Source organism: Musca domestica, unplaced genomic scaffold (assembly GCF_030504385.1).
Source record: "Musca domestica strain aabys unplaced genomic scaffold, Musca_domestica.polishedcontigs.V.1.1 14, whole genome shotgun sequence".
In the NCBI taxonomy this organism is placed as follows: domain Eukaryota; kingdom Metazoa; phylum Arthropoda; class Insecta; order Diptera; family Muscidae; genus Musca; species Musca domestica.
Genome location: NW_026712192.1, coordinates 3,966,058 through 4,254,415, shown reverse-complemented (window position 1 = coordinate 4,254,415; position 288,358 = coordinate 3,966,058). Strand labels below are relative to the sequence as shown.

The 288,358-nt window shown below is 36.1% G+C and overlaps 6 protein-coding genes across 6 annotated transcripts; 2 read left to right on the top strand and 4 right to left on the bottom strand.

The window, feature by feature from the left end:
• Positions 1-102,412: 102,412 nt before the first annotated feature.
• LOC101897009 (tyramine beta-hydroxylase) lies at positions 102,413-209,197 on the bottom strand. The gene is made up of 9 exons (XM_059119132.1): positions 208,835-209,197; positions 181,700-182,066; positions 132,944-133,302; positions 132,646-132,794; positions 127,118-127,509; positions 122,424-122,590; positions 116,458-116,640; positions 109,593-109,780; positions 102,413-103,120 (listed from the first exon to the last, which is right to left on the bottom strand). Exons 2-9 carry the CDS (start codon positions 182,031-182,033, stop codon positions 102,820-102,822), a joined length of 2,073 nt encoding a protein of 690 aa, XP_058975115.1. The 5' UTR covers positions 182,034-182,066; positions 208,835-209,197; the 3' UTR covers positions 102,413-102,819.
• Positions 184,867-250,268, top strand: LOC131801042 (uncharacterized). The gene is made up of 2 exons (XM_059119003.1): positions 184,867-187,537; positions 250,015-250,268. The coding sequence occupies exons 1-2, from the start codon at positions 184,867-184,869 to the stop codon at positions 250,266-250,268; spliced, it is 2,925 nt and encodes a 974-aa protein (XP_058974986.1).
• Positions 250,269-252,688: 2,420 nt separating this feature from the next.
• On the bottom strand, positions 252,689-253,165 carry LOC101894327 (uncharacterized). The gene has a single exon (XM_005182193.4). It carries the CDS (start codon positions 253,069-253,071, stop codon positions 252,736-252,738), a length of 336 nt encoding a protein of 111 aa, XP_005182250.1. The 5' UTR covers positions 253,072-253,165; the 3' UTR covers positions 252,689-252,735.
• A 10,693-nt stretch (positions 253,166-263,858) lies between these two features.
• LOC101893804 (uncharacterized) lies at positions 263,859-264,368 on the bottom strand. The gene has a single exon (XM_005182190.4). It carries the CDS (start codon positions 264,282-264,284, stop codon positions 263,934-263,936), a length of 351 nt encoding a protein of 116 aa, XP_005182247.1. The 5' UTR covers positions 264,285-264,368; the 3' UTR covers positions 263,859-263,933.
• Positions 264,369-273,711: 9,343 nt separating this feature from the next.
• LOC101894491 (uncharacterized) lies at positions 273,712-274,370 on the bottom strand. The gene has a single exon (XM_005182194.4). The coding sequence runs from the start codon at positions 274,343-274,345 to the stop codon at positions 273,818-273,820; it is 528 nt and encodes a 175-aa protein (XP_005182251.1). The 5' UTR covers positions 274,346-274,370; the 3' UTR covers positions 273,712-273,817.
• An 8,603-nt stretch (positions 274,371-282,973) lies between these two features.
• LOC109612355 (uncharacterized) lies at positions 282,974-283,576 on the top strand. The gene has a single exon (XM_020036314.2). The coding sequence runs from the start codon at positions 282,989-282,991 to the stop codon at positions 283,520-283,522; it is 534 nt and encodes a 177-aa protein (XP_019891873.1). The 5' UTR covers positions 282,974-282,988; the 3' UTR covers positions 283,523-283,576.
• The last annotated feature ends 4,782 nt before the right edge of the window (positions 283,577-288,358 follow it).

Below are 288,358 nucleotides of genomic sequence, written 5' to 3'. Positions count from 1 at the left end.
GACCTGCACAGACAATTTTCAGTCTTAGGCTGTAGTATCCACTATGAACTTCAAATACCAATTTGAAACAATTCCGGTAAATAATGTCGCTAAAATCATCAAAATACCGAATATCGGGGGTACCGTTATATGGGAGCTATATGAAGAGGTGGACCTGCACAGACAAGTTCCTGCATAGTCTGCAGTATCCATTACGAACTACAAATACAAAAATTGAAATTATTCCGATAAATAATGTCTCTAAAATCATCGAAATATAGAATATCGGGGGTATCGTTATATGGGGGCTGTACGATGACATGGACTTGGCCACACAATTTTCAGTCTTAGCCTGTAGCTACGAACTTCAAATACCAATTTGAAACAATTCCGGTAAATAATGTCGCTAAAATCATCATAATACCGCATATCGTGAGGTATCGTTATATGGGGGCTATACGAAGACGTGGAACTACATTTTTAATACCAAAATTCCTGCAGACATAATACACATTTGAGTAAATTTTTATCAACTTCCTTTATTTCCTTCGGAAGCTAGAGTGTTTTCCACAGACGGACGGACATTGCTAAATCGAAATAGAATTGTATTCTGATCAAGAATATATGAAGGGCTCACTGCTATACCGAACCAAGTCATGAAAAATAAAAAATGCCGAAACTAGTGCCAATGTCCCCGCATATGGCAACTCTGTTTACTCTGTAAAGCACAATGTCAAAAAGTGTTTCGTTCCAAAGATAAGGTTAAAAAACCTAAGTCCACGACTGTCATTTTCGTTTTTATTCAAAGCAAAAATGAACCAAGTCAGTGTGTTTCACTTTGAATCAGCGTATATATAGATATCAGCAATGATTCAATGTTGATTTAGTGATGTCCATCCGTCTGTCTGTCCATCTGTGGAAATCACTCTAGCTTCCGAGGCGTTTGTAGTAGGTTGATAAAATTTACTCAGATGTGTGTTTGGTCTACAGGGCTTTTGGTATTGGAAATGATCGGTATTTTGATGACTTTAATGACATTATTCACCAATTTTTTTCATATTTCGTATTCGGTATTATGATGTTTTTGCGATATTATTTACCGGATTTTTTCAAGTTTCCTATTTGAATATTGTAATGGACTATGACAAAACTTGGCTGTGCAGGTCCACATTTTCGTATATACCCCCATATTACGATAACTCTCTATATTCGGTATTTTTATGATTTTTAAAAGTATTTTTAATATCCAAATCCTTTCCAAATGGTAGAGGGTATTCAAAGCTCGGCCCGACCGAACTTACTGCTTTTTATTTGATATACTTTTTCCTAATACACATTAAAATAGTATGGGCACAATTACAAGAAAATCTTACATTATTCCATATTCATCTCATGTTTCTGGTTGAGAGAAATATTTAGATATAGCAAGTTGTAAAGAATCATCGACTTGTTTCGCAAGTTATGACAGATAAAGGCATTGATAATTGTGACCCCTTGTGGGTGATGTACCGGAAGTGGTTCGCAGATATATTCCATCTTCACAACAAATATTGTGTTAGCGAAAATGTTTGTATGTGTGAAATCTAAAGGGAGTTGGATGATTATTTCGTTTTCTTTCAGTTTTGTTTTTCAAAATCTTGAACCCTGTGTGGAAAGGTACCAGAAGAAATGGTCCGATCTCTACCATCTTTATAACAGATCTTGTGTTGAAGGAAATTTTGAAATGTACCCAATCTGAATGAAATCGAATAATATCGCATCTTATGAGCTTCATGGATATTCAAAATGTTGACCCTTTGTGGGGATGATACCAGAGGTAGTGGAGCGATATATTCCATATTCACAGCAGAGCGTGGGTTAATAAAAATATTCTGATCTGTGTAATTTGAACACAATCGGAAAATTTCATCACATTTTATAAGAGTTATAATTATTCAAAATGTTTACCCTTTGTGGGGGAGGTACTTGTTGGAATGGACCACTGGAGCACTGACCGAATAAGGATAACTTTCGAATATGTGATGAACTTAACATGAAAATAAAATTCGATGAAGACGAAAATACAAATTTAATTTGGCAAAAGGAACTTCACTTAAAAGCAGCACAGCTAGCTCGAGACTCACTGAATACAGAAGTGCCATCTGATGAGCACTATTTCTGTACTTTCGACATTCAAAAAGCATTGCCTTTTCCAAAGCTATCAACATCAGTTGCTTATTACAAGCGAAACATCAACTATATTTAGTCATAAAATGAACAATTTATTTATTTTTTTGACTTGGTTCGCTTTAGCTGTAAAACCTTCAAATTTTATTCAGAGTAATAACGAACCAAAGCAGGTTTTTTGTTTTTGAATATTTTTTTTAGTAATATATTTAAATTATTTTTCTTTTAACTTTATATCATTAGTTAATTTTGAATATAGACGTTTACATTTTCTTTTGGTAGACTAAACTATTGCTTCCAGAAATTAATTGCAGTACATTTACTTTACCTCTAACTATCTTGGAATTATGTTTTTATGACTTAGTTCGGTATAGCTGTGAGCCCTTCATATATACTGTCGAGGTGTCACAAACGGAATGACAAACTTAATTTATCCTCCATACTATGGTGGAGGGTATAACCAGTAAAGAAAGTCTTAAAGCGGGGCGAGGCCGACTTTATGATACCCTACACCACTTTGCTAATTTAGTAGAGCTCCACATAACAATTAAAAGTTTTTATAGGAGAATTCAATCATACACGCTATGATTATAATTTAAAGTTCAAAGGACTAAAGATGCCGAAGCATTTGTATCTTTTAAATTCGGACCCGCCAATACAACAAATCGGATAAACAATATATATGGGAGCTATAGCTATATCTGAACCGATTTCGATCAAATTTGGCACACTTATTATCAGGCCTAATTTTGTTGTATGTGCAAAACTCCTTACTATTCGGGGTGATATCGGACGAAGATATATATGGGAGCTATATCTAAATTTTGACCGATTATCTCCAATTTCAATAGGGTTCGTCCTTGGGCCAAACAAAAGATCTTTGCAAAATTTCATCTGTATAGGGCAATAAATGTGAACTGTACTTTGTTTACAAATATACATGGACAGACGGACGGACATGCATAAATCAACTCAGAATGTGATTCTATGCAGATCATCAAAAGGAACTATGGGTCTATCTCGTTTCCTTTTGCCTGTTACAAACAAATGTACAAAGACATAATACCCTTACCACCTTGTGGTGTAGGGTATAAAAGTGAAACCCTGTATTTTAGAGTTGCGCCAACCAGTTCCTAAGCGTATGAGTTATTTCATATATCTCAAATATTTTATATCACTCATACGCGAAGTTGTCATACAAACGACCGGAGTCCCCGGAACTAAATAAGGAACTAGTCCATTCCATTGAATTAGATTGGCACAACTACCGGCTGTAGTCACAACCGAAGTTCTATATTATTTCCATGCATCAAATGTTAAAATAACAAAGAAAATCCATAACAATTAAAAGAGCGGCTAAGTTCGACCGTTGAAAACCCGCCAAAAATTTAAAATATTTCAAATAGCAGGTGTTATATAACAGAAGATGGGCCTCTGTGGACAATTATCTGCCAGGGATGGCGATGTCCATTGCAGGCTCCAAATACCAAGAATATATTGAGATATTTTGAGGGTCTATGCGAAGATGTGGATCTATATAGGCATTTTTCTGTAAATTTTTTGTAGTATCCACTGCGAACTTCAAATTCCATTTTTGAAATAATTCTACAATTGAAAAAATAAAATGGAATATGCAGCTAAAATCATCAAAATACCGGCAGGCACTGTTACATTCGGGTCTCTAGGGAACGAAGACGAGGACGTGCATAAGCAATTTTCTGTCTATGGAGGTGGTATTCATTAACGTGCCAGATTTGGTTTATATCGACTACTTTCTTCACATTTTATGAGTTTGAGAGGTTCCAAATTTAAAGAAGATCAAACATTAGCTTCCAATTTTATGCGAAAAAAATCAAAATGTTGAACATTTGTGGAGGAGGTACCAGATGGAGATGGCCGATAAATTCCATATTTACATCAGATCCCTGGTTTAGTAAAATATTAAGACATACCAAATTTGAAAAGAATCGTTGATTTGTTTCGCAAGTTATGAGGGATAATACTATTGAAAATTGTGAAATTCTGGAAGTACCAGAAGGGGTGGGCCGATATCTATCATCTTCACGACAGATCTTGTGTTAGTAGAAATATTGGAAAGCACGAAGTTTAGAATGAATCAGATGCTTATTTCACATTTTATGAGAAACATAATTTTTAAAATTGTTGAACCGTTGTGGGAAAGGTATCGAAAGGAGTAGACCGATACATCCCATTTTCAAATGTTTGACCCTTTGTGTGGAGAGGTACCAGAAGCAGTGGGCCTATATAGTCCATTTTCGTAACTGATCTAGCATTGATACGAATTTTGGGATTTGCAAGGTTTTCACAAAATTGGACGATTCTCTCCAGTTTCTAATTGGAATATGATCTGCTAATATGCCATTAAATATTGTATGCAGAAGCAAAATTATAATCAAAAGCAGATTTCAAGAAGAGATTTTTTAAAAATGCTGTCAGTTTTAAATCTGCAGACTTTTGGTGACGTAGCTGTGGTTGAACTTAAAATATGGCTATGTTTCCTTTGAAAACTTGAAAGGGGACCCGCCTTAAGGACAAATAATCGATTAATTCTGTGAAGAAAAAAATCTGTCGAACTTTATTTTCTGACAGAGCAGGCGAAAGGTGGGACTAAAAATTAACAGACACGTCACACAGTCCAAATCACCACTTTTCGACATCAAACGGCCCGGAAACAAATTCTTCAGAAAATCGATTGTTATGCGACTTGTGTGCGGTGGAGCGCCGTCTTGTTGAAACCAGAACTGCCTCATACGCTTTCGACGAATAATTGGCATCACAAAATTGGTCATCATGTCGTGATAACGCTCCTGATTGATGGTAACAGCATGGCCATTTTCATTTTGGAAGAAAAACGACCCAATGACCGTTTTCGCACTAACGCCGCACCAAACTGTGACTTTTTCGTCATGAAGAGGCACTTCTTGAATCTCCTGAGGATTTTCAGTGGCGTTAAAACGGCAATTTTGCTTATTTACGGTCCCATTCAATGTGAAATGGGCTTCATCGGACATGATAATTTTGTTCCAAAATTGCTCGTCATCTTCGGCCATTTCGATGTCTCTTTGGGCCCATTCCAATCGACGAGGCTTGTCCGCAGGCAACATTCTTTGCGTCAACTGAATTTTGTACGGGAACAAATGCAAATCAATGCGAATAATCCGTTGTAAAGTGGACCGAGCCATGCTCAACTGCTGAGAACGGCGTTTTTGGGATGTTCTTGGGGACCTATCAACACTGGCTCGTACATTTTTTAATGTTTTAAAAGCACGTTGAGTTTTCACAATTGACTTCTTCTGTTGAATGGAAATTTCAACTATTTCAGAGAGTTCGCGTGTCGTGTATTGGTTCATGGTAAAAATCTGCTTGGACTGACGCTTTAAACGCGGTATGTCATTAAGCGATGTGACATATCTGTCAAAAGTTATGGCGTTGCCAGATGGGTCCGTCGAATATGGGCAACCCTGTATTGTCGTTTCCCTTTGACTAATTAATGTTGAATTACTCCAAGCAGCAATGTGTGATGAATACGATTACTATTTAACTAAGTTTCGCATTAGAAAATCCACTACTATTTAAAATAATAAATGTCCCATTAAAAATAATATAAAATCCGATTGAAAGATTTTACAGAGCTATTCACCGATTAACCACAGTCATTTCTTTTCGATATTTTTGTTGTTTTCATCGAAGAGAATTACATTTTTGCACTTAAGTGCGAACATTTTTCCTTTTCTAAGTCATCACATTTCAAACCGCAGCACTTTATCGTAGACATGCCATCCATTGGATGGATGAGTTTTGCATATTCCCTAAAGCACTTGCTCTGTCTAAAGATATGGAAAACATGATGATGTGCTTATCTTCTCGACTGATGGCTTTACTTGTTGGGTTCTCTTCGTAAATGTGGTTTTCGTGTGAATATCTTGTCATATCCTCTATGTCGTCGTATGTACATACTTGTATGTATAGGTGTGTGTGTTATGTTAAGACTGAACATTGAAGCTTACTTTCTCGTCTCACAGAGTACATTCATGTATGCAGATGAATTTTGAAATTCATATTTGCCAGATGTGTTGCTTGAAAGGTAAATATTCTCATTCCAAGAATCGACACACAATATGACACAACTTTTGGTAATTAATTTTTAACCTAGGTGGCACATGGATTAATTTATTCAGAGTGCAGCATTGAAAGAATGAAAAAAAGAGGATTTTTTGGGGTGAACGGACGTTTAATGAATTCAAGGAAAAAAAATCGATATTCCATTCACTAAATGTTAGTCCAGCGATGGAAGAGATTTTATTAAGTTTAATTAAGTCCCTAAACGTTGTTTATTTTATAAATTTAGATTTTTATCTTTTTATCTTATTTTATAGTTATTCTATATAAAAATGTTCAAAATGTTCACATTCTGGCTTCTATTGATTGCTTTACTGCAATTATTAAAAATTTCTTAATATTCACAACATTTAAATACGAATCACAAACAATGCAGCCCATATACAAAATTTCAAAATTATAGTTTTAACTCTATCTGATCTCGATAATAATAATGTACGCTATTACAATTCAAAACTTATGCAACCGTTAAGTACAAATTTCGTAATATAAGTATCTTATCGCATTTTCTATGACAATGTTTAAACATTTTGTCCTTCTAGTAACCACCATTCTATGGAGCGAACATTAACTTACTCATTCCGTTAGTAAACCTCGATATACTCATGACAGACACTTTAAAGTATGTAATATATATTCCATATCAGCGTAAAATTCTAAGTCGATCCGTCCGGTTGTCTGTTGTAAACACGCTCTCTTTCGAACGAATTGAAAGAGAAAGCTAGAATTTGGCACACGTGTGTATTTTGCTATTAGGCAGGTTAAGTTCGTAAATGGGTCATGGACATGTTTTTGTATATCCCCCATACTATGGTACCTCCCGATATTCTGTATTTTACATTAATAACCGGAATTTTTAAAATTTTTATATTTGAAGTTTGTAATGGGTACTACAAAGTATGCTGGTCCACGTATTCGTATAGCCCCATATAACGGTACCTCCCTTTGTTCGGTATTTTAAGATGTAAGCGACATTATTCTCCGTTTTCAATTTCGTATTTCAGGATATTAATGGGTGCTACAGCCTATGACAAAAATTACATATGCAGATCCTCGTCGTCGTATGGTTTTTATTTAAACGGTATTTTTCAACGAATTTTTTTTTTTTTAAATTTTCAAGTTCCTTCTAAATGGTGGAGGGTATTAAAAGTTCTGCCCTTAAAGAGCCAAGATGAAAAATCATCCAAATCGCCCAAAAACCACTCTGTATTTTTCCTAACCTCTTAGTATATTTGTAAACTTCTCAGTAATAAAAATATAGTTTGTTTCACTGTCAAACATCTCCAGTGTGGTCGTCGTTCGCTTCAACGTGTCTCAACAATGTGGAAAAATTTGCCAAAGGTTTTAGTTGCGAAGCTTTTCAAAATGCATATGGTACAAGAGTTGAAGTCGAACGACCAAATGCTCTCGGAAAATTGACCAAAGGTCTTTTATTTTATCGAACATATGTGTTCAGCGGCGATGCTTAATTTTGTGGTATGTAAATAAGCAGAATTGTCGATTTGGAGTGAAGATCAGTTAGAAACATTGAAAAGCAAATACATCCAGAAAAAATCTCAGTTTGGCGCAGTTTATGGGCTGGTGGCATCATAGGATCATACTTCTTCAAAGATGCTAAGAATCGCAACATAATTATGTGTGATTATGAGATTATATCTAACTTTTTTTCCAAAATACAAGAGCTTGACAACAAGACAAGGCCACATGTCATACAGCCTTCATAACAATGGAGTTAGTTAGAGGCGAGTTCGATGAACATTTCATTTCTTGTTCCGGAATTTTGTAAGATTTATTTATTTATTTATTTATTATTATTACTTTCCTGTAGCTCTTAGTACAAGTTTCAATAAATATTGTAGTTTATTATCTGAAGTGTCCCCCATATGAAGTATAGAAATTCTAGCTCATTCGGAAATATACAATGTAATTTCAAAAACCTTATGTTATCCCAATCCTGTTAAAAAAGTTGAGAATTTTAGCACCAAAATCACCGATGGGGAAAAACCGATGGGGAAAAGGCTCATTTCAGGTGTGAAAATTGATAAAATACCATGCACAAAAGCTACAACATTTGAATTATTATAACTCTCGTAATATTTGAAGTTGATATAGAAATATTCAAATATTATGGCAATGTTTATGTGAAATCGTACGTGTCGGTCCATTTTTTCGATAACCCCCAACAAATGTTTAGAAAATTTGCATAACAAAAAAGTCTTAAATTGAAGAAAAGGATTAACCGCTGTATTTTAAATTTGGCAAAGAGTAATATTTAAAAAAGGCATAATTCAGTATCCAAAATAGACAATGATGGTTCATCCTAGTACAAAAGTTAACATTTTGTATTATTATTCACTCCCTTAAAGTGGAAAATCAAGATCGGATCTTCTTCAAATCTTTCACATTCCATTATCTTAGCCGCTCCTCAATTCATATATTAATATGCATCTATCCATCATTTGAAAACAAAACTTAAATATACCATTTGTTCTCAAAGAGAAAAGTTCGTTATTGATTCTTTAGTTACATGTCAACATATCAAACCACAAATGATCTAAGTTGCAAATTAATCTACAATTACTTTACCAGAAACAACACAATTCTGCTTCAAGACTCTAATTTACAGCACCTAACTCCTACCAATAAATATAGTATCATAAAAGACTGAAAACCTTTGTTTTTGATTTGTTTGTTGATACATTTAGCATTTTACTTCGTTTGGGAATTTCTCACTATTCTAGTATTTTCTATAAGTGAAAAAAGAAAAAAAATTGCAATTGATTGAAAACATAGTTCAAATATCCCAAGGTGTCAATGAAATTGCTTTTCTTTTCATTTGAAAAAAAAAAAACTCCAGAGTGCAAAGTGGGCCGTATTTTTGTTATATGCATGATAGAGATGTTCTTTGAGCATAACTGGCAATTGCCTCACAACAATATAAAAAAGGAAATTTATAATTCTTTGAACACTATTGGATTGCATAATTAAGAGCCACATTTAGTACATTACTTCGAATGCCGAATTTCATACATTATATGGAAAATTGTGGCTGAAATCATCAAAATACCTAGTAATGTGAGGATCCGTTATAGCCCTCCTGTAGTAAGGCTTAGACTGAAATAGACAGTTTCTGCCTGGGAAAATTTTGAACTCCAAACACAAACTAATAAAAACAAGTAAAAAAGCCGTAAGTTCGGCCGGGCCGAACTTTGAATACCCTCTACCATTTGGAACGAATTTTTCCATTTTCAATTTTTTTTCCAAATACCGAATGTAACCGTTATATTAGCGTCTATCCGACCCTAAACCCATCAAAGTCATCACAATACCGAATATAAGGAGGTCTTATTATCACTATTTAATGAGGGTTATACGAAGACATAGACCTGCTCAGACAATTTTCTGTCATAGGCCGTAGTATGCATTACGAACTTCAAATGCGAAATTTGAAACAATTCCGGTAAATATTATAGCTACAATCATCAAAATACCAAAGTCGTGGACCTGCACAAACAATTTTCTGTCTTAGGCTTCAAATACCAAATTTGAAACAATTCCGGTGGATAATGTTGCTAAAATCATCAAAATACCGAATATCGTGAGGTACTGTTATATAGGGGTTATTCGAAGACGTGGACCTGCACAAACAATTTTCTGTCTTAGACTGTAGTATCTATTATGAACTTCAAATACCCAATTTAAAACAATTCAGGTGCAAAATGTTGCTAAAATCATCAAAATATCAAATATCGGGAGGTACCGTTATATGGGGGCTATACCAAAACATGGACCTACATGGCCCATTTACCAAAAATCCTGCAGATCAAGCACACATTTGAGTAAAATTTTATCAACCTACTTTATCTTCGGAAGCTAGAGTGATTTCCACTGACGGACGGATCGACAGACAGACAAACAGACGGACGGTCATCGTTAAATCGACATAGAATTTTATGCTGATCAAGAATATACAGGGTTGCACATATTCAACGGACATTTGGGCCCCTTGGGCCCATTCCAATCGACGAAGCTTGTCCGCAGGCAACATTCTTTGCGTCAATTGAATTTTGTACGGGAACAGATGCAAATCAATGCGAATAATCCGTTGTAAAGTGGACCGAGCCATGCCCAACTGCTGATAACGGCGTTTTTGGGATGTTCTTGGGGACCTCTCAACTCTGGCTCGTACGGCAGTGATATTCTCGGCCGATCGCCTTGGTCGACTTTTATATGGCCTCTTCGGATTAGAAAGAGCCTTACCAGTCGAAAATTTTTCGTATAAACGCTTAATGGTGTTCTAAGAAGGCGCACTTCTCACATTTTTTAATGTTTTAAAAGCACATTGAGTTTTCACAATTGACATCTTCTGTTGAATGTAAATTTCAACTATTTCAGAGCGCTCGCGTGGCGAGTATTGGTTCATGGTAAAGATCTGCTTGGACTGACGCTTCAAACGCGGAATGTCATTAAGCGATGTGACATCTCTGTCAAATGTTATGGCGTTGCCAGATGGGTCCGTCGAATATGGACAACCCTGTATATACTTTGTGGGATCTAAAATATATATTTCGAGGTGATACAAAAGGAAGAACGACTTTAATATACCCTCCATACTATGCTGGAGGGTATAAAAACAGATATATCTCACAGCTACACACAAGCATTGACCTACATGCAAAATTTCAAGATTCTAGCTACAGCAGTTTCGTCTCGGCGTTAATGAATCAGTAACTCATCATTCTCCTGTAGCATTGGTTTATAATACGATAGGCACAAATGTCTCCCTCAAATTTAATGAAAATCGATTCTGATTCCAAATTATAACTCCTCTAAAGCCACAATACGCACTCAAAATAGGGTTATTGTCGCTCTAAAATTTCCAATATAAACGATTATTGTATTTTTTTTTTTTTTTTTTTTTTCGTTCGGTCCCAACGCCACTCTTACCCGCCCCTGCCGACCGAGGGGGCCACCTCCCAATACGTAGGGAGCGCGTACACCCCATAGTCCGCACCATGGAGGGATAGTATTTTAGGGAAACACCAGCTACAGTAAAACATCAGCCGGTTTTAGTAAAAGGATTAGTATTACAAATCACACACAACGAGCAAAAATACAAATCTGGCAGCTCCTAATACTATAATTATAAATTAAGTATTGATATTTTTATTGCATGCAAAGGTTCAGATAGTGATAAATTATTATAGAGGTTGTTATATATTTCACATAAAGATCTAAGGGGGTTGCTTAGTTCGTAGTTAGATCTCGCCAAGGAAAGATTTAGCGGTATATAATTACGAGTGATTCTAGACGGAACATTAAACTTTATTTCACTAATTAAAAATTGTGAATCAATTTGACCACGCAAAAGTCGTATTAAAAATATTGCTCTAAGCATTAAACGCCTTCTTTCTAACGATGGAAGGTCTATAAGTTTTAATCGATTTTCATAGGGGGGGAGTGCTTCAGACGGATTCCAGGGCAGACCTTTGAGAGCGAATATAATGAATTGTTTTTGAACTGCTTCTATTGAATTAGAGTAACATTTATAAAATGGACTCCACAACACGCAACCATACTCTAATGTAGGTCTAACTAGACTAGTAAACAAGCGTTTAGTTACGTAAGGGTCTTCAAACTCTTTAGACCAGCGCTTAATGAAACCTAGAAGAGACTTTGCTTTATTAACGCTAGATTCAATGTGTAAGTTAAAACGAAGTTTATTGTCCAAAATAACACCAAGATCAATAAATGAGTCTACATTCTCCAATTTGTATGAACCTACAAAGTAATCAGATTGAATATGTCTAGATCTGAATAATGATAATTTTTTTCATTTTTTAAGATTTAGTGACATGCCATTCATACCACACCAATTTACAATGGAATGTAGATCATGTTGTAAATGTAATGAGCTATTGAGAGAATCGAGATTAATGAACAGCTTAACATCATCTGCAAACATTAGAATTTTGGAAAACCTTACAACTGACGGAAGATCATTGAGATAGAGAACGAATAGTAATGGTCCTAAATGGCTTCCCTGAGGAACACCAGAATGGACTAGAATATTTTTTGAGATGGCATTTGTGAAAGACACCTTTTGAGTACGGTTTTCAAGGTATGATGAAATCCAGTCTAACAATAATGTAGGGAAACCCATTAAATCAAGTTTGTGGAGTAATAAACTATGTACGACAGTGTCAAAAGCTTTACTAAAATCGGTATAAATTACATCAGTTTGAAATTTATTAGCAAAACCATTATGAACATAGCATGTTAATTCCATAAGATTAGTTAAAGTTGACCTACCTCTGATGAAACCGTGTTGACACGGTGAAAAAATTGGAGCCACAAAGTGTGTTAGCCTACGCGAAACCAAAAATTCAAAAAGTTTAGGTATTGCGCTAAGCTTAGCAATGCCTCTATAATTTTCAATATTGCAACGACTACCAGTTTTATGGAGAGGAATTATATAACTAGATCTCCAAAAATAAGGAAAGTAACCTAAAGATAAAGAGTAATTAAATAATTTCGTAAGTGGTATGTATAATTCAATTGCACATAATTTAAGAACGTTTGCCGGTACTCCGTCTGGACCTGGGGAGATCGAATTTTTTAATGTTTTTAAACCATTTAAAACCTCTTCTTCCGTAAGCAAAATTTGGGGCAAAAAATTCAGTCTATTAATGTTAAAGCTGTAGTTGCTAGTGGATGTAAATGTTGAATAGCTATTCTGAAAAAAATCTGCGAACATGTTTGCAATATCAGAATCATCGGTAGCCTCTGTGCTGCCGAATTTCATACAGCTAGGGAATTCATGGACTTTTCTTTTAGAATTCACGAAATTATAGAAGTTTTTTGGGTTGCGTTGAAAACTATTTCTAATTCTTTGTAGATATGCCGAATAACATTTTAAATTTTCAGTATTATACTTATTTCGAGCTTTGGAGTAATTGGAGTAGTTTAAGGATGAGTTAAATTTTTTAAATTTCTTAAAAAGTTTACTTTTGTTATTACGTAAACGTCTTAAATATGGAGTAGACCATGGCGAGCCTCCATTTGGCGCGTAATTTGAACTAGGGACTGTTAGTTTAAAGGCTTCATTTAAGATATTATAAAAATCGGAAATACAATAATCAATATCACCTTCAAGACGCCATATTGTGTTGGAAAGAGTAGTACGTAACAAATCAATGTTAATTTTGGAAAGTTAAAAGATATTTTTTTATTGAGTGGTTTGGATGTTATTTGAGTTTTAAGATCAAGAGTTATATTGAGGGTTGGGTGATAATTATCCTCCGGTTCGACAAACGGTGCACATCTACATAATGAAAGGTTAACGGTTGTGGAGAATTTAATATCGTATTTGAAGTTCGAAATCGGCACAACCTATAACAAACAATTACTTATGCAGATCCTCATCAACCGTATAACGGTTTTTATTTATGCGGAATTTTTCTACAATTTTTTTTTTCAAAATTTTCATGTTGGTTTTTCATGGTGGAGGGTATTAAAAGTCCGGATCGGCCGAACTTAATCACTTTTCCACTTGTTTAAGTTTGAACTTCCACGAGCAATACTTGTCGGGTGGAATATAAAATTTCACCAGCTGCACTGAAGAGAAATATTTTTTTTTAATTTTGGTGAATAATTTCTTATTAAAGTTTGATTAAGTCAACATTTTGTACCAACATTTCATAAATAAGTTATCTTAGGTATAGTAATGGTGCATGGCCCTAGTCGGACAGGGCTGAATATGAGTAAATTGTCAACAAATCCATCAGATTTTTTTTTTTAATTTTATCTCTTAAAATTCTGCATAGTGTAATTTAAAAAATCAAAAACTTCCATAAATCAACAAGATTTGCTTTGTTGATTTAATTTTCTTTTTATTGGAATTTCGAATTTTGTTAATGGAATATTTCCCTCTCCCCACTTTATTTAATTCAAATATTTTACATTTTTCAAATGTTTTTTAAACTTTTGTGACACTTGTTTATTTAAGTAATAAGCAGAAAGTTTCTCCCAGAAGACAGACCATTTAATTCCGAACTGTCAGCAAATGTTTCACCAACAATTATTATGACATTAAGCACACGTTCCGTCCGGTACAGCAACAACAACAACAAACTTGGCAGACATTGTTCGCATTATTTATAAAATAAAAATTTTGCCTTTGAAGTTTTAATGTTTGTCAAATAAAGTTTCTTCAAATTATGTCTTTCTGCTTCGCCCAGTCATACCTTTAAAGCGATTACAAAGAACAGAGTAAATTCTTAACATTTGGTATTTCAAGTGTTAAATTACATCCTCCAGAAAATAACCAAAACAATTATTAAATTCAGCAAAGCAAGTTGGGATTAAATTAAGTTACAATTCTTCAAAAGTTGCCTTGGACGTTGATTAAGCCTTCAAGGAAAGTACCGTATATTACGGCACTGTAAAATTCTTTTCGTGTTTAAACCTAATTAACTTGGTGGGAAAACTTTGATAATTCAAATGTTTTTGTTTTGTTGTCTCTGGATTTGAAAAGACAAGTAGCCAAGAAGATTTGATGGGAAAATAAACAGTTAAAATGTGATTCAGAATAACGAAAGCAAAAATACTTTCAACCAAATATAAGTCTACCTTACTCTACCTAATATTATTAAGTTTTAGTCAACCCTGCTCGTTTTTATTGGAAACAATTTTTTATCGGAAATTATGCCAGATGAAAATACACTTTATCAGAAATATTTTTGAAAGGACCATAAAGAATTGTTTATGTCAAGACTAATTTATATCTGACGGTCTGCCTTGGTGCGCGGGCATGTGATAAGGCTGGGTTTTTAGAAATTCGTACAAAATGAGTACGAAGAGGTCTACAATGTACCAAAAGCTGAATATTTTGTATTGGATTATCAATGTGCTTTTAGAAATTCGAACTTTAAAGTCACGAAAAGCTATAAAATGGTATTTAAATTCTATAATAGTACCATTTGGTATTATGCGAACGGATAAGCTAAAAACTAGAAATTCGGTATGAAATTCAAGGTTGGAATGTAGATTTGATGTATGAAGGTGGTTTTGGAAATATGTACTAAGTGGGCGAAATGTACTAAATGGTACTAAATTTGAAACAGTTTGGTTTGGGATGAACGAATAAAGCTGGAATTTGGAAATTTTGTGTCGCGGTCCTTGTTGGTGGCAGGTTTATGAAAAAGAGGTGGTTTTGAATATGTGTACTGTAATTGTACTAAAAGTACTAAATAGTACTATATTTGGTTTTATTTGGTATGGGGCTAACATATAGCGCTTCAAATCTGATATTAGAGTCGCTGTTTATGTGTAGCCTTTAAATGTGGAGGTGGTTTTGGAAATGTTTGCTATATTTGTACGAAAAGTACTAAATGATAATATATTTGGTATAGGGTAAAGGGATGGAGATAAAATACTGAAATTTGATATTTAAATTACTGATGGTATCTGTGTTTGAATTTTGGCGGCGGTTGTGAAATGCATTCTATATTTGTACGAAAGGTACTAAATGATACTAAATTTGGTATTGGGTGAAGCGATAGGCCTGGAATCCTCAAATTTGATATTTAGGTCTATCTTCGTATCTGAAATTGAGATATGGAGGTGGTTTTGGAAATGTGTACGATATATGTCCGATAAGTACTAAATAGCATTATTTTTGGTACAGTATTAGGGTCGCACTTTATGTGCTGGAGGTGGTTTCGTAAGTACGTACTATAATTGTACGATAAGTACTAAATGGTAGTATATTTGGCATTGGTTGAAGGAATAGAGATAAAATTCACACATTACATATGGACACGTTGAAATAGTTTTGGACAAGAAAACTGGATGTGGGTTCATTGTGCAATGGTTTTACTAATATCCTCTTTTGGAAACTTCAAATTTAAAAATTTTGGAGACTTTTTTGTGTAAAATGGTAAAATTTTTCTTATTACTCTTTCTGAAAAAGAATAAAATTAAAAGTCTGAAAATTTGATACGATGTATGAAGTCTGATTGATTGCTTAAAAAGGAAAGACTTATAGTTCCTTTTGACGATCCCCCTAGAATCCCATTCTGAGTGGATTTTTGCAAGTCACTCCGTTTCTCTATCTACCCGTGCATTTTTGTAAACAAAGTACAGGTCGTATTTATTGTCCGATTGAGATGGACAATAATTTCTTTGACCCAAGAGTGAATTATATTGAAATTGGTAATAATCGGTCCAAATTTAAAGCTGCGCCCGACTTGAATTTTATTGAGTCGATTTTGGCACATTCGACTGAATTCAACCTTAAATTAGCTTTTAAATTTGGTGAAAATCTGTTCAGATATAGCTTTAATTCCCATATATTGATTCATCCATTTTTCCACACAACCGTAATATACACAACATAACAAAGATATTCCTGAAAAATATCAAATACAGCTTCGTATTTGTATATGGCTCCCAAATATATATCTATATCTCATATCACGTTTATTGCGCACTAAGTGCTTAATATCATCCAATGGCTTCATATCATGCCTGAATAATGGCACATTCGACCAAATTTAACCAAATTTGGTGAAAATTTGTACTGATATAAGTAGGAAAGGCCTCATAAAACATAAGATACCTTCGTCAAATTAAGTAGAAATCGATTAAGACAACAATTTTCATTCCCTACGATTACAAATGTAAATCGCTCGAAAACAGTTAATAACGGTCATAGTTGGTATGAACAACTTCACCTAAATTCCCCATGTAAACATTTATTTGTTATAGGTAGCTTTATGGACATTTGTCCTTTTTAACTTTAAAAGCCATTAAGCACACATGCAACACGACAATTCTTCCTGACGTATACAATCGAATATACAGTTAAAACGTGCCATGAGTCCTAGAATCACGTTGCATCGGCACAATCATCAATTACATAGCCCAGATAGAAGCTGCATCAGATGGCGTCAGATATATCATTAAGTTAACGATTCGTTTGAAGTCACGTTATTTTGGAATTCACATTTTTTAATTCATATTTAATTGCACCTCCATTTGCATTTTTATACCCTACAACAAATGGTGGTAAGGGTATAATCCCTTTGTGCATTTAATTGTAACATGGAAAAGGAAGTGATTTACCTTTGAGTATCTTCAAAGATTCACTTTCTGAGTTCAATTATTCATGTCAGTCTGTCTGTCCGCCAGTCCGTTCTTCCGTCTGTCCATGTATTATTGTGAACCTTGTGAAACCAATCCATTGTGGATTGGTGGAAAATTTCAAGTTGACTCGGTAGTACTATTTTTTAGATGCAAACCCTAAGGGAGTTCGGGTTCTTAGGCCAAATGTTGTAATGACCCTTATGTAGTTTTGACCACATACAAAGGGGCACTATAGTTTAGGGAATATTTCATAACATTTCGGATAGAACTTTAAAATTTGATAGAGATATTTGAATCACTGCTACAAAAAATGGGTCATATCAGTCCACTTTTTGGAACAGGATAAGGATACTTCCCATTTTATGCATTTTTGGTGATGTTTTCTATGTGATATCGTCAAAGTTTCACATTTTGAGTCCTTATCATGTGGAAACGCTTCTTACAAAAACATTTTCAATTTAGGTCAATTGTTCGGAACATCTATTTATTAAAAGATTCCCACACGATTTTAGTTATTTTGTGAGAGTCTTGGCTACATTTTCCAATCGATTTGTATTGGGGTCTTCGACCCATATTTGTTGGTATTATTTTAAATTTGTTTGTTTGGATATTTTAAATTTCAAATTAAAAAAACTCTCCTCTCAATGCTTGTTATTATTCAATTTCTACAACAATTTTCCTATTTTCAAAGCTCCATTTTATGCTTCAAATAGATATTCTATTGGTCTCGTACATTTGTTGAATAACTATCCGTTTCTAGTCTACCAGCGAAGAACACATGTCACATTTAAAATCGCAATCGTCCTCGCTTCGTCCATGTAAATTCTTTAGTCACGTTGCATCAGTAAAATCATTGATTGCAGGTCACAGACAGATGCTACGCCAGTCAGTGTCAGGTAAGCCACTAAAATGAACGATACGTTTGCAGTCACGTTATTTCAGTGCCATTGGCGCAGTATTTTTTAATGCATCCCAAATTGCACCTCAGAATGTGTTTGTGTATTTGTATATTTCGTTTGTGAAACACAGTGATGCTCTTGTTTTGCTGGAATTCAAATGATTCGTATTTAATTATTTTATAGCAGTTTCGATTTGTTTAGCATTGCATGTAAAGAGAATTTTTGGCAATATCGATATATTTTACCTTAATAAAGCATACTTTAGCATATACATTTTTCGATTATTATTGCAAAAAGAAAACTACATTATAGGAAAAATTCTCCATACCTTCTCCAATGCCAGAGGCCGTTTTTATACCTTTCACCTAATAGTGGTAAGGGTATTATGTCTGTGTGCATTTGTTTGTAATATGGAGAAGGAAGCGAGATAGACCCATAGTTACTTTTGAAGATCTTCATGGAATCATTTTCTGAGTCCATATATCTTCTTTATCTATAAAAGAGAAAAATGTTTGTATGTTTGTTTGTTTGTTTGTAATTTAAGAACTTGAAAAACGCTGAATAGATTTTCCTGAAAATTTCCATATATACTGCAACATCCCCTGAAAGTAACATAGGCTATATACATTTTTGAATTTCCACTTGGAACTGGAGAAATAGCATCAGAATCGGAGGTACCTCCCAAAAATTTTGATTTTATATTCACATATCTATTGATTGGTTAAAGATACAGTCTCCAAATTTGGAATACGTAACGGAATTTGGAACAAAAATAAGTTTGCCAAATTATATTGTAATCGGTTCAGATTTGGATATAGCTCCCATATATATTTTCGACCGATTTCGTTCATTTGATGCCTCAAACACAATATGAATGTTCGATTCCAAGGAAATTTGGAATGTGTGACGGTATTTGATCCGAAAATAAATTTGTCAAATTATATTGAAATCGGTTCAGATTTGGATATAGCTCCCGTATATATTTTCGGCCGATTTCAAGCATTTGATGCACCAAACACGCTATGTATCCCCAATTTCAATGAAATTTGAAACGTGTGATAGATTTTATCTAAAAAATTGATTTCCCAAATTATATTGAAATTGGTTCAGATTTGGATATAGCTCCCATACACAGTTTCGGTCGATTTCATGTATTTGGTGGACCAAACACGATATGTATTTCCAATTGTAATGAAATTTAAAATAAGTAACGGAATTGAGAGCCAAAATGAATTTGTCAAATTAAATTGAAATCGGTTCAGATTTGGATATAGCTCCCATATATATTTTCGACCGATTTCATGTATTTGATGCACCAAACACGCTATGTATCTCTAATTTCAATGAAACTTTGAATGTGTAGCGGAAATTAAAACAAATATACATTTGTCAAATTATATTAAAATCGGTTCAGATTTGGATGTAGCTCTAATATATATTTTCGACCGATTTCATGTATTTTATGCACCATACACGATATGTATGTTCGATTCCAAAGAAATTTGGAATATGTAACGGGATTTTGATTAGAAAATAAATTAGTCAAATTATATTAAAATCGGTTCAGATTTGGATATAGCTCCCATATATAGTTTCCGCCGATTTCACATATTTGATGCACAAAACACGATACGTATTTCCGATTCCAATGAAATTCGGCATGAGTGGCTAAATTTGGTACAAAAATAAATTTGACAAATTATATTCAAATACGCTCAGATGTGATTATAGCTCCCAAATATATAATCAGCCGATTTCACATATTTGATGCACCTAAAGCGAGAGAGACAAAATCTGGCACCAGAAAAAATTGCCAAATTATATTGAAATCAGTTGAGGTTTGGATATAGCTAACATATATATTTCTCAGAAACAGGTCAGAAATAAGTGCCTAAAATATGGTCAAATCAGTTTAGATTTGGACATAGTTCCCTTATATATATATTTTGATCCGATTTAACGTTTACTGTGCACCAAATGGCCAATATGAACTCAAATGTAGCTGTTGCTCATATATACAGAGTGAGATGAAAAAACTGTAACCAACTTCAGACTGCTGTCATTTCTAAGCCACTCGTCCAACAAGCGCACAAAAACACCAAACTGTTTACAAGCGCACAAAAACATTTTGGTGAGAATTTTCCAGAAAAAAAGTTATTCGTGATGCAATTCAAGAGTGATAGTGTGATTTATTTATATTTGGATGGAAAACCACAAGTGGCTATCGTTAGAGCACTCCAGCATTTTAATGTGAATAAATCTTTTGTGACTCGTACCACCGCATAGCGTAGCCCGACGTCAAGAAAGGGGGACGGAAGAAAACAACAACATCAGCAGAAATGGTTCGAAAAGTAAAGAAGCGACTTGATCGAAATCCGCGTCGCAGTGGCCGAAAAATGGCTCGTGAGCAATATTCCATTCGGAAATATTGAAAAATAATCTCGGGGCAAAGCCATTGAAATTACAAAAACTGCAAGAACTTACACCGCAACAGAAAGAAAATGGACTCAAAAGAGCTAAAGAGTTGTTTCGCTTGGCCGAAAGTGGTGAAAACAAAATGATCGTGTTTACTTCCTAAAGAGGTCAGCTGAAAATATGCACCTTCGGTTGGCCACCAGAACTCAAGCGCCGACCATAGTGATGGTGTGGAACGCTATAATAGCCGATGGTCGCTCTCCTCTCGTCATAATCGGCCGTGGCATCAGAATAAATGCCGAATATTATCGCGAAAATATTCTGGAGGGTGTATTAAAGACTTGGGCACGCAAACATTTTGGCCGCAGACCTTGGACATTCCAACGGGATGCAGCACCATCGCACTCAGCACGCGCCAACCAAAAATGGTTACAAAATGAGCTTCCTCGCTTCATTTTCAGAGCACAATGGCCACCAAAACCTCCGGATACCAATCCGCTATACAATTGTGGTGGGAGAATTTTGGAAAGCAAGGTTGGCACTAAAAACTACCAAAGTGTCGATCACGTGAAGCAAGCGCTTCGCAGGGAATGGGTCAAAATACCGCAGAGCAACATTCGGGCAGCGTGTGGCGGTTTTATTGGCAGTTTGGCGGCCCTAATTCGTGCCAAAGGTGACCAATTCGAACAAATCTAAACTTATTCTACAATTTGATGCTATTTCCAAAATTGTTTGCTTTCATTCAGTAAAATTTAAAAGAAAAATGTAAAAATTATGGCGTTTGACTTTGTTGCAGTTTTTTATGTCACTCTGTATATGTTTCATCCGATTTGTCTTAAAGTCCCTCACTTGCGTAATATGCACTCCACAACAATGATATTTGATACCGGACATCAGATATCGAGAACGGCTCAGATTTTTATATAACTTCGATATACATACATCTTCATCCGATTTTACGGTTATTGTCCTCCATATATATAATATCAGCACAAATTGGATAGATTTTTTGTATACTTCATTTATATCTTTTTTTTTTTTTTTTTTTTATATATTTCATGTATATCTATTGTTCCATATAATTATACCCTACACCACAAGGTGGTCAGGGTATTATGTCTTTGTGCATTTGTTTGTAACAGGCAGAAGGAAACGAGATAGGCCCATAGTTCCTTTTGATGATCTGCATAGAATCACATTCTGAGTCGATTTATGCATGTCCGTCCGTCCGTCTGTCCGTCCGTCTGTCCATGTATTTTTGTAAACAAAGTACAGGTCGCATTTATTGCCCGATCCAGATGAAATTTTGCAAAGATCTTTTGTTTGGCCCAAGGACGAACCCTATTGAAATTGGAGATAATCGGTCAAAATTTAGATATAGCTCCCATATATATCTTCGTCCGATTTGCCTTTTATTGTGCACCAAACGTGTAATATCAGCCCGAATTGCATGAAATTTTGCTTATACACCCAAATTAGGCCTGAAAATATGTATGCCAATTTTGATCGAAATCGGTTCAGATATAGCTGTAGCTCCCATATATTATGTTCATCCGATTTGTTATTTTTGTCCACCGCCGCAGCAATATGCACTTTGCAACAACAATATTTGGGGAAATATATCAAATACAGCTCAAAAATACATTTGCTAAATTTTATCGAGATCGGTTCAGATTTGGATATAGCTCCCATATATAACTTCGTCCGATTTATATTTTATTGTGCTCCAAATGTCTAATATTTGTCCAAATGGGATGGAATTTGGCACTTACGACCGAATTGAGTCTAGAAGCTAGTATGTCAAATTTGGTGAAGATCGGTTCAGATATAGCTATAGCTTCTATATATATTATTCATCCGATTTGTTATATATGTTACCCACACCATAGTATGCACTCCGTAACAACGATATTCAGGGAAATATATCAAATACAGCTCAGAAATATCTTTACCAAATTTTATCGAGATCGGTTTAGATTTGGATATAGCTCCCATATATATCTTTATCCGATTTCAAATTAATTGTGCACCAAATGCTTCGGCATATTTAGTCCTTTGAATTTTAAATTATAATTATAATCATAGATTGTACGATTGCATTCTCTCATAAAAACTTTTAATTGTTATGCGGAGCTCTACTAAATTAGCAATGTGGTGTAGGGTATCATAAAGTCGGCCCCGCCCGACTTTAAGACTTTCTTTACTGGTTTTTTTAATATATTTCTTATCGAAGTCATATCATGTACTATACAGCAATGTTATTTGGTACTAGAAGTACAATAGTCTCCACCAAATTTGTTGAAAGTAGATTCAGTGTTGGATGTAGTTCCCACATTGTGACTGCTCTAAAGCCGTGATATGCATTCAAATAAGGTTCATAGTTAGTATGTTCTACCTCACATAACTTCCCAATATATTTTTTTTTACGGGAGCTCTACTAAATACGGATAGTGTTGTAGGGTATCATATGGTCGACGTCGCACAACTTTTGACCTTTCCTTAACTGTTTATTGTACAATCTGATGATCTTAGCAGATTGCGAGAAGTCCCAAAAGGTTCTGAGTCGGCATACTGTATTAGAATAACAAAATTCAAGGTAGTATGGTTTAATCTATAGGCCTCGATCCATAAATTGAATATTTAACTCACCAGCTTCTATTCGACACTCTCGATTTTAAGTTACAATTTTTCTTATCAATCTGATTATATCCATGTCGTACTATTTGAATTTCTTCAACACCTGACTGACCATAACCATCGTTTGCCAATACACAACTGTAACAAGCTTACATCAAACTTACCAGACAGTCCTTTCAATTCTCCTCTCCACCGAACATACATCTATTCATCCAACAAATCACATTCTATCCTCTGTAAGAGTTACAACCACAGCTGATTGTTGTGGGCACACATTGCTCGCCACATGGCCATTTGTACACTTGTCATTGGGTGGACCATCCCACTCGTAGCTTTCAAATTGGAAAAATCATCAGATTCATTGGCACTGTATACTAAGTGGTACTTCAATGTACATCGCATACAATTTATCGAACCGTGGTTGCGTCCACTTGATGCTGTGATAATTCTTTGAACGTGCTATGTTCAAATATATGTATGTATGTATATTCGTTTTGTAGGGCTAGAGAAAACAAGAAAACAAGGCACTAAGATGGCCGGGTGAGTGGAATTATTGCGGTTAAAAAAAAACGAAAATACCGATTTGTGGGTGAAGAACTTCAAGTATGTACCACAAGAATAACTTGTCTGATTTCTGTCAAATTATATTCTTTAGGATAATATGATTGCAGCAAATATCTGAAATATACAAAAAACATATCGGACATGTTTGCAGTTATTATTGAAAAATTTTCTAATTCAATTTCTGTCAAATCTTGATTAATTAAAAATTAATATATTGGAAAAAATCAATAAAATTTGAAAAATTGATTTTCAGTATGAGATGAAGTGGAAAATATCGGTCCCTAATACATATGGTACCTCACATGTATTTCCAAATTTTATCCATTTCGTATCGGACCTAAATAAATATGATTAAAATATTGCGACGTGCCAAGTCGCAATTGTTTACAATATATTGTTTACTTCCTTCACTTTATATGATATATATGATAATTTATAGAAAATGTTAAAATGTACGTGAGGTTCTAGCAGCATTACATTTTTATACTTCATATAATACTGATAATGAAGAAAATTGAACACTTACATCCAATTTTATGCGAAATCATAAATTCCATATTTATCTTAAGTTTCTGCTTGAGAGAAATATTTAGATATAGCACGTTGTAAATGAAAATATTGCGATAATGAGTAATTGAATATAATCGGACTCTTACATCATATTTCATAAGAGTTATAATTATTCAAAAATTATAATCGTGCGCACCAGCCAGACAGACTGACAGACATACGGACGGACATTGCTAAATCGACTCCAAATTTCATGAAACGGATTTTGTCCAAAGAGACCTAGGTTCTAAAACCGTTTTTTCTATGAGGCACGTTTTGGCCTTATCAAATGATATATATCTTCTCTAACCATATGGCTGAGGGTATAATAATATGCTGAAATACTAATGTTTGTATTTCCTATATATAATATAGTTACGCTTTCTTTCTTGCATTATACAAATGAAATATTAAAATCATACAGATTTTTCCGATAAATCTTTCAAAAATATTATACTTTTTTCCCATAATTTACTTTTTTCTGATAAAACTATTGAAGATATTCATATTTTCAGAATTTAGTGTCAAACATTTTAAAATTTTCCGAATTTCTGATCAAACATCCGACATTTTACCGAATTTCGTATCAAACATTTTATAATTCTCGGATTTTCTAATGACTTGATCGAATTTTTCCCCATTTTCGAATTAAAATGTATAGAGAATTCAGATTTTTTTAGATCAAACATTCGAAAATTTTGCTATTTCGTATCGAACGTATTTTCCGAATTTTTCGAATTTGTCCCGAAATTATATTGCTCTTTCCGATTTTTTCTCCGAAGAAATATTAAGAATCTTAGGCAATCACACATTATTTTTTTCAGAGCTGGTTCCGAATTTGATATCAGTAGTGCGATTCTTTAACTAATTTTTTGAGTTACCGACAAAAACCGGTAAAAATTTTGATACAAAACATAAATAAAGGTTGACAACATTGGGATCTATCCGCTAATCTTAGCGACTACTTTTATTTCGTCGATAATTTACCGATAAATTTCCTTAATAAATCTGTAAAGTATAATACACTTTAGAAGGACAAAAGTGAGTTTCAAACTAAACAACAAACTTAATAAATCCTGGGTACCCATAAAATTCGGTGTAAGTTTGAATTGTGAGTCCTCTGCTCAGAAACTTGGACTTTTGACAAAGCCAAATGAGAAATCTTTTTTTATAGCCAAAAGTATTTGTCTGTCACGTAAAAAAAAAACAAGCAAAAAGAACAGTAAGTTTGGCGGGACCGAAATTTGATAACCCTCCGAAATTTGGGGCGAATTAGGAAATTTAAGTCCATTAACAATTCTGATGAGATCATAAAAATACCGACTATCGGAAGATAGTGGACTTATATAGATAGTTCTCTTCCAGGGGATACAGTACTCACAAGGAACTCCATGTGTGGATTTTCAAACAATTCCATTGAAAAATGTGGATAAAATCCTAAAAATACCGAACATCGGTACCGTTATATGAAGGATATACGATACCGTGGATATATATAGATAGATATATAGATAGTTCTCTTCCAGGGGATAAGGTACTCACAAGGAACTCCTTGTGTGGATTTTTAGACAATTCCTTTAAAAAATGGAATATAGGAAGGTGCCGTTATATGAACGATATAAGATATCGTGGACCTATATAGAAAATTCTCTTTCAGGGGGTAAAGTACTCACAAGGAACTCCTTATGTAGAATATCAGACAATTCCATTAAATCGTCTTAGAATTTTACGCTGATCAAGAATATATATACTTTGTTGGCTCTAAAATTGTTATTTCGATGATTTACAAACTGAATGACGAACTTAATATACCCTCCATACTATGTATGGTGGGGGTATAAAAATAAAATATTTGGGAAAACGAATTGATAATCTTCTAATCCCAATACATTTTAATTTCTTCTTTACATCCTGTTGTTGATCACAAAAAAAGTAAAGAAAATGTTATTAATTAGCCACATCTGAGCCAAAATGTATTACTAATTCCCCTAAAGGCCTTAAAACTTACATGAAAATCCAATGGATGACAAGAGTTGACCTTTTTTAACAACCTTGTTGATTCATCTTCATCTTGAAGAATCCCAATGCTTCTTGATCCTTCTCATGCATATATTAACCAATCGACCAAACCAAACTGTAGTGTAGGCGTTTGCAACATCATTGGAAACCCCCATCGGTTGTATGAGGAAACAAAAACAAAGAAACACCACTACCATCTTGTTACAAAAAACCCAAATAAATTTAGGAATCTTGTTTATTGGAGGCATGCTGTAGGCTGACATACTGTTCTTTTTTTCAATCGGTCATCTATTGAGTTTGATTTTGTTGGAGTGACCTGCAGGGAAAAGTAAAGAAGAAAGAAAATGAATCAAAGAATACAATAATGACTTGAAAAATATGGAGTCATTGCAAAGGGGGTTTTAATGGACTGTTTTTTATCTTGTATTGTTTTATCGGCGCTATCCATTACAAAAAGGAGAATAAGAATTTTTTTGGTTTTGTAAAGAAGAAGAGATTATGAATATATTTGAATTTAATGTTGTACATATTTTTAGAGATGAGAAATAAATATATACATTTTTTCAGTATTTCTAAGATGCAACACATTGCTTGGCCAGTCAGTTTACAGTGCCCTCTTATAATTCAAACCAGTAAAGAAAGTCTTAAAGTCGGGCGGGGCCGACTTTATGATACCCTACACCACTTTGCTAATTAAGTAGAGCTCCACATAACAATTAAAAGTTTTTATGGGAGAATTCAATCATACACGCCATGACTATAATTATAATTTAAAGTTCAAAAGACTAAATATGCCGAAGCATTTGTATCTTTTAAATTCGGACTTGTATTGCCCATTTGGTGCAAAATTAATTTGAATTCAGATAAAGATATATATGGGAGCTATATCCACATCTGAACCGATCTCGATAAAATTTGGCAAAGATATTTCTGAGCTGTATTTGATATATTTCCGTGAATATCGTTGTTACGGAGTGCATATTACGGTTGTGGGTAACAAATATAGCAAATCGGATGAATAATATATATGGAAGCTATAGCTATATCTGAACCGATCGTCACCAAATTTGACATATTAGCTTCTAGACTCAATTCGGTCGTAAGTGCCAAATTCCATCCCATTTGGACAAATATTAGACGTTTGGTGCACAATAAAAGGTAAATCGGACGAAGTTATATATGGGAGCTATATACAAATCGGAACCGATCTCGATAAAATTTAACAAATGTAATTCTGAGCTGTATTTGATATATTTCCCCAAATATTGTTGTTACATAGTGCATATTACAGCGGCGGTGGACAAAAATAACAAATCGGATGAACAATATATATGGGAGCTATAGCTATATCTGAACCGATTTCGATTAAATTTGGCATACATATTTTCAGGCCTAATTTGGGTGTATATGCAAAATTCCATACAATTCGGGCTGATATTACACGTTTGGTGCACAATAAAAAGCAAATCGGACGAAGATATATATGGGAGCTATATCTAAATTTTGATCGATTATCTCCAATTTCAATAGGGTTCGTCCTTGGGCCAAACAAATGATCTGTGCGAAATTTTATCTGGATCGGGCAATAAATGCGACCTGTACTTTGTTTACAAAAATACATGGACAGACGGACAGAAGGACGGACGGACATGCATAAATCGACTCAGAATGTGATTCTATGCAGATCATCAAAAGGAACTATGGGTCTATCTCGTTTCCTTCTGCCTGTTACAAACAAATGCACAAAGACATAATACCCTGACCACCTTGTGGTGTAGGGTATAAAAACCAAGTAAAGCCTATAGACGTTCGCCGTCGACCATGCAGTATGCCACAACACTATAATCTCTTGGAAAGGTTTATAAAATGTGCGTGAGGTACAGGTATAGTCGACCGAAGTATTCCATTTTTATACTTCATCTAATACAGGTAAAACAAGTAAGCAAAGGCTATAGTCGTGCGGGGCCGACTATGTTATACCCTACAACACTACAATATGTTAGAAGTCCCCTCATGTCCAAATCCATATTGGAAGATTTCGCTTTTTAAATTAGGACTTAGACTAGGGATATTTGCCCAATATTTATGCACTCCGTCGGGCTTTTAGTTGTTGTTGTCCATTTTACAGCTAAATATAATCCAATGGTCATCCAAAATGCTAGAGTTCTTCCCTGTCCTTAACTCTCTTCACAGGCGTGTCGATTGGCTTCAATAGTGTGATCAGAAAAACATTTCTTGTTTTTGGTTAATTTGAACCCCTAAATGTTTTGCAATCATCTCGAAAAGCAAGAAGCCCCTCTGTCTCTCCAAATTTAGACTCACCTATATGATTTGATTGTCTACGATATTTGGCTATATTCGTCAACGAAATCAGCATAAAAAAGCCAGAAGTTCGCCTTTTGTGTATTTCGGATATTGCCTGTAAGTTATTCTGGTATTTTTCACACAAAATTAGTGGTCCATTGTACCCGCTGTCCTAAACTCTAACTTTATGCGAGATTTCGTGTCCTTTGGTTTCTATTTGTGACCTTTATAACGGCTGCAAAATCAGGAAAATTTTTAGTTGTTGGTTCATTTCAACCCCTAATATATTGCGGACGTCATTGAAAACAATAGGCCTAGCCCTTCTGAGCCCAACCCTACCCTTGTGAAAATTTTCGTGAGGATCGGACGATATTTGCAATCCTTATATAATATCCCCTACCTGTGTTGTAATGTAAAAAAATATTACAAAATATTATAAGTCAAATTGAAAAAATCGCATGCCATAAAAATATGAAAAAATAAATAAATGTCACAAAAAACTAAAAAATCTATATTAACATCATTATTGGCATATTTTTCTGCGATTTTTTTAGATTTTATAATTTTATGTCAAGAGGGCATTCTGAATTGACAAAAATTGTCAAAATCAGTCCAGCCATTCTTGAGATATAAGCATTCTACCTAATGTTCCCTTCCTTTGTATATATACACAAATACACACAAATGTTGTGGCCTATTTCACCCACTAAATATTACCCGATGACCATTAAAATTGGGAGGCTTCTGCCCAGCCCTATGATCTAGCTCCATGCAAACATCCGCTTCGATTGGTCTATAATTGCGACCTGTAGAGCATCTGCAAAATCAGCATTTTTTTCTGTTTTTGGTCCATTTCAACCCCTAAATATTATGCGACCATCTCCAAAAGAGCTCAGCTCGGCGAGATAGGAAGATCCATATATACTTTCCTATGTGGGAAACCAATATTTCGTGGTGTTACATAATTTTTGGCCCAATTAAACTCATAATACCCTCAACACATAGAGTTGTAGGGTATAAACATTGGTATGGGCAAAATTACAAGAAAATCCAGCATTTACATCCAATTTTATGCGAAATCACAAAGAAGAAAGGGTCCGATCTCTAACATCTTTATAACAGATCTTGTGTTGACGGGAATATTGAGATGTACCAAATCTGAATGGAATCGGATGTTAATTTCGCGTTTTATGAGCTCATGGATATTCAAAATGTTGTTCCTTTGTGGGGGAAGTACCAGAAGGAGTGGACCGATAAATTCCATCTTCACAGCAGATCTTACCAGAAGGCGTGGACCGATATACAGGGTGAGATGAAAAAATTGCAACCAAATTCAGGCCGTTGTCATTTCTAAGCCACTCGTCCGACATCTGTTAAAATTATTCCAGTGACAGCTTATTATATTGTTTACAAGCGCACAAAAGCATTTTGGTGAGAATTTTCCAGATAAAAATGTTATTCATGATGGGATTCAAGTGTGATAGAGTGATTTCTTTATATTTGGCTGGAAAACAACAAGTGGCTATAGTTAGAGCACTCCAGCATTTAAATGTAAATAAATCTTTTGCGTCCCGTTCGTTGCTGTGATACTGGTAGCGTATTTCGATGTCAAGGAAGTGGACGTAAGAAAACAGCAGCATCAACAGAAGTGGTTCAAAACGTAAAGAAGCGACTTGATCGAAACCCGCGTTGCAGTGGCCGAAAAATGGCTCGTGAGCTGAACATATTGCAATATTCCATTCGGTAAATATTGAAAAATGAGCTGGGGGTAAAGCTATTGAAATTCCATAAATTACACTGCAACAGAGCAGCAGCAGAAAGAAAATAGACTCAAAGGAGCTAAAGAGTGGTGAACTACCGAATTTGGTTTTCAACGATGAGAAAACATTCGTTGTCCAGCAGTGTGTAAACAAACAAAATGATTGTGTCTACTTGCCATAGAGGTCAGCTAAAAATGTGCACTTTCGTTTGGCCACCAGAACTCAAGCGCCGCCAATGGTGATGGTGTGGGCCGCCATAACAGCCGATGGTCGCTCTCCGCTCGTATGAATCGACCGTGGCATCAGAATAAATGACGAATATTATCGCGACAATATTCTGGAGGGTGTATTAAAGCCTTGGGCACGCCGACCTTGGACATTCCAACAGGACTCAGCACCATCGCACTCAGCACGCGCCACCCAAGAATGGTTACAAAATGAGGTTCCTCGCTTCATTTCCAGCACACAATGGCCACCAAAATCTCCGGATACCAATCCGTTGGACTATTGTGTCTGGAGTATTTTCGAAATCAAGGTTGGCACTAAAAAATACCAAAATGTCGATCACCTCAAGCAAGCGCTTCGGAAGGGAATGGACCAAAATACCGCAGAGCAATATTCGGACAGCGTGCGACGGTTTTATTGGCCGTTTGAGGGCCATAATTCATTCTAAAGAAAAATCTAAATTTATTCTATAATTTGCTTTGCTATTTCCGACATTTTTTGCTTTCATTCAATAAAATTTAAAAAAAAAAATAAAAAATATGGCATTTGACTTTGTTGCAGATTTTTTTTCTCACCCTGTATATAAGGACACGTATATTTTGAGATATATTTATTTTGGTTACACCCAGGGGAGATAAATCGGTCATATCGGCGCATTTTTTGGAAAATTTCCCTTGTAAGAATAACACCGATTTCAAGTATTTTCAATATGTGGAAATGCTATTTACAAAAAGTTATATGTTTGTCCGTCTATACTTATGTGAAAATCAATCTGGATTCCAGAGGAAATTAAATAAGTTTATAAAAATTCAGCAAGATGTGTTTTATCCCCAAGTTTTGGTATAGACCCCATTTGATTTGTGTCCAATATTTCGCTTGAATCCACATGAATTGTTTTAAATTTTGTATTAGGACTTTTGTATAAGGAAATATACAGGTCCACGTTTTCCATATACCCCATATGACGGTATCATCGAATACTTTATATTATAACGAGTTTGTAAAATACAATTGGTATTTGTACCTCGGAATGGGTTCTAACACTGGCGTTAGAACAATTTCAAATACATAGTACTAATTATTTTCTTCGTATTCTTAATTTATATACCCTACACCACAAGGTGGTCAGGGTATTATGTCTTTGTGCATTTGTTTGTAACAGGCAAAAGGAAACGAGATAGACCCATAGTTCCTTTTGATGATCTGCATAGAATTACATTCTGAGTTGATTTATGCATGTCAGTTCGTCTGTCCGTCCGTCTGTCCATGTATTTTTGTGAACAAAATGCAGCTCGCATTTATTCGATCCGATTGAGATGAAATTTTCCAAACAACATTTGTTTGGCCCAAGGACGAACCCTATTGAAATTGGAGATAATCGGTAAAAATTTAGAGGTAGCTCCCATATATATCTTCGTCCGATTTGTCTTTTATTGTGCACCAAACGTGTAATATCAGCCCGAATAGTATGGAATTTTGCACATGCAACCAAATTAGGCCTTAAAATAAGCATGCCAAATTTGGAAATCGGTTCAGATATAGCTATAGCTGCCATATATATTGTTCATCCGATTTGTTATTTTTGTCCTCCGGAGCCGTAATATGCACTCCGTAACAACGATATTCAGGGAAATATATCAAATACAGCTCAGAAATATCTTTGCCAAATTTTATCGAGATCGGTTCAGATTTGGATTTAGCTCCCATATATATCTATATCTGATTTAGAATTAATTTTGCACCAAATGGGCAATACAAGTCCGAATTTAAAAGATACAAATGCTTCGGCGTATTTAGTCCTTTAAATTTTAAATTATAGTTATAATATTAGGGTGTATGATTGAATTCTCCCATAAAAACTTTTACTTGTTATGTGGAGCTCAACTAAATTAGCAAAATGGTGTAGGGTATCATAAAATCGGCCCCGCCCGATTTTAGGACTTTCTTTACTGGTTATGTTATATATTTATGTACAGATGTGTTTGGTTTTTCGATTCGTTTTCACCGCTTGCGGTTACAAGAATCTCCTAAAGCTATCATAACCTTTTGTTTCTTATTACTTGTTGGAAATTATTTGTTGTCGAACATTTCGACTGATTTTATAGCCTTACCAATAAGAAAAATGTCGACAAGCATATTGTTGCAGGCTTTGTCCGTGTAACTATTCTGTGGTATCTTTCGCTAGTAATAAAATAAACGGCAATTTATATGCCAGTGGTGTATCGTTGATGATGTTTTAATATTATTACCGAACGTAGCAATATCCATTTGTTAGGATTAAAACGTTCGGTGAATGAATAATGAAGCATCCCACACTTCTGTGTTTTTAGGCATAATAAATAATAAATGTTCTTGAAAAATATCGACAATAAGAATAAAATAAAAAATCGGATGGATTGTAATTTGTTTAGGATGTCATTTGTCTAGGCGGATCAAAATCGTATTATAAATGAAAAATTATATTCGGAAAAAAATAGAATTTGTAAATGTTTGAGGTTGTAGATTTACGCTCGGTACATTTTTTATGCCCTTGAATAGACTGTAGTACAGGGTATTATGTCTTAGTGTATTTGATTGTAACAGTCAAAAGGATACGAGATAGACCCATTAGACCATATAATGGACTTATATATTTCCGTCCGTCACTGACGTAAAATGCATTCAATATTAACATTATTCAGTGCAAAGCATCAGATCCTTGATGCACAGATGGGAAAAGATACCATTTCATTTCAGTATTTCAACGAAGGTGTCAGATATATTTTTCTTATTTTGCAAATGATCAGGCAACTTAAATTAATCAACAAATATAGTAAAAATTAATAGTTATTTAGAAAAATAGAAGAAGCAAGTAAAAAAGCAGCTATGTTCGGCCGGGTCGAACTTTTTATACCGTTTACTATATGGAAGTAACTAACAAAATTTCAGTCGATAAATAACGCTCAAATGAAAACCATTATGGGGGCTATACAAAGACGTGGTCCTGCATTAATAATTTTTTGCCGTAGATTGTAGTACCGATTCCGAACTTAAAATACGAAATTTAAAACAATTCTGGTTAACAATGTCGCTAAAATCAGGAAAATACCGAATATCTAGGGTACCTTTATCTGGATGCTATACTAAAACAGTAGATCAATGAGACAATTCTCTTCCAAAGAGGTAAAGTACCCAGAAGGAACTCCTTGTGTAGAGTTTCAGGCAATTCCATTGAAAAATAGCCATATTTTATCAAAATACAGAATATCGGGTCTTATTAATATTTATATAACCGACAATTCACATTTCGGCAATATTCCATCTACCACATAAGGCAAATAATTCTCATTCACTTTGTAATAACGGCCACATATAGTGTTCGTCTTGGGTTACGATGAGGCAGGTTTGCTACTGCAGGTGGCTTGGCACTCAGACAGAATCGTTAGCTGGCAATAATTTTTTAACTGGATTTAAGTTGAGTGGCCTGTAATTCATTTACACGGGTGCTCCAGCTCGTTGTTTCACAGGAACTTTGGATCATTGCTTTACAAGAGTTTAGGCTCATTAATGGTCAGGAGCTATGCTCTGTTGTTCCACAAGATTTTCGCCTCATTGTTCCACAGGAGTCCTTGGCTCGTTATCTCACAGGATCTTCGACTTAGAGTTTTGCGCGGGAGCTTCGGTTCCGCAAGAGCGTCTGTCCGTTGTTTCACAGGAGCTTTGGCTTGTTGTTCCACAGGAGTCCTTGCCTCGTTGTCTCACAGGATCTTCGACTCAGTGTTACGCCGGAGCTTCGGATCGCTGTTTTGCAAGAACCCCGGTCCATTGTTCTTCGGCAGTCGGCAGGACTTTCGACGCAATGGTACGCGGGAGATTCGGCTTGCTGTTCTACAGGAGGTTTGGCTCGTTTTTACCCAGCATTCAGGGCACCGGTTCGTTGTTCCACAGGAGGTTCGGCTAGTTGTTCCATAGCCGTCTTCGGCTTTTTGCAACGTATCATAGCTCAAACATTAGTAGTGAATTGGATGTAGTTAAACCCGAACATACCCACAGTAAACTGCGAAACCAGGAAAAGAACCAATTCCTGAAGTTTCCGATTACCTCCAAATCTTCCACATCCCGACGTCATTTCGAAATCAACCATCGTAGTTCCTGATTTCATTCAACCCGTCGACGACCGGCGAATACAGGTTCTCGATTACTTACAAATCGTCCACATCCCGAACGCGGACGTCACTACAAACCCAACATCGTAATTCCTGATCTTCCTAACTTGTCAACATCCGATGGTCACCCATGAGTACCAGTTCACCTTGGAATCGTCAACCCGACATCGCTACACCATAGTTCCCGATTGTCCACGAGTCGGTCATGCTTTACTACACCTTTTTGTACTCTCAGCAATATGACTTAAACGTACAGTCTCTTTGGACGAAATCCGTTTCAGGGCATTTGGTGTCGATCTAGCGATGTCCGTCCGTCCGTTTGTCTGTATGGCTGGCTGTTGCGCACGATAACTCTTGAAGGGAGTGTCCGATTTGGTCTTAACTTGGTACATCGTAGTATTATTATCAAACTTAGATCGAGTTCAGAGATGGGCAATATCGGAACACTACTTCTGGTCCCTTCCATACAAAAGGTCGAAGCTTTCAAAAAAAAAAAAAAAAAAAAAAAATCAGCGCAGAAAGAGAAAGGATGATCCGTTTTTGCTCCATCTTTTCAAATCCCAATATTTCCATCTAGTGTCCATCTAGCTCAAAAGTGCAGAAAGAAAATAGACTCAAAAGAGTTAAAGAGTTGCTTCGCTTGCCCGAAAGTGGTGAACTGCCGAAATTGTTATTCTCCGATAAGAAAACATTTGTTGTCCAGCAGATTGTAAACAAACAAAATGATCGAATTTATTTGTCAAGGGGATCAGCTAAAAAATGTGCACCTTTGGTTGGCTATCAGAACTCAAGTGCCGGCCATGGTGATGGTCTGGCCCACCATAACAGCCGATGATTACTCTTCGCTCGTAATAATCGACCGTGGCATCAGAATAAATGCCGAATATTAACGCGAAAATATTCTGGAGGGTGTATTAAAGCCTTGGGCACGCAAACATTTTGGCCGCAGACCTTAGTCATTCCAACAGGACTCAGCACGCGCCTCCCAAGAATGGTTACAAAATTAGGTTCCTCGCTTCATTTCCAGCGCACAATGGCCACTATTGTCTTGAAGTATTTCGGAAAGCAACGTTGGCGTTGAGGTGTCAATCACCTCAAGCAAGCACTTCGCCAGGAATGGGCCGTGTGACGGTTTCATTGGCCGTTTGAAGGTCATAATTCCTGCCAAAGGTGACCAATTCGAACAAATCTAAGCTTTTTCTAAAATTTGATGCTATTTTCGATATTTTTTGCTTTCATTAAATAAAAATTTAAAAAAAGTAGGAATTATGGCGTTTGACTTTGTTGCAGTTTTTTTTATCCCAACCTGTATTTTTGGAGTACCTAATTATTTCTCTTAAATAGAGATTTGATGTCAATGTGGAGTATATCAGCCGCTCCTTCTAGTTCCTTCCCACAAAAGGTTACATTTTTGATTAACAATTATTCCCATAAAATTAGAAATAAAAAAATCGTCCATTTTCATCCAATTTTTCTTATTATTAGACGAAGTGGAATACATCGGTCCGCTATATCTGAAAACTCACACACATTTACATATTTTCCAAAAATTATCACATACTCATGTAAAGTGGAGTAAGTAGTTGATATAGTCCAAAGCTGGCACGTTGTAATATTTACTTCTTGTAATCTCCATAAAATCACATTCAAGTCAATTTATACGTGTCCCCCCATTTTAGATGTATATCAGAAATACCTCTATTCAGAAATACCTCTATCAAATACTTATTTGATAGATATGCGGATGGATGGCCTTTACTAGAACGACTCCAAATATTCTGAAAATATCCTCCAAATATACGTAGGGTCTTAATCCGTTATAATATATATTATAATTATTATTTAATCACTCTACAGTTCCAAGGATTGGCATAACATGAACCTGTCTCTCCATAGCATTAACAAACTCCTCAAGGGTTCTGATCCCCAGAAACGACTATTAAACTTGTTCGCAAGTCTCAAACCACTTAATGATGGTCATTATTAAAAATAAATATTTTAGTCTAAGTACCAGCTTGCAGTTGAACAACCGCCGTTAACCAGCGCTTACAACTGCTGTGGCGAACTATATGCAAACGTCAATAAAATCCCAACCAAGTACACAGGCCAACCACCCCAAACCACCCATAAAAGTGTACAAGTAAATACCCATTCGAAGTGGCCATAAATAAATCTCGTTAGAAGGCGAACGATGAGTGGTTTGAATGATGATAGAGGAATATAACAAGCTTAACACTTGAATACTTAAGATGTATTTTTTGTGCTTTGGTTCTTCTTATGTATAGAAGACATTAAGTATGCCCCAACAAGTTGTAGAAGAAACTAAGCTGTTATTGAAATTTCAATTTTGTTGCTGGTTGGTTGGTTGGAGTGGACGGGTGGGGTGGTTGGATGGATAGAGATGGATCTTCTGCAGTCTAACTCAAACGAAAACAAACTTTTTCAAGAGTGTCTGGTGAATGCAAAATTGCAATTATGAAATTGTTTAAACTTGGCACAATCTCAGCAGCAAAAACAACAACAATAACAACAAAAAGTTTATATTTGAATGAATCTCTATAATAGGAATTGTGTTCGGAATTCATCAGCAGGAAAACTGGTTAAATTGGCTCTTGTAGAATTTTTCTTTTTTTTTACTCCGAAATATGTTTTGAGCAAAACTATTTTCATTTTAATTTAGATACAAGAAAATTATTTTAATGCAAAATTTCCAATTTAGTTATATTCGTTATTGAATTCTTTAAGAAATATAAACCGTTTAAAACAGAATTGAATTGAAAGGTAAATTAACGAATTAAGTCAATGATAACACAATTTTAAATTTAACAATTTTTATACCCCACAACACTATTTGTATTATACAGGATAAGATTAAAAAAAAACTGCAAAAGGTCAAACGCCATAATTTTTAAATTTTTTCTTTAATTTTATTGAATGAAAGCAAAAAATGACGGAAATAGCATCAAATTTAAAATTAAGTTAAGATTTGTTCGAATTGATCAACTCTGCACGAATTATGGCTTTCAAACGGCCAATGAAACCGTCACATGATGCCCGAATGTTGCTCTGCGGTATTTTCGCCAAATCCCGGCGAAGAGCTTGCTTGAGGTGATCGACACTTTGGTGTTTCTTTAGTGCCAACCTTGCTTTCCAAAATACTCCAGACACAACAGTCCAACGGATTGGATCCGGAGATTTTTGTGACCATTGTGCGCTGGAAATGAAGCGTTTGTAAACATGCTTAGGTGGCGCGTGCTGAGTGCAATGGTGCTGAGTCCGGTTGGAATGCCCAAGATCTGCGGCCGAAATGTTTGCGTGCCCAAGGCTTTAATACACCCTTTAGAATATTTTCGCGATAATATTCGGCATTTATACTGATTAATACGATCGAAAAACGACCATCGGCTGTTATGGCGGCCCACACCATCATCATGGCCTGCGCTTGAGTTATGGTGGCAGACCTCTTTGGCAAGTAAACACGATCATTTTGTTCGGCAGTTCACCACTTTCGGCCAAGCGAAGCAACACTTTAGCTGTTTTGAGTCTGTTTTCTTTCTGCTGCTCTATTGCAGTGTAAGTTCTTGCACTTTTCTGAAATTTCAATGGCTTTACCCCAAGCTAATTTTTCAATATTTGCCGAATGGAATATTGCGATATCGAACCATTTCTGTTGATGTTGCTGTTTTCTTCCGTCCACTTCCTTGACGTCGGGCAACCAGTATCACGGTAACGAGCGATGGTACGAGACACAAAATATTTATTCACATTTAAATGCTGGAGTACTCTAACAATAGCCACTTGTGGTTTTCCAGCCAAATATAAAGAAATCACACCATCATGAATTCCATCGCGAATAACTTTTTTTCTGGAAAATTCTTACCAAAATGCTTTTGTACGCTTGTAAACAATATTTAGGCTGTCCCTGGAATAATTTTAACATCTGTCGGACGAGTGGCTTAGAAATTACAGCAGTCTGAATTTGGTTGCAGTTTGTTTATGTCAACCTATGGTACAATTATAGTACGCATAACCGAAAACAGTTCCTTCTCTGAACCACAGAAACCAACAGTGAAATCTATATAAAATTTTAGGATTTCAGCTCTATCCCTTCACCAAATACCAAATATTAGTACCATTTAGTAGTTTTCATACAAATAAAGAACGTCTTTCGCAACTATAGCCAAATCTTTAACACAGATACCATTAATAATATCAACATTTCAGAATTTTATCCCTATCCCTTTACTCAATGTGTTATTTAGTACTTTTCGTACAGTTTTAATACTCATACCCACAGCCACCTCCTTATGTCAGGGCTACACATGAGCAGTGACCCTAATGCAAATTTTCAAACTGTTCATCCAATATCAAATTGTACCAAATTAAGTTCTATTTAGTCTCAATACAAAAATTTCTATTCGAAATTTAGTACCACTTAGTACTTTTCGTACAAATATAGGACGCATATCCAAGCCACCGCCAAAATTAAATATAGTACCATTCAGTAATTTTCGTACAATTATAGCACATGTTTTCGAAACTACGTCCATATGTCAGGGCTACACATGAAGAGCGAGCTAACAACAAATTTCAGATTTCCAGTACCATCTCTTCACCCAACTCCAAATATAGTACTGTTTAGTACTTTTTGTTCACTTGTACAAAATCACCATCACCAATAGGAACCCCAATACAAGATGTTATAATTCTTGCTTTATAAATTCACCCAAAAATAAAACTTTTCCAAATTTTAGTACCATTTAGTGCAGTCCATACACATAATACACATTTCCAAAACCAACTTCATATATCAAAGTTTTTTTGTCAACCTTGATTCCCATTCCAATACTTTTAGTAGGGATTTCTAAAAACCCGGCTTGTAATATAGCCTACGCACCAATACTGACCCTCAAGATTCTAGCTTCAACCGCTTCGTCTAAGATTCCAACTTAGCCAGTTACTTCACTAGATAGATGATAACCCTTTTGGGGGGAGGTTCCAGAAGGAGTAGACCAACATTGTACATTTCGTATTAGACCATAGTCAGCTCTGAATACTACAATGTCCAAGATTTGTGGCGAAGGTATAAGAAGGAGTGGACCGACATATTCCATATTTGCATTAGATTGTATATTGCATGCTGGTTATAATTATTAAAAATTCTGGACCCCGCTATATCTCATCTTTACACCATATTTCTGTTGATAGAAATTAAGAATGTGCCTGGTATAAAAGGAATCGTATGTTAATTTCACGTTTATGAATGTTATGTGTATTCAATATATTGCGTTGTGAGAGAGGTACAAGAAGTAGAGGTCCGTTTTATTCTTTCATTATACCAAACCAAATGTCCTGAAATGAATGTCGTTTAAAAAGACCTAGGGTATATAACCGTTATTTCGATGAGGCATGGTTTGGCCGTATTATATGATATATACCCTCCGCAGCCACATGGTTGAGGGGAGAAAAATTTAAGGTTCTTCCACAGAGCTCAAGGCCAATTCAACAATAAATTGCAGCTTGTTCAGTTGTTTTTGTTTTATATAAAACAACAATTTTTTGTTTTTTTTTTTTTTTTTTGCTCAATGGAAATAATTAGCAATATTTTGATTCACCAAATGCCTCTATTCAATTACCATTTCAAAGGAGTGGGAAAGGAAGGTGTATTTGAAGCGTAAAATTACATCCTCCCTCAAAATTACCAAAGCAATCAAAGAAAACTCAACATTACATAATTTGGCCAAATGAGAAAATTGAATTTTTAATTTTTAACCGACAAAGGGAAATTTGAAAGAAAATGTTAACACAGAGTGGGAGCATTGTTTAAAAATGAATGGAGAGATTTTGAGAAATAAGTTTGCAATTAACCACAAAGAGAAACTTTTTACACTTTTTGTTTTTGTTTTTCTTTTCTTGTAATGGGAAATTCATTTAGAAACACTCGAAGGAGAAATGCTTAATATGGAAACTATTGTATACAAATTTACTGCTTCCTCCACAAGCAGAGATTTGCAATCACTTTAAAATATAAAATATCCCCCCAGAGGTTAGAAATTGTGAATATTTAATTCTCTCGTAAAATGTGAATCATGTTAACGACTTTCTGAAAATTTCGTATATTTCAATATTTATCAGCCCACTGCTGCTGGTGCCTCCCACACAAAGGGTCAACATTTTAAATAATTAAAAACGCATAAAACGCAAAATAAATCACCGTTATTTGGTTTGGGAAATATATATCTGAATATTTGTGTCCCTCTTTATATGGTCAAGGCTATATGGACACAAATGTGCGAATAATAAAAAAATAACAAATTAAAAAATATAGCTCGGTTTTGCCGACAGATGTTCGATTATTTAAATATTTTTTGACTTCTGTTATGACTTATCAAATAGTTGAGCCTCTATGGAGGTTTCCGAAGGAATGTGCCAATATTGTCCATTACGTATCGGACCAAAATAAATATGATATAAGTCTTGCTATGTGACAGATTTGGACCATATTGACTACTTCCTTCACTTTATATGAGATAGGTGACAGTTTTTAGAAAATATGCATGAGGTACCAGATATAGTTAACCGAAGTATTCCATTTTCATACTTCATCTAATATAGATAAAATATATTGGTATGGGCCAAACAAGAAAATCGAACATTTATATCCAATTTTATGCGAAATCATAAATTCTATATTCATTTCAGGTTTCTGCTTGAGAGATATATTTAAATATAGCAAGTTGTAAAGAATCGCTGATTTGTTTCGCAAGTTATGACAGATAAAAAATATTGAAAATTCTGATCCTTTGTTGGTGAGGTACTAGAAGAGTTTAGCAGATATATATCATCTTCAAAACAGATTTTATGTCAGCAAAAATGTTTGTATGTGTGAAATTTGAAGAGAGTTGGATGCTTATTTTGCGTTTTCTGAGTGTTTATTTTTCAAAATCTTGAAACCTACTTGGGGGAGGTACTAGAAGAAATGGTCCGGTCTCTACCATTTTTAAAACAGTTCTTGTGTTAACGAAAATATTGAAAAGTCTGAAAAATCTGAATGGAATCGGATGTTAATTTCGCGTTTGAAGAGCTTCATGGATACTCACAATTTTGACTCTTTGTGGGGGAGGTACCATATATCCCATCTTCGCCGAAGATCTTGAAATTTCGACACTTGTGGATTTCCAAAGTTGGAGAAATATATATATATATATATATATATATATATATATATATGTATATATATATATATATATATATATATATATATATATATATATATATATATATATATATATATATATATATTTTTTTTTTTTTTTTTTTTTTTTTTTTTTTTTTTTTTGGAAAATTTCGACTTTTTGTAAGAGATACCAAAAGGAATGGTCCGATCTGTATCATCTTTATATCAGACCTTGTGGTGGTAGAAATATAGAGATGTGCCAGGTCTGAATGGAATCGGATATTAATTTCGCCTTTTATGAGCTTCGTTGACATTCAAAATATTCACCCTTTGTGGTGGATGAACCTGAAGGAGTGGACCAAAGTATTACATCTTCACACCAGACCAAGGGTTAATAAAAATATTGTGATGCGTGTAATTTGAAAGCAATCGGAGAGTTATAATTAATAAAAATTTTGACCGATATTGTCCATTTTTTGCACCTCTCCTAGTGCTGTTAATATTAGGATTTGCAAGGGTGGAGAAGAATCGGATTATCCTTTCTATTTCAGTGCGGTAAAAAATTCTTTGAAAATATCGACCTTTTGTGGGGGGTGCCAAAAAAGAGTGGCCGATATTGCCTATTTCCGAATTTGATTTAAGTTTGGCAATAATATTGCGATTTACCAAGATTGGACCAAATTCCCTACGAGAGTTATCGTGCCCATCAGATAGACAGACGGACACCGCTAGATTGACTTCAAATGTCCTGAAACAGATTTGGACCACAGAGACCTAGTGTCTAAAACCGTTATTTCGATGAGGCACGTTTTGGTCGTACCAAGTGATATACAACCTCTCTAGCCATATGGCTAAGGATATAAAAACAAGAAAAAAAAGGGAAAAGAATGTGTTCCGAAAGAGTACAAATTTTTGTACAACCAAAAAAACCTCAAAACTACTGGCAACTTGAAAAATCATACGGTGTTCAATTACTTCTTTAATATAATTCAATTGATTTTATAATATTCTCTCTCTCTCTCTCTCTTTTAGAAATGCCGGATATGTTCCAGGTATCTTTTTAACTAACTATTGTTAACATTTCTCAACCCTACACGCACTTTAACTTTTTACCACTACAAACAATTTCAAGGACGGCACATTCGTTTGTTCCCTACATTGTTCGTAGAATAATTGATATTTATTGGCATTCTTTAAAGAGTTTTTTCTTTCTTTTTGAGTTTCACCCTGAATGCCTGTGCCAGTGCACATTCCATGCAGTTGGATATAAAATATAGCCTTTTATTTGCTTTTGAGTACTTTTTTACGGAACAACAAAAAATACAATTCCATTGACACCTTAGGATATTTGATGTCTTTCTCAGTTGTTAGAGTTTTTTTCTTGTTTTTTTTTTTTTTTTTCTTAAAAAGTAATGTCCTGGCAGGATAGTCAGAGTATAGTTGAATGGTATGGAGTGTTGTTTTCAAATGTTAGTTTGCAAAAGCTCCCAGGGACATTTCACTGGATGTTGGTCATAATAAATTGTGATGCTTGAGTTTTATATAACTTGTTTCTGTCATACATGTACACATGTGCGTATATTGAGGTATGTGTAGGTGTTCTGGTAACCAAGAAGGCTTAAAATTCGCACGTATCAAACATAAAGTTTTAAATTTAAATTTAAATTACTTGGATATCTTAAAATATGGTTTCAAATAGAAAGTCAAATCAGGGCCTAACCCCACCAATGTGAAAATTTTCGTGAGGATCGGACAATAATTGCAATCTGTATATAATAACCCCAACCTGTGTTGTAAGGTGAAGTCAAAAATCGCATGCGATAAGAAATATAAAAATATATAAAAACAAGTAAGCAAAGGCTACAGTCGAGCGGGGCCGACCGTTGAATACCCTACAACACTATAATAAACGATACAGTTTATATAGGCGAGATACTCGAAAGAATTGCACAAGATATTGTGACAAATAATAAAAGAAAACCATCAGGTTTCGTTCTCTAATTTTCGAATAATAGCAACTTAAACTAATTTGCTCATTTCCAATTTATTGGTAGATGTTGCACTGAAATGGTCTTCCTAGATCTGGAACCAATATTTCCCAAAGACCTATAATCTCTCAGAAGTGGCAAAAGATTAACATTTATTATTGGTTTTTGACTGAAACGCATCTATATGAGATACAGACATTTGACTATATTCTTCAACGAAATCAGCGTTAACGAAATAGTCAGAAGTGCGTCTTTCCTGTATTTGTGAATTCTCCAAAAAGTCACTGAAATGGACATTTTCGTATTTTGTCTATAAAAGTTGGCAAACTCCTTCACCTTCACAATATTTTTGGATGGCCATACAAAACTGCTTGGCTTTTCCAATGTCCGGTAACTCCCATAATTACGACCTGCTGACAATTTTGCAGTTTTTGGTCCATTTCAACCCCTAAATATATGGCGATCAACTCCCAAAAGAGTAGGCTTTTATTCTGACCCTCATCTTATCTCCATGCAAAATTTCGTAAGGATCGGGCCATAAATGCGATCTGTATATGATATCCTGATATCCTAACTACTTAGTTTTGTTAGCTGTAGAAATATTACCAAATGTTTAATTCAAAATGAAAATATGCCAAAAATATGACAAAATTGAAAAAATATGAGAAAATTTTACAAAATCAATAATTTCATCATATTTTTATGCGATTTTTTTCTACGTCTTATGTTTCCTGTCAAGAGGCCATTCCGAATTAATGAGAACTGTCGAAATCAGTTCAGCCGTTCTCGACATATAAGAGATTTTTCAAGCATATCTTCTTTGATAAACATATATATCGCACATATTTTGCTATATATCCGTTTTGTTGGATGTTAACATCAATGTAAAGATCAGAAGTAACCTTGTCATGGCTTTGTGATATCGCCGGGATTTAAAATATTCGCGGTTTAATGAAAAATTTTGAATTTTTTCAACAAAAAAGATATAGACTATTTTACCCGCTAAATACTATCCGATGACCACCCAAATGGGTAGGCTTCTTGCCTGCCCTAAACTCTAGCTACATGCGCAATTCCGCGTCGATTGGTCTATAATTGCGACCTGTAGAGCAAGTGCAAAATCAGGAATTTTTTCAGTTTTTGGTCCATTTCAACCCCTAAATATTATGCGATCATCACCAAAAGAAATAGGGTTCTATTCTGACCCTAGCCCCACCTCCATTTTAAATTTCGTGAATATCGGACCATAATTGCGACCTGTAGAGTGATTACAAGTTAACATGGACAGACGGACAGACGGACAGACGGACGGACGGACATACATAGCTAGATCGACTCAGCTCGGCGAGATAGGAAGATCCATATATACTTTCCTATGTGGGAAATCAATATTTCGTGGTGTTACATAATTTTTGGCCCAATCAAACTTATAATACCCCCAACACATAGTGTTGTAGGGTATAAAAAACACAAAATACTACAAAATCTATATTAACATCATTATTGGCATCTTTTTGCGATTTTTTTAGATTTTATACTTTTATGCCAAGAGGGCATTCTGAATTGACATAATTTGTCAAAATCGGTTAAGCAATTCTTGAGATATAAGCATTCTAGCTAACATCCCCCTCCTTTGTATATATACATTGTATGTATTTCACTCTATATATCCGGTATCTACGTAACGGCCAGAATTGACCTTTTCGTCTATTTGTGATTTCGCGGTTTAATGAAAAATTTGACTTTTAACACAAATGTTATGGCCTATTTCACCCACTAAATATTACCCGATGACCATCAAAATTGGAAGGCTTCTGCCCAGCCCGAAGCTCTAGCCCCATGCTAATTTCCGCTTCGAGTGATCTATAACTGCGACCTGTAGAGCAATTGCAAAAACTTTTCGGACATTTTTCAGTTTTTGGTCCATTTCAACCCCTAAATATTATGCGATCATCTCCAAAAGAAATAGCCTTCTATTCTGGCTCTAGCCCCATCTCGATTCTAAATTTCGTAAAGATCGGGCCATAATTGCGACCTTTAGTGTGATTACAAATTAACATGGACAGACGGACATACGTAGCTAGATCGACTCAGCTCGGCGAGATAGGAAGATCCATATATACTTTCCTATGTGGGAAACCAATATTTCGAGGTGTTACATAATTTTTGACCCAATTAAACTCATAATACCCTCAACACATAGTGTTGTAGGGTATAACAACTTCATTTGCAGAATCTGATTACTTTATCTGTGTAATAATTGTATGGATATTAATTATGCATGAAGCAACTGTGAGCCGTATTAGAACATTTCAAAAATCCATCATCAATATAACAATCATACGCAACCAGACCCTTCTAATCTCTTTTTGTGCACAGCACTACTGAATAGAACGAAAATATAATTGTTATTTTAAAAATTGCAATTTTGTTTAATTTTTTTCGATATCCCTTATAATTTTTGCTGGAAAATTTCATGTGACCACTCCCTACGCCGAAGTGAAAACCTGACATGACAGCGATAAGGAAATATTCATAAAGGAGTAAAGTAATTGACTGACTGACTTAAAATTTCATCATCGCCCAGACGAAACGGCTAAAGCTATGATCTGGAAATTTTGGAAGAGGGTCACTCTTGGTCCGAAGGGGTCAGAAAAGGCTGGGTTTTTGAAAATTCGTACTAGAACGGTACGAAAAGTTTTAAAAGGTGGTTCACTTTGTATTTGAGGAAGAAGTCGAGCTAGAACTCCTAAGTTTGACATGAGGGTCACCGATGGAGTGTGTGATAGATGTACCTAAGGGTTTTTTTTTGGAAATACGAACTATAAATGTGTGAAAAGTACAAAAATGTGCTACGTTGGGTACCATTTCGTATCATGTGAACGGTTAGAGCTAAAAGCTTGAAATTTGAAATGGAAATCAAGGTTGAAGAGTATAGTCGATGGAGGTAGGTTCGGAAGTCTGTACTGATGTGTACAGGGTTGTCCATATTCAACGGACCCATCTGGCAACGCCATAACTTTTGACAGAGATGTCACATCGCTTAATGACATACCGCGTTTGAAGCGTCAGTCCAAACAGATTTTTACCATGGACCAATACACGCCACGCGAGCGCTCTGAAATAGTTGAAATTAACATTCAACAGAAGAAGTCAATTGTGATAACTCAACGTGCTTTTAAAACATTAAAAAATGTGAGAAGTGTGCCTTCTAAGAACACCATTAAGCGTTTATACGAAAAATTTTCGACTGGTAAGGCTCTTTCTAACCCGAAGAGGCCATATAAAAGTCGACCAAGGCGATCGGCGGAGCCAGTGTTGAGAGGTCCCCAAGAACATCCCAAAAACGCCGTTCTCAGCAGTTGTGCATGGCTCGGTCCACTTTACAACGGATTATTCGCATTGATTTGCATTTGTTCCCGTACAAAATTCAATTGACGCAAAGAATGTTGCCTGCGGACAAGCATCGTCGATTGGAATGGACCCAAAGAGTCATGGGTCCGTCGAATATGGGCAACCCTGTACTTTAAATCGAATCTCGATATAATTTGGTAAAGTTGTTTGTGAGCTGTATTTGATATATTTACCTGAATAGCGTTGTATGGAGTGCATATTATGACTGTGGGGGACTAAAATAACAAATCGGATGAACAGTATATATAGGAGCTATAGCTATATCTGAACCGATTTCAACCAATTTTGATATACTTATTTCTAGGCTCAATTTGGTCGTATGTATCAAATTCTATCGAATTTAGGCTAATATTACACACTTGGTGCACAATATAAGGCAAATTGGTCGAAGATACACAGGGTGAGATAAAAAAACCTGCAACAAAGTCAAACACCATAATTTTTCCTTTTTCTATAATTTTATTGAATGAAAGCAAAAAATGTCGGAAATAGCATCAAATTTTAGAATAAGTTTAGATTTGTTCGAATTGGCCACCTACGGCACGAATTATTGCCTTCAAACGGCCAATAAAAACGTCACACGCTGCCTAAATGTTGCTCTGCGGTATTTTGGTCCATTCCCGGTGAAGCACTTGCTTGAGGTGATCGACACTTTGGTATTTTTTAGTGCCAACCTTGCTTTCCAAAATACTCCTAATACAATAGTGCAACGGATTGGTATCCAGAGATTTTGGTGGCCATTGTACGCTGGAAATGAAGCGCGGAACCTTATTTTGTAAGCATTCTTGGGTGGCGCGTGCTGAGTGCGATGGTGTTGAGTCTCGTTGGAATGTCCAAGGTCTGCGGCCAAAATGTTTGAGTGCCCAAGGCTTTAATACAATCTCCAGAATATTTTCGCGATAATATTCGGCATTTATTCTGATGCCACGGTCGATTAATACGAGCGGAGAGCGACAATCGACTGTTATGGAGGCCCACACCATCACCATTACCGGCACTTGAGTCTGGTCTCCAACCGAAGGTGCACATTTTCAGCTGACCTCTTTGGCAAATAAAGACGATCATTTTGTTTGTTTACAAACTGCTGGACAACGAATGTTTACTCATCGGAAAAAAACAAATTCGGCAGTTCACCACTTTCTCTTTTGAGTCTATTTTCTTTCTGTTGCGGTGTAAGTTCCTGCACATTTTGGAATTTCAATGGCTTTACCCCGAGCTCATTTTTTAATATGTGCCGAATGAAATATTGCGATATGTTCAGCTCCCGAGCCATTTTTCGGCCACTGTGACGCGGATTTCGATCAAGTCGCTTCTTTACTTTTCGAACCATTTCTGCTGATGTTGCTGTTTTCTTGCGTCCCCTTCCTTGACGTCAGGCTACGCTACCAGTATGACGGTAACGAGCGATGGTACGAAACACAAAAGATATTTTGTGTCTCGTACCATCGCCTTTTAAATGCTGGAGTGCTCTAACGGTAGCCACTTGTAGTTTTCCAGCCAAATGTAAAAAATCTCACTATCACGCTTGAATTCCATCACGAATAAATTTTTTTCAGGGAAATTCTCACCAAAATTCTTTTGTACGTTTGTAAACAATATAATGAGCTGTCACTGGAATAATTTTAGCAGCTGTCGGACGAGTGACTTAGAAATGACAGCAGTCTGAAATTGGCTGCAGTTTTTTCATCTCATTTTTAATCGAGCATTATTCAAAATTCGAAAATTGCATTTTTGGGACATTTTTAAAAATTAGAGATCCTTAAAAACTGAATTTTTCCAAATATTTTAATTACTCCTAGGATATTTGGTATCGGTCCCCTTTTCGAACAATTTTTCCCGATTTTCTATATTATATATGTTTTAACTATATAGAATTTCCCAAAGTTGTCGGCCCACTCTTTGATACAGCTCTATAGATGGGTATCTCGTAACTTTGGTATTTTGAAGGTGTCGTCCTCAATTTTAAACCATGTTATTTGTGCCTCCACATTGACTGCTATTTAAAAATAGAAATGCATATCTGATGTGTTTGGAAGGTCTTAAACACATTTTCCAGTAACGTAGCTCAAAATTCAATATTTTACAATTCTATTGGATATAGCACCTTAATCAAAAATGATAAGTGCAAGTTTTATCATGCAACTCCACAATTCAATTTTTCCAATTCGGAATCAAAATTTTCCAATTGATTGGGACATCATTTCGAATTCTTAACTGTAAGAAGACCATCGTCTGCGATATTTAGTGGTGCCACATAATTTAGGGTAGGGTAGGGTAGCTCTTCTATAACCTCCATACGATTTTAACATTCAGTTTAAACAACCTAAAAATGTCCTTGCCCAGATGGTATAAATTTTTTATCTGAGAAAAATTCCATATTTGAAGCAATAAAATAAAAGTTTTGAATTAAATTTTCCATTTGTGGGTTTTACGCGAACACCAACTCCATGTAAGTTATGCCTTAAAATTTAAAACAAACGAACTCAACAAAAGCCAAATATTTTCCTCTCACAAATATTTTACTCCCAAACACAGAATTCATACAAATATATCAGTCTAAACGCTCAGTGCTTGTCGATGTAGTCGAAAACACAAAAGACAAATATTTACACATTGAAACAAATTGGCTTCGGCTATAATAGAAATCACAGCGCATTGCAGAATAATGTGTGAAAAATTATTTGTTAAAACATTTGCGTAGTATCTTCAAGCTAATATACATATATCTGTGTGTGTTGACGAGCTACATGTGTTGTATCGTCGAAATTCCCAAGGGCGTTTACTTTTCAGAGCAACAGATTGAATAGAATTGGGTTTCCAGCCGCAAATGCATAAATAACGAGAACAGGCAGAGGCTAACATAATTTATACTCATTGCTGTGACCCTTTCTGTGTGACAGTGACAAGGATAGCTATCCAAAACCAGGGGAGTTAACAAAAATGTGTGAATTTTAAAACGCAGTGGTAATTAAATACTGCTCTTTTATTTTATGAAAATTTGATGGTTTTATAAATAATTAATTTTTTTAAATTGATAATATATTGAAAATATAGAATCAACTCAAATATAGATAATTAATAATATATCATGAATTATATGGACAATAGAGTTATATTCGAAACATTTAATTTACTGAAGTGCAGTGCAGATCGCCCTTAATAATCAAAACGTTCATTTTTTCAACATTTATCCGAAATAGTAGTTTCTTAACTTTCTTAACTTATATATAATGACTTATATATAATAGTTCTCTGCAAGAAAGTTTCTTAAATGCAGGAAATACAAACTGCCGATTTGCAGCAAATTCTGTCTAACATTTCGGGCAGAAATTAACATTATTTTATATATAGTATTTTTATATTAAGTATGATGACCTTATACCATCACCCGTATTTGGAATTACCATCGCCCCCAGAGAGGAACTTTACCATAAAATTAAACTCAAAATCCTTTTGTTCCTGAGTTTTTCAGCCCTCAGATAATATTGGTTGGGCCTGGAAGTTACGGTAATACACCGATGATGAAATTGTTCTGTAAGATGGTTCTCTACCCCCAAAGTAGCCTAAATATAAATTCTCAGCTATATCTATTAGAAATTAAGGTCAAGACCCGGGCAGTGCCGACTATATGATACCCTACACCACTATGCATATTTAGTAGAGCTCCCGTAACAAAAGAATTAATTTCGAGTAGATCATACCACCTATCAAAAATTGGCTTTAAGGCAGTTTACTATAGAGTGCATGATATTACTTGGGAAGGATTATTTTAAAAATATATATCAGAGCCGAGTTGCACAAAATGGAAACGAAATACCCTGCATTTGGGCTGATATTCGCCATTATTTACACAATAAACCTGAAATCGGATTAAGCATATATGGGAGCTATATCCAAATCTAAGCCGTTTTTAATAAAGTTTGGCAAAGGCATTTTCGAGCTTTATAAGATATCTGGTACCAATTAGCATAGTTGTTGAATGCATATTACGAATGTGTGGAAATTTAACACCAAATCGGATGAAACATATATATGGGAGCTATAACTATATCTGAACCGATTTACTCCGAATTCGATGTACTTGCTTCTAGATTACATTCTGTCGAATGTACCAAAATTCATGACTTTTGGACTGACATTGGCTATTTGGTGCACAATTAATTCGAAATCGATTGAGGATATATATGGGACCTATATCCAAATCTGAACCGATCTTGACAAACTTTGATAAACATATTTTAGAGCTGTATGTGATATTTGGTACCAAAAGTCACTGCTGTGGAATGTATATTACGAATGTGAGGGACTAGACAACGAAATCGGATGAAACACATATATGGGAGCTATAGCTATATCTGAACCCATTTACACCAAATTTGATGTACTACTGAAGGATGAATTAAATCATAATTGCCACAAATTTAGTCCATTTGGGCTGATATTAGCCGTTTGGTGCACAATAAACCTGATATCGGATAAAGATATGGGAGCTATATCCTAATATGAACCGATCTAGATAAAGTTTGACATAGACATTTTCGAGCAGTATCTGATGTGCATTCTTCTGGAGGGCATATACGCATGTCATATAAAAAAGCCATTAAAAATTCCGTTAAAATCTTAAAAACACCGAATATAAGGAGTTCTATCACTAGCTGCAATACCACCTACGAAGTGCTAATACGAAATTTGAAATAATTCCGGTGAATAATGTCTCTAAAATCGTAAAAATACCGAATAAAGGGAGGTATAGTTATATCGGACTATACCAAAACGTATATATATATATATATATATATATATATATATATATATATGTGTGTGTGTATATGTGTTACAAACGAATCGACAAACTTAATATACCCTTCATACTATGGTGAAGGGTATAAAAATATGACTATCATGTAAAAATACTTGAAATCTTGGTATAGACTTGTATGATATGTAATATAAAATGTGGACCGGTATGACTCATTTTTTGTGCAAATTATTCTACATGTTACATTGACCTGTTTCAAATTAAAAAGCTCTATCTTAAATTTTGTGAAGCATAGTTTGAAACATATGAGGCTCTTTGTATATGGTTAGGCCTATAATAATGGGCCCAAAAAAAGTTGGCCTGGGAACCCAAAACCCTTTTCAGATTTTGATCTATCGGCCGAATACAATCATATCTACATGGGATTCCCCACTCCCAGATTGAATGTTCCACAGTGTTATGAGCCTGCACCAAAACGTGGAACATATGTGGAAGCCACAATACAACGTAGATCTATGCGGACATTTCCATGCAGAAGTGATAGTTTTCATTTCAAATGTCTAAATATTAATGCCAACGCGGCTAAAATATCGCTAAATAGTAGGAGCAGTTGTATATAGACATTATGAAGACTTGGACCGCCATAGCCCATCTTTGGACTTGACCTGATATATGTCATATTGCTCACATCTCAACAAAATCGAGTAAGGAATCTCCCATTAATGGATTTTTTTGTCATTAAAATATTCGACTAAAATGTTGGGCTCAAAATTTAAAATATGATTCCCAAAGACAAGGACTCGACATTATTTTGTTTTCCGTAATTCTTGCCTTTACTCGATCCCCGTGCCTAATACCTAAAATGACGCAAACAAATATTCAGCAGCCCCATTATTGTAACATGTTTTGTGCGTAAAAATTATCCAAATACGCAAGGTCCATATCTTTAAGGCATCCGAATAAAAGCACAACAAAAACCAAAAAAAAAAAAAAAAAAAATTCTCCCAAATGTAACTGTTTTCAATTGCACACATTCACTTACAGGCTTCCAAGTCAATGCCCATTTCGCCGCAGCTCAAATGACAATGGCTTAAAGTAGAATGCAAACGAGCAGTTAATTGTATTGGCTTACCTTTTGAAAATTCGACTACGGCTATGTTTGGTTATCAAATAGCGATTTTGCTCTGGAACACGATTTAAGCTTTCACATGGATGGCAGATAATAATTGGTTGTATGTACGAAGCGGTAGTTAGAGCAGTATTTGGGATATTTGGATGTAAATTTTTGGAAAACAAAGGCGAAAAGAATGAATACGAATCAAAATTAATTTTTTTGAAATTTGAGGTAAATTTCAAATTTGATTAACTTTGCATTGACAAAAAAAAATAAAAACAAGTTAGATTTGCTCTAATCCAAAAATTAAAGGGAGAACACATAGAGGTATTTGTTTCTGGCTTAAGATATCGTTTAGATTTTTCAAAAATGGGTGAAACGGTTTAAATTATAAACCGATATTGAACTAAGTCAACCTAAAACTCCTTCGTTCTTTTATGAAAAAAAAAAACCGAACAATGAAAAAGACAGAAAATTATTTTATATATGTGCCAATGTTTGCTTATTTTCTTCAATTAATTTTTATGAAAATTTTACGAGGCTACTGCTGCATACAAGCTTTACATTGTAAGTTATTTAAAAAAAAGCATGTTTAAATGTACCTGTGGGTTTTGTCGACAGAGGTATACCCTCAGCCTATGTTCGATTATTTAAATATATTTTAACTTATGATTATTTAAATGTTTGATCCTCTATGGAGTAGCTTCTGAAGGAGTGGGTCAATATTGTCCATTTCGTATCGAACCTACTTCATTTTATATGATATATGTGATCTATTTTAGAAAATGTTAAAATGTGCGTGAGGTACCATATATAATCGACTGAAGTATTCCATTTTCAATTATTGGTATGGGCAAAATTACAAGCAACACAACAAGTTAAAAAGCAGCAAGCTCGGCCGGGCCACCATTCGGAACGAATTTGGAAATAAAATCCTTAAACAGTTCTGTTAAAAATTTAAAAATACCAAATATAGCCATTATATTGGTGTCTATACGACGTGGACCTACATAGGCATTTTTTGTCATTAGCCATTACCGTATTCAAATTCGAAACTTGAAATAAACAGTGAATAATGTAGCTAAAATCATCACAATATCGTATATAGGGAGGTACAGTTATATCGGAGCTGTGCGAAGACCTGGACCTGCATAGACAATTTTCTGTCACAGGCTGTAGCATCCGTTACGAACTTCAAATACCACATCTCAAACAATTTCGGTTGGGTATTGTACCTAAAATCGTCAAAATACCAAATATAGGAAGGTACTGATATATGGGGCCTATACGAAGACCTGGACCTGCATAGACAATTTTCTCTCACAGACTGTAGTTTCCATAACGAGCTCTAAATACGTAATTTGAAAAAATTCTGGTAAATAATGTCGCTAAAATCATGAAAATACCGAATATCGGGGGTACCGTTATATATACGAAGACGTGGACCTGCACAGACAATTTGAAACAATTCCGGCTAATAATGTCGCTAAAATCATCAAAATATCGAATATAGGGAGGTACCGTTTTATGGGGGCTCTATGAAAACGTGGACCTACATGGCCCATATACGAACTTAACCTGCCTACTGGAAAAATAAATTCATTCGAAAGATAGCGTAATTACAACAGACAGACAGACGGACATCGCTAAATCGACTTAGAATTTTACGCTGATCAAGAATATATATATTGGGTCCGACATGAGTATTTCGAGCAGTTACACACGGAATGACAAAGTTAATATACCCTCCATAGTATGGTGGATGGTATAAAAAGCATTTATATTCAATTGAATTGAATAAAAGTATTGAAAATTGCGACCCTTTGTGGGTGAGGTACCAGAATGGGTTAACAGATATCTACGATCTTTATAAAAGATCTTGTGTTTGCAAAAATGATTGTATGTGTGAAATTTGAAGAGAGTTGGATGCTTATTTTGCCTTCTTTGTTTGTTTTGTTTTGTAAAATCTGGAACCCTATGTTGGGGAGGTACCAGAGGAATTGGTTCGATCTCAACCATCTTTATTAAAGATCTTGCGTTGATGGAAATTTTGAGATGTACTAAGTCTGAATGGAATCGGGTATTAATTTTGCGTTTTATAAGCATGATGGGTATTTACATCTAAGCTTGTGATAGTAGATTTGACAAAATGTCGTATATATGAAGCGAATCAAATGCTTATTTCGGAATATATGCTAGTTTTAGTCCTATCTTGTGCTGATAGAAATATTGACATGTGCCATGTCTGAATGGAATTAGATGTTAATTTCGCGTTTTATGAACTTAGTCGATATTTAAAATGTTAACCCTTTTGTGGGGCAGGTACCCGAGGGAGTGGACCGATATACTCTAACTTCACACCAGACCTTGTGTTAATAAAAATATTGTGCTGTGTGTAATTTTAAGATAACCGGTCTCTTACATCATATTTTATAAGAGTTATATTTATTTAAAATTTCTGCCCTTTCTTGGGGGTGTGTTGGGTGCACCGATATTGCCCATTTTCGCATCTGACATAGCAATGGTGAAAATAGTAGGACTTGCAATTGTGGAGAAGAATTGGAACATCCATTCTCTTTCGTTGCAGTAAAATATTTTGTTTTTAAATTTCAACCTTTTTTGAGGGCACTCGATCTCTATCTCTCTCTCTCTCTTAAGATGTACCAGTTTGTGTCAAATCGAATATTCCCTTCAAGAGTTATCGTGGGCATCAATCAAGACGGACAGGCGGACATCGCTATATCGACTTCAAATATTCTGAAACGGAATTGATCAAAGAGACCTAAATCGTTATCTAAAATCGTTATTTCGATGTGGCACGCTTTCAATGATATATACCCTCTCTTGCCATATGGCTGAGGCTATAAAAATCCAACAAATCTCTCGGTAACTAGTGTCGAGCAAATAAGTATATTCAAATAATTTTTCAGTGTTGAATAAATAAAATTTATTATTGATATGGATTTATAATTAATTAATTTATTTACCAACCAGTTTTCGTTACACTTAAAATAATGAATAATACCCACTCTATGCATGGACCATAATTTGTTATTTGAGCCCAGCTGTTGTTATCACCCGGAGATTAGCCATAATAAGTGTCCATAATGAATACAAAATTCATGATTTCCAATTAATTGCAAAACAAATTCTTATTTTGCAAAATGAATATTGTATTTAGGTAAATAGTGTGTATGTGTGAGTGTTCACAAAAATAAATGTGCAAAGTATAATATTCATATATTAGTCTGGTGATATTCAAAACTCATATTGAAACCATGTTTGGTCAGATTCCGAAATAAGGGAAATTTTTTAACGACCCCTGTATCGTCTCCTAATTAGCCGCTTATTTAATAAATATAAATAATTTTGTCTTAACGCTGTCCACCAAAAAAGGCAGAATGGTGGTGGAGAGATAGACAATCAAATTTAAAATTTTCATACCACATTTAGGTCAGACTGTGATCGCTGTCGAAAAACCTAAGACTTACATTATTATATTCCGCTGAAAACCTAAAAAAGCTACGTTTTAAGCTCTTAAAAATCATTCGAAAACCTACGATGCAAATGCCTGGAAAAAATCCTGACACCCATGCTTGGACGTTTATTAAGTTTTAAAGTACCCCAAATAAATGTACAGGGTGAGACGAAAAAACTACAACCAACTTCAGACTGCTGTCATTTCTAAGCCACTCGTCAGACAGCTGTTAAAATTATTCCAGAGACAGCTCATTATATTGCTTACAAACGTACAAAAACATTTTGGTGAGAGCTTTCGAGAAAAAAGGTTATTCGTGACGGAATTTAAGCGTGATAGTGTGATTTCTTTATTTGGCTGGAAATCCACAAGTGGCTATCGTTAGAGCACTGCAGCATTTAAATGTGAAAAATCTTTTGTGTCCCGTACCATCGCTCGTTATCGTGATACTGGTAGCGTAGCCCAAAGTCAAGGAAATGGACGGAAGAAAACAGCAACATCAGTTGAAATGGTTCGTAAAGTAAACAAGCGACTTGATCGAAACTTGCGTCGCAGTGGCCGAAAAATGGCTCGTGAGCTGAACATATCGCAATATTCCATTCGGAAATATTGAAAAATAAGCTCGGGGTAAAGCCATTGAAATTCTAAAAAGACTCAAAAGAGCTAAAGAGTTGCTTCGCTTGGCCAAAAGTGGTGAACTGCCGAATTTGGATTTTTTCCCATTAGAAAACATTCGTTGTCCAGCAGTTTGTAAACAAACAAAATGATCGTGTTTACTTGTCAAAGAGGTCAGCGGAAAACGTTCACCTTCGGTTGGCCAGCAGACCTCAAGCGCCGGTCATGGTGATGGTGTGAGCCGCCATAACAGCCGATGATCGCTCTCCGCTCGTATTAATAAACCATGGCATCAGAATAAATGCCGAATATTATCGCGAAAATATTCTGGAGGATGTATAAAAGCCTTGGGCACGCAAACATTTTGGCCGCAGGACTTAGCACTATCGCTCGTAAGCTGAACATATCGCAATATTCCATTCGGAAAATATTGAAAAATGAGCTCGGGGTGAAGTTATTGAAATTCCAAAAACTGCATAAACTAACATAGCTATAGAAAGAAAATAGACTCAAGACAGTTAATGAGGTGAACTGCCGAATTTGGTTTTCTCCGATGAGAAAATATTGGTTGTCCAGCAGTTTGTAAACAAACAAAAATATCGTATTTACTTGCCAAAGAGGTCAGCTGAAAATGTGCACCTTCGGTTGGTCACCAGAACTCAAGCGCCGGCCATGGTGATTGTGAAGGCCGATGGCCGCTCTACGCTCTTATTAATCGACCGTAGCATCAGAATAAATGCCAAAGTCGCAGAACTCAGCACTATCGCTCTTAGCACGCGCAACCCATGAATGGTGGTCGCCTCATTTCCAGCGCCCAATGGCCACCAAAATCTCCGGAACCAATCCGTTGGACTATTGTGTCTGGAGTATTTTGAAAAGCAAGGTTGTCACTAAAAAATACCAAAGTGTCGATCACTTCAGACAAGCGCTTCGCCGGAAATGGGCCAAGATACCGCAAAGCACCATTCGGGCAGCATGTGACGGTTTCATTGGCCGTTTGAAGGCCATAATTCGTGCCAAAGGTGACCAATTCGAACAAATCTAAACTTATTTTTTGCTTTAATTCAATAAAATTAAAAAAAAAAAATAAGAATTATGGCGTTTGACTTTGTTACAGTTTTTCTATCTAACCCTGTATGAAAAATTTAAGTTAAAATTTAAAATATTGCAAAAAGTAATATCTGCTTTCCGCATACTCAGGGGAGTACTGTAAAATGCATCAAAACGAAGTAGTATTACAACTATTCCCCAACACTCATCAATGGGGTTTTATCACACATTTGAAAAATGTTCCTTCCTTAAAGATTCTTCGTAGTATCAAAACTTTTACCCAACCATCGGCGTGCATTGCAATATCCGACACATACAACCTTCGCCTTGTATCGACTTAAATAAGCGTGTCAACAACAGTCACATGAAATGTTTCCACACGCTGGCTGATGTTACACCAACTGTGCAGCATAAAAACTTCACATGCCACCAAAGGAGCAGCCCCTTGGGACTGGGGGGAAGATATAGGAAATACATGATTTTATACTTTGCACACCGAGATTTCCATGCAACGATAAACACATTATTGTCGACCCATTCCTTGCTTCGCATAGTGGTGTGGGTGGGCAGGGGGATGGTGTTGTATGTTATTGGATCATTGCGAAATTTGGCTTGTTCGCACATTGCAGTATGTCAAGGTTAAATCGAACGAACGGAATTATAGCAGAAATTATAAGAAATTTCTGTGGGCGTTGTATGTGTTTATTAAACTTTGTTAACTTTTTCCATCCGAATCTGTTTCACATTATCTTTTAAAATATGCAAATTGTTTTCAATGCAAATATCCCACTTTTGCTTTGCAATTTTCTTCGTTACTTCTGCGGTTTGAAGTCATATAGAAATAATTCAATTATCTTTAAGTATGGCTATAATTATCAAGGCCAACATATGTGTTTGTAGATGTGTAAATAGGTAAAATGATGCTGATAGAACAGATTGCGTATCGAAAAATGATAAAATTAAGTGCAATTCATTTTTGTTGCCGTATTAAATAAAATTCAAAATTTGAGAAATTTTGTAAAAGGTGTTAACATATAGCTCCACCTTCTAAAATTCTATGTAGGGTATAGTGCGGAAAACAGGACCTGTGTTCTAAATCGATGGAAACAATAAAACTGAAATTTCTGGTTTATATACTTCTGCCTTTATGGCCACGTGAAAGATGAAATCTACGCCAGAGATGGAATTTTTGAGGTTATCGAGGACATAGAGCAGGCACTTTGTTATTGGGTTATGCAAAACTTCATGAGAAATATTTAGTCCTGTAAGCGTGCTCGTAGTAGTCATATAAAATTCTGATAAAATTTACCATTTCTATATCCTCAGTCATATCGCATATACGGGGTTGCCCATATTCGACGGACCCATGTTTTTTTTTTTTTGGGCCCATTCCAATCGACGAGGCTTGTCCGCAGGCAACATTCTTTGCGTCAATTGAATTTTGTACGGGAACAAATGCAAATCAATGCGAATAATCCGTTGTAAAGTGGACCGAGCCATGCCCAACTGCTGAGAACGGCGTTTTTGGGATGTTCTTGGGGACTTCTCAACACTGGCTCGTACGGCAGCGATATTCTCGGCCGATCGCCTTGGTCGACTTTTATATGGCCTCTTCGGATTAGAAAGAGCCTTACCAGTCGAAAATTTTTCGTATAAACGCTTAATGGTGTTCTTAGAAGGCGCACTTCTCACATTTTTTTAATGTTTTAAAATCACGTTGAGTTTTCTCAATTGACTTCTTCTGTTGAATGTAAATTTCAACTATTTCGCGTGGCGTGTATTGGTTCATGGTAAAAATCTGCTTGGACTGACGCTTCAAACGCGGTATGCCATTAAGCGATGTGACATCTCTGTCAAAAGTTATGGCGTTGCCAGATGGGTCCGTCGAATATGGACAACCCTTTATATAAACAGGGTGAGATAATAAAACTGCAACCAACTTCAGACTGGTGTCATTTCTAAGCCACTCGATCGGTAGCTGTTAAAATTATTAGAGTGACAGCTCATTATAATGCTTACGAACGTGAGAATGTTCCACAAGTGGCTATCGTTAGAGCACTCCAGAATTTAAATGTAAATAAATCTTTTGTGCCTCGTACCATCGCTCGTCACCGTGATATTGGTAGCGTAGCCCGACGTCAAGGAAGTGGACGGAAGAAAAAACAAAAATCATCAGAAATGGTTCGAAAACTATAGAAGCGACTTGATCAAAAACCCGCGTCGCAGTGGCCGTAAAATGGCTCGTGAGCTGAACATATCGCAATATTCCATTCGGCAAACGAGCATACCCCGAGCTCGTCATTGAAATTCAAAAAAAGTGCAAGAACTTACACCACAACAGAAAGAAAACATGCTCAAAAGAACTAAAGAGTTGCTGCGCTTGGCCGAAAGTTGTGACTGCCTAATTTGGTTTTCTCCGATGAGAAAACATTCGTTGTCCAGCAGTTTGTAAACAAACAAATTGATCGTGTTTACTTGCCAAAGAGGTCGGCTGAAAGTGCGCACCTTCGGTTGGATGAAATCAATCGCCGGCCATGGTGATGGTGTGGGCCGCCATAACAGCCGATGGTCGCTCTCCGCTCATATTTTTCGACCGGTGCATCAGAATAAATGCCGAATATTATCGCGGAGGGTGTATGAAAGCCTTGGGCACAATCACCTCAAGGAAGCGCTTCGCCGGGAATGAGCCAAAATACCACAATGCAAGATTCGGGCAGCGTGTGACGATTTTATTGGCCGTTTAAAGTTCCGTTTCGTGCCAAAGGTGAACAATTGGAAAAAATCTAAACTTGTTCTAAAATTGCTATTTCCGACATTTTTTGAGATGGGCACCTCCGACAAAAAGCGTCTGGAACCTCCGACACAAAGGGTCAAAATTTGGAATATTTATAACTATTATATCATGCGAAGTAACCTCCGTTTCTCTTCAATCTTCACAAATCACAATATTTCTACTAACCCAAAATCTGGTGTGTAGATGGAATATATCGATCTATCCTCTCTGGTTCTTCCCCCAAAAGTCAAAAATGTCGCAGAAAATAATTCTCCGTATACAACTGGAACAGATCATCTAATTTTGTTCAAATTTTGCAAATCCCAATATTTTTATCTGTGATATGGCAGATGCGAAAGTGGACAATATCGAACCACTCCATCATGTACCCCTACACAAATGGTCAAGATTTTGAACAATTACAAATCCTATAAAATCAAATTTCAATTTTTTTTATATTTCAATGTTTTTACAAACAAAATATTGGGTGTAAAGATGAGATATATCGGACCATTCCTCTTGGTACCTCTCACAAAATATCAGATAAGCATCTGATTCTTTCTAAACTTCGCACATTCCAATATTTTTACTAACAAAAGATGTGGTGTGGATATGATAGATATCGGTCCACTCCTTCTGGTGCCACCCCCACAAATTTTCAGCAATTATATGTTGCAAAAGTAATACTCCAATCAGAAAATGCTATAAATTCCACGATTGGCCCCTAATGTCTTAATTGCAGACAAAAAACATCGATAAATTCACAATAACACAACGTGTAGGAAAATCCTTTAAAACGTCTATTCTCCTAGATTTATAATATCCATTTTGGAGACAAGTGTTACATAAAACGATATTCCCTAAGTTAATTTAATTAATTTATCTCTTGTCTGTTCGTATACACAAACAGCGTAAATAAAAGGGTCGCATAACCATTCCAGAACAAATTTGTAACAACAAAACAAACAGAAATGTCATTTGACCCTTTGCCTGAGGTCAATTCCTTGTTTTGATGAATGTTGACGTTGTCGTTTTTGGTGTCTTCTTAGGTTTCAATCCTACTTTGGGTTTGTAATTTACAATGTTTAAATTAGGGATAACATTGGGTATAATTCAGCGACGATATTGTTCTATTTGGAGCGTAAAATCATCATCTCAGTTACATGACGACTTTAATACCCTCCACCATACTATGGAGGGTATATTAATTTTGTCATTCCGTTTGTAACTCCTCGAAATACTTATGTCAGACCAAACAAAGTATATATATTCTTGATCAGCGTAAAATTCTAAGACGATTCAGCCATGTCCGTCTGTCTGTATGCCTGTTGTAATCGCGCTATCTTTCGAACAAATTGAGATAGAAGGCTAAAATTTTGCACACATGTATATTTTGCCAGTAGGCAGGTTAAGTTCGTAAATGGGCCATGTAGGTCCAAGTTATCATATAGGCCCCATATAACGGTACCTCCCGATATTCGGTATTTTGATGATTTTAGCGACATTATTCACCGGAATTGTTTCAAATTTGGCATTTGAAGTTCGTAATGGATACTACAGCCTAAGACAGAAAATTATCTGTGCAAGTCCACACCTTCGTGTAGCCCCCATATAACGATACCCCGGATATTCGGTATTTTAATGATTTTAGCGACATTGTTTACGTGAATCGTTTCAAATTTGGTATTTGAAGTTCATAATGGATACTACATCCTAAGTCAAAAAATGAGCCATGTAGGTCCACGTCTTCATATAGCCCCCATATAACAGTACCCCCCGATATTCGGTATTTTGATGATTTTAGCGACATTATTTAGCGGAATCATTCCAAATTTGGTATTTGAAGTTCGTAATAGATACTGCAGCATAAAACAGAATATGAGCCATATAGGTTCACGGCTTCATATAGCCCCCATATACCGTACCCCCAAACACTCGGTATTTGGATGATTTTACCGACATTATTTACCGGGATTGTTTCAAATTTCGCATGTGAATTTCGTAATGGATACTTCAGCCAATGCCAGAAAATTGTCTGTGCGAGTCCACGTCTTCGTATAGCCCCCATATAACGGTACCCCCCATATTCGGTATTTTGATGAATTTAGCTACATTATAAACAGATTTTTCTTCAAGTTTCGCATTTAAATATTGTAATAACTTATGACAAAAGTTGCCTATGCAGGCCCACGTCGTCTTATAAGCTTTCGGTATTTTTAAGATTTTAACAGATTTTTTAACGGATTTTATTTTATTTATTTATTTATTTATTTATTTTTTTTTTTTTTTTTTTGGAAATTGCCAAATTTGTACCAAATGGTGGAGGGTATTAAAAGTTCGGTCCGGCCGAACTTACAGCTTTTTTACTTGTTCCAAATTTTACAGTTGCACAGAGTAGTGTTTTCCAATGCAGAGCTGTATATTGAAGGGTTTGTATTTTTTTGAACCAAAAATACTGATAAGGATTTTTAGTCTTAAGCCAAAATTGAAACTTTTACCCATTCTTTAGCCCTTCGTTAACAATGTCACTATTCCCACAATATCGAAATATTTCTATCTATCCGAACATTGTTAAACAAAACACATCGCCATCATTGCAAATACGTCACAATTGTTTTAATGCGTTGTCGTCATAAGCAAACAATATGATTATGTCATATTATTTATCAATCGATTTGCTCTTACAATACCAAAAGGAAATGCGCAATCATATAAATGTCAGAAATGACATCAATGGTATTTACAAATACCCTAGTTTACGTCTTCCGCCCAGCTTTTCAAATAAAAATATATCAACAGCAAAACTGTCAAGAACGGATATTTGTTATCTGCAAAAAAAAAAAAAAAATTCATACGGATTTTTTCTGTTTAATAACATAGAGAAGGAAGCGAGATAGACCCATAGTTCCTTTTGAACATCTACTTAGAATCACAATCTGAGTCGATTTATGCATGTCCGCCAAAGCACAGGTCGCATTTATTGTCCGATTAAAATGATATTTTGTTTGATCCAAGAGTGGACTCTACTGAAATTGGAGATCATCGCATGATTTGACTTTTATTTTCACCAAATGAGTAAAATTAGTCTAAATGGGGTGGAATTTAGAAAATACGACCAAATTGAGCCTAGAAGCAAGTGTGTCAAATTTGGGGGAAATCTGCTTAGGTATAGCTATAGCTCCCATATCCATATATTCTTCATTCTATTTATTAATTTTCTCCTCCACATTTACAGCTATAATCAAAAAAAAAAAAAAAAAAAAAAAACTGCAACCAACTTCAGACTGATGTCATTTCTAAACCACTCGTCCGTCAGCTGTTAAAATTATTCCAGTGACAGTATTGTTTACAAGCCTGCAAAAGCATTTTCCAGAAAAAAAGGTAATTCGTGATGGAATTCAAGCGTGATAGCGTGATTTGTTTATATTTGGCGTGAAAACCACAAGTGATTATCGTTAGAGGACTCCAGCATTTAAATGTGAATACATTTTTTGTGTATGGTATCATCGCTCGTTACCGTGATACTGGTAGCGTAGCCCGACGTCAAGGAAGTGGACGAAAGAAAACAGCAACATCAGCAAAAATGATTCGAAAAGTAAAGAAGCGACTTGATCGAAACCCGCGTCGCAGTGGCCGAAAAATGGCTCGTGAGCTGAATCACAATATTCCATTTGGCAAATATTGAAAATCAAGCAAGAACTCACACCGCAACAGAAAAGAGCTAAAGAATTGCTTCGCTTGGCCGAAAGTGGTGAACTGCCGAATTTGGTCTTTCTCCGATGCGAAAATATTCGTTATCCAGCAGATAAAACGACCGTGTTACTTGCCAAAGAGGTCAGCTGAAAATGTGGACCTTCGGTTGGCCACCAGAACTCAAGCGCCGGCCATGGTGATGGTGTGGGCCGCCATAACAACCGATGGTCGCCCTCCAATCGTATTAATCGACCGTGGCATCAGAATAAATGCCGAATATTATCCCGAAAATATTCTGGAGGGTGTATTAAAGCCTTGGGCACGCAAACATTTTGGCCGCAGACCTTGGACATTCCAACAGGACTCAGCACCATCGTACTCAGTACGCGCCGTTGAACTATTGCGTCTGGAGTATTTTGGAATGTAAGGTCGGCACTAAAAATACCACAGTGTCGATCAGCTCAAGGAAGCGCTTCACCCGGAATGGGCCAAAATACCGCAGAGCAACATTCGGGCATCGTTTTACGGTTTCATTGGCCTTTTTTCGTGTCAAAGGTGACCAATTCGAAAAAGTCTAAACTTATTTTAAAATTTTATGCTATTTCCGACATCTTTTGTTTTCATTAAATAAAATAAAAAAGAGATTTAAAAATTATGGCGTTTGACTTTGTTGCGGTTTTTATCTCACCCTATATTGTTCTACGTTTTCCTAAAGCGCGCATATAACGAAACGCACCGATATTCGGTGTTTTGATAATCCCAGTCACATTTACTTAGGAAATTGCTACACATTTGGTATTTAAGAAGACTTTGTAGATGACAATCCTTGAAGTATAAAATTGTCTATAGAGTTTCCCGCTTTGGTTTGGAACTCATATAACGGCTTCAAATCGGTTTTTTTTAAGTTTTCCAAAAGGTCCTACTTGTTTTTGTAGTTTGAAGTGGAACAGGTTTGAATTCAGATACTTTTATATAAAAATATCTTACCCAGTGGTGAAGGGTATTAAAATATCGGCCCGGCCGAACTTAAGGTCTTTTCTAATTTTTTTCTACACAAAGTTTGGAGACATATTAAGTTTGTCATTCCGTTTGTAAAGCCTTGAAATAAACATTTTAAACCTCACAAAGTGTTGATCGTCATAAAATTCTTTGTCAATTTTGCGATGTCCGTCCGTCCGCCAGTCTGTGTAAATAACTCTAACTTCCGAACGAAATGAAGTAGGTTGATACAATTTTATTCAAATGTATTTTATGTCTGCAGGACTTTTGGTATTGAAAATGGGCCATGTACGGCCACGTTTTTATATAGCCCCCATATAACGGAACCTCCCTATATTCGGTATTTTGACGTTATCACGTTATTCACCGATTTTTTTTTTTTTTTTCAAGTTTCAAATTTGAATCTTGTAATTGCTTATGACAAAATTTTCCTATGTAGGTCCACGTCGTCGTATAGAGCCTAATATAACGGTTACATTCCGTATTTTTAAGCTTCTAACAGAATTTTTTACGGATTTTATTTTTTATTTATTTATTTTTTTTTTTTTTTGGAAAACAGCCATATTCGTTCCAAATAGTGGAGGGTATTTAAAGTTCGGCCCGGCCGAAATTACAACATTTTACTTGTTATTTTTCCAAAATATATTTAAGTTATTTTAACAAAATCAGACTTATTTTTTATTTTTTGTTTTTAATTAATACAACTACGATACTAAGATCTTAACCACCACTTCCCCATTGTTACCTCGTAAATATTCAAAATTTACTTTTATTTATAATCAAATTTAAACAAAATTTTTCCAATTTGTAACAGTCACATTATTTGACAGGTGTCTAACAATCTGACATGATTGACAATTAAATGTGTTCGACACATGTAGTCAGTCATAGAAAAACTCGGGAAAATTTAACAGATATGTTAAAATCACATCGCTGCCAATATGTGTCAGCCACACAAGTTCAAAGGAACGACAAACGTTTCCCGAGTTTAATGCAAGTGATTATATTGCAAAATCCCTTGTAAACTGCATTTTTACAATGTAAAAACCAGTAAGGAAAGCTCAAAAGTCGGGCGGGGCCGACTATATGATACCCTACACCACTATGCATATTTAGTAGAGCTCTCGTAAAAAGGTTTATACAGGGCATTTCAAAGCTCTATGAGATATTTGGTACAAAATCAAAATCTATCTAATTCTATCGTGCACTTTACGAACTATAGCTATCTCTGAACCGGGTTTCTCCAAATTTTACGTATTAGCTTCTAGACTGGTGATTTGGGCTGATATTGACCATTTAGTGCACATTTAACCCGAAATCGGATGAAGATATATATGAGAGCTATATCCAAATCTGAATCGATTTCGATAAAATTTAAAACAGCCATTCCTGTGCTCCATCTAATACCTGGTACCAAATATCACGGTTGTGGAGTGAATATTACGAATGTATGGGACTAAAACTCTAAATCGGATGAAACATATATATGGTTGCTATATCTATATCTGAACCGATTTTCACCAAATTTGATATACTTGCTTCTAGGCTGAATTTGGTCCGATGTACTAAAATTCAGTCCATTTGGACTTATATCGGCCATTTGGTGCACAATTAACCCGAAATCGGATGAAGATATGTATGGGAGCTATATCCAAATCTGAACCGATTTCGATAAAATTACAAACAGCTATTTCTGGGCTGTATCTTATATCTGGTACCAAATATCATTCTTGTGGAGTGCATATTACGAATGTGAGAGGCTTAAACACCAAATCGGATGAAAGATATATATGGGAGCTATAGCTATATCTGAACCGATTTTCTCCAAATTTGATATACTTGCTTCTAGGCCGAACTCGGTTGGGTGTGCCAAAATTCAGGTAATTTGGACTGATAGTGGACATTTGGTGCACATTTAACCCGAAATCGGATGAATATATATATGGGAGCTATAGCTGTTTCTGAACCGATTTTCTCCAAATTTGTTGTATTTGCTTTAAGGCTAATCTCGGTCACATGTGCCAAAATTCGGGCCATTTGGGCTGATATTGGCCATTTGGTGGTCAATTAACCCGAAATCGGATGAAGATATATATGGGAGCTATATCCAAATCTGAACCGATTTCGATAAAATTTAAAACAGCTATTTCTGTGCTCCATCTAATACCTGGTACCAAATATCACGGTTGTGGAGTGCATAGTAGGAATGTGAGGGACTTAAAGATCAAATCGGATGAAAGATATATATGGGAGCTATAGCTATATCTGAACCGATTTTCTCCAAATTTGATATACTTGCTTCTAGGCCGAACTCGGTTGGGTGTGCCAAAATTCAGGTAATTTGGACTGATAGTGGATATTTGGTGCTCATTTAACCCGAAATCGGATGAAGATATATATGGGAGCTATATCTGAATTTGATCCGATTCTCACCAATTTCAATAGGGTTCGTCCTTGGGCCAAAAAAATATTGTTTGGAAAATTTCATCTCAATCGGATAATAAATGCGACCTGCATTTTGTTCACAAGAATACATGGACAGACGGACGGACGGACGGACAGACGGACTGACATGCATAAATCGACTCAGAAAGTGATTCTATGAAGGTTCTCAAAAGTAACTATGGGTCTATCTCGTTTCCTTCTCCATGTTACAAACAAATGCACAAAGACATAATACCCTTACCACTATGTGGTGTAGGGTATAATAAATTTCGCTGTGCATTAACAATGCTGATAGGAAAAGGCAAACAAGAGCTAAGTTATTGAAACCAAATATCTCAATTAGCATAATTAATAGTTGCGGAGTTACTGAGAGATGATTAAGGCCTTTAAATTCTTTACAACATCTGACTATCGTACATGAGTTATGTGCTAAAGGATGTGCCAATATTATATATATATTATATATATAAATATATTAACATTCTCCACTCAATATTGGACCTCAAAAATTAGATTAGATATCTATATATGTACTATATATACAGTAGCGCTAATTATACAATTTATAACTCAAGAACGGCTTACCAATACGACTGAAAATTGGTAAGGAGATAGTTTAGAGCCAGGAGGATATTATTATTCATAGTGTACTACAAATTGAATGAGGGTAGCTGATGGGGTGCAAAGATGCTACAAGTACTATAAGCACTATATTTGGTATTACTTAGCGACAATTTTTAAGCAATGGTCAGTTGGGAACGGTCTTCCAAGTGGAAGCAATAAAAAATCCCAAAGGAATTTTGTTGTTTGAGGCCAAGATTAAAAAAAAAAATAGGGCCCCCAATGTTATACAAATGGTCTTAAATATTTTGATCTATACTTCGCACAATTTATGATAGAGATTTAAAATTTGATACAGGACTTTGGGTTAAATGTAGAATTATTTGCATATTTGCACCCATATTTTGGTCATGTTGATTGGAGAATTTAATCAAGTGAAAAATAAGTAACTTCGGACAGGCTGAACTTCAAATACCCTCCACCAAAAAAAAAAAAAAAATAAAAAGTCCGTCGAAAAATTCTAGCAAAATCATAAAAATACGGAATACAGGGAGATACCCTTATGTTAGGGCCTATATGCAACTAAATCAATAAAAACCATTAAGGAAAGGTCAAAAGTCGGGCGGGCCGAATATACACTACCCTACACCACTATGCGTATTCAAATTCTGTTGAATACGAAAAAATCTATTCAATTTGGCTGATCTCGAGGCAGAAGCAGAGGCAGAGGTATTTTTGAGCCGTATCAAATATCATTGTTGTGGAGTAACTTTAACACCAAATCGGATAAAATATATATATGGAAGCTATAGCTACATCCGATCCCATTTTTACTAAAATTTAAAGCACCTGCTTTTAGGTTGAATTCCGTCGCAAGTGGCAAAATTCAGTCCATTTGTGCTGATATTAGTGCAAAAAAAATATGGGATCTACATCCACATCTGATCCGATCTCGATAAAATTTGACAGAGGTATTATCGAGCTCCATAAGTTATCTGGTACCAAATATCATTCCTGTGGAGTGCATATTAGGTATGTGAGTGACTTAAAACCCCAAATCAGATGAAAAATATATCTGGCAGCTATAACTATATCTGAACCGATTTTCACCATATTTGAAGGACATCCTTGTAGACTGATTTCAGTCGGACGTGCCAGGTCATTTGAAGTGTGGACAGACGGGCGAATTTATTATCGGATTGAGATGAAACTTTGCAGACAATAATTGTTTGTCGAATAGGTTCAAATTTAGATATAGCTGCCATATATATCTTCATCCAATTTCGGGTTAATTGTGCACCAAATTGCCACTATCACTTCAAATGACCGACTCAATACAGTCTACGGGCTATGGGAGTCCTCATGTGTATCTATGGATCTATCTCGCTTCCTTCTCCATGTTACATACAAATGCACAAACATATAATACCCATACCACATAAATCCGAGTACAAACCAGTAAAGAACGTTTTCAAGTCGGGCGGGGCCGTCTTTATGATACCCTATACCACTTTGCTAATTTAGTAGAGCTCCACATAACAAATCAAAGTTTTTTGGGAGAATTTAATCATACACGCTATGATTATAATAATAATATAAAGTTCAAAGGACTAAATATGCCGAAGCATTTGTATCTTTTAAATTCGGACTTGTATTGCCTATTTGGTGCAAAATTAATTTGAAATCAGATAAAGATATATATGGGAGCTATATCCAAATCTGAACCGATCTCGATAAAATTTGGAAAAGATATTTCTTAGCTATATTTGATATATTTCCCTGAATATCGTTGTTACGGAGTGCATATTACGGCCGTGGGTAACAAATCGGATGAACAATATATATGGGAGCTATAGCTATATCTGAACCGATCTTCACCAAATTTGGTATACTAGCTTCTAGAATCATTTCATAAGTGCCAAATTCCATCCCATTTGGTCAAATAATAGACGTTTGGTGCAAAATAAAAGGTAAATCGGATGAAGTTATATATGGGAGATATATCCAAATCTGAACCGATGTCGATAAAATTTAGCAAATGTATTTCTGAGCTGTATTTGATATAACTCCCCAAATATTGTTGTTACAGAGTGCAGATTACGGCTGCGGAGGACAAAACTAACAAATCGGATGAACAATATATATGGGAGCTATAGCTATATCTGAACCGATTTCGATCAAATTTGGCATACTTATTTTTAGGCCTAATTTGGTGGCATGTTCAAAATTCCATACGATTCGGGCTGATATTACACGTTTGGTGCACAATAAAAGGCAAATCGGACGAAGATATATATATGGGAGCTATATCTAAATATCGACCGATTATCTTCAATTTCAATAGGGTTCGTCCTTGGGCAAAACAAATTATCTGTGCAAAATTTCATCTGGATAGGGCAGTAAATATGAGCTGTACTTTGTTTTCAAAAATACATGGACAGACGGACGGACATACATAAATCGACTCAGAATGCGATTCTATGCAGATCATCAAAAGGAACTAGGGGTCTATCTCGTTTCCTTTTGCCTGTTACAAACAAATGCACAAAGACATAATACCCTGACCACCTGGTGGTGTAGGGTATAAAAATCGATAATTCAAAATCTAGAATCCTACAAATATAAGCAATACTTCTCCCAATTTTCTCACCTTTCTCCATTTTATGCATCCCATTAGTTGACGTGAAACGCACTCGGGTGCTTATGATAAAGTTTTTTTATACCCTACACCACAAGGTGGTCAGGGTATTATGTCTTTGTGCGTTTGTTTGTAACAGGCAAAAGGAAACGAGATAGACCCATAGTTCCTTTTGATGATCTGCATAGAATCACTTTCTGAGTTGATTTATGCATTTGGCATAGATATTCCTGAGCTGTCAGTCCGTCTGTCCGTCCGTCCGTCTGTCCATGTATTCTTGTGAACAAAATGCAGGTCGCATTTATTATCCGATTGAGATGAAATTTTTCAAACAACATTTGTTTGGCCCAAGGACGAACCCTATTGAAATTGGATATAATCAGTGAAAATTTAGATATAGCTCCCATATATATCTTCGTCCGATATGCCTTTTATTGTGCACCAAACGTCTAATATCAGCCCGAATAGAATGAAATTTTGCACATACCACCAAATTAGGCCTGAAAATAAGTATTCCAAATTTTATTGAAATCGGTTCAGATATAGCTATAGCTCCCATATATATTGTTCATCCGATTTGTTATTTTTGTCCTCCGCAGCCGTAATATGCACTCTGTAACAACAATATTTGGGGAAATATATCAAATGCAGCTCAGAAATACATTTGCTAAATTTTATCGAGATCGGTTCAGATTTGGATATAGCTCCCATATATAACTTCGTCCGATTTACCATTTATTGTGCACCAAACGTCTAATATTTGTCCAAATGGGATGGAATTTGGCACATACGACCGAATTTAGTCTAGAAGGTAGTATGCCAAATTTGGTGAAGATCGGTTTAGATATAGTTATAGCTCCCATATATATTTTTCATCCGATTTGTTGTATTTGTTACCCACATCTGTAATATGCACTCCGTAATGACGATATTCAGGGAAATATATCAAATACAGCTCAGAAATATCTTTGCCAAATTTTATCGAGATCGGTTCCGATTTTAATATAGCTCCCATATATATTTTTATCCGATTTCAAATTAATTTCGCACCAAATGGGCAATACAAGTCCGAATTTAAAAGATACAAATGCTTCGGCATATTTAGTCCATTGAATTTTAAATTATAATTATAATCGTAGCGTGTATGATTGAATTCTCCCATAAAAACTTTTAATTGTTATGCGGAGCTCAACTAAATAAGCAAAGTGGTGTAGGGTATCATAAAGTCGGCCCCTCCCGACATTAAGATTTTTTTACTGGTTTTCTTTCAAAATTTTCCACATTTTTCACACGACATCACATTGTCATTGACATTCCATTCATTGGCTGGATGGATGAGTTGTGAATATTCCCCCAAAGCATTTGTTCATCTAGAAAGAAATTGGAAGACATGACGATGTGTTTATCTTCAACCACATCAACCTGCCTGTCTGCCTGCCTGCTGCTGTTGGCTTTGCCAATTTGTTCCTTGTAAATGTGTTTTTGCGTCAACATTTTGCCATCTCGCCCGCATCGTATGCATGTTTATTAATGTTTATATGTACGAGTATGTGTGTGTGTGTCGATGTTGTTATCTGAACTTTATGTTGAACATTGATCCAAGGTAGATGGATTTTGCAATTCAAATTGCAAAGTTCTCGACGTGTTGCATCAAAGGTAAAGAATCTCTTGCACCGAATCGAGTTTCTAGTAATTAACATTTAACCCAAATGGCATATGCATAAAATTATTAGATGCCTTTGAAAAAAAAATGAAAATGCTTGTGGAAAAGTTGTGCTTTTGAACTGGGAAAAAAATTAGAATTCCATATTTGAACTTTGTCTACAGTTTGTTTGTAGTAGGTGTTGCTTAATAAAAAGCGAAGGAGGAGGCTATGAAAAACAAGCGACGTTAAGCTATTATTTGAATGCGATTTAAATCCGATAGAACATTGATGCTCTTTCTGTTTATCTTGATCAATAAAATATTGCATAAACCCATTTGCATTGACCTATTTCTCCGGCGCAAATTAGAAAATTTCCATTACAGGGTGAGATAAATAAACTGCAACAAAGTCAAACGCCATAATTGTTACATTCTTATACTCTCCACCATAGTATGGAGGGTATATTAAGTTTGTCATTCCGTTTGTAACACCTCGAAATACACATCTAAGATCCCACAAACTATATATATTCTTGATCAGCATAAAATTCTAGGTCGATTTAACGATGTCCGTCCGTTTGTCCGTCTATCCGCCTATCCGTCTGTGGAAATTACTCTAGCTTCCGAACGAATTGAAGTAGATCGATCAAATTTTACACAAATGTATGTTATGTATGCGGGACTTTTGGCATTGAAAATGGACTATGTTGGCCCACGTTTTGGTATAGCCCCAATATAACGGTACCTTCCGATATTCGGTATTTTAATAATTTTAGCGACATTTTTCACCGAAATTGTTTCAAATTTGGTATTTGAAGTTCATAATGGATACTACAGCCTTAGACAGAAAATTGTCTGTGCTTGTCCACGTCTTCGTATAGCTCTCATATATAAGTACCTGCCGATATTCCGTATTTTGATGATTTTAGGGACATTTTTCACCGGAATTGTTTCAAATTTGGTATTTGAAGTTCTTAATGGATAGTACAGCCTAAGACAGAAAATTATTTGTGCAGGTCCTCCCGATATTCGGTATTTTAATAATTTTAGCGAGATTTTTCACCGGAATTGTTTCAAATTTGTTATTTGAAGTTCGTACTGGACACTACAACCTAAGACAGAAAATTGTCTGTGCAGTCCCACGTCTTCGTATAGCCCCCATATACCGGTACCTCCCGATATTCCGTATTTTGATGATTTTAGCGAATTTATTCACCGGAATTGTTACAATTCGTAATGGATACTACAGCCTGAGATAGAAAATTGTCTGTGCCGATCCACGTCTTCGTATCACCCCCCATAAACCAGAACCTCCCGATATTCGGTATTTTGATGATTTTAGCGAATTCATTCACCAGAATTGCTTCAAATTTGGTATTTGAATTTCGATAGTATAGAAAAAGACAAAAAATTGTCTGTGCAGGTCCTCCCGATATTCGGTATTTTAATTATTTTAGCGACATTTTTTCACCGGAATTGTTTCAAATTTGGTATTTGAAGTTCGTAATGGATTCTATAGCCTAAGACAGAAAATTGCACGTGCAGGTCCACGTATTCATTCGCCATATCGCCATTGTGCACTGGGAATGAAACGAGGAACCTCATTTTGTAAACATTCTTGGGTGGCGTGTGCTGAGGGCGTTGGTGCTGAGTCCTGTTGGAATGTCCAAGGTCTGCAGCCAAAATATTTGCATGCCCAAGGCTTTAATACACCCTCAAGAATATTTTCGCTGAGTCCTGTTGGAATGTCCAAGATCTGCAGCCAAAATTTTTGCGTGCCCAAGGCTTTAATACACCCTCCAGAATATTTTCGCGATAATATTCGGCATATTCTAATGCCACGGTCGATTAATACGAGCGGAGAGCGACCATCGCCTGTTATGGCGGCCCACACCATCACCATGACCGGCGCTTGAGTCCTGGTGGCCAACCGAAGGTGCACATTTTCAGCTGACCTCTTTGGCGAGTAAACACGATAATTTTGTTTACAAACTGCTGGACAACGAATGTTTGGTCATCGGAGAAAACCAAATTCGGCAGTTCACCACTTTCGCCCAAGCGAAGCAACTCTTTAGCTCTTTAGAGTCAATTTTCTTTCAGTTGCGGTGTAAGTTCTTGCACTTTTTGGAATTTCAATGGCTTTACCCTGAGCTCATTTTTCAATATTTGCCGAATGGAATATTGCGATATATTCAACTCACGAGCCATTTTTCGGCCACTGCGACACGGATTTCGATCATGTCGCTTCTTTACTTTTCGAACCATTTTTGCTGATGTTGCTGTTTTCTTCCGTCCACTTCCTTGACATTGGGCTACGCTACCAGTATCAAGGTAACGAGCGTTGATACGAGACACTAAAGATTTTTTCACAATTAAATGCAGGAGTGCTCTAACGATAGCCACTTCCAGCCAAATAGAAAGAAACCACACTATCACGCATGAATTCCATCACGCATAACTTTTTTTCTGGAAAATTCTCACCAAAATGCTTTTGTACGCTTGTAAACAGTATAATGAGCTGTCACTGGAATAATTTTAACAGCTGTCGGACCAGTGACTTTTAAATGACAGCAGTCTGAAGTTGGTTGCCGTTTTTTCATCTTACCCTGTATGTAGATAATTCTGCGCTCCCTCATTTCTGAATTTTCCACAAACTACTCAAATTTTCTATTCTACTCCATTCAGTCAACCACTTCTTAAAAATGACGAGAAAAACTTTATTTTCCTTGAAAAGAAAAAAAAAAGAAAAACTAAAACATAACTTGCGGTTAAGAAGGATATCAAACACGTTTCTCCCCAGTATGAGCACTTTGGGAAATCATCTAACAACGTTTAGCAGCTTGTCTAAGGATATAAAGTTTTCCTAAGTAGTTGCTGGTGGGTTTTTGGGTGTTGAAAATTGCGTTCGTTTCATTGCAAAGTTTGGGTGAGAGCGAAAGTTAAGACCATTGACGCACTTAAATTTTGTAAAGGATACTTTGTCTTTTTATCCTTAAAATATTTTTACGAGAGTAGAGAGAAGTGCAGAAGAAGAAAATAAGTTGAACACTTTATTGTCCTTCTGCTGCCGAAAGTTTAGCATTCAACTAAAAACATTTTGAGTGTAAAAATTAATTTTTGTCTTTTGTGATGTCAATAATCATTATATCTTATGAATCCACAGCTGGCAAATGAAAGGATAAATTTTGACTGATTTAGGCACCATTTTCAATTGGGTGCATCTTTGGGACAAGCAAATGATTTGGGAACAAAATGTAATCTCTTCAGACAATAACTAAAATCAAATAAATAAATGTAAACACTATTTTGTTTCTTGCTTAAGTTATAATTGCATATTTGCAAATGATCCAGATAGAGAAAGCCTTACAAGTCTGAGGATTTCCCCTACAACTCTCCTCGGGGCCGACGTGCGAATAGCTCCGACTGTAGACAGCTTTTCCAAGTAATTTCTCTATAACTCTCTCTGGGTACTCTCTCTCTGCCCGAATAGCTGTTAGAGATTTCCTGGAAGCATCGGTGCTTCCAGCCACCACGGTGTATTTTGCAACTTTGTTAGCTTATTGACACTCTCTTGCTAGCTTCGGAGCTTACCGCATTAAAAAGGAAATCTGTCAACTCGGGTTGACAAACTCTCACAACATCTCAATAAACGGTAATTTATCTAATTATTTAAACTAATCCTTCCATGGTTTTATTTATCTCTTTATTTCTATACGGTCATGATTTGTATGCCTGGGAGGACATTACCTTCTCAAACGGAGAGAAACACTTACAAAAATACATGGACAGGCAGATGAATAGACGATCTGACTCAAAATGTGATTCTAAGGATATCACCTCCATAGTACAGTGGATATATTAAGTTTGCCACTCCGTTTGTAATACCTCAACATATTTTTAGACCCCACAAATGCCAACTACTTCTTCAGCGAAAATACCACCTTAAAATTTTAGAATTGTTCCACCAGTTCATGTTAGTAGTCTTTTTAGTATTCAGAATTTTCATACGAAATTCAAAACAATCTCGTTGAGTAATGTCGACAAAATCATAAAATTTGAAACTATTCCGGCGAATAATGCTCTTAATATCATCAAAATACTGGGAAAAAAGGAGGTACCGTTATATGTGGGCTGTACGAAGACGTGCACCTACATAGAAAATTTTCTGGCATAGGTTGTAGTACCCATTACGAGCTTTAAACGTTAAAAACAAATTTTGAAACAATTCCAGTCCAAAATGGCACTAAAGTCATCAAAATATAGAAAAAGGGAAGGGGTACCGTTATATGGGGGCTATACGATAACGTGGACCTATGTAGACAGTTCTCCTCCAGGGGGTAAATTACTCAGAAGGAACTCTATGTGTGGGTTCCAGACAATTTCATAGAATTTCATGGGGGATATACGATATTGTGGACCTATATAGAAAATTCTCTTCCATGGGGTGAAGTACTCAGAAGCAACTCCTGGCGTGGATTCTCAGACAATTCAATTGAAAAATGTGCCGAAAATCATCCAAATACAGAATATCGGGGGTTAACGTTACATGGAGGCCTTTCGATATCGTAGACCGCTATGGCCCATCTTCAAACTTGACCTGCTTCCACACAAAAGACTGATCTTAGAGTGATTACAACAGACGAACAGAAGGACGGTCGGACAGGGCTAAATCGTCTTCGAATTTTACGCTGATCAAGAAGATATACGTTGTTAGGTCAAAAATTATTACTTCGATTAGTTACGACCTGAATGACGAGCTTAATATACCCTCCATACTATGTATGGTGAAAGGTACAAAAATTGGCCACCACCATATATAAATTATAGAAACCCATAGTGACTTTAATGCCAAATTTCAGGATTCAAGCTCTAGATCTTCAATCAACGGGAAATCTAGTACCATATAGTACTTTTCGAACAATAATTGTACGGTTTCCTAAATCCACCTCTTTATCTGAAAACTATATACCAATAGTGGCCTCTATACTAAATATCAGAGTTCAGATCTATACTAAGACCCATTTCTAAAATTTATTACCATACTTTTCGTCCAGTTATGCTACGCATGTCCAAAACCACTTCCTTCTCTGCAACCTAAACACCAACAGTGACCTCGATATCAAATTTCGGAATTCCATCTCTATACCAACACTCAATCTCATATTTTGTGACATTTTCCACTTCTCGTACGTACACATTTCCAAAACACATCCTTCTCTCACCTACAGACACCAACATTGACATACATATCAAATATCGAGATTTTTATATCTATCCATCGACTAAATTTTATAGAATTTACTTCTTTTCCTACAGATAAGTACACATTTTCAAAACATTCTCCATATCTCAAATTTATGCCAAATTTATTACCATTATGTACAATTATAGTACACATATCCAAAACCACCTCCATATTTTAACCGCAGACACCAACAGTGACATTTATATACAATTTTGGGATTTCAACCCTATTCCCTCTCCCAATACAAAATTTAGTACTTTTCGTACATATTTCCAAAACCGCCTCCATATCTCAATGTCAGGTGACAACAGAGACCTTAAGATTAAATTTTAAGATTTCAGCGTTATACCTTTACACAATACCAAATTTAGTACCATTTAGTAATTTTCGTATAAATATAGGACACATTTCCAAACCATGGCAAATCTCAAACACAGATACCATCAGTTATCTAAATTTCAAGTTTCAGAATTTCATATCTGTTCCTATACTATATATAGTACCACATAGTACTTTCCACACTATTATATCACATATTTCCGAAAATTCCTACATATGTTCAGGCTACTTATATGATCCTAACATCAAATTTCACATTTTAAGTACTATCTGTTGAGCCAATAAGAATTTGTACCAAATATAGTATTATTTAGTACTTCGAACACTGGTAGTAAACACTACGAAAACAACCAACAGACACTCAAAAATTTCCAATTAAGTACCATTCGCACACTTAGTACACATTTCAAAAACCACCTTCGTATATGAAACATACTTTCCAACCAACCTTAATTCTCATGCCAAATTTTTAGCTCTATCCGTTTAATAACAGATTACAACTTTCCGTAACCTTCCAAGTTTCCAAAAACTCCTTTGGTACATCTATCCTGCACTCCATTAGTGTTTCTCATTCCAAATGTCACAATTCTAGCTCATTGGACAAACGACCAATGCAACTATTAAATTTTTAATACTTTCCGTTCCATTTTAGAACGAATTTCGAAAAACCCAGCCTTATATCTTACGCATACGCACCAAGATTCAGGACGTTGATTCTGGGTTATTTAGTCAGTTATTTCACTATATTGCTATGTAGTTCAGCTCCGTCCTGAATTGTATAATAATTATACTCTACGCCACATAGTGGTAAGTGAATTATGTCTTTGTGCATTTTTGTTGGTAATATGTGGAAGGAAGCGAGACAGACCCATAGTTACTTCTGAGGATCTTCATAGGGTCACATTCTGAGTCGATTTATGCCGACCGCCCGACCGTCTGTCCATGTATTTTTGTGAACAAAATGCAGGTCGCATTTATTATTCGTCTGAGATGAAATTTGGTTTGCCCCAATGACGAACGCTGCTGAAATTAGTAAGAATCGGTTCAATTTTAGATATAGCTCCCAGATATATTTTCAACCGAAATGTGCACCAAATGGCCTGAATTTTGGCACACTCGACCAATTTCGGCCTGAAAGCGAGTACATCAAATTTGGAAAAAAAAACCGGTTCACATATAGCTAGAGCTTTCATAAATATATTTTATCCGATTTAGGGGATTGAAGTCGCTCACATTCGTAATATGCACTCCACAAGAATGATATTTGGTGCCGCATAACTTATGTAGCTCAAAAACACCTCAGTTAAATTTCATCGAGATCGGATCAGATTAGAAAATATGTGCCATATATATTTTTATCCGATATCAGTTTTATTCTATACCAAATGGTTAATATCAGTCCAAGTGGACTGAATTTTGGCAATTCCGACTGATTTCATCCTAGAAACCAGTAAGGAAAGCTCAAAAGTCGGGCGGGGCCGACTACTATTTAGTGCACATTTAACCCGAAATCGGATGAAGATATATATGAGAGCTATATCCAAATCTGAACCGATTTCGATAAAATTTAAAACAGCTATTCCTGTGCTCCATCTAATACCTGGTACCAAATATCACGGTTGTAGAATGAATATTACGAATGTATTGGACTAAAACTCTAAATCGAATGAAACATATATATGGTTACTATATCTATATCTGAACCGATTTTCACTAAATTTTATATACTTGCTTCTAGGCTGAATTTGGTCCGATGTACTAAAATTCAGTCCATTTGGACTTATATTGGCCATTTGGTGCACAATTAACCCGAAATCGGATGAAGATATATATGGGAGCTATATCCAAATCTGAACCGATTTCGATAAAATTACAAACAGCTATTTCTGGGCTGTATCTTATATCTGGTACCAAATATCATTCTTGTGGAGTGCATATTACGAATGTGAGAGGCTTAAACACCAAATCGGATGAAAGATATATATGGGAGCTATAGCTATATCTGAACCGACTTTCTAACAAATTTGACAAATTTGATATACTTGCTTCTAGGCCGAACTCGGTTGGGTGTGCCAAAATTCAGGTAATTTGGACTGATAGTGGATATTTGGTGCACATTTAACCCGAAATCGGATGAAGATATATATGGGAGCTATATCTAAATTTGATCCGATTCTCACCAATTTCAATAGGGTTCGTCCTTGGGCCAAAAAAATATTGTTTGGAAAATTTCATCTCAATCGGATAATAAATGCGACATGCATTTTGTTCACAAGAATACATGGACAGACGGACGGACGGACGCACGGACGGACGGACAGACGGACTGACATGCATAAATCGACTCAGAAAGTGATTCTATGAAGGTTCTCAAAAGTAACTATGGGTCTATCTCGTTTCCTTTTGTCTGTTACAAACAAATGCACAAAGACATAATACCCTAACCACCTTGTGGTGTATGGTATAAAAAGTACTTCAAATTTGGTGAAAATCGACTCAGATATGGCTATAGCCCTCATATTAATCCGATACGGTGTTAAAACCTCTCGCATACACATAATACACTCCGAAACAATAATCTTTGGTACCATATATCATATCGGTTCAGATTTGGATATAGCTCCGATATATATCTATATTCGATCACAGATTTTTTGTGGACTGAATTTTGACACTGAATTCAGTGTTTCAAATTTTGGTTAAAATCAGTTTAGATATAGCTATGCATATATTTCATCCGATTTGGTGTTACAGTCCCTCACATGCGTAATAAGCACTCCATCAGATACTGCGAAAATACCTCTGCCAAATTTTATGGAGATCCGTTCAGATTTTTATATAGCTTCGATTTATATCCTCATCCGATTTAATGATTATTTCTCACCATATATCTAATATCAGCCCAAATTGAACGGATTTTTTCATATTCAACTAAGTTTTGCCATGTGGTGAAACCTTACCGAGGTCATATCATGGTATGATCTACTTTATATAAATATCCAATACAAACTTTTTTTTCTACGGGAGCTATACTAAATACATATAGTGGTGTAGGGTATCCGGTGTAGGACCCGCCCGACTTTCGACCTTTCTTTTCTTGCTTTCCTTTTGCCCACATTTATTTGGCAAGCTGTTTATCGTATTTTATACCAAATAAATATTATGTTGCATTTTCCTTAAACTCTCTCCCCCCCCCCAAAAAAAAAAAAAAAACAATGTTCCAAACACTTCATAAAACAACCACAACACGATTTCCCACAAAATTAAAACAGTTATGAAACATAAACGACATCCACATTAATTATACCACAGGCACGTTCTCCGCCTGTGTATTCATATTTTGTACACGGCGATCCTGGGTAATTTCAATAAAGACCTTTGGTACACACCAACAAAAAAAAACCCCGCCCAACATTCAGGATAAAACAAATTTCCAAAATCTTTGATAAATATTTAACATTTAAAATTTGCTATTATTAATGGGATCATTTTGCAGAAAAATGTGTTGCAATTTATAATGGCATACGGAGAGATGGGTAGTTGTTAACCCCTGGTGAATCTTTGGCATACGAAAGTCTGTTTAGAGTAAATGAAAAGAAAATATTACAAGACAATATTTATGTTGTAGACCTCTGTGACAAATGACGGACGGCAAGAGGTATGAACTTGAGAAGTATTTATGTCATTACAAAGGTAATAAAACTCTGTGATGCAGGGGTGAATTATTTTGCTAATATTGAGAGGTAGGGGAATTCACATCAAAATTATGTTCCAACAAAAAAGGGCAATAAATATGAAGTTTATTTTTTTCAACAGTACAAGCCTTATTAAAAAAAAAAAACACAACATTTTTACTTGAAGTGATGGAAAAGTGTTTTTTTTTTTAATGGAACACATAACCAGTTAAGGAAAGGTCAAAAGTCGGCGGGGCCGAATATATGATACCCTACAGCAGTATACGTATTTAGTAGAGCTCCAGCAACAAAAAAGTTTATATTAGGAATTTATATGAAGTAGATCATAGCAACTATGAACCTTATTTGCATGCGTATCATAGTTTTTGAGTAGTAACAATTTGGGAACTATATCCAACTCGATCGATTTTCAATAAATTTGACGGAGGCTTTCGTACCTCTAGTACCAAATGTTTACATTGCTTTAGAGTGCATGATATGACTTCGATACGAATTATATTCAAAAATATTTCTTGGAGCAACAGATATACAGGACAGACATTTACCAAAGGGAAAAAATGAGTTGGATATGACAAAATATATCCAATTTGAGCTATTATTACATATACAGGGTGAGATGAAAAAACAGCAACCAACTCCAGTCGTTCGTTACCGTGATACTGGTAGCCCGACGTCAAGGAAGTGGACGGAAAAAACAGCAACATCAGCAGAAATGGCTCGAAAAGTAAAGAAGCGACTTGATCGAAACCCGCGTCGCAGTGCAAGAAAAATGGCTCGTGAGCTCAATATATCGCAATGTTCCATTCGGCAAATACTGAAAAATGAGCTCGAGGTAAAACCATTGAAATTACAAAAAGTGCAAGAACTTACACCGCAGCAGAAAGAAAATAGGATCAGAAGAGCCAAAGAGTTGCTTCGCTTGGCCGAAAGTGGTGAACTGCCGAATTTGATTTTCTCCGATGAGAAAACATTCGTGGTCCAGCAGTTTGTAAACAAACAAAATGATCGTGTTTACTCGGCAAAGATGTCAGCTGAAAATGTGCACCAGCGCCGGCCATGGTAATAGTGTTGGCCCCCATAACAGCCGATGGTCCGACTCCGCTCTTATTTATCGACCGTGGCATCAGAATAAATGCCACAGACCTTGGACATTCCAACAGACCATCAGCACCATCGCACTCAGCACGCACCACCCAAGAATGATTACAAAATGAGGTTCCCCGCTTCATTTCCAGCGCACAATTGCTACAAATATTTTCGGATACCAATCTGTTGGACTATTGGGTCTGGAGTATTTGGGAAAGCAAGGTTGGCCTCAAGCAAGCGCTTCGCCGGGAATGGGTCAAAATGCTGCAGAGCATTATTCGGGCATCGTGTGACGGTTTCATTGGCCATTTGAAGGTCATAATTAGTGCCAAAGGTGTCCAATTCGAACAAATCTAAACTTATTCTAAAATTCATTCGATAAAATTAAAAAAAACAATTAAATATTATGGTGTTTGACTTTGTTGCAGTATCTATAGTTGGACCGATTACCACCAATTTCAATCGTCTTGGGGATAAACAACTTATTTGCGGAAAATATCATTTTAATCATACAACGAATTCGACATGTTGTTTCTTTACAAAAATACATGGACAGACGGACGGATGGACATGCATAAATCGACTCAGAAAGTGATCCTCTGCAGATCATCAAAAGGAACTATGGGTCTATTTCGCTTTCTTCTCCATGTTACAAACAAATGTACAAAGACATAATGCCCTGACCACAGTGTGGTGTAGGGTATCAATATATATATGTCGAATGTGAAAAGAATTGGATGCATATTTCGAATTTTGATCGAAATATAGTTATTCGAAAATGTTGACCCATTGTAGCAGAAGAAGTGGCTCTATATCTCGATCTTCACACCTTAGGTAGAAATATTCTTGCTTAGGTAGAAATATTAGGATGTGCGAAATTTGAAGATAATTGGATGCTCAATTCGCATTTTATGATAGTTGTGGTTATTCAAAATTTTGACCCTTTGTGGGGGAGGTAACACAAGAAGTCTTCCGCTAAATGCCATCTTCAGATCTTTTGCTGGTAGAAATATAAGAATGTGTGTAATTTGGAGACAATCTTTCACTGTTGACTCTTTGTGAAGGAGGTACTTGTTGTTGTTGTGGTTGTCCATATTCGCACCTGATCTAGAACTGAAGAAAATATTAGAATTTGCCATGCTAGAGCAAATTCGAATGGTTTCTTCTCTTTCTAAGAAGCAAGATATTTAATTTGAAAATGTCGACCCTTTTGTGGGGAGGTACCATAAGGAGAGGACCAGCAGCCTATCTCCTAACTCGATCTAAGTTTGATAATAATATTACCATGCACCTAGTTTGGACCAAGTCGAATCCCTAGATTGACTCCAAATATCCTGAAACGGATTTGGTCCAAAGAGACATATGGTCTAAAACCGTTATTTCGATGAGGCGAGGTTTGGCAGTATCAAATGATATATAGCCTGTCGAGCCATATGGCTGAGGGTATAATAATACGATTTTTACACGAAGTGATTGAAAACTTTTTTGGTTAAAAAGGAAGAACTTAAAAAAGAGGTTATAAAAATGGTATAAATATCTGCATTTCTCATGCACTCAATGTAACTTTATCATTGTTAACAAAATTCGCTATATTGCCTAGTTCGGCTATTAAAATACCAAAATCTTTTCGAACAAATTAAATGCTGTCATCCATGTTGTGATACAACCCAGTAACCCTTGAATGCATATTTCAATATTTCATTTGGTGAACACTAAAACTGCAATTTGTATATTGTTGTTGTAGGACATCCCTTTTATTTGGTTTGGAATATTAAATTTCCACATGGTTATTTAATTGTTCGGGCAAAGCATGTCATCTGTTGTTGTGGGAGTGAGAGTGTAATGGACATAGACCAACTAAATATTCATATGTTTTCTTCTACCCAATTTACATATTCATGTGCAGAGGTTTTAGTTGGAAACAAAAATATAATTGCAGAATGAAACCAAATCTAGCATAGAAAAAAGAAAGAGATACGGTAGAGAGAGAGAGAGAGAGAGAGAGAGAGAACACAACAAAGTTTACCAGAAAAATTGAAAGAATATATACATTTGATTTTTGAATTTATGTTCTACATGCATTCAAAATTCATTTAGATTTTGACTTTCTAGTGGTGGCTGATGGGAATACCAGATAATGGAACTTTATGGCACTCAAATATAAGATGCCCTGTTATGGCGACCTTGTCGGTACTTAGTGTTGCAGTTACCTTCCAATGAATGTCCAGTTATTGTCCAGTGACAAAAGTATGTTTATGTGAATTGAGCCAACGATTTGGTGGGATACTGGGATCCGATCCTTCAATCTGAAATCAACCTCCCAACCGATTCTAGAACAGGTTTTGGTTGCATAAAATATATCTGATCCCCGCATGCCATCTCTGCGTATGAGTGTGTAATCCTTTTTGGAACAATATTGGAATATCCTTAAAGTCTATGCTGAAAAAGACATGTAGTACTCCATCGAACAATAGCCAAACTGGAGACAGCTATGTTCGTCTCGAAAAAAGCAATCTGGTTAGCGGTGAGGAATGATACAATGTGAAGTGAAAGACTATCATTTCGATTCAAGAAGTAGTTTTCCTAAACCATTTCGATATCAGCCAGATCTATCGCACTGTCTGGCTTACCAAATATGAAGGGCTCGTTACTTCGGTAGTTGCCACTTTCGAAGCTATGTTACCGACATTTCACAATTTGGAACTACGGCATTACAAACAAGTAAGCAAAGACTATAGTCGACGGAGCCGTCCCTGTGATACCCTACAACACTACAATATGTTAAAAGTCCCCTTATTTTAAAATTGAATTTGGAAGATTTGGCTTTTGGCTCTATGACGCCTGCCCTGATATTATATATGTGGGGAGCAATAACCGTTAAATTGGAGGTATTTTGAAGCTATATAAAAATCTGAAGCGATCTCGATAAAATTTGGCAGTATCTGATGCCAGGTATCGAACATCGTTGTAGTGGAGTGCATATTACGCATGTGAGGGAATTAACAAGTAAAAAACATTAAGTTCGGCCGGGCCAAACTTTAAATACCCTCCACCTTAGGGTAAAAGAAACATTAGAAGAAATGTGGCAAAAACCATTAAATTACCGAATATCGGGAGGTACCGTTATATGGGGGCTATACCAAAACGTGGACCTATAATTACAATGTTTCGCTACACGAACTAGGACCCATTATGACCCACAAATACCAATTTTTAGACAAATCAGTGAAAAAATGTGGCAAAAACCATAAAAATGCCGAGTATCGGGATGTACCGTATGGCTATATCAAATCATGGACCCATGCATGCAATGTTTCGCCACCGGATCTGGAACCCATTATGACCAACAAATACCAATTTTCAGACAAATCCGTGAAAAAAGGTTGCAAAAATCATCAAATTACCGAATATCGGGAGGTACCGTAATATGGGGGCTATACCAAATCATGGACCCATACATGCAATGTTTCGCCACCGGAGCTGGAAACCATTATGACCCACAAATACCCATTTTTAGACAAATCCGTGAAAAAATGTGGCAAAAAAAAAAAAACTAAAATACCGAATATCGGGAGGTACCTTTATATGGGGGCTATACCTCAACGTGGACCTTTACATGCAATGTTTTGCCACACGCTCAGGGACCAGTTATGACCTACAAATACCAATTTCCAGACAAATCCGTGAAAAAATGTGGCATAAATCATCAAAATACCGAATATCGGGAGGTAACGTTATATGGGGACTATACCAGAACGTGGACCGATATATCTCATTTTCAATACCAACCATCCTAGACACAATGCAAATAGCTCTGCTAAATTTTGGCGCTCTACGTCAAATAATGTGGGCTGTATCGTGATTTCAACAGACAGACAGACGGACATCGTTAAATCGACTTAGAATTTTATGCTGATTATGAATATATATACTTTATGGGGTCTAAGACGAATATTTAAGGATGTTACAAACGGAATGACAAAGATAATATACCCTCCTTTCCAAGGTGGGGGGTATAAAAACGAAATCGGATGAAACATATATATGGGAGCTATAGCTATATCTGAACCGATTTTCATCAAAATTTGAAGCACTTGCTTTTAGCCTGAATTCCGTCGGAACTGCCAAAGTTAACCTGTCATCGGTTAATAATATGGACCGATCTTCACAAATTTTTAGTCACTTATTTCTTAACTGTATCTAATATCTGGTACCAAATATCATTATTGTGGAGGGCATATTATGCATGTGAGGAAAACATATATATGGGAGCTATATCTATATCTGAACCGATTTTCAAATTTGATGTCCTTGCTTCAAGACTTAATTCGGTCGGATGTGCTAAAATGCAGGTCATTTGGACTGATATTGGCATTTTGGTGCACAATTAACCCGAATTCGGACCCACATGCAATTTTTTTTTTGTCCAAAACAACAACATATCAGCATATTAGATTTCAGCTCTATCCCTTCACCCAAACTTAGTAGAATTTAGTACGTATGTCTAAAAAAATCTACATCTCTCCACCCTAGACACCAACAGTGATACAAAATTATTAACGTTTAGTCAATCCAAAACCACATCTCAAGCTACCGACCTCAATATCAAATTTTAGGTATACAGCCTTAACTTTCACTAAATACCAAATTTAGTACAATTTAGTACTTTTCGTATAATTTTATTACTTCTTGGCAAAACGGTACCATATCTCAATTCTAGACACCATCAGTTATCGCAACACAAAATTTCACAGTTCCAGCTCTATCCCTTCATCCAGTACCAAATTTAGTTCTACTTAGTACTCTTGGTACAATTATAGTACATATGGTCAAAACCACCTCTATATATATCTCAATCCCAGATACCAAAAGTGTCGTCCAAATCAAATTACAGGATTTCAGCTCTATTCTTAAATGAATATCAAAGTTAGTACTATTTAGTACTTTTGGTACAATTTTAGTACATATTTCCTCAATATCTCAATCCCAGAAATCGAAAGAAAACTCAGTATCAAATATTCACGATTTCAGCCCTATCCCTTCACCTAATTCAAAATTTAGTACCATTCAGTACTTTTCGTACAAACATGTAACGCATTTCCAAACCACTACCAAATCTCAAATTCAGATGCTATCAGTTATCTAAATAGCAAATACATCTCCAGATGTCATACCTTCTTTTGATTCGATTTTCGAAAATTCGATTTTAATTTTCAACCTTTATTAGCATACACATAAACTATAATTTAGAAAGCTCCAAGGTTCCAGGGTTTACAATTTGTTTTTTCCAAGAAAATTCTCAGAATTGGCGCAATACTATGTTATCTCCTAAAATTCCCCACTTTCAACTTTATCAAATACAAATACCAACAAGTTCTGTCCGAAGAAAAAAGCTTTACGCCACTCATCCTTTTTTACATTCTAACCTTTCCCTTTTCAATACAAACCCCCTATGCTCCGTAACACCCGAAACATAAATATCATAAATGCCATTGTCCTTTGTCACTCCTTTCGGTCAATACAGAGCGACACACATGTCAGGCGTAAACAACAATATTATGATTGAATTTTATGTTTGGTTACGCTCTCTTGACGAACACCTTTTGTGGGGACAATCCTCTTTACTGTAATTTGACTCGACACTTACAGCAACAAAATACCAACACATTTCCCCTTGTGAATCCTTTGGTTTTTTTCTTTCTTTCTCTCAGCAACCCAAATAAATTTGACACTGGGTATACTTTCCAAATTTGTTATCATTCATTTCTTATTTATTTTTCATTGTTTTATATTGGGTTCGGGTCATGAGGACAGTTTTATCTAAAACGATTTTCAAGTGACGGCAAGAATATTAAATTAATAAATTGGGTTAGGCGAATAGGGTTACATAGCATCTGTAATTTAATAAATTGAATTCTTAAATCACTGAAAATGGGGTTTGTTATGACACTTAAATAAATCTTTAACAACTAAATTTGACGTTTTTTTCAGGCAGATAAGCTGAGTATTCCGCATGTTGGCATTCAGTTCCGGAAATAAAATAACAATTAAAAAACAAATGATACACTCATTTTGCCATGATTTAAAATGTTTTAATATATTTCTATTCAGCATGGAACTCTAAGTCGATTAACCCATGTCCGTATCTAATTCACAGCCTACATTAACAGCACTTTTGAGTTATTTGGTCAGAGAATTTCCCCAATTCCCTACCGAGGAACATACCAGCCGATGTTAGTTATTGCTTGGGTCCTAGCCACAGTGCTGTAATCGGGTATTTTGAAATTTTAATGAATATTACCCAATGCAATGGCGACTAATTAGCAGTTGCTTGAATATCCTGACATGTAACAATTCTGAATGGAATCGGACGTTAATTTCGCGTTTAATGAGCTTCATGGATACTCAAAACTTTGACCCTTTGTGGGGGAGGTACCAGAAGGAGTGGAACGATACATATTCTCAGCAGATATTGTGTTAGTAGAAATAATGGTATGTGTGAAATATGAAGAGAACCGGATGCTTACTTTGGATTTTATGATCGTTTTGGTTATTCAAAACGTAGACCCTTTGTGGGGTAGGTACAAGAAGGAGAGGACCGATATATTCCATCTTCACACCAGACCTTTGTTCACTAAAACCGATAATATGATACCCTACACCACTATGCATATTTAGTAGAGCTCCCGTAACAAAACAAATATTTGAAGTAGATCATACCACCTATTAATATTTAGCATTAGAGCAGTTATAATTTGGTTTCAGATCGAACTAATATATGGTTGGCATATCCAATTCTGAATCGATTTGAATTGACGGAGATATTTGTATCTCTTTTATAGCAAATAACATTGGTATAGAGTGCATGATGTTACAGCAAATGAAAACGTATGTCTCGAAATTCACTCCATTTGGGCTGATATTAGGCATTATTTGCACAATATCGGATTAGGGATATAAAGCCGATTTCGATAAACTTTGGCAAAGTTTTTGCGAGCTCTTTAATATATCTGTAGTGCGATTATCTAACTCATTTTTATACCCTACAACACTAAGTGTTGGGGGTATTATAAGTTTGATTGGGCCAGAATTTATGTAACACCTCGAAATATTGGTTTCCCACATAGGAAAGCATATATGGATCTTCCTATCTCGCCGAACTGAGTCGATCTAGCTATGTATGTCCGACCGTCCGTCTGTCCATGTTAATTTGTAATCACCTTACATGTCGCAATTATGGCCCGATCATCACGAAATTTAGAATGGAGTTGGGGCAAGGGTCAGAATAGAACCCTATTTCTTTTGGAGATGATCGCATAATATTTAGGGGTTGAAATGGACCAAAAACTGAAAAAATTCCTGATTTTGCAGTTGCTCTACAGGTCGCAATTATCGACCAATCAAAAGTTAGCATGGGGCTATATGTTATGGCTGGGCAGAAGCCTTCCAATTTTGATGGTCATCGGGTAATATTTAGTGGGTAAAAAATACCATAACATTTGTATTAAATAAAAGTCCAATTTTTCATTAAGCTGCGAATTCTGACCGTTGCGTAGATGCCGATAGTAAATATATTGGTTATATATAGCGAAATATATAAAATGTGTATATACAAAGTTAGTTAGAATGCTTATATCTCATGAATGGCTGGACTGATTTTGACAAATTTTGTCAATTCAGAATGTCCTCTTGACATTCAAGAATAAAATCTAAAAAAATCGCAGAAAAATATGCCAACAAAAAAGTTGTTAATATAGATTTTGTAGTATTTTGTGACATTTTTTTATTTTTTCATATTTTTATCGCATGCGATTTTTTCAATTTGACTTATAATATTTTGTAATATTTTTTCAGCTTACAACACAGGTTGGGGTTATTATATCCAGATTGCAAATATCGTCCTATCCTCTCGAAAAATTTCACAAGGGTAGGGTTGGGCTCAGAAAGGCTAGGCCTATTGCTTTCAAAGATGTCCGCAATGTATTAGGGGGTTGAAATGGACCAGCAACTAAAAATTTTCCTGATTTTGCAGCCGTTATAAAGGTCAAAAAAAGAAACCAAAGGAAAATCTCGCACGAAGTTAGAGTTTAGAACAGCGGGTAGAATGATCCACTAAAATACCAGCATTACTTACAGGCGATATCCGAAATACACAAAAGGCGAACTTCTGGCTTTTTTATGCTGATTTCGTTGACGAATATAGTCAAATATCGTAGACAAGCAAATCATATAGATGAGTCTAAATTTGGAAGTACGGAGGGGCTTCTTGCTTTTGGAGATGATTGCAAAATATTTAGCGGTTCAAATTAACCAAAAACAGAAATGTTTTTCCGATCACACAATTGAAGCCAATCGACATGCCTGTGAAGAGAGTTAAGGACAGGGAAGAATTCTAGCATTTTGGATGACCATTGGATTATATTTAGCTGTAAAATGGCCCACAACAACTAGCAGCCCGACGGAGCGCATAATTATTGGTCAAATCCTAATTTCAAAAGCGAAATCTTCCAATATGGATTTGGACATAAGGGGGCTTCTAACATATTGTAGTGTTGTAGGGTATAACATAGTCGGCCCCGCACGACTATAGCCTTTGCTTACTTGTTTTAAGTTACCGACAAAAATCGGTAACATTGAAACCCAATAGTTTGGTATAAAAAATAAGTTGCGATTGAAAACACTGGTATCTATCAGTAGGTCTAAGCGACTACTTTAATTTCGTTGATAACTTATCAATAAATTTCGGAGATTAGAAGCATTTTAATTTTAACGACTTTTGTCGGCAACCCAAACAATGAGTTAGAGAATTCCACTACTTGTCGAATGCATATTACGAATAAATATAAATACCAACTCGGATATATCATATATCTGAACCAATTTTCTCCGAATTCGATGTATTTACTTCTACACTGAATTCGGTCGGATATACCAAAATTCTGAACTTTTGGACTGATATTGGTCATTTGGTTCACAATTAACCCGAAATCGGTTTAAGATATGTGGGAGCTATATCTAAATCTGATCCGATAATCACCAATTTAAGGTTAATAGGGTTCGTCCTTGGGCCAAATAAATATTGTTTGCATAATTTCATCGCAGTCTGATAATAAATGCGACCTGCATTTTGTTTGTAAGAATACATGGACAGACGGGCACACATGCATAAATCGATTCAGAATGTGATTCTATGAAGATCCTCAAAAGTAACTATGGGTCTATCTCGCTTCCTTCTCCATGTCACAAGCAAATGACTTCGACTTCAAAAAAAGAAGGCAAAGAATAAAATCCAAAGGTGTTAAATCGCGCGATCTAGGCGGTCAATTCTGGTCATCGACTGTTGCAGCAATTGACTTGTTTCATGTGGCGTCATCTTATTGACTGTTTAAGCTTGACCTGCCTCATTTTCTAAAAACATGTGAAAAAGCAGTAAGTTCTGCCGGGTCGAACTTTGAATAGCCTCCACTATTTGTAACAGGCTGTAGTTCTCAGTTGCAACTTCAAATGCGAAATTTAAAGAAATTCCCGCGATTAAAGTATCTAAAACAATCAAAGTACCGAATATCGGGAGGTACCGATAGTTAAACTGTACAAAGACCTGGACCTGTATAGACAATTTTCTGTCCTAGGCTGTAGTATCCATTACAAACTTCAAATATTAAATTTGAAACAATTCCGGTGAATAATGTCGCTAAAATCATTAAAGTACGAATATCGGGAGGTACTGATATGTGGGGGCTATACGAAGACGTGGGCCTACATAGCAAATTTTCTGTCATAGGCGTCGTTGAATCGACATAGAACTTTTTGTGTTCACAATATATATTTCGAGGTGTTACAAACGGAATAACAAACTTAATATATCCTCCTACTAAGGTGGAGGGTAAAAAATTTCCAATGATTCCTCCAGCCCAAAATTCACACCATACAGTGGCACGTTAAGGATGCATTTGCTTCTCGTGAATCATTCGAGTATTTTCCCGTTGACGAAGCCAGTAAGATGGAAATGGGCCTCGTCACTGAAGATGATTTTGTCGACAAAATCACCATTTTCCCATGCTTACTCTCTTTAACGCTGATCGCATGAAAAATTTGATGAAAATTGAGCCACAATTTCGATTTGTATTTTTGTTATTTATAGAGAGGCGGACAAACAATATCCCAATATTCAACACCCAGCATAATAAAATCTCCGTGTCTGCAATGTGTATATTAATTTGCCATATTTATTATAACCATACGAATATTGCGGATAATATACGGTTTATAAGTAGGTGTTAAATGATAACTTGTGATTATTGGGCGAAAATATTTTGAATGAAATTTGTATTGCGGAATCCTCTAAATTATAAAAGTTAATAAAAGATAAAAATACTTACCGTTGGTTGTCATTGTTATCATATTTTGCTTCGGATTGAAATCCTTCTCTCGACCTTGGTACAATTTGCATTTATCTGAATAAAACCCAAAACACATTTTGGTATAGTGGTCATTACATTTTATTAATATATTTTATTTATTTATTTATTTACGTTTTCGAATTGTTAGCAATTCTCATTTCTATAAATACGATACGATACCCCTTGTTACTCTAATATTACAATTAAGAAATATAATTATCACATCTCATATACATAAGTTCATATACATATATATTTTTTCAGTTTTGTTTTTTTTTTTTTAATAATTTATGATTTAGTCATTTAGCACAAGTATGTGTGTTCAGTTGACTTTTTTGTTGGTTGCAAAGTTTTACATAAAATGTATGCCTTACTTTTAATAATTTTATTTAATTGTTGTTGCTATTTACATTTGATAATGCAGTTGATTTCGTGTGTGTTGTTTTTTTTTTTATTTTTCTAAACTAATTTCTATTCATATGTTGTTGTTGTCAGCATTGTGTGATTGAAATAATATTTCAAAATAAATAATTTATATATAGTGTGCAAAAGCTACATAATAATGTGTTGGCTTCATTTGGACAGGCTTTTTGTTGGTAGTTTGAAAATAACTGTCATTAAAAATGTAATTAATGTAAATAGAAAACATATAATTATTGAAATGATGGAAGGGAATTTTTGATTGTTTAATTAAACAAAATTGATTTGCATAATTAATTGTGATTTAATAACTTTTGAAGTGAAAACACTATGCAACGAATTATATTGTTCATATAGAATTTTTTATTTTTTTATTATAAATCAGGGCAAGGCAAAGAGAGTCCTATGGGAGATCTGTATGTTCACCAACACAATTGTAAAAATTAAAATGTTTTGAATTTTCTGCCAAATTGGTTTTGGGAGAATATTTAATTTTGTTCAAGTAGTCGAAGAGGAAGGTGATGTCGGATATTTTTATGAATACACCGTTAAATAAAATTTTGATTTCAGAAAAAGGTGTGATAAAAATGGCCATGGACTATTTGTACGAATGGGAAAGGTTCTAAATATCCTTTCCCGGCTACTTATTTATAATTTTTCCTCAAAGCATATATCTATCTATTCTCTGCCAAATTAATTTATAATTTATTTCATATATAACAGCGATTTTTTTTTATCAAAATGTTGTATTCTGCAAATAATAATTTTCGTAGTTTCTTCAAAGAATATTTTTTAAAAATCAACGTCTTGTAGACTCTTCAAAAATATTCTTTAAAACTCCACGTCCCGAAGATTCTTCGTTCTCCACTAATAAACAAACGTTGTTTTTATAAAAGCAACAATAAAGGGATAAAGCCTGGCCATTTTGCAACAACAAAATATTTCCTTTAAAAATTAAAGACTAGTAGGCTCTTCAAAAAATATACTTTAAAAATCCATGGCCCGAAGATTCCTCAAAAAATATTTTTTAAAAATCAAAGACTTGTAGGCTCTTCAAAATATGAAAACAGATATAAAAATAAAAAAAAAAAAAACATAAAAAAAAGCAGTAAGTTCGGCCGGGCCGAACTTTGAATACCCTCCACCATTTGAAACAAAATAGGATATTTTCAAAAAAAAAAAAAAAAAAAAAAAAAAAAAATAAGTAAATAAATAAATAAATAAAATCCAGTAAAAATTCTGTTAAAATCTTTAAAATACCTAAAATCGGAAGGTGGCGATATATGGGACGATATAGTGGACCTATATAGACAAATCTATGTCTAGGGGTAAAGTACTCACAAAGAACTCCTTGTGTAAACTTTCAGACAATTCCGTTTAAAAATGTGGCTAAAATTATCAAAAAACCGAATATTGGGGGGTACCGTTATATGGAGGATATACGATATCATGGACCTATATAGAGAATTCTCTGTCAGGGGGTAAAGTGTTCACAAAGAACCCCTTGTGTAGAATTTCAGACAATTCCGAGGAAAAATGTGACAAAAAATATCAAAATACCGAATATGGGGGGTACCGTTATATGGGGGCTATACGGACCTATGTAGACATTTCTCTTTCAGGAGGTAAAGTACTCACAAACAACTCCTTGTGTAGAATTGCGTTGAAAAATGTGGCTCAAATCATCAAAATTCCGAATATCGGGGGCTACCGTTTTATGGGGTTCTATAAGAAATGGTGGACCTATATAGATAATTATCTTTCAAGGGATAATGTACCCACAAGGATCTCCTTGTGAGAATTTTAGGATAATTCCATTGGAAAATGTGGCTGAAATCATCAAAATACCGGATATCGGGGGGTACCGTTGTACGGGGGCTAAACGATATCGTGGACCGATGTTAGCCCATCTTCGAACTTGACCTGCCTGCAGGCAAAAGAGAGATCTGTGCAAAATTTTAGCTTTCTATCTTTATTCGTTTTGACTGTAGCGTGATTACAACAGACGGACAGACGGAAAGACGGACGGACTGACAGGGCTAACTGGTCTTAGAATTTTACGCTGATCATTAATATATATACTTTGTTGGGTCTGAAATGATTATTTCGATGAGTTACAAACGGAATGACGAACTTAATATACCCTCCATACTAGGTATGGTGGAGGGTATAAGAAATCAACAAAGTATTTATCACTGTGTATGGAGAGGTAAAGATACAATTTCAATGATTTTTATTTCAAAACGCATACAATCACAAAATAATTTTGAATTACTCTGCCTAGCCCTGTTATAAATACAAAATTTTAGAAGTTTTGGCCACCACATTATCTGTATTGGTTGGACTCTATGTAAAATGAATGTTTTTGATGGCTCAGAAAAAATTAATTATTTGTGTTCATATTTGCCAAGGAGAAAAAATTTTGTTGCATAGTGTTTTTTTTTTTCTCATAATAAATAAAAAAAAAATATTGTGCAAATATTAGTGACAGCTGAATTTTCTTAGAAAGTAAAAAAAAAAATACAAACTAGAAAAATAAAGTTTTTATTCTTATGAATAAATTTATATATTATATTTATATAAATAAAAATTTACTCTAGTTATCAAGTATTTTAGCTAATTTTTCGACATGAGCTTCTTTCAATTACTTTACAATTTTTTATGATTTTTCAAATGACAAAATGGCTGATTTGCATTTAGAAAAATATAAAAATTGTTATTTCGCAACGTATGCACACTGCAAACTTGTTCGAGTAAATGAAACAGAGATCAAAAATTATTTCAATATTACCTAAGACTTATCTACCGATGTGTCCAACATGGTTCTTTCTCAAAACAAAAAGACGCACAGTCGATACCATGTTCAAGAACAGGATCGCAAACGATATGCTGAAATTTAAACCAGTAAGGAAAGCTCAAAAGTCGGGCGGGGCCGACTATATGATACCCTACACCACTATGCATATTTAGTAGAGCTCTCGTAAAAAGGTTTATACAGGACATTTCAGAGCTCTATGAGATATTTGGTACAAAATCAAAATCTATCTAATTCTATCGTGCATTTTATGAACTATAGCTATCTCTGAACCGGGGTTTTCCAAATTTTACGTATTAGCTTCCAGACTGAATTCGGTCTTATGCACGAAAATTCAGGTGATTTGGGCTGATATTGACCATTTAGCGCACATTTATCCCGAAATCGGATGAAGATATATATGGGAGCTATATCCAAATCTGAACCGATTTCGATAAAATTTAAAACAGCTATTCCTGTGCTCCATCTAATACCTGGTACCAAATATCACGGTTGTGGAGTGAATATTACGAATGTATGGGACTAAAACACTAAATCGGATGAAACATATATATGGTTGCTATATCTATATCTGAACCGATTTTCACTAAATTTGATATACTTGCTTCTAGGCTGAATTTGGTCCGATGTACTAAAATTCAGTCCATTTGGACTTATATCGGCCATTTGGTGCACAATTAACCCGAAATCGGATGAAGATATATATGGGAGCTATATCCAAATCTGAACCGATTTCGATAAAATTACAAACAGCTATTTCTGGGCTGTATCTTATATCTGGTACCAAATATCATTCTTGTGGAGTGCATATTACGAATGTGAGAGGCTTAAACACCAAATCGGATGAAAGATATATATGGGAGCTATAGCTATATCTGAACCGATTTTCTCCAAATTTAATATACTTGCTTCTAGGCCGAACTCGGTTGGGTGTGCCAAAATTCAGGTAATTTGGACTGATAGTGGACATTTGGTGCACATTTAACCCGAAATCGGATGAAGATATATATGGGAGCTACATCTAAATTTGATCCGATTCTCACCAAATTCAATAGGGTTCGTCCTTGGGCCAAAAAAATATTGTTTGGAAAATTTCATCTCAATCGGATAATAAATGCGACCTGCATTTTGATCACAAGAATACATGGACAGACGGACGGACAGACGGACTGACATGCATAAATCGACTCAGAAAGTGATTCTATGAAGGTACTCAAAAGTAACTATGGGTCTATCTCGTTTCCTTCTCCATGTTACAAACAAATGCACAAAGACATAATACCCTTACCACTATGTGGTGTAGGGTATAAAAACAAGCATACGTTACAGGACGTGGAGTGGAAACCGCATTACATGAGGTTATACACCACATCGAGAGCACCTTCGATAAAAGGATGCATAGAAGGCGCCTTCAATAACGTCAGCACAGATACGCGGCCACAAGGATGAGGGCGACGGCATTAGGAACAGAAATTTGAAAACCCAATACCGCTAAATGCGTCACGTCTAGAGTTAAAAACATGCTCAAGAAACACCCATATATCCCTATGAAACAATGAATGAGATTAAAACGAAGAACCATCCATTTTTTAGACCGGAAAGCGATTAGTGGGGTAACAGGTATCCTAAAGAGTCACCTGGGCCTACAAGTTCATATGTAGGGCTTACGGGTAAGATGACATTGGAGCATTTTCTCTGCCAGTGCAATATTTGTCAGAGCTCGCCAATACATCAAAGTCCTTTTAGAGGTTTTAATGAATTTCAAAGTAGGTTTTAACAATTGCAGAAGACATATTCGTTCTGTAGAAGAATTTTGGAAGATTGTCAAAAAATATACCTGCTTCTAGACTGAATTCGGTCGGATATGCTAAAATTCAGGTCATTGGGACTGATATTAGTCATTTAGTGCACAATTAACCTCAAATCGGTTGAGGATATGTATGGGAGCTATGTCCAAATTTTTTACCGATTCTCCCCAATTTCAGTATGGTTCGTCCTGGGGCCAAAAAAAAAAACAGAATTTGAAAATTTCATTTCAATCGGATAACAAATCCGAGCTGCACTTTGGACATAGAGGCGGACTGACATGCATTAATCGACTCAGAAAGAGATTCTATGAAGATCATTAAAAGTTATATATGTCTCTCATCCTTCTCCATGTTACAAACATATGAACAAAGACATGTGGGGTTGGGAACATATATTTCCAATATTACGCAAATTATACAAAATCATTACTTTTTATGGGAGAGGTACAAGAAGAAGTGGATAGAACTTACTCTGTTTACATCAGAGAGAAATATTTTGATATACCAATTTTGAATAGAATCGTTAACTTCTTTCGCCACTTATGAGAGATATAAGTAATGAAAATTGTGATCCATCACATCTTCACACCATAAAGAAATACTCAGATGTGTGAAGTTTGACGACAATCGGATACTCATTTCGCACTTCATGAGCGTTTTTTATTTAAAATGTTAAGCTCTTCTGTGGGGAAGGTATCAGTAGGAGTGGCCAGACATATTTCAAGTTGGTAGCTAATCTTGTGTTAGTGGAAATATTAATATGTGTGAAATTTTAAGAGAATCTGATGATTATTTCGCATTTTATAAGAATTATAATTATTCAGAACCCTTTGTTTGGGAGGTATATGATGGAGTGGACCGGTATTGTCCATTTTTCCACCTGACGTAGCACTGATATTTGAATATGCAAAGTTTTCATAAAATTTGATGATCTTGTCTTCTTCTATATGGTAAATTACTTTCTGTGAAAATTTGGACCTTATGTGGTTGAGGTACCAGCGGAAGTAGACCTATATTGTCCATCCCCAAACTGGATCTAAGTTCGACGATAATATTACGATGTACCATGTTCGGATCAAATCGGATACCCCCTTCGACAGTTATCGTGCGCACCAGCCAGACAGACGAACGGACGGACATCTCTAGATCGACTCAAAATGTTCTGAATCGGATTTGGTCCAAGGAGACATAGGGTTTAAAACCATTTTTTTGATAAACACGTTTTGGCGTTATCAAATGATATATACCCTCTGTAGTCATATGGATGGGGGTATAAAAATCGTGTAGGCATGGCCAGCCAAAACAGCAATTTGAATGCATTGTTAACCGGAGAGGTTGTACTTTCAAATAAAAAAGAAATTTTTAGAAGAAAAATTGAGTAATTTCTTTTTATAGCATATTCAAAAAAATCAGTAAGGAAAAGTTAAAAGTCGGGCGGAGCCGTCTATATGATACCCAATACCACTATGCATATTTAGTAAAGCTCCCGTAACAAAAGAATTTATTTGAAGTAGATCATACCACCTATCAACATTTGGCTTTTGAACAGTTATAGATTGGCTTCAGATGGAACTAATATATGAATCTATTTTCACTAAATTTGGCCAAATAACATTGCTATAGAGTATATGATAGCACTTCGAGAAGGATTATATTAAGAAATATATATACAAAATGGAAACGTACATCCCGAAATTCACTCCATTTGGGCTGATATTAGCCACCTTAAATCGGATTAAGGATATATATGGCAGCTATATCCAAATCTGAACTGATCTTGACAAAATTTAATACACTTATTTCGGAGCTGTATCTGATATCTGGTACCAAAGATCATTGTTGTGGAATACTTGTTACACTTGTGAGGGACTTTAAACCCCAAATCGGATAAAGCATATATATGGGAGTTATAGGTATATCTGAACCAAATTTGAAGTACTGGTTTCCAGGATGATTTCAGTCGGATGTACCAAAATTCATTCCATATATATATATATATATATAGGTTTTTTCGAGCTCCATAAGTTGTCTGGTAAAAATATCATTCTTGTGGAGATCCCAAATCGGATGAAACATATATAGGAGCTATAGCTATAACTTTTAACCGATTCCCACCAATTTCCATGGGATTTGTCCTTGGGCAAAAAAAAAATATTGTTTGGAAAGTTTCATCGCAATTGGATAAATAATACGACCTGCATTTTGTTCACAAAAATACATGGACAGACGAACTGACATGCATAAATCGACTCAGAAAGTGATTCTATGAAGATCCTAACATATAACTATGGGTGTATCTAAGGAAGTGTCCTTCAACCTGTTACAAACAAATGCACAAAGGGTATATAAATTTAAGTTTTTTTTTAGTGTAAAATGTAAAGATCCTAGTTTTCTTTGGTGCATCAAATATGTGAAATCGACCGAAAATATATATGGGACCTATATCCAAATCTGAACCGATTTCAATATAATTTGGCAAATATATTTTCTGATCAAATCCAGTCACTCATTCCAAATTTGGAGACTGTATCTGTAATCGATCAATAGGTATGTGCATATAAAATCTAAATTTTGGGCGGTAACTCCGATTCTAATGCTATCGCACCAGTTCCAAGTGGCAATCTCCAAATTTCAGGCAATGTTGTAGTATACTTGGAAATTTTCAGGGAAATCTGTGCAGCGGTTTTCGAGTCAATAAATTACAAACAAACATACTAACATTTTCTTCTTTTAAAGATATAAGAAGATAAATTTGTGATCACTTCTATGTATATAAACCTTTAAGACATATTCTACAGATTAAATGTATTTTTTCTTAGATACTTCCTATTAAAAAAAAAAAAAATAAAAAGGGTTTAAAGGAAAAGGCCCTGCACATAGAAGAACTTGAAGAGGTTTATTATACATGGATCATCTACAAATAAGATGCCCTTTACGACGTCTTCTTTATATAAGAGACCCTCAAAGAGACTTCTGCTCATTGAAGGTCCATAGGAGGCCTCTTGTATAGAGAATATGTATCCTTAAAAGCCCTTCTAGACGTAGAAGATCCTTAAAAGGTATTTTTAACACAAACGATTGTAAAGATTTTAGATATACATAGAGGACCTTTGAGAAGTCTTCTAGACCTATAAAATGTTTTTTTCTAATAGGAGACCATTAAAAAGTCTACTGTATATACAAGATATTGAAAGGGCCTTCCATACACAGATGTCTTCTTAGAGGTCTTCTATGTGCGGAAAACCAGTCAATGTTTCTACAAATTGTTGTTTCTCTTAATTTTTTTCTTAAAAAAAATGACGACATTGAAAACAAATAAAGTTCCTTGAAATATATATGAAGGTTCTATGGAAAATAATATTCTACTATCATTTTGCAAGCCAGTGAACCCTTAGCGTCAACATAATCTCGATGAAATCGAAAAGAATTTGTTATACAAAAACGTGTTTGCTCTTTGAGAGTAATATGAAAAAAATAAATAAACATAATACCCAAAATAAAATTCAATAACTTTTTGGTTTCTGTTTCATTTCTGCATTTCTCAATTGCAGTGCATATACGTTGTTCTAAGTCTTCCTGGATGCAACAAAAAAAAAATACACATTGTGTCAGCTTGCCAATACTCTTCGCTTACATTCATACTTCGAACTCTGTATCCTTTGGTCTCGACTTCTGCCACCTCAATCCATCCGCAACAGCATTCGCACCACGCCTTAGTATATACACTCGCCCAGCAAATCACATTCGCCCCTATCCAGTGGTTTCAACCACAACGGATTGTAGTGAGGGCACACTTTTCTTTGCATTGGGATTTTGATTTGGACCGTTGTTATGGGTGCACCCTCCCATTCGTAGCCCTCAAAACGGAAGCCATCAGATTTGTTGCACTGCATACTAAGTGGCTCCTCTATGTACATTGTATACAATTGATCGACCCGTGGTTGTGTCCACTTGATGCTGCGATAATTCTTCGAACGTGCTCCATTCAAATGTATGTGGCGCTGATGTTCCTTCCTGTTAGGTATGATGGTAAATGGAAGAAAAAAGAGAAGAGAGAGGGAGAGAAAAAAAAAGAAAACAGTTGAAGGAAATACAAATAGAAGACAAAACAAAAACATGAGATTAAGTCAGTTGTATAACAGTTGTGGGGGGTGGGGAGAGGGGGCACAAAGTGTGGCAATTGTGGTGGAAAATGACATTGCCGGCGTGTGTGTATGTGTGTGGGTGGGTGTCTAGTATATGCCGTCCTGGAAGCCATTATTCAATTGCCAGCAAGAACAAGAACAAATTATTTGAAATTGCTGCCAAAGGACAATTTTCATCATTGTATGATTGCATTATTAAATTGTTCTGCTCGACTTGTCTTCCGGGGCCTCAAGGACACACAATTCATTTCTGCCATAAATTTGTATGAGAGCGCGAAGGGTTGAAGAACTTTTAAGAAATTTAACTTGTGGTGGGATATAAATTAATTTTTAAACCACACCGCTGGTCGGGTTAAAACGTGAAGTAATATGAAAAATATCCAGGCTATAATAGTCGGGTGGGTATTTTAACATGCCATAGTTTGCGTTCCAGTTTTTGAAGATCTAACACCTTTTTAGACGAGAATTAGCGAATCTCTCAAGATATGTACCCATATCATTCAAAAATGGAGGACAGCCACAATAGGAGTCTCTTTAAACGAGTTTAAAATTCTTCAAATACTTTAGCAACACTGTGCAACACAAAAAATAATTCCGGAAAAATCCAGCAGATTATGGAAATATTGTATAAACTAGGAGACTCGTGTATCGGGAGCGAAGGCAAGTTGTTCCTCCACAATTTTAAATTTTCGAATTAAGATTCCTTGAAATCCCTTGATTTAAGATATAAAAAGTGTCTGCGGTAATACTGAGAAAAGAATTTAGGTAGTCGAAATATTTAACCATCAATCAAGACATTAAAGAGGTCTTTTTATACCCTCCACCATACATACTCCTCGAAACACTCATGTCAGATCCAACAAAGTATATATATTCTTGATCAGCGTAAAATTTTAAGACGATTTAGCCATGTCCGTCTGTCTGTCTGTCCGTTGTAATCATGCTATCTTTCGAATTGAGATAGAAGGCTAAAATTTCGAACAGCTCCGATATAACGATACCTTCCTATATACGATATTTACATGATTTTAGCTACATTATTCACCATTTATTTCAAGTTTCGAATTTGAATATGTGGCTTATGACATGGCTTATGACAAACAATGCCTATGTAGGCCCACTTCGTATAGACCCCAATATAACGGGTATATTCGGTATTTTTTAAATTTTTACAGAATTTTTTAAGGATTTTATTTTTTGAAAAATTCCAAATTCGTTACTTACTGCTTTTTAACTTGTTCTTAATTTTTTTGAAAATATGGGTAAAATCGCCTTTTAAACATAATCGTAGAAGGCTAAAACAATCTACAAAACTATTTGTGCTAAAATTTTACTGAAGGTCCTAGGAGACGTCTAAAGTAAAAACGTCAGGCATTTATAAATATTAAAAAATATTTTAGGGTTAAAACCGTACTTTATATGAGTTTATGCCATAATCTCAAACAAAACATCATTTAAGAACGATGATGTCAAAGACAACAATATTCTTCATTAAATTTCAATATCCGAATATTCTTCATTAAATTTCACTTTCCTCCGAAGAAAGAAAATCCCTATCTCTACAGCATAGCAAAATATAATTGCAATATTTCCAAAAAAAGAAAAAAACCGAAAATATTTCCTAATTTTTTCATTAATTTTTCCTCGGCCTTATTTCGAGTTCACTACAAAAAGTAACATAAAATGTAGTTTTGGGGGGAAGTTGTCAAAGGAAAAAATATTTTAAATAAAATTTTACTATCTCTGAATAAACCAAATACCTAGGTACAAAAGTTTTTATGAAAATTATATAAGAATAACACCGAATTGAATTATTTTTTACATTTAGACGATGTTTTTAATTTAACTTCGGCAAATTTTGGCATTTTGAGTTTTTAAGCTAGAAAAACTATTTACAAAATCAACTATTTACAAAATAAATCATAAAGAATCGCCGAATTGTTTCGCAAGTTATGACAGATATAAGTATTGGAAATTGTGAACCTTTGTGGGTGAGGTACCAGAAGGGATTGGCAGATATATATCATCTTCACATCAAATCTTGCGTTAGCAAACATATTTGGATGTGTAAAATTTGAAGAGAGTTGGATGCTTATTTCGCTTTCTTTAAGCATTTTGTTTTTCAAAATCTTGAACCCTATGTGGGGGAGGTACCAGAAGGAATAGTTTGATTTCTACCATCTTTATAACATATATTGTTTTGATGGAAATATTGAGATGTACCAAGTCTGAATGAGGTCGGATGTTAATTTCGCGTTTTAAGAGTTTCATGGGCACTCAAAATGTTGACCCCTTGTGGGGGAAGCACCAGAAGGAGTAGACCGATATATCCCATCTTCACCCCAGACCTAAGTTTAATAAAAATATTGTAATATGTGTTATTTAAAGAGAACACGATGCTTTTTTCGGTTTTTATAATCGTTTTGATTGTTCAAAATTTTGGCGCTTTGTGGGGGAGGTACCAGAAGGAATTGTCCCATCTCTACCATATTTATTGCAGATTTTTTGTTCATGTAAATATTGAGATGTGCCAAGTCTGAATGGAATCTGATGTTAATTTCACGTTTTATGAAAATTTGGCCCTTTGTGGGGGATGTACCAGCAGGTGTGGACCGACATATTCCATCGTAACACCAGAGCTTGTATTAATAAAAAGTTTTGTGATGTGTGCAATTTGAGGACAATGGGACTCTTACATCACATTTTTTAAGAGTTATAATTATTCAAAATTTTAACCATTTGTGGGGGAGGTACTTCATGGAGTGGACTGATATTGTCCATTTTCGCACTTGACCTAGCACTGATGCAAATATTAGGATTTGCAAAGTTTGAGCAAAACCGGATTTTCATTTCTCTTTCTGTGCAGTATTTTTTTTTTTTGTTTGTTTTGTTTTGCTTTTTTTTTATTAATTTTGACCTTTTTTTGGAGAGATACCAGAAGGAGTAGACCGATATTGCCCAACTCCGAATACGATCTAAGTTTGATAATACGATTACGATGTGCCAAGTTTGGACCTAATCTGATAGACCCTTCGAGAGTTATCGTGCGCACTTGGCAGACAGACTGACGAAGGACATCGCAAGATCCACTCCAAATGTCCTGAAACGGATTTGGTCCAAAGGGCCTTAAAACGTTATTAAGATGAGGCACGTTTTTGCAGTATCAAATGATATATAACCCCTTTAGCCATATGGCTGAGGGTATAAAAATTAGAAAATATTTTGGGGGTTTTTGGGAATATTGATGCAATTTTTTTATTTTTATTTTTTTTTTTTGATTTGAAGAAGAGAAGGAGATTTGTGGTGCCTTATAGTCAAGTTTGTGGAGAATATTTTTTTCTTTTACATCATCCTTCTAAAAAAAATGTTTTGTAGGAGATTTTTGCATAAACTCACATAAAGTACGGATTTTAAATGTGTTTTTGACATACATTTAGTTCAGATTTAGACTCTTGACGTCTTCCAGGACCTTTAGTAGAATTTAATGACACATTATTTTGTAGAATCTTTTGATTTGCTACTATCCCGTTTAAAGGGAATTTTTTATTTGAATTTCAAACAAGCAAGCAAAGGCTATAGCCGTGCGGGGCCGACTATGTGATACCCTACAACACTACAATATGTTAGAAGCCTCTCTATGCCCAAATCCAAATTACAGAAGATTTCGCTTTTGAAATTATGTCACGTAAAAAAGCCTGTAAGTAATGCTGGTATTTATTTACACAAAAGTAGTATTCCATTCTACCCGTTGTCCTAAACTCTAACTTCATGCGAGATTCCGTGTCCTTTGGTTTCCATTTGTGACATTTATAACGGCTGCAAAATCAGGAAAATTTTTAGTTGTTGGTCCATTTCAACCCCTAAATATATTGCGGATATATTTGAAAACAATATGTCTAGCCCTACTGAGCCTTACCTTACTCTTATGAAAATTTTCGTGAGGATCGGACGATAATTGCAATCTGTATATAATAGCCCCAACCTGTGTTGTAAGGTGAAAAAATATTACAAGATATACACTTCAATATTTTAAGTCAGATTGAAAAAATCGCATGCGATAAAAAATATGAAAAAATAAAAAAATGTCACAAAATACTACAAAATCTATATTAGCATCCTACTTGGCATCTTTTTATGCGATTTTTTTAGATTTTATCCTTTTATGGCAAGAGGGCATTCTGAATTGACAAAATTTGTTAAAATCGGTCCAGCCATTCCATAGCAAACATCCCCTTCCTTTGTATATATACATGGTAAATATTTCGCTATATATAACCGATATATTTACTATCGGCATCTACGTAACGGTCAGAATTGACCTATTCATCTACTTGAGATTTCGGCGGAATTAAAAATATTCGCGGTTTAATGGAAAATTTACCTTTTATTTAACACAAATGTTATGGTCTATTTAACCCACTAAATATTACCCGATGACCATTAAAATTGGAAGGCCCAGCACTAAGCTCTAGCCCCATGCTTTGATTGGTCTATAATTGTGACCTGTAGAGCAACTGCAAAATGAGGAAATTTTTCAGTATTTGGTTCATTTCAACCCCTAAATATTATGCGATAATCTCCAAAAGCAACAGGGTTCTATTTTGAACCTAATCCCATCTCCATTTTCAATTTCGTGAGGATCGGTTCATAATTGCGACCTGTAGCTTGATTACAAAGTACCATGGACAGATGGATGGACGCACGGACGGACATACATAGCTAGATCGACTCAGCTTGGCGAGCTAGGAAGATTCATATATACTTTCCTATGTGGGAAACGAATATTTTGAGGTGTTACATAATTTTTGGTCCAATCAAACTTATAATACCCCGAACACATAGTGTTGTAGGGTATAAAAATGTAAAATATAAAAAGAACCGGATGCTTATTCCGGATTTTATGATCGTTTTGGTTATTCGAAATTTGGACCTTTATGGGGGAGGTACCAGAAGTAATGGTCCGATCTCTACAATATTTATAGCAGAATTTTTGTTTATGGAAATATTAAGATGTACCAAGTCTGAATGGAATCGGATGTTAATTTCATGTTTTATGAGCTTCTGGGTACTTAACATTTTCAGCCTTTATGGGGGATGTACCAGAAGGAGTGGAGCGATATATTCCATCTTAACACCAGACCCTGGATTAATAAAAATATTGTGATGTGTGTAATTGAAAACAATCGGACTCTTACATAACATTTTATAAGAGTTACAATTATTCAAAATGTTAACCATTTGTGGAGTGGACCGATATTGATATTTTCGCACCTGACTTAGCACTGACTCAAATATTAGGATTTGCAAAGCTGGAGCAAAATCGGATTTTCATTTCTCTTTTTATCCAGCATTTTTTTTTTTTTGAAAATTTTGACTTTTTTGCCCATCTCCGAATATGATCTAAGTTTGATAATAATATTACGATGTACCAAGTTAAGTTATTAAGATGAGGCAAATGATATATACCCTCTTTAGCCATATGGCTGAGGGTATAAAAATTTGGAAATATTTTCGTTTTTTTTTTTTTGGGAATATTGTGCATTTTTTTTTTTTTTTTTTTTGATTTGAGATAGAGATGGTGACTTTTCTGTGGTGACTTATAGGCAAATTTGATAGAGAATATTATTGTCTTTGACGTTATCCTTCCAAAATAATGCTTTGTTAGAGATTTTTGCATAAACTCATATAAAGTACGGCTTTAACCTTAAAATGTGTTTTTGACATATGTATAGGAAAAATTTAGACTCTTATAGTAAAATTTTGATGGAGAATATTTTTGGCTTTGACGACATCCTTCCACATGTCTTCAATTTTCTGCATTTCATAATTTGCTGGATTTTCCTAGTAATTATTGAAAAAAATTCAAATTTGTAGCACAGTGTAATTTTGTTTGCATTAAATCTTCATAATCCGCTTGGAATTGTGCTTTGCTGTCATCCCAAATTCATTCTTATTTGGAAGATCCCACTTTACAGTTTGTTTATTATATCATGTTCTTAATTAAGCCATTAAAATCATGTAATAAGGAGCCATATACAATACTCCTTTTTGGCGATACCCTTGCAAAAGAGCCCAAAACACCGCAAAACTTTAATACCTAAAATAATGTTTAGTCACATTTTCGATAACAATTTTCGTCATTAAGTAATGAATATTCATGTCATACATAAACATAATTAAAGCAAACTTCTTTTTCTTCTTCAGTTTTTTGGTTGGAAACCTCAGTTTCCGAACCTCAGCAGTTTGTCATTAATCTCATTATGGCATTCTTCAGGGCAACCGCGCTCCCACACAACCACACACACTTTAAATTCTAAAACTTTTCTCGTTGCCATACTTACTTTTTCATATAGATGAAATAATTCTCTAAGGCATCCTCTGATACGGAGCTCTTGCAGACCTCCAGCTTGGTGGCGGGATAGTAGTGGATGTAATTAACGCACATTTCATCGCTAATGGAGAAACCGCCAAGTGTAGCCTTTTCATAGCCAACGGTATTGTAATAGCAGGTGGTAACCAAGGCATCGCCCTGCAAAAGAAGAAAAAAAAAAACAAGAAGGATAAAAGGGGGAGAACATAACAAATTTGAATATTTATAGCTTCGTTTTTTTTCTGACATTTAAATGAATGATAATTTAAGAATACATATTGAAAAAAAGAAAAATGCCAAAAAAAAAAACTGTTGCCAAAGATTAAGGCCCACCCCCATCTCATTGGTGCCCTTAGCTTTGATGTGAGTTTCTCTAACCTTGACACAAATCAATGTAGCTGCCATAAAAGAGAAACAACGTTGTCATGTAAGAAACACAACAAAATACAATATGGACAACAACATCAATTCAAATTGAAAACTCATATTGAGAAACAAGAAAATATTGTCAATCAATGTCATGGAGATACATGACAAGAATTGTGATAAAATGGCAAAGGAAACGTGACAGGTTAGGGATTTGTTTGGAATCACAAATAAATTTGAACAGGAACTAAGAAAAAAAGCCGCCACGTTTAATCGGCTAAATATTTTATTTTCTTCGTCAAATTTCAAAACTCAAAATAATAATAAAAATTAACCAATTTAAAACACTGTTTCCAAAACGTATATTAGTATAGATGACACAAAATTGTATTGCATTGGGAGTCAGTATTGGCATCCGAGTCGTACAGATAAATGTCAATGGAAATTTGACAGAGGAAATATCAATACCAAAAAAGGAGACAAGAAAATAATGTATGTTATCCTTGTAAGAATTTAATATGAGCTCATAGAGAGAGTTAGGAGTAAGTGCCTAAAAAAAGTAATGGAGATAAATGTTGTATAAAACATGTAAAAAAGTAGTAAATTCGGCCGGGCCGAACTTTAAATAGCCCCCACCGTTTGGGAGAAATTTAAAAATTTTGAAGAAAAAAAAACGTTAAAAATACTGTTAAAATCATAATAAGTAAAAAAGCAGTAAGTTCGCCCGGCCGAACTTCGAATACCCTCCACCATTTGGAAGGAATTATGAAAATTTTCAAAAAAAAAAAAAAAATTCAATAAAAAATTTTAAAAATACCAAATATCGGAAGGTGCCGATATATTGGGGGATATACGATATTGTGGACCTATATAGACAAATCTATGTCTGGGGTAAAGTACTCACATGGAACTCCTTTGTAGAATATCAGACAATTCCGTTAAAAAATGTGGCTAAAATCATTAAAATAGCGAATATCGGGAGTACCGTTATATGGGGGCTATACGATATCGTGGAACGACATGTCTTCGAACATGACCTGCCTGCAGACAAGAGATAGGTCTGTGCAAAATTTTAGGTTTCTATGTTAATTCGTTTTGACTGTAGCGTGATTACAACAGACGGACGGAGGGACAGGGCTAAATCGTCGTAGAATTTTACGCTGATCAAGAATATATATATTTTGTTGGGTCTAAAATTATTATTTCGATGAGTTACAAACGGAATGACGAACTTAATATACCCTCTATATTATGTATGGTGGAGGGTATAAAAATACCGAACATAGGGATGTATCGCTATATGGGGGTTATACGAAGGCCTGGACCCGTATACGCATTTTTTGTCATAGGCCATTGCGATTTTCAAATACGTAACTTGAAACAATTCCGATGACTTTAGCGACAGTCATCAAAATACAGAATGCGGAGAGGTATCACTATATGGGGGCTATACGAAGTCCTGGAACTTCAAATACCAAATTTCGAAACAATTCCGTTGAATAATGTCGTTAAAATTATTAAAACACCGAATTTTGGGAGGTACGGTTATAAGATTTTACGAAGACGTCTACGTTTATAAGCAACCTTATGTCATGGGATGTAGTACACGTAATGAACTTCAAATTCCAAATTTGACACATTTCTGGTGAAAAGTGTGAGAACAAAGCATCAAAATACCGAATATTTGGAGGTACAGTTATATGGGGACTATACCAACACGTGGACCTATGTAGCCCATTTTCAATACCAGAAGTCCTGCAGACCTAACACACAGTAAAATGTTATTAACTTATTTCACTTCGTTCGGAAGCTAGAGTGATTTAGACAGAGAAAGAGAGAGAGAGTCGGACGGACATAGCTAAATCGACATTGACTGACTGACCGAGGATCAACGCCCACATGAAACGACAGGTGCTAAAATCTTGAAATTTTGCTCGATGACCAGTCTTGTTGTTGTTATTGTTGTAGCAGTAGTACATGTGTGTGTTTGTGTTCTGCTAATCTGGTTCCAGCTCCAGGTTTAGAAATTCGGCTACTTTAACGGGTTGTAGCCAGAGATCCTCTGGAGTGAGTTGGGTAGGTTTGGCTGAGCAATTAAAAAGGTGTAGTGTATTGTGCGGGCCTGTATCGCACGCCGGGCAGGCGTCACGCACATCTTCATCAACTCGTGCCCAATACGAATTGAGGCGACTACACCATCCTGAACGTAATTGCGCCAAAACTACCCTGGTTTGTCTAGGCAGCTGACGTTCTTCGGCTGCAATGGATGGGGGGTGGACTCCGAGGACGGCATTCACTTTATAACTGCTAATAGCATCCGCGACTGCATCGGTGTGAATGCCACTCAGACCTGCCTGATAGGCTTCTTGATCTAGAGGCTCTCTCTTGTAGCGCTGGACCTCCCTCTCTAGATCATGTATGTCCTTCCTGACACGCCTGGGTGGGGGAGAGTTATCCACCACATGATGGTTGGGATGACTCTCACGGTAGCACCCAAGCAGGTACTGCAACGAAAGCATATGATTATGCTGACGTAAGGGAAGGACTTTCGCCTCCTCATGTAGATATGACCAGTCTTAGTGCCTAGGCGTGCGATATGGCTCTGTTTTTGGAAATTCCTACTAAAAGGATACGAAAGGTACTAACAGTTTAATACTTTTTATTGGACAAACGGAATGAACTTTTGAAATTTGGAATAAGAGTCACGGATAGAATGCAGGATAGCTGTATCAAAGGATTTTTGAAAATTCGAAATTTGATGTAACGAAAAGTTCTAATATGGTACTATACTTTCAATGTGGTACCATTTGGTATTATGTGAACGTATAGATCTAAACACTTGAAAATTGGCAAGATAAATTCAAAATTGGAAAATAAGTTTGGTATATGAAGGTAGTTTTGGAAACGTGTACTTAGTGTGCGAACTGTACTAAAAAGTGGGTTTCCGCAAAAATAGGTTACTTTTCGGACACTTATTCAAATTCCAAGCTAAATTTTATGAGGATCGGACCACAATTGTAAGCTGTAACGTGATTATGAATTATCATGGTCTGACGGACGGACAAGAAAAGTATCAAATGATAGTAAATTCGATATACGTGTAGGGGTAGAGCCGAACTTATAAATTCTGGTATGGAGGTAACTGTGGGTAAGACAAAGGACAGTTTTTGAAAATGCGTTCTATATAGTGTACAAAAAGTACTAAATTCTGTAAGGAGTGGAAGAACTGAACTGGAAATATAAATGTTTGTATCAGGATCACTGTTGTTAGTTCGTCATTCCGTTTCTAACTACCCGAAATAATAATTTTAGACCCAACAAAGTGTATTATTCTTGATCAGCGTAAAATTCCGAGACGATATGGCCATGACCGTCCGTCTGCTGTAGTCATGTTAGAGACAAAACAAATTAAGATAGGAAGCTAAAATTTTCCACAGATCAGTCTTTTGTCTGCAGGCAGGTCAAGTTCGAAGATGGACTATGTCGCTCGCGATGTCGTATAGACCCCATAAAACTGTGCCCCTCACCCAAAAAAAGAAAAACTCGGCAATTTAAAGATTTTAGCCAACATCTTAAATGGAATTATCTGAAAGTCTACACAAGGAGTTCCTTCTGCGTGCTTTAACCCCTGGAACAGAATTGCCTATATAGTTACACGATATCGTATGTCCCCCATATAACGGTACCTCCCGATATTCCGTATTTGATGACTTTTGCCAGATTTTTCAGTGGAATTGTCCATTGTCCACACAAGGAGTTCCTTTTGAGTACTTTACCTCCTTGAAGGGTATTGTATATATAGGTTTACGACATCATATAGCCCCCATACAACGGTACCCCCGATATTCGGTATTTTGATGATTTTCGCGACATGTTGTACCGGAAGTATTTCAAAATTTGTACCCCAGATATTCCGTATTTTGATGATTTTCACGACATTTTATACCGGAATTATTTCAAAATTCGTACTTAAAGTTCGTAGTGGGTGCTAAAGCATATGACAAAACCAGTAAAGAAAGTCTTCAAGTCAGGCGGGGCCGACTTTATGATACCCTACACCACTTTGTTTTTACGAGAGAATTCAATCATACACGCAATGATTATAATTATAATTTAAAGTTCAAAGGACTAAATATGCCGAAGCATTTGTATCTTTTAAATTCGGAATTGTATTGCCCATGTGGTGCAAAATTAATTTGAAATCGGATAAAGATATATATGGGAGCTATATCCAAATCTGAACCGATCTCGATAAAATTTGGCAAAGATATTTCTGAGCAGTATTTGATATATTTCCCTGAATATCGTTGTTACGGAGTACATATTACGGTTGTGGGTAACAAATATAACAAATCGGATGAATAATATATATGGAAGCTATAGCTATATCTGAACCGATCTTCACCAAATTTCAAAAATACTAGCTTCTAGACTCAATTCGGTCGTAAGTGCCAAATTCCATCCCATTTGGACAAATATTAGACGTTTGGTACACAATATAAGGTAAATCGGACGAAGTTATATATGGGAGCTATATCTAAATCTGAACCGATCTCGATAAAATTTAGCAAAGGTATTTCTGAGATGCATTTGATATATTTCCCCAAATATTGTTGTTACAGAGTGCATATTACGGCTGCGGTGGACAAAAATAACAAATCGGATGAACAATATATATGGGAGCTATAGCTATATCTAAACCGATTTCGATCAAATTTGGCACACATATTTTCAGGCCTAATTTGGGTGTATATGCAAAATTCCACACAATTCGGGCTGATATTACACGTTTGGTGCACAATAAAAGGCAAATCGGACGAAGATATATATGGGAGCTATATCTAAATGTTGACCGATTATCTCCAATTTCAATAGGGTTCGTCCTTGGGCCAAACAAAAGATCTTTGCAAAATTTCATCTGGATCGGGCAATAAATGCGACCTGTACTTTGTTTACAAAAATACATGGACAGACGGACGGACAGACATGCATAAATCGACTCAGAATGTGATTCTATGCAGATCATCAAAAGGAACTATGGGTCTATCTCGTTTCCTTCTGCCTGTTACAAACAAATGCACAAAGACATAATACCCTGACCACCTTGTTGTGTAGGGTATAAAAATCAGTATGTAGGACCACTCCTTCCGATACGTCCCGACATGCTGTATTTTCATTATTGTTGGGACATTATTTACCGGAATTGTTTAAAATTTCGTAATTGAAGCTAGTAATGGGTACTACAAACTATGACGGAAAAATTTCAATGCAGGTTTACGTCTTCATGTAACCACGCATATCGGCACCTCCTTTTATTCGCTTTTCAACTTGTCATTAGCAGATCGGTTTGCATATACGTACTATGTATGAAAAGTAATAAATAGTACAAAAATTTGGTACATAGAGCAGGAAAAGAGCTAGAATTCTGCATTTCGGTAAGAAGATCGCTGTGAAAGGCATGAAATATACCTATTTTTATAAAGGAAGAAAAATACAAAGCTACATATACTGATGTACCCATTTTTAGAAATTTATTTGACAGGAAAGTACGATTTTGCTCCACTGTATAAATTTATTATATGTAATGTAACTATTTTCGATGTGTATTTAATTTAATTAAATTAAATACTTTAAAATCAGAAGGGACAGTTTAAAAAAGCTATAGCAAAATCTTGAACTCTATGGAATATTTTTTAAAGGTTCTTCAGTATCTGAGGTGATGAAATCTGTTTTCCCGTTATAGGGAGAATCGACAAATTCCGCTTTCAATAAAAATCATTTCTGGAATAATGTTCATTAATGCGAATTTTTTTTTAAGATTTTATTGACGAATATTTCGAATTGGTATGTTTCGAAGTTTTATTTCTTTTAAATCTCAAATCTATTCCAGTCACCTTACACAATTTTTTTACCTACTTTAACCAAGAATAAATATTTATATTATAGAAATTTCACCCTTACCAAGTAGAGTTGAATTTGCCAGTACAAAATTATTTTCATTATTCAGTTGTTAAAATTGGCCAAAACTTCCAAACCTTGCTATTAAATAAGCAATTGAGTAAAAATCAAATTGAATTTGTTATTTCTTCCTATTTTTTTTTTCTGTATCTACAACTTAACTTTGCCGGGCAAACTTTATAATATTGAAATATTTTTACAGTTTCCAGGCAGTTTCCCTTTTTCCATTTCTCCACAATACCACAATCATTTTATGGTTGATCCTCGGTCTCACAATGCAAGTGAAGGTGGCCAAAGTGAGTATTTCAAGGAAAATTGCATAGCAGACTGATTCTTTCCAAAACTTTATCATCAAAAAAAAAAAAAAAGGAGAAAAAAAACTGACGCACCACCAACAGCGACCATTCACAGAAAAAGTTATTTTCGTTTGTGGTCGAAGTTGAACTGAACTGGATGGTACAATTCAAATGTTCATCCGCCATGGGCGGTGTGCAAAAAACGAACAAACTTACCGGTAAAACTCGTGGCTTGTAATGCAAATTTCGCATTTCCTGAAAATGATGTGAATAATAATCATCACGATTTAGTTCTCGCAATTCCTCGGAACCACGAAAATGTCGTGTTAAAATTCGTACGCCACGCAGATGAGTGTGCAGCTGCGAACCGAAAACAACAATGCCGGATGGAGGTAAAGCCTGAAATAACAAAAGAGAAATGTAAGTAAATAAATAATTTTCGCTAGAATTATTATTAAAACAAGTTAAAAAGTATCAGTCGGTTTTTGCCGACAGATGTAATCCCCCAGCCTTGAGTTATGATTATTCAAACTGTCGACCAATTATGGTCAATGAGGTTCAGAAGCAGTTGGCAAATATTATCCAATTCATATCTGACCTAAGTCTGATATAAATATTACAACGTGCCTGATTTGGACCATATCGCCTACTTCCTATATTTTATATGAGATAGGTAAAAATTTTTGGAAAGGGTGGAAACAGGCATGAAACAAAAATATTATTATGTCCAGAACTTAAAGGAAATCGAACATTTATATCCACATTTATACGAAATCAGAAATTCCGAGAGTCAATTTAAGATAAATATTTAGATATAGCAAGTTGTATAGAATCGGCGACTTGTTATGCAAGTTATGACAAATATAAGTATTCGAAATCGTGACCCTTTCAGGGTGAGGTGCCAGAAAGGGTTACTTTATATCTATCATCTTCACAACCGATTTTGCGTAAGCAAAAATCTTTGGATGTTGGAAATTTGAAGAGAGTTAGATACTTGTTCTTTAAAATTGTGAACCCATTCTGGGGGAAGTGCCAGAAGGAGGGAACCGAAATATGCCAGCAAATTTTGTGTTTGTAAAAGTAATGACATGTGTGAAGCTTGAAGAGAACCAGATGTTTATTTCGGATTTTATGATCGTTTTGGTTTCTCGTTTGGTATTCAAAATTTCGACCCTATGTGGGAGGTACTAGAAGAAATTGTCCAATCTCTAAGATCTTTATACCAGATCTGATATTGATAGAATAATTAAGATGTACCAAGTCTGAATGAAATCAGATGCTAATTTTGGGTTTTATGAGCTATATTGGTATACAAAATGTTTACCCTTTATGTGGGTGGCACCAGAAGGAGTGGACATATACATTCCATCTTCGCAGCAGATATTGTGTTAGTAGAAATAATGGGATGTGAGAAATATGAGGAGAACCAGATGCTTATTTCAGACATTACGATCGTTTTACTTATTCAAAACTTTAACCCTTCGTGGAGGAGATACCAGCTTATGCTTAAGCTTATGAGCTTAATGGATATTTATAGCTCCCATATATACATCTTCAACTGATTTCGAGTTAATTGTGCACCAAATGACCAGTATCAGCCTAAATGAACTGAATTTTGGCGCATCCGACCGAATTCCGTCTAGAACCATATACATCAAATTTGGAGAACATCGGTCCAGATATAGCTTAAGCTCCGTATATATTTTTTATCCGATTTGGGAGATTAAGTCCCTCACAATTGTAATATGCACTTTTCTAGGATGATATTTGGTACCAGATATAAGATACAGCTCACAAATAGCTCTGTCAAATTTCATCGAGAACGGTTCAGATTTGGATATAGCTGGCACATATATCATTATCCCATATCAAGATTATTGTGAATTTTGGCAATTTCGACTGCATTTATCCTAAAAACTAATACTTCAAATTTGGTGAAAATCAGTTCAGATATAGCTACAGCTTCCATATATTTGTTTCGTGCGATTTGGGTGCTTAAATTTTTTCTCAAGATCGGTTTAGATTTGGATATAGCTGCCATATATATCATTATCCGATTTCAGGTTTATTGTGCACCAAATGCCCAAATGGACTGAATTTTGACAGTACCGACGGAATTCATAATCATATGTTTCATCCGATTTCCTCGCATGTGTAATATGCACTCCACAACAAGGATATTTGATTCAGGACATCAGACACTCCTCGAATAAACCACTGCCAAATTTTATAGAGATCGGTTCAGATTTTTATTCACATTCGATACACAACTTCATCCAATTTTACGGTTATTGTCCACATATATAAATAACTGCAACCAAATTCAGACTGCTGTCATTTCTAAGTCACTCGTCCGACAGCTGTTATAATTATTCCATTGACAGCTCATTATATTGTTTGCAAGCGTACAAAAACATTTTGGTGAGAATATTCCAGAAAAAAAGTTATTCGTGATGGAATTCAAGCGTGATAGCATGATTTGTTTATATTTGCCTGGAAAACCAAAAGTGTCTATGGTTGGAGCATTTTCAGCATTTAAATATGAATAAATCTTTTGTGTCTCGTACCATCGCACGTAGCGTATCTCGACGACAATGATCTGGTCGGAAGAAAACAGCAGAAATGGTTTGAAAAGTAAAAAAAACGACTTGATCGAAACCCCCGTCGTAGTGGCCGAAATGAGCTCGAGGTAAAGCGATTGAAATTCCGAAAAGTGCAAGAACTTACACCGCAACTGAATGAAAATAGACACCAAAGAGCTGAAGAGAGTTGCTTCGCTTGGCAGAAAGTGGTGAACTGCCGAATTTGGTTTTCTCCGATGAGAAAACATTCGTTGTCCAGCAGTTTGTAAACAAACAAAAGGATCGTGTTTACTTGCCAAAGAGGTCAGCTGAAAATGTGCCACCAGAACTCAAGCGCAGGCCATGGTGATGGTGATGGTGTGGGCTGCCATAAGAGCCGATGGTCGCTCTCCACTTCTATTAACCGAACGTGGCATCAGAATAAATGCCGAATATTATAGCGAAAATATTCTGGAGGGTGTATTAAATCATTGGACATCCAAACATTTTGGCCGCAGACTTTGGACATTCCAACAGTACTCAGCACCATCGCACTCAGCATGCGCCACCATTTCCAGCGCACAGTGGCCAACAAAAGCTCCGGATTCCAATACCAAGGTTGGTACTAAAAAATACCAAAGTGTCGATCACCTCAAGCAAGCGCTTCGCCGGGAACGAGCCAAAATACCGCAGAGCAACATTCGGGCCATATTTCTGACATTTTCGCTTTCATTCAATAAAATTAAAAAAAAAAAAAAATTTAAAAATCATGGCGTTTGACTTATTGCAGTTTTTATACCCTCCACCTTGGAAAGGAAGGTATATTAACTTTGTCATTCCGTTGTTAACATCCCTAAATATTCGTCGTAGACCCCATAATATTCATAATCAGCATAAAATTCTAAGTCGATTTAACGATGTCCGTCTGTCTTTTGAAATCACGATACAGGCCACATTATTTGACGTAGAGCGTCAAAATTTAGCAGATTAATTTGTATTGTGTCTAGGATGGTTGGTGTTGAAAATGAGATATATCGGTCCACGTTTTGGTATAATCCCCATATAACGGTACCTCCCAATATTCGGCAATTTGATGATTTTTGTCACATTTTTTTACGGATTTGTCTGAAATTTGGTATTTGCAGGTCATAGTGGGTCCTAGTGCGTGTGGCGAAACCATGCAGGGTCCAGCCTTTAATATTTCCCCCATATAACGGTATCTCACGATATTCGGTATTTTGATACTTTTTACCACATTTTTTCATGGATTTGTCTAAAAATTGGTATTTGTTGATCATAATGGGTTCTAGCTCCGTTGGCGAAACATTGTATGTATAGGTCCCCGATATTCGGTATTTTGATGATTTTTACCACATTTTCCCACGAATATGTCTAAAATTTGGTATTATTAGGTCATAACTGGTTCTAATGTTTACATTACCCTAGGGTAGAGGGTGTTAAAAGTTCGGCCTGGCCGAACTTAATGTTTTTTATACCCTCCACCATACTATGGAGGGTATATTAACTTTATCATTCCGTTTGTAACTCCTCGAAATACTCATGTCAGACCCAACAAAGTATATATATTCTTGATCAGCGTAAAATTCTAAGTCTGTCCGTCTGTCTGTCTGTCCGTCTGTCTGTTATAATCACGCTATCTTTCGAACGAATTGAGATAGAAGGCTAAAATTTTGCACACGTGTTTATTTTTCCAGTAAGCAGGTTAAGTTCGTAAATGGGCCATGTAGGTCCACGTTTTCATATAGCCCCCATATAACGGTACCTCCCGATATTCGGTATTTTGATGATTTTAGCGACATTATTCACCGGAATTGTTTCAACTTTGGTATTTGCACTTCAAAATGGATACTACACCCTATGACAGAAAATTATCTGGGCAGGTCCACGTCTTCGTATAGCCCCCATATAACGGTACCTCCCGATATTCGGTATTGTGATGATTTTTGCGACATTATCCACCGGAATTGTTTTAAATTTGGTATTTGAAGTTCGTAATGAATACTACAGCCTATGACAGAAAATTGTCTATGCAGGTCCACGTCTTCGTATAGCCCCCATAAAACGGTACCTCCCAAAATTCGGTATTTTGATGATTTTAGCGTCATTATTCACCGGAATTGTTTCAATTTACGTATTAAGAGTTCGTAATGGGAACTATAGTCTGTGACAGAAATTTCCCTATGCAGGTTCAGGTCTTCGTAAAGGCCCCATATATCAGTACCTCCGTATATTCGGTATTTTGACGAGTTTAGGTACAATACCCACCGAAATTGTTTGAGATATCGTATTTGACGTTAGTAATGGATGCTATAGCCTGTGACAGAAAATTGTCTATGCTGGGCCAGGTCTTCGCACAGCTCCGATATAAAGGTTCCTCCTATATACGATATGTTGATGATTTTGGCTACATTATTCACCGTTTATTTCAAGTTTCGAATTTGAATATGGTAATGGCTAATGGCAAACAATGCCAATGTAGGTCCACGTCGTATAGACCCCAATATAACGGCTATATTCGGTATTTTTAAAATTTTAACAGAATGTTTTAAGGATTTTATTTTTTGAAAATTTCCAAATACGTTCCAAATGGTGGAGGGTATTCAAAGTTCGGCCCGGCCGAACTTACTGCTTTTTAAGTGGTGTTTTTTTTTTTTTTTGTTTTATCTCTTCCTGTATAACCTCAACCAAAATTGGATAGATTTTTCATATTTAACCAAATGTTTCCATTTGGTGAAACTCGGTCCGGTATAACTATTGCTTCAATAAATATTTCTAATGTAAGTCCCATCGTAGTCATATCATGCACTATACAGGCATGTTATTTCGTACTAGAAATCCTCAAAATCCTCCCTCAAATTTGTTGAAAATCTATTCAGAGTTGGATGTAGTTCCCAATTTGTGATTACTCTAAAGCCTTGGTACGCATTCAAATAAAGTTCATAGTTGGTGTAGGGTATCATATAGTCGGCCGCGCCCGACTTTTTACCTTTCCCTACTGGTTCACAATATAAACGTTAAAACTCCATTTAAGTATTTTTTTTTTAAAGTTATGTCATTTAACATTTGTTGCTCTGCATATTTTGTTCAAATTTTTATAACCAAATTTACCCAATTTTTTAGTTGACTACATCAGTTCAAAAGTCATTCTCACTCCCCCACAAAAGAGGAAATAAATTCCATTAAATTTTTTCCATATGAATGTTTAGATGAACAGGTAAACTAATTTACATGTGAACCGAAAAAATAGAGAACACACCAAAGGCTAACTTAAATGTATTTTCGAAACGCAGTAAAGTGTAAAAATGTTTGCAAGCAATGTAATTTCCAAAAAACACACATACACACACATACGTATGGTTTTCCGAAACAAGTCCATTAAAGTTAACTACATGGCATGTAGCTCCCCACCTGCCCATCCCACTTAATATGCAAAAATGGCTTCATCATCATGCCAAAAAAAAAAAGAAAAGAAAAAAATGTCAATTACCAAAAGTTGGAAAATTAAACTTGCCCAAAGATTTCTGTGAGAATATTTAAACACACGGGCCCATGCAACCAATACACACACACACGCACACCCCATCTCCCCATATTACTTACCAATTCTGTGCATTCGGCAATGCAATAGCCGCTCAACGGAAATGCCACTTGGCCCGGTGGTATGGCCATTTTGTCCGTGTACTCAAGGCCCAATTCCATGACACCAGCATCGAATTGCCTCAGTTTTGAAACCATTTTAATGTGCATTCCTGAACTATCGATGTGACCTGTTAAAGGGTGGTTGAGAGAGAAAGTTCAATGAAAATAGTAAGGGTTGGGAGGATGATGGGGAAATGTGATGAGAAAATAAATGAAGAAAATGTCACTAACGAAAGCAAAATTAATGTTGATGAGGGCGATGATGTTATTTTCGGTTTTTTAACTTTGCGAACATTGAGCTTGATAAAGATGAATTTGTGTGAGTGTGCGGGATTGGATGATACACTCAAAGAAAAATGTAAAAATTAGATCTTAATTTTTGGAGACAAAAGTACAATGGGAAGATATTCGCTTGTATCATGAAATGTAGAATAATTTTCTTTATTATATGACCTAATTCGGATGCGATTACTTTTTTTTGTCCTTTAATCCTGACTTATGTGACGTGATGGGTTAATTGATCACATGCATTTTACATTATTATAAATATTATTATTGTTATTATTATACCCACAAGGTGGTCAGGGTCGCATTTATTGTCCGATTCTGATGAAATTTTGAAATTTCGATATAGCTCCTATATATATTTTCGTCCGATTTGCTACTTATTGTGCAACAAACGTGTAATATTAGCCCAAATGGAATGGAATTTGACACTTACCACCAAATCGAGCCTATAAACCATATGTCAAATTTGGTGTATTCAGGGTCAGATATATGTATAGATACCATCTATATTGTTCATCCGATCTGTTTTATATTTTATTTATTATTTGTTATATGAAGCTATACTAAATATGCAAAGGTGTATAAAATTCGAAGACAATTTAGCCCTGTCCGTCCTTTGGCATGTCTGTTGTAATCACGCTTTTTGCACAGATCAGTATTTTGTGTGCAGGCAGGTCAAGAGGATAGGCTATATCGGTTCACGATATCGTATATCCCCCATATAATGATACCTCCCGATATTCGGCATTTTTTTTTTTTTTTTTTTTTTTTTTTTTTTTTTGATTTTAGCCACCTTTGTCAATGGAATTGTCTGAAATTCTACACAATGAGTCCATTGCGGATACTTTACCGCCTGTAAGAGAATTGCTTTTATATAAGTCCACGATATCGTATAGCCCCCATTCAACGGTACCTTCCAATATTCGGTATTTTGATGATTTTAGCTCAATTTTTCAATGGAGTTGTGCGAAATTCTGCACACGGAGTCCTTTGTGAGTACTTTGCCCCATGGAAGAGAATTGTCTATATCGATCCAAGATATCGTATACACCCCAAGATCCAAGATATCTCGATATCCGGTATTTTGATGATTGTAGGTATTTTTTTCAGTGGAATTGTCTGAAAATCCGCACATGGAGTTCCTTTTGAGTACTTTACGCCTTGGAAGAGAATTTTCTATGTAGGTCTACGATATCGTATATCCCCCATGAAACGGAAACCCTTCTACATTTGCCGTTTTCATGATTTTAGCCACATTTTTCGATGCAATTTTCTGCAATTCTAAACAAGGAGCCCTTTGTGGCTACTTTACCCCCTGGAAGAGAATTTTCTATATAGGTCCACGATATATTCGCATTTTTCAATGAAATTGTCTTAAATCCTACACAAGGAGTCCTTTGTGGTTACTTTACCTTACGGAAGAGATCTGCCTATATAGGTCCACGATATCGTATATCCTCCATATAGCGGTACCTCCCAATATTCGGTATTTTGATGATTTTAGCCACATTTTTCAATGGAATTGTCTGAAAATCCACAAAAGGAGTTCCTTCAGAGCACTTAACCCCCTGGAAGTGTAATGTCTATATAGGTACACGATATCGAATAGCCCACATATAACGATACCCCCGGAATTCCATATTTTGACAATTTTAGGGACATTATTCACAGGAGTGGTTTTAAATTCTCCCATTTAAAATTCGTAATAGGCACTACAGCCTATGACAAAAAATTGCGTATGCAGGTCAACGTCTTCGTATAGCCTCCATATAACGGTACCTCCCAATATTCGGTATTTTGATGATTTCAGCGACATTATTCACCGGAGTTGTTTCAAATGTCGTATTTAGAGTTCGTAATGGGAACTACAGCCTATGACAGAAAATTGTCGATGCAGGTCCAGTTTTCCGTATACCAGTACCTATATTCGGTATTTTGGCGATTTTAGGTACAATATTCACTGAAATTGTTTGAAAACTCGTATTTGAAGTTCCCAATATGTGTTTTAGCCTGTGATAGGAAATTATCTTCGCATAGACCGCAATATAACGGCTATATTTGCTATTCTTAGGAATTTAATTGAATTTTTAACGGATTTTTTTTTTAAATTTCTAAAGTCGTTCTAATGGTTTAGGGTATTCTAATATCGGCACAACCGAACTTACTGTTTTTTTTACTTGTTTCTCTTTAGTCCCTGTCATAGTCATTTCTTGAAAAAATTGGGGCTAAAACTCGTTCTTAGGTCGTCCTCAGAATTGTGACGGCGAAAATCCTTCGTCATTTTTGCCTACACAAAACGATATCATAAATTCCAATTAGCCTAGCAAAATTCTTGCGAGCAACCACACTCAAGAGAGTTGAACCGTTATCGCAACAACACACCGCATCACTCATCACTACCATTGGCGGTGATGAGCACATGTGATGTTGTTGTGGTAACCAAAATTTGTAAACAAGTTCCCGTTACTCCACTGTGAAAACGTGGTGGCGCCGGGTATAAAAGTGCAGTCAAAGGCAGATTCGCGGCAGTCAGTGCCAGATCGTGAACGGACAACACCAGCTTCGGTAAGTGACATCCTTTCTTTAATCCTCAGATTGCAGTGGCACCCTAGAATATCCTTCTAGTCCTAGTTTCCTTACTTATTAAGGTCTCTTTCAAATGTATCCTAGATCCTTGTAGTGCCTGAGTACTTATTAAGGTATCTTGCAATCGTATCCTAGATCCTTGTAGTGCTTGAGTACTTATTAAGGTCTCTTGCAAAGGTATCCTAGATTCTTGTAGTGCTTGAGTACTTATTAAGGTCTCTTGCAATTGTATCGTAGATCCTTGTAGTGCTTGAGTACTTATTAAGGTCTCTCGCAACCGTATCCTTGAATATACTGTAGTGCTTATTAACGTCTCTTGCAACCGTATCCTAGATCCTTGTAGTGCTTGAGTACTTATTAAGGTCTCTCGCAACCGTATCCTTGAATATCCTGTAGGGCTTGAGTACTTATTAAGGTCTCTTGAAAACGTATCCTAAATCCTTGTAGTGCTTATTAAGGTCTCTAGCAAACGTATCCTAGATCCTTGTAGTGCCTGAGTACTTATTAAGGTCTCTTGCAAACGTATCCTAGATCCTTGCAGTGCCTGAGTACTTATTAAGGCCTCTTGCAAACGTATGCTAGATCCTTGTAGTGCTTGAGTACTTATTAAGGTCTCTTGCAATCGTATCCTTGAATATCGTGCTTGAGTACTTATTAAGGTCTCTTGCAAGCGTATCCGAAATCCTTGTAGTGCTTGAGTACTTATTAAGGTCTCTTGCAAACGTATCCAAGATCCTTGTTGTGATTGAGTACCTATTAAGGTCTCTTGCAACCGTATCCTACATCCTTGTTGTGCTTGAGTACCTATTAAGGTCTCTTGCAACCGTACCCTAGATCCTTGTAGTGCTTGAGTACTTATCCAGGTCTCTCGCAGAGAATCCACCCCGAATCCTGAGCACCCTGTTCCTGTATCCTTGTCCCGTTCCTTGAGTACTTATCCAGGTCTCGAGTGGAAGAAGCCCCAATACCGTATTTCAAGTTTCACTTTGAATAAAAATATAATATCAAAACGTAAACCGCTGTCTTTCTCATTCTATCTCAATAAATGAAATATCTGTACGAACCCCTGGACCCCGACGAGCTATTCCAACCCAAGGGGAGAAATCTTGTCGTTACAGAATACATAAACAATATTTTTTCCAGCATTGTCATTTCCGACTACCTATCAGTTGACAGCGTTCTTCACAGTTCCTGGTTACCTAAAAAATCGTCAGCATATCGAAAACCAACATCGAAACATCCGTCAGATTTCCGATTTCTTTCAATTCTTTTAAAACCCCAACATTAATCTCCATTGACTTCAATTCATCGTAAATATCGAATTTCCGATCATCAATTTCAAATATCTCCGAAGTAAATTCCAGAGTCTGCAATAATCTACAAGATTTGGATTTTTTTTTTCAATATCATAATTAGAAAGTCGATAATTGTCGCAAAAACTTTTGCATTCTTACAATTCTAGATCAGACAACATATTATTGCTTTTAATCACCACCACGTTACAACCAATGATGTATATTTCAATGTGTTGCTTAACAACTTTTTAGCCTACTTTTTTCTTTGAGTGTAATCCAACCCTGCACACTGTTGACAATGATAAATCTCGAATTATTTACTACTCAGCACTTTCACATTGCCACCATCCATGGCAGGCGTACTTCATCAACACCGACAACAACACACCGGCGAAATAAATCACTCTTTGACAATGTGATGATGCTGCTGCTGCTACAGCACCACCACCACTCCTCCGAACTTCATCCTTCCTTCCACCTACCTACCTTTCTCAAATTCTGGATTATTGAAGTGCACCTCGAGTCGAATGTACGGATTGTATGCTTTGCCGCCAATGGGTAATCCAGTCTCGGGCGGATAAGTGAATGTACTCGCACCCATGGCCCACAAGGCAATAACTTTCGAACAAACTTTTGCCTCTTCGGGCATCTGTTGACAATCGCCGTTGTAGAGCGGAATTTCAACGTCCCAGTCGGTTTCACAGTGAAACACCTCCATGTGATGGACAAGACCCGGTGTCGTAATGATCGGTTCAAATTGAACAATATGATGTTTTTGTTGCAGGAAACTATCGAGCTTTTGTATGTGACACCAATAAGTGGTCTCTTTGTCAGGCACTGTCACTTTATTGAGTCGTATTTCGACTTGTTTCAGGTCACTTTACAATCGCAGCAAAAACAACAACAGCAGCATCAACATCAGCAGCAGCAGCAGTAAGAACAATGGCATCAGCACCAAGGGAATGCGATGAAGATAGATTAAAGAAAAACAAAAAAGAAAAGTAGAGTCGTTAATAAATTGATATGGACAGCTGTAAAAACAAAGAAAGCAAAAACTGCAGGAGATGGGAGGGTAGATAAAAAGTTTTCTTAAACTATAAAAACAATAGTTTTTAATTCGCTTTTGTAGATTTTTTCTCCACCTCCATCTGTTGGCTTATTTAAATGAAGAGTGATTAACATATCTCTGTGATAGATAGACGAATGGAAGGAAATATCATTTCGGAGGGACTCTAGAATTTTGCAAATTCAAATAAAAAGAAAGTGCATTCCACATTTTGTATACCCTACAACACTATGTCTAGGGGGTATTATAAGTTTGAGAGCCAAAAATTATGTAGCACCTTTAAATATTGGTCCTGCACATAAGGATCTTCCTATCTTGCCAAACTGAGTCGATCTAGCTATGTATGTCCGACCGTCTGTCCATGTCAATTTGCAATTACGCTACAGGTCGCAATTATGGACCGTTCCTCCCAAAATGTAGGTGGGGCAATGGCCAGAATAGAAGTCTATTGTTGTTGGGGATGATAGCAAAATTTTTAGGAGTTGAAATGGACCAAATACAGAAACCTTTCCTGATTTTGCAGTTGTTCTGCATGTCGCAATTATAGACTAATCGACACCGAATTTAACATTGGGCTAAAGAAAGCTGGATAGAAGTCCACTAATTTGGATGGTTCTCGGATAATATTTAGCAGTTGAAATATAACAATATATCCCATCTTTACGGTAGATCTCGTGCTAGTAGAAATAATTGGATGCGTAAAATATAAAAAGAGTCGGACGCTTATTTCGAATTTTATAATCGATTGGTTATTCAAAACTTTGACTATTAATGGGGAAGGTAGCAGATGGCTTGGTTCAATCTCTACCATCTTTAAAGCGAATATTGTGTTGATAGAAATATTGAGATGTGCCAAGTCTGAATGGAATCGGATATTAATTTCGAGTTTTTTGTTCTTCATGGATTTTCAAAATTTTGATCCCTTGGGGAGAAGGTACTAGAGGAATTAGACCGATATATTTCATCTTCACATCAGATACTGCTCAAAAATACGTACGCCAAATTTTATCGAGATCGGTTCAGATTGGGATATAGCTTCCGTACATATCTATATCCGAGGTTTATTGTGCACCAAATGGGTAATATCAGCCCAAATTGACTGAATTTTGGCGATTCCGACTGAATTCATAGTAGAAACAAGTACTTCATATTTGGTGAAAATCGCATCAGATATAGCTGTAGCTCCATTATATATATATATATTATTCGATTTGGTGTTAATGCCCCTCAGATGCGTAATATGCACTCCACAACGATAGTTTTTGGTACCAGATATCAGATGCCTAAAATTTTGTGAAGATCGATTCAGATTTCTCTATAGTCTCCATATATATCTTTATTCGATGTCAGGTTATTTGTGCACCAAATGGCTAATATTAGCCCAAATGGACTTAGTTTTGCCACTTCCGACGGAATCCAGTCTACAAGCAAGCTCTTAAGATTTTGATGAAAATCGGTTTAGATACAGCTATGGGAGCTATAGCTATATACAGGGTGAGAAGAAAAAACTGCAACCAACTTTAGACTGCAGTCATTTGAAAGCCACTCGTCCGACAGCTGTTAAAATTATTCCACTGACAGCTCATTATATTGTTTACGAGGCTACAAAAGCATTTTAGTGAGAATTTTCCAGAAAGAAAGTTATTCGTGATAGAATTCAAGCGTGATAGTGTGGTTTCTTTATATTTGGCTGGAAAATCACAAGGGGCTATCGTAAGAGCAATCCAGCATAACCGTAATACTGGTAGCGTAGCAATGTCAGCAGAAATGGTTCGAAAAGTAAAGAAGCGACTTGATCGAAACACGCGTCGCAATGGCCGAAAAATGGCTAGTGAGCTGAACATATCGCAATATTCCATTCGGCAAAAATTGAAAAATCAGCTCTGAAATTCCAAAAAGTGCAAGGACTTACACTGCACCGCAAGGACTTACACTGCACCGCAAGGACTTACACCGCAAAATAGACTCTAAAGAGCTGCTTCGCTTGACCGAAAGTTGTGAACTGCCGAATATGGTTTTCTTCGATGAGAAAACATTCCTTGTCCAGCAGTTTGTAAACAAACAAAATGACCGCGTTTACTTGCCAAAGAGGTCTACTGTAAATGTGCACATTCCGTTGGCCATCAGAACTCACGCGCCGGCCACATTGATGGTGTGGGACGCCATAACAGCCAATGGTCGCTCTCCGCTCGTATTAATCGACCGTGGCATCAGAATAAATGCCGAATATTATAGCGAAAATATTCTGGAGGGTGTATTAAAGCCTTGGGCTGGCAAACATTTTGGCCGCAGACCTTGGACATTCCAACAGGACTCAGCACCATCGCACTCAGCACGCGCCACCCAAAAATGGTTAGAAAATGAGGTTCCTCGCTTCATTTCTAGCGCACAATGGCCACCAAAATCTCCGGATACCAATCCGTTGAACTATTGTGGCTGGAGTATCTTGGAAGGCAAGGTTGGCACTAAAAAATACCAAAGTGTCGATCACCTCAAGCAAGAGCATCGCCGGGAATGAGTCAAAATACTACAGACCAACATTCGGGCAGCGTGTGAGGGTTTCATTCGCGGTTTGAAAGCCAAAATTCGTGCCAAAGTTGAATATTTCGAACAAGACTAAACTTATTCTAAAATTTAATGCTATTTCCGACATTTTTTGTATTCATTTAATAAAATTAAAAAATAAATGTAACAAGTGAAAAAGCGGTAAGTTCGGCCGGGCCGAACTTTGAATACCCTCCACCATTTAGAACGAATTTGAAAATTTTCGAAAAAGATAACATTCGCAAAAATTTCTGTTAACATTTTTAAAATACCGAATATAGCCGTTATATTAGGGCCTGTACGACAAGCACCTACATAGGCAAGCCATTACCATATTCAAATTCGAAATTTGAAAAAAACGGTGAATAAAGTAGCCAAAATCATCAAATTACCGTACATAGGGAGGTACCGTTATATAGGAGCTATACGAAGACCTGGACCTGTATAGACAAGACAGAAAGTCACAGACTGTAGTTCCCATTACGAACTCTAAATACGTAATTTGAAACTACTACGGTGAATAATGACGCTAAAATCATCAAAATACCGAATATTAGGAGGTACCGTTATATGGGGACTATACGAAGACGTGGACCTGCACAGACAATTTTCTGTCTCAGGCTGTAGTATCCATTCCGAACTTCAAATGCCAAATATGAAACAATCCCGGTGAATAATGTCGCTAAAATCATCAAAATACCGAATATCGGGAGGTACCGTTATATGGGGGCTATATGAAAACGTGGACCTACATGGCCCATTTACAAACTTAACCTGCCTACTGGAAAAATAAACATGTGTGCATAATTTTAGCCTTCTATCTCAATTCGTTCGAATGATAGCATGATTACAACAGACAGACAGACAGACGGATATGGCTCAATCGTCTTAGAATTTTACGCTGATCAAGAATATATATACTTTATTGGGTCTGACATGAGTATTTCGGGGAGTTACAAACGGAATGACAAAATGAATATACCCTCCATAGTATGGTGGAGGGTATAAAAATTATGGCGTTTGACTTATACCCTCCACCTTGGAAAGGAGGGTATATTAACATTGTCATTCCGTTTGTAACATCCTTAAATATTCGTCGTAGACCCCATAAAGTACATATATATATTATTCATAATCAGGTCCACGTTCCGATATAGTCCCCATATAACAGTACCTCCCAATATTGGGTATTTTGATGATTTATGCCACATTTTTTCACGGATTTGTCTGAAAATTGGTATTTGTTGGTCATAATGGGTTTCAGCTCCGGTGGCGAAACATTGCATGTATGGGTCCACGATATTCGGTATTTTGATGATTTTTGACACATTTCTTCACGGATATGTCTAAAAATTGGTAGTTGTAGATCATAATGGGTCCCAGTTCGTGTGGCGAGTCATTGTAATTAAAGGTCCACGTTTTGGTATAGCCCCCATATAACGGTACCTCCCGATATTCGGTAATTTGATGATTTTTGCCACATTTTTTCACGGATTTGTCTGAAAATTGGTATTTGTAGGTCATAATGGGTTCTAGCTCCTTTGGCGAAACATTCGGTCGAATGTACCAAAATTCAGATTATTTGGACTGATATTGGGCATTTGGTGCACAATTAATACGAAATCGGTTGCAGATATATATGGGATCTATATCTGAATTTGAACCGATTCTCACCAATTTCAATAGTGTTCTTCCGTGGTCCAAACAAGTATTGTTTGAAAATTTTCATTTCAATCGGCTAATAAATGCGACCTGCATTTTGTTTACAATAATACGTGTACTGACGGACTGAAATGCATAAATCGACTCAGAAAGTGATTCTATGAAGATCCTAGAAAGTAACTATGGATCTATCCATGCACAAAGACATAATACCCTTACCGCTATGAGGTGTATGGTATAAAAAGGATTAAATTTTCCATCCAAATTTAATGGTTAGATTGTCCTCTCTTTTTCATTTGTAACGTGAAAATTATCTGAAGGCGAGCTAGCTGGAGCTTCACTAATTCAAAATCGATGTTATAGACTTGTTCCAACAAAAGTTGGAGCTATTGATTCGCTCTGTCTCGGCTTAGCTCCCTATTCATCATCTCAGAAATACGTACTCAGCATAAGAAGTCGCCTAGCACCAGATAATTTTTTCTTTTCAAAGCTTTGTAAAGTGCCATGTGCGAGATAATCTCTGTTTTATGTTTCAAATTCCTGGGAGGACTGGGAAACCTCATTCAATAACGTTCTCAATATTTCACTTTATGTTTTGGTAGTCTCCTTTATTTCCCGCATTTTTTTACTCAGCACAAATGTTTTTGAAACAGATATTTAGATATTTACTATCACTCACCACCTTTTAAAAAATCTTTCTTCGAAATTTCCATTCACATAAATCTTCGTTAAAACTACTTACGTTTCTGGTATTATAATTTTATCGGCCCTCAGTAGTTGCATCATCTTTATGCCGGACTCATGGGAGGAGACATTTGGGAAGGGAAATTGATAATCTGTCAATTCCAATTCATTTTCACCTCTTGCCCACATAATGTACATGGTACCTTCCTGTTTAGAAATGCAAAAGGGAAAAGCGATAAAAGAACGAGAAGACAAACAAACAAAAAAACATATTTTAATTAATTAGCCACATCTGCTGCTGCTGCTGCCAACAAAAACTATTCTTCTACAGCCTCTCTTGAGCTCTTAACACTTACATGGAAACGAAAATCCGACGGATCACAGGTATCAAACTTCCTCTTGAACGCCAGCGTCGACTCATCCATCTTGAAGAGTACACAGTCCTGCTGATAGTCCTTGTGCACATACTTGCCATCCGAACTCGTGTAGGTGTCCGTAACAACATTGAAAAATCCATTTTGGTTTTCGAAGAAACAAATGTCGGCATCCCCAATGCCACCACGTTTCGAAAAGCCCAAATAGAACCATCGATGCTGTTCATTGAAGGCATTTTGGAGGTGGAAGAGGACTTCTTGTTTATACCAATCGACCATCCAGCTGAGTTTGATTTCTTTATTATCCAATAAAATCTCGTGGAGTTTTGTGTCGGAGAGGCCTGCAATGGCAAAGAAGAAGTGAACGAGGAAATGAGCCACAACATTAAATAACCATTTGAAAAATATGCCACAAAGTAAATAGGGATTTTCAATGTTCATTTGAAATGCTCAGCATGTCGTCGGAGTAATAAATTACAAGTGATATAATGGATGTTGTTCGGTTCGGTTCGATTGAGTTTGGTTTGGTTGGAGTTTGAGTTTTCTTATTGGCATTTAATAGATCCAACAAGATTTACATTAGTTGGCGAAACTTTTGAATAATAATATCAAATAAATGAAGCTTTAATAATGCGGGTTAGAAGCCAGAAGGGCCAGTACACATGGCCTACAATCTATTAAAAGGTAGTGCTCAGAGATTTTTACACCTTATTGATAATGAAATCATGTCTGAAATTTTAGGTATAAATAACAAAAATGTAATTCAAAATGACAATTTATTTATTTTTTTTTTTTCAAAATATTGAAAATTGAAAGATTGCGTCAGTTTTTTAGGCTATTAGAAATTTGGTGAAAATTACGCCATGTTTAAAAAATTTATCCATTTCCAAAATTAGACCGTCTCAAAATAGAGCAAGAGTTTGCTCTAAGCGTGGAAATGTGTCTACGAGTTAAAATTATGTGCGCGTGTGTGTGATAGCACACGGTTTTGATGTTACTGTGCTGGATAAGAGGGTGGAAGATCTTGTACATAGACACACATAGATATACAACAATGGTATGACAAAAATCAGTAAGGAAAGGTCAAAAGTAGGGTGGGCCGACTATATGATACCCTACACTACTATACGTGTTAATTAGAGCTTCCATAACTAAAAAAGTTTATATTGGGAATTTATGCGAACCTTATTTGATTGCGTATCATGGCTTTAGAGTAGTGACCATTTGGGAACTATATCCAACTCTGAATCGATTCTCAACAAATTTGACGAAGGCTTTTACACTTCAAGTACCAAAAAATATTGCTGTATCGTCCTTAATATGACCATGATAAGGATTTTATTAATAAATATTTATTGAAACAATAGATATATCGAACCGAGTTTCAAATCGGATGATATATATACATGGGAGCTATAACCAAATCTGAACCGATCTTGGCAAAATTTAAGGCACTTATTTCTGAGATGTATCTGATATCTGATACCAAATATCATTCTTGTGGAATGTAGATTACAAATGTGGGGGACTTAAAACCCAAAATCGAATGAAACATATATATGGGAGCCATAGCTATATCTGAAACCGATTTTCATCAAATTTGAAGTACTTGCTTCTAGGATGAATTCAGTCGGAATTGCCAGCCCTACTGGACTGATATTGACCATTTGGTACACAATAAACCTGATATCGGATAAATATATATATATGGGAGCTATATCCAAATCTGATCCGAACTCAATAAAATTTATCAGAGGTATTTCTGGGCTGTAACTAGTTCCACATATCATTCTTGTGGAGTGCATATTATGAATGTGGGGAACTTAAACACCACCAGTATGAAACATATATATGGTGTTATAGCTATATCAGAACGGATTTTCACCAAAATTTTATGTAATTGCTTCTAGACTGAATTCGGTCGGATGTGCCAAAATTCCGGTCATTTGGACTGATATTGACCATTTGGTGCACAATTCACCCGAAATCGGTTAATATATAAATATATATTTGAACTATATCTGTATTTGAACCGATTCTTCCCAATTTCAATAGGGTTCGTCCGTGAGCCAAACAAACACTGTATGGAAAATTTAATCGCAATCGGCTGATAAATGCGACCTGCATTTTGTTCGGAAATATACATGGACAGACGGTCGGACAGACATGCATAAATCGACTCAGAAAGTGCCTCTATGAAGATCCCCAAAGGTAGGTATGGGTCTATTTCGCTTTTTTCTCCATGTTACAAACAAATGCTCAAAGACATAATACTCTTACCATAATGTGGTGTAGGGTATAAAAAACTAAAAGAGTGTAGAGTAGAACCGGCTCGATTTTAAACGGATTTTGCTTCCAATAAAAAACGAGAAAAATATGTTCCCTCCTTTTCGAGCGACATCGAAAAATTGAGTTTGCTAATAATTTTTTTTTTTGTCTGCTCCCAGGAGCTCTTACGTTCAAATTCTACTGAGAATCACTCTTTGTGCAAATTCGAGGGAGTTTTTCGCAGACCTAGTACATACCATATAATTCGGCCAAAATGTGTTTTATCGAAGTAATGGCTTACACCCTGAGACTCTTTAGGCTAAATCTCTTTCGAGACATTCCGAGTCGATCAAGCGATATCCGTTCTCCCATCTGTCTAACTAGTTCGCACGAGGCAGTGCCCTTCTTTGTTCAAACGTGGAGTATCATATTATTATTATCAAAATTAGGTCGAGTTTGGAGATGGGCAATATCGGTCCACACCTTCTAGTACCTCCTACATAAAACGTCAACATTTTAAAAAAAAATATTTTACTGCACAGAAAGAGAAAGTATAATCCGATTTTGCTCCATCTTGACTAATATTTGCATTAGTACTAGGTCAGGTGAGAAAATGGACAATGTCGACTCACTCCATCAAGTACCACCCCCACAAAGGCTCAACATTTTGAATAGTTATAAATCTTTTCATATTAGATGTAAGAATCCGAATGTCTTCAAATTACACACATCCCATTATTTTTATTGACATCTACTGTGAAATGGGATATATCGGTCCACTGCTTCTGGTACCTCCCCCACAAAGTGTCAAAATGTTGACTACCCGTGAAGCTCATAAAACTCGAAACTGACATCCGATTCCATTCAGACTTCCTACATCTCCAAATTTCCATTAATACAAGATCTGTTATAAAGATGATAGAGATCGGACCATTTCTTCTGGTACCTCCCCCACATTGGGTTCAAGATTAAAAAAAAAACGCTCAAACAAAGCGAAATAAGCATCCAACTCTCTTCAAATTTCACACATACAAACATTTTTGCTAACACAAGATCTGTGGTGAAGATGATACTTATCTGCGAACCCCTTCTTATACCTCACCCACAAAGGATCAACATTTTCTATACTTTTATCTGTCATAACTTGCGAAATAAGACAGCGATTCTTTACAACCTGCTATATCTAAATATTTCTCTCAACCAGAAACCTGAGAAGAATATGAAATTTATGATTTCGTATAATATTGGATATATATGTTCGATTTTCTTCTAATTTTGTCCATACCAATATTTTTGTCGGTCGACACACATCTTAACATCTTCTAAAAATATCACGTACCTCTTATAAAATGAAGGAAGTAACCAAATGTAGTACAAACCTTGCAATATTTATATATATTTATTTAGGTCCAATATGAAATTTACAATATTGGCCCATTCCTTCAGAACCTACTTCATAGAGGGTCAATAATTTGAATAATAATAACAGAAGTCAAAATATATATAAATATTCTAACATTGAGGGTACACATTTTAACTTGTCTAATTTTTATACCCTCTGCAATACTATGGAGGGTCAGACCTAACAAAGTATATATATTCTTGATCAGCGTAAAATTCTAAGCCGATTTAGCGATGTCTGTGCAGGTCTTCTTATATCCCCCATATAACGGTACCTCCCAATATTCAGTATTTTAATGATTTTAGCGTCATAATTTACCGGAATTGTTTTGAATTACGTATTTCGAGTTCGTAATGGGAACTACAGTCTTTGACAGGTCCAGGTCTTAGTATAGGCCCCATATATCAGTACCTCCCTATATTCGGTATTTTGACGAGTTTAGGCACAATATCCACCGAAATTGTTTGAGATGTCGTATTTGAAGTTCGCCTGTGACAGAAAATTGTCTATGCAGGTCCAGGTCTTCGCGCAGCTCTGATATAACGGCACCTCCCCATATACGATATTTTGATGATTTTAGCTACATTATTCACAGTTTATTTCAATTTTCGAATTTGAATATGGTAATGGCTTATGACAAACAATGCCTATGTAGGCCCACTTGGTATTGACCCCAATATAACGGCTATATTCGGTATTTTTAAAATTTCAACAGAATTTTTTAAGAATTTTTTTTGAAAATTTCCAAATTCGTTCCAAATGGTGGAGGGTATTCAAATTTCGGCCCGGCCAAACTTACTGCTTTTTAATTTGTTAAATCTTAATTCAGTGCCACCTTTCTCCAAGAAACAAAACCACAGTCGTGTAGACATCAAAAGAAACCCAAACAAAAATCCCCCACCACAATTTTCCTCCAGGCATAATTAATCATTAAATTGATGTGTCTAAGTTTGCTCATAAAACGAATTTCATCACAAGGAGCCAGTGTCAAGGTCAGGACATTGAAAATCGGTCATAAAATTACAAGCTAAAATATTGTTTAATGATGTTGTTGTAAATGAAAATTTGCCTTTTGAAGGATTCCAACAGCAACAATAACAATTTAAATATTTTTGCATAATTTCTGTATTTCATCGGCCACAAAACTTTTATTTGATTATATTTGTTGTTCGCTTTGACCTTGGAGGGAAATTTTCGTCCGAAAAATTTATGCGAGTGTGGGTAGAGAGAGAGAGAGAGCACATCATAACGTTACGGCATGTTGTCGGTCAATTATTGTAATTAATTCATTTTGCTTTCTTAATTTTATTCGCTGTTGTTGTTGTTGTTTTGTTGTTAATTTGTCAAACAAGAAGCTCTTTGTCGTCCAGTAATTCGAAGAGCAATTATTTGACAATTTTGTGAAAATGTTTATGTCATTTTGCGTCAATGAACGATGAGTTGTTGATGTCCATATTTCAAAACAAACGACATGGTGACATACTGCTTAATGAGTAAATTGATATAATTTAATGAAATTTCTAAAATGTTCTCAAAATTTCTTCGCTTGAGGTCATTTGAATGTATTCTTTCACCCTTGAAACGGGAATGTATGTTGACTACAAGATGCAGATTTTGTTTAAAGGGGATGCATTTCAAAATACAAAAGCTTTAATGAGAGTGATTTGTCTACTGGGTTACTGTGAAGAGATGAAACCTGCCCAGAAAGCGTCGGCTCAGAATTCTAGAAGCGATAGAGCCTAAAAATTCCTTCAAGTCTCGTGTGTGCGAATACACTTTAGACTATAAGACTATAGACATTATAAAACAATAAAGACAGCCTTCAGGTCGTCCAAGAGAGCCCTGCGTAATCCATCGACAGATACATACCAGAACTTAAGCACCGCCATGGTGTGGGCCGCCATAACTGCCGATGGTCGCTCTCCACTCGTATTAATTGACCGTGACATTGGAATAAATGCCGAATATTATGTCGAAAATATTCTGGAGGGTGTATTGCAGCCTTGGACACGCAAAAATTTTGGACGCAGACGTTGGACATTTCAACAGGACTCAGCACCATCGCACTTAGCACGCGCAACCCAAGAATGGTAACAAAATGAGGTTCCTCGCATCATTTCTAGCTCCGTTGGACTATTGTATCTAGAGTAAAAAATACCAAAGTATCGATCACTTCAAGCAAGCGCTTCGCCGGGAATGGGCCAAAATACCGAAGAGCAACATTCGGGAAGCGTGTGACGGTTTCCTTGGCCGTTTGAAGGCCATAATTACTGCCAAAGGTGATCAATTCGAAAAAATGTAAGTTTATTCTAAAATTTGATGCTATTGCCGACAATTTTTGCTTTCGTTCAATAAAATTTAAAAAAAAAATGTAAAGATTATGGCGTTTGACGTTGTTGCAGTTTTTTTATCTCACCCTGTACCCTCCTTCAGCTCTCCTACGCAATTTTTACTCAGCTCTTCTCATAGGAGAAACATAAGGACTCGTCTACAAAAACGACAACGACTTTAAGAGCACGTTTATGGAGACGGTTTTCAAAGCTTGATACGACCACCTAAGCTCTTTTTCAACAGCTACTTTCAGGGCTCGTCTCTAAAGACGAGCTTCAGAGCTCGTATCTGAAGACGACTTTCAGAGCTCGTCTCTAAAAACGACTTTCAGAGCTCGTCTCTAAAGACGACCTTCACAGCTCGTCTATAAAGATGACCTTAGGCTCGTCTACAAAGACGACCTTCAGAGCTCGTCTACAAAAACGACTTTCAGAGCTCGTCTGTAATGACGACCTTCAGAGCTCGTCTACAAAAACGACTTTCAGAGCTCGTCTGTAAAGACGACCTTCAGAGCTCGTCTGTAAAGACGACCTTCAGAGCTCGTCTGTAAAGACGACCTTCAGAGTTCGTCTGTAAAGACGATTTTTTATAGAGATTCACTTCGGAGTTGGTCTGTAAAGGCTCCCTACAGAGTTTGTGCAAAAAAAATCTTCTCCAGACACGCCAATAATGACTCACTGTCCTTCGCCTATGGGGCTCCTCTCGCTCGTCTACAGAGAGACTCCTTCTCGCTCATCTGCAGAGAGACTCACTCTTGCTCGTTTACAGAGAGACTCCATCTCGCCCGTCTACAGAGAGACTCCTTCGCTCCCGTTTACAGAGAGAATCCCTCCCGCCCGTCTACAGACAGAATCCCTCCCGCCCGTCTACAGACAGAATCCCTCCCGCCCGTCTACAGACAGAATCCCTCCCGCCCGTCTACAGAGAGACTCCATCTTGCACGTCTACAGAGAGAATCCTTCGCGCCCGTTTACAGAGAGAATCCTTCCCGCCCGTCTACAGACAGAATCCCTCCCGCCCGTCTACAGACAGAATCCCTCCCGCCCGTTTACAGAGAGACTCCATCTTGCACGTCTACAGAGAGAATCCTTCGCGCCCGTCTTTAGAGAGACTCCATCTTGCACGTCTACAGAGAGAATCCTTCGCGCCCGTCTATAGAGAGACTCCCTTACCCATCTACAGAAAGAGCCCCTCTCACCCGTCTTCAAGGAGACTCCATCCCGCCCGTCTACAGAAAGACTTTCTCTCACCCGTCTTCAAAGAGAATTCATCTCGCCCATCTACAGAGAGACTCCCTCTCGCTTTTCTATGCAGACTTCATGTCGATAGTTTATATAGACTCACTTGACTATAGATTCTCCCTCTCGCTTGGCTATCGTGACTCCCTCTCGTTGGTCGTTTTAGACTCACTCATCTATTTACATTCCCTTTCCCAGACGAGCCTGTAAGAAATTTCCTGTCGCCCGCCAATAAAGTCCTCCTATTCGTCTACGGACTATAAGGTCCTCCTTTCGGCCCTCTACAAACACACTCCAACGCTTTTGTACTCAGTCTCCGTTTCACTCACGTATTGAGACGCTTCTTTGCTCGTACATAGAATTTATCTTTCACTGGTTTACATTCGCTCATAGGTCTACGTAGTCGTATAGCCCCCATATAACGGTACCTCCCATTATTCGGCATTTTGATGATTTTAGAGACATTATTTACCGGAACTATTTCAAATGTGGTATTTGAAGTTCGTAATGAATACTACAGCCTATGACTAAAAATTGCCTGTGCAGGTCCATATCTTCGTACAGGCCCCATATAACGGCACCCCCGATATTCGTTATTTTGATGATTTTAGCGACATTATTTACCGGAATTGTTACAAATTTTGTATTTGAAGTTCGTAATGGATACTACAGCCTATGCCAAAGAAATTTTCTATGCAGGTCCACGTTTAATAACCCCCTTGATACCTCCCTATATTCGGTAGTTTGATGATTTTAGCTACATTATAAACATATTTTTTCCAAGTTTTGCATTTGAATATTGTAATGGCTTATGACAAAAGATGCCTATGCAGGTCCACGTCGTCATATAGACCCTAATATACGGCTGCATTCGATTTTTTTTAAGAATTTAATATAATTTTGAACAGATTTTATTATTATTATTATTATTAATTATTTATTTATTTATTTATTTATTTTTTTTTTTTTTTTTGAAAATTGCCAAATTTGTACCAAATGCTGGAGGGTATTCAAAAATCGGCCCGGCCGAACTTACAGCTTATTTACTTGTTTGGTCTACAGAGTCCCGCTTTTGTTTATCTACAGGGTCTTCCTTTACCAAATACACTCAATTTTTCTTTTCTAAAAACTACTTTGACATCCTTAAGGCTCCTTCAGGCATTTAATTTTCTCTCTAATATCACTCTTATCCTCTCTTTTTTATCTATCAATCCCATTTCAAAAGATTCCTCTTTTCGCTTCATTAGCGTTCTCATGTTCGCCGGAAATGATTCTTGACATATTTTGAGCATCATCATAAAACGTAAAACTCGGTGTGGAAAATTGTAATCCATTTCCCCGACATCTATATTTTCCCAAATCCCCCAAAAAACTCCTAAATATAATCCTTTAAAATTTTTGTTTGAAAACCATCCAATAACATTTAAAATCTAAATGAAATGATGTGTGTTTTTGGGGGGCCACACTCGTTTATCCCCTTCATTTTTAACACCCTCTAAAAGGTTATGCCTTAAATCACAAACGCGCACACATACATATGCGAGTAGAAATATTTTCCAGGTCGTGGCTTTGCACAAAATTTTCTATTGTTTTACAGCAACTACTACCGCTACTACAAACGGCACTACAGCTACCGCCGTTAAATGTTCAATGTTCTGCAAAATTGTGAAAGTCGGATTTCTTTAATTGCTTCGGTTTGTGGTTCAGTTACAGCTGTGTAGGTCACGCAACAAATTAGTGCGGTTGTTGTTTGTGTTTGCGCTTTTTTCTCTGCTTTTTGTTTTCCTGCGTAAGCATTTGTGTTCTCGGTGAGAATTTTAATACCCCTAGCTTATGCCATTCTAAAACGTACGTCTGTAGGTATGTGTTTATTCATGCAATTCAGCAAAAAAAAGTTTTTAGAGCTGGAAAATAAAAACGATAACCGCCAAAATCGAATAAAAGTTTGTTGTTCTTGTTTTTAATACAAATTAAGGTCGCATGTGGGCGGGAATGCTCATAACGGTGTGCAAAACTTTGCTGCGTTGTGGGTTATTAGAATTACGCATGAAAATTAAAACGTGTAATTAAATCGGTGGAGATTTAACACTCAAACTTGTTGAGGTTGAAGTCAAACAACTCGTGGAAGGCATTGAAGTGGTGGCGGAGGTGGGGAATGTCATTTGAGGTACATACATATCGCAACCTTTAAGGTTATGCCCCGATGATTTTATTGTGTGCAGTCCTTTGTTTCAAATGCAGATGTTATCAAATATCTTGAAATTTCTCAATTGGACATTTTATGCGTAGGTTTTCAGTTTTTAAAATATACAAATAATTTTAACTCTGGTTCTGAAGGGGATACAAAAAAATCGTTATAAAATGCCGAGAAAAAAATTTGATTGCAGTATGATAAAACAAACACGTTTGTACGTATTGTGGCAAATTTCTTATTACTGACAGATCGAATTGCAAACTTAATATACCCTACATATATAAAAACAAGTAAAAAAACATTAAGTTCGGCCGGGCCAAACTTTTAATACCCTCCACCTTAGGGTAATGGAAACATTAGAAGAAATGTGGCAAAAACCATTAAAATGCCGAATATGGGGAGGTACCGTTATATGGGCTCTATACCAAAACGTGGACCAATAATTACAATGACTCGCCACACGAACTGGGATCCATTATGATCTACAACTACCAATTTTCAGACAAATCCGTGAAAAAATGTTGCAAAAATCATCAAATTACCGAATATTGGGAGGTACCATTATATGGGGGCTATACCAAAACGTGGACCTATAATTTCAATGACTCGCCACACGAACTGGGACCCATTATGACCCACAAATACCAATTTTTAGACAAATCCGCGAAAAAAATGTGTCGAAAACCATCAAAAAACCGAATATCGGGAGGTGCCGTTATATGAGGGCTATACCAAATCGCGGACCTACACATGCAATGTTTCGCCAAAGGAGCTAGAACCCATTATGAACCACAAATACCAATTTTTAGACAAATCCATGAAAAAAATGTGGCAAAAACCATCAAAATACCGAATATCGGGAGGTACCGTTATATGGGGACTATACCAGAACGTGGACCGATATATCTCATTTTCAATACCAACCATCCTAGACACAATACAAATTGCTCTGCTAAATTTTGACGCTCTACGTCAAATAATGTGGGCTGTATCGTGATTTCAACAGACAGACAGACAGACGGACAGACAGACAGACGGATAGACAGACGGACATCGTTAAATCGACTTAGAATTTTATGCTGATTATGAATATATACTTTATTGGGTCTACGACGAATATTTAAGGATGTTTCCAACGGAATGACAAAGTTAATATACCCTCCTTTCCAAGGTGGAGGGTATAACTAGTAAAAGAGCAGCGATGTTAATACCCTGCACAATTAGGAAGGAACTTGAAAATTTCCAAAAAATTCCAAAAAAATACTGCTCACGTAAAAATCGTAATATTGGTTCTGTATGAAAACGTGGGCCTGCATGCGTAATTATTTCTGTCATAGGCTGTACTACCCTTTAAATACGAAAGTTGAAACAGTTTCGGTGAATAATAGCACTAAGTTCATCAAAATACCGAATAAAGGGAGGTAATGGTATCTTTATGGGGCTTTACGAAAACGTGGACCGACATGGGCCATTTACGAACACACGTATTAAAAAAATTTTTCGTTTGAAATAGCATGATTACAGCAGCAAGAATACAAAAGATACTAAATGGTACGCAAACTGGTATGACTTCAAATCTTAAATCTGGCACTAATATCACTGCCATTGTGTAAGATTAAGAAGCAAATGTCGGAAATAACATTAAATATTAGAATAAGTTTAGATTTGTTCGAATTGGTGACCGTTGACACAAATTATGGCCTTCAAACGGCCAATGAAACCGTCACATGCTGCCCGAATGCTCTGCGGTATTTTGGCCCATTCCCGGCGAAGCGCTCGCTTGAGGTGATCGACACTTTGGTATTTTTTAGTGCCAACCTTGCTTTCCAAAATACTCCAGATACAATAGTCCAACGGAATGGTATCCGGAGATTTTGGTGGCCATTGTGCGCTGGAAGTCTGCAGTATTTTGGCCCAATCCCGGCGATACGCTTGCTTGAGGTGATCCATATTTTGGTGTTTTTTAGTGCCAACCTTGCTTTCCAAAATACTGCATACATCCATATAGTCCAACGATTTGGTATCCGGAGATTTTGGTGGTCATTGTGCGCTGGAAGCGAGGACACAATAGTCCAACAGATTGGTATCCGGAGATTTTGGTGGCCATTGTGCGCTGGAAGTGAAGCGAGGAACGTCAATTTGTATGAATTCTTGGGTGGCGCGTGCTGAGTCCTGTTGGAATGTCCAAGGTTTGCGGCCAAAATGTTTGCGTGCTCAAAGCTTTAATACACCCTGCAGAATATTTTTGTGATAATATTCGACATTTATTCTGATGCCACGGTCGATTAATACTATCGGAGAGTGATCATCGGCTCTTATGGCGGCCCATGCCATAACCATGGCCGGCGCTGGAGTTCTGGTGGCCAACCGAAGCTGCACATTTTCAGCTGACCTCTTTGGCAAGTAAACACGATTATTTTGTTTGTTTCCAAACTGCTGGACAACGAATGTTTTCTCATCGGAGAAAACCAAATTCGGCAGTTCACCACTTTCGGCCAAGGGAAACAACTCTTTAGCTCTCTTGAGTCTTTTTATACTCTCCACCATACTATGGAGGGTATATTAACTTTGTCATTCCGTTTGTAACTCCTCGAAATACTCATGTCAGACCCAACAAAGTATATATATTGTTGTTCAGCGTAAAATTCTAAGTCGATTTAGCCATGTCCGTCTGTCTGTTGTAATCACGCTATCTTTCGAACTAATTGAGATAGAAAGCTAAAATTTTGCACACGTGTTTATTTTTCCAGTAGACAGGTTAAGTTCGTAAATGGGCCATGTAGGTCCACGTTTTCATACAGCACCCATGTAATGGCATATCCCGATATTCGGTAATTTGATGATTTTAGCGACATTATTTACCGGAATTGTTTCAACTTTGGTATTTGAAGTGCGAAATGGCTACTGCAGCCTATGATAGAAAATTGTCGGTGCAGGTCCACGTCTTCGTATAGCCCCAATATAACGGTACCTCCCAAATTCGGCATTTTGATGATTTTAGCGCCATTATTCACCGGAATTGTTTCAAATTACGTATTTAGAGTTGAATGGGAACTACAGTCTGTGACAGAAAAATGTCTATGCAGGTCCAGGTCTTCCTATAGGCCCCATATATCAGTACCTCCCTATATTCGGTATTTTGACGAGTTTAGGTACAATACCCACCGAAATTGTTTGAGATATCGTATTTGACGTTAGTAATGGATGCTATAGCCTGTGACAGAAAATTGTCTATGCAGGTCCAGGTCTTCGCACAGCTCCGATATAACGATAACTCCCTATATACGATATTTTGATGATTTTAGCTACATTATTCACCGTTTATTTCAAGTTTCGAATTTGAATATAGTATTGGCTTATGACAAACAATGCCTATGTAGGCCCACGTCGTATAAACCCCAATATAACGGCTATATTTGGTATTTTTAAAATTTTAACAGAATGTTTTAAGGATTTTATTTTTTGAAAGTTTCCAAATTCGTTCCAACTGGTGAGGGGTATTCAATGTTCGGCCCGGCCGAACATACTGCTTTTTAACTTGTTATTTCTATTGCTTGCACCTTTCGGAATTTCAGTGGCTTTACTCAGAGCTCATTTTTCAATTTTTGCCGAATGGTATATTGTGATATGTTCAGCTCACGAGCCATTTTTCAGTCACTTCTTTAATTTTCGAACCATTTCTGCTGATGTTGCCGTTTTTTTCCGTCCGCTTCCTTAACGCTACGGGCTACGCTACCAGTATCACAGTAACGGGCGATGGTACGAGACACAAAAGATTTATTCACATTTAAATGCTGGAGTTCTCTGACGATAGCCACTTGTGCTTTTCCAGCCAAATATAAAGAAATCACACTACCACGCTTCCATCAGGGATAACTTATTTTTCTGGAAAATTCTCAACAAAATGCTTTTGTACGCTTATAAACAATATAATGAGCTGTTACTGGAATAATTTTAACAGCTGTTGCGCGAGTGGATTAGATATGACAGCAGTCTGAAGTTGGTTGCAGTTTCTTCATCTCACCCTGTATGGGATCTATAGCCATATATAAACCGATTTTCACCAAAACTTGCGTACTTATTTCTGGGGTCAATTTGGTCATATGTGCCAAATTCCATACTATTTATAAAGCATTTGGTGCAAAATAAAAGGCAAATCGAACGAAGATACATATGAGGAGATATATCTAAATTTTGACCAATTATCTCCAATTTAAATTTCTAATGATTGGTACAAGATTTCGTTTCACTCGGGCAAAAAATGCGATCTGTACTTTGTTTGCAAAAATACATGGACAGATGGACGGATGGACATGCATAAATCGCCATAAAATTTGATTCTATGCTGATCATCAAAACGAACTATAGATCTACTTCGCTTCCTTCTCTAACATGACATAATGCCACAGTGTGGTGTAGAGTATAAAAATGGATAATGTCATCTCAATAAATTTATTTTTCTAAAATAATCTACATTTTTAATTTCTAGACCTAATACTGAGAAAGGATTCGTTTCATAAAATACGTTCGTTAAAAATTAAGCCACTGGTATTTTCGTTCCTTTGACCTCAGTATATGTTTGTATGTATTTTTGTTATTTATAATTAAACCACTTTGGCAATTTAGTTGAGCCCGGCCAGCTGCGCCGATATGCATGAAAAGTCATAATAATAAAAGAATAAATTTCAAATTTGGGGCAAACACATCCATAAAAATTCTCACCATAAAAACAGTCGTTTATAACGTTTTTTTTTTTTTTCCTTCGCTTTGGTTTGTAAAACTCATAAAATTGTGAACATTGCATTGAAAAATACAAAAATAACAAAAACAAAAAATATTGCCTCTAAAAGTTGTCAAATAGCCATTATGATGATATTAATAAAGTTGACTCCATTAAAAACTATACACTCGTATAATAAATTAAATGTCAGTGAAACCATAATGGCAATATGGTGCAGAAATTGTACGATATTGCGCTTGAATAAAGAATGTTTATATATAGAAAGATAAATATCAATTTTAATATATTCAGGATGAATGAAAAAAATTTTTTTTTAGGGTCATTTGGGCGCTCTGATGTCAAAAATTTACTCAGAAAAATTTTCGATCTTTAGTTTTTGCAGAAATCAGTGATCGTGATTTTTATATTTAGTGTCACGGTTACATATATTGGCAACAATTTCTCATCATTTTTTTTTCATTTATTATTTTTTGTTATTATACCCTTATCCATATGGTATATATCATTTGTTACGGCATCGAAATAACGGTTTAAGATCCTAGGTCACTTTGGATCAAATCCGTTTCAGGGACTGTCCGATTTGGGACTGTCCGATTTGGTCCACACTTGGTACAACGTAATATTATTATCGAAGTTAGCTCGAGTTCGGAGATGGGCAATATCGGTTCATTCCTTCTGGTACCTTCCCCACAAAAGGGAAAAATCTTCAAAGGAAATAATTTACCTCATAGGAAGAGAACTTTGCAGATCCCAATACGTTTGCCAGTGATAGGTTAGGTGCTAAGTGCTAAGACCCACACAAGGGTCAATATTTCGAATAAATTTAACTCTTATAAAATGTTAGTTTCATCCAAATATTTTTAAAAAAAAACAAGTAAGGAAAGGCTACAGTCGAGTGGGGCCGACCGTTGAATACCCTACAACACTACAATAAACGATACAGTTTATATAGGTGAGAAACTCGAAAGAATTCCACAAGATATTGTGACAATTAATAAAAGAAAACCATCAGGTTTCGTTCTCTAATTTTCGAATAATAGCAACTTAAACTAATTTGCTCATTTCCAATTTTGGTAGATGTTGCACGTAAATGGTCTTCCTAGATCTGGAACCAATATTTCCCAAAGACCTATAATCTCTCAGAAGTGGCAAAAGATTACCATTTATTATTGGTTTTTGACTGAAACGCATCTATATGAGATACAGACATTTGACTATATTCTTCAACGAAATCAGCGTTAACGAAGTAGTCAGAAGTGCGTCTTTCCTGTTTTTGTGAATTCTCCAAAAAGTCTCTGGAATAGACATTTCCGTATTTTGTCTACAAAAGTTGGCAAACTATTTCACACATTGAATATTTTTGGATGGCCATCCAAAACTGCTTGGCTTTTGCAATGTCCGGTAAGCCCCATTCAAATGTGCGTGAGGATTGGGCGATAATTACGACCTTCTAAAAATTTTGCAGTTTTTTGGTCCATTTCAACCCCTAAATATATTGCGATCATCTCCAAAAAGAGTAGGCTTCAATTCTGACCCTCATCTTATACCCATGCAAAATGTCGTAAGGATCGGGTCGTAAATGCGATCTGTATATGATATCCTGATATCTGAACTACTTAGTTTTGTTAGCTGTAGAAATATTACCAAATGTTTAATTCAAAATGAAAATATGCCAAAAATATGACAAAATTGAAAAAATATGAGAAAATATTAAAAAATCAATATTTTTATCTTTAGAGAGATATTTGTATGCAATTATTTTAGACGTTTTTTCTTTCCTGCCAAGAGGCCATTCTGAATTAATGAGAACTGTCGAAATCAGTTCAGCCGTTCTCGACATATAAGAGATCTTTCAAGCATATCTTCTTTGATAGACATATATATCGCACATATTTTGCTATATATCCGATTTGTTGGATGTTAACATCAATGTAAAGGTCAGAAGTAACCTTGTCATGGCTTCGTAATTTCGCCGGGATTTAAAATATTCGCGGTTTAATAAAAAATTTGGAATTTTTTCAACAAAAAAGATATGGTCTATTTTAGACGCTAAATATTATCCGATGACCACCCAAATTGGTAGGGTTCTTCCCCGCCCTAAACTCTAGCTACATGCGAAATTCCGCGTCGATTGGTCTATAATTGCGATCTGTATAGCTGCTTCAAAATCCGACATTTTTCAGTATTTGGTCCATTTCAACCCCTAAACATTTGGCGATCATCTCCAAAAGAAATAGGCTTCTATTCTGACCCAAACCCCACCTCCGTTTTAAATTTCGTGAAGATCGGACCATAATTGCGACCTGTAGAGTGATTATAAATTAACATGGACAGACGGACAGACGGACGGACGGACATACATAGCTAGATCGACTCAGCTCGGCGAGCTAGGAAGATCCATATATACTTTCCTATATGGGAAACCAATATTTCGAGGTGTTACATAAATTCTGGCCCAATCAAACTTATAATACACCCAACACATAGTGTTGTAGGGTATAAATATCTTATGTGAAGATGATATATATCGGCCCACTCCTTCTGGTACCTCCCCCACAAAGGGTCAAAATTTTGAATAATTACAACTTTTATAAAATGTGATTTAAGAGTCCGATTGTCTTCAAATTACACAAATCAAAATACTTTTATTAATCTAAGGTTTGATGTGAAAATGGAACACCTTTTGTACCCTCCCCACAAAGGGTCAACATTTTGAATGTCCATACAGCTCATAAAACGCAAAATTAACATCCGATTCCATTCAGACCTGGCACATCTCAATATTTTCATCAACACAAGATCTGTTTTAATCTGATTCTGGTACCTCCCCCAATGTTTTGAATAACCAGAACGATTATATAATCCGAAATAAGCATCCGATTCTGTTCATATTTCTCGCATCCCATTATTTCTACTAAAACCAGATCTGCTGTGAAGATGGTCGAGATCGGTCCATTCCTTCCTCAAAATTTTAAATGTCAATTACACTCATGAAATGCGAAATTAACATTAACGGTCTACAATTTGAAGAATTATAACAGAAGTCGAAATATATTTAAATAATCGAAGATTGGCTGAGGATATACAACTGTCGGCAAAAAAGGGTGTTTTTACTGTTCGAAAAATCGAGCAGAAGAGCGAAATGGGTTAAGAGGGCATTTAGGTGCATATAACCATGCAAGTAGAAGACCATTTTTATACCCTGCACCATACAAACGAAATATACACTTTAGATCCCACAATGTACATATATTCTCGATCAGCATAAATTTAGCGATATCCGTCCGTCCGTCGGTCTTTCTGTCCGTCTGTGAAAATCACTCTAGCTTCCGAACAAATTGAAGTAGTTAGATAAAATTTTACTCAAAGATGTATTTGATCTGCAGTACTTTTGGTTTTGAAAATGGGCTATATAGGTCCACGTTTACCTATAGCCCCATATAACTGTACATCCCTATATTCTGTATTTCGATGATTTTAGCGACATTATTCACCGAAATTGTTTCAGATTTCATATTTGAAGTTCGTAATGGGTTATACAGCCTGTGACTGAAAATTGGCTATGAAGGTCCACGTCTTTGCCTATTCCTCATAAATCGATACCTCCCTATATCCGGTATTTTGTTGATTTCAGATGAATTTTTCACCGGAATTCTTTGAAATTCCGTTTTTATTGTCCCTAATAGGTACATCAGCCCTAGAGACAAAATTGTCGATGCAGGTCCAGGCTTTCGTATGGCCCCTGAATATTGATACCTCCATTTATTCGGTGTTTTGATTTTTTTAGCTGCATTATTCACTGAAAATTTTCAAATATCTTATTTGAAGTAGGTATTGGGTAGTACAACCTACGACTGAAAATTGTCTATGCAGGTCCATTTTTTTCGCATGTGCCCCATATAAGTTTACCTACCGATATTCGGCATTTTGATGATTTTAGCGACATTATCTACCGGAATTGTTTCGTATTTGAAGTTTGTAATGGGTACTATAGCCTGTAACAGAAAATTTTCTATGCTGGTCCAGGTCATCATATGGCTTCCAAATATCGGTACCTCACTATATTCGGTATTTTGATGATTTTAACAGAATTTTTTATTTATTTATTTATTTATTTAATTTCCAAATTTGTTCCAAAAGGCGTATGATATTCAAAGTTTGGCCCGGCCTAACTTTTCTTTGCAAGTTTTAATACTCTCCACCATACATAGTATGGAGGGTATATTAAGTTCGTCATTCCGTTTGTAACTCATCGAAATGATCAGTTTAGACCCAACAAAGTATATATATTCTTGATCAGCGTAAAATTCTAAAACGATTCAGCCCTGTCCGTCCGTCTGTCCGTCTGTTGTAAACACGCTACAGTCTAAACGAATTAAGATAGGAAGCTAAAATTTTGCACAGATCCCTCTTTTGTCTGCAGGCAGGTCAAGTTCGAAGATGGGTCCACGATATTGTATAGCCCCCATATAACGGTATCCTCCGATATTCGGTATTTTGAAGATGTTAGCCACATCTTTCAATGGAATTGTCTGAAAATTCACACAAGTAGTTCCTTGTGAATACTTTATCTATATCGGTCCACGATACTCCATATAAAGGTACCCCCGATATTCGGTATTTTGATAACTTTACCCACATTTTTCAACGGAATTGTCTGAAAATCCACACAAGGAGATCCATGTGGGTACTTTATACCTCAGCACAGAATTATCTATATAGGTCCACGATATCGTATATCCCCCATATAACGGTACCCTCGATATTCGGTATTTTGATGATTTTAGCCACATTTTTCAACGGAAATTGTACACAAGGGGTTTTTTGTGAGCACTTTACCCCCCGACAGAGAATTCTTTATATAGGTTAATGATATCGTATAGCACCCATATAACGGTACCCCCGATATTCGGTATTTTGATGATTTTAGCCACATTTTCAAATCGTAGTGTCTGAAAATCCACACAAGGTGTTCTTTGTGAGCACTTTACCCCCTGAAAGGGAGTAATCTATATAGGTCCGCAATATCGTATATCCCCCATATAACGGTACCCTCCGATATTCAGTAGTTTGATGATTTTAACAACTTTTTCCAATGGAATTATCTGAAAATCCACACAAGGAGTTCCTTGTGAGTACTTTATACCCAGACATAGATTTGTCTTAATAGGTCCACAATATCATATATACCCCCATATATCGGCACCTTCCTATATTAGATATTGTAAAGATTTAAAAAAAATTAATGGATTTTATTTTTTTGAAAATTTTCTAATTCATTCCAAATGGTGGAGGGTATTCAAAGTTCGGCCCGGCCGAACTTACTGATTTTTTACTTGTTTTTTTTTTTTTTTTTTTCATTTAATATTTTTGTTATTATACCCTTATCCATATGGTATATATCATTTGTTACGGCATCGAAATAACGGTTTAAGATCCTAGGTCACTTTGGATCAAATCCGTTTCAGGATATTTGCAGTCGATCTAGCGATGTCCGTCCATCCGTCTGTCCGACCGCCTTTCTGTCTGGCTGGTGCGCACGATATCTGTTTAAGGGACTGACGTAATATTATTATCGAAGTTAGCTCGAGTTCGGAGATGGACAATATCGGTTCATTCCTTTTGGTACCTTCCCCACAAGAGGGCAAAATTTTCAAAGGAAATAATTTACCTCATAGGAAGGGAAAGGATCATTCAAACTTTGCAGATCCCAATACTTTTGCCAGTGATAGGTTAGGTGCTAAGTCTACGCCATCAAGTACCCCGCACCCCCCCCAACAGGGGTCAATATTTCGAATAAATTTAACTCTTATAAAATGTTAGATAAGAGACCGATTATCTTCAAATTTCACACATCCAAATATTTTTGTAAAAAAAAAATATCTAAAGTGAAGATGATACATATCGGCCCACTCCTTCTAGTACCTCCCCCACAAAAGGTCAAAATTTTGAATAATTACAACTTTTATAAAATGTGATTTTAGAGTCCGATTGTCTTCAAATTACAAAAATCACAATACTTTTATTAATCTATGGTTTGATGTGAAGATGGAATATATCGGTCAACAACTTTTGTACCTTCCCCACAAAGGGTCAACATTTTGAATGCCCATATAGCTCATAAAACGCAAAATTAACATCCGATTCCATTCAGACTTGGCACATCTCAATATTTCCATCAACACAAGATCTGTTTTAATCTGTTTCTGGTACCTCCCCCAAAGTTTTGAATAACCAAAACGATTATATAATCCGAAATAAGCATCCGATTCTGTTCATATTTCTCGCATCCCATTATTTCTACTAACACCAGATCTGCTGTAAAGATGGTAGAGATCGGTCCATTCCTTCTTCTACCTCCCCGACAAAGGATCAAAATGTTGAATGTCAATGACACTCATGAAATGCGAAATTAACATTAACGGTCTACAATTTGAATAATTATAATAGAAGTCGAAATATATTTAATTAATCGAAGATTGGCTGAGGATATACAACTGTCGGCAAAAAAGAGTGTTTTTACTGTTCGAAAAATCGAGCAGAGAAGCGAAATGGGTTAAGAGGGCATTTAGGTGCATATAACCATACAAGTAGAAGACCATTTTTATACCCTGCACCATAGTACGGAGGGTATATTAAGTTTCCGTGTTACAAACGAAATATACATTTTAGATCCCACAACGTACATATATTCACGATCAGCATAAATTTAGCGATATCCGTCCGTCCGTCTGTCTTTCTGTCTGTCCGTCTGTGGAAATCACTCTAGCTTCCGAACAAATTGAAGTAGTTAGATAAAATTTTACTCAAAGATGTATTTGATCTGCAGTACTTTTGGTGTTGAAAATGGGCTATATAGGTCCACGTTTAGCTATAGCCCCCATATGACTGCACCTGCCTATATTCTGTATATTGATGATTTTAGCGACCTTATTCACCGGAATAGTTTCAAATTTCACATTTGAAGTTCGTAATGGGTATTACAGCCTGTGACAGAAAATTGGCTATGAAGGTCCACGACTTTGCCTATTCCCCATATATCGATACCTCCCTATATCCGGTATTTTGTTGATTTCAGATGAATTTTTCTCCGGAATTCTTTGTTGATTTCAGATGAATTTTTCTCCGGAATTCTTTGAAATTCCGTATTTATTGTCCCTAATAGGTACATCTGTCCTAGAGACAAAATTGTCAATGCAGGTCCAGGTTTTCGTATGGCCCCTAAATATTGATACCTCCATATATTCGGTGTTTTGATTTTTTAGCTGCATTACTCACTGAAATTTTTTTCGAATATCTATTTTGATGTTGGTAATCGGTACTACAACCTACGACTAAAAATTGTCTATGCATGTCCATTTTTTCGCATTGGCCTCATATAAGGGTACCTACTTATATTCGGCATTTTGATGATTTTAGCGACATTATATACCGGAATTGTTTCGTATTTGAAGTTTCTAATGGGAACTACAGCCTGTAATAGAAAATTGTCTATGCTGGTCCAAGTCATCATTTGGCTCCTAAAAATCGGTAACTCACTATATTCGGTATTTTGATGATTTTAACAGAATTTTTAACGGATTATATTTTTATACCCTACACCACAAGGTGGTCAGGGTATTATGTCTTTGTGCATTTGTTTGTAACATGGAGAAGGAAACGAGATAGACCCATAGTTCCTTTTGATGATCTGCATAGAATCACATTCTGAGTCGATTTATGCATGTCCGTCCGTCCGTCAGTCCATGAATTTTTGTAAACAAAGTACAGTTCGCATTTATTGTATTATCCAGATGAAATTTTGCACAAATCATTTATGTGGCACAATGACGAACCCTATTGAAATTGGTGATAATCGGTCAAAATTTAGTATCGTATAGTATAGCTCCCATATATATCTTCGTCCGATTTGCTTTATATTGTGCACCAAACGTGTAACATCAGCCCGAATAGTATGGAATTTTGCACATACAACCAAATTAGGCCTGAAAATAAGTACGCCAAATTTGATCGAAATCGGTTCAGATATAGCTATAGCTCCCATATATATTGTTCATTCGATTTGTTATTTTTGTCCTCCGCAGTCGCAATATGCACTCTGTAACAACAATATTTTGGGAAATATATCAAATACAACTCAGAAAAACATTTGCTAAATTTTATTAACATCGGTTCAGATTTCGATATAGCTCCCATATATAACTTCGTCCGATTTACCATTTATTGTGCACCAAACGTCTAATATTTGTCCAAATGGGATGGAATTTGGCAGTTACGATCGAATTGAGTCTAGAAGGTAGTATGTCAAATTTGGTGAAGATCGGTTCAGATATAGCTATAGCTCCCATATATACTCTTCATCCGATTTGTTATATTTGTTACCCACAGCTGTAATATGCACTCCGTAACGACGATTTTCAGGGAAAAATATCTAATACAGCTCAGAAATATCTTTTTCCAAATTTTATCGAGATCGGTTCCGATTTGGATAAAGCTCCCATATATATCTTTATCTGATTTCAAGTTAATTGTGCACCAAATGGGCAATACAAGTCCGAATTTTAAAGATACAAATGCTTCGGCATATTCAGTTCTTTGAACTTTAAACTATAATCATAGCGTGTATGAACTTTTAATTGTTATGCGGAGCTCTACTAAATTAGCAAAGTGGTGTAGGGTATCATAAAGTCGGCCCCGCCCGACTTTAAGTCTTTTTTCACTGGTTCATTATACCCTACAACACTATGTGTTGAGGGTATTATAAGTTTGATTGGGCCAAAAATTATGTAACACCACGAAATATTGATTTCCCACATAGGAAAGTATATATGGATCTTCCTATCTCGCCGAGCTGAGTCGATCTACCTATGTATGTCCGTCCGTCCGTCTGTCCGTCTGTCCGTCTGTCCATGTTAATTTGTAATCACTCTACAGGTCGCAATTATGGCCCGATCTTCACGAAATTTAAAATGTAGGTGGGGTTAAGGTCAGAATAGAACCCTATTTCTTTTGGAGATGATCGCCAAATGTTTAGGGGTTGAAATGGACCAAATACTGAAAAAATGTCGGATTTTGCAGTAGCTATACAGGTCGCAATTATAGACCAATCGACGCGGAATTTCGCATGTAGCTAGAGTTTAGGGGGGGAAGAAGCCTACCAATTTGGGTGGTCATCGGATAATATTTCGCGGGTAAAATAGACCATATCATTTTTGTTGAAAAAAGTCAAAATTTTTGATTAAATCGCGAATATTTTAAATCGCGGCGAAATCACAAAGCCATGACAAGGTTACTCCTGATCTTTACATTGATGTTAACATCCAACAAATCGGATATATAGCAATATATGTGCGATATATATGTCTATCAAAGAAGATATGCTTGAAAGATGTCTTATATGTCGAGAACGGCTGAACTAATTTCGACTGTTCTCATTAATTCAGAATGGCCTCTTGGCAGGAAAGAAAAAACGTCTAAAAAAATCGCATAAAAACATCTCTCTAAAGATGAAAATATTGATTTTTTAAAATTTTCTCATATTTTTCAATTTTGTCATATTTTTGGCATATTTTCATTTTGAATTAAACATTTGGTAATATTTCTACAGCTAACACAACTAAGTGGTTAGGATATCAGGATATCATATACAGATCACATTTATGGCCCGATCCTAACGAAATTTTGCATGGGGATCAGATGAGGGTCAGAATAGAAGCCTACTCTTTTTGGAGATGATCGCCATATATTTAGGGGTGAAATGGACCAAAATAAAAAAACTGCAAAATTGTTAGCAGGTCGTAATTATTGCCCGATCTTCACGCACATTTAAATGGGGGTTACGGGCATTGCAAAAGCCAAGCAGTTTTGGATGGCCATCCAAAAATATTCAATGTGTGAAATAGTTTGCAAACTTTTGTAGACAAAATACGAAAATGTCCATTCCAGTGACTTTTTGGAGAATTCACAAATACAGGAAAGACGCAATTCTGACTATTTCGTTAACGCTGATTTCGTTGAAGAATATAGTCAAATGTCTGTATCTCATATAGATGCGTTTCAGTCAAAAACCAATAATAAATGTTAATCTTTTGCCACTTCTGAGATTATAGGTCTTTGGGAAATATTGGTTCTAGATCTAGGAAGACCATTTACGTGCAACATCTACCAATAAATTGGAAATGAGCAAATTAGTTTATGTTGCTATTATTCGAAAATTAGAGAACGAATCCTGATGGTTTTCTTTTATTATTTGTCACAATATCTTGTGTAATTCTTTCGAGCATCTCGGCTATATAAACTGTATCGTTTATTATAGTGTTGTAGGGTATTCAACGGTCGGCCCCGCTCGACTGTAGCCTTTGCTTACTTGTTTATTTATTTTTTTTTTAATTTCCAAATTTGTTCCAAATGTTGTGTGGTATTCAAAAATCGGTCGGCTTAACTTGTCTTTGCAAAATTTTCTTTAGTAAATTTTCTTAAAGGCATATTTTAGAAAATGATTTATTTGGGTCCCTCCAATGAGTCTTTATTGGCAAAAATTAACGTTCGTGAGTTGTGGTGAGAGCCACTGCATATCTGCCTCATTGAGAGCAACAATAAAATTCCAACATACAATCCCTAGAATATGATGTAGACCATTAAAAGAATCATTAAATTTGTTTCATCTCAAAATAATTTAAGACATCTGTTGCTTCTAAGCCACCAAAATAAAAACTTCTTAAAGAAACTTTATGAAAACTTTTTTTACCTTTAGTTTATTATGACCATAGAGGAAGGCAAAGACAAAAGAGACGGTGGAATTTTGTCTTAGCATTTCCATTACGCCTTGGCATTTGCTCGCTTTAATGCAAACATCATAAAAAACTTTCCTATTTTCATGCTTTCACATTCATTAATTTACCTTTTAAAATCAACATATTAAACAGCGCACGAAGTAGAACGCATAAACCTTAACAAACTAGAAATTACTGAAGGATATAAAATTGCTTTTTCAAGAACATTGAAAACACATGGGGCATTACTTGGTACATTGAACTTTTGTCGGAGTCGTAGTCGACGTCGTCGTTGTTACTTTTCAACACATCTTCAGCTGTACTAAATATTTGCATTTGTGGTAGTGTGTGTGTGTACTTTGTGGAAGATAGTAAACCTAGAATATAAAACCCCAGGTAAAGGAGAATGGAGAATTTCAACCAATATCTTACACACACACCCAAACACACATTTACCTGACAATGATTTATGTTGGATAATAAATAATTTTTTCACTCCTAGTTGCTTGGAATATAATAAGCGTAACTGAAAAACAACAAAAACTTAGAAAGCAAGAAAAAATTCTACAAATACTTTGTAAATCCACACAGACACTCACATACACACACACACACACGAGCATGAAACTAGCATCTATGATAATATATTTTAATTTTCCCCTGTCAGTAGATTATTTATGTTAATAGCTGCTAAAGCAAACGGATGAAAGGATAAAAGGATCCCGAACAGATGTTTTGTTTCAAAGCAAAAACAGAAAGAAGAAGAAGAAAAACAATGAATTTGCCGACAATTTGTTACACATATACGTATGTATGTATGTATGTGTGAACTTGCCAAAAGTCAATAAAAGACAAAAAAACCCTCCAAAAGGCATAAATTAACCCAAACATCTTCATTACAAGACAATGCTCAGAACTTTCCTAGACCCAAAACAAATAGTATTCATATCCAATGAAATCTGAAGGAATAACTTCATAAATATAAGACAAATTAAGAGACAAGTCTATTGTGTGAACGATAACCGGGTGATGTAGGAACATGTCAAAAATTGGACATATATGCGGTATTATTTTCCCCTAACGGACAAACTCTTATTACGTATTAAATGTACTGTGGAAATAAGGTGGAAAAATACACAACACTGATCGACAAAATTAGTTGTTTTTAAAAAATCACAGAAAAAGTTCCAGCAGGTTATGAAAGTAGAGCAAACAAATAGCTGTAAGTTCGGCCGGGCCGAACTTTGAGGGTTTTGAGGGTATTAAAACTTCCATTCTTGAAAAATGTCAAAAAAAAAATCCCTCGAAAAATGAATCAATATATACAAGGTTTCGCCACACGAGCTAGAACCTATTATGACCTACAATTACCACAAATCCGTGGAAAAATCAACAAAATATCGAATAGCGAAAGGTACCGTTAGGTATAACCATACAGTTTGGTGTAATCCCCATACTAAACTTTAAACCTATATATCTAATTTTCAATACCAACCATCCTAGGCACAATACGATGAATATTTAGGTATGTTACAAACGAAATGATAAAATTATTATACCCTCCTTTCCAAGGTGGAGGGTATGAAAAGGCCTAAAATTTTAATGTGTCCTTTTTGCTGACGATGTAGGGGGCACTGGCTAATACGGTACATAAAAGTCTTAATAACGTTTGGTATGGAAACCGAAATTTGGGGCTAGCAACCAAGTATTAATCCGGCAAGTATTGAAAAATGAGCTCGGAGTAAAGCCATTGAAATTCCAAAAAGTACAAGAACTTACACTGCAACGGAAAGAAAATGGACTAAACAAGTAACAAAGCTGTCCATTTTGGCAATTCTCAAAAACAATAAAATCCGATAAAACTTCTGTTAAAATCTTAAAAATACCGAATGTAGCTATTATATTAGGGTCTATACGACGACAGCAACCTGCGAAGGTAAAATTTTTCATAAGCTATAAAAATATTCAAATACGAAACTTAAAAAAAAATTCATAATGTCGATAAAATCAAAATACCGAATATTAGGAGGTACAGTTATATGACGGCTATACGAAGACGTGGACATGCACAGACAATTTTCTATCATAGGCTGCAGTAGCCATTTCGCACTTCAAATACCAAAGTTGAAACAATTCCGGTGAAAAATGTCGCTAAAATCATCAAAATATCGAATATCGGGAGGTACAGTTATATGGGGACTATACCAAAACGTGGACCTACATGGCCCATTTTCAATACAAAAAGTCCTGCAGATATAACATACATTTGAGCAAAATTTTACTAATCTACTTCAATTCGTTCGGAAGCTAGAGTAATTTCCACAGACCGACAGACGGATAGACGGACGGACATCGCTAAATCGTCATAGAATTTTATGATGATCAAGAATATGCATATATTGTGGCGTCTTAAATGTGTATTTCGAGGTATTACAAACGGAATGACAAACTTAATATACCCTCCATACTATGGTGGAGGGTATAACAGAAATAAGGAGTTGCTTCGCTTGGCCGAAAGTGGTGAACTGCCGAATTTAGTTTTCTCCGATGGGAAAACATTCGTTGTCCAGCAGTTTGTAAACAAACAAAACGATCGTGTTTACTTGCCAAAGAGGTCAGCTGAAAATGTGCACTTTCGGTTGGCCACCAGAACCCAAGCGCCGGCCATGGTAATGGTGTGGGTCGCCATAACATCCGATGGTCGCTCTCCGCTCGTATTAATCGACCGTGACATCAGAATAAATGCCGAATATTATCGCGAAAATATTCTGGAGGATTTATTTAAGGCTTGGGTATGCAAACATTTTGACCGCAGACCTTGGACATTCCAGCAGGACTCAGCACGCGCCACCCAAAAATGGTTACAAAATGGGGTTCCTCGTTTCATTTCCAGCGCACAATGGCCACCAAAATCTCCGGATACCAATCCGTTGAACTATTGTGTCTGGAGTATTGTGGAAAGCAAGGTTGGCACTAAAAAAATCAAAGTGTCGATCTCTTCAAGAAATGGCTTCGCCGATAATGGGCCAAAATACCGCAGAGCAACATTCGGGCAGCGTGTGACGGTTTCATTGGCCGTTTGAAGGCCGTTTGAAGGAAGAAAAAATGTAAAAATCATGGGGTTTGACTTTGCTGCAGTTTTTTATCTCATCCTGTATATTTATTGCACAATGACCGTGAGGTCGGATATAGATGTATATGGAAGCTTTATCAACAGATATCGAAAAAAATGGAAGGTGACAAATATCTGGTACCAAATTTCAATTCTTTGGAGTGCATGTCACGAATGCGACCTGTACAGACGGTCATCCAAACTTCGAGTTAGAAAGTGATTCTATGAGGATCCCTAAACATAACAATAATAGCTATCCATAGTAAATTATAAGATATTCGCACATGTTTAAATTAATTACCTACTTCTTTACATTACCTTGTAATGGGTTATTCGTCTCAGGGGGCTCTCAAATTATTGCTAGGACATAGCACAAATGTTTATATAATTTATTATAAACTGTCGGGTCACTCTTTGTCTACTCCTTACACCATCCGTAAATTATGTATGGCAAAATGTCTTCATTATCTTGTAATTCAAAAATTAATGGCGGAAATATACGTTCACGTGCCGTTGCTTTGACAAAACCAAGTGTGTGTTTGTGAGAGAGAGAGAGAGAGAGAGAGAGAGAGAGAGGTAATGTGTTGCGAGAACAAATTGTTGCAGTTACTCGCCTTCCCCTATTACATTACAGAGACAATTTCGTAATTAAGAAATATTTCTACAACTTTCAGAAGATACTAACACAGAGAATGTATATGTGTATGTGAATACGGTTGTGGTAAGAGTTTTAATTGATGCCCTTGCGGTCATAGACAAACACTTAAGCCCAGTGGTAATCTGGTAATGTTTTCTGTTTCTTTAATGTTTTTTAATTGTAAGTGAATCTGTTTGCATTTATAATTATTTTAATGGCAAAACTGGCAAATGAGATTAACGTTCAGCTTGAAGTGATTTTATGGTCTGAATGGAGTTTAGACAACCATATTATCTTTCAACTTGAACGAGTACAACATTTTCAACATAGAAAATCAAATTCAAAACCATTCTACTAAGCCTTTAGTAGAGCTAAAGAGTTTCATTTTAAAATGCTTGTCATCTCTAAAAGTCAACTAGGACATAGAACGTTGTAAAAACTATTCTAACATGTAAAACATAAAAACGCCACATAAAATGTTTATCGGTCAAAAAAGAGCACCTGTAATCCTTCGGCAGGGAAAAATATTTATGCAAATTACACAGAGTAACACCAAAAATATACAAGCCATTTTGAAAGTTTGCATCGGAAAGCAACCTAAAGAGAGACGGTAAATTCTTCTCTCTTCCATATATTTTGTAGTTTTCGGATTTTATGTGTATTGTGCCTTCGGCAATATTGCAGATAACAAGTTAAAAAACAGCAAGTTTAACAGGGCCGAACATTGAATACCCTTCACCATTTGAAATGGAATCAATAAAAAATATGTTAAAATCTTAAAAATACCGAATATAGGGATTTACTGTTATTTTGGGTCTATACGACGACGTGAACTTGCATAGGCAATTTTCTGCCACAGGCTTTAGGTACCAATTAAGAACTTCAAACACGAAATTTGAAAAATTTCTGGTAAATAATTTGATGACATTTTCTGGTGAATAATGTCACTAAAATCATCAAAATACCGGATATTGGGACGTACCGTTATATGGGGGCTATACAAAGACGTGGACCTGAATATCCAATTTTCCGTCAGAGACTGTAGTACCCATCACTATGAAATTTGAAATAATTCCGGTAAAAATGTCGCTAAAATCATCAAAATACCTAATATAGGGAGGTACAGTTATATACCTAAACGTGAACCTATTTAGCCCATTTCCAATAATAAAAGTCCTGCAAACTAAACATACACTTGAGTAAAATCTTATCAACCTACTTCAATTCGTTTAGATTATTGAGTGATTTCTACAGACGGGCAGAAAGACAGACAGACGGAAATCACTAAATCGATATAGAATTTTATGCTGATCAAGAATATGTATACTTTGTGCGGTCTAAAATGTATATTTCGAGGTGCTACAAACGGAATGACAAACTTAATATACTCTCCATACTGTGGTGGGGGTATAAAATAAGCGTTCCGCCTGACATTTTTATACCTTCAGTCATATGGCTACAGAGGGAATATAGCATCAGAAAGAATCATTCGATTTTGTGCATACTTTCCACATCCCAGGTACATCATGGACAATATCGGCCCAGTCCATCGAGTTTCTCCCCCACAAAGGATCGAATAATTAGAAATTTTGAAATAAAAGTCGTGTTACCTTTGAATTTTACACATCCCAATACCACTATCAATACAAAATCGAATGTGAAGATGTTATATTTAGGACCACACCTTCTGGTACCTCCCCCACAAAGGATCAAAATTTCGAATAATTATTACTTTTATATAATTTGAAATAAGAGTCCAATTGTCTTCAAGTTTTGCATATCCTAATATATATTTATCAATATAAAACCTAATGTGAAGATGGAATATATAGAACCACACCTTCTGGCAAAATTGTGTCCCTTTGTGTGTGAGGTACCAGCAGGTGTTCGCAGATATATAGCATATTCACAATGTGTGAAATTTGAAGAGAGTTGGATCCTTATTTCGCTTTCTTTGAGCGTTATGTTTTTCAAAATTAGATTATTGCTTCCCTTTCTGTGCAGAAAATATATATTTTTTAATTTCGACCACTTGTGGGGGAGGTACCAGAAGAAGGGGACCGATATACTCCATCTGTACACTAGACCTTGGGCTAATAAAATGATTGGGATGTGTGAAATTTTAAGACAATCGGACTCTTACATCACATTTTATGAGAGTTGTAATTATTAAAAATATTGACCATTTGTGGGGGAGGTACTTGATGGAGTGGACCGATATTGTCCATTTTCACACCTGACCGAGTACTAACGCAAATATTAGGATTTGCAAAGTTGGAGCACAATCGGATTATCCTTTCTCTTTCTGTGCAAAGGATATTTTTTTTGCAAATTCCAACCTTTTGTGGGGGAGGTACCAGAAGGAGTGGACCGATATTGCCCATCTCCGAACTCGATCTAAGTTTGACAAAGATATTACTATGTACTAAGTTTGGACCAAATCGGATACTCCCTTCGAGAGTTATCGTGCGCACCAGCCAGCCAGATAGACAGACGGACGGACGGACATTGCTAGATCGACTCCAAATGTTCTGAAACAGATTTGGTCCAAAGAGACCTAGGGTCTAAAACCGTTATTTCGACTGGGCACGTTTTATGGCTGAGGGTATAAAAACATCAACATCAGCAGAAATGGTTCGAAAAGTAAAGAATCGACTTGATCGAAACCCGCGTCGTAGTGGCCGAAAAATGGCTGAACATTTCGCAATATTCCATTCGGCTAATATTGAAAAATGAGATCGGGGTAAAACCATTGAAATTCCAAAAAGTGCAATAACTTCCAATAAGCCTTGGACACGCAAACATTCTTTCCGCAAACCTTGGACATTCCAACAGGACTCAGCACAATCGCACTCAGCACGCGCCACCCAAGAATGGTTACAAAATGAGGTTCCTCTCTTCATTTCCAGCGCACAATGGCCACCAAAATCTACGGATACCAATCCGTTGGACTATTGTGTCTGGAGTATTTGACACTAAAAAATATCAAAGTCTCGATCACCTCAAGCAAGCGCTTCACCGGGAATTGGCCAAAATACCGCGTTTTTAGGCCATAAAATATTCAATAATTCATGCCCAAATAACTGATCACAAATAATAGCCTAAAACGCCGAAAAATCAATATTAAAGGAGTTATAACCATTTTTACACCCTCCACCATAGTATATTAAATTTGTCATTCCATTTGTAACACCTCGAAATATACATTTTAGACCCCACAATATATGCATATTCTTGATCAGAATAAAATTCTATGTCGATTTAAAAATGTTCGTCCGTCTGTCCGCCTATCTGTCTGTGGAAATCACTCTAGCTTCCGAACGAAATGATGCAAGTTGATAAAAATTTACTCAATTGTGTGTTATGTCTGCAGGACTTTTAGTATTGAAAATGGGCCATGTAGGTTCACATACCGCGTTTTTAGGCCATAATTCGTGGCAAATGTGACCAATTCGAACAATTCTAAACTTATTCTAAAATTTCATGCTATTTCCGACATTTTTTGCCTTCAGTCAATAAAATTTAGAAAAAAATCAAAAAATTATGGCGTTTGACTTAGTTGCAGTTATTTTATCTCACTCTGTATGTATAACAAATAAAAAATATGTCTGCGATTTCTATACTAATAATTCAACACGTTTTCAATACAAGTCGAAACCTCCCGTAATACTTTATTTTTTGGTCATTCTTGGTCAAACTTTGTTAAGGGATTTATATAGTTTTGACAATATACAAATGGATCCCTTTAATTTGAGATATATATGAAATTTGAGAGAGATCTTTGGGGGAGAGAATTTTCTAGAATCATTGAGAGAAAGATAACAAACATATAGAAACTGATAGCCGGATGTCCTTAAATTGTATCCAAAAGAGATTGATAACTGGATTCTCAAAAGTAGATATGGGTATAACGTTATTCTATTGCTCGGTTTTAAGTACATGGCCTAAATTATTTTATTTGCGACTTCGTGCAGTCAGACTTAAATTTAATTTCAATTTCATAAAATAAATTTTGGAATCGGGTTGAAGCTATATGGTTTTAATTTAAAAATTTACCTTCTCTTACGTTAATGAACTGATTCGCACAAAGTACAAATGTGTTTAAAAAAGAGAACTTCCCCCACATTTTACCACCCTCAATTGCCATCCTGTGGCATTTCCTTGCCATTATGCGAAATAACACATGTTATCTGGTTATTTTTTTTTCCATTGAATGATTCGTTTCATTAATAGCATCAGCTTAATGGCATCAGCTGTAAAAGCAAAACTTAAATCCATCTTTGATGGACATCGTGGTTTCCGTATATTTAATGGATGTTGTTGATTTGCTTTCTTTCTTTTTTTTTTGTCAATAATACAACACCTACAACAATTGTGACAGAGAAAATTGAAAATAAAGAAATAAAATAAATAATTCCATTTGCCAAAAGAAGCTTTCATAATAATTTATTTATATATGTGTGTGATCAAGTGTGAGGAGGTAAGAGTTATGCGATGGAAAAGTCTAGCATTGTATATCACAAGATAGGCAAGGAAAGAATAACAGATGAGTGGGGTCGGCTTTATGATGACCTACGCAATTTCGGTGTTTTCGTTTAACTCGTATGTTTTACGTGGGATTGTTTATGTGGGTTGCTCCTGTTTGAGAAATAAGAGTGGAAGTTTAAATGTTCGTAATAGAGTACGTCTTTACTCTGAGAGTAAAATCGAATGGAGAATCCATTATGACCAATAAATACCAATCTTTAGACATATTCGTTGGAAAATGTGGCAAAAATACCGAATACCGGGGGGCACCGTTATATGGGAGCTACATAAAAACCTATACATGTAATGTTTCTCCACCGGAGCTAGAACCCATTTTAACCAACAAATACCAATTTTTAGACAAATCAGTGAAAAAATGTGACAAAAACCATCAAAATACCGAATATCGGGAGGTACCGTTATATGGGGGCTATACCAAAAAGTGGCCCTTTACATCCAATGTTTCGCCCCTGGACCTAGAACCTTTTATGGCCAACAAATACCAATTTTTGCCACATTTCTTCGTGGATTTGTTTAAAAATTGGTATTTGTTGGTTCTAGCACCAGTGGCGAAACATTTGATGTATAGGTCCACGTTTTGGTATAGCTCCCATATAATGGTACCTCCCGATATTCGGTACTTTGATAATTTTTGCCACATTTCTTCGCGCAGTTGTCTAAAAATTGGTATTGGTGGGTCCTAATGAGTTCTAGCTCCGTCGACGAAACATTGTATGTATAGGTCTACGTTTTTGTATAGCCCCATATAGCGGTACCTCCCGATATTCGGCATTTTGATGATTTTTGCCACATTCTCCCACGAATATGTCTAAAAATTGGTATTTATGGGTCATAATTGGTTCTAATGTATCCTTTATCCTAAGGTGGAGAGTATTGAAATGTATTTTACTTCTTGGGTCTACGACGAATATTAAGGAATGTTACAAACGATATCTCTTCAATATCTCATCGAAATCTATTTTATATTTTCGCAACTGTTTTTTTAAAACTCATTCAAAGCTTGTCGATAACTTATCGATTTCTAGTAATAGTTAACAGCTTAGAGGTAGCACGAATATAGCGTATCGATTGTGACACCGTTTCGATAACTCGCCTAGTCGACATCTCGTATATGGACATGTGTTGTATGGGACAAAAACAGGTAGTTGTTTCGTCTACGAAGACTGACCGAAAACTTTTCTGGTGCTGCGGGTGTCCGGAGCCCCTAAATTTGTTAATCTAGCCTGACTATATAGAGACCCCAGTTTTGGATGCAATGCAGTGGTTGTGGTTCATACCCTCCTACCAAGAGGAAAATAAAGCCCATATAGCTGATCTTCGAATTGGTACCCGCGGAATAGACTCAGAACTCTGGGGAGGGCTACCACTCACTAAGATAACTTTAGGTCATTCCAAAGGGGCGCTGGCCCACGCATCGCGATTCTGATGTAATGGTACATCATAGTTAGAGCTGTCAAGGCGAGAATTATTGAAAGGACATCGATAGCTAAACGATAACTGTCGACAGCAGCTGATAGATTATGAAAAGTCCGTCGATATTGATATTTTATCGATAGCTAGTCCAAGTAGATTTCCTCCACGGCACAGTGGTCCCACATATAAGGGAAGGTGTGAAGGTTTCCTAGACATTCGAATCGATTTGATTGTTTACAGTAGCTTCATAACGATTCAAAATTATGTATATTTAGTCAGTCTTAATATATGATGTAGTTGCATAATAATGTTAACATGGGTCCATAATTTAATATAGTGTCCATAGAAGCCTACTCCCGAATTTATTTCTTTGGAGGGTTGTTATCATATTTTTGTACCCTCAGTCATATGGCTAGAGAGGGTATATATCATTTGATAGGCCAAAAAGTGCCTCATCGAAAAAAAACGGTCTTAGACCCTAGGTTTCTTTGGACCAAATCCGTATCACGACATTTGAAGTCGACCTAGCAATGTTCGTCCGCCCGTCTGTCTCCTGGCGATTTGGTCCAATGTTAGTACATCGTAATATTATTGCCATACCAATATATCTCGTAACTCACCCACAAAGGTCAAATTCAAAATAATATTTTACTGCACAGAAATAGAGAGTATAATCCAATTTTGCTCCAACTTCGGAAATCCTCATGTTTGCATCAGTGCTAGGCCAGGTGCGAAAATGGACAATATTAGCCCACTCCATCTAGTATCTCCCCACAAACGGTTAACATTTTGAATATTTATAATTCTTAAAAGTGTGATGTGACTGAATTGTAACAGATTTTGATGAACTTTGGTATTTCGCATTCTGAATAAAATATATATCTTCATGCAAAATATTGTTCACAAAAAGTCTCACCCTTTGGTATACCTTCCATATAAAGTTACCTCCGCATTATGGTCATTTTAAAATATTCAATAATTCATGCCTAAATAACTGATCACAAATAATAGCCTAAAACGCCGAAAACTCAATATTTAGGGAGTTATGGCCATTTTAAAATTTGTAATAATTCACGCCTAAATAAGTGATCACAAATAATAGCTAAAACGCCGAAAACTCAATATTTAAGGAGTTATGGCCATTTTAAAGTTTTCAATAATTCATGCCCAAATAACTGATCACAAATAATAGCTAAAAACGCCGAAAACACAATATTTAAGGAGTTATGACCATTTTAAAGTTTTCAATAATTCATGCTTAAAAAAGTGATCACAAATAATAGCTAAAAACGCCGAAAACTCAATATTTATGGAGTTATGACCATTTTAAAGTTTTCAATAATTCATGCCCTAATAACTGATCACAAATAATAGCTAAAAACGCCGAAAACTCAATATTTAGGGAGTTATGGCCATTTTAAAGTTTTCAATAATTCATGCTTAAAAAAGTGATCACAAATAATAGCTAAAAACGCCGAAAACTCAATATTTATGGAGTTATGACCATTTTAAAGTTTTCGATAATTCATGCTTAAAAAAGTGATCACAAATAATAGCTAAAAACGCCGAAAACTCAATATTTAAGGAGTTATGGCCATTTTAAAGTTTTCAATAATTCATGCTTGAAAAACTGATCACAAATAATAGCTAAAAACGCCGGAAACTCAATATTAAAAGAGTTATGACCATTTTTACACCCTCCACCATAGTATGGAGGGTATATTAACTTTGTCATTCCATTTGTAACACCTCGAAATATACATTTTAGACCCCACATTATATGCATATTCTTGATCAGAATAAAATTCTATGTCGATTTAAAAATGTCCGTCCGTCTGTCCGCCTATCCGTCTGTGGAAATCACTCTAGCTTCCGAACAAAATGAAGCAAATTGATAAAAATTTATTCAATTGTGTATTATGTCTGCAGGACTTTTGGTATTGAAAATGAGCCATGTAGGTCCACATCTTCGTATAGCACCCATATAACTGTACCTCCCGATATGCGGTATTTTGATGATTTTAGCGACATTATTTATCGGAATTGTTGCAAATTTGGTATTTGAAGTTCGTAATGGATACTACAGCCTAAAACAGAAAATGGGCCATGTAGATCCACGTCTTCGTATAGCCCCCCATATAACGGTACCGATATTCGGTATTTTGATGATTTTAGCGAAATTATTTACCGGAACTTTTTTAAATTTATTATTTGAAGTTCGTAATGAATACTACAGCCTATGACAGAAAATTGCCTGTGCAAGTCCACGTCTTCGTATAGCCCCCATATAACGGTACCCTCCGATATTCGTATTTTGATGATTTAAGCGACATTATTTACCGGAATTATTTCAAATTTTGAAGTTCGTAGTGGATACTACAGCCTGTGCTAGAAAATTGTCTGTGCAGGCCTGCGTATGCAGGTCCACGTCGTCGTATAGACCCTATATCGGTTACATTCGGTATTTTTAAGATTAAAAAAAAAATTAATGGGTTTTTAATTTTTTGAAAATTGCTAAATTTGTACCAAATGGTGGAGTGTATACAAAGTTCGGCCCGGCCGAACTTACAGCTTTTTCACCTGTAAATTATTCAATTAATCATGCTTAAAAAATAAAAATAATTCAAAATTGACTGCTTTTGGTTCTCAAATGAGGTTTTTTAAAATCAAATATATTTTTGGAGTATTAAAATTTGATTTATTTTTTTGCTCTGGTTTGGTACCACTGTGCACCGGTAGTTTTTCAATAGCTCGTCGGTAGTTCGTTGATAACAAATCAATACACCATCGATAGTTCATAGATAGTTCATAGATAACATATTCATAGCTCATCGATAGCTTAACAATGCATTATTATCGATAGTTTGTGTAAAGACATGCAAAAGGTCTGCAAATTCCGTTTTAGAAGATTTTCCACACTGGAACTATTACCCTCTCAAATCTACACAACACTCTCATAAAGAGTTACTTTACTTATTAAAGAAGCTGATTTTTTAAACATAGAGGTAATGTTAAAACCAGTACAATGTGTCTATCTAACTAGCAGAGCAGCCAATCCATACAGGCAACTGTTAAACTTCTTAACCTTTTACTCCCTCATTATGTGTAAACAATCCAAAAGCTTCGTTAACCTTTCACACATTTTCATGTACATTTGAATACACGAATATTGTTCCTAATCCGTGTGTGCTTGTGGAAACTTTTCCATTCAGAGACAATTAGAATTAGCGAAACTACTTGGTCTAGAAGGACATTTGTGTTATATTCCTAATTAAGTTATAAAAGTGTACAACCTGAAACAGCAATTAATGCCTAGAAAGACAATAATTATATGTCACATAAAAATGTCAAAGTTTTGCCAATCTAATTTATGGCGGAACGTGGACACTTATGGCTTGATGGCTGGAAGGAAATTGTCAGTTGTAATATCCATAAAATAAGTTTTTGCAAAGAAACGAAATTGGCTAATTTTTCTGTGGTAATTTTATGGCCATGTGGCAAGTGGTTGGTAGACACATTTTCTAATAGCTTTTCATAAATGAAATATAGCTAGTAGAAATCCTGTAAGGAAAGGCCAAAAGTTGGGCGGGGCCGACTATATTATACCCTACACCACTATGCGTATTTAGTAGAGCTGCCGTTACTTAAAGGTTTATATTGGGAATTGATGTTAGGTAGATCATACCAACTATGAACCAAATAACATTTCTTTAAAGTGTGTTATATAACTTTGATAAGAATTATATTAAAAACCAGTAAAGAAAGTCCTAAAGTCGGGCGGGCCGACTTTATGATACCCTACACCACTTTGCTAATTTAGTTGAGCCCCACTTAATAATTAAAAGTTTTTATGGGAGAATTCAATCATACACGCTATGATTATAATTATAATTTAAAGTTCAAAGGACTAAATATGCCAAAGCATTTGTATCTTTCAAATTCGGACTTGTATTGCCCATTTGGTGCAATTTGAAATCAGATAAAGATATATATGGGAGCTATATCCAAATCTGAACCGATCTCGATAAAATTTCACAAAGATATTTCTGAGCTGTATTTAATATATTTCCCTGAATATCGTTGTTGCGGAGTGCATATTACGGCTGTAGGTGACAAATACAACAAATCGGATGAACAATATATATGGGAGCTATAGCTATATCTGAACCGATCTTCACCAAATTTGGCATACTACCTTCTAGACTAAATTCGGTCGTATGTGCCAAATTCCATCCTATTTGGGCAAATATTAGACGTTTGGTGCACAATAAAAAGTAAATCGGACGAAGTTATAGGAGCTATATCCAAATCTGAATCGATCTCGATAAAATTTAGCAAAGGTATTTCTGAGCTGTATTTGATATATTTCCCCAAATATTGTTGTTACAGGGCGCATATTACGGCTGCGGAGGACAAAAATAACAAATCGGATGAACAATATATATGGGAGCTATATCTATATCTGAACCGATTTCAATCAAATTTGGCATACTTATTTTCAGGCCTAATTTGATTGTATGTGCAAAATTTCATACTATTCGGGCTGATTTTACACGTTTGGTGCACAATAAAATGCAAATCGGACGAAGATATATATGGGAGCTATATCTAAATTTTGACCGATTTTCTCCAATTTCAATAGAGTTCGTCCTTGGGCCAAACAAATGTTGTGTGCAAAGTTTCATCTCAATCGGATAATAAATGCGACCTGCAATTTGTTCACAAGAATACATGGACAGACGGACGGACGGACGAACGGACTGACATGCATAAATCAACTCAGAAAGTGATTCTATGCAGATCATCACTAGGAACTATGGGTCTATCTCGCTTTCTTCTCCATGTTACAAACAAATGCACAAAGACATAATACTCTTAACACTATGCGGTGTATGGTATAAAAAGTAGTTATTAGAACAATATATATACCGAACCTGGTTTCCCCTAAAAAGTAAAATTCGGTTGAATATGAAAAAAGCTATTCAGTTTGGGCTGATGGTGAGTAATGATCGAAAAATCGGATAAAGATGTATATTGAAGCTATATAAAAATCTGAACCGATCTCGATAAAATTTGGCAGAGGTATTTTCTAGTTGAATCTGATGTCCGGTCTCCCCATACCATTGTTTTGGATTGCATATTACGCATGTGAGGGACTTTAATACCAAATCGGATGCTACATATACATGATGATATGAAAATACTGCAACCAAATTCAGACTGCTGTCATTTCAAAGCCACTCGTCCGAAAGCTGTTAAAATTATTCCAGTGACAGATCATTGCATTGTTTACAAGCGGTCAAAAGCATTATGGTGAGAATTTCCCAGAAAAAAAGGTATTCGTGATACTGGTAGCGTAGGCCGACGTTGAGGAAATGGACGGAAGAAAACAGCAACATCAGCAAAAACGGGTCGAAAAGTAAAGAAGCGACTTGATCGAAACCGCGCGTCGCAGTGGCCGAAAAATGGCTCGTGAGCAAAACATATCACAATATTCCATTCGGCTAATATTGAAAAATCAGCTCGAAGTAAAGCCATTGAAATGCCAAAAAGTGCAAGAAGTTACACCGCAACGGGAAGAAAATAGACTCAAAAGAGTTAAAGTGTAGCTTCGCTTGGCCGAAGGTGGTGAACTGCCGAATTTAGGTTTCTCCGATGAGAAAACATTCGTTGTCTAGCAGTTTGTAATCAGACAAAATTATCGTGTTTACTTTCCAAAGAGGTCAGCTGAAAATGTGCACCTTCGTTTGGCCACCACGCTTCATTTCCAGCGCACAATGGCCACCAAAGTCTCCGGATACCAATCCATTGAACTATTGTGTCTGGAGTGTTTTGGAAAGCAAGGTTGGCACTAAAAAATACAAATGTTTCGATTAACTCAAGCAAGCGCGTGTCGGGAATGGACCAAAATACCGCAGAACAACATTCGGGCAGCGTGTGACAGTTGCATTGGCCGTTTGAAGGCCATAATTCGTGCCAAAAATGAGCAATTCAAACAAATGTAAACATATTCTAAAATTTGATGCTATTCCTTACTTTTTTTATACCCTTCACCATAGTATGGAGGGTATATTAAGTTTGTCATTCCATTTGTAACACCTCGAAATACACATTTAAGACGCCACAATATATGCATATTCTTGATCAAAATAAAATTCTATGTCGATTTAAAAATGTCCGTCCGCCTGTCTGCCTACCCGTCTGTCCGTCTGTGGAAATCACCGTAGCTTCCGAACGAATTGAAGTAGATTGATAAAATTTTACTCAAATGTATGTTATGTCTGCAGGACTTTTGGTACTGAAAATGGGCCATGCTGGACTTTTGGTATTGAAAATAGGCCTTCGTATAGACCCCATATAATGGTACCTCCCCATATTAGGTATTTTGATGATTTTAGCGACATTATTAACCGGAATTGTTTCAAATTTAGTATTTGAAGTTCGTAATGGATACTACAACCTCTGTGCAGGTCCAGGTCTTCGTATAGCCCTCATATAACGGTATAACCCGATATTCGGTACTTTGATGATTTAAGTGACATTATTTACCGGAATTGTTTCAAATTTGGTATTTAAAGTTCGTAATGGATACTACAGCCTAAGATAGAAAATTGTCAGTGCAGATCCATGTCTTCATATAGCCCTCATACAACGGCACCTCCCGATATTCGTTATTTTGATGATTTTAAAGACATTATTTACCGAAGTATTCAAAATTTGATATTTGAAGTTCGTAATGGGTACTACAGCCTATGACAGAAAATTGTCTGTGCAGGTCCACGTCTTCGTATAGCCCTCATATAACGGTATAACCCGGTATTCGGTATTTTGTTGAATTTAGCTACATTATAAACAGACTTTTTTCGGGTCCTCGTCATCGTATAGACCCTAATATACGGCTACTTTCCGCATTTTTAAGATTTAAACAGAATTTTTAACGGATTTTATTTGTTTGAAAATTGCCAAATGGTGGAGGGTATCCAAAGATCGGCCCTGCCGAACTTACAGCTATTTTACTTGTTTTTCTTTTATACAATAAAATTTAAAAAAGAAATGTAAAAATTGTGGCGTTTGGCTTTGTTGCTTTTTTTCATCTTACCCTGTAGACCTCTCTTTCAGGAGGTAAAATACCCCAAATGAAATTCATGTGCAGAATTTCAGATAATTCCTTTGGAGATTATTGACATCATCACTAAATATCGAATATCGCGAGGTAACGTTATATGGGGACTATACGATATGGTGGAACAATATAGTCCATCTTCGAAGTTGACCTGCCTGCAGGCAAAGGACTAATCTGTGAATTATAATTTTCCATCTTAATTCCTTTCGACTCTATCGTGCTTATCGTCCTAGATGTTTACCCTGATCAGCAATATATATATATATATATATACGTTGTAAGGTCTAAAATCATTCTTTCGATGAGTTACAAACGAAATGAAAAAGTTAATATACCCTCCATACTATATATGTTCGGAGGGTATAAAATATAATGATTAATGAAATAATCTCATGAACTATTGGGGGCTTAAAATATTTTTAAAATATGTATAAAATAAACCATATTGTTAATATATCCTCTTTAATAACAGCTATCTCAATGCAGCTAGTTCTAGTAAACGTTATATAGAGGCTTTAAAGGGATTTAGTTCGCCATTGTAGATGAATGCAGTGAATTAATGACTAAATTTTCACCCACACGATCTCATTATTTGAACTTTGTTGGCTTTAATGTTATTTTCAACACCATGCGCGACGTAACCTTAAAAACGTTGATTTTTGTTTAGCTGCTTTTAACAAATTGTCCGTTATTAAACGAGACCTCAAAAATGTATGAATGTACATACATACAGACCTCCATACATACAAACGTATGTACGTTTGTCATTTTCCAGCCAACATCGGTTCGTGAACTGCAGCAATAAATATTCTTTGTCAAGTCGAGTTACATGCCAAGCAAAGAGAGAAGTAATAAAAAGTGAAAAATAAATATTTAACAGAAATAAAGTTATATCCTCGGAAAAAAATACATAAAAGATGGATAACACACACCACCAACCAACCCACCCACACAACCATATAAATAAAAGTTGTAGTAGCTTTTGGTGTGGATTAAAAATTTATGAAACAGAATTCAAGTATCTTTCAAATTTATTATGCTCCTTCGGATAAGACACTGCACAAAGATTGCTAAAGTGAAAAAATCCCAAGGGATTAAATACTAAGGGATTTCGGGGAGTAGCAGTTGAACTAGCGGTAGTAGTTTTGGGTCATAAATAGTATATCCAGTGTATATCTTGTGTCTTGGAATAATAAAGCATGGAATTCCTAATAACAGTAATTCATGTGTGCAATTTAGTTAAAAAATTATCTATATGCATTTTGTATGCCCTCCACCATACATAGTATGAAAAGTAGATTATGTTCGTCATTCCATGTGTAACACTCCGAAAATGTACTTATATTTGAAAAGACATTTTTTTGACATATCAATGTTCCAAAGCGTTGATGCATCTACCTGTATTCTTCTAAAGGGTGTTTTTTAAGAAGTAACACAGAAAATTAAATTTTGATATTTTTATACCCTCCACCTTGGAGAGGAGGGTATATAAAATTGGTCATTCCGTTTGTAACATCCTTAAATATTCGTCGTTGACCCCATAAAGTATATATATTTATAATCAGCACAAAATTCTAACTCGATTTAACGATATCCGTCTGTCTGTCCGTCTGTCTGTCTGTTATTTTAATTCTGTTGAAATCACGATACAGCCCACAGTATTTGACGTAGAGCGCCAAAATTTAGCAGAGCAATTTGTATAGTGTCTAGGGTGATTGGTATTGAAAATGAGATATATCGGTCCACGTTCTGGTATAGCCCCCATATAATCGTACTTCCCGATATTCGATATTTTGATTATTTTTGCCACATTTTTTTAAGGGATTTGTCTAAAAATTGGTATTTGTTGGTCATAATGGGTTCCAGCTCCGTTGGCGAAACATTGCATGTATGGATCCATGATTTGGTATAGCCCCCATAGAATGGTACCTCCCGATATTCGATATTTTGATTTTTTTTGCCACATTTTTTTTAACGGATTTGTCTAAAAATTGGTATTTGTTGGTCATAATGGGTTCCAGCTCCGGTGGCGAAACATTGCATGTATGGGTCCATGATTTGGTATAGCCCCCATATAACGGTACCTCCCGATATTCGGTGTTTTGATGGTTTTTGCCACATTTTTTTCAGGTATTTATCTGAAAATTGGTATTAGTAGGTCATAATGGGTTCTAGCTCCGTTGGCGAAACATTGCATGTATGGGTCCATGATTTGGTATAGCCCCCATATAACGGTACCTCCCGATATTCGGCATTTTAATGGTTTTTGCTACATTTCTTCTAATGTTTCCTTTACCCTAAGGTGGAGGGTATTAAAAGTTTGGCCCGGCCGAACTTAATGTTTTTTACTTGTTTTTTATTTGTTTCATACTCTGACAAATCATCATGAATAGACTCACGCTTGAACAACGCTACAAAATTATCCGAATTTACTTTTTTAATTAGGCTCTAGAGTAGTTGGCAAATGACCCTTTTTTATCGCAAAATTGTGTTCAGCGATGAGGGGCATTTTTGGCTTAATGGGTTTGTTAAAAAGCTAAATTGCCGCATATGGAGAGACCCTAGAGACTCCATTACATTCAGAAAAATGCACCGTATGCACGCTGGTTTCATCATCGGGCCTTATTTCTTCAAAAATGGGGCCTGAGCTCGCGTTACGGTCAATGAAGATCGTTACCGCACCATGATCAATGATTTTTGTTTAAAAATATGGATGACATTGATATGGAACCATCGACTTATTGAAATCAATATCTTCCGATGAGTTGATTTCGAGAAATAGACCTGTCAATTGGCCTCCAAGGTCGTGCGATTTGACACCTCTGTGGGGCTACGTGAAGTCACTGGTTTATGCTAATAAACCAGCAACAATTGACGCCTTGTAGGCCAGCATTGTTCGTGTTATTCGTGACATACGGCCAGCAGTGCTCGAAAAAGTGGCCAAAAATTGGACGTCCAGAATGCACTTCGTCAAGAACAGCCGCGGTGCCTATATGTCCGAAATCATTTTCAAATGTTGATGTCACGTATTGATCTTTCGAATAAAACAAATTAACAAAATTAAATTTTTTTGTGTTATTTTTTACAATTTCAAGTTCTATCGGACATAAAAAACACCCTTTACCATCTTTTGTGGCTCGTCAAGGAATGGACGAAAAAAACATCATCAGCAGAAATGGTTCGAAAAGTAAAGAAACGACTTGATCGAAACCCGCGTCGCAGTGGCCGAATTACATATCGCAATATTCCATTTGACAAATCTTGAAAAGTGAGCTCGAGGTAAAGCCATTGAAATTCCAAAAAATGCAAGAACTTACACCGCAACAGAAAGAAAATAGACTCAAAAGAGCTAAAGAGTTGCTTCGCTTGGCCGAAAGTGGTGAACTGCCGAATTTGGTTTTCTCCGATGAGAAAACATTCGTTGTCCAGCAGTCCAGTTTGTAAACAAACAAAGTGATCGTGTTTACTTGCCAAAAAGGGTCACCACCAAATGCGCACCTTCGGTTGGCCACCAGAACTCAAGCGTCGGGTATGGTGATGGTGCGGCAGCCATAACAGCCGAAGGTCGCTCTCCGCTCGTAAAAATCGACGGAGGCATCAGAAAAAATGCTGAATATTATCTCGAAAATATTCTGGAGGATGTATTAAAGCCTTACGCACGCAAACATTTTGGCCGCAGACCTTGGACATTCCAACAGGGCTCAGCACCATCGCACTCAACACGCACCACCCAAGAATGGTTACAAAATAAGGTTCCTCGCTTCATTTCCAGTGCACCAAAATCTCCGGATACCAATCCGTTGGACTATTTTGTCTGGAGTATTTTGAAAAGCAAGGTTGGCACTAAAAAATACCAGAGTGTCGATCACCTCAATCAAGCGCCTCGTCGGGAATGGACTAAAATACCGCAGAGCAACATTCGGGCAGCGTGTGATGGTTTCATTGGCCGTTTGAAGGCCGTAATTCGAGCCAAAGGTGACCAATTTGAACAAATCTAAACTTATTCTAAAATTTTATGCTATTTTCGAAATTTCAGCTTTCATTCAATAAAATTTAAAAAAAAAGTAAAAATTATGGCGTTTGACCTTGTTGCAGTTTTTTTATCTCATCCTGTATTACGGCTTTGAGGGATTAAATATGAAATCGAATATAACATATATATATATGTGAGCTATAGCCGATTCTACCAATTGACAAAAGTACTTTTAGGCTGAATTCGGTCGTATGTGCCAAAATCCATCTAATTCGGGGCTGAAATTACACACTTGGTAGACAATATTTTTGAAGGATTCGTGCTTGGGCATAGAGCAGAGAGACAGAGGGTGTGTATAAATAAAATCAGTGTTTTATTCTATGGAGGTTAACTTCTAACATAATACTCTGCACCACAGTTTGGTGTAGGGTATAAAAATCACAAAAAAAATGGTATTTTAGGAGCAGGTCCAATTCCCTTAGCGCCATCCTGCGTGTTTCCCAAATTTAGTCAAAGTAACTCCAAATCTTCTGGGAGAAGATATAAATATAATGTGCCCTGTAGTCATTGAAAACTTCAAAATACTGAATACTGATTTCAAGCACAGCTCAGATTTACTCATTTACACTAGGGAGCGAAACTCGCTTGTGAACAGGATTTCTCAACGGGTGGGAGTTTTTTTTACGGAGTCTACTCTTCACTCTTTTGTCTTGGGTGGGATCACTCCTGACACATTCTTGTTCGGAAATTTAGAGCATACTCGCGCGAATTCAAGTGAGTTTCACTCTTTAAGCAAAATTGAGCAAGTTTTTGGGAGGTCTGAGGCAAACCAACAAAATGATAGACAAACAAACAGAAGGATATTGCTTAATAATCTTCGGACTAACGGGATTTTGTCGAAGTCGATTAAAAATGGCTCGACTCCACAGACTTGGTGAGAACCGGACAATTTTTTGATTTTCTTTCTCTCTCCCTCTCACTTTCGCTCTCTCTCTCCCTCTCACTTTCGTTCTCTCTCTCTCTTTCTCTCCCCCTCACTTCCGCTCTCTCTCTCTCTCTCTCTCTCTAAGTGGAGTAACTACCCAGCGGATTTTTTAGCACATACATCTTCCATCTGAGACCAATGACAATGTAGGTGCGACCCATCCAAAGCCTGTATACAATTTCTACTTACATTTACACAGCGATGGCCTAGGCTGTCAGACGAGTCCGAAATCTACCGACAATGTAAGCGAATGTTGGATGGGTCCGAAATCGACCGACAACGTAAGCGAATGTTGGATGGGTCCGAAATCTATCAACATTGTAAGCGAAGGTTGGATGGGTCCGATTCCATCAACATTTTAGATTGTGGAACTTAAATTTCAGCTGTTTTTATTAAAATATTGGTATTATTAACAGTGTATTATTAGAATAATGCATAAAAACGAAATTCATAAAACTTATTCAAAAGACGTGGGAAGAAATAAAACTTAAACTAAAGGAAAAAAATTAAATTTTTCCAGTTTTTTTTTTATTGTAGGAAGTGTCTGGCGCTAGGGAATTTGAAACAATTTCTAATTTTTTTGGCGTAATCCTGTTCATTGAATCCTTCACATATGACAGCTTCTGAAATAAGGATAGAAAATATAGAACAATTTTTTAATATTAAACTGTTATACTATAGAATAGACTACTGGACTACATTTTAAGGTAATATAATATCAATTTTCAATAAATCTGTAAGAAAAAAATTAACTTACCGAAAATGGCCATGATTAGAATTTATATTCCTTCAACGCCTTTTTATTTTGGGTACCATCGTAGCAGTAAGATAATATTATAGATATGTCATTAATCTTGCAAAGTTTTTAATCTGACGAAATTATAATTTTTATGATACTAACCTGAAAGAAATTAAATTATTAATGGATTATAACGGAGAGTTTTTAATATTCTTACATATTTTCCAAAATCTTCTACAATTTTGGAATGCATGGAATCTGCTCATTTAGTACAATATCATTGTTTTCCAAACATTCCGTCCTCAACTGTGCATTTCTTTTTAAATTATCTGCTTCCACTTTCTTTAATCGTCTTAAATTTCTCCTACTGAATCCTGACATTTTATTTAACTTATTTAACACACAACACTTACTATATTCTTAGTTTTTTAATTTATTTTATTAACTTTTTTCAATATTCACAACTTGCACTTTCAAAAACACTTCACAGAATAAAATTTTGCTTCAAAAAAGAAAGAAGCATCAAAAATGAATAACCGTACAACAGCAGCTGCAACAATAAGTTACAAAAGTTACAAAACAATACAAAGGCATCCGATTCAGATGCAAGTGCGATGAACACTTTTTAATGTATTTTTTTTTTTTTTGTTCTTTAATTCTAACATGGATTTTGTTTCACAATGTAATAGCAATACGACTCATCCGATTCGGATGCTAGTTGTATGCTATTAACCACTGTTATTTCATTTTTTCCTATTGACAATATAGCATACATTTGGATGGGTATTAAATTGTAATGGCCAGCGGACTGCTGGGTATTTTTGATGATACAACAGCAAGCCCTCCAAGCTAATCTTAAGATACCACAATAAGGAGATCCTTATCTGGCAAAAAAAAACTTGTTTTGACATATTTTTAAACTTCTGAAATATCCAGCTTGAGGAAGGATAAAACAAACATATGTCCTGTTCCGTTTTTTTTTTTTTATTTATTTTTTTTTGTAATCTCGATATAATTTCTGACATTTGATAACAAGTTACTTTAGATTGTCTGGGCCTGACACCAGGATGGAGGTGAACATAAAAAATATAAAAACAACAACAACAACAAATTTTCCACAATGTTATTACAAATATAAAAACAAAATTAAGCCACGAAAAAGGGGACGATGATAATTTAAGGTAAAAGGTAAGACCGTGTGCCATAGTTACACACACACATACACACACCAACACAAATAAATAAATAAACAGATAACTTACGATTGGCCATTACGTTGAGCGGCAATAAGGACATAAATGTACCCAGCAACATAAGCCACCACCAGCTGGGACGGCTGCTGTTGTTACAACTACCGTTATTCCTCAACGCCAACGACAACGGCGACGAGGACGAGGACGATGTACTGGAAATTTTCGCATGATATGAACGTGGCAAATTATTAGTACACCAACGGCTTCGTCGGGATCGGCATGGGTACAGAAGCTGTTGATGTTTGATGTACTGCTGCGGATGGCTGAATTGCTGCCGTTTTTTGCTCATCCATGTTGAACTTTTTCCGTTTCCCGTTGATAATTTCAGCGACGACATCGCCATTATTCTTCAAAAAACAAAAAGGAGAAAACAAAGCTGAAAATACAGAACAAGAACAACAACAACAACACGAATATTAATGAAATTATTATTATTTTTTCCTCATCGTCAAGAGCACGCAATGTTGAGGACTTAAACCTAATGTAATTACACGATAATGTAATTTTTGAGATTTTGTTTATTTTGTTTTAGTATGGCTTCGTACATTTTTATGCTCTGTGCAAGCTTTTCCACTTTGCAGAAAATGTCACAGCGATTTATATGTTGTACGGATGTGTGTGTGTGAGTTTGTTGTTTAACTTTAAATTTTAAAGGATCTGCGAAATTGGTGTGATTGTATGCCTGGAGTTTGGAGGTCTATGGGTTGGGGTTGACAATAGGTGTTTGTGTATGTGTGATTTTTAAAGGATATTAATAATGAATAATGTGCGTTCTTAAATAAGTTAAAAGTTGTTTATAATTATGTTGGAAGCAAGAAGTGAAAATATTTTTAAGTTTAAGCGGTTTTAAAGCCGTTGCTTAAATTGGGGACCCCGGTTCTACCTACTGAGACACTGACATATGAAGTTAGAGTCAATTCTTTCGGCCGGACCGAAATTTGAATACACTCCACCATTTGGAGGGAATTTCGAAAAAAATAAAATGGTTGAAAAATACTGTTACAATCATAAAAATACCGAATATAGAGAATAACCGTTAGATTGGGGTCTATTCGAAGATGTAGACATAGACAAGTTTTGTCATAGGCCATTACATATTAAAATACGAACCTTAAAAAATACCAGTAAATAATGCAGCAAAAATACCGAATATTGGGAGGTACCGTTATATGGTGGCTATACGAAATGTGGACCTATATACCTAGACGAACCCTATTGAAATTGGTTCATATTAAGATATAGCTTGCATCTATATCTCCAAGCGATTTTGGGTTAATTCTGCACCAAATGGTCAATATCAGTCCAAATGACCTGCATTTTGGCACATCCGATCTAGAAGCAAGTACATCAAATTTGGAGAAATTCGATTCTTATTCTAAAATGTGATGCTATTTTAGACATTTTTTGCTTTCATTCAATAAAATTAAAAATAATTTAAAAATGATGGCGTTGCAGTTTTTTTTTATCTCACCCTGTATATATCTCGAAATGTCACAAATGTCTTTTCCAGCAGGAGAGTATAACTTTGAAATAGAATGATGATAATAACAGGGAAAATCTAGCAGATTATAAAAGTGGGGCTAAAAATTCTTTGTACAAAATACTTTGTACATCCTTTTGTGTGCGGTTGAGGCGCTGGGAAAATCCAAAAATTAAAAATAAATATTTAAACATTATCAGTTTCCCAGCGGTCATAAAATACCACATGTATACAATTCAGTGATCTTGTGCGCTGTCGCATATGGTAATGTGTAAAATAATAAAGTCCATGACCCACATACACACAATTATCGATGCGCCAGTAGGTAGCCAAGACCACTTGAATGAAGGGACAAACAGCTACGCAATGGTTCATTGTAAATCTAAAAATAGATAAGGACGAAGAATATACAGAGGGGACAAGTGGTGATAGTTAAGAATGAGGAAACACATCCTGGACGATGGCCGTTAGGTAAAGTCGAAGATGTCCATCCAGGACCGGATGGGTTAGTAAGAGTCGCCACTTTAAAAACCCAAGCAGGGTTGATAAAGAGATCCGTGAACAAGTTGTGCCCATTAGAAGGCGTAAAAACTGATGAAAAACGTGACAGCTCCAATGGAAAGAGAACCGGCAATCTGGCAGGCTACTTAGTGCTTTTGCTTCTTGCTTTAACTCAAGTAAAACCTACGGTCGCTGACAGCTTAACCAATATCACGGAGCTGCAGGAGTCAACCGCACTATATTTGGACCAGGTTGGATCAGTGAATGTTGTAGCCTCGAAATGGAACATGATCATAGTTTTTAATATGCTTCCATTTTTTGAATCCATGGAGAAATGCGAGACCGTGTTAAAAACGATGATGCCACTATGCGTAAAGTTGCAGATATTCGAGCCGCAGTGCGACAATATTCTAAGAACTATGGAGAGGCAGGTTCGGAGTCTACAAGACACTAACGAGTTCTTGTTCTCGAGAACTAGTAGGAGGCCCAAACGAGCGCCATTAGAGTTCATCGGGTCACTCCAGCACGTCCTATTCGGAACTATGGATGCGGAAGATCGGAAAAAAATAGAAGAAAGCTTGCAAAACTTATTGGAAAATCAATATAACCTGAAGTTTATGATGCAAAAACAAACCTCGGTCGTGGAATCTACGATTAATATTCTGCGCACTACTATGGAGGATGTAAATACCAACTTCAAGAAGATACAGGATCAGATGAACAACATAACGGCGGCTATGGAAGAGTCATACTTCGTTTATAGAGAGTCGATTCGGTTTTTCATGGTAACCAAAGATTTAAACCAGCAACACAAACGAGCGGTTGTGTTTTATTTCTCAGGAGTGAGATTTGGAAATGATCTCAACACAGAGTGTTTTCATTCTCCTCCCAAACATTTGGTCCATCGAGCGCTCACTTTAGCGAAGAAAATCAAATAAAATGCGGTTATTGCAAAAGTTTTGGGCACAAGATTCACCAATGTCAGCAGTATAAAACATTAACAGTGAAGGAGAGGATTGATTGGGTAAGACGGAACGAGCTGTGCACTAACTGTTTAAATCATAAGGCAACAAGAAGATGCATTAGCAAAACGAATTGCTTTATGTGTAATGGCAGACATCACACCAGCCTTCATATTGAAAAATCGGCTTCAGGAGGCAACAAAGGAAAATCAACATTTACCACAATAAAAGAAATGCATCATGTATTAATTGCAACAGCACAGATACGAGTAAAATCGAAGCAAAACGAATACATCACCTTGAGAGCATTAATCGATCCTTGTGCTCAGGCGTCTTCAATCAGCGAGGAAGCCGTACAGATATTGCAGTTGCCAAAGCAAAGAACAGATGTAACACTGCATGGACTTGGAGGAGCAGTCGTCGGTAAATCAAAATCGAAAGTTATTATTGAAGTGAAACCCAGATTTTTAAGCGATTTCGCTGTGAATATAGAGGCAGTCGTACTTCCTGAGTTGGCTTCAGTTCAGCAGGATCCAACGTGTGAATACGATATAGATAAATGGGAAAATTTTACGCTAGCAGATCCGGACTTTACGTCGTCAGATAGAATCGACGTGCTGATTGGAAGCGATGTCTACCACGAAATCCTTCAAGATGGTATTCACAAAAAAGATAGTATATTGGCGCAGAGGACGAAGCTAGGATGGATACTGTCGGGACCGACTACGGAAAAAAAGGGAAGCAGCAAGAAAATTGTAGCAACTACTACTCTGGAAAGATTTTGGGAGATAGAGGAGGTGAGCGACAATCAAGCAGTGACAGAGGATGACTTTTGTATATCAAATTACGGCTCAACAACATCGTTAGCGAATGATGGCCGGTTTATGGTCAGACTTCCCTTCAGGGAAGACGTTGAATTAGGAGATTCACGTAAAAGAGCTATGGCAAGATTTTTGAACATTGAAAAAAAATTATGCGCCAACCCTGAACTAAAAATGGAATACCAACAGTTTATGGAAGAATATATTAGTATGGGGCATATGGAACGAGTAGAGCCAGAAATACGGGGAAAATACTACCTTCCCCATCAAGCTGTCATCAGAGAAAGCAGTATAACTACAAAAGTAAGAGTGGTATTTGATGCGTCTTCCAAGACATCAAATGGAAGAAGCTTGAACGATATTCTCTACGCTGGGCCAAGATTGCAGAGAGATATTTTTGATATCCTTACAAAATGGCGGAAACATCAGTTCGTCATAAGTGCAGACGTGGAAAAAATGTACCGACAAATTTGGGTACATAAAGATGACCAAGAATACCAATATGTGTTGTGGAGATCCAGCAGCGAAAGTCCAGTAGAACAATACAGATTAACGACAGTGACGTACGGTACGGCGTGTGCGCCGTTTTTGGCGTTAAAGACGCTTGACGAAATTGGATCTCAATGTGAAGATAAAGACATTGGCGCTATTATACAAAATGATTTCTACATGGACGATTTGTTAACCGGAGCAGATTCTATTTCAAGATGTAAAGAATTACAGGAGAAAATAAATAAACATCTAGCAAAATATGGATTTAAGCTACGGAAATGGATTTCGAACGATAGTGATGTCCTAAAAAACATAGACGCAAAGAGAGAGAATGATGTACTTCACATAGAAGAAGATGATTGCTTAAAAACGTTGGGGCTGAAATGGTATCCAGCAAGTGACACATTTGGATTTACAACGCAACTTTACAATGAACAACGGATAACCAAGCGGAAAGCCCTGTCCTATTTGGCCAAAATATTCGATCCATTAGGATGGCTAACACCAATAACAATAACGGCGAAGCTTTTTATTCAACAACTATGGGTAATGGATATTGGATGGGATAATGTACTAATAGAGGAGCTGAATAAACAATGGAGAGGGTTCACGAGTAAGCTAAACTCACTGATTTCGATTCGAATACCTCGATGGTTGCACGTATCCAGCTCAACTGAAGCACAACTGCATGGATTCGCGGATGCATCGGCAAAGGCTTATGCAGCCGTAGTTTATGTTAAAGTGAATGGAGTTGTTCAGCTAGTAGCAGCTAAAAGCAAAGTCAATCCCATTAAAAATAGGAAGACGTTACCAAAACTAGAGTTGTGTGCGGCGAATTTATTAGCGAAACTTATGACAAAGGTTATGAAAATTTTGTCAATAGAAGCAAATGTATTTATGTGGAGTGATTCGTCGATAGCGCTGTCATGGATACGTAATAGTTCTAGTAAAGATCGATTTATAAGGACAAGAGTGAAGGAGATTCAACAATGGGTACCAGCAGCCAAATGGCAATATGTAAAATCAAAGGAAAATCCGGCAGACATGGGATCCAGAGGGATATCAGCAGACAAGTTACCAGAGAATAATCTCTGGTGGAATGGTCCGTCGTGGTTAATGCGAGATGAAGAGAGCTGGGATACAAAGGAACCTGTGTATGTCAATGTGGCCGTCACAAATGCGAACAGCGGTCCCAACTATTTCAATCATATGGTAAAAGATTATTCATCGTTTACACGACTTAAGCGAGTGATAGCGTATGTGCTCAGATATATCGCAAAGCTACGCGGAAAAAACTTTCCAGATTACTTGACTGTGGAAGAATTACGAGCTGCAGAAATGTTTTTAATAAAAGGCCATCAACAACAAGAATTTCCAGAAATTGTCACGAGACTAAAAAATAATACGCCGATTGATCACAAACACAAGCTGGCTTCATTAAATCCCTTTTTAGACGAGAATGGCGTGTTGAGAGTTGGAGGTCGATTACAGTTAGCTTCGCTGGCGTATAATCGTAAACATCCCATAATACTCAATAAATCAGAGCTGAGTGATCTAATTATCAAGGACGCACATGTGAAAACGCTCCATGGTGGAAATCGGATAGTGGAACATTTGCTAAAAAGAAAATTTTGGATTATTGGGTTGAAAAACAACGTAAAACGGCTGAATCGGGGTTGCGTCAAATGTATACGATATAAACGAGAAAATCAATGCCAGCTAATGGGAATGTTACCAGAATATAGAGTTAATGTATCTGCACCGTTTACACATTGTGGTGTAGACTATGCAGGACCAATATACATGAAGTGTTCAAATGGCAGAGGCCAGAAAACATATAAAGGATACATTGCGGTATTTATTTGCATGACAACAAAGGCAATTCATTTGGAACCGGTTAGCAGTTTGACGTCAGAAGCATTTCTGGCGGCCCTAAAGCGCTTGTTTGCCAGAAGAGGTAAAAGTAGTCATATATATTCTGACAACGGCACAAATTTTGTTGGAACAGTTAAACATTTGGATAGAGATTTAAAGGCCGCCATGAAGGAGAATAACGCACTAGCACCTATATTAGCGACAGAAGGAGTGCAGTGGCATTTTATCCCCCCGGCAAGTCCCCACTTCGGAGGAATATGGGAAGCGGCTGTTAAATCAATGAAATATCATTTACGAAGAGTTATTGGTGAGAGTAAATTGACATTTGAAGAAATGTCTACGCTTTTATATCAGATCGAGGCCGTGTTAAATTCGAGGCCGCTTTATAACATGGATGATAATGCTGGCGAGGTGGAAGTCCTCACACCTGGACATTTTCTAATCGGAAGGCCCTTGATAAGCTATCCAGAAACGAGCGACGAACACAAGATTACAGCCCTAGATCGTTGGAAGCAAGTGCAGAAAATGAAAAATTGTTTTTGGAAGCAATGGAAATCAAACTATCTAGAAACACTCCAACAACGGTACAAGTGGAAAACCGAAAAGAAGAATATACAGAGGGGACAAGTGGTGATAGTTAAGAATGAGGAAACACATCCTGGACGATGGCCGTTAGGTAAAGTCGAAGATGTCCATCCAGGACCGGATGGGTTAGTAAGAGTCGCCACTTTAAAAACCCAAGCAGGGTTGATAAAGAGATCCGTGAACAAGTTGTGCCCATTAGAAGGCGTAAAAACTGATGAAAAACGTGACAGCTCCAATGGAAAGAGAACCGGCAATCTGGCAGGCTACTTAGTGCTTTTGCTTCTTGCTTTAACTCAAGTAAAACCTACGGTCGCTGACAGCTTAACCAATATCACGGAGCTGCAGGAGTCAACCGCACTATATTTGGACCAGGTTGGATCAGTGAATGTTGTAGCCTCGAAATGGAACATGATCATAGTTTTTAATATGCTTCCATTTTTTGAATCCATGGAGAAATGCGAGACCGTGTTAAAAACGATGATGCCACTATGCGTAAAGTTGCAGATATTCGAGCCGCAGTGCGACAATATTCTAAGAACTATGGAGAGGCAGGTTCGGAGTCTACAAGACACTAACGAGTTCTTGTTCTCGAGAACTAGTAGGAGGCCCAAACGAGCGCCATTAGAGTTCATCGGGTCACTCCAGCACGTCCTATTCGGAACTATGGATGCGGAAGATCGGAAAAAAATAGAAGAAAGCTTGCAAAACTTATTGGAAAATCAATATAACCTGAAGTTTATGATGCAAAAACAAACCTCGGTCGTGGAATCTACGATTAATATTCTGCGCACTACTATGGAAGATGTAAATACCAACTTCAAGAAGATACAGGATCAGATGAACAACATAACGGCGGCTATGGAAGAGTCATACTTCGTTTATAGAGAGTCGATTCGGTTTTTCATGGTAACCAAAGATTTAAACCAGCAACACAAACGAGCGGTTGTGTTTTATTTCTCAGGAGTGAGATTTGGAAATGATCTCAACACAGAGTGTTTTCATTCTCCTCCCAAACATTCTTATATCGGCGTCTTGAAAGTTTGCATCGCAGAGTAACCATAAGTGAGTAGGAAAGTACCTTCCTCTTTCACACTATTCGAAATTTTTAGATAAAAATTGCTTGGAAAAAATAACTTCTTTTAGTTTTAAATCAATTTTTCCTCGATTTTTTTTTTAGTTGGCGCCTGAAAGTAGCATAAAATTTCGTTTTAGGCAGAAGGTATCAAAAGAAGTAATATTTTTATACCAAAAGCCATTGTAAATCTAAGTACAATAGTTTTAAGGAAATCGCATTCGAAATTTATGTACTACAAGTGAAAACTTTGTGTTTGTTTTACGGTTAATTTAATACGTTTACCAATTCGTTGCAAATTTTCTTATAATTTCGCTGTTCAACAGCCAGTCTGGATGGAGAAAAATTCCAAATAGGTTTGGTAGCACTCGTTAGTAGATCAAAACTCCAAATTAGTTTTGGGTTCTTAAGCCAAATGCTGTTAAGTCCCTTATATAGGTTTTACCATATACAAAGAAATCCCTATAGTTTGAGATATTTTCCGCTGCATTTGGGATATAGTTTTGAAATTTGATAGAAATTTCGGATTTGTTTGAAATTTCGTAATTGAAATTCGTAATGGGTACTAAAATCAAGAGAGAAAATTGTCTATGCAGGTTTTACTGAAAATGAAGTTCGAAATCGATATTACAGCCTATAACAAAAAGCCAGTAAGGAAAGCTCAAAAGTCGGGCGGGGCCGACTATATGATACCCTACACCACTATGCATATTTAGCAGAGCTCTCGTAAAAAGGTTTATACAGGGCATTTCAGAGCTCTATGAGATATTTGGTACAAAATCAAAATCTATCTAATTCTATCGTGCATTTTACGAACTATAGCTATCTCTGAACCGGGTTTCTCCAAATTTGACGTATTAGCTTCTAGACTGAATCCAGTCTTATGTACGAAAATTCATGCCATTTGGGCTGATATTGGCCATTTGATGCAAAATTAACACGAAATCGGATGAAGATATATATGGGAGCTATAGCTATATCTGAACCGATTTTTACTAAAATTGGTGTACTTGCTTCTAAGCTGGTTTCGTTCGGATTTGCCAAAATTGATGCTATTACGGCCATTTGGTGGTCAATCACCCGAAATCGGATGAAGATATATATGGGAGCTATATCCAAATCTGAACCGATTTCGGTAAAATTTAAAACAGCTATTCCTGTGCTCCATCTAATACCTGGTACCAAATATCACGGTTGTGGAGTGAATATTACGAATGTAAGGGACTAAAACACTAAATCGGATGAAACATATATATGGTTGCTATATCTATATCTGAACCGATTTTCACTAAATTTGATATACTTGCTTCTAGGCTGAATTTGGTCCGATGTACTAAAATTCAGTCCATTTGGACTTATATCGGCCATTTGGTGGCCAATTAACCCGAAATCGGATGAAGATATATATGGAAGCTATATCCAAATTTGAACCGATTTCGATAAAATTTAAAACAGCTATTTCTGTGCTCCATCTAATACCTGGTACCAAATATCACGGTTGTGGAGTGCATAGTAGGAATGTGAGGGACTTAAAGATCAAATCGGATGAAAGATATATATGGGAGCTATAGCTATATCTGAACCGATTTTCTTTTACTTGCTTCTAGGCCGAACTCGGTTGGGTGTGCCAAAATTCAGGTAATTTGGACTGATAGTGGACATTTGGTGCACATTTAACCCGAAATCGGATGAAGATATATATGGGAGCTACATCTAAATTTGATCCGATTCTCACCAATTTCAATAGGGTTCGTTCTTGGGCCAAAAAAATATTGTTTGGAAAATTTCATCTCAATCGGATAATAAATGCGACCTGCATTTTGTTCACAAGAATACATGGACAGACGGACGGACGGACAGACGGACTGACATGCATAAATCGACTCAGAAAGTGATTCTATGAAGGTACTCAAAAGTAACTATGGGTCTATCTCGTTTCCTTCTCCATGTTACAAACAAATGCACAAAGACATAATACCCTTACCACTATGTGGTGTAGGGTATAAACATACTTATGCTGGTCCTCGCCTTCGTATAGCTCCCATATAACGGTCTTCATTTACATGGAAATTTTCTACAATTTGTTTTTTAATTTTCAAGTTACTTCCAAATGTGGGAGAGTATTAAAAGATCGACCCGGGGCTTTTTTAATTGTTCTAGATTAAATTACAACACTTCACCTTTATAAATTCTCCCAAAACCAATGTGTACAAAATTTAGTACCATTTAGTACAGTTCTTACCCTTAATACACATTATCAAAACCACCTTCTTATATTAACCCAACTTCCCCAACCTTGAAAATTGAAGATTCTACCTTATCCGTTCACATAATTCCAAATGGTACCAAATTTATGCTTTTAACTCTTTTAAATATTTTTTGTACATATATTGTTCAAATTTCCAAAAATACTTTGACCCGTATATCCTACACAACTTCAAACGCCTCATTACAAATTTCAGACTTTCAGCTCTAGTTCTTCCTCAAATACCCACATTTCATACCATTTAGTATTTTTCGTACGTATTTACAGATCCTCCTTATTTTTTAACCCCTCCACACAAAAATTGATCGTAATACAGAATTTTGATTTTCAAACAATAATCCTTCTCCAAATACCAAATGTCAGTACTTTTTTATAATTTAGTACTTTTTAGTAAAAATTTCCAAAACTACCTCTTTATGTCAACTCTACCTACCAGTATGGTTCAATATTTCAAATTTCCAGATCCATCCTTCACTCAAATACAAATTGTACCATATTTAGTACAGACCTTGCAAAACTGCAAGATTTAGATCTCACATAGACCCGAATGTTACAACAATTATTGTTCTTAGTACTTTTAAGAAAATATATTGTTCCAAGTTCCAAATTTGATTTGCGAAAGATGATCCCACACTACATTAGCGTCCTTCATGCCAAATTTCAACTCTTGCTCTACTCTCTATTTTTCGTACCAGTAAGTACACTTAAAGTTCGAACTTCCAGAAACCCAACCTTTTCTCAGCACTACACCCTAATATTGACTTATATGCAAAGTTCCGAAATTCTAGCTTCAGCCGCTTCGTCCGGGCGAAAATATTGAATTTTATAAAAAAAAAAGCTTTGTAGGACCTTCTGACCGAAATTCGTGTATGTTTGCATGGTCTGCGTAGACAACAAAGTATAAGGAATTTTGATCAAGTACTTCTTTGCAAGTAGATGTCTAATAAAATGTATGTCAACTTTTTTTATGTAATAACTGGAAAAACCCCGCTTTCCATGGATATCTCGAAAATAAAAACAGGTATCAGAAAAAATTACAAAAAAAAAAAACTGCAACAAAGTCAAACGCCATAATTTATACATTTATTTTTTTAATTGTATTAAATGAAAGCAAAAAATGTCGGAAATAGCATCAAATTTTAGAATAAGTTTAGATTTGTTCGAATTGGTCACCTTAGGCACTAATTATGGCCTTCAAACGGCCAATGAAACCGTCGCACGCTGCCCGAATGTTGCTCTTGCTTGAGTTGATCAACACTTTGGTATTTTTTATTGCCAACTTTGCTTTCCAAAATACACCAGACACAATAGTCCATCGGATTGGTATCCGGAGATTTTTGGTGGCCATTGTTCGCTGGAAATGAAGCGAGGAACCTCATTTTCTAACCATTCCTGGTTGGCCCGTGCTAAGTGCGACTGAGTCCTGTTAGAATGTCCAAGTTCTGCGGTCAAAATGTTTGCGTGACCAAGGCTTTAATACACCCTCCATAAAATTTTTGCGGTAATAGTCGGCATTTATTCTTATGCCAAGGTCGATTAATACGAGCGGAGAGCGACCATCGGATGTTATGGCGGCCCACACCATCACCATGACCGGCACTTGAGTTCTGGTGGCCAACCGAAGGTGCACATTTTCAGCTGACCTCTTTGGTAAGTAAACACGATCCTTTTTTTTGGATAACGAATGTTTTCTCATCGGAGAAAACCAAATTCGGCAGTTCACCATTTTCGGCCAAACGAAGCAACTCTTTAGCACTTTTGAGTCTATTTTCTTTCTGTTGCGGTGTAAGTTCTTGCACTTTTTGGAATTTCAATGGCTTTACCCTTAGCACATATTTCAATACTTGCCGAATGAAATATTGCGATATGTTCAGCTCCCGCGCCATTTTTCGGCCACTGCGACGCGGTTTTTGATCAAGTCGCTTCTTTATTTTTTGAACCATTTCCGCTGATGTTGCTGTCGGGCTAAGTTACCAGTATCACGGTAACGAGCGATGGTACGAAACACAAAAGATTTATTCACTTTTAAATGCTGGATTGCTCTAACGATAGCCACTTGTGGTTATCCAGCCAAATATAAAGAAATCACACAATCACGCTTGAATTCCATCACGAATAACTTTTTTCCTGAAAAATTCTCACCAAAATGCTTTGGTACGCTTGTAAACAATATCATGAGCTGTCATTGAAATAATTTTAACATCTGTCTGACTGCAGTCTGAAGTTTGTTGCATTTTTTTTTCTTCTCTCCCTGTAGCCACCATATGTGGCTATATCTTCCGATACTCGGTATTTTGATGATTTTAACGACATTATTCACCCGAATGGTTTCAAATTTCGTTTGTGCTACTACGGAATCGGTACTACAGCTTATGAAAAAAATTAATTATGCAAGTCCTCGTCATCGTATAGCTCCCATATAATAGTTTTCATTCAAAAGGGAGTTTCTACGAATTTATTTTAAGTGTTTAAAGTTCCTTCCAAATGGTGGAGGGTATTTTAAGGTAGGTCCGTCCGAACTTAGGAGCTTTTCCTTGTTTACATATATATAATAATATTAAATCACAAGGTCTTCCTAGGGTATAGCTTCCGAAAATCGTGTATTTTTTTTTTTTAGGTCTTCTTTTACAAAATTCGTAGAATCTTTCAAAGGGCCTCCAACAAAATATAATGGAAATCTATCCGTCTTTCATTTTATTTATATATGAAATATGTATTGTGATGAAATTTTGTAGAGCTTATTTGTTTGGCTCTAAAGCCTTAAAAATCCAATATGAAAGTTTTTACACAGAACTAAGAATTTTTCAAGGACTTATTGCAAAAAAACTGTAGATGTCCAAGAACGTTTAGAGATTTTCTTACCAAAATACGAATATGGTATTATTAAGGAACTTTTTTTGGCAACAAATCGAGAATTTATATTAAAAGTCTTTTAATGTATGTCGAACAACTAAGTGTTTTCCTTTAAAAATTCAAAATTGGATATTAAAAACTTAAACCCAAGGTGAGAAAAAAATCATTTGAAACAATTTAAAGTCGCATTAAAACCCTTCTTTTAGCTAAAATATTACCATTTTTATACCCTACAACACTATGTGTTGGGGGTATTATAAGTTTGATTGGGCCAGAATTTATGTAACACCTCGAAATATTGGTTTCCCATATAGGAAAGTATATATGGATCTTCCTAGCTCGCCGAACTGAGTCGATTTAGCTATGTATGTCCGTCCGTCCATCTGTCCGTCTGTCCATGTTAATTTGTAATCACGCTACAGGTCGCAATTATGGCCCGATCCTAACGAAATTTTGCACGAAGGTTAGTCAGAAGGAGTTAGGGTCAGAATAGAAGCCTATTTCTTTTGGAGATGATCGCCAAATGTCTAGGGGTTGAAATGGACCAAATACTGAAAAAATGTCGAATTTTGCATTAGCTATACAGGTCGCAATTATAGACCAATCGACGGAATTTCGCATGTAGCTAGAGTTTAGGGCGGGGAAGAAGCCTACCAATTTGGGTGGTCATCGGATAATATTTAGCTGGTAAAATAGACCATATCTTTTGTGTTGAAAAAATTCAAAAATTTTCATTAAACCGCGAATATTTTAAATTGCGGCAAAATCACAAAGCCATGACAAGGTTACTTCTGATCTTTACATTGATGTTAACATCCAACAAATCGGATATATAGCAAAATATGTGCGATATATATGTCTATCAAAGAATATATGCTTGAAAGATCTCTTTTATGTCGAGAACGGCTGAACTGATTTCGACAGTCTTCATTAATTCAGAATGGCCTCTTGGCAGGAAAGAAAAAACGTCTAAAAAATCGCTTAAAAATATCTCTCTAAAGATGAAAATATTGGTTTTGTAACATTTTCTCATATTTTTTTCAATTTTGTCATATTTTTGGCATATTTTCATTTTGAATTAAACATTTGGTAATATTTCTACAGCTAACAAAACTAAGTAGTTAGGATATCAGGATGTATGTGTTATACAGATCGCATTTATGGCCCGATTCTTACGAAATTTTGCATGGAGATAAGATGAGGGTCAGAATAGAAGCCTACTCTTTTTGGAGATGATCGCCATATATTTAGGGGTTGAAATGGACCAAAAAACTGCAAAATTGTCTGCAGGTCGTAATTATCCCCCGATCCTCAAGCACATTTGAATGGGGGTTACCGGACATTGCAAAAGCCAAACAGTTGGATGACCATCCAAAAATATTCAATGTGTGAAATAGTTTGCCAACTTTTGTAGACTAAATACGAAAATGTCCATTCCAATGACTTTTTGGAGAATTCACAAATACAGGAAAGACGCACTTCTGACTATTTCGTAACGCTGATTTCGTTGAAGAATATAGTCAAATGTCTGTATCTCATATAGATGCGTTTCAGTCAAAAACCAATAATAAATGTTAATCTTTTGCCACTTCTGAGAGATTATAGGTCTTTGGGAAATATTGGTTCCAGATCTAGGAAGACCATTTACGTGCAACATCTACCAATAAATTGGAAATGAGCAAATTAGTTTATGTTGCTATTATTCGAAAATTAGAGAACGAAACCTGATGATTTTCTTTTATTATTTGTCACAATATCTTGTGGAATTCTTTCGAGTATCTCGCATATATAAACTGTATCGTTTATTATAGTGTTGTAGGGTATTCAACGGTCGGCCCCGCTCGACTGTAGCCTCTGTTTACTTGTTCTTTATATACTAAAGGGGACCAAATGATCTAATATTATTAGCTAATAATTCACCACAGCTGACTAATTTGTCACATCCTCATTTCTATAAATACCAACACTCCAAAACAACTCCCCCATCTCATATTATGATTAAATGATTATAAGTTTGTTTTTTTTTACTCAAAAGCACTTGATTCACCAACTCCCCACCACCTCATCGTGTGAGTGTGTTTGTGATAAATAATTTCATTTGTGAAAAGCACTTGTTTTTTCCTTAATAAATATTAAATTGGCTTTAACAGCAGTATTCCATTTGTTTTATTGCATTTCATTTGTTTGTTTGTTCGGTTCGGTGGTTGGTTTTGAAGTGAAAGCCATTGCCCTCACAAAAATAAAAAAAAATAATAAAATTATGAGATAAACTTTTTGATTAATGATTGAGGTCGAGACAACTGTGGGATTCTCTTGGGGTAGTTGGCGTTAATGGCATCTGGTGGTTTATTTAAATGACATAAACGCTTTTCCTCATTACAACAAAACGAACTTAAGTGAAGATTGTGATTTAATAAGGGGAAACAACAATAGTGGAAAATTAATGTGGTCGAGGGGTGGGGGACAAGGTGGAGGTAAATATTTACATATCTGGGAGCATTGGGATAAAGGGAAAACAAAAAGAAGCTCAAGGAGATCAATAGGAATGAATGATTTTTTTTATGTAACCCTAGGAAAGATAATTATCCCAACAAAAATAAGGCCACCCTGGAAACCGGGACTTGAATACTCCTCTACCTACCAACACCATTTTCCCTTTAATGTTATTTTTATACCCTACACCACAAGTTGGTCAGGGTATTATGTCTTTGTGCATTTGTTTGTAACAGGCAAAAGGAAACGAGATAGGCCCATAGTTCCTTTTGATGATCTGCATAGAATCACATTCTGAGTCGATTTATTCATGTCCGTCTGTCCATGTATTTTTGTAAACAAAGTACAGTTCGCATTTATTGCCCTATCCAGATGAAATTTTGCACAAATCATTTGTTTGGCCCAAGGACGAACCCTATTGAAATTGGAGATAATCGGTAAAAATTTAGCTATAGCTCCCATATATATCTTCGTCCGATTTGCTTTTTATTGTGCATCAATCGTGTAATTTCAGTCCGAATTGTATGGAATTTTGCACGTAGGATCAGATTGGACCTCAAAATAACTATGCCAAATTTGATCGAAATCGGCTCAGACATAGTTATAGCTCCCACATATATTGTTCATCCGATTTGTTATTTTTTTGTCCTCCGCAGCCGTAATATGCACTCTGTAACAACAATATTTGGGGAATTTATCAAATACAGCACAGAAAAACATTTGCTAAATTTTATGGAGATCGGTTCAGATTTAGATATCGCTCCCATATATAACTTCGTCCGATTTACCTTGGATTGTACACCACACGTCTTATATTTGTTCAAATGGGATGAAATTTGGCACTTACGATCGATTTGAGTCTAGAAGCTAGTATGTCAAATTTGGTGAAGATCGGTTCAGATATGGCTATAGCTTCCATATATATTATTCATCCGATTTGTTATATTTGTTACCCACAACCGTAATATGCACTCCGTAACAACGATATTCAGGGAAATATATCAAATACAGCTCAGAAATATCTTTGCCAATTTTTATCGAGATCGGTTCAGATTTGGATATAGCTCCCGTATATATTTTTATCCGATTTCAAATTAATTGTGCACCAAATGGGCAATACAAGTCCGAATTTAAAAAATACAAATGCTTCGTCATATTTAGTCATTTGAACTTTAAATTATAATTATAATCATAGTGTGTATGATTGAATTCTCCCATAAAAGCTTATAATTGTTATGCGCAGCTCTACTAAATTAGCAAAGTGGTGTAGGGTATCATAAAGTCGGTCCCGCCCGACTTTAAGACTTTATTTACTGGTTTTGAAATTGTATTAAAAATATAACCTTACAACCTTCTGGAAATCGTTTCTATTTTTTTACTTTTCCCATCAGATATGCTGCTGCGGAATAAAATAGTTTTCAATTAAAATCATTGCTCTAAGGTTCGTAAAGTTCATTTCACTGAAATTGTTTTCCCAGATAACAAGATATAGACGGACGTGGCGTTTGTAATCTGTTGGCAGCGCTTAAGGTCAACTGGGTAAGAGCTTTGAAAACGTCTGTTCACAGCTTAATTTGTTACGAAAGGAAATGTAACATGACACACACGCACCCGAACACGCCGTCCATGGTATGGATGTTCCTTTGTCGTTGCTTAAACGTTTCGAACGAACATTTCGTATTAGACTGTTGTGTAAACATCCGTAAACTAATACAGCTACACAAGTGGAAACGTGGAACTATTTTGTAAACATCCGCACGAAGAGGAACGGGGAATGAGAGTAGGAATACAAGAAATCGCCTTAGTTGTAGCTATGAATGCTTAGCAGTGAAAGATATGCGGGATCGAGTATTTGAGGAAAGGAGTGTCCAATGGATTTGTAACATACGAGGCATGTTGAGTGCCGGGTATGCCATTTATAAGTGATACGTTAGAGGTGCAACTTCTGACTCCGAATTTTATAAATTCTGAATTATAAAAAGATTATGCTTAACAACGAAGTGGGTACATAACAAGTTAAAATTTGAATACCCTCCACCATTTGGAACGAATTTGGAAATTTCCAAAAAAATAAAATCCTTAAAAAATTCTGTTAAAAATTTAAAAATACCGAATATAGCAGTTATATTGGGGTCTATACGACGTGAACTTACATAGGCATTGTTTGTCATAAGCCATTACCATATTCAAATTCGAAACTTGAAATAAACGGTTAATATTGTACCTAAAATCATCAAAATACCGAATATAGGGAGGTGCCTTTATATGGGGGCTATACGAAGACGTGGACCTGCACAGACAATTTTCTGTTGTAGGCTGTAGTATCCATTTCGAACTTCAGATACCAAATTTGAAACAATTCTGGAGAATAATGTCGCTAAAATCATCCAAATATCGAATATAGGAAGGTGCCTTTATATGGGGGCTATACGAAGACGTGGACCTGCACAGACAATTTTCTGTCATAGGCTGTAGTATCCATTTCGAACTTCAGATACCAAATTTGAAACAATTCTGGTGAATAATGTCGCTAAAATCATCCAAATATCGAATATAGAGAGGTGCCTTTATATGGGGGCTATACGAAGACGTGGACCTGCACAGACAATTTTCTGTCATATCCTGTATTATCCATTTCGAACTTCAGATACCAAATTTGAAACAATTCTGGTGAATAATGTCGCTAAAATCATCAAAATATCGAATATAGGGTGGTGCCTTTATATGGGGGCTATACGAAGACGTGGACCTGCACAGACAATTTTCTGTCATAGGCTGTAGTATCCATTTCGAACTTCAGATACCAAATTTGAAACAATTCTGGTGAATAATGTCGCTAAAATCATCCAAATATCGAATATAGGGAGGTGCCTTTATATGGGGGCTATACGAAGACGTGGACCTGCACAGACAATTTTCTGTCATAGGCTGTAGTATCCATTTCGAACTTCAGATACCAAATTTTAAACAATTCTGGTGAATAATGTCGCTAAAATCATCAAAATATCGAATATAGGGAGGTGCCTTTATATGGGGGCTATACGAAGACGTAGACCTGCACAGACAATTTTCTGTCATAGGCTGTAGTATCCATTTCGAACTTCAGATACCAAATTTGAAACAATTCTGGTGAATAATGTCACTAAAATCATCGAAATATCGAATATAGGGAGGTGCCTTTATATGGGGGCTATACGAAGACGTGGACCTGCACAGACAATTTTCTGCCATAGGCTGTAGTATCCATTTCGAACATCAGATACCAAATTTGAAACAATTCCGGTAAATAATGTCGCTAAAATCATCCAAATATCGAATATAGGGGGTTGCCTTTATATGGGGGCTATACGAAGACGTGGACCCGCACAGACAATATTCTGTCATAGGCTGTAGTATCCATTTCGAACTTCAGATACCAAATTTTAAACAATTCTGGTGAATAATGTCGCTAAAATCATCAAAATATCGAATATAGGGAGGTGCCTTTATATGGGGGCTATACGAAGACGTAGACCTGCACAGACAATTTTCTGTCATAGGCTGTAGTATCCATTTCGAACTTCAGATACCAAATTTGAAACAATTCTGGTGAATAATGTCACTAAAATCATCGAAATATCGAATATAGGGAGGTGCCTTTATATGGGGGCTATACGAAGACGTGGACCTGCACAGACAATTTTCTGCCATAGGCTGTAGTATCCATTTCGAACATCAGATACCAAATTTGAAACAATTCCGGTAAATAATGTCGCTAAAATCATCCAAATATCGAATATAGGGGGTTGCCTTTATATGGGGGCTATACGAAGACGTGGACCCGCACAGACAATATTCTGTCATAGGCTGTAGTATCCATTTCGAACTTCAGATACCAAATTTGAAACAATTCCGGTAAATAATGTCGCTAAAATCATCCAAATATCGAATATAGGGAGGTGCCTTTATATGGGGGCTATGTGAAGACGTGGACCTGCACAGACAATCTTCTGTCATAGGCTGTAGTATCCATTACGAACTTCAAATACTAAATTTGAAACAATTCCGGTTAATAATGTCGCTAAAATCATCAAAATACCGAATATCGGGAGGTACCGTTATATGGGGGCTATACGAAGACGTAGATCTGCACCGACAATTTTCTGTCATAGGCTTTCTTAACCATTACGAATATTAAATACCAAATTAGAAACAATTCCGATGAATAATGTCACTAAGATCATCAAAGTATCGATTATAGGGAGGTACTGTTATATGGGAGCTATACGAAGACTTAGACCTGCACATACAATTTTCTGTCATAGGCTGTAGTATCCATTTCGAAATTCAGATACCAAATTTGAAACAATTCCTGTGAATAATGTCGCTAAAATCATCCAAATATCGAATAAAGGGAGGTGCCTTTATATGGGGGCTATACGAAGACGTGGACCTGCACAGACAATTTTCTGTCATAGGCTGTAGTATCCATTTCGAACTTCAGATACCAAATTTGAAACAATTCTGGTGAATAATGTCGCTAAAAACATCCAATTATCGAATATAGGGAGGTGCCTTTATATGGGGGCTATACGAAGACGTGGACCTGCATAGACAATTTTCTGTCATAGGCTGTAGTATCAATATCGAACTTCACATACCAAATTTGAAACAATTCTGGTGAATAATGTCGCTAAAATCATCCAAATATCGAATATACGGAGGTGCCTTTATATGGGGGCTATACGAAGACGTGGACCTGCACAGACAATTTTCTGTCATAGGCTGTAGTATCCATTACGAACTTCAAATCCTAAATTTGAAACAATTCCGGTTAATAATGTCGCTAAAATCATCCAAATATCGAATATAGGGAGGTGCCTTTATATGGGGGCTATACGAAGACGTGGACCTGCACAGACAATTTTCTGTCATAGGCTGTAGTATCCATTTCGAACTTCAGATACCAAATTTGAAACAATTCTGGTGAATAATGTCGCTGGTGAATTCTGGTGAATAATGGGTCTGACATGAGTATTTCGAGGAGTTACAAACGGAATGACAAAGTTAATATACCCTCCATAGTATAGTGGATGGTATAAAAAGTCTTCACATTTTGTGGGAGACAAACAAAGAAAGTAGAATTTTTAACAAAAAAAAAAAAAACAGTCCAGAAAGGCCTAAAATCGACTTAATGATACCCTACGCCAATACACCAGTAGAGCTTCCCATAACAAATAAACATTTTTAAGGAAAATTTATGATCGTTTTTGAATGCATATTATGGCTTCAAAGCAGATATAATTAAAAGCGGAAAGGAACTAATACTTGGAAGTATATCCTCCTCGTAATTGACGGACTGAAACCTTCTTATTTGAGCTGATATTACACTTTTAAGGCCCAATAAACGTGAAAACGTGGATTAAAGTATTTATGGGAGCTATAACCAACTCTGGACAGATCTCTATAAAATTTAGCAGAGGTATTTCAATGTTGTATCTGATAGCTGGAACCAAATATGGTTGTTGTGGTGATCATTTTTCGGGTGTGAGGGCCTTAAATACCAAATCGGACATATATATGGGAGCTATAGGTATATCTTAATCGATTTTCACCAAATTTGATACACTCGCTTCCAGGCCAAATTCGTTGGTATGTTCATTCAGTTCGGACTTATGTTAACCATTCGGTGCGTAATAAAATTTAAATCGAGTAAAGATATATATGCGAGCTATATCCTAATCTGAGCCGATCTCGATAAAATTTGGCAAAGATATGTCTGAGCTACATTTAATATATTTTTCTCGAATATCGTTACTATAAAGTGCATACAGGGTTGTCCATATTCGACGGACCCATCTGGCAACGCCATAACTTTTGACAGAGATGTCACATCGCTTAATGACATACCGCGTTTGAAGCGTCAGTCCAAGCAGATTTTTACCATGAACCAATACAGGCCACGCGAAATAGTTGAAATTTACATTCAACAAAAGAAGTCAATTGTGAAAACTCAACGTGCTTTTAAAACATTAAAAAATGTGAGAAGTGCGCCTTCTAAGAACACCATTAAGCGTTTATACGAAAAATTTTCGACTGGTAAGGCTCTTTCTAATCCGAAGAGGCCATATAAAAGTCGACCAAGGCGATCGGCCGAGAATATCGCTGCCGTACGAGCCAGTGTTGAGAGGTCCCCAAGAACATCCCAAAAACGCCGTTCTCAGCATTTGGGCATGGCTCCGTCCACTTTACAACGGATTATTCGCATTGATTTGCATTTGTTCCCGTACAAAATTGACGCAAAAAATGTTGCCTGCGGACAAGCCACGTCGATTGGAATGGATCCAAAGAGTCATGGGTCCGTCGAATATGGGCAACCCTGTATTACGGTTGTGGAGCAGAAGTTTTACAAATCGGATGAACAATATATATGAAAGCTTTAGCTATATCTCAACCGCTTTCCACCAAATTTGACGCTCTAATTTCAAGGCTTAATTTGATCGCATGTGCCAATTTCCACCCAATTTAGACAAATATTACGCATTTGGTAAAAAATAATAAGCAAATCGGACGACGATTTATGGAAGCTATATCTAAACTTTGACCGATTATCGCAAATTCCAATAGAGTTCGTCTTGGGCCAAACAAATGATTTATACAAATTTTCATTTCGGTTGGACAATAAATGCGACCTTTACGGACGTGCATAAATCGACTCAGAATGTAAGTCTATGCAGACACTCAAAAGGAGGTATATTTCGCTTCCTTCTCTGTGTTACAAACAAATGCACAAAGACATAATACCCTGACCACAATGTGGTGTAAGGTATAAAAACATGTTTGATGATTGAAGCTGCACTTCGTTGAAATGAATATAAAATCCTCCAAAAAAGCAGATTTTAAAGGATAACATCATCAAAAGGATAATTTATATATAATCTGATACGGCCAAAAAGTGCTTCATAAAGAAACGATTGTAGACCATAGGTCTCATTGAACAAAATCCGTTTCAGGATATTTTGAGTCCATCTAGCAATGTCCATCCGTCCGTCTGTCTGTCTGGCTGAATGATGTTCACGATAACTCTCGAAGAAAGTAACCGATTTGGCCCAAAATTAATAAATCGTAATATTATTATCAAACTTAGATCTAGTTTGGAGATCGGTCCACTCCGGCACTGGTACATCAACCTCAAAAGGTCCAATATTTCAAAAAATCTATTATTTTCACAGAAAGAGAAAGGATAATCCGATTTTGCTCCAACTTTGCAAAACCTAATATTTGCGTCAGTGCTAGGTCAGGTCCGAAAATGGACAATATTGGTTCACTCCATCAAGTACCTCCCCCACAAAGGTTAGAAATTTTGAATAATTACAACTCTTATATTATGTGATGTAAGAGTCCAATTGTCTTTAAACCTCACAAATTCCAATATTTATGGTAACCCAAGGTCCGGTGTTAAGATGGTATATATATCGGTCCACTACCTCTGCTACCTCCACCACAAATGGTCGAAATTTTTATGAAAAATATATATTTTCTGCACAGAAAGAGAAACGATAATCCTATTTGGCTCCAACTTTGCACATCCTAATATTTGCGTCATTGGTCTGGTGCGAAAATGGTCAATATCGGTCCACTCCATCAGGTTACCTCCTCGCCAAAGAATCCACATTTTGAATTATAAGTCATACAAAATTCGATGTAGGAGTCCGATTGTCTTCAAATTACACACATCTTAATATTTCCATCAACATAAGATCTGGTATTAAGACGGAATATACCGGTCCACTTCATCTGGTACCTTCCCCCCCCCCAAAAAAAAAAGGTCGAAATTTTGAAAATCCATTAAGCTCATAAAACTTGAAATTAACATCCAATTTCATTTAGACTTGGCACATCTGAATATTCCTATCAACACAGGATCTTATATAAAGGCGGTAGAGATCGGACCATTCCCCAACATAGGCTTCAAAATTTTGAAGAACAGAAAACTTCTGGTTCCTCAGCAACAAAGGGTCACCATTTTTAATACTTTTTTTGTCATAACATGCGAAACAAATCAGCGATTCTTTACAACTTTCTAATTCCAAATATTTCTCTCAACCAGAAACCTGAGATGAATATGGAATTTATGTTTCGCATAAAATTGGATACAAATCTTCGATGTTCTAGCAATTTTCATGTAGGTCAATTTTGAGTGGATATAATATACCTGCAAAGACAATTTTCTCTTTTAGACTGAAATACCCATAAGAACTTCAAATGAACTAAATTAGAAACACATCCGGTAAATAATGTAACTAATTTCATAAAAATACCGAATATAGGGAGGTACAGCAACATTCTAGAACCAACATAGAAAATTTTGTGTCATAGATTGTATTACCTATTAAGAACTTTAAATATGAAATTTGAAAGAATTCTTTGAATAATTTATTTAAAATCATCAAAATACTGAATATGGGGATATATGAGGGCCATACGAAGGCCTGGATCTGCAAATACAATTTTCTACAAATTTTCTGTCACAGGTTGTAGTACCCATTACGAACTATCATTATGAAATTTGAAACACTACCGGTGAATAAAGTTTCTAAAATCATCAGGATACCGAATATTGGGCGGTACAGCTATATGGAGGCTGTGCCTAAACGTGGACCTATGTAGCCCATTTTCAATACCAAATGTCCTGCAGAAAAAACACACATTTGAGTAAAATTTAACCACATTTTTCAATTCATTTGGAAGCTAGAATGATTTCCACAGACGGACAGGTAAACATACGGGCGGTCATCGTTAGATCGGCATAAAATGTTATGCTGACCAAGAAAATATATACTTTGTGGCGTCTAAAATGTATATTTTGAGGTGTTACAAACGGAATGACAAACTTAATATACCCTCCATACTATGGAGGACGGTATTATAAAGATGGAATATTCGGTCAACAACGGTCAACAAATTTTGTACTTAACGCACATTTTCAAAATTTATAAAAATGACCCAATATATTCCAAACCCGGCAGTTCCCAATATTCATATCATATTTATTTAGGTCCCATACGATATATTGATGTTTTTTTTTGTAGCCTCCCCCATTCTATGGAGGGTATATTCATTTTGTCATTACGTTTGTAACTCATCGAAATAATGATCTTAGACCCAACAAAGTATATATATTCTTGATCAACGTAAAATTCTAAGATGATTTAGCCATGTCCGTCGGTGTGTATGTCTGTCTGTTGAAGAAGGCTAAAATTTTGCACACATGTTTATTTTGCCAGTAGGCAGGATAGGTTCGTAAATGGGCCATGTAGGTCCACGTTTTCATATAGCCCCCATATAAAGGTACCTCCCGATATTCGGTATTTTGATGATTTTAGCGACATTAATCACCGGACTTGTTTCAAATTTGTCATTTGAAGATCGAAATGGATACTACAACCTGAGACAGCCTACAGCCTTTCTATGCAGGTCCACGACTTCGTATAGGCTCCATATAACGGTACCTCCCAATATTCGGTATTTTGATGATTTTAGGTACAATTCCCACAGAAATTGTTTGAGATGTCGTATTTGAAGTTCGTAATACATGCTGCAGCTTATGACACAAAATCGTCTATGCTGGACCAGGTCTTCGCACAGCTCCGATATAACGGTACCTCCTTATATACGATATTTGGATGATTTTCATTCACGTTTATTTCAAATTTCGAATTTGAATATGGTAATGGCTTATGGCAAACAATGCCTATGTAGGTCCACGTCGTGCAGACCCCAATATAACGGCTATATTCGGTATTTTTAAAATTTTAAGCAGAATTTTTTAAGGATTTTATTTCTTGAAAATTTCCAAATTCGTTTCAAATGGTGGAGGGTATTCAAAGTTCGGCCCACCGAATTTACTGCTTTTTAACTTGTTTCTATTGGCAAAGTGCCAACCAGAGCTATGTTTTTTGACCCTCCACCATACATAGTATGGAGGGTATATTAAGTATATATATCCCCCACATTACGGTACCCCCGATATTCGGTATTTTGATGATGTTAGTCACATTTTCAATGAAATTGTCTGCCATATTTTTCTTGGAATTGTCTGAAATGCTACATAAGGAGTTCTTTGCGAGTACTTTAGCCCCTGAAAGAGAATTATCTATAAAGGTCCACTATATGGTAATTCCCATTATAACGGCACCTTCCGATATTCGGTATTTAAATTATTTTAGCCACATTTTTCAATCAAATCGTCTGCCATATTTTTCATGGAATTGTCTGAAATGCTACATAAGGAGTTCATTGCGAGTACTTTACCCCCTAAAAAAATTGTCTATATAGGTCCACAATATCGTATATCCCCCTATATATCGGCATCATCCCATATTCGATATTTTGATGATTTTAGCCATATTTTTCAATGGAATTGTCTGAAAGTCTACACAATGAGTTCTTTGCGAGAACTTTATCCCCTGGATGAGAATTATTCATATAGGTCAACGATATCGTATAGCCCCCATATTACGGAACCCCTCGATATTCGGTATTTAGATGATTTTAGCCACATTTTTCAACTGAATTGTCTGAAAATTCACACAGGAACGTCTTTATGAGTACTTTACCCCCTGAAAAAGAATAGAACCTCCCGATATTCGGTATTTTTAAGATTTTAAAAGAATTTTAAATGGATTTCATTTTTTGAAAATTTCCAGATTCGTCCAAAATAGTGGTGGGTATTCAAAGTTCGGCCTGGGCGAACTTACAGCTTTTTATTTGTTTTTTTTTTTTGCACTGTTCATACTTTTATCAACAAATTACACAATGTTTAACCTTATAATGTCCTTAAAATGTTACAATACCATCTGTCTAGGTTAAGTTATTATTTCTGCCACAATCATCTTAATGGCATGTCATACACATCACACAATAATAATCCTTATTTGGTCAATGACAATTATCCACAATTGACAGTTATTGCCCGAGTGGCCCAGGCACCATGGGCCTCTCGGCCATGAGCTATAAAAAGGTTAATCCGTATTTCTCCATGTTTACTCCAATCCTATTAACACTATCACACTTTCGATGTGTAAGCAGATGTATTTATTCCCCGGTGTTTGTTTTGTCGCTTTTTCTGCACGTTGTTGTCGTTGTCGTTTTTTTTTTCTGTCTCTCTCCACCTTCTTTTCATCGTTGTCTCTGTTCAAACAAATTTAATGTTTTGCCTTTGTTGACTTAATGTTGTTTTCTATGACAACATTCGATGGCTATATAAACAATGAAAGTACCACTGAACAAGCACGCAAACTATGGAAACCGCTCAACACCCGTTCTCATCGTGCCCCGCTCGCTCGCACGCTTGGCACGAGAGAGACGCGCACAAACCGACATTTCAAGATATCGAAAACAAAAGGATGACTAAACTTTTACAGACAACCAGTCGCAGGTTTCCGTGCAGGCAATGCATGTTGTTTGTTTCTGGCAATTCCAATGGCTCCAGTTATCCTTTGGTGCACTGCGAACATGCACCGACACTCATACACACACTCACATACATTCACACCCGTTCAAACGAAATGTGGCACGTTATTTGCAATTTAACATATTTACCGGATGGTGCACAACAGACTCTTTCGCAAAAACTTCACAACTTTTCATTATTTTCTTGTTTTGGCCTGGAACTTGGCTAGCAGACAAGTATCCGTCTACACCCTCACTTCCTTCCGTTTGGTCCGTCTATGTTGTTGTTGTTATTATTTGTTTGCACTTACTTTATTTTCTTCTTTCGCCCACTCCCGTTCGCTTTGCCCCTTTTGCGTGATTGTGTCAAACTCTTTGTTTAATGGAATTACTTTTTCGATTTTTATTTCTGTGAAAATTTCACATTATTTTTATTTTGTTTTCTTTCATTATGTGACTGATTTTTCAAAATTTTTATATTTTTCCTTTTATTTTCTAGAGTAATAACAACAAACTTATTTAGATTTCCACAATTGTTTGTCTTTTTTTGCTATTTTGCCGTTTACGTCTTGAGCACACGAACGCTTTGTTGAAACTGCGTTCACAATTGAATAATACTTTCGTTTTATACACTCCAGTACTGTGTGCAGTCAAACATGTTGGATGTTGTGTTATGTTTGAAATCGTAAGCGGCATTTACTTCCGCAAAGTTGTGTGTGTGCGTGTGTGCTCTGAATGCCATTCAGATGTGGTGATAAATGATGCTAAGACAACAGCTGGTGGCGTATAAGTGTTGCGTATGATAATAAATAACACTTATACGTGGTTGGGTTGTTGCAACCATTTTGAAGTTTGATATGAATCTTCACTTTTTTATACCCTCAGCCATATGGCTACACAGGGTATATATCGATTGATACGGTCAAAACGTGCCTAGTCGAAATAACGGTTTTAGACCCTAGGTCTCTTTGGACCAAATCCGTTTCAGAACATTTGGAGTCGATCTAGCGATGTCCGTCCGTCCGTCCGTCCGTCTGTCTGTCTGGCTGGCTGGTGCGCACGATAACTTTTGAAGGGAGTATCCGATTTGGTCCAAACTTGATACATCGTAATATTTTTGTCAAACTTAGATCGAGTTCGGAGATGGGCAATATCGGTCCACTCCTTCTGGTACCTCCCCCACAAAAGGTCGAAATTTTCAAAAAATTTATTTTTTGCACAGAAAGAGAAGCGATAATCCGATTTTGCCCCAACTTTGCAAATCTTAATATTTGCGTCAGTGTTAGGTCCAGTGTGAAAATGGACAATATCGGTCGACTCCATCAAGTACCTCCCCCACAAATGGTCAAAATTTTGAATAATTACAACTCTCATAATATATGATGTAAGAGTCCGATTGTCTTCAAATTTCACACATGCCAATATTTGTATTAGCCCAAGGTCTGATGTTAAGATGGAATATATCGGTCCATTCCTTCTGGTACCTCACCAACAAATGGTCGAAATTTTAACAAATATATATTTTTGCACAGAAAGAAAAACGATAATCCGATTTTGCTCAAACTTTGCAAATCACAATATTTGCGTAAGTGCTAGGTCAAGTGTAAAAATGGACAATATCGGTCAACTCCTTCTGGTACCTCCCCCACAAAGGGTCGAGATTTTAAATAATTACAACTCTTATAAAATGTGATGTAAGAGTCCGATTGTCTTCAAATTTCACACATCCCAATATTTAATGTAACCCAAGGTCTGGTATTAATATGGAATATATCGGTCCACTCCTTCTGGTACCTCCCACACAAATGATCGAGATTTTCAAAAAAATGTATATTTTCTGCACAGAAAGAGAATCGATAATCCGATTTTGTTCCAACTTTGCAAATCCTGATATTTACGTCAGTTCTAGATACACACAACCTCCCACATAAAACACCTAAGTTTTGAATAATCAAAACGAGCAAAGAATCCGAAATAAACATCCGATTCTCTTCAAATTACACACTTCCCATTATTTCTACTGGTGTGAAGATGGGATATATCGGTCCACTCCTTATGGTACCTCCTCCACAAAGGATCAAAAGTTTGAGTATCCATGAAGCTCATAAAACGCAAAATTAACATCCGATTCTATTCAGACTTGGAGCTTCTCAATATTTTCATCAACCCAAGATCTGCCAACTTATAGTTGTCATAACTTGCGAAACAAGTCGGTGATTCTTAACAACTTGCTGTATCTAAATATTTCTCTTAAACGATATTCTGATATGAATATGTAATTCGTCGGGATTTATGATTTCGCATAAAATTGGCCCATATATTTTATCTGTATTAGATGAAGTATGAAAATGGAATACTTCAGTCCGCTATATCTGTTACCTGACGCATATTTCCGAAAATGTGCACATAGCTCATATAAAGTACAAGAAGTAGTCGATAGAATCCAAATCTGTCGGCAAAACCGACTGATACTATTTTACTTGTTTTGTAAAAAAGTTAGGTCGGATGTATTGCCCGATTAAGATGAAATTTTGCACAAATTATATGTTTGGCTCACGGACGAACCCTATTAAAATTGGTGATAATCGGACAAAATTTAGATGTAGCTCCCATATAAATCGACGTCCAATTTACTTTTTACTGTGCACGAAATGTGTAATGTTAGTTCATATAGGCTGGATGGACGAGTCAAATTTGATCGAAATCGGTTTAGATATGGCTATAACTCCCACACGTATATTTTTCATCCGATTTGTTATTTTTGTCCTTCATAGCCGTAATATGTACTCCGTAAAAGCGATATTCGGAGAAATATATTAAATACAGAACAGTGTGGCTTGTTTGTTCGGGATACCGTAGTAATTTGTTGTTGCAAAATGATCAGGCTTTATCCCTTTATTGTTGTTTTTATAAAAACAACATTTGTTTATTAGTGGAGAACGATGGTAATGTTTACCAGGGGGTAAGGCAGGGAATACCAAGGTTTCGGAAACTTCGGAACTGATGAGGATTTGTGGCTCTTTCCAAAACCTAGGTATTCCCTGCCTTACCCCCTTGTAAACATTACCTACCAAACACTACCTTCGTCAAATTTTATCGAGATCGGTTCAAATTTGGATAGTTTCCATACATATTTTTTCTCGATTTCAAGTTTATTGTGCTTCAAATGTTTATTTTAAGTCCGAATTGGATGTATTTTGGCACATACGAATGAATTCACCCTGGAAGAAAAAAAAAAGGTCTAATTTGGTGAAAATCGGTTAAGATGTAGGTAGAGAACCCATATGTATGTTTCATCCGATTTTGAATTTAAGTCCCTCACACTCGTAAAATGCTCTCAATAACAACTATATTTGGTGTCAGCTATCAGATACAGCATAGAAATATTTCTGCTAATTTTTCGATAATATAGAAATCGGTTAAGATTTTGATACAGCTCCCATATGTATGATTATCCGATTTTACATTTATTGTGCCTAAAAAGTGTAATATCAGCTAAGAAAACAAGTTAAAAAGTATCAGTCGGTATTGCCGACAGATATATACCCTCAGCCTGCGTTAGATTATTTAAATATATTTTGGCTAGTATTGCGATTATTCAAACGTTTGACCTTCTATGCAGCAGGTTCCGAAGGAATGGGTCAATATTGTCCATTCCGTATTTTATGCGAAATCATTAATTTCGATAACTTTCATATTCATATCAGACTTCTTATTGCGAGAAATATTTGGGCATAGAAATTAGTAAAGAATTGCTGAATTGTTTCGAAAGTTATGACAGATAAAATTATTGAAAATTGTGACACTGTGTGGGTGAGGTGCCAGAAGGGGTTCGAAGATATATACAAATCTTGTGTTAGCAAAAATTTTTGTATGTTTGAAATTTGCAGAGAGTTGGATGCTTATTTATTTGAGCGTTTTTTTTTTTTTCAAAATCTTGAACCCTATGTATGGGGGAGGTACCAGAAGAAATGGTTCGATCTATACCATCTTTATAACAGATCTTGTGTTGATAGAAATATTCAGATGTGCCAAGTCTAAATGGAATCGGATGTTAATTTGGCGTTTAATGAGCCACATGGGTATTCAAAATGTCGACATTTTGTGGGGGAGGTACCAGAAGGAGTGGACCGATATATTCAATGTTAACACCAGATCTTAGTTTTATAGAAATATTGGGATGTGTGAAATTTTAAGACGTTTAGTTCCTTACATCACATTTTATAAGAGTTATAATTATTCAAAATTTTGACCCTTTGTGGTGGAGGTACTTGATGGAGTGGACAAATATAGTCCATTTTCGCACCTGACCTAGCACTTACGCAAATATTAGGATTCGCAAAGTTCGAGCAAAATCGGATCATCCTTTTTCTTTCTGTGCAGAAAATATATTTTTTGAAAATTTCGACCTTTTGTGGGGGAGGTACCAGAAGGAGTGGACCGATGTATTCCACCTTCACACCAGATATTACGCTAATACAATTATTGGGATGTGTGAAATTTGAAGACAATCGGACTCTTACTTCACATTTTATAAGAGTTGTCATTATTCAAAATTTTGACCCTTTGTGGGGGAGGTACTTGATAGAGTGGACCAATATTGTCCGTTTTCGCACTTGATCTAGCACTGACAAAAATATTAGGATTCGCAAAGTTTGAGCAAAATCGGATCATAATTTCTCTTTCTGTGCAGAAAATATATTTTTTTGAAAATTTCGACCTTTTGTGGGGGAGGTACCAGAAGGAGTGGACCGATATTTCCCATCTCCGAACCCGATCTAAGTTTGACAATAATATTACGATGTACAAAGTTTGGACCAAATCGGATACTCCCTTCGAGAGTAATCGTGCGCACCAGCCAGCCAGACAGACAGACAGACGGACGGACGGACGGACATCGCTAGATCGACTCCAAATGTCCTGAAACGGATTTGGTCCAAAGAGACCTAGGATCTAAAACCGTTATTTCGACTAGACACGTTTTGACCGTATCAAATGATATATACCCTCTGTAGCCATATGGCTGAGGGTATAATGATGGATGATGAAATTGGTTTAGGTTTGCGTTGATATAAGGATGGGTTTTTGGAAATGCGTGCTCAGTGTTAGAACTGTACTAAGTGGTACTAAATTTGGTACAGTTTATTGAACAGATCTAGCTGGAATTTTGAAATGCTGGTATTGGGGTCATTACAGGTTGGTAGAGATAAAATAGTTTTGGATATTTGTACTACAATTATACGAAAAGTACATCCTGGTACTATATATTTGGTATTGGGCTAACGAATGAAAAAAATGATTTAATGGAACTACATTTGGTTTTGGGAAAGGATTAGAGAATTTGGAATAACAACTATTGATTGTGTCACAAGGTTGATATATGGATGTGGATGATGCACACGATAACTCTTGAGGGGTGTATCGGATTTAATTCACACTTGGTACATCGTAACATTATTGCCAAATTTAGATCGAGTTTGGACATTGCACTACGATCATCCAAATTTTTCTCCAAACTTAGCAACTACCAATATTTTCAACAGTGTCATGAAAGTGGACAATATAAGTCCACGCCATCATCTACTTCCCCCATAAAGGGTCAAAATTTTGAATAACAAGTAAGCAAAGGATATTTCGCAGTGCGGTCAGTCCCTACAACACTTCAACATGTTGGAAGCCCCCTTATGTCCAAATCCATTTTGGAAGATTTTGTCTTTGAAATAATGTCATGGAGTTCTGCCCAGAGGTTTCCCTTAGGTTGTTGACCGGGTGCATTTGTCGAATTTTCACTATATGCACTCCATCGTATTATTATGTAATCAAAACAATTTCACACGTAAGATGAGTTCCACTTTAGCAAAATCAAAAAATTTTTATTTTTTATTCCATTTGCTTTAATTCTGACCCAAACCCCAACCCTATGCAAAATTTCGTAAGGATCGGACGATAATTGCGACCTGTATATAATACCCTCAACAAATAGTCTTGCAGGGTGTAGGAAAACTATCGAAAATGTACAATTCAAAAGTGTAAGTCAAATTGACAAAAAAGTGTAACAAATAATATTCACCTTTTATTGCCATACTTTTACGCAATTTTTTCAGATTTTATACTTTTCTGGTAAGGAATCATTCCGAATTGATGCGTATTGTGAAAATCAGTCCCGCGGTCTTTTTATTTTACATATATATTATACCTATCTTGCTATATATCAAATGCCGAATAAAGGTAGGTACCGTTGTATGGGGGTTATACTTAGAAGTGGACCTGCATAGACATTTTTCTGTTATAGGTTGTAGTACCCATTGCGAACTTGAATTTTTCAACTTCTTTCGACTTTTGACGCAATTCCGGTGAATATTGTCGCAAAAATCCTTGAAATACCGAAAATCTAAGGGTAGCGTTATATGGGTGCTATACTAAAACATAGACCTGTATAAATAATTCTCTTCCAGGGGGTAAAGTACTCAGAGAGTACTCCTTGTATGAAGTTTCAGACTAGTCCATTAAAAAAGTGGCTAAAATCATCAAAAACCATTGTATGGAGGCTATACGATATCGTGGACTTATATAGAAAAATTTCTTTCAGGGGGTAAAATACTCACAGAGAACTTCTTGTGTAGAATGTGAAAAAATTATCAAAATCCCGAATATCAGGAGGTACAGTTATATGAGGGATACTCGATGTCGTGGACCGATATAGCCTATCTTCGAACTTGTCCTGCCTACACACAAAAGACTGATCTGATCTGACCGCCAGACGGACGGACGGACGGATTGACAGGGCTGAATCGTCTTAGAATTTTTCGCTGATCAAGCATATATATACTTTGTTGAGTCTAAAATTATTATTTCGATGAGTTACAAACGCAATGACGAACTTAATATCCCTTCCATACTATGTATGATGGACAGTATAAAAAGCTTACATATTTGACCGTCACTACCTATTTGATTGACCTTAATTTCAAGAGTTCAGTTTTTCAAAGGAACTTTCTTTAAATCTCTAGTCTCAGTTAAAATACGTTACTTTATATATGTATATATTGAGTCAATCTTTTTCCACTGACATATGAGTCATCATGAGCATTGCAGTTGGCATTAAGGTACTGTCAGAAACAATGCATTGCACCAGTTTTGACTACAAAAGTTATCATATATGGATACATGTTCCAACGTCCCAGAGTATACCTGTTGAATAATTTATGGCTCTGCAATATTTCACTCGATATTAATGAAAGACATGTATGTGATTTCTAGTTTCATCAAATGCTGCAGTAGTTCCTACATTCATGCAGAAACCAATTTAAGATTTCAATCTCCACTTTTTTACTGCTCTTTTACTATCTCCGAGGGAAAGAGAAAAAAAAACGTACAGCAGGCGAGGTATCGTTAAACGTGTTCGATATAAATCCAGTGGGTGCAATGGTACCATTGAACATAAACTTTTAGCTAACCAACATTGTTGTGGGCATAGAATGAATAGTTGTGAAAAATAGTTTGGAGTGTGATAATTTTGGTAACCCATATAGAGGAATAAATTAGGAAAAGGAAAGAAAAAGTAAAAAAACACTAAAATCTATTACTATTAGGGTAAAATTATTTGTTTTGGATATTTATTTATATTTTTCCTTTTTAAATGGCAAATTTGAAGAATATAATCGATATGGCACGATGATTATTATTTATTATGTGTCAAAAAAAAAAAAAACCATCAAATTACCAATGTGCTGACCATTATAATGAAAACCCTCATTAACAAGTAAGATCGGGTGATATAAAAAAACGGCAACAAAGTCAAACGCCAAAATATTTACATTCTTTTCTCTAAATTTATTGAATGAAAGCAAAAAATGTCGAAAAGAAGCATCAAATTTTAGAATAAGTTTAGATTTGTTCGAATTGGTCACCTTTGGCAAGAATTATAGCCTTCAACCGGCCAATGAAAACGTCACACGCTGCCCGAATATTGCTCTTCGGTATTTTGGTCCATTCCCGGCGAAGCACTTGCTTGAGGTGATCGACACTTTGGTATTTTTTTAGTACCAAACTTGCTTTCAAAAATAATCTAGAGACAATAGTCCAAAGGATTGGTATCCGGAGATTTTGGTGGCCATTGTGCGCTGGAAATGAAGTGAGGAACCTCGTTTTGTAACCATTCTTGGGTGGAACGTGCTGAGTGCGATGTTGCTAAGTCCTGTTGGAATGTCCAAGGTCTGTGGCAAAAATGTTTGCGTGCCCAAGGCTTTAAAACACCCTCCAGAATATTTTCGCGATAATATTCGGCATTTATTCTGATGCCACAGTCGATTAATACGAGTGGAGAGTGAATATTGGCTGTTATGGCGGCCCACATCATCACCATGGCCGGCGCTTGAGTTCTGGTGGCCAACCGAAGGTGCACATTTTCAGCTGACCTCTGTGGCAAGTAAACACGATCATTTGGTTTGTTTACAAACTAGACTGCTGGAAGACGAATGTTTTCTCGTCGGAGAAAACCAAATTCGGCAGTTCACCACTTTCGGTCAAGCGAAGCAACTCTTTAGCTCTTTTGAGTCTATTTTCTTTCCGATGCGGTGTAAGTTTTTGCACTTTTTATAATTTCAGTGGCTTTACCCCGAGCTCATTTTTCAATATTTGCCGAATAGAATATTGCGATATGTTCAGCTCACGAGCCATTTTTCGGCTTCTGCGACGCGAGTTTCGATCAAATCGCTTCTTTACTTTTCGCACCATTTTTGCTGATGTTGTTTTTTTTTTCGTCCACTTTCTTGGCGTCGGGCTACGCTACAGGTATCACGGTAACGAGCGATAGTACGAGACAAAAAGATTTCTTCACATTTAAATGCTGGAGTGCTCTAACGATAGCCACTAGTAGTTTTCCAGCCAAATATAAAGAAATCACACTACCACGCTTGAATTCCACCACGAATAACTTTTTTTTCTGCACAATTCTCACCAAAATGCTTTTGTAGGCTTGTAAACAATATAATGAGCTGTCACTGGAATAATTTTAACAGCTGTCGGACGAGTGGCTTAGAAATGACAGCAGCCTTAAGTTGGTTGCAGTTTTTTTTATCTCACCCTGTATACCCCCACCCTTGAGTTATGATTATTCAAACGATTGACCCTGTATGGGGGAGGTTCGGAAACATTTTGCCAATATTGACCCATTCGTATCTGACCTAAGACTGATATAAATATTGCAACGTGCCAAGTTTGGACTTTATCTACTACTTTCTATACTTTATATGAGATATGAGCAAATTTTTGGAAAATGTGGAAATATGCGTGAGGTGTCAGATATAGCGGTCCAAAGTATTCCATTTCCATACTTCATCTAATACAGATAAAAATATTGGTATGGTCAAAATTACAAAAAAATCGAACATTTATATCCAAATTAATGCGAAATCATAAACTCCGATAAATTACATATTCATATCAGATTTCTAAAGAAGACAAATATAAGCAATGCAAATTGTGACCCTTTATGGGTTGGCAGATATATATCATCTTCACAACATATTTTGCGTTAGCAAAAGCATTTTGTTTTTCAAAATCTTGAACCCTATATGGGGAGATACCAGAAGAAATGGCCCGAACTCTACTATATTTATGACAGATCTTGTGTTGATGGAAATATTGAGATGTACCAGGGCTGAATGAAATCGGATGTTAATTTCGTGTTTTATAATCTTCATGATTATTCAAATTTTTGAACCTTTGTGAGGGAGGAACCAGAACGAATGGACCGATGTATTCCATCTTCATACCAGACCTTGGGTTAGTCAAAATATTGTAATATGTGTAATTTGAAGACAATCGGACACTTAGATCACATTTTGTAAGAGTTGCAATTTTTCAAAATGTTGAGCCTTTGTGGGGGAGCTACTTGATGGAGTGGACCAATACTGTCCCATTTCGCACCTGTCTCAGCACTTATGCGAATTTTAGGATTAGCAAAGTTGGAGCAAATTCGGATTATCGTTTCTTTTTATGTGCAGTAAATTATTTTTATTGAAAATGTTGACATTTTGTGAGGGGGTATCAGAAGGAGGAGGCCGATATTGCCCATCTCCGAAATCGATCTAAGTTTGATAAAAATATTACAATGTTCCAAGTTTGAATCCAATCGGATGATTTCTTCGATGGTTTTCTTGCCCATTAGACACACAGACGGACGGACATCACTAGATCGACGACAGATGTCCTGAAACGCATTTGGTCCCAAGAGACCTAAGGTCTAGAACCGTTATTTCGATGAGGCACGTTTTACCCGCATCAAATGATATACACCCTCTCTAGCCATATGGATGAGGGTATAAAAAATCTGACTAAAAACATCAAAATATCGAGCATTGAAGAGCCAATACGGCCTATATCGACAATTCCATAAAAAAAAATTACGAAAATAAAAAATACCAAATATTTGAGAAAACCTTAATATGGGAGATATATGCAGTTGATGGCCTATTTACAAAATTTTTTTCCGATTCTTAAGTACCCATTAAGAGCTTAACAAATCGTATTCTACTCAAATGCATTAGAAATATGGCTAAAGTTATCAAAATCGTTAAGTACAGATATATATGAGGGCTATAATATATCCCAGAACTATATAGTCAATTATTTTTCAATAAATAAAATACCCCAAATGAAATACATCTGCACAATTTCAGACAATTCCATTGAAAAATGTGCCTACAACCGCTAAAAATACCGAATATCTGGGGTTACCGTTACATGAGGGCTTTTTACAATAGTAGACTTATTTACACAATTTTTTGTCAGATTTATAAGTGCCTATTAAGAACTTTACAAATCAGATTTCAGACAAATCCATTGAAAAATTTGACCAAAATAATGACAACGCAGAATATTTGGGTGTACCATTATATGGGCTTTATACAGTATCGTGGACTTATATAGACAGTTCTCTTCCTGTGGGTAAAGTATCCACAAATAGCTTTATGTGTAGAATTTTAGATAACTCTATTGAAAAGGGTATTGTAGCCACATTTTTCAATGGAGTTATCTAAAGTCACCGAAGTAGAAGGTACCGTTATATAAGGCCTATATCCAATACTAGACCTATCAACACAATTTTTTGTCAAAGTAATAAGTGCTTACAAGGAGTTTTTCAGGTCGATTTTCAGCCAATTCCATTGACGTGTAAGTCATCAAAACACCGAATATTAGGAGGTAATGTCATATGGATACTATACGATATCGAGGATCAATATTGCCCATTTTTGAACTTGACCTGTCTGGCAAAAGATTGATCTGTACAATATTTTAGCTTCCTATCTTAATTCGCTTTGACTCTAGCGTGATTACAACAGACGGAAGGACGGACGTGCTGGGTAGGGCTAAATCGTCTTTGAATTCTACCCCGATGAAGAATATATAAACTTTGTAGGGTCTTAAATGATTATTTCAATGAGTTACAAACGGAATGACAAACATAATATACCCTCCATACTATGTATGGTGGAGGGTGTAAAAAGTGCAAAAAGGTAGTATAGTTATAGAATGACATATAGCCACTTAGGGTCTCTTGAGAAATCACTTTTCACTCAGAATTTTGTGGAAAGTATCTGTAATTCAAAAGCATTTCTACGTCATTGCACCCGATTCGAAAGACTGCGGCAGAGCCAGAGAAAATGCTCCATATTTTCCATTTCGTGCTTATTTCTTAGTGCTACAGTATTCCATATTATCCCCCTCCCATTTCTTAGTCATAAATCTTATGCTACAGTAGCCTATTATGTCCCCTACAGTAAAAATGATTTCAATTTTGCTAAAAGAGAGGGGGAGAAAGAAATGTGGAAAGAGAGTAAAGGTAAATGTTGACATAGATATATCACTATATGCTAGTAGCGGGTCCGTCACTATGTCCGTCAAATACAATTGTAGCTTCGATTGTACCACCGTTCTGTTGAAACCAAATGTTGCCAATATTCTCCTCTTCAATTTTTGTAAACAAACACTAGTTCAATATGGTCTGATAACGTAACGGATACTCCTTCCTCATTATCGAAGAAAAGAGGGGCCTATTTTGTCTCTGGAACAATAACTCGTTTTAGATTGTATCAACTTTTCAAAGTATGCTTGCGGATTTTTTGGACGCCAAGAAATGTTGCATATTTTCATACGGAGTTGACGTTGCTTCACTTCTTTTTTATACCCTCCACCATAGTATGGGGGGTATACTAACTTTGTCATTCCGTTTGTAACTCTTCGAACTACTCATGTCAGATCCAACAAAGTATATATATTCCTGATCAGCGTAAAATTCTAAGTCGATTTAGCTGTCTGTAATCACGCTATCTTTCGAATGAATTGAGATAGATGGCTAAAATTTTGCACACATGTTTATTTTTCTAGTAGGCAGTTTAAGTTCGTAAATGGGCCATTTAGGTCCACGTCTTCGTATAGCCCCCATATAACGGTACCTCCCGATATTCGGTATTTTGATGATTTTAGCGACATTATTTACCGGAACTGTTTCTAATTTGGTACTTGAAGTTCGTAATAAATACTACGTCTTCAGACAGAAAATGGGCCATGTAGGTCCACGTCTTCGCATAGCCCCCATATAACAGTACATCCCGATATTCGGTATTTTTATGACATTAGTGACATTATTTACCGGAATTGTTTCAAAACTGATATTTAAAGTTCATAATAAATACTACGGCTAAAGACAAAAAATGGGTCATCTAGGTCCACATCTTCGTATAGCCCCCATCTAACGGTACCTCCCAATATTCGGTATTTTAATGATTTTATCGACATTATTTACCGGAATTGTTTCAAAATTTGGTATATGAAGTTCGAAATGGATACTACAATCTAAAACATAAAATTGTCTGTGCAAGTCCACGTCTTCGTATAGCCCCATATAACGGTACCTTCCGATATTCGGTATTTTTATGATTTTAGCGATATTATTCACCGGAATTGTTTCAAAATTTGGTATATGAAGTTTGAAATGGATACTACAACCTAAGACAGGAATTTGTTTGTGCAGGTCCACGTCTTCGTATAGCCCCCATATAACGTTACCTTCCGATATTCGGTATTTTTATGATTTTAACGTCATTATTCACCGGAATTGTTTTCAAATTACGTATTTGGAGTTCGTTATGAGAACTACAGTCTGTGACAGAAAATTGTCTATGCAGGTCCAGGTCTTCGTATAGGTTCCATATAACGGCACCTCCCGATATTCGGTATTTTGACGATTTTAGGTACAATTCCCATCGAAATTGTTTGAGATGTGGTATTTGAAGTTCGTAATGGATGCTACAGCCTGTGGCAGAAAATTGTCTTTGCAGGTGCAGGTCTTCCCACAGCTCCGATATAACGGTACCTCTCGATATTCGGTATTTTGATGATTTTAGCGACATTATTTACCGGAATTGTTTCAAATTTGGTATTTGATGTTCCAAATGGATACAACACCCTACGACGGAAAATTGTCTGTGCAGGTCTACGTCTTCGTATAGCCCCCTTATAACGGTACCTCCCGATATTCGGTATTTTTATGATTTCAGCGACATTATTCACCGGAATTGCTTCAAATTTGGTATTTGAAGTTCGAAATGGATACTACACCCTAAGACAGAAAATTGTTGCAGGTCCACGTATTCTTACAGTCCCCCTGCAGGTGCAGGTCTTCGCACAGCTCCGATATAACGGTACCTCAATATATACGATATTTTTATGATTTAAGCTACATTATTCACCGTTTATTTCAAGTTTCGAATTTGAATATGGTAATGGCTTATGACAGACAATGCATATGTAGGTCCACGTCATATAGACCCCAATATAACGGCTATATTTGGTATTTTTAAAATTTTAACAGAATTTTTAAAAAAATTAATTTTTTGAAAATTTACAAATTCGTTCCAAATGGTCCCGTTCCGGCCGAACTTACTTCTTTTTAACTTTTTTAACATTACTACTATTTTCAAAACAGTGTCGCATATTTCCAGCTCAGTCGAATACAAAACCACATTCGCTCGGCGGAAAGATAAAACTAATTATCTTTGAAATTAGATATGAACCGAATGTTACCATTCACAAAATAAGAAAACGTTAGATTGCGGCCCCTTTATTGACGATTTTAGCTTAATTCTTCATAGCTTATTATACCCTCCACCTTGGTAAGGAGGGTATATTAACTTTGTCATTCCGTTTGTAACATCCTTAAATATTCGTCGAAGACCCCATAAAGTATATATATTCATAATCAGCGTAAAATTCTAAGTCGATTTAACGATGTCCGTCTGTCTGTTGAAATCACGATACAGCCCACAGTATTTGACGTAGAGCGCCAAAATTTTGCAGAGCAATTCGCATTATGTCTAGGATGGTTGGTATTGAAAATGAGATATATCGGTCTGGTACCATATAATGGTACCTCCCGATATTCGGTATTTTGATGGTTTTTGCCACATTTTTTCACGGATTTGTTTGAAAATTGGTATTTGTAGGTCATAACGGGTCTCTGTACGTGTGGCAAAACATTTCATGTATAGGTCTACGTTTTGGTATAGCCCCCATATAAAGGTACCTCCCGATATTCGGTAATTTGATGATTATTGCCACATTTTTTCATGGATTTGTCTAAAAATTGGTATTTGTGGGTCATAATGGTTTCCACCTCCGGTGGCGAAACATTGCATGTATGGAACCACGTTTTTGTATAGCCCCCATATAACGGTACCTCCCGATATTCGGTAATTTGATGATTTTTGCCACATTTTTTACGGATTTGTCTGAAAATTGGTATTTGTTGGTCATAATGGGTTCCAGCTCCGGTGGCGAAACATTGCATGCATGGGTCCATGATTTGATATAGCCCCCATAAAACGGTACCTCCCGATATTCGGTATTTTGATGGTTTTTGCCACATTTTTTCACTGATTTGTCTAAACATTTGTATTTGTGGGTCATAATGTTTTTTTACTTATTTTTAGCTTAAAATGGAATTCATTCGAATTTCGATTTCCGAGCTAACGGAGACTTTTGGCCACAAAACTAATTTCCTAATTTCCCAACTTATCTGACCATTGCTTTCCCATCAACAAAAAAAAGACTTCGTTAGCTTTCCATTATTCACTAGAATCATAAAATCCAATACCAATGTGTCCAGGCCTCAATAGGCAAAATGACACAGTAAGACAGAGATGGGAAAGTACTAGACAAAGTCATAAAACGACGCTAAGAAATGAATTGAGAACCTATCTAAATGGAAAACAAGCAATCGAAATCGCTGGCGCAAATCACATCGAACAAAAAACAAATCCTCACCGACAACAAAAAAGTAGGATCCGTTTGGGCATAGCCAATGTTATGAGATTATGACCAGTTTGAGATTTGTTTACTTTTCTATGGAAACCCGAATAAATGGCGAAATTGAAAATCAACTTTACGCTCTGTTTGTTCTTTGCTTTTCGTGTTCGTTGTTTTTTCGGGCTTGTCTGACTAAGTTGCGAACAAACAGAAAACAAATCGATATTTTTGATGTTTCTTTCTTTCTTTGCGTTCAGTAAATTGCACAGAGACTTTGTTGGATGTTTTTTTTCGCTCGTTTTCTTTTGTTGCAGTGTGGGTAAGTGAGAAAAGGGGGGTGGGCACACGCTTTCTTGGTCGTCAGAGTTCAGTAAAAAAATGTCTATGTCTGTGATGTGTCCCCCATTGCACCACAAGGCTGTTATTGAAATTCCTCAGAGTGAAGTTATCTTCAGTGGAATTTTATAGAGAGAAACGTGTCGCTATATCACATCTTATTATGGTTTTCATTATAACTCTATTTAGACTGAGTATCCTGCGTCATACGGAAATGTGCTAAGTACGGCACTGTCGGCGCCGAATTATTTTTGAGAGTAAATATTACTGGACAACAACCAAGTACTGGCTGACATAAGTGGCAGCATCTTGTCAAAATTCGGAAACTTATGGAAATCTTGGACTCAGAGGAATAGCACTTGGATATTACGGTTTTCAACAGAACGATACTCGCCTCGTATTTATTTCTGCATATTTTGAGTCAAATTATGGATTGGGCCTTGAATTGGAGATTTGACCACAAGTAAAAGCCTGTGAGTGTATTTCGGGAAACTCAAATAAGGGGAATATAATTTTTATACCCTCATACGGTCAAAACGTGCCTAGTCGAAATAACGGTATTAGACCCTAGGACTCTTTGGACCAACTCCGTTTCGGAATATTTGGAGTCGATCTAGCGATGTCCGTCCATTCGTCCGTCTGTCTGTCTGGCTGGCTGGTGCGCACGATAACTCTCGAAGGGAGTATTTGATTTGGTCCAAACTGGGTACATCGTATTATTTTTGTCAAACTTAGATCGAGTTCGGAGATGTTCAATATAGGTCCACTTCTTCTGGTACCTCCCCCACAAAAGATCGAAATTTTCAAAAAATATATTTTTTTACACAGAAAGAGAAAGGATAATCCGATTTTGCTCCAACTTTGCATATCCTAATATTTGCGTCATTGCTAGGTTAAGTGTGAAAATGGACAATATCGGTCCACTCCATCAAGTCCATACGATCAAAATTTTGAATAATTACAACTCTTATAAAATGGGATGTAAGAGAACGATTGTCTTTTAATTTCACACATCCCAATATTTATGTTAACCCCAGGTCTGATGGACAATATCGGTCCACTCCTTTTGGTACCTACCCCACAAAAGGACGAAATTTTCAAAAAATATATTTTTTGCACAGAATGAGAAAGGATAATCCGATTTTACTCCAACTTTGCATATCCTAATGTTTGCGTTAGTGCTAGGTCAGGTGTGAAAATGGACAATATCAGACAATGGACAATAATTACAACTCTCATAAAATGTGATGTAAGATTCCGATTGTCTTCAAATTTCACACATCCCAATATTAATATTAACCCAAGGTCTGGTGTTAAGATGGGCAAAATCGGTCCTCTCCTTCTGGTACCTCACACACAAACGGTCGAAATTTGCAAAATAAAATAATTTTTTCAAAGGGAAGCAATCATCTAATTTTGCTCTGATTTTGCAAATCCTAATATTTGCGTCAGTTGTAGGTCTCGTTGTTTAATTACGGTTATACAACAACACAATTTTAACTGGAAAACAATATCATTTGCCATTAAATGCTATTCTAGGTCCCAGAATACATCAAAAGTCCAAATTCAACCTGAGCGCCAGGAATTAATAAATACAATAAATAGATCGCAGAAATTTTCGTTCGATCGAGATGAAATTTTCCACAAATTATTGGTTTGGCCCAAGGACAAACCTTATTGAAATTGGAGATAATCTGTCAAAATTTATATATATCTTCGGATGTTATTTGACACATACGACCAGGTTGAGCCAAGAAGCAAGTATGTCAAATATGGTGGAAATTGGTTCAGTTATAGCTATAGCTCCCATATATATTGCTTATTCGGTTTGTTATGTTTGTCCTCCACAGCAGTAATATGCCGTAATATCCGTAACAACGATATTTGGGAAAATACATAAAATATAGCTCGGAAATACATTTGGTACATTTTATCGATATTCGGTCAGATTTGGTTATAGCTCCCATATATATCTTTATCCGATTTCAAATGTATTGCGGACCAAATTGTTAATATAAGTCCGAATTGAATGGTTTTTGGTACGGACGAGCGAATTCAGCCCGAACGAAAGTGTATCAAATTTTTTGAAAATCGGTTAAAATTTTGTACTTCAGTCCCTCACACCCCTAAAATGCTCTCCACAACAACGATATTTGGTCCCATCTATCAGATACAGCATAGAAATGTCTCTGATAATTTTTAAAGAGATCCTTTCAGATTTGAATGTAGCTCCCATATATATCTTCATCCGATTTCACGTTTCACACCTAAAAATTGCTCACATATTATAAATTTTGATCTTCATCACAACAGACCTTGTCTTGGCAAAAATGTTTGAAGAAAGTTCGATACTTATTTCGCTTTCTTTGAGCGTTTTGTTTTTCAAAATCTTGAACCCTATGTGAAGGAGGTACCAAAAAAAATGGTCCGATCTCTGCCATCTTTACAACAGATCTTGTGCTAAAGGAAATATTAAGATCTAATAAGTCTGAATGAAATCGAATCTATATTTCGCATTTTATTAGCTTCGTGGATTTTTAAATTTTTGACCCTTCTTTGGAAGATACCGGAAGGAGTGGATCAATATTTCCCCTCTTCACAGCAGATCTTGTATTAGTAGAAATAATGCGATGTCTGAAATATGAAGAGAACCGGATGCTTACTTCGGATTTTATAATTATTAATTGAAATCTTTGACCTATGTGGGGGAGGTACCAGAAGAAAATTGTCCGATCTCTTCCATCTTTATAACAGATCTTGTGTTGATGGAAATATTGATATGTACCAAGTCTGAATGGAATCGGATGTTAATTTCGAGTATTATGAGCTTCATGGATATTCAATTGACCCTTTTGTGGCCCGATATTGCCCATCTACAAACTCAATTTAAGTTTTATAATAATATTAGGTTTGGGCCAAATCGGATATTCCCCTCGTGAGTTATCGTGCGCACCTAGGGTCTAAAACCGCTATTTCGGTAAACAACGTTATATATACCTTTCTAACCATATGGCTGAGGGTATAACAAAAAACATTGAAAAATCCCTCTACAATTTTAAAAATTCCGAATATCAGGTGTTGCATTTATATGGGGCTATACGAGTAGGTGTGGTCTATTACAAACATTCAATACCATGATAATTCTCTTAGGATAATTCTGTCGAAAAGTGAAATTCAAATTATCAATATTCCGAATAATTGGAAGGTATCGTTATATGGGACTATACGAAGACGTGGATTTGTATAGGTAATTTTCTGTCATTAATACCGAATATAGCCCTTATATTGGAGTCTATATGACGTGAACCTACATAGGCATCATCATAAGCCATTACTATATTCAAATTCGAAACTAGAAATAAACGGTAAATAATGTCGCTTAAATCATCAAAATACCGAAAATTAGGAAGGTACCATTGTAAGGGGGCTGTACCACAACGTGGACCTACATTGGTCATTTTCAATACCAAGAGTCCTGCAGACTTAATATACATTTGCGTAAAATTTTATCAACCTTCTTCATTTCGTTCGGATGCTAGAGTAATTTCCACAGGCGGACAAATTTATGGACATTGCTAAATCGACTTATGCTAATCAAGAATATATATACTTTTTGGGGTCTGACATGAGTATTTCGAGGAGTTACAAACGGAATGACAAAGTTAATATACCCTCCATAGTGTGGTGGGGGGGTATAAAAATATACAATTATCTGCCACCGGAACTTCAAATGCCAATTTTTAGAGTAACTCGTAAAAATGTGGCTAAAGCCATCAAAATTCCAAATAATGGGAGGTACCGTTATATGGGAGCTACATCAAAACGTGGACCGATATATCTCATTTTCAATTTGTGGGGTCGACGAATATTCAGAGGTGTTACAAACGGAATGACAAATGTAATATCTAATCCTTTCCATAGTGGAGGGTATACAAATGCATACCTTAACCCTCTTGGATAACAGTTTTCTTTCCCAACAATTTGTGTGCATCTAACCTTCCGTCAAACAGATTAACATTGGACACACCTGGACAATAATAAACTTCGGCAAACAATATAATCAAGAAATAGGACATACAACAAATAATCCAACAATACCCCCAGCACCATTGAATGAGCACTGAATAAATGGAATAGTTCATGGCAAATACTTGTTGAGCTAAAGAATTTCCTCTTTTTCTTTCTTTCTCCCCTTTTCGTTTTCAGTTCATAAAAAATTCCTAAAGCACATCCGTCCATCCATCCGTTCGTCCGTCCGTCTGTGTGTCATGAATAAATTTACAATCACTTCATTAGAAAATAAACCTGTCAAATGTCATAAATGTCTGCCCTTTTGTGGGCCAAAAGAGAAAAAATACAAAACAAAATTGAATTGGGTGACAAATACCAAAACAAGAATTTCAAATATGCCAGGCATAATAAAATACCAATCGAAATTAAATTCATTCTTTGAGTTGAAGATGAAAACGTCTTCAGGGAAAGTCATGGCATGAAGGAATGTTTAATGAGAATATTAAATTCCTGGCTTTACAACTAAAGGGCATATTTAATGAAGTTTTAATGAAAAAATAAAAAAACCGAAAGAAAGAAAGAGAGCGAGCGAGAGGGAGGAAAAACTCGTAGGGGTATTTATTTCATTTGTCCATATGATGTAGAGCAATTTTATTAAGTCATATCCTTTCTCGAAGCACACTCACACAGCCATTCTCACACTAACTCACTCACATATATCCCACAAGATTTGAAATAACGAGAAATGCCTCTGGTTTTGTTTTCGGCCAGCATCCCAAATTAAACAAAAACAAGTAAAAAAGCTGTAAGTTCGACCGGGCCGAACTTTGAATACCCTCCACCATTAGGTACAAATTTGACAATTTCAAAAAAAAAAAAATAAAATAAAATCCGTTAAAAATTCCTTTAAAATCTTAAAAATGCCAAATGTATATGTATATTAGGGTCTATACAACGACGTGGACCTGCATGGACAATTTTGTCATAGGCTAGTAAAATATTCAAATGCGAAACTTGAAATAAATCTATTTAATGTAGCTAAAATCATCAAAATACCGAATATAGGGGGGTACCATGGGGGTTATAAAACGGGGACCTGCAGAGACAATTTTCTGGCATAGGCTAAAGTATCAATTACGAACTTCAAATGCGAAATTTGAAACAATTCCGGTAAATAATGTCGCTAAAATCATCAAATTACCGAATATCGGGAGGTACCGCTATTTGAGGGCCATACGAAGACGTGGACCTGCACAGACAATTTTCTGTCATAGGCTGTAGTATTCATTACGAATTTCAAATACGAAATTTGAAAAAATTCTGGTGAATAATGTCGCTAAAATCATCAAAATACCGAATATGGGGAGGTACCGTTATATGGGGCTATACGAAAACGTAGACCAGAATGGCCCATTTTCTGTCTTAGGCTGTAGTATTCATTACGAACTTCAAATACCAAATTTGAAACAATTCCGCTAAATAATGTCGCTAAAATCATCAAAGTACCGAATATCAGGAGGTACCGTTATATGGGGTCTATACGAAGACGTGAACCCGCACAGACAATTTTCTGTCATAGGCTGTAGTATCCAATACGAACTTTAAATATTAAATTTGAAACAATTCCGATAAGTAATGTCGCTAAAATCATCAAAATACCGAATATGGGGAGGTACCGTTACATGGGGGATTTACGAAGATGTAGACCTACATGGCATATTTTCTGTCTTGGGCTGTAGAATCCATTACGAACTTCAAATATTAAATTTGAAACAATTCCGATAAATAATGTCGCTAAAATCATCAATAAACGCAATTCGGGTGGTACCGTTATATGGGGCTATACGAAGACGTGGACCTATATAGCGCATTTTCTGTCTTGGGCTGTAGTATCCATTACGAACTTCAAATGCGAAATTTGAAACAATTCCGGTAAATAATGTCGCTTAAATCATAAAAATACCGAATATCGGAAGGTACCGTTATATGGGGGCTATACGAAAACGTAGACCTGAATGGCCCATTTTCTGCCTTAGACTGTAGTATTCATTACGAACTTCAAATACCAAATTTGAAACAATTCCGCTAAATAATGTCGCTAAAATCACCAAAATACCGAATATCGGGGGTACCGTTATATGGGGGCTATACGAAGACGTGAACCTGTACAGACAATTTTCTGTCATAGGCTGTAGTATCCATTACGAACTTTAAATATTAAATTTGAAACAATTCCGATAAATAATGTCGCTAAAATCATCAAAATACCGAATATGGGGAGGTACCGTTATGTGGGGGCTATACGAAGACGTGGACCTATATAGCGCATTTTCTGTGTTGGGCTGTAGTATCCATTACGAACTTCAAATACCAAATTTGAAACAACTCCGGTAAATAATGTCGCTAAAATCATCAAAGTAGCGAATATCAGGAGGTACCGTTATATGGGGGCTATACGAAGGCGTGGACCTACATGGCCCATTTTCTATACCAAAAGTCCTGCAGACATAATACATATTTGAGTAAATTTTTATCAACTTACTTCATTTCGTTCGGAAGCTAGAGTGATATCCACAGACGGATAGACGGACGGACATTGCTAAATCGACATATAATTTTATGCTGATCAAGGGGTCTAAAATGTATATTTCGAGGTGTTACAAACGGAATGACAAACATGATATACCCTCCAAACAATGGTGGAGGGTATAAAAACGAAAGTGAAAAGGTAAGGAAATATAAGTTATTTCCCGAGAGGACAGTCAGTACCAAATATAACGAACAAGTGACAAGGAAAAATGTCATTCCATAAGATTTGGGAGAAACATACTTTCGTATATAAAATTGTTTACATGTAAGTCGTTCTTACCCTGTTCCACTGTCACTTTGAAGTTGTGTTTTTGGCGATTTTTTCTTTTCTTATACAAAAATGTTCCACATTTTTAGTCTCCTGTGGTTACCAAAAGCCATGAACAAACTTTCGTCCATGTGATATAAACTCTTATAAATGTAAGTGTGTGTGTGTGTGTGTACATGGACACCATTGACAAAAATGTATGAGAAAACCGAACAAATTTTATTGGAATCATTTTTTTTATTTAAGGAGTTGATTGCAATTTTACCACTCTGTTATAGTTGGTGTTGTTGCAATAAACAAATATAAGAACAACAGCAACAATTTGATGGCCTTTTGGGCATTTCAACGGCAAATCGATGACAAACTTATTGCAAACAATGTTCCATTGGGTCGAAAACCTTGAAACTCTGAAGGGGAGATAACTTGAAATTTGGAAATTCTATCGGTATCATAACAAAAGTAGTTTGATTACGGATTTTTCTTAACGATTGCACAGTGGTACAAAAAATTTCATAAAATCGATTTTTTAGAGACATATTTTATGATACAAATAAAAAAATGTCGAAGGACATTCAAAATTTAGAAGTTGGAAGTTAAGCCTTTAAACCAGTAAGGTAAGGTCAAAGTCGGGCGGGGCCAACTTCTGAACCGATCCCGAATTATTCTTAACGATTACACAGTGGAACAAAAAATGTGATAAAATCGATTTTTTTAGGGACATATTTTATGATTCAAATAAAAAATGTCGAGGGATATACAAAATTTAGAAGTTGGAAGTTTAAGGCTTAAAACTAGTAAGGAACGGCCAAAATCGGGCGGGGCCAACTTCTGAACCGATCCCGGATTTTTCTTAACGATTGCACAGTGGATCAAAAGATGTGATAAAATCGATTTTTTAGGGACATATTTTATGATACAAATAAAAAAATGTCGAAGGACATTCTAAATTTGGAAATTGGAAATTAAGCTTTAAAACAAGTAAGGAAAGGTCAAAATCGGGCTGGGGCGACTTCTGAATCGATCCCGGATTATTCTTAACGATTACACAGTGGAACAAAAAATTTGATAAAATCGATTTTTTGAGACATATTTTATGATTCAAATAAAAACTGTCGAAGGACATACAAAATTTAGAAGTTGGAAGTTTAAGGCTTAAAACTAGTAAGGTAAGATGGGCCGACCTCTGAACCGATCTCGGATTGTTCTTAACGATTGCACAGTGGAACAAAAATGTGAAAAAATCGATTTTTAAAGACATATTTTACGATTCAAATACAAAATGTCGAGGGATATACAAAATTTAGAAGTTGGAAGTAAAGCCTTAAAACCAGTAAAGAAAGGTCAAAGTCGGACGAGGTCGACTTCTGAACCGATCCCGCTGCATCTGATGTCCGGTATAAAATATCATTGTTGTGGAGTGCATGTTACGCCTGTGAGGGACTTTAACACAAAATTGGACGAAACATATATATGGGATCTATGGGTATATCTGAACCGATTTTTTTCCAAAATTTGAAGCACTTGCTTCTAAGCCGAACTCTGTCGAAAGCGCCAAAATTCAATACATTTGGGCTGATATCAGTCATTTGGTGCACAATAAACCTGAAATTGGATACAGATATATATGGGAGCTATATCCCAATCTTAACCGATCTTGACAAAATTTGAAACACTTTTTTCTGAGCTCTATTAGATATCTGGTGCCGAATATCATTGCTGTAGAGTGCATATTGCGCATGTAAGGGACTTAAAGCCTTAAATCGGATGAAACATACATATTGGAGCTATAGCTATATCTGGACAGATTTTCCCCAAAGATGAAGTGCTTGTTTCTAGAATGAATTCAGTCGGAACTGCCAAAATTCCATCATATTAGGTTGATACTAGACATTTGGTGCACAATAAATTTAATATCTGATATAAATATATATTGGAGCTATACGCAAAATTTGATGGAGGTAATTTCTTATACCGAATATCATTCTTGTGGAGTGCATGTTACGCATTCAAGGACTTAATACTCCAAATCGGATGAAACATATATCAGGGAGCTATAGCTATATGAAGTCCATATCACAATAGACCTGAAATCACAATATATATCCAAATCTAAACGGATCTTGATAAAATTTTATGTACTAGCTTCTAGACTGAATTCTGTCGCATGTGCCTAAATGCAGGTCATTTTGACTAATTGAGGATATATATGGGATCTACATCTAAATTTGAGCTGATTCTCACCAACTTCAATAGGGTTCTTCCTTAGGTCAAACACTAATTTGTGCAAAATTTCATCTGGATCAGATAAGAAATGCGACCTTTACTTTATTTACAAAAATATATGGACAGACGGACGGATATGCATAAATAGACTCAGAATGTGATCAAAAAGGAATCATCAAAAGGAACTATCGGTCTTCGGCTTATTTAGACAATATTTTGCTTCCAGAGACAGAATCCATTATAAACTCTAAGTAGCGAAATTTATACTATTCCGTTAAAAACTTAGGCTTCTCAAAATACCGAATGAGGATAAGTGCAATAACATGGGAGATATATGAAAACTTAGACCTGAACAGGCCATGTTCTGCCAAACGAGATAAACCCCAATATTAACTCTATGTACCGAATTTCAAGCTGTTTCCAAGAAAGTGCGGTTAAAATCGTCAAAATTCCAAATAACGGGAGGTACAATTATATGGGGGCCATACGAAAACGTTAACCGATATGGCTGATCTTCGAACTCGATCTGACTTCAGACAAAATAATTTAAAAATTTTAGCTTTCTATCACATGTCGTTTGGATTGCAACAGACGGACGGACATGACTAAATCGACTTTACGCTGATCAAGAATACGTAAATGTGTTGGGACTAAAATGATTATTTCAATGAGTTACAAAGGGAATGACAAGCTTAATGATTGATTTTTTGGGAACTGGAACTATCATAGACTTTGGAGTCAAATTTTTGAGTAATGATAACCGTAATAAACTGAGAATTGAGTTATCGATATGTGAAGACGTTATGTAACATACAAAATGAGATGAAAAAAACTGCAACCAAATTCAGACTGCTGTCATTTGTAAGCCACTTGTCCGACAGCTGTTAAATTATTCCAGTGACAGCTGATTATATTGTTTACAAGCGTACAAAAGCATTTTGGTAAGAATTTTCCAGAAAAAAAAGTTGTTCGTGATGGAATTAAAGCGTGATGTTGTGATTTCTTTATATTTGGCTGGAAAACCACAAGTGGCTATCGTTAGAGCACTCCAGCATTTAAATGTGAATAAATCTTTTGTGTCTCGTACCATCGCTCGTTACCGTGATACTGGTAGCGTAGCTCGACATCAAGGAGTGGACGGAAAAAAACACCAACATCAGCAGAAATGGTTCGAAAAGTAAAGAAGCGACTTGATCGAAATCCGCCTCGCAGTGGCGAACAATGGCTTGTGAACTGAACATATCGCAATATTCCATTCGGCAAATATTGAAAAATGCGCTTGGGGTAAAGCCATTGAAATTTCAAAAAGTGCAAGAACTCACACCGCAACAAAAACGAAATAGACTCAAAAGAGCAACAAAGTTGCTTCGCTTGGCCGAAAGTAGTGAACTGCCGAGTTTGGTATTCTCCGATGAGAAAACATTCGTTGTCCAGCAGTTTGTTAACAAACAAAATGATCGTGTTTACTTGCCAATGAGGTCAGCTGAAAATGTGCACTTTCGGTTGGCCACCAGAACTCAAGCGCCGGCCATGGTGATGGTGTGGGCCGCCATAACCGCCGATGGTCGCTCTCCGCTCGTATTAATCGACCGTGGCATCAGAATAAATGCCGAATATCATCGCGAACAAATTCTGGAAAGTGTATTAAAGCCTTGGACACGCAAACATTTTGGCCGCAGACCTTGGACATTCCAACAGGACTCAGCACTATCGCACTCAGCACGCGCCGCCAAAGAATGGTTACAAAATGAGGCTCCTCGCTTCATTTCCAGCGCACTATGGCCACCAAAATCTCCGGATACCAATCCGTTGGACTATTGTGTCTGGTGTATTTTGGAAAGCGAGGTTGGCACTAAAAAATACCAAAGTGTCGATCACCTAAAGCAAGCGCTTCTGGCCAAAATACCACAGAGCAACATTTGGGCAGCGTGTGACGGTTTCATTGGCCGTTTGAAGGCCAAAAGGTAACCAATTCAAATAAATCTAAACTTATTCGAAAATTTGATGCTATTTTCCACATTCTTCGCTTTCATTCAATAATTTCAATGACTAAAAACAATTTAAAAAATTGTAAGTTCGGCCGGGTTGAACTTTGAATACCCTCCACCATTTGGAACGAATTCGGCAATTTTCAAAGACAATAAAATCCGTTAAAAATTCTGTTATAATCCTAAAACTACCAAATGTAGCTGTTATATTAGGATCTATACGACGACGTGGACCTGCATTTGTAACACTTGTCACAAGCCATTACAATATTCAAATTCGAAACTTAAAAAAAATCGGTAATAATGTAGATAAAATCATCAAAATACCGAATATCGGAAGGTGCCGTTATATGGGGGCTATACGAAGACGTGGACCTGCACAGACAATCTCCTGTCATAGGATGTAGCATGCATTACGAACATCAAATACCACATGTGAAACAATTCCGGTGAATAGTGTCGCTAAAATCATCAAAATACCGAATATCGGGAGGTATCGTTATATGGGGGCTATAACAAAACGTGGACCTAGATGGCCCATTTTCAAGTCCTGCAGACATAACATACATTTGAGTAAAATTTTATCTATCTACTTCAATTTGTTCGGAAGCTAGAGTGATTTCCACAGGCGGATAGACGGACGGACATCGCTAAATCGACTTAGAATTTTATGCTGATCAAGAATATATATATATATATATATATACTTTGTGGGGTCTAAAATGTGTATTTCGAGGTGTTACAAACGAAATGACAAACTTAATATACCCTCCATACTATGGTGGAGGGTATAAAAATATATATATATATATAAAAATTATGCCTTTTGACTTTGTTTCAGTTTTGTTTATCTCACCCTGAGTAGAGTGAGTCAATCTGTCGGGAAACCCAACTGATGTGTTGGAACTTTTAAAGACCTTATATTTTAATAAACATGGAGTTTTTTGAAAGTGCTATAGTTAAAAGAGCTATTGAATATGATAATCGATGCTATTTAAATGACTAATACACATGTTTCACAGAAAATATTTTGAAAAGCCAATAAAATCACTGCCAATGGAAAATGTTTCTATCTCTCTCTTTCTCTGGAAAGCTCTTCCAATAGAAATAGTAGGAGAAATACTTCAAATATTTCTTATTTTGCTCCCGTTTTGAATGAAAGCCAAAAAAATGTCATTTCCCAGAAATATATGCACTTACAGCAATTTATATCAATTCATATTCCGCCTGTCATATCATCGTGTGGGACGACGGACTCAAGGCGAGAATTGTTTATCCTTCTCCAAAAGGATTACACACTCACACACACGAAACTTTTGAATTTAATTTCAAATTGAATCATAATTAAATCGAATAACGCCACAATGCATTTCAGTGCCCACTACAAAATTGCATTCAATGTTTAGCCAATTCATTCTATTTTATTCCCATCCACTCCAGCCATTATGTTACTTCAGCAATTTTTAATTAAAAACACATTCCCTTTGTCCAGTAGACCGCCGATCCCGATCGGTTTGTGGCGCTGCAATGCGAGCGCAGCCAGGTCCACAGATTAAAGCAATAAAATTGTTAGTAATGAATGACATTATTTCTGGCCAACACGAATTGTGCAACGACACCGCCACCACCATCACCATAGTTAGTTGGTCTCCATTTCGATTCCACGCAAGGGACGACACATTGTAATATCCACTCTCTCATAGTCGGCAGGACAGGAGCAACAGTGTTGACGACATTGCAAGGAGAATGCAATGGGAAATATACCCAGGAAATAACCCCAAGTTTAGGTATTTTTTTATTTGTCTATGGCACACATAATATGGGCCAGCGCTGTGACATTTAGCAGCAGCAGCACCAGTCGACGTTGTAGCAAACGACATCGTTGTTGTTCTCGGCATTGAGGACACGATGATATCTCTAAAGTCGAAAACGACAATGTTTATGTCGTTACTGTTGACTGCTTTATGCGATACAGCTGCTGCAGCAACAGTAAGTTGTTAAGGCACTGAACTCATGTATCCAACAACATTGTTCTTGATGGGGTTTTTTTTTTGCTATTAGAGTTCTTGGTAAGGGCAATAGCAGTTATTAGGCCATATCGCTGTTGAAGCGGAATATATGTTCAACACAAGTAATACAAAGGAATATGGCTAGTTACTAAGAAAAATAGGGCTCACCTCCAAAGAGCCCACATTCCAAGGTAGTAACAAGTTAAAAAGCAGTAAGTTCGGCCGGGCAAAACTTTGAATACCCTCCACTATTTGGAACGAATTTGGAAATTAAAAACAAAAAATAAAATCATTAAAAAAATCTGTTAAATTTTAAAAATAACGAATATTGCCGTTTTATTGGGGTCTATACGACGTGGACCTACATAGGCATTGTTTGCCATTAGCCATTACCATATTCAAATGCGAAACTTGAAATAAACGGTGTATAATGTAGCAAAAATAATCAAAATTTCGTATATAGGGAGGTACCATTATATCGGAGCTGTGCGAAGACCTGGACCAGCATAGACAATTTTCTGTCACAGGCTATAGCATCCATTACTAACGTCAAATACGATATCTCAAACAATTTCGGTGGGTATTGTACCCAAACTCGTCAAAATACCGAATATAGGGATGTACTGATATATTGGGCCTATACGAAGACCTGGACCTGCATAGACATTTTTCTGTCACAGACTGTAGTTCCCATTACGAACTCTAAATACGTAATTTGAAACAATTCCGGTGAATAATGGCGCTAAAATCATCAAAATACCGATTTTTGGGAGGTACCGTTATATGGGGGCTATACGAAGACCTGGACCTGCATAGATAATTTTCTGTCATAGGCTGTAGCATCCATTACGAACTTCAAATGCCAAATTTGAAACCATTCCGGTAAATAATGTCGCTAAAATCATCAAAATACCGAATATCGGGGGGTACCGTTATATGGGGGCTATACGAAGACGCGGACCTGCACAGATAATTTTCAGTCTTAGGCTGCAGTATCCATTACGAACTTGAAATGCCAAATTTGAAATAATTCCGGTGAATGATGTCGCTAAAATCATAAAAATACCGAATTTTGGGGGGTATCTTTATATGGGGGCTATATGATAACTTAGACCTACATGGTCCATTTACGAACTCAACCTGCCTACTGGCAAAATATACATGTATGCAAAAACAGACAGACAGACATGGCTAAATCGTCTTAGAATTTTACGCTGATCATGAATATATATATATATATATATATATATATATATATATATATATATATATATATATATATATATATATATATATATATATATATATATATATATATCAAGGGCACTAAGACAAATATCTCTCTGGATTCAAGAAAATAAATTAAGACAAAAATACCTACCCTCGGTAAATTTTTACTAAATTGGCGTTTTTACTTTAAATTGTTAGAGAGTGGAATTAGTAGAACGGACATGATTTTTTTCTATATGGCAAAAAAGATGTAAATCTCATGTTCGGTCTTTAAAATAAAAACTTCGACAACCTAACTGATGTGATCTAGTATTTACTATTTGTTTGTATATTTACATTTTTGACATTTGAGTGAGTGTTTGTTCTCCACAAGCAACGGCAAAACCTAACTAGTTAACCAGTAAGGAAAAGTCAAAAGTCGGGCGGAGCCGACTATATGATACCCTACACCAGTATGCATATTTAGTAGAGCTCCCATAAGAACAGAATCATACCACCTATCAACATTTGGCTTAAGAGCATTTACAGTTTAGTTTCAGAGGGAAGTAATATATGGGAGGCATATCCGATTCTAAAAAGATTTTACACTAAATTTTCCAAAAACTTCCGGAAAATACCACTTAAATGAATTCGTAGAAATTACGAACTTCCAATACCAAATTTGAAAAGATTCCGGTGAATAATGTCGCTAAAATCATCAAAATACCGAATGTCGGGAGCTAACGTTATATAGGGGCTATAAGAAGACGTAGACCTGCATACAAAAATGTTTGTCATAGGCTGTAGTACCCATTACGAACTTCAAATACAAAATTTGAAATAATTCCGCTAAATAATGTCAAAGTTCACGCTGATCCAGAACATATATCCAAATATTAACCGTTCTTGATAAAATTTGGCAAAGGTATTTCTGAGCTCTATAAGATAACTGGTACCAAATATCATTGTTGTCGAATGTCTATTGTGAGGGGCCTAAATGCCAAATCGGATGAAACATATATACTTGCTTCTGGACTGAATTCGGTAGGATGTGCTAAAATTCAGGTCATTTGGACTAATATTGGTCATTTGGTGCACAATTAACTCGGAATCGGTTGAAGATATATATTGTAGCTATATCCAAATCTGAACCGATCTTGATATAAGTCGGTAGATGTATTTCAGAGCTGTAACTGATGTCCGATACCAAATATCATTCTTTTGGAGTGCATATTACTCACATGAGGGACTTTAAACCCCATGTTGGATAAAACAATTGTATCGGAGCTATAGCTATATCTGAACCGATTTATGCCATATTTGAAGTGCTGGTTTCTAGGATGAATTCGGTTGGAATTTCCAAAATTCAGTACATTTGGGCTGATAGTAGCCATTTGATGTACAATAAACCCTTAAATCGGATAACGATAAGTATAATCTGACTTTTGTTCCAATTTTGTAATCCTATATTTTGCATCAGTTCTAAGTCATATGCGAAAATGGACAATATCGATCCTCTGCATCAAATACCTCCCTCACAAAGGGTAAACATTTTGAAAAATTATAAAACTTCTAAAATGTGATGCATGAGTTCGATTATCGCCAAATTACAGACATCCTAATATTTTTCGTAACCCAAGGTCTGGTTTGAAGATGAAATATATTGGTTCACTCCTTTGTGGTACCTACCTCACAAAGGGTCTACATTTTGAACAACTAAATGGATTTTAAAATCCGAAATAAGCATCCAATTCTCTTCATTTTTCTCACATCGCATTATTTCTACTAATACAAGATCTGCTGTTAAGATGGGATATATCGCTCCATTCCCTCTGGGATCTACCCACTAAGGGTCAACATTTAAAATATCCATGAAGATCATTAAACCTGAAATTAACAGACTTGAGACATCTCAATAATTCTGTCAATACAAAATCCGTTAAAAGGTGGTTGAGATCGGACCATTCCTTCTGGTACCTGCCCCACAAAGGGCCAAAGTTTTGAATAACTATTCATAAAATTCGATATAAGCATCTAGTTCTCTTCATATTTTAGACATCTTATTATTTCTACTAAAACAAAATCTCCTGTGAAGTCAAAGGGTCAACATTTTTTAATATTCATGAAGCTCATAAAACGCGGAATTCACAGCCGATCCCATTCAGACCTTATACATTTCAAAACTTCCATCACCACAATATCTGTTAAAATTTCACACATGCAAACATTTTTGCTAACACAATATCTGTTGTGAAGATGATATATATCTCCCAACCCCTTCTGGTATCTCTCCCACAAAGGGTCATAATTTTCAATACTATTATCTGTCATATCTTGCAAAACAATTCAGAGATTCTTTACAACTTTCTATATCTAAATATTTCTCTCAACCAGAAACCTGACATGAATATAGTATTTTTGACTTCGCATAAAATTGGATATGAATGTTCGATTTTCTTTTAATTTTGACCATACCAATATTTTATCTGTATTAGATGAAGTGTGAAATTTTAATTCATCGGTCGACTATACCTCACGGTATCTCACGCCCATTTTAACATTTTCTAAAAATTATCTCCTGGTACGTCGCAATATTTATATCATATTTAGTAAGGTCCGATACGACAACATTTACCCATTCCTTAGGAATCTACTGTATAGAGGATGATAAATTGCAATAATCATAACAATAGTCAAAATATATGTAAATCATCGAACATTGGTTGGGCTATACATCTGTCGGCAAAATCGACCGATCCTTTTTACCCTTTTTTAATATAATCCTTCTCGAAGTGATATCATGCAGTCTTTTAGAAAACTATAACTGCTCTAAAGCCAAATGTAGATAGGTGGTATGATCTACTTGAAATAAATTCTTTAGTTACGGGAGTTCTACATTTTCATAGAGGTGTAGGACATCATATATTTCGAACTCCACTGCAAATTGCGAACCCCATTGCATATTGCGGAATTTCCCAGAATACCAAATTTAATACTATTGAATATTTTTCCTACTTTTCGAGCACATATTTCCAAAACCACCGTTAACATTCCAATTTTCGTACTTTATATAGCCTCCAGCATAGTATGGAGGGTATATCAAGTTTGTCATTCCGTTTGTAACACCTCGAAGTGTACACTTTAGAACCCACAGAGTATATATATTCTTGATCAGCATAAAATTCTATGCCGATCTAGCGATGTCCGTCCGGCTGTCCGACTCTGGAAATCACTCTAGCTTCCGAACGAAATGAAGTAGGTTGATAAAATTTTAATCAAATGTATATATGTGTTGATTTTTGGTGTTGAAAATGGGTCATGTAGATTCACGTTTTGGTATAGCCCCCATATATTGGTACCTCCCTATTTTTTGTATTTTGGAGATTTAGGCGACATTATTCACAGGAAATGTTTCAAATTTGGTGTTTGAAGTTCGTAATGAACATTACAGCCTATAACAAACAATTATCTGTGCACGTCCACGTCTTCGTATAGACTCCACGATATTCGGTATTCTGCTGATTTTAGCGACATTATTTTCCGGAATTGTTTCGAATTTAATATTTGAAGTTCGTAATAGATTCTACAGCCCAAGACAGAAAATAGGCCATGTAGGTCCACGTCTTCGTATAGACCCCATATGACGGTACCTCCCCATATTCGGTATTTTGATGATTTTAGCGACATTATTTATCGAAATTGTTTCAAATTTAATATTTAAAGTTCGTAATGGATACTACAGCCTATGATAGAAAATTGTCTGTGCAGGTCCACGTCTTCGTATAGACTCCATATAACGGTACCACCCGATATTCGGTATTTTCATGATTTTAGCTACATTATTCGTCGATTTTTATACCCTACACCACAAGGTGGTCAGGGTATTATGTCTTTGTGCATTTGTTTGTAACAGGCAAAAGGAAACGAGATAGACCCATAGTGCCTTTTGATGATGTGCATAGAATCACTTTCTGAGTTGATTTATGCATGTCAGTCCGTCCGTCTGTCCATGTATTTTTGTAAACAAAGTACAGGTCGCATTTATTATCCGATTGAGATGAAATTTTGCAAACAACATTTGTTTGGCCCAAGGACGAACCCTATTGAAATTGGAGATAATCGGTAAAAATGTAGATATAGCTCCCATATATATCTTCGTCCGATTTGCCTTTTATTGTGCACCAAACGTGTAATATCAGCCCGAATAGTATGGAATTTTGCATATACAACCAAATTAGGCCTGAAAATAAGTATGCCAAATTTTATCGAAATCGGTTCAGATATAGCTATAGCTCCCATATATATTGTTCATCCGATTTGTTATTTTTGTTCTCCGCAGCCGTAATATGCACTCTGTAACAACAATATTTGGGGAAATATATTTATCGAGATCGGTTCAGATTTGGATATAGCTCCCATATATAACTTCGTCCGATTTACCATTTATTGTGCACCAAACGTCTAATATTTGTCCAAATGGGATGGAATTTGGCACATACGACCGAATTTAGTCTAGAAGGTAGTATGCCAAATTTGGTGAAGATCGGTTCAGATATAGTTATAGCTCCCATATATATTGTTCATACGATTTATTGTATTTGTTACCCACAGCCGTAATATGCACTCCGTAACAACGATATTCAGGGAAATATATCAAATACAGCTCAGAAATATCTTTGCCAAATTTTATCGAGATCGGTTCAGATTTGGATATAGTTCCCATATATATTTTTATCTGATTTCAAATTAATTTCGCACCAAATGGGCAATACAAGTCCGAATTCAAAAGATACAAATGCTTCGGCATATTTAGTACTTTGAATTTTAAATTATAATTATAATCATAGAGTGTATGATTGAATTCTCCCATGAAAACTTTTAATTATTATGTGGAGCTCAACTAAATTAGCAAAGTGGTGTAGGGTATCATAAAATCGGCCCCGCCCGACTTTAGGACTTTCTGTACTGGTTTTTATTTACGTTTCGCATTTGAATATTGTAATGGTTTATGACAAAAGTAGCCTACGCAGGTCCGCAGGTCCGCAGGTCCGCAGGTCCTAATATAACGGCTACATTCGGTATTTTTAAGATTTTAACAGAATTTTTAACGGATTTTATTGTTTTTGAAAATTGCCAAAATCGTTCCAAATGGTGGAGGGTATTCGAAGTTCGGCCCGGTCGAACTTACAGCTTTTTACTTGTTCTAGTACGTATTTCACGAACCACCTTCAAATCGCAACCCTACACACTAACAGTGACCCCTAGAACAACATTTCAAATTTCCAGCTCACCCAAACCGAAATTGTACCAAATCTAGTACCATTTAGTACAGTTCTTACACTTGGTACACATTGGCTGCAACTCACATATGTATATGTATTACAAAATTACCCGAAAAAAGCTTATGTCGCAATCGAATCAATTATAAAATATTTTGCTGTGCATGGTTTAGCTATAGTCGAATCCAAAACTCTCTCTTGGCTTCTTTCCATTTTTCAGCAAATATTATTTCATCCGATCCCAATTACAAACCCAACACACCCACATACCCAGTGTAGAATAACAAATATATTATTTTTCCTTGTTTATATATTTGTACGCTGTGCACTATAGGGTATTTGTATGTGCATATGTTTTGTTTTTGGTTTTTTTTTTGCTTGTGTATATTATGGGTTCTGCACAATGTCATAACAATATGAGTGCCAGGCAAACAAACAAATAAACAAAACAGCAACAGTAACAACAACTACGACAACGACACAGCTTTTGGTTACAACAGCGCTACCCGTTAATGGAAAAATATTACCAAAGCCATTCATAAAGTAGTGCTCGTCATATTGTCTGTGATGCAATTTTTGGTTGTGTGTGTATGTGTGTGTGTTTGGTTTGGTCCCTTCACAACAATAACATAAGTGGGCCGAGGGAACACTGCGACAACAACAGCAACAATGTTACAAACACACAACAATCCAATTCAGAAAAGAATAGTAAATGAATAAATAAAATAAAGTTAACAAAAGTCTTTCTAATTATATTCTGCTGTTCTTGTTGTTGTTGTTGTTGGCAAACGTTGCCTTTGTTGTTGGTGTTCTCTCCCAAGGATAAGATAGAAAGAAGAATAGTTGTTTTCTTCTGTTGCTACAATTGTTTAACCCATTTAAATGTAATTCAGTAAAAGGTTTTGAATGAATCTCCATTATACGATTTGAAGAAGGGGAAAACATGGGAGAATCTTTGTTTGTATTTCTGTGAAATTGTTCAAAAGATTACTTTGACACTGGATGGGGAGCTTTAAGATTTTTCAACATTGATATTTTAGACTTGGAATGCGGAATTTGATTGGCAAGCGATAGAATAATGTTAGACAAAGGAAGGAATAAAATGGAGGGGCTATTACGTTTGTGACTCACCATAGAATTCTAAACCGTTTGAATTTTGTTTGCCATTCTATCTCTTGGATTCAAGATAGAGGCCACATTATTTTATATAAAGATCGGAAATTTTGCACAAAAGTTAATATTCAAGGTTAATTCAAAGTTGATTGAAAATTGTATTTATTGTTCCATATTTGGGTATAGATCCCATAAACCTGCTCATAGGCCCAGTAGTTTCTATATTTCAAATATAACGGCTCATTCAGTTATTCGTTAATTTTGAAGGTTTCTAGAACAATCTGCCGTATAACTGGCTGAAGCCAGAATCTTGAAATTTTGCCCGAGGACCAGTGGTGGTGCTTAGGCTTGCGATTAGTCTGGGTTTTAGAAAATCGTGCTAAAAGGATACGAAAATTTACTAAAATTTGATTTTGGTATAGGACCAAAGTAAAGTGAAGATGTTTTTTTTACAGTGTACCAAGTGTGCAACTGTACTAAATGGTACTAAATTTGGAACAGATTAGGGTGGGCGCATGAAGCGGGAATTTTGAAATCTCGTATCGTGGTTCCTGCTAGTGGTAGTTTTGGTATGGGGTGAACAGCGAGTACTTAAAGTGTGAAATGTTGTATTAGTGTCGCTCTTCACGTGTTGCCTTCACATATAGAGGTGGTTTTGGAATTGCGTATTCTAATTGCGCGAAAAGTTCTAAATGGTCTTGGTTAAAGGAATAGAGAAATTTGTGAAATTTGAAAAATACGTTATTTTAAAATGACCGTAACACTTTAAATATTGACAATTTGGGATTTTCAGCATGTCTTTTCATTCAGATATTGAAACAGAAAAAACTAGTTAAAAAGTATCAGTCGGTATTGCCGCCAGAGATATACCCTCAGCTTATGTTCGATTATCTAAATATATTTTAACTAGTGTAAAAGTTATTCAAACGTTTGACCCTCTATGGAGCAGATCCCGAAGGAATGGGCCAATATTACCCATTTCCTATCGCACCCAAAATATGATATAAATATTTCGACAGATGTGCCAAGTCTAAATGGAATCGGATGTTAATTTGGCGATTTATGAGCTTCATGGGTACTCAAAATTTCAATATTTTGTGGGGGAGGTACTTGATGGAGTGGACCGATATTGTCCATTTTCACACCTGTCCTGGCACTGACGCAAATATTAGGATTCGCAAAGTCGGAGCAAATTCGAATTAGCCTTTATCTTTCTGTGCAAAATTTTTTTTTTTTTTTTTTTTTTGAAAATTTCGACCTTTTGTGGGGGAGGTACCAGAAGGAGTGGGCCGATATTGTTCATCTTAACACAAGACCTTGGGTTAATATAAAAATTGGGATGTGTGAAATTTGAAGACAGTCGGACTCTTACATAACATTTGATGAGAGTTGTAATTATTCAAAATTTTGACCATTTGTGGGGGAGGTACTTGATGGAGTGGACCGATATTGTCCATTTCCACACCTGCCCTAGCACTGACGCAAATATTAGGATTTGCAAAGTTGGAGCAAATTCGGATTATCCTTTCTCTTTCTGTGCAAAAAATATATTTTTTGAAAATTTCGACCTTTTGTGGGGGAGGTACCAGAAGGAGTGGACCGATATTGTTCATCTTAACACCAGACCTTGGGGTAATATAAATATTGGAATGTGTGAAATTTGAAGACAATCGGACTTTTACATAACATTTTATGAGAGTTGTAATTATTCAAAATTTTGACCATTTGTGGGGGAGGTACTTGATGGAGTGGACCGATATTGCCCATTTTCACACCTGACCTAGCACTGACGCAAATATTAGGATTTGCAAAGTTGGAGCAAATTCGGATTATCCTTTCTCTTCCTGTGCAAAAAATATATTTTTTGAAAATTTCGACCTTCTGTGGGGGATGTACCAGAAGGAGTGGACCGATATTGCCCATCTTCGAACTCGATCTAAGTTTGACAAAAATATTACGTAGTAGCCAATTTGGACCAAATCGGATACTCCCTTCGAGAGTTATCGTGCGCACCAGCCAGCCAGACAGACAGACGGACGGACGGACATCGCTAGATCGACTTCAAATGTTCTGAAACGGATTTGGTCCAAAGAGACCTAGGGTCTAAAACCGTTATTTCGACTGCGCACGTTTTGGCCGTATCAAATGATATATACCCTCTGTAGCCATATGGCTGAGGGTATAATAAGGCATTTTAAAATGGCCACAACTCCTTAAGTATTGGCATTTCGGGTTTTAAGCATGTTTTTTTATTCAGATATCGAAAGAGAAAAAATATGGCATTTTATCATGACCATCAATAGAATGTTTCTGCACTCAAATATTGACAGAGTCGTCAAAAATGCAAAATCAATACCTTAAGAAAAACAAGTAAAAAAGCAGTAAGTTCGGCCGGGCGGAACTTTGAATATCCTCCACCATTTGGAACGAATTAGAAAATATTCAAAAAAATAAAATCCATTGAAAATTCTGTTAAAATCTTTAAAATACGTAATATCGGAAGGTGCCGATATATGGGGGGATGTACGCTATTGTGGACCTATATAGACAAATCTATGTCTGGTTGTAAAGTACTCACAAGGAACTTCTTGTGTGGATTTTCAGATAATTCCATTGGGAAATGTGGCTAAAATCATCAAAATCCCGAATATCGGGGGTACCGTTATATGGGGGATATACGATATTGTGGACCTATATAGACAAATACCTTTCAGGGGTTAAAGTGCTCACAAAGAAATCCTTGTGTGGATTTTCAGAGAATACCATTGGAATATATAGCTAAAATCATCAAAATACCGAATAACGGGGGTACCGTTATATGGGGGCTATACGATATCGTTAACCTATATAGAGAACTCTATGTCAGGGGGTAAAGTGCTCACAAAGAACCCCTTGTGTGGAATTTCAGACAATTCCGTTGAAAATGTGGGTAAAATCATCAAAATACCGAATATAGAGGAGTACCGTTATATGGGGGATATACGATATTGTGGACCTATATAGACAATTCCGTTTCAGGGGTAAAGTGCTCACAAAGAACTCCGTGTGTGGATTTTCAGATAATACGAATGGAAAATGTGGCTGAAATCATCAAAATACCGAATATCGCGGGGTACCGTTATATGGGGGCTATACGATATCGTGGACCGATATACCCCATCTTCGAACTTGACCTGCCTGCAGACAAAAGAGAGATCTGTGCAAAGTTTTAGCTTCCTATCTTAAATCGTTTAGACTGTAGCGTGACGGACAGACGGACGGACAGGGCTAAATTGTCTTAGAATTTTCCGCTGATCAAGAATATATATACTTTGTTGGGTCTAAAATGATTATTTCGATGAGTTACAAACGGAATGACGAACTTAATATACCCTCCATACTTTTTTTGGTGGAGGGTATAGAAAACGATTTTTAATTTCCTCCACCATACTACGGAGGGTATATTCATTTTGTGATTCCGTTTGTAACTCCTCGAAATACTCATGTCAGACCCAACAAAGTATGTATATTCTTGATCAGCGTAAAATTCTAAGACGATTTAGCCATGTCCGTCTGTTTGTCTGTCTGTCCGCCAGTCTGTTGTAATCACGCTATCTTTCGAACGAATTGAGATAGAGGGCTAAAATTTTGCACACATGTGTATTTTGCCAGCAGGCAGGTTAAGTTCATAAATGGTCCATGTAGGTCCACGTCTTCGTATAGCCCCCATATAACGGTACCTCCCAATATTCGGTATTTTGATGATTTTAGCGTCATTATTCACCGGAATTGTTTCAAATTACGTATTTAGAGTTCGTAATGGGAACTACAGTCTGTGACAGGTCCAGGTGTTCGTATAGGCCCCATATATCAGTACCTCCTTATATTAGGTATTTTGACGATTTTAGGTACAATACTCCCCGAAATTGTTTGAGATGTCGTACTTGAAGTTCGTAATGGAAGCTACAGCCTGTGACAGAAAATTGTCTATACAGGTCCAGGTCTTCGTATAGCTCCTATATAAAGGTACCTCCCTATGTATGGTATTTTGATACTTTTGGCTACTTTATTCATAGTTTATTTTAAGTTTCGAATTTGAATATGGTAATGGCTTGTGATAAACAATGCCTATGTAGGCGCTTGTCGTACAGGCCTTAATATAACGTCTATATTAGGTATTTTAAAAATGTTAACAGAATTTTTGGTGAATGTTATCTTTTTCGAAAATTTTCAAATTCCTTCTAAATGGTGGAGGGTATTTAAAGGGGAAAACTTACCGCTTTTTTACTTGTTTTAGATAAAATTAATATCATGCTACTAATTTTCCCCATCTAAGATAGTCAAGGAGAACGTCATATTTGTACGCGTTCTCAAAAATTTGGTTTCAAGTTTTACTACTATTTTTTTCGGTGTTATAAAAAGGATTTTAAGAGGAAAAAAGGCGAACAAATGCTAAGAAGGATTCTTGCATGTAAAAGGACCTAGCCCATAATTAACAATCCGATTTTATTATTTATATATTTGTTGTATAAAATGTTTAGTGTTACCCTGTATCTTATAACGCCATCTAGCGACCAACACTCTTATGAAATTTGGCCCGATATAAAAACATTCGTCAGGTTTTTGATTCAATATTTAGCCAAGACTAAAACCAATAAAAAATTGGTAGTTCATTCTTCTTACACCAGAGGTAATTGCGAAGTTAAGAAATAAAAAACCATCCATAAATAAGAATGAATATGAATATTTTTCATATTAAACCATTCTAAGTCAAATTGACTAAACATTGAAATATTCCAGTATACACCCCTCCGATCTTTACCTGGTTTTCGCCCACGAATTTCCTATTGTCATTTATACGGAGAAATAATTATTTTCGCCAATTAAAACCAAAATACTTGAAACCTATTTTTTCTGGGAATCCGAGCAATTTTTTTTTACTTCTCCAAGTACCTAAAAAATTCCCTGAAAACTCTCAATACATAATTATCTCAACTGGCCCTTATCTCAGCAAATACATATTGTGATAATATCAATTGATCGGAAGGGTATATAAATACCTTCGAGCTTTCTAAAATATCATTCAGCAATTAAATTTGAAATCATCACTACACGGAATTAAAATGTTCATCTTAAAATATTCCCTTGTCTTAATATCCTGTGTGATTTTCGTCACAGGATTACCATTGGATTCGAAAGATGTACACGGAAATCAGAGCGCTGTAAAGGTTCGTTCCCCCCGCCATGGCAGCATTGACTTTGGATACCATTCCGATCAGCATGGACGTGAGGCTTCGGTACAATACAACCAGAACTTGTATACCAGCAATGATGGTCGTGGCACCATAGATGCCTATGCCCAGGTTAACCGTGATTTCGATCGCAATCATAATAGCTTTGGTGGTGGCATTGTTGGTTCGTGGCATTTCTGAAATGTGTAAAGAGATTCCAATACAACAATTACAAAAAGTGTAATTAATGATATTAAATTGTATTCAAAAATTAAATAAATCAATAAAATATAATAACGAGAAACAAAAAACGTCAGGCTGGACTTTTATAATCTCACTATGGGGAATTAATGACAGCAAATCTGTTGAACAATATACATATTGAGTATCGAATTAATTTAACCAAATCAGTAATTCAAAAAGTAAGCTAGTAAGGATAAGTAAAGGTCGAAAGTTCGTAGAGCTTCCGTAACAAAAAAGTTTATATTGGGAATTTATGTGAAGTAAATCATACCAACTATGAACAAAATAACAACCGTAAAATCGGATGAAGATGTATATCGAAGGTATATAAAAATCTGAACCGATCTTGAAAAAATTTGGCAGAGCTATTTTCGAGCAGTAACTGATGCCCGGTATCAAATATCATTGCTGTGGAGTGCATATTACGCTTGTGAGGGACTTAAAACACCAGATCGGATCAAACATATATATATTAGAGCTATAGCTATATCTGAACCGATTGTCACCAAATTTGAAGCATTTGTTTCTAAGAAAATTAAGTCGGAATTGCCAAAATTCAGTACATTTGGGCTGACAATAACCATTTCATGCACAATAAACCTGAAATCGGATAAAGATGTGTATGGGAACTATATCCTAATCTGAACCGATTTTGAAAAAAAAAATAGGTGGTTATTTCTGAGCTGCATCTGGTACCAAAGACCATTGTTGTGGAGTGCATATTACGTATGTGAGGGACTTAGACACCAAATCGGATGAAACATATACAGGGTGAGATGAAAAACAAAATACAATCAACTTCAGACTGTTGTCATTTCTAAGTCACCCGTCCGACAGCTGTTAAAATTTTCCAGTGACAGCTGTTTACGAGCGTACAAAAGCATTTTGGTGGGAATTGTCCATTCGGAAAATATTGAAAAATGTGCTCGGGGTAAAGCCACTGAAATTCCAAAAAGTGCAAGAACTTATACCGCAACTGATAGAAAATAGACTCAAAAGAGCTAAAGAGAGTTGCCTCGCTTGGCCGAAAGAGGTGAACTTCCGAATTTGGTTTTCTCCGATGAGAAAAAACATTCGTGGTCCAGCAGTTTGTAAACAAACAACATAATCGTGTTTACTTGCCAAAGTGGTCAACTGAAAATGTGAACCTTCGGTTGGTCACCAGAATTCAAGCGCCGACCATGATGATGGTTTGGGCCGCTATAACAGCCGATGGTCGCTCTCTGAGCGTATTAATCGACCGTGGCATTAGGAGAAATGCCGAATATTATCGCGAAAATATTCTGGATGGTGTATTAAAGCCTTGGGCACGCAAACATTTTGGACATTTCAGACCTTTGACATTCCAAAAGGACTCAGCACGCACCACCCAAGAATGGTTACAAAATGAGGTTACTCGCTTCATTTCCAGCGCACAATGGCCACCAAAATCTCCGGAATTTTTGAAAGCAAGTTTGGCTCTAAAAAATAGCAAAGTGTCGATCACCTCAAGCAAGCGCTTCGCCGGGAATGGACCAAAATTCCGCAGAGCAACATTCGGGCAGCGTGTGATGGTTTCATTGGCCGTTTGAAGGCCATAATTCGTGCCAAAGGTGACTAATTCGAACATTTCATTCTTTCATTCAATAAAATTTTAAAAAAAAGGTAAAAATTATGGTGTATTGGGGCTATATCCAAATCTGAAACTATCTTTACAAAATTTTAGGCACTCATCTCTGAGATGTATCTGAAATCTGGTACCAAATATCATTGTTGTGGAGTGCATATTACCAAATCGGATGAAACATATATATTGGAGCTGTCGCTATATCTCAACTGATTATCAGCGAATTCGCTGTACTTGTTTCTCGACTGAATTCGGTCGGATATGCCAAATTCAGGCCATTTGGAGCTATATCTAAATTTACTCCGATTCTCACCAATATTAATAGGGTTCGTCCTTGGGCCAAACAATTGTTTTTTTGGAGAATTTTCTTTCACTCGGATAAAGAAAGCTACTTGCTTTTTGTTCACAATAATATATGGACAGACAGATGGACGAACTGATATGCATAAATCGACTCAGAAAATGAATCTATGAAAATCCTCGATAATAAATATGGGTCTATCTCGCTGTTACAAACAAATGCACAAAGACATAATACCCTTACCACTATATGGTGTGGGGTATAAAAATACCAACTTTGTGACTCACTTGAGTGAGGAGAAAAATAATATAAATAATTCAAGAAATTTTTGTGTTGCACTGTGTTATTTATCTCTCTTAAGTGGATATAAATATGGCATTAATTCGCAATCCTTAAATTTCTGATCGAACAATACTTAAAGAATCTAGTTCGAATTATATTGGGAAAATAAATTATTTTTATTCAATTAACTATTACATCAATTTAATCGATATCTACAAAATTGTCTTTGTCACCGCTTAAAATCTCCATTTTCCTTGAATGCCACCACCAAAGTTATTGCGATTATGGTCAAAGTTTCGGCTACCTTGGGCATAGGCATCAATAGAGCCTCGGCCATCGCGACTTGTATATAAATTGTGATTATATTGCACCGATGCTTCACGGCCGCGTTGATCTTTGCTATAGCCAATGTCGACACTTCCATGCTGGGGAGAGCGACCAAAACGAGTGTGTTTCATATTTCCCAAACCATCAGTTTGCTGCTCAAAACCATCCTCAAGCTGCATCATTGGTTGGCATGCGGCAAGAACGACACATGCAATTAGTAGCACAAATGTCTTCAGAGCGAACATTTTCTTTTTTTACTTTTATTTTCACTTTAACTTAATTTAAAGAAAATAATCTCTATTTGACTTAACGTTTGTCGAATGAATAATAATTCCGATGTTTTTTCGTAGCTTATATGCAAATCGCTGAAACATCAGCATCTTTCATATGAGGAATTCCCTCGTTACTGATAAGAGATTGTTTATATGTGATATTTTTTTCGTGAACTTTGAGAACAATTTGTTTGATAAGAAGCTTTAAAATTTTTAGCCCTAGGGACTTTTTTGGATGATTGAGGGGATTTATATGTCCACAGTATGAAGGAATCACAATGTGTATTGTCTAGAAACATGGAATTTGCACATATAGTCAGGTAAAAATCCCGATGGTAAAAACTCCCCCTACTCTTTTTCAATGTAGAGTATTTGTTTGTGCATGAGTCCCCAATCGCGGTAGCAACCGAATTAATTTATTTTATACCCTTAGCTATTTGGCTACTGAGGGTATATATCATTTGATATGACCAAAACGTGTCTCGTCGAAATAATGGTTTCAGGACATTTGGAGTCGATCTAGAGCAGTCCGTCCGTCCGTCCGTCTGTCTGTCTGGCTGGTGTGCAGACTTTGTTGCAGTTTCTAAATCTCACCCTGTATTTATAGCCACTTAGGATAGATAAATATCAGAGTGCAACACAAAAATAATTACCATCCTTCGTTTTTGAACAATCTAAGATTTCTTGAAGTATTTATATTTTCCCTCGAAGGGAATATCCGATTAGATCCAAACTTGGTATATTGTAATATTATTGTCAAATTTAGATCGTGTTGGGAGCTGGTCCACTCCGTCTGGGAATTCTCCTCCACAAATGGTCTACATTTCCCAGAAAATAATTTAACGTATAGAACAAGAAAGCACTATCCAATTTTGTGTAAACTTTGCAAATCCCAATATTTGTATCAGTGCTATGTCAGATGCGAAAATGGACAATATAGGCCCACTTCATCAAGGGCCTCCCCCACAAAGGGTCAACATTTTGAATACTTATAACTCTCATAAAATGTCAAAGAGGTATCCGATTCCCTTCAAATTTCGCAGATCCTAATATTTCTATTAACACAAGATCTGGTTTTAAGATGGGATATATTGGTCCACTCCTTCTGGTACCTTTCCCGCAAAGTGTTCAAAGTTTTGGAAAACAAACGCTCACAAAAAACGCCGAATAGGTTTCCGATTTTTTCATATAACTCAAACTTCTGCGATGCTCGTCCATCTGTGGTAATCACTCTAGTTTCCGAACGAATTGAAGTAGGTTGATAAAATTTTATTTAGATGTGTATTTGGTCTGCAGGACTTTTGGTACTGAAAATATATCGTATCGTACCTTCCTATATTCGGTATTTTTATGCTTTAAGCGACATTGTTAACCAGAATTGGTTTAAATTTCGTATTTGAAGATCGGAATAGGTACTACAGGCTATACACATAACAATACCACCCGATATTCGGAATTTTGATGATAATAGCTATATTATTCACCGAAATTGTTTTAAATTACGTAAAAAATTACAAAAATTACGTACAAAAAATTACTTATGCAGATCCATGTGTCTGTATAGCACCCACGGTTTTCATTTAAACGGTATTTTTCGACGATTTTTTTAAAGTTATTACAGTTCCTTTCAAATTGTGGAGGATATTAAAAATTCGGCCCGGCCGAACCTAGCTTCATTTTAACTTGTTATGTATTGGTAATCTTGTGGAGAAGTGATTTCCTACATCTGAAACAATCGCAGTTGAATAAAAGGTTTGGTATTTCTGGCATAAAATATATGGTCCATTTCGTTTGTTATAGACACTGTTCAACTAAATTATTATTACTTTTTTTATACCCTCCACCTTGGAAAGGAGGGTATATTAAATTTGTCATTCCGTTTGTAACATCCTTAAATATTCGTCTTAGACCCCATAAAGTATATATATTCATAATCAGCATAAAATTCTAAGTCGATTTAACGATGTCCGTCTGTCTGTCTGTCTGTCTGTCAATCTGTCTGTCCGTCTGTCTGTCTGTCTGTTGAAATCACGATACAGCCCACAATATTTGACGTAAAGCGCCAAAATTTAGCAGAGCTATTTGCATTGTGTGTAGGATGGTTGGTATTGGAAATGTGATATATCGGTCCACGTTCTGGTATAGTCCCCATATAACGGTACCTCCCGATATTCGGTATTTTGATGATTTACGCCACATTTTTTCACGGATTTGTCTGGAAATTGGTATTTGTAGGTCATAGCGGGTCCCTGAGCGTGTGGCGAAACATTGCATGTATAGGTCCACGTTGTGGTATAGCCCCCTTATAAAGGTACCTCCCGATATTCGGTATTTTAGTTTTTTTTGCCACATTTTTTCACGGATTTCTCTAAAATTTGGTATTTGTGGGTCATAATGGTTTCCAGCTCCGGTGGCGAAACATTGCATGTATGGGTCCATAATTTGGTATAGCCCCCATATAACGGTACCTCCCGATATTCGGTAATTTGAAGATTTTTGCAACATTTTTTCACGGATTTGTCTGAAAATTGGTATTTGTTAGTCATAATGGGTTCCAGCTCCGGTGGCGAAACATTGCATGTATGGGTCCATGATTTGGTATAGCCCCCATATAACGGTACCCCCGGATATTCGGTAATTTGATGATTTTTGCCACATTTTTTCACGGATTTGTCTAAAAATTGGTATTTGTGGGTCATAATGGGTCCTAGTTCGTGTGGCGAAACATTGCAATTATTGGTCCACGTTTTGGTATAGCCCCCATATAACGGTACCTCCCGATATTCGGCATTTTAATGGTTTTTGCCACATTTCTTCTAATGTTTCTTTTACCCTAAGGTGGAGGGTATTAAAAGTTTGGCCCGGCCGAACTTAATGTTTTTTTACTTGTTATTATTTCAATACTTACAGGGAAAACTCAGCAGATTATGAGAGTAGAGCTAGAGCGGAGTTTTTAATGTGTACATCGCAAAGTTATCCCACATTTTTGACATTTTCGGATTATGATTCCTTGAAATACGTTGATTTAGGTAAATAGTGTTGTTGTGCAATGTTGCAGTTGAAATTGGTGAGAATAGGTTTAAATTTAGATATAGATGTCATATATATCCTCAACCGACAGTTCCCATATATATATATATATATATATATATATATATATATATATATATATATATATATATATATATATATATATATATATATATATATATATGTTTCAGTCGATTTGGAGTTTAAAGACCCTCACATGCGTAATATGCACTCCACAACAATGATCTTTCGTACCAGGTATCAGATACAGCCCAGAAAGAACTCTGTCAAATTTTATCGATATCGGATCAGATTTGTATATAGCTCCCATATATATTTTTATCCGATATCAGGTTTATTGTGCACCAAATGGCTAATATCAGCCCAAATGGACTAATTTCTGGCAATTCCGACTCAATTCATCCTAGAAACAATTACTTCAAAATTGGGGAAAGGAAGCAGTTCAGATATAGCTATAGCTCTAACATATGTTTCATCCGATTTGTTCTTTAGGTCCCTCACATGCGTAATATGCACTCCAAAACAATGATATTTGATATCGGCAATCAGCAACAGCTCAAAAATACTTCTGCCAAATTGTATCGAGATCGGTTCAGATTTTTGTATAGCTTCGATATAAATCTTTATCTGATTTTACGGTTATGTTCACCATATATGTAATATCCGGTATATCTATTGCTCCAACAAATACAAAATTGGCAGAAATCCGGCACACTTTTGGAATCTGTTGGTAGTTCTATCTTACCTTTTTATTGTACCATTGGTTAAAATCTATTTAAGCAGGATCGTAGCAAGTAAAAATATTCCAAAAAATCATTTCTCATAAAATTCTTCCATAGGTTCTGGAAGACATAAAAAGTCCACATTTCACCTAAATGCCAGGAATTCATAAATATGAAAAAGACATTTAGGGTTATAGCCGTACTTTAGGTGAGTTTATGCAAAAATCTCCTACAAGACATCGTTTCAGAAGAATGACGTCTAAGACAAAGATATTTCTCATCAAATTTTCCAAAACATATAAATCTCTATTAACAAAAAATATATGCATCAATGATCCCAAAACACACTCGAAAATATTCCCTAACATTTTTGATAAAATTTTCCTCGGACTTTTTTCCAGTTAACACCTGAAAGTAACATAAGATTTTGTTTAATGCAGATGGTGTCAAAAGAAGAAATATTCTACACAAAATTTCACTACAAATCTGAGCATAAACCTTATATCTAGCTTTAATAGTTTTTTTAAGAGAATTAAATTTGAAATGTATGTACTCCAAATGAAAATTATGTGCTCGCTTTTTATACCCTCCACCGTCCGTTTGTAACTCATCGAAATAATAATTTTAGATTTAACAAAGTATATTATTTTCTTGATCAGCGTGAAATCCTAAGACGATTTAGCTCTGCTAGACTGAAAACGAATGAAGAAAAGAAACTAAAATTATGCACAGATCAGTCGTTTGTCTGTAGGCAGTTCAAGTTCGAAGATGGGCTGTATCGGTCCACAATATCATATGGCCCCCATATAAAGGCACCTCCCAATATTCGGTATTTCGATGATTTCAGCGATACTATTCACCGGAATTGTTTCAAATTTCGTATTTATAGTTCGTAATGGGAACTACAGTCTATGACAGAAAATCGTCTATGCCTGTCCAGGTCTACGTGTAGGCTTCATATATCGGTACCCCCCAATATTCAGTATTTTGACGATTTCAGATACAATTCACCGAAATTGTTTGAAATGTGATATTTTGACGTGTACTACAGCCTGTGACATGAAATTGTCTATGCAGGTACAGGTCTTTATTCCATATTTTGATGATTTTAGCTACATTATTCTCCGGTTTTTTTTTTTCAAGTTTTGTATTTGAATATTGTATTAGCCTATGACAAAAGTTGCCTATACAGGTCCATGTCTTCACGTAGACCTCATTATAATGGCAATATTCGGTATTTTTAAGATTTTAACAGATTTACCGATTTTATTTTTTGAAGATTTCCAAATTCGTTCCAAAAGGTGGGGGGGTATTCACAGTTCGGCCTGGCCTAAAATACTGTTTTTATACCCTCCACCATACTATGGAGGGTATATTAATTTTGTCATTCCGTTTGTAACTCCTCAAAATACTCATGTCAGACCCAACAAAGTATATATGGAGGGCTCACTGCTATACCGAACCAAGTCATGAAAAATAAAAAATGGCGAAATTAGTGCCAATTTTCCCGTATATGGAAACTCTGTTTACCCTGTAAAGCACAATGTCAAAAAGTGTTTCGTTCCAAAGATGACGGTAAAAAGCCTAAGTCAACGACTGTCATTTTTGACTTTTTTCAAAGCAAAAATGAACTAAGTCAGTGTTTTTCACTTTGAATCAGTACTTTTAGTGAGCACGTGTTTATTGTCGTTCAGTTTTCAGCAATATTAAAAAAAATCAGTGTTTTCTATAAATGGATAGTAATAACAGCAGTGCTAGTGATTTTCCAGAAATGAAGATGAGGAATATTTGCCAGCCCCAAAAAAGATGAAGACGGAAATGACGATTTTTTATGAGTAAATATTTGTTGAAACCATGGTAAAATTAAGAAGGTAAAGTCATTTCAAATAAGCATATCCATCTCTGCATTTTGTGTAATTTACTCTGTCAAATGTCCCTGCCTAGAAAGCAGGTTCCCATCTCTGATTGGTATGTACAATGGATTTATATAAATATACATTTTGACAATGAGATGTTGTCTAATGCATAACTTTGAAAAAAAAAAAAAAAAAAAAAAACAAGTAAAAAAGCTGTAAGTTCGGCCGCCCGAACTTTGAATACCATGGTAGAAAAAGATAGGTAGACGCATCGACACAGCTGCTGGGACAATGAACTGTCAAACCAATTTTGGAATTGAAAATGTTGAATGAAAAATTACTTAAATTTGCAAAAATTGTTGAAAAACAAGAATTATAATAACCTCCGAATGACGTCGTATAAGAAAACATATTAAAATCTACTTATATTTTAAAGAACATTTAAAATTGTTTGACATATCAATGCTCCTAAGCGTTGATGTATCTACCTGTATTCTTCTGCCATGTTTGAATACCCTCCACCATTTGGTACAAATTTGGCAATTTTCATAAAATTAAAATCCATTAAAAATTTTGTTAAAATCTTAAAAATACCGAATGTAGCCGCATATTAGGGGCGATACGAAGATGTGAACCTGCACAGACAATTTGCAGTCATAGGCTGTAGTATTCATTACGAACTTCAAATACTAAATTTGAATAGTACCGCATATCGGGAGATACCGTTATATGGGGCTATACGAAGACGTGGACCTACATGGTCCATTTTCAATACCAAAAGTCCTGCAGACATAATGCACATTTGAGTAAATTTTTATCAACTTACTTCATTTCGTTTGGATGCTAATTGGATGGAATTGTTTCAAATTTGGTGTTTGAAGTTTGAAATGGATACTACAGCCTGAGGCAGAAAATTGTCTTCGTATAGCCCCAATATAACGGTGCTTCCCAATATTCGGTATTTTGATGATTTTAGCGTCATTATTGACCGTAGTAGTTTCAAATTACGTATTTAGAGATCGTAATGGGAACTACAGTCTGTAACAGAAAATTGCCTATGCAGGTCCAGGTCTTCGTATAGGCCCCATATATCAGTACCACCTTATATTCGGTATTTTGACGATTTTAGGTATAATACTCACCGAAATTGTTTGAGATACCTGTGACAGAAAATTGTCTATACAGGTCCAGGTCTTCGTATAGCTCCTATATAACGGTACCCCCCTATTTACGGTATTTTGATGCTTTTGGCTACTTTATTCACCGTTTATTTCAAGTTTCGAATTTGAATATGGTAATGGCTTGTAAAAAACAATGCCTATGAAGGTGCTTGTCGTACAGGCCCTAATATAACGGCTATATTAGGTATTTTTAAAATGTTAACAGAATTTTTGGCGAATGTTATCTTTTATCGAAAATTTTCAAATTCGTTCTAAATGGTGGAGGGTATTCGAAGTTCGGCCCGGTCGAACTTACTGCTTTTTTTGCTTGTTTTTACTTTATGCTTTATTTTTTGGGTAAAGTATCAAAGTAAGAATTATTCCAAATCATGATTAAGATGAATTATCATAGAGATTCATTTTTACATTCCCTATTATATGAAAGAAAATATTAACTTCATAATTTTAAACCTCTTTTAAATATTCACCTAAATATTCACTTAAAAAAGGGCATAGATTTTTTATCAGATTAAAATTATAAACCAATTTGACAATACTCTGACAATAAGACATATCTAATTTTAAAAGACCGATTCTCATTTAATCTCTCTTTTCCCTCAGGAAACAATTAAAGTACTCGTGTTTATACCCGGAAAAAATTATTATAGAAATTTCTAAAAATTAGTTTTAGTTAAGTTATTGCACTTGAAATTAATTTCCTTGGAAATCCGAGATTTTTTTTCAACCTCTCCAAGCACCTGAAAAATTATCTGGAAACTTTCAACACATAATTATCTCCACTGGCCCTTATCTCAGCAAATACATATTGTGATAATACCAATTGATTGAAACGGTATATAAATGCCTTAGAGCTTTCAAAAATATCATTCAACGATTAAATTTGAATTCTTCCACTATACGCAATTAAAATGTTCATCTTAAAATATTCCCTTGTATTAATATCCTGTGTGATTTTCGTCACAGGATTACCTTTGGATTCGAAAGATGTACAAGAAAATCAGGACGCTGTAAAGGTTCGTTCTCCCCGCCATGGCAGCATTGACTTTGGATACCATTCCGATCAACATGGACGTGAGGCTTCTGTACAATACAACCAAAACTTGTATACCAGCAACGATGGTCGTGGCACTATAGATGCCTATGCCCAGGCTAACCGTGATTTCGATCGTAATCATAATAGCTTTGGTGGTGGCATTGTTGGAAAATGGCATTTCTGAAATGTGAGAAGAGATTTCAATAAATCAACTCCTGAAAGTGAAATAAATTAATTGTATTCAAAAATTAATAAAGTTATGAAACATAATGTGAAGTAACCTTAGAGTGAAATTTTATAAATCGGTTGTAAAAAAATCTTAAAAATACCGAATGTAGCCGTATGTATACGACGAGAACCTGCATAGGTAAATTTTGTCATAAGCCATTACAAAATACAAATGCGAAACTTGAAAAAAAAATCGGTGAATAACGAACTTCAAATTTGAAACAATTCCGATAAATAATGTCGCTAAAATCATCAAAATACCGAATATCGGGGGGTACCGTTATATGGGGGCTATTCGAAGGCCTGGACCTGCACATACAATTTTCTGTCATAGGCTATAGTATTCATTACGAACTTCAAATACCCAGTTTGAAACAATTCCCGTGAATAATTTCGCTAAAATCATCAAAATACCGAATATCGGGAGGTACCGTTATATGGGGGCTATACCAAAACGTGGACCTGCACTGACAACTTTCTCTCATAGGTTGTGTTATCCAATACGAACTTCAAATACCAAAATTGAAACAATTCCTGTAAATAATGTCGCTTAAATCATCAAAATACCGAATATTGGGGGGTACCGTTACATGGGGGCTATACGGAGACGTTGACCTACATGACCCATTTTCAATACCAAAAGTCCTGAAGATATAGTACACATTTGAGTAAAATTTTATCAACCTACTTTATTTCGTTCGGAAGCTAGAGTGATTACCACAGACGGACAGACATTGCTAAATCGACATAGAATTTTATGCTGATCAAAAATGTATATAGTTTTGGGGTCTAAAATGTATGTTTCGAGGTATTACAAACGGAATGACAAAATTTAATATCCCCTCCATACTATGGTTGAGGCATGTAAAAAAACTAATAAACAAGCAGCTAAGTTCGGCCGGCCAGAAATTTGAAGAATCTACACCATTTCGAAGGAACATGAAAATTTTTCAAAAAAAATCGTCGAAAAATACCTCTCAAGGAAAATCGTTATATGGGGGCTAAACGAATAATTGTCATAGGCTGTAGTACCCATTACAAACTTCAAATATCTCAAATCTCTCACCCAATACTAAATGTAGTACCATTTAGTACTTTTTGAAAAAATATAGGACGCCAAACCTACCTCCATGTCTCAATTCCAGATACCAACAGAGACCTCAATATCAAGTATGAGGATTTCAGCCGTATCCTTTCACCCATACCAAATTGTACCAAACACAGTACTATTTAGTACTTTTTGTGACATTTGAGACATTGCTATAGAGTGCATGATATCACTTCGAAATGGTTTATTTAAATATGTATAGGTGCCGAGTTCCACAAAATAGAAACATACGAATTCACTCCATTTGGGCTGATAGTAGCCATTATATGCACAATAAACCTGAAATCGGATTAAGGATATATATAGGAGCTATATCTAAATCTCAGCCGTTCTCGTTAAAATTTGACAAAGGTATTTCCGAGCTCTATGAAATATCTAGTACCAAATAACACCACCAAATCGGATGAAACATATATGTGGGAGCGATAGCTATATCTGAATCGATTTTTACCAACTTTGATGTACTTACTTCTAGACTGAATTTAGTCGGATATGCCAAAATTCAGATCATTTGGACTGATATTGGCTATTTTGTTTGAAGATATGTATGGGAGCTATAGCTATATCTGATCCGATTTTCACCAAATGTGATACACTTATTTCAGAGCTGTATATGATATCTGATACCAAAAATCATTGTTGTGGATGCATATTACGCATTTAAAGGACTTAAAACCCCAAATCGGATAAACATATATTAAATATGAAGTACTTGTTTCTAGGATGAATTCAGTCGTAATGGTCAAAATTCAGTCCGTTTGGGCTGATATTAGCCATTTGATGCACAATAAACTTGATATCGGATAAAGATGTATATTGAAGCTATATCCTAGTCTGAGCCGATCTCGATAAAATCTGACAGAGGTATTTTTGAGCATAATCTGATGTTCGGTATCAAGTATCATTCTTGTGGAGAGCATATTACGCATTTGAGGAACTTTAACACCAAATCGTATAAAACATACATATGAGAGCTATAGCTATATCTGAACCGACTTTCACCTTTCTTGTGGAGAGCATATTACGCATGTGAGGGACTTTAACACCAAATCGTATGAAGCATACATATGAGAGCCATACCTATATCTGAACCGATTTTCACCAAATTTGATATAGTTGCTCTAGACTGAATTCATTCGGATATGCCAAAATTCAGGTCATTTAGACTGTTATTGGATATTTGGTGCACAACTAACCCGAAATTGGTTGAAGATATATGGTAGCTATATCTATATCTAATCCGATTATCATAAATTTCAAAAGGGTCCGCCCTTGGGCCAAAAAACAATTGTTTGAAAAATTTCATCTCAATCGGATAATAAATGCGACCTGCATTTTGTCCGGGTAAACGGACTGGCATGCTTAAATCGACTCAGATAGTGATTCTATGAAGATCCTTAAAAGTAACTATGGGCCTATCTCACTTCCTTCTCCATGTTGCAAACAAATGCACAAAGACATAATACCCTTACCACTATGTTGCGTAGGGTATAAAAATTAATAAATAAAAATTCACAGAGGCTTTTTTTGGTTCAGGTCGCCCTACCCTTTTTCTCAAGTGCTCTAGAAAAAAACACTATATTTACTTGGAATAAATAAATTATTTCATATATTTTATTTTTGACAAAAAGAAAAATTAAAAATCAATTTCATCACTTAAAATCTCCATTTTCCTTGAATGCCACCGCCATAGCTGTTGCGATTGTAATCGAAGTTACGGCTACCTTGAGCATAGGCATCTATGGAACCACGGCCATCACTGCTGGTATATAAATTGTGATTGTATTGCACGGAGGCTTCACGTCCACGTTGATCTTTGGTGTAGTCAATACTGACACTTCCATGTTGGGGAGAACGAGCGTAACGAGCATGTTCTAAACCATCAAAATTGTCCAAGACATCATCAGCTTGAATTTCGAAACCATCCTCATACATCATCATGGGTTGGGATGCAACCAAAACGACGACACATGAAATTAATAGCACAAATGTCTTAAGAGAGAACATTTTTGTTTGTATTTTTATTTTCACTGTTTTTTTTTTTCGATTTAAGTAATGTTCTCAGCTATACTGAGTGACAGATGAATGAATGAAAAGTATGATTCCGTTGCGCTACTTATATTGCACAGTTTCTGCAATAATAAAATGTATGTATGTGGGATTCCCACGATGCTGATAAGATTTTTTTTTTTTTTTTGTTTTGTATATACATATGTGTATTATTGTCTTTAGGCATCTTTTGAAAAATGTTTTTTTTATTATTATTTTTCATAAACGAGAGGGAATTACAAATTCCCATTATTGTAGGAAGTAATAATATTTTGGGGGAATCACGTTTACAAAAAATCTACCGTTCAAAAATATGAAACTTGAAAAGATTCAAAATATATCACCACTCAGAACCACATTTTGCTACTGAATCAGTTCAAAATTGAAATTTAATATTTGCTGAGGGCAAAAAAGCTCCTTAAATATGGGTCCACAATTTGGTATTGCCACCCTATTTTCATATAAAATTGCTTGTAAGTTTAGAAAACTTTCTTCTTTGCTAAGAATTATGGGTCAACGATTTGGATTAGCCCATATTTTGATGTTTCGACTGACTGACTGACTTAACGATTGATCAACGCCTAAACGAAGCGGCTGAAGCTATGGTCATAAAAATCATGGGTGAGGTTCACTCTTGGTCCGAAGGGGTCAGATAAAGCTGGGTTCTGGGAAATTCGTACTAGAACGATACGAAAAGTGTGAAAATGTACTAAATATGGTACCTTTGTATTTGAGAAAGCAGTGGAGCTAAATCTATAATTTGGAATGAGGGTTTCTGATGGAGTGCATGATGGATGTACCTAAGTGATTTTGGAAAACTCTTTTTGTTTATATACGAAAAGTACTAAAATGTACTACATTTGGTACTATTTTGTATCATGTGAACGGTTAGAGCTAAAAACTTGAAATATGAAAAGGGAGTCAAGTGTCAATGTTAGAAGGTAGTATTGAAATTAACATTTTCAAACTAAAAAAAATTATAAAAAACTGCAAATAACTTCATCCTCCTGTCATTTCAAAGCCACTCGTCCGACAGCTGTTAAAATTATTCCAGTGACAGGTCATTATATTGTTTACAAGCGTACAAAAGCATTTTGGTGAGAATTTTCATATAAAAAAATTTATTCGTGATGGAATTCAAGCGAGATAGTGTGATTTCATTATATTTGGTTAGAAAACCACAAGTAGCCACCGTTAGAGCACTCCAGCATTTAAATGTGAAAAAATCTTTTATGTCTCGTACCGTGATACTGGTGGACGGAAGAAAACAGCAACATCAGCATAAATGGTTCGAAAATAAAGAAGCGACTTGATCGAAACCCTCATCGCTGTGGACGAAAAATGGCTCGTGAGCTGAACATATAACAGACCTCGAACATTCCAACAGGACTCAGCACCATCGCACACAGCACGCGCCTCCCAACAATTGTTCCAAAATAAGGTTCCTTGCTTCATTTCCAGCGCACAATGGCCACCAAAATCTCCGGATAGCAATCCGTTTTATTTGGGTAAGACGATAGAGCTGGAATCCTGAAATTTGGATATAGCATTGCTGGTGTGTTGTAGGATTGGGATATTGAGGAAGTTTTGGAAATTCGTACTTAGGTGCACGAAAAATACCAAATGATACTGAATTTTATACAATTTCGATTTGGGTGAACTGATAGAGCTGGAATGTTGAAAATTATAAATAAGATATCTGCTGTATTATAAGATGCAGGTTGTTATGGAAATTTGTACTTATGTGTACTAAATTTGGTACAAATTGAAATTGTAGTGAACCAATAGGGCTGTAATTCTGAAATTTGGAAATAACATTTCTATGGAATTCTATGATTGAGGTATGAAGGTAGTTTAGGAAATTTGAAGTGTAGGATTGGGGTATGTAGGAAGTTTTGAAAATTTGTACGAAAATTACTAAATGGTACTAAATGTGGTATTTTATATTGAGGTCATTGTTGGTATCCGGATTTGAGATATGAAGGTGGTTTTGGAAATGTGTTCTATAATTGTACGAAAAGTACTAAATGGAATCCCGAAATTTGATATAGATTTGAATGGTGGTGTCTGTGGTTAAGATATGGAGGTGGTTTTTGGAAATGTGTACAATAGTGACATTTGGTATTAGGTGAGGAATAGAGTTGAAATCCTCAAATTTAATATGCATGTTACTTTTGGTGTCTGTATTTTGGAGAAGGAACTGGTTTTGGATATGTGTAATATACCTGTACTAAATTTGTTAATCGGGGAATATATCGATCTGAAATCCTGAAATTTTATATAAAGGTCACTGTTGAAATCTAAGGTTAAAAAACTCTAATTGATCAAAAAGTACTAAATAAAATGGAATTCTGAAATTTGGTATGGAGGTCAATTTTGGTATCTAGGGTGGAGGGAAGAAGGTTGTTTTGAACATATATGCATAAATGTATGAAAAGTATGGTAATAAATTTTGGGATCGGGTCTTAGGATGGAGCTAGTGTTCTGAAATTTAATATGGAGGCCTCTGTTGGCATAGAGTTTTGAGAAAAGGAGGTACTATGATTGTTCAAAAATTACTAAATGGTAGTAAAGTTGCCGTTAAGTGAATGGATATAGCTCAAATCCTCGAATTCGATATTGAGGATTCCGTATTATGAAAAATATTTTGATAATAATATTCGACTATTTGCAATCATAGTTCGTTTGAAGACAAAGAAAATGTTTTGGCAGAGCCCCATATAACGACACGTCCCAATTCGGTATTTCTACGGAATAGTTCCAAATTTTCTATTTTTATTTCATAAAGGGCTCTACTTCTAGTGGAAGAAATTTGTGTATATAAGTCGCCGTTTTACTATAGCACCCATATAACGGCAGAATTAGATATTCAGTATTTTGACAATTTAAGCCCCATTATCTAAAGGATGTATCTAAAAGTTTGTATTTGTAGTTCGTTATAGGTTCTAGTTCCACTGGCAGAATATTGTTTAATTCGTACATAATTAATTCGAAATGAACGAAGTCCCATGGAGTGACATTTGATTTAACGTTTATCGTTAAAGTTCTATAAATTTTCCCCTCGAGGTAATGCGAATGCTTCTGGCTAAGCTGTATCCAAATAATATGAATTTTAATATTTTATACTCCTTGAACAGAACATACAAATTTTGGCGAGAAAAAAACAACTTGAAACACAAAAGAACCCAAATAATTTTCTAAAGGTCCCAATTAACACCCGCCTCTGCTAACAGAGGTCGTCACCTCACCACGATGTGGAAAATGCACACACCTCATATGTTGGGAAAAAGCAGCTTTAGTAAAATATCAGCATTATGAAGACATCAATAAATAAGTAAGCCATCATCCAGAAATGAAAAATCCCCAGATTGGGGATTACATAAAGTTATCAAAAAGAAGCTTGAGTAAAGAAAATCCCAGTCAATAGCATCAAATGAATATTGTTTGTATTATTGCTGATAGCTCTTGCTTAATAGCTTAAGAAAAGGTATAAAATACGAAGACAATGCTCTTATCAGTTTCAGGGAGTAAATCCCATTTTTTGAATAATTTTCTTCAAATTTTTGGTATATAAACGTTGAAGAACAAAACTCAATATCATTCGCATAGCTAAGTAGAATATACAAAACATACAAAGCCATAAGCAAATATCCAACATGTTCGCTTTAAAGTTTACTCTATTCATGGCTGTCTGCCTAGCTATCTCCAGGGCTTCTCCCGTAGATTTCATGGCAGATGGATACGAAAATCAAATTATTGATTTCGATCAAGTCGGACCATCATCGATCATTTCTCGCCACGCTCGTTCGCCAGAGGGTGGTAGTGTTGGCATCGACTATCGCAAAGATGAAAACGGCCGTGTAGCAGTTGCCCAGTATAAACAAAATATCTTTTCCAGTGCCGATGGTGATAGATCGTTGGATGCCCATGCTCATGCCAGTCGTAATTTCGATCACAACAGCAATGCTTTCGGTGGTGGCGTCCAGGGTAATTGGTCGCCTGGCAGTGGTGGCTCTGCAGATTTTACAAAGGATAACTTTGGACGTCAAGCTTCAGTGCAGTTGAATCAAAATTTATTCACTAGCCGCGATGGACGTGGCACCATAGATGCCTATGCTCAGGGAACTCGTAACTTTGATTATAACTACAATAACTTTGGTGGTGGAATTCAGGGAAGATATAGATTTTAAGTTAAGGGGATGAGAGTTTTACGAAAAAAAAGAAAATATTGTAAATTTGTAAGAAACAAGAAAATATATATAAAATTCTTTATGAAATAAATGTGTTGGATTTATGAATGGATTTTTAAAAATGTTGGCTATTAGCCGGGGAATTACGGGAAGTACTCTCTTATTCACATTTTTGGTATTTGAAATTTTTTGCTGTAAGTGTACGAAAAGTACTAAAATGTATTACATTTGGTACCATTTAGTATTATGTGAACGGATAGAGCTTAACATTGGAAATTAAGGTTGGAATATGTGTCTAATATATGAAGGTTCTTTTATGGTAGGTTTCTGATAAAGAGGTGGTTTTAAAGTTCACGAAAAGTACTAAATAGTACAATTTGGTAATGGGTGAACAGATAGTGCTTAAAATCTGAAATTTTGTATGAGGGTCGTTGTTCATTTGTAGACTAGACATATACATGTGGTTTTGGAAATGTTAACTCTAATTGTACGAAAAGTACTGAATGGTGCTAAATTTGGTATTGGGTGAAAGGATGGGGCTGGAATCCTCAAACCTGATGTTTAGGTCTTTATGATTGTCTTTATGATGTCTGAAATTGAGAAATTTTTCGAAAAGTACCAAATGGTACTAAATTTGGCATAAGGCGAAGCGATTGGACTGAAACTGTTAAATGTGATGTTACTAAATATGATATTTCTCTCTCTATAAAGATCTCGAATGGAGTTCTTTCGCATGGAGTTCTTTAAAATATAAACTTTTTTCAGAAATCCTTGGGAATATATTAAACAAAAATATGATTCTTTATCATGATTTTCCCCTAAAATTTTCAATATTTTTTTTAATCCACCACATTTGTAAAAACTAATATGAAAATAAAACCAAAAATCCATTATCCTTTATAAAATGTCTCAAGCTTTACTGAACTTTTATTTATAAACATGTATTAAAGATGTCGAATAAAGTAAAGAATCAACAACTCTACACTCTCCGCATTCAAAATAATTGAAATTATGATCGAAGTTTCGTAGATTCTCCCCATAGACGTCAATGGAACCACGACCGTCAGGGGTTACACACCAGCTATGATTATTCTGAACAGCAACTCCACATCCTTGATAAAATTTGTTATGTTCCTTGTTTAAGTGCCTGTTTTTGCAGGTGATGTCCTTCGATTTATTTACTCCCATGGCTAGCTATTGTTTAATTAACAACGCGGAATGATGGCTTCATTATTATTGCAATGGCTTTTTATAGTTGTAGCTAACGAAAGAAAGGGGAATATCCTGGGCATTGTTATAAATTCTTTATCAAGTCTTTTCGGATTTGAAAGATCGATTCGATTGATTTAGGAAATATCCCTTAATTTCTAGTTTTTTTATATATAATTTTATGGGTTTTGTTGAAAAAAAAAACTCGATTAAAACGGGACGTTACCGAACTTTCGGTTGCATCCAAACATGGGACATTATATACCAAACAAGTGAAAAAAACATTGAGTTTAGCCGGGCCGAACTTTTAATACCCTCCACCTTAGGGTAATGGAAACATTAGAACTAATTATGACCCACAAATACCAATTTTTAGACATATTCGTGGGAAAATGTGGCAAAAATCATCAAAATACCGAATATCGGGAGGTACCGGACCTCCACATACAATGTTTCGCCAACGGATCTAGAACCTATTATAACCAACTAATTCCAATTTTTAGACAAATCCGTAAAAAAAATGTGACAAAAACCATCCAAATTCCGAATATCGGGAGATACCGTTATATGGGGGCTATACCAAAGCGTATACCTAACATACAATGTTTCGCCACATGAACTAGGACCCATTATGACCTACAAATACCAATTCTCAGACAAATCCGTAAAAAAAATGTGACAAAAACCATCCAAATTCCGAATATCGGGAGATACCGTTATATGGGGGCTATATCAAAACGTGGACTTATACATGCAATGTTTCGTCACCGGAGTTAGAACCCACTATGACCAACAAATACCAATTTTTAGACAAATCCATGAAAAAATGCTGCGAAAATCATCAAAATACCGAATATCGGGAGGTACCGTTATATGGGGCAATACAGAAACGTGGACGGATCCTAGACACAATACAAATTATTCTGCTAAATTTTGTTGGTCTACGTCAAATAATGTGGCCTGTATCGTGATTTCAACAGACAGACGGACAGACAGACAGACGGACAGACAGACAGACGGACAGACAGACAGACGGACGGACAGAGAGAGAGAGAGAGTACTGATTGGCCTGTTACGAAGTCCTGCTACCTTAAAGAATAGAATTGTGTAACCGATCGAACACGATTTTCATTTTAATTTGCATCAATCAGACACCAAATCTATATCAAATTTCAGATCTATTCCTTCCTTCCCCCAATACCAAATTTGATAATATCTGGAACTTTTCGTGCAATTATAGTACAAATTTCTAAAACCATCTCAATTCCTGATTCCAACAGGTTTCTCAGTATCTAATTCGAGGTTTCAGTTCTATTTCTTCACCCAATACCAAATTTAATACCATTTAGTACTTTAAGTACAATAATAGTACACATCTCCCAAAACCACCTGCAGATCTCAATTTCAGATACCAACAATGACATCCATATCAAATTTCGGGATTTCAGCGCCGAAACCACATCCATATATCCAGGCTTTACGTGAACAGCCTAGACCCTAAACCAAAATTCCTAACACCAAATATAGTACTATTAGTACTTATCGAGCACTTGTAGTATTACATATTTCCAAAACCACCTCTTTATCACAAATCTAAAACCAATAGGGACTTCAATATTTAGTACAGTTCGGACACTTAGTACACATATACAAAACCACCTTCATGTGCCAAACTTTCTATACAACCTTGATTCTCATTCCAAATTTTAAGTTTTTAGATCTATCCGTTCACATTATACCAAAGAAGTTTAGTACTCTAGATCTTTTCGTAATCTTAAATTTCAAAAACTCTTTGGTACATCTATCGTGCACTCCAACAGTGACTCCCATTCCAAATTTTGGCATATTTGAGATTTGTCATTGGTGTGAAAATTAAAAAAGAGTACGAAATGGTACTAAATATTGTATTGGCTGAAGTAATAGACCTGGAATCCTCAAATTTGATATTAAAGTCTATGGAATGGAGACATGGAAGTGGTTATGGACATGTGTACTATAATTGTAGGAAAAGTACGAAATTGTACCAAATTTGGTATTGGACGAAGAAATATAATTTAAATCCTGAAATTTGATATAGTTATGCATTTGGTATTAGAAATATGTACTATAATTGTTCGAAAAGTACTAAGTGGTACTAAATTCAGTATTGCGGTATTGAGGTATTGAGATTTTTTGAAAATTATGTTGTTTACACGCGTACAAAAGCATTTAGGCTCGAAAAGTAAAGAAGCGACTTGATCGAAACCCGCGTCGCATTGACCGAAAAATGTCTCCTGATCTGAACATATCGCAATATTCCATTCTTCAAATGAGTTCGGGTAAAGCCATGGTAATTCCCAAAAGGGGTGCAGGAACTTACACAGCAACAGAAGAAAATATACTCAAAAGAGATGAAGAGTTGTTTCGCTTGGCGGAAAGTGGTGAACTACCGAATTTGAGTTTTCGATGAGAAAATATTCGTTGTCCAGCAGGTTGATCGTGTTTACTTGCCAAAGAGGTTAGCTGTGGGCCGCCATAACAACCGATGATCGCTCTCCGCTTGTATTAATCGACCGTGGCATCAGAATAAATGCCGAATATTATAGCGAAAATATTCTGGAGGGTGTATTAAAGCCTTGGGTACGCAAACATTTTGGCCGCAGACCTTGGACATGCCAAGAGGACTCCTACAATCGCACTCAGCACGAGCCACCCAAGAATTGTTACAAAATGAGGTTCCTCGCTTCATTTCCAGCGCACAATAGCCACCGAAATCTCAGGATACCAATCCGTTGAACTATTGTGTCTGGAGTATTTTGGAAAGCAAGGTTGGCACTGAAAAATACCAAAGTGTCGATTGCCTCAAGCAAGCGCTTCGGCGGGAATGGGCCAAAATACCGCAGAGCAACATTCGGGTTTCATTGGCTGTTTGAAGGCCATTATTCATGCCAAAAATTTGATGCTATTTCCGACATATTTTACTTCCCTTCGACAAAATTGAGAAAAACATGAAAAAATTATTGCTTTTGACTTTGTTGTAGTTTTTATCTCACCCTGTATAGGTCCTCCCCATATAATTGTACCTCCCGATATTTGGTATTTTCATGATTTTAGCCACATTTTCAATGGAATTGTCTGAAATTCTACACAAGGAGTTCACTGTGACTACTTTCCCCCCTGAACGAGAATTGTCTATATAAGCCCACGATATTGTATAGCCCCATACGATGGTACCTACCTTTATTCGATATTTTGACGATTTAAGCCAAAATTTTCAATGGAATTGACTTAAAATCCACACATTGAGCTCCTTCTGAGTCCACGATATCGTATATCCCCCATATAACTTTACCACTCGACATTCGATATTTTCATGATTTTAGTCACATTTTTTAAAGGCATTGTCTGAAATTCTACACAAGGAATTCTCTGTGAGTACTTTACCCATATCACGTTACCCCGAGATATTCGGTATTTCCTGGATTTTCACTACAATATGCACCGGAATGGCGTCAAATTTAGTATTTGAAGTTCGTAATGGGTACTACAACCTGTGACCGAAAATTGTATATGCAGGTCCACGTTTTAGTATAGCCCCCATAGAACAGTACCCCCCTTTATTCAGTATTTTGATGATATTAGCGACATTATTCACCGGATTTTTTTCGAAATTCGTATTTGAAGTTCAGAATCGTTACTACAGCCTATGACAAAAAAAAACTTATCCAGTACCATGTCTTCGTATAGCTTCCTTATAAATATTTTTATTTGATCGGTATTTTTGGAGGATTTTTGTTTTCTTTTGAAAATTTTCGATTTCCTTACGAATGGTGGAAGGTATAAAAAGTTCAACACGGCCGAACTTAGCTGATTTTTTACTTGTTTTTCTTTTAATCAAAGTTTCAGTCCTCGTTATTCTTTCACATATGATATGAATCATGGAAAATGATAAATTTGCCCAAGATATGAGTAAGTATTTAAAAAACTCAAAATTGATCGGGTAGGTCTTCTTTTTTAAATAACATTTACTTTTTATTTATTCAACATAAATAACTAAATTCCAAAAATTATAAATTTTATAAATCTTCATTAAAAATCTCTAAAAAAAATTATTTAAAATCGATAACGTCCTTGAATTCCACCACCAAAGTTATTGTAATTATAATCGAAGTTTCGGGTTCCTTGAGCATAGGCATCTATGGTGCCGCGTCCATCACGGCTAGTGAATAAGTTCTGATTCAACTGCACCGAAGCTTGACGTCCAAAGTTATCCTTCGTAAAATCTGCAGAGCCACCACTACCAGCCGACCATTTACCCTGGACACCACCGCCAAAGGAATTTGCGTTGTGGTCAAAATTACGAGTAGCATGAGCGTGGGCATCCAGCGATCTATCGCCATTCGTGTAGATATTTTGCTTATATTGTACAGATGCTTCGCGGCCATTTGCATCTTTGCGATAGTCTATGCCAACACTACCACCCTGCGGAGAACGAGCATGACGCAATAGAGTCACAGGTTTATATTGGACCAATGGAATATCCCCTTGGAAACCATATCCTTCGTCGTTGAACTGCACTGCATAGGTCTTGGAGAAAATTAGGCATAATGCCACTGCGAGGGTGCACTTCAATGAAAACATTTTTGTTTAATTTTTTATTTCGTGATGTATTCTACAACTTCTACTTCAAACTGAATGCTTAAAAGTTGGCATACAGTCTCTTTATATAGCCATATATTTTAAGAAAACAGATCCATTATTTGGGTTTTACTCTTGCGAACTGATAAGAATTGCTTTGTGTGAAAAAGACTATCGTATGCGTTGCTTTTATGTCTCATATGCCTACATACATGTTTACATTAGAGGGGATGTACAACTGTCTTATTAAAATGTCATATTTTTTTGAGGAGGAATCTCCAATAAAAAGTCCCGTCTCAAATTGAAATGGGAATTCCACGGAGAAATAAGACCTTCTACAAATTTGAACCATTAAAAGTTGTCAATAACAATTTTTCTTGTAAGTTTTTTGTGCATAAGCTGTGTATGTGTTTGTAACAGGCAATCGGAAAAATATATTCCATAGTTTTTATAACCTCCACCATACTATGGAGGGTATATAAGTTTGTAATTCTGCTTGTAACTCCTCGATATATTCGATTAGCGACGTTGGTCTTTGTCTGTCTGTGTGTTGTAATGACGCTATCTTTTGCCGAATTGAGATAGAATGCTAAAAATTTGAACACATGTGTATTTTTTCCAGTAGGCAATGGGCCATGTCGATACTCCCCGATATTCGGTATTTTGATGATTTTAGCGACATTTTTTCAAATTTCGGAATCGGTACTACAGTCTAGAGCATATTTATACCCTACACCACATAGTGGTAAGGGTATTATGTCTTTGTGCATTTGTTTGTAACATGGAGAAGGAAACGAGATAGACCCATAGTTACTTTTGAGAACCTTCATAGAATCAGTTTCTGAGTCGATTTATGCATGTCAGTCCGTCTGTCCGTCCGTCCGTCCGTCCGTCCGTCCGTCCGTCCGTCTGTCCATGTATTCTTGTGAACAAAATGCAGGTCGCATTTATTATCCGATTGAGATGAAATTTTCCAAACAATATTTTTTTGGCCCAAGGACGAACCCTATTGAAATTGGTGAGAATCGGATCAAATTTAGATATAGCTCCCATATATATCTTCATCCGATTTCGGGTTAAATGTGCACCAAATGTCCACTATCAGTCCAAATTACCTGAATTTTGGCACACCCAACCGAGTTCGGCCTAGAAGCAAGTATATCAAATTTGGAGAAAATCGGTTCAGATATAGCTATAGCTCCCATATATATCTTTCATCCGATTTGATCTTTAAGTCCCTCACATTCCTACTATGCACTCCACAACCGTGATATTTGGTACCAGGTATTAGATGGAGCACAGAAATAGCTGTTTTACATTTTATGGAAATCGGTTCAGATTTGGATATAGCTCCCATATATATCTTCATCCGATTTCGGGTTAAATGTGCACCAAATGTCCACTATCAGTCCAAATTACCTGAATTTTGGCACACCCAACCGAGTTCGGCCTAGAAGCAAGTATATCAAATTTGGAGAAAATCGGTTCAGATTTGGCTATAGCTCCCATATATATCTTTCATCCGATTTGATCTTTAAGCCTCTCACATTCGTAATATGCACTCCACAAGAATGATATTTGGTACCAGATATAATATACAGCCCAGAAATAGCTGTTTGTAATTTTATCGAAATCGGTTCAGATTTGGATATAGCTCCCATATATATCTTCATCCGATTTCGGGTTAATTGTGAACCAAATGGCTGATATAAGTCCAAATGGACTGAATTTTAGTACATCGGACCAAATTCAGCCTAGAAGCAAGTATATCAAATTTAGTGAAAATCGGTTCAGATATAGATATAGCAACCATATATATGTTTCATCCGATTTAGTGTTTTAGTCCCTTACATTCGTAATATTCACTCCACAACCGTGATATTTGGTACCAAGTATTAGATGGAGCACAGGAATAGCTGTTTTAAATTTTATCGAAATCGGTTCAGATTTGGATATAGCTCCCATATATATCTTCATCCGATTTCGGGTTATTGACCACCAAATGGCCGTAATAGCATCAATTTTGGCAAATCCGACCGAAACCAGCTTAGAAGCAAGTACACCAATTTTAGTAAAAATCGGTTAAGATATAGCTATAGCTCCCATATATATCTTTCATCCGATTTGGTCTTTAAGTCCCTCACATTCGTAATATGCACTCCACAGAAATGATATTTGGTACCAGTTATCAGATAAAGCCCAAAAATAGTTGATTTTAATTTTATTAAAATCTGTTCCGATTTGGATATGCCTCCCATATATATCTTCATCCGATTTCGTGTTAATTGTGCATCGAATGGCCAATATCAGCCCAAATGGCATGAATTTTGGCAAATCCGACCGAAACCAGCCTATAAGCAAGTACACAAATTTTAGTAAAAATCGGTTCAGATATAGCTCTAGCTCCCATATATATGTTTCATCCGATTTGCTCTTTAAGTCCCTTACATTCGTAATATACTCTTCACAGGAATGATATTTGGTACCAGATATCAGATAAAGCCCAAAAATAGTCGATTTTAATTTTATCAAAATCTGTTCAGATTTGGATATAGCACCCATATGTATCTTCATCCGATTTCGTGTTAATTGTGCAACAAATGGCCAATATCAGCCCAAATCACCTGAATTTTCGTACATAAGACCGAATTCAGTCTAGAAGCTAATACGTCAAATTTGGAGAAACCCGGTTCAAAGATAGCTATAGTTCGTAAAATGCACGATAGATTTTGATTTTGTACCAAATATCTCATAGAGCTCTGAAATGCCCTGTACAAACCTTTTTACGAGAGCTCTACTAAATATGCATAGTGGTGTAGGGTATCATATAGTCGGCCCCGCCCGACTTTTGAGCTTTCCTTACTGGTTTTTGTATGTAGGTCCACGTCTTCGTATAACTCCCATAGAACGGTTCTCTTTTAAGTGGTATTTTTCGACGAATTTTTATACCATCCATCTTGAAAAGGAGGGTACATTAACTTTGTCTTTCCGTTTGCAACATCCATAAATATTCGTTGTGTACCCCATAAAGTGGATATTCATGATCAGCATAAAATTCTAAGACGATTTAACGTTGTCCGTCTGTCTGTCAGTCGAAATCACGTGACAGCCCACATTATTTGACGTAGACCATCAAAATTTGGCAGAACAATTTTTATTGTGTCTAGGATGGTTGGTATTGAAAATAAGATATATCGGTCCACGTTTTGGTGTAGTCACCATATAATGGTACCTCCCGATAGTCGGTATTTTGATAATTTCAGCAGCATTTTTCACCGGAATCATTTCAAATTTCGTATTGAAAGAACTAAATGGGTTCTACAACATATGTCAAAAAATTTCGTATTCAGGGGTAGTTCAACCTTTGGCAAAAAATTTCGTATGCAGGTCTACGTCTTCGTATAGCCCCCATATGACGGTACCTCCCACTGCTCGGTATTTTCCTGATTTTTGCGACATTGTTCACCGGAATTGTAACAAATTTCGTATTTAAAGTTCGTAATAGGTACTGCAGCCTATGGTAAAAAATTCCGTATGCAGGTTTACGTTTTCGTATATCCCCGTCATATGGGGGATACCTCCCGATATTCGACATTTTAATGATTTTAGCGACATTATTCACTGGAACTGTTTCAAATTTCGTATTTGAATTTCGTAATGGGTACTTGATCATATGACAAATTCGTAAGTAGGTCCACATCTTCGTATAGTCCCCATATAACTGTTTTCAATTAAGTGGTAGTTTTTGGATTTTTTTTTTTTGCAATTTTTCAAGTTTTTTCCAAATTGTGGTCTTTTTTATACCCTCCACCATACTATGGAGGGTATATTAACTTTGTCATTCCGTTTGTAACTCCTCGAAATACTCATGTCAGACCCAACAAAGTATATATATTCTTGATCAGCGTAAAATTCTAAGTCGATTTAGCCATGTCCGTCTGTCTGTCTGTCTGCCTGTCTGTCTGTCCGTCTGTCTGTTGTAATCACGCTATCTTTCGAACGAATTGAGATAGAAGGCTAAAATTTTGCACACGTATTTATTTTTCCAGTAGGCAGGTTAAGTTCGTAAATGGGCCATGTAGGTCCACGTTTTCATATAGCCCCCATATAACGGTACCTCCCGATATTCGGTATTTTGATGATTTTAGCGACATTATTCACCGGAATTGTTTCAACTTTCGTATTTGGAGTTCGAAATGGATACTACAGCCTATGACAGAAAATTATCTGGGCAGGTCCACGTTTTCGTATAGCCCCCATATAACGGTACCTCCCTATATTCGGTATTTTGATGATATTAGCGACATTATTCACCGGAACTGTTTCAAATTTGGTATTTGAGATTCGTAATGGATGCTAGAGCCTATGACAGAAAATTGTCTGCGCAGGTCCACGTCTTCGTATGGCCCCCATATAAAATTACCTCCCAAAATTCGGTATTTTGATGATTTTAGCGCCATTATTCACCGGAATTGTTTCAAATTACGTATTTAGAGTTCGTGATGGGAACTACGGTCTGTGACTGAAAAATGTCTATGCAGGTCCAGGTCTTCGTATAGGCCCCATATATCAGTACCTCCCTATATTCAGTATTTTGACGATTTTGACCGAAATTGTTTGAGATGTGGTATTTGAAGTTCGTAATGGATGCTACAGCCTGTGACAGAAAATTGTCTATGCTGGTCTAGGTCTTCGCACAGCTCCAATTTAACGGCACCTCCTTATATACGATATTTTGATGATTTTAGCTACATTATTCACCCTTTATTTCAAGTTTCGAATTTGAATATGGTAATGGCTTATGACAAACAATGCCTGTGTAGGTTCACGTCGTATAGACCCCAATATAACGGCAATATTCGGTATTTTTAAAATTTAACAGAATTTTTTAAGGATTTCATTTTTTTTTTAAATTTCCAAATTCGTTCCAAATGGTGGAGGGTATTCAAAATTTGGCCTGGCCGAACTTGCTGCTTTTTAACTTGTTACTTGTTTTTTTTTTTATTGAAAATTTTCAAGTTTTTCCAATTTGTGGAGAATATTGAAAATTCGGCCCAGCCAAACTTAAAACCAGTAAGGAAATGTCAAAAGTCGGGCGCGGCCGAATAGATGATACCCTAACGCACTATACGTATTTAGTATAGATCCCGAAATAAAAAAAGTTTATATTGGGAATTTATGTGAAGTAAACTATGAACCTTATTTGAATGCGTTTCATCGTTTTATCCAACTCTGAACCGGTTTTCAAAAAAAAATGACGGAGGCTTTTGTACCTCTAGTAACAAATAACATTGCTGTATAGTGCATGATATGACTTCTGTAAGAATTATATTGAGAAATATTTATTGGAGCAATAGATACGCCGGACCGGGTTTCACCAAAATGGAAAAATTGGGTTGAACATGAAAAAATCCATCCAATTTGGGTTGATATAACATATACGGATGAAGACGTATATCAAAGCTATATAAAAATCTGAACCGATCTCGAAAAAATTTGACAGTATTTTTTTTGGGCTGTATCTGATATCTGGAAACAAATGTTATTCTTGTTGAGTGCACATAAGGGATTTAAACTCCAAATCGGATTAAATATATATATGGGAGCTATAGCTACATCTGACCCGATTTTCTCCACATTTTATGTGCTTGCTTCTAGATTTAATTCGGTCGAATGTGCCAAAATTCAGGTCATTTGGACTGGTATTTGTCAAGATATCAGATAAATTTATATATGGGATCTATATCAAAATCTGAAAATTTTACGCACTTATTTCTGAGCTGTATCTGATATGTGGTACCAAATATTCTTCTTGTGGAGTGCATATTACGCATGTGATGGACTTAAAACCCCAAATCGGATGAAACATATATATGGGAGCTATAGCTATATCAGAACCGATCTTCACTAAATTTTATATTCTTACTTCTAAAGTTTGGTTGAATGTGTTAAAATTCAGGTCATTTGGACTGATATTGGCCATTTGGTGCACAATTAACCAAAAATCTGTTGAAAATATGTATGGGAGCTATATCTAAATTCGAACCGATTCTCACCGATTTCAGTAGGGTTCGTTCTTGGGCCAAACAAATATTGTTTTGGTTATTATTAGGTTATTGTCTATATATGCCCACATTTTCTATAGCACTCATTAACCGCTACCTTCAAATATGTTTACTACTTAAGCCCCATTTTCGAACGGATTTGTCTAAAATGCTGCATTTGTAGTTCGTAAGTAGTTTTAGCCCTGGTGGAAGAACATTGTTTAACGTTTATCGTTGTAAACATGGGTACTATCAACCTTCTCCACGAATTAATTGAAATGTTTCTGGTTAAACTGTATCTAACACAAGTTAAAAAGTATCTATCGGTTTAGCCGACAGATGTATACCCTCAGCCAATGTTCGATTATTGAAATATTTTTTGACTTGTGTTATGATTATTCAAATTATTGACCTTCTATGCAGTGGGTTCTAAAGTAATGGGCCAATATTGTTAATTTTGCATCAGACCTAAACACATATGAAATAAATATTTCGACGTGCCTGGTTCGAACTTTATTGGTAACTTCCTTTACTTTATATGAGATATATGATAATTTTTAGAAAATGTTAAAATGTGCGTGAGGTACCAGGAATAGTCGACCGAATCATTCCATGTTCATACTTCATGTAATACAGATAAATAGATCGGTGTGCAAAAATACAAGTAAATCGAATCTTTATATCCAATTTTATGCGAATCCATAAATTCCAATTTTCATCTCAGGTTTCTCGTTGAAAGCAATTTTTAGACATAGCAAGTTGTTAAGATTGAAGTATTGAAAATTGTGCTCCTTTGTGGATATGTCATTTTCACAACAGATCTTTTGTTAAAAAAATGTTTGTTTTCAACATATTGAACCCTATGTGGGGGAGGTACCAGAAGAAATCGTCCGATCTCTACTATCTTTATAATAGATCTTGTGTTGATAGAAATATTGCGATGTACCAAGTCTAAATGTAATCGGATATTTATTCGAGTTTGATGATCTTCATGGATACTAAAAATTGTAACCATTTCTGGGGGGATCTACCAGAAGGAGTAGACCGATATATACCATCTTCACACCAGACTTTGGGCTAATAAAAATATTATGAAGTGTTTAATTTGAAGAGAATAGTATCTAATTGAAGAAATATCCAAAATGTCTACCTTTTTTGGGGTAGGTACCAGAAGGAGTGAGCCGATATATTTCATCTTAACACTAGATCTTGGGTTAATAAAAATATTGGGATGTGTGACATTTTAAGACAATCGGATTCTTACATCACATTTAATAAGGGTTATAATTAATCAAAATGTTTAACTTTTGTGGGAGAGGCACTCGATGGAGTGGACCGATATTATCTATTTTTGCACCTGACCTGGAACTGACGCAAATATTAGAATTAGAAAGTTGGGGAAAAATTGGATTATTGCTACTCTTTCTGTGCAAAAAATATTTTTTGTTTTTTTTTTTTTAATTTCGACCTTTTGTGGGGGAGGTACCAGAAGGAGTGAACCGATGTATTTCATCTTTACACCAGACCTTGGGTTGATAAAAACATTGGGATGTGTGAAATTCGAAGAAAATCAGACTTTTACATCACATTTTTTAAGAGTTGTAATTATTTAAAATTTTGACCGTTTCTGGGGGAGGTACTTGATGGAGTGGACCGATATTGTCCATTTTCGCACCTGACCTAGCATTGATGCAAATATTAGGATATGCAAAGTTGGAGCAATATCGGATTATCCATTCTCTTTCTGTGCAGTAAATTATTTTCTTTATCTATTTCTTTATTTTCTTTTTCTTGTTGTGGGGGAGGTAGCAGAAGGAATGGACCGATATTGTCCATCTCCGAACTCGATCTAAGTTTGACAATAATATTATGAAGTACCAAGTTTGGATAAATTCGGATACTCCCTTCAAGAGTTATCGAGACAGACAGACGTACGGACGGACGGAAATGTCCTGAAACGGATTTGGTTCAAAGGGACCTAGGGTCTAAAACCGTTATTTCGACTAGGCACGTTTTGGCCGTATCAAATGATATATACCCTCAAATGGCTGAGGGTATAATAATTCGAATTTTAATATTTTATACTCCGTGAACAGAACATAAGAATGTTGGTGTGAAAAAAATTTGAAACATTCAGGAAATTAAATAGTTTTTTGACGGTCCCAATGCAGACCCGCCTCTGCCGATATAGGTGGTCACCTCAGCACAATGTAGAAAACGCACACACCTCATATGTTGGGAAAAAGCAGCTTCAGTATAACATTGGCGGCATCAAAATATCAACAAATAAAGTCATTGTCCAGAAATGAAACATCCCCAGGTTGGGGCTTTCATAGAATTATCAAAAAGCGCCTGAGAAAAGTAAATCCCCGTTAACAGCATCAAATTAATATTTTTTTTGTACTGTTACTGATAGGTCTTGTTAAATAGCTTAAAAATGTTTAACAAAAAGGCAACGCTCTTATCAGTTTCAGGGAGTAAATCCCATTTTTTTTAATTATTTTCTTCTAAACTTTGCTATATAAACGCTGAAGATCAAAACATAATATCATTCGCATAACTTAGTAGAATATAGAACATAAAACTAACTACAAATAACAAAATGTTCGCTTTAAAGTTTACTCTATTGATGGCATTCTGCCTAGCTGCCTCCAGGGCTTCACCAGTAGACTTCATAAATGTTGGATACGAGAATCAGATTATTAATGACGACCTATTCAAATCATCATCGATTCTTTCTCGCCACGCCCGTTCCCCAGAGGGTGGTAGTGTTGGCATCGACTATCGCAAAGATGAAAACGGCCGTGTAGCAGTTGCCCAGTATAAACAAAATATATTTTCCAGTGCCGATGGTGATAGATCGTTGGATGCCCACGCTCATGCCAGTCATAATTTCGATCACAACAGCAATGCTTTCGGTGGTGGTGTCCAGGGTAAATGGTCGACTGGCAGTGGTGGCTCTGCAGATTTTACGAAGGATAACTTTGGACGTCAAGCTTCGGTGCAGTTGAATCAAAATCTATTCACTAGCCGCGATGGACGTGGCACCATAGATGCCTATGCTCATGGAACTCGTAATTTTGATTATAACTATAATAACTTTGGTGGTGGACTTCAGGGAAGATATAGATTTTAAATTAAAAAAATGTAAATAAACAAGAAAAATAAATAAAATTTAATGTGAGATAAATGTATTGGATTTATGTAAGGATTTTTCCAAAATGTAGGTTGTTTGTTTGGGGAAGTATCAGAGGGAGTGTAACGATACATCTCATTTTCCCATTGGATGTAATGTAAACCAAATATTAAATCTGCAAATTTTTTTATTTCTTTATAAGGCTTTTAAAATTAATTTTTATACCCTCCACCATTATGGAGGGTATATTAATTTTGTCATTCCGTTTGTAACTCCTCGAAATACTCATGTCAGACCCAACAAAGTATATATATTCTTGATCAGAGTAAAATTCTAAGACGATTTAGCCATGTCCGTCTGTCTGTGTGTCTGTGTGTCTGTCTGTCTGTCTGTCCGTCTGTCTGTCTGTTGTAATCACGCTATCTTTCGAACAAATAGAGATAGAAGGCTAAAATTTTGCAAACATGTATATTTTGCCAGTAGGCAGGTTAAGTTCGTAAATGGCCATGTAGGTCCAAGAAATCATATAGCCCCCATATAACGGTACCTCCCGATATTCGGTATTTTGATGATTTTAGCGACATTATTTAAAGGAATCGTTCCAAATTTGGTATTTGAAGTTCGTAATGGATTCGTAATCCTAAGTCAAAAAATGAGCCATGTAGGTCCACGTCCTCATATAGCCCCCCTATAACGGTAGCCACCGATATTCTGTATTTTGATGATTTTAGCGACATTATTTAGCGAAATCGTTCCAAATTTGGTATTTGAAGTTCGTAATAGATACTGCAGCATAAAACAGAAAATGGGCCATATAGGTCCAAGTCTTCAAATAGCCCCCATATACCGTACCCCCGATATTTGGTATGTTGATGATTTTAGCGACATTATTTACCGGGATTGTTTCAAATACGGCATGTGAAGGTCGTAATGGATACTTCAGCCCATGCCAGAAAATTGTCTGTGCAGGTCCACGTCTTCGTATAACCCCCATATAACGGTACCCCCCATATACGGTATTTTAATGATTTTAGCTACATTATAAACAGATTTTTCTTCAAGTTTCGCATTTAAATATTGTAATAACTTATGACAAAACTTGCCTATGCAGGCCCACGTCGTCGTATAAGCATTCGGAATTCTTAAGATATTAACAGAATTTTTAACGGATTTTATTTTTTGGAAATTGCCAAATTTTGTACCAAATATTGGAGGGTATTAAAAGTTCGGCCCGGCCGAACTTACAGCTTTTTTACTTGTTTAAAGATAATCTTTGGAAATATTTTTCAAAAAAATATATAAAAAATATAAAAATGATTTTGCCCTGGACATTTTAAATATATTCCTAAAAAAATGGCGTTTGTCCGTAATGCCTTCTACGAAAAATAATAAAAAATAATTATTCTTGATAATGTGCTTAACTGAACTTAACTGAACTATCATCACCACTCACTTCATTGAACTTTCATCACCACTTCACCTGGCAAATGACAAATATTCAACTCTTGAACAGCAAAAACTTTTAAAAATGTCCGAGGTAAAATCATGATTTGGTGCAAGGAACTCCTGGAAAAACTCATATTTTTATACCCTCCACCATTTTATGGAGGGTATATTAGCTTTGCCATTCCGTTTGTAACTCCTCAAAATATTCATAATAGACATTACAAAGTAAATATATTCTGTATCAGCGTAAAATTCTAAGACGATCTAGATCTAGAAGGCTAAGGCTTACTGCATAGTTTACCAGTAAGCAGGTTAAGTTCGTAAATGGGCCATGTCGGTCCACGTTTTCGTATAGCCCCCATATAACGGTACCACCCGATATTCAGTATTTTCATGATTTTATCGACATTATTTACCGGAATTATTTCAAATTTCGTATTTGAATTTTGTAACGGGTACTACAGCCAATGATAACAATGTTTGTATGGAGGTCCATATCTTAGTATAGTCCCCATATAACGGTAGCTCCCGATAGTCGGTATTTCGATGAATTCAGCAACATTCTTCACCGGAACCGTTTCAAATTTCGTATTTGAAGTTTGTACAGGGTACTACAGCCTATGACAAAAAATCTCGTATATAGGTCCATGTCTTCGTATAGTTCCCATATAACGGTAGCTCCCGATTGTCGGTATTTCTGTTATTTCAGCAACATTATGCACATTCCTTTCAAATTTCGTATAAAGAGATCTTAATAGTAACCACAACCTATGGAAAATAATTTCGCATGCCGGTCCACGTCTTCCTATAGCCCCTATATAACGGTATCTCCCGATATTCGGTATTTTCATGATTTTAGCGACATTATTTCCCGGAATTGTTTCATGTTTGGTATTTGAAATTCGTAATGGGTGTTAAAGCCTAAGACAAAAATGTTTGTATGCAGGTCCACGTCTTCGTATAACCCCGATATGACGGCACCTCCCGTTAATCGGTATTTTCATGATTTTAGCGACATTATTCACCGGAATTGTTTCAAATATGGCATTTTAAGTTCGTAGTGGGTACTACAGGCTATGACGAAAAAATTTCGTATGCTGGCCCACGTCTTCGTATGGTCCCCATATAACTGTTTTCATTAAGGTGTTCGTTTTCGGATTTTTTTTTTTTTTTTTTTTTTTTTTTTGAAATTCTTCAAGTTTCTTCTAAATGGTGCCGAATGGCCGAACTTAGCTGGTTTTTTATTTGTTTGTGTTAGAAACTTTTAAAGAACTTTTTTTGAAAAATCGCGAGTGTGATATTCGAGAACTTTATGTCTTTAGCTTTTAGATATAGCTCCCATACATATTTTCGGTCGATTTCACATATTTTATGCACCATACACGATATGTATATCCGATTATAACGAAATTGGAAATGAGTGACGAAATTTTTTACAAAAATAAATTTGCCAAATTTTATTGAAATCGGTTCAGATTTGGATATAGCTCCCATACATATATTTTCGGTCGATTTTATGAATGCACCAAACACGCTATGTATGTCAAATGTCAATGAAGTATGGGATGTGTGACGGAATTTGGCCTAAAAATATTTTTTGTTAATTTGAATTGAAATCGCTTCAGATTTGGATATTATTTTATGGGGAAATTTAGACCCACCACGCCTTTGCAGTGGTATTATATATATGGTTCCACGTTTTTCTATAGCGTTCTACGTTAAATTTTTTATACCCTACACCACATGGTTGAACTGAGATGAAATTTTCCAAGCAATATTTGTTTGGCCCAACAACGAACCCTATTTAAATTTGTGAGAACCGGTTCAAATTTAGATATAGCTCCCATATATATCTTCAACCGATTTCGGGTTAATTGTGCACCAAATGGCCAATATAAGTCCAAATGACCTGAATTCTGGCACATCTGACCGAATTGAGTCTAAAAGCAAGTACATCAAATTTGGTGAAAATCGGTTCAGATATAGCTATAGCTCCCATAGATATGTTTCATCCGAATTGGTGTTTAAGTACCTCACATGCGAAATATGCACTAAAAAAGAATGATATTTGGTACCAGACATAAAATACAGCTCTGAAATAAGTGTATCAAATTTTGTCAAGATCGGTTCAGATTTGAATATAGCTCCCAAATATATCTTTATTCGTTTTCAGGTTTATTGTGCACCATTTGACGAATATCATCCCAAATGAAGTGAATCTTAACAATTCCGACTGAATTCATCGTAGAAAGAAGTACTTCAAATTTGGTTAAAATCGGTTCAGATATAGCTATAGCTCCCATATATATGTTTAAATAAATTTTGGGTATTAAGTCCGTCACACGCGCAATATGCACTGCACATCAAGTAGTTTTACAAGTATGTTGTCCGGTGTCAAAGGACATCAGATATAGCTCGAAAATACCTCTGCAATATGTTATCGAGATTTTATCCGATTTTACGATTATTGTTCACCACATATGTAATATCAGCCCAAATTGGTTAGATTTTTTTTATATTCAACCGAATTTTAAATAGCATCTGATACCTTTCGAAGTCGACACATCTCAATATTTCTATCAACACAAGATCGGTTGTGAAAATGTTAGATATCGGTCCACTTTCATTTAAATAACCATAAAATGCAAAGAAAAGAATCCAATTCTCTTAAAATTTCACACATCCCCATATTTCTACGAAAACAAGATCTGGTGTGAAGATGGAAATATAGAACCCTTTCTTCTGGTACCTCCTCCATAGAGGGTTGAATGTTTGAATAATTATAACCCTTATAACATGCGAAACAATTCAGCGACTCTTTATAAAAGTTGTTCATCTTAATATGTCTCTCAAACAACGATCTGATGTGAATATGGAATTTATAGGCCCATATTTGAAATCGATATGGTGATGTTCTCCCTTCGGTCAAATTCTTCGACTGTTCTGTGGTGTAACTTGTATGGAAAATATTTTTTCTCATTGGTTGTATTTATATAGCTCTTATAAAATGTTAAATAAGAGTCGGATTGTCTTCAAATTTTCCATATTCCCATATTTTTATTAACCCAAGATCTGGTGTGAAGATCGGATATATTGGTCCACTTCTTCCGATACCTACCCCCCGAGAGATCATAATTATGAATAGCCATAAGGCTCGTAAAACGCGAAATGAACATCTGAACTCGGCACATCTCAATATTTCTATCAACACAAGATCGGTTGTGAAGATGGCGGATATCGCCCCACTCCGTCTGGTACCTCCCCCATAAAAGGTCATAATTTGAATAACCAAAACGATCATAAAATGCAATGAAATGAATCCAATTCTCTTAAAATTTCACACATCCCCATATTTCTACGAAAACAAGATCTGATGTGAAGACGGATATA

Excerpts from the sequence above, each read along its gene's own strand:
- LOC101897009 (XM_059119132.1), bottom strand. The coding sequence starts at position 182,033 with ATGGCGATGTCGTCGCTGAAATTATCAACGGGAAACGGAAAAAGTTCA. Across the intron at positions 132,795-132,943 it reads CGTCGGATTTTCGTTTCCAT|GAAGGTACCATGTACATTAT; the intron begins GTAAGTGTTAAG and ends ATTTCTAAACAG. Across the intron at positions 127,510-132,645 it reads AAAATTATAATACCAGAAAC|TGACCTGAAACAAGTCGAAA; the intron begins GTAAGTAGTTTT and ends GCGATTGTAAAG.
- LOC131801042 (XM_059119003.1), top strand. The coding sequence starts at position 184,867 with ATGCATCATGTATTAATTGCAACAGCACAGATACGAGTAAAATCGAAG. Across the intron at positions 187,538-250,014 it reads ACATGTGAAAACGCTCCATG|GATTACCATTGGATTCGAAA; the intron begins GTGGAAATCGGA and ends TTTTCGTCACAG.
- LOC101894327 (XM_005182193.4), bottom strand. The coding sequence starts at position 253,071 with ATGTTCGCTCTGAAGACATTTGTGCTACTAATTGCATGTGTCGTTCTT.
- LOC101893804 (XM_005182190.4), bottom strand. The coding sequence starts at position 264,284 with ATGTTCTCTCTTAAGACATTTGTGCTATTAATTTCATGTGTCGTCGTT.
- LOC101894491 (XM_005182194.4), bottom strand. The coding sequence starts at position 274,345 with ATGTTTTCATTGAAGTGCACCCTCGCAGTGGCATTATGCCTAATTTTC.
- LOC109612355 (XM_020036314.2), top strand. The coding sequence starts at position 282,989 with ATGTTCGCTTTAAAGTTTACTCTATTGATGGCATTCTGCCTAGCTGCC.